Raw genomic sequence first — 288,358 nt, 5'->3', positions numbered from 1 at the left:
CAAAATAAAAACTTAGTTGGTCTTTAAGGTGCTACTGAAGGAATTTTTTTATTTAACACTATTAAGAGTTTACTCTTGCAATGGCTTTATTTATCCTTGCACAAAATGATGGTACCAGCCAAAATCTTTACAAAGTAAAGAAGTTCATTACACATATTCTAATTTGCGACTATTTCTTTCCTTGGGAAATGTTCCGCTGTGATTTTCAGCACTGTAATGCTAGCTACATATGAAAGTTCACATAGCAGTGAACACAATTATATGGATTCAGAGTCCTGTTTATGCTCAGAGAACAGGAATGGAGAACTAGATATTGTTGGATTCCAGTGCTTTATGTTGGCTGGATGGTGTCCGACATCTTCAGTAAGTAAACCAAATAGTATGCTTGATAAATGAAAAATAACAACTCAGTAATTTTTCCTAGGCACCAACAGTTAAGCCTTCTATTATATGCATATAATTCAGCAATTAATTAATATTTCCCAGGAACTTGCAAAAACTCTTTGCTAGAAAATACAGTAGAGAAAAGACTGACATACTAAGATCATTTACTTTCTAAAAATATAATTTCATTGAATTAATATGGTTATACTTCAGTGTTAGACATATACTTGATGCAAGTTCTCCACCTAGTGGATTGATTTCTAATCCTAGAAATGAAACATAATGGTTCCTTAACTTCTACTGTATTGTATACAGTATGAGGAAAAAAATAGACCAATAATATAATAAATGTCACGTTGTTATCTTTTCAGATAAGCCCTTGACAGGCATTTATTCTGAAAGATTCTGGGTATTACTGCCCGCAGCAAACTTTGAACTCAGGTTATCATATGAAATCTAGACTGTTGTTAAGATCATGACTGCATATTCTGAAAGCAACTAATTAGAATATCAAATGAGAATTTTTGAGACCTGAAATGACATACAGAACACATGTGCTCACAGACAACTAAGTTAGGCTTCTCACATAAATAGCCATCATTCATGCACAGAAAAATATGCAGAATTGACTCCAGATTTCCAAGGAATGCAAACTGGATCACTCACAGACATGAATATTGCCAAATAAGAGGTGAGAAGGGGATCAAAAATTTTCAAAGACACCTCCTGCCTGATGACTGACAGTCTAGGTATTGGCATGAAAGATCCAGTGTCATCCATGAAGTGGAACGGTAGAAGATTCAGGACAGACAAAAGGGATGCCTTCAAACACTGCATAGTTAAACTATGAGATTTGTTCCACAAGATGTGGCAATGACCACCAATTCAGATGGTTTCAGAAGGGGAGGGAAACTCATGGCATATGGTATATCAAAAGCTTCTTGCCATGATGACTATATGCTACCTCCAGAATCAGAGGCAGTATGTTTCTAATTAGTACTTGTTGGGGAATCACAAGTGGGACATTGCTATTGTGTTCATGTTCTCCTTCTAAGCATCTCTAAAACATCTGGTTGGCCACTGTGAGAACAGGATGCTGGATTAGAGGGGCCTTTGACCAGATCCAGACAGTTGTTCAGACAAAGGACAGGAGGAGGAGGTAAGAATATGTAAAAAGATAAAATAAACAGAGCTCAAATGACGGTTTTTGTTTATGCTATATGGCATGGTTTTATTTCTTATATAAATTGTAAGGCCCACAGTCACTCAGTGTCACCAGTATATGCAAATGTTTGGCTCAACTAAGATGTTTTAGAACCTTTATGTGCAATAATCCACATAACTAACAGGTGGGGAATACTTTTGTCTTTACATATCTTTGTCATTTGTAATATGAGCTATCCCTTTGGAGCTGTGCTATATCTTCATACTTTTCTCCTTCCAGGATGTGACGCTAGTTTATGGTTTACATTTTGTGTGTGTTTGCTCTCTTTCTTTTTGTTATGTTTGCACTTTTTAAACAAAATCATTGAATATTAAATGTTAAATAGGGTGATTTGTAGAGAATGGCACTTCAATCAATGACAACTCTTTTTCCAATTTGCAGAAATAAAACCTACATATTTAGGAAGGAGAACCAAAAAAAAGTTAGGTTTTTAACGTGTGCTTTAAAGGAAAAGGCCTGTGATAGAGTGTTGCAAGAGGAAGAATTCCAGTTATAGGGAAAAGGAAACAAGGGCAGCCAAGAACAAACAAACCAGTCCAAAGAAAGGGTTAAAGGAAAGGCAGGCACAGAAAACAGAACAGTCGTAGATAACAGAAAAGGAAGGCAGTATCATCCTGCTTTTAAGTAAGGTGCTGACATGATGACATACTGGATCAAATATCTAGGCCAGGCATGGCCAAACTTGGCCCTCCAGCTGTTTTGGGACTACAGCTCCCATCATCCCTAGCTAACAGGACCAGTGGTCAGGGCTGATGGGAATTGTCGTCCCAAAACAGCTGGAAGGCCAATTTTGGACATGCCTCATCTAGGCAGTCTCAAGTCAAATGGCTGGCTGTTAAACCCAAAAGCAGAAACTCAGCCATCCTGGCTTCTGGGAAGTGGGGTGGGTGGCTAGAACAGGGAACCAATTGCACTGCTAGATTGTCAGGCAGAAGCACTGGTTAAAATGGTGTGTGTGTGTGTGTGTGTGTGTGTGTGTGTGTGTGTGTGAGAGAGAGAGAGAGAGAGAGAGAGAGAGAGAGAGAGAGAGAGAGAGAGAGAGAGAGAGAGAGAGAGAGAGAGAGAGAGAGAGAGATTGGAATGGAACAGGGCAAAGTCTGCCAACAGAAGGCTAAAAAGAAATGTTAAGTGTAACATAATTTATGAATTATCTGAAATACTGTACCCAGTCATGTGGCAAGTGTACCAATGTTATATTATTGAGGCAGCTGTAAAAAAAATGAATATTTTGAAGTATCATGAATCATTGTTCCATTCATTTTTATTACTTAACTGCTACTGTCACATACAGCTTGTCACTACAGTGTTGAGTGCCCTGTGTTGTTCACAGGACGTGGATAACTTTTTATCCCAGTTGGTGTCAGCACTGGACTTGAAATTGTTTCAACTGTTCTATACAGTATATGTAATTGTTTTCATATGTTTGTTTTGACTGGCTTGTATCCAATGCAGCGCTAAGTAAGCTCCCATCAGCTCAAGGCTTCCTGCTTTCCCCACCCTGCTCCTCCCGCACCCTCTTCAAATCTGCTCCAGAATATCAAGGGAACCCCTAGAACAGATTTTAGCGGAGGCACCAGTGGAAAGTGAATATCCTTGTGCTGACAGGACGCTTCCTTAGGGCTGCATAAGATGCAAGTCACTGCTTTGATAAAGGCATTTTTAAAAATTATGTTGTGAAATCACTTTGAGATGCTTCATAAGAAACCATTAATTAATTAATTAATTAATTAGAAATAACAAATAATTGTTTTACTGATTTTACTATCATTATCTGCATGCATCCTAGGCTCATAACGTATCAAATCACACTTGCAATTAGTGACGTTTCTGAACTTTGGTGAATTAGCAGCCTTCTAGTCTCATGAGAAGAGAAGACTCCCTAAAAAAGACCCTGATGCTGGGAAAGATGGAGGGCACAAGGAGAAGGGGACAACAGAGGACGGGATGGTTGGACAGTGTTCTCAAAGCTACAAACATGAGTTTGACCAAACTGCGGGAGGCAGTGGAAGACAGGAGTGCCTGGCGTGCCCTGGTCCATGGGGTCACGAAGAGTCGGACACGACTAAACGACTAAACAACAACAACAGTCCAAGAGTGTAAATACAATGTTGACTAGAATTAATAAGTTATGGAACTTTTTCCTATCCAACTTTCACACAAAAACAATAAGCAACTTTTCTTTTTTAATAATTTTTATTGATTTTGCATATTAACAGAACACAAAAAAGAATAAAGACATAAACATAAAGTAACATATTTTCCTCCTTCTTCCAACCCCCCCCCCTGAGATCCCTCCTGCCACCAGGTATCCCCATGGACAGTGCGCAGTCGAAGGTGGTACATCTTTATAGTTGGGCTTGTCCCCACCCCCCCTCATCTCCCCAGAACCCCCCCCTGCCACCGAGAGATCCTAGGGAAACAAGAAGAAAGCGGGTGTCCCCCCAACTATTTATCTCAACTTTATCAAAAATCACCCAAAAAGAAAAGAAAAAAGCAAAAACAAAAACACCGGAATAAGAAAAAAGGAGAAAAAGAAAAAAAGAGCAACTACAAAAAAAAGAAAAAAAAGAAAACAAAAAGAAGAAAAATAAAGAGGAACAATTAATAATTGTTCCTTTCTTTCCTTTAAAATCATTGTATTATTATGGGCTCCCCCTGCCTCCCCCCTTTTCTGATTTTCATTTTTAACTCCATTTTAGCAGTTTTCTTCTCATATTCCCCTTTCTATTTTCCACACTCTCCAATCTTACTTCAATAGTATCCTTATTTCTGATAGATTTATTTTCTAACATCTTTTCCCATTCCCTCCCTCCCCTCCCCCCCAGCACTCCCTCTGCCACCGAGAGTCCCAGAGGAAAGAAAGAGAGAGGCAATGGTTCTTTTTCCAATTGGGGCTTCCCTACCTCCCCGCCCCAGGAGACCCCCCTGCCACCAGGAGCTCCCCACACGCAGAGGGCCGACAAGAGGTCCAGAACCTCCAACCGTCCCTTCAATCATTCATCTTACCAAATTCACTTTTTTGATACTTCTAAATGACTTCTAAATCTTACTTCTAACTTATCAATTTTCCTTTTTTTTTTCGTGCCTCAATTTCCCCCCAAAAAACTCCCATAAATTTTTAAAAACTTTTTACATTCCCAATTCTAAATTTTATCTTTATCCTCAATTCTTCCCTCTCTATCCCCTGATCCCGGCCCTCCCCTTCCAGTCCAGCAAGTACCAAAGTCCATGATCCAGTTTTCAGTCCTTTTTTTAATCCGTCCTATTAAACAACAAATGTACCTCCTTCATCCCACCCCCTTCCTGACAGATTTGTCAATCCAGTCTTTTCTATTCTCCCCACACACACACACACACACAAGTTGTTTCTTCTTTGCATGATGCTTTTATTGTGGGTTTTCTGTCTCTTCAAAAATTCTTGCTTTTTCCCCTCCTGAGGAGGGTTAATTCCACTCTCAACTAAGTCTTTATTCATTGGCAAGTCCTGTATTTCATCCTCATTTGCTTCAACTGTGTTGTAAATCAGTTCGTCTGTCTGTTTATCCTCATGCACCATTTCTTGAAGTGTTTCATTTTTCTGTAGATCTTGATTTATTCCTTCCAATTGTTGTTGAGTCTTATACACATTAATTCTCATTTCCCACAAGAGTCTCAAAACTTTCTCCTGGAAGCCATGTGTGTAATCTTCTGTTGACATTTTTCTAGCTTTTCAAGGGCAGAGCAAAACTTGGGAAACAGGAAGTGGTTACAAGTTGCAGTTCTTCCACATAGCCCAAACTGGATACAGCATATTCTCAAATATCGAACCAAAAGTTTTAAAGTGTCAATTCCTTCCTTTCACTCACCGCATTATATTCCACTCGCTGTTCTGTTCAGGGTGCCGAATTTCAGGGTACAGAGGGGGTCTCTTCTTCAATTAAATAAATTTGCAGGGATTCTTATTGTCTAAAACAATTCTCCCCCCTGACCCTGCCTCAGGAGGAGAGTCTTTAATCAGTCCTCGGAGATATTCAAACAATAAAATTTTTAGTCCCCGGCACTGGGATTCCTCCTTAAGCTGCTTCCTCTTTAAATCAGTAGGAGGGAGATCGGCTTCCGTTTTTTTAAATCTCACCCCCATTCCAAATCTCAAATCCAATTTTAAATCTTTGAGTCCTTTTTACTCATGGTCTCTCAATTTCCTGACTTCTTCTTTGGAAAAATCCAGCGCTCTCCGCCTCCGGAGCTCGGAGCTTCTCCCTGCAAGGGTAGCGATGGCGCACCAAAATGGCCCCACAACTACAACCCTTCTCGCTCTGGAGCTCTTATTAGAGCCTGCCGGAGAGTTGGGGAGTCGGGATTGGGGCGCTGCTTGGCAATTTCTGCCCCCAGAACGCACAATCTGGGGTTCTTTGGGGTGCAGCGGCGCTCCTGCTGCTTCCCCCTCCCTTGCAGAGACGGGTCGCCTCGGAGCTCGAGACGAACCCCGCCGGACGGCACTGGCACTGAACCGGAAGCCACAATAAGCAACTTTTCATACAGGAACCATGTGGAAACAACAACAACAACAACAAAGGCAGTCAGTGGTTTGAAATGTACTTACCCAGAATATATCTTTCTTTTCTTGCTTGAAATCATCTGAACCTGAACTAACATTTCTTTCATGTGTCAGGTTGTTTTTGTCACTATTATCTTCTTGTTATGAAAGAGCTCCTTGAACAGCTATAGTAAGAGCAAATACTGCTACTAGGTTTGTTCCCATATTATACAGCTGCAAGCAATTTCCTGCAGATTGCTCTTTGCAGCTACAGGAAGAGAGGAAGCAGTGCTTAATTATATAATTAAAGTTGTGGAAAGAAATAAACTTCCCTTGGGATGGAGTTGTGCTTCAAAATTCAGTTTTTCTAAAGATGATAAATAATGGATATGTAACATTTTGAATATCTTTTACATGTTTTCCTACATGATAACATGGGGGGGGGAGGTCCATCCTTTTCATTACTCAGACATCCTGATAGCATAATACTATGCATACTTTCTCCATAGTGTGTTTAAGATTGCTGCCTAAAATGCTGAAGGCATGGTGACAGTCCAAGAAATTTGATAGTGGGGATATTGTTACGAGTTTGTTAAATTCCTGGATCTAGTAGGAGTTAAGGCTAGGTGTTAAGTCTGGGTTCCAGGCGCATGTGTACTAAGCCAGACCTGGGTGTATTAAGCTGTGTGTTAGACACTTCTAAATCTTGTAATCAGCAAGCATTAGAAGCAAATTAAGCTAGAAACTTGAAATTAGCATGTGTTGAGGGCTAATTAAGCCAGGCTAACATCCTTATGAGATGGGGTATGAGTCATTAAAGGAACACCATGGATCAAAGCAGGCATCCCCAAACTTTGGCCCTCCAGATGTTTTGGACTACAATTCCCATCTTCCCCGACCACTGGTCCTGTTAGCTAGGAATCATGGGAGTTGTAGGCCAAAACATCTGGAGGGCCACAGTTTGGGGATGCCTGGATCAAAGGAACCTGGTTTGAGATGGGAAATGAGTGGCGCCTTTCACTCCACGGAAACAACTCCTTCTGCTGCTTTTTGCTGATTGCAGAAAACAGTGCCTTTGGGGGCAAATAGCAGCCAGGGGGTGTTTTTCATCAGAAAATAACACAGGGCCCTGATCGGTTGCTTTTTCTCCAACACAGAAGTGGCCAGGTTAAGCATCTTTTTTAAAGGTGTCAATAATATGTGTAACTTATATATGAGGTGGTCAGGAGCATACCTAGGGTTTGACCAAGTTGGCTCCCTCCAAGGGCATAGGCCAGTGGGGTGGGGGTGGGGGAGGGGTGGCACAAAAACTGTGCCTCTCAACTCTGGCTTGGAGTGGTTAAAGGTAAAGGTAAAAGGACCCCTGACCATTAGGTCCAGTCGTGACCAACTCTGGGGTTGCGCGCTCATCTCACGTTATTGGCAGAGGGAGCCGGCATACAGCTTCCAGGTCATGTGGCCAGCATGACAAAGCCGCTTCTGGTGAACCAGAGCAGCACATGGAAACACTGTTTACCTTCCCACTGCAGCGGTACCTATTTATCTACTTGCACTTTGACGTGCTTTCGAACTGCTACCGGTAGGTTGGCAGGAGCTGGGACCGAGCAACGGGAGCTCACCCCGTCGTGGGGATTCGAACCAGCGACCTTCTGATTGGCAAGCCCTAGGCTCAGTGGTTTAACCCACAGCGCCACCCACACTAATTTTAAGGTCTTATAAACCACATGTCTGAAAACAGTACAGGAAAAAGTCCTGAAACCATTTTGTTTCTCCCAAATTAACAACAAATGTTTCTCTGCAAGGAGGGAGGAAATGAGAAAAACCTCCCCATTGTCTCTTTGTTCACAAATCCTGTCTTAAGAGTGTGTCTGTGTATGAATAGGGTGAGCCTGTGACTGTAAAGGTTGTGTTTCCCCTTCGCAATAACACTCTGACACAAGCAATGTGCTATTAACAGTCCTTATTACATATATACAAGAAACAGCTACAGTCCAGAATTACGCGTCCAAACCTGTTGAGTCAGATTCGGGGAGTGACTTCCTATGATTTTTGCGCCAACAAAGTAGAAGTGGGAATCGCATGAGACGTCTTTGATCCTTACATTTCATTTCCCTCCTTGTCTGTGCTGATTTGAAAGCCCCCTCCCTTCCTGATTCTGAACTTCCTTCCAGGCCTCTTTTTTTTTGAAATTTTTTTTATTCATTTTATAAAGACACAAACACACATACAAAACAGAAAACAACAAACACATACAATAATTCTTGCAAATTCCTACTTTTTCTTAACCTTTTAGGTGAGTTCCACAGATCCCCCCAACTGAATTCCATTTCTGATCATCTTTAGCAGTTTCTACTATTCCATATCAAAGTATTAACTATATTAAAAACTTAAATCATAATTATATACATAAAATAACACACATCCCATATCTCCTAATTCTATTCCGATAGCCTATATCAGCTTCCTTAAGGGTTATAATATATCAAATATTACAATATTTTTTCAAATACAATTTAAATTTCTCCCAATCTTCTTCCACCTTCTCCTCTTCCTGGTCGCGGAGGCTCCCAGTCAGTTCAGCGAGTTCCATAAAGTCCATCATTTTTCATTTCATCTATAGTTGGTATTTCTTCTGTCTTCCAATTCTTGACAATTAATAATCTTGCTGCTGTTGTGGCATACAGAAAGAATGTAATATCCTTTTTGGGGATTTCTTCCCCTATTATTCCTAGTAAAAAGGCCTCTGGTTTTTTCCTAAAATTGTCTTTTAACACTTTTTTCATTTCATTATAAATTCGTTCCCAGACGTCTTTTACTTTGGGGCAAGTCCATCACATGTGAAAAAAGGTTCCTTCCTTCTCCTTGCATTTCCAACATTTATTATCAGATGCACGATACATTTTTGCTGGTTTTACAGGTGTTAGATACCATCTGTACATCATTTTAATCATAATCTCTCTCAAAGCAGTACTCCTTCTCGACTAGAGCCTCTGGGTGGTTGCAGGGCTCTTCAGCATCCCTGAGCCCCTGTTCTCCCTGGCTACTCTCCACCCTCTGTTCCGCTCCCTCTGTCTCTGGGCGATTGAATGGCTCTTCAGCATCCCTTAGCCCCTGTTTTGCCTCTTCTGTCCATTGCTCCTCCAAATCCTCCCTGACAGTGACCTGGATTCAGGAATTAAGTAGTTATCATCACAAAAGAGTGGCCAAATGACCCAGGTAATGCAATCAATGATCCATTATCAGGTATCCTGGCAGACAGGAGAAAAACAACACAACCAGATTTCTGCTGTAGACACCTCTTCTGTGATGTCTGTTGTGAGGTCCACAAATAATAACATACTGGAGATCCTGAGTCACAAGGTGGTTAGGCTGGCCTCAACCAGGACCAGGACCAGGGCCTTCTCAGTACTGGCCCCGACCTGGTGGAACGCTCTGTCTCAGGAGACTAGGGCCCTACGGAATTTGTCATCTTTTCATAGGGCCTGCAAGACAGAGCTGTTCCGCTTGGCCTTTGGACTGATGCAGTCTAACCGGGGTTACCCTCCCCTAAGGTTTTATCTTATAATGGTTTTATCTTATTTGTAGATTTTTAATTTTAAAATGGAATTTTAACATTGTATTAATCTGCATTTTAATTGAATTGTTTCTTTTATACCTGCGTTGATATTTTTGTTGTTAGCCGCCCTGATTCCGGTCTTGACTGGGAAGGGTGGGGTATAAATAAAAGTATTATTATTATTATTATTATTATTATTATTATTATTATTATTATTATTATTCACATGAGTAGAATGTGTGCTTTTATTTAAAATGCATCTCTGGGTTATTTGTGGGGCATAGGAATTTGTTTATTCCCCCCCCAAAAAATATAGTCTGGCCCACCACATGGACTGAGGGATGGTGGACTGGCCCATGGCTGAAAAAGGTTGCTGACCCCTGATGTATAATGTATGGAGTGGGGTGGTCTTGGGCTCCAGGGTCAGCAATTTCAAATGTGTCTATATAAAGGCTTGTGCGTCATTGTTCAGGGTCCCTCCTGCCTCCAGCATGTGGTTTGTGAGCACCCTGTTGAAACAGTTAATAAAGATCAGGTTTACCAGCTGCTTTGCTTCTCAATATTCTCTGGTTGGCCTCTGTTATTTTCTCCTACTGATAGAGAACCTACAAAAGGACTCTATATGGGCTCTCGGGTACCCCATAAGGGAAAAGGAGCAGTTTTTTCTTCTTCTTATAACAGAACCCACCCACCAATCTGTGCTCTCCCCAGACCACTCTTCCACTGCTCTGGGTGGCCAGGTGAGGCACACAGGCTCCTCTGGGAGTCTTGATGGAGCTCCTTGCCAAGGGCGCAATGGACAGAGGGTGCCGATACAGCTCCTGGCCAAGGGCAGAAGGGAGCCTAGGTATACCTGTGGAGGTGGTTGGCAGGAAAACAGCTTATGCTGCACCAAGCTGTGGGTTTCTTCTGAGTTACCTGATGTCAGTCCAAAGCAGAGGTAAGTGAAGGACAAAAGACTGGGGAAGGGGGGTAGGCAGAATATGCGTCCATCAAAATTGGCAGCCACCAGCTTCTAAAGCAGTAATAAAGAGGGCTCCTTAACACACAGAGAGAGTTGTTTTCCACCATAGACTAATCACACCCTGCTTGAAAACACCTGGATTTTAAGACAGAGATTTCCAAGTCAAAGGAAGTCACTTTCAAGCAAGTGTAGGGAATTAAGTGACATACAGGCAACTGTGCACATTTCTAGCACAGTTTTATTGAAGCACTAGAAATTTGCTTCCCCACCACCACCACAGTTCCAAAATGTCATTACAGTTGTTGTGTTGTAAATGAAAGCATTGTTCTCTCATTCTCTCTTTTTTATAGCCTAAGGAATAACCAGATTATTTCAGTATTTCGTTCAATTTATACAGTGACTTTCACAATACTGAAGAGTAGTCCATGTGTTTATTTCTGCTATGATTTGATTATGAGTTAATAGCTACTGTGCAGAGCTACTGCTGAGGTTCACTCTGCAGATGACCAAACACTCTGGGTTACCCAGTTGAATAATAAAGAGCTGTCTCTTTGACAAACAGATCTCCAATTGTAGCACAGCATTTGTCAGAAGGCCCTTTCTTTCCTTGGTTGCATTAGTCTCATAAACGATACACAAACACATTATGCTCTTTTCAACGACAGTGCAAGCACTTGCAGATGTCACTTGTAACTATCACTTTTCCTATAATTTAGGCAATCTTAAGAATTTTAACAAAATGTGTACAACGCCCAATTCAGTTCCTACTATTTAAAGCAGCACACTTACCCTATACATGAAGTTATAACAGAGAGAAAATTGCAGATGGCATTTAGGAAAGCACTACATTGTCTCTTTTATGAAAATGCTTTGTATATCTTAGTTACGGTTGCCCAAATGAGTGCATCACTGTTTCAAATTCATATGTGAGCTTCTGAAGTGACATGAGTCCTCACATATGGAGGACTTTATACTCTCAGTTTCATAGTAGAAGCCATTTGGCTTGAATTGTGTCTACATGAAAACCATGGACCATCGCACCTTATCTCTGCCAAGGTTGTACGGATAATAGTGAATAACATATACATACCAACACTTACACCCCAAACAAAAATCTAACAGCAGCAAAAGTAAGAAATGTTACACAGCAACAGAACTGGGTCTTGCTTATTAAACAATAGCTGGCCCGGGCACGCATTGCTGTGCCTGACTCAGGGTCCTTGTTTCCCAGGAAAGGGGGAGGATGTGTCCGTTCCCCCCTGGGCTTTGTGTTTTTTCCTCCCCCCCCCATTGTTGTGTCTCATCCCTGTGATTCCTCCCATCCTATCGTGACCCATGAGGTATCCCGTCCCCCTCCCCCCTGTAATCCCTGTGACTCCCCCCACACTGGCTCAACCCATGACCTATCCACCCCCCACCCCCCGGGCTCCACTTGGCCTAGTCTGTAAATGGTAGCCGTGGCCTCCACCCTGTATCTCCATTCCTTGGCCCCCAAGTGGCCCCCACCCTTGGAAAAGGAACTGTCAGCTTCTGGTTTCTCAGCATGCACTTTCGGCTGAGTGGTGTGTTCTGAAACATGGGGGTTTGGGGGTTTTCGTGGCCCAGGTGTGCCATCCGTCTTTTAAAACGGTACAGGCTTTCTCTCGAAGTCACATTTGACTTTGTGTCCAAATTTCAGCGCTATCGGTCAAGCGGTTTTGTAGAACATTAGAGACGAAATAACAGACACATTCTACATTTTTTTATATATAGATGAGTCAAAATAAAAACATCTCCAGCTTCTAACAAGAGACACAAAAGGAAGCTGGACAGAGAGTATACAGTACAGTGGTACCTCGGTTTATGAACACAATTGGTTCCAGAAGTCTGTTCATAAACTGAAGCGTTCATAAACTGAAGCGTTCATAAACTGAAGCGAGCTTTCCCATTGAAAATAATGGAAAATGAATTAATCCGTTCCAGACAGTCCGCGGAGTACTTAAACTGAAGCGTTCATAAACTGAAGCGAACTTTCCCATTGAAAGTAATGGAAAGTGGATTAATCCGTTCCAGACGGGTCCACGGAGTAATTAAACTGAAGTGTTCATAAACTGAAGCATAGGTGTAATTGGTTCCGGAAGTCTGTTCATAAACTGAAGCGTTCATAAACTGAAGCGAACTTTCCCATTGAAAGTAATGGAAAGTGAATTAATCCGTTCCAGATGGGTCTGCGGTGTTCGTAAACCGAAAATTCATAAACCGAGGTGTTCATAAACCGAGGTTCCACTGTACTTCAATTGGAAGGGTATTGCCAAATTGCTACATTAAAACAGAAAGGTCTTGTCTTTCATGTTCGCTTTCCAAATCTCCTGAGATGGCTCCAAGAGGAAGGCCTGGGTAGCTGCTGAACAAGGCAGCCATGTCCTGGTAGCCTGGAACTGGAACTGCCTTTCATTGTTTTTGTAGGAATGGATTTAGACACCAGGAGGGAATATATTTAGCTAGTACTTTTCCTTGTCCACGTTAGTGAGATCAGCAGAGTACCATCTTTTTAGTTTTAACTTGGAAGCAAAGATAAGGTTAATTTAACCTTCTAGAAACAATAATGCAAGATGCTTTCAGGCACACTGGATATTGCTCCTTTTCTCTACCTTAAAACAACAATCACACACACTGTTCGGTGAAGAAATAAAAGTAGCATTTACCTACATACGTAGGTATGAAGGCATAATGAAGACAGGCTTATAAGTACTATTTAAGTTACAAAAGTACAAAAATATGTTCAAAAATGGTGAGTGATATGCAGAGTGATATGTTACAGCTTCCTGCCAAGGCAGATAAAGGAAGTCATCTCAGAGAGTTCTCTCTAGGAAATTTTTACAAGAAAGCTCTGTGAGCTTCAGCTCCTTCATGTGCCAATCTGGCAAAACATGAATTGTGGTTTGACTGAAATAATGTCCCAATGTTTTTAATTGTAATAGTTTTTAGAATGTTTTAATCTGCTTTAGAATTCAATACAATTCGTTTAAAATTGTATATCTGTTTTGTGGTCCTGGACTCTTTGGGAAGGGTGGGATATAAATTAAATTATCATGACTGTAACATAATAGCTCTACATACCCTCCAACATTTCTCCAATGAAAACAGAGACGTACTATTTAACAACAATAATTTTATTATGTACACCCGCCCATCTGACTGGGTTGCCCCAGCCACTCTGAGCAGCTTCCAACAAATATAAAAACATAATAAAACATTAAACATTAAAAACTGCCTTCAGATGTCTTCTAATGGTTGTATCTCCTTGACTCGGGGATGAAAATAGGGACGTCCTAAGAAAAACTGGGGCATTCTGGGATGAAATCAGAAACCGGGACAGCTTCTGTAAACCCAGGAGTGTCACTGGAAAACAGGGCATTTGGAGGGTCTGTAGGTTTATCTCTTCTTTTCCCAGAGTTCCATTTCTCTTCAAGAAACAGGCACGTTAATAATAAAGAGAAATATTAAGTGGGCTTTTTCAGTGGTGGTGCCCTGATTACAGAATGTCCTATAGAGAGGCTTCTCTGGCACCCATGCTATAGTCCTCTTGGCACAATGTAGAGACTTTAGTGCTCTCTCAGGCACAACCTACCTGGCGTTTCAGTTTTTCATACCAAGCTATCTCTTGCTGGGTTTTCAATCGTTTTAGCAACTGGGTTTGTGCTGGGATGTTTTCATTTGGTGGTGGAAAGGGCTTTATACTGCTTTGGTTTATTTTATATTGGTTTTGGCCTTTATTGTGAATTATATTTTATATTGCTAAGATAACAAACAATATACAAATGTAATAAAGAATAGAATTCTAAATACTTTCACAACTGCTCTGCTGAGCCCTTAGCTGGTGAAATATACACTATTATGTCATGGACAGATTATTATGTATTGTACCAATGCCACTAACACTATTTCCCCTGCTTTTTGTTCTGAGAGTATTTTTTTAAAATGTTTGTTGTGGTGTGGGGGAGTGGGGAAGAGTACTAGCTTGCTCTGTAAAAAAAAAAATCTATGAGCCCTTTACTGCATTTTTGAGATTAAAGGTATATGAAAAGCTGCTGGCCTATGTTTCTCACATGGTGACCATCTGTGGGCCCCAAAGATGTGGCATGACACCCACACTATGAAGATAATGTATAAACTGGGCAAGTGTTGAAGTCTCCTTAAGAATGATTAACAGCTTAATCCTATTGATGCTGGAGCTTCCCACTCACAATCTTTCTGTTCTTTATCCATGGGGTGTGTGCATACATAGGGACGCCAAAGGAGATTGGTATGTATGACACAACCAGTGTTCCAGTAATAATTACAATAAAAATGCACAGGGCAAAAGAAAACACTCACTGGAACAGTCAGCAAGTCATGTTTGGTGCTAGATATTATTTTGTGTTATTTTTAATATATATTATATTAAATTTATATACCACTCTTCATCTGAGGATCACAGGGCAGTTTACTGTGTAAAACCACAAAAATATTTAATTTTAAAAAACACCCCCGGTTGTTTAAACAAGTTTAAAAGGCCATAAAGGTAAAGGGACCCCTGACCATTAGGTCCAGTCGTGACCGACTCTGGGGTTGCGCGCTCATCTCGCATTATTGGCCGAGGGAGCCGGCGTACAGCTTCCAGGTCATGTGGCCAGCATGACAAAGCCGCTTCTGGCAAACCAGAGCAGCACATGGAAACGCCGTTTACCTTCCCGCTGTAGCGGTTCCTATTTATCTACTTGCACTTTGATGTGCTTTCGAACTGCTAGGTTGGCAGGATAATAAAAGGCCATAGATAGTTGGCAGGATAATAAAAGGCCATAGATAGTTTATTTAGCCAAAGGCCAGGCCTGGAAGAAGAAAAATGTTTTTGTCTGCAAACGTTTCAAGCCATTTTTAAAGCGACAGCAGCATACGACTCTTAACAGCTCATGGGCTTAACCAGGATTTATTGGGGGGGGCAGCCTTCATGTTAGGGGTGGGGCAGAACCTCAGTTAGTTAAGTATTTTTATTGATTTACTTAATTTAGGGGGCACTTGCCCCCTGCCTACGCCCATGCAACCACTGGCAACTTCTGGAGACATTTTGGTTATTTGTGATATAGAGCAGACTTGCGCAAAAAGGCATTGGGGCATTCCGGCCCATTACTCTTGTACCATTTCCATCTCAGCTTCACAATAATGCAGGGTGATCAATGCACAACATCTTTCTGCACTGAGCAGAAGGCAAGAGAAGTCCAGCCGCTGCCATGGCTTTCGTTTTTTATACAGCGAGACATTTGACATTCTGTTTGGACCCAGAGGGAAATCTGAAAAACTGCCAGAAGTCATGTGACGATCCGCGACCGCGATGCGAAAGCCCGTATAGTGCCTTTTGTTTTACTTCCTTCGCCTCCCCCCCAAACAACAACAACAACAACAACTCGCCCTAGTTAAAAGTGCAAATGTTGCTGTGCCAGGATGAGGCCGCAGAGATCCTCCAGCAAGAGCCAAGGCGACGAAGCGCTTCGCAGCGACCATTCCCTCCAAGAGGCAGCGAGGGCTCTTCCTCGGCCTGCAGCGGACAGGGCGGCGGCTCAGGAGCCTCGGGCCCCTCCCAAAGGCCGAAGGCTCCAGGCGCTCGGCCGCCCCGTCCCTCGCATCACTCCCAGGGAACCTCCCCTTCGCTCGCACGCCGAGGCACCGGCTGCTTCAGCACTTCCGGGTCGGCGGAGAGCGCGCTGCGTGACGTTGCCGGAGCGTTCGGGAGTCTCGCGCCTGTTATTGTTCCTGCTTCCCTCGGTCTCCCCCCCACCCCCGCGTCCGCCCGCCCTCCCTCCGGCCCTCCGTCCGTTCCGCGAGCCGACTGGAACCGCGCGCTCCTCAGGACGCTTTGAAGGCACCTCCAAAGGACAGGCCGGGGAAAGAAGGGGAGGCGAGGCGGTGCACGCGGAAGGCCGGCGTGGGAGGCTTGCTAAGGGAAGCTGTCAGAAGCCCGAGGGCGGTTGGAAGGAGCTGGAGGAGGGGTGCCCGCTGCCAACGGTTTCGAACCTTCCGTTGCGCGAGCCCTGACAGCGAGGGGCGGGGGAGTGCGCGCCGCGTCACCAAGCAGCGAGCAGCCCTAGCAGGAGGCGCAGGAAGGCGGCGGCGACTGGAAGGACATGGCCTACGCGTATCTCTTCAAGTACATCATAATCGGGGACACAGGTAAGGGCGGCCCACCGGGGAAGGTTTAAAAGGGGCCTGCACTGCTGGCGGCCTCGGCGCTTCCTGCGCAACGCCTCTCGGCTGCCCCATTTCCGCAGTGTTGGCTGCGCCGACGTGGTGGTGACTGGGCTCGGCAGGGGGAGGTGCTCGGCCCAGGGCCCCGCCCGCGGCCTGGCTTCGGGCTTGCGAGGCCTAGGGCTCGGCTGCCAGCGCCGCCAGAGCCCCCTCGATGCTGTCTAGTTTCAAGGCCTCTCCACCCAGAGAGTTCCCGGGAAGGGAGCGGGGCGGCGGCGGCCCTGAAATGGGTGCAGCCGGGGCCTCGGGATAGCGGGCGGACTGGTTGGTTGTTGTTGACCTCGTTTGGGACGCGTCCGAAGAGCCCTGTTGGCCACGCCGGACGCTTCGGTGAGGCAATAGGGGCGTGGTGATAACACCCCACTCCGGGCCGGGGGCTAGACAAGGCCTCGAGACGCGCTGGGCCTTCCGCCAAGACTTCTCACTCCAGACACGCTGTCAGACACGCCTGCGGAGCAAGGCCCTAAAGGATCACACCATCTAATCCCTCCCTGCCCAAAGATACACTGACCTGTAACTAAAGCACCCTCCCCCACCTCTGGGTATGTTTTACGTTCCAAGAAAGTCTACCAAATAAAAGTGGTTTCCACCGTTCATTGGTCGTGGCTCTGTTCCTGGACGTTTGTTTAGCCACCCCGGCTTAGCCGAAAGAGCTTATAAAGTGACAGTAATAAACCTCTACCCCTCCGGTATAGAATGTAAAAGACAGGGCAGAAAAAGGGGGAAACCGGAAGGAAAGAAGGAGCGATCAAATTGGGGTCTTAAGTGACAATTCCTGTAATGGCTAACTGGAAGGAAAGGAGAAGCCAAAAGTTTCTGGTGTTGCAGCTGAGCCTTATGGTGAGGCCCTTTAGTGCCATCTCTGACTTTAACATGATGCAATTTAGCATGATAGATGCAGTATAGTGACCTAAGAGACTGAGCTACTAGGCCACTACAGTATTTGAAAACTACCTTTTTAGATTGCAATGTTTATTTTTCATTTTAGCTATTTATTTATGAAAATAGTTGAGTTGGAATAGTGTGCGAGAGAGATTTCTGTCAAACTTATCCAAAGGCTAGAAATCATTTCTCTGAAGGACCAATTCAATATGTTTTATAATACACATATCAGCAAAACATTCACAAAGAGGTATATCAACATGTATCAAACAGGTACATATGGAACTAGGATTGGCTGAAGCTTCTGCCATGAGTACATGTAGCTGAAAGTACATGTTAGCCACCACATAATGTGAGGAGTGGTGCTGAAAGTTTCTTGACAAGTGTATGACTGGAGATCTGTGACTTTCCTGGGAAACATTCCTTTATTAGCTGTTTATAAAGTTAGTAGCTTTCTCTTGAATGCTTATTCCCTTTCCCCTTCCACTTATCCAGGCATCCCCAAACTGCGGCCCTCCAGATGTTTTGGCCTACAACTCCCCTAAGCTCTAGCTAGCAGGACCAGTGATCAGGGAAGATGGGAATTGTAGTCCAAATCATCTGGAGGGCCGAAGTTTGGGGATGCCTGTGTCTTATCTTTAGGGGGGAACCTAAAATACAAAGGTATCTGTTTTTCATTTACTTCTTCCGTCTAGCCTCATTGAGATTTTAGCCTATTTACTCAGATTCCTCAGCTCTAGATTACATAATAGGTTATATTGCAATCACTTTTCCCTCTTTTAAAATGCATTTTTTTATTTTTTAAAAAACTGCCACAAACATTTTTACAGCCTGATTCTATAAAAGTTCATTTGAAGTAGGTACCACTGATTCAATTTCTTATTGCTGTATTATGCAGTCTAGAAGTACTTAGTCAGCAAAGTAATATAATGTTGCACTCCTAGGCACACTTCTGTTCCCGTTGGAACTTACTAGATCAGACTGTGTATGAACTTATATTATTTCCTGCTGGGAGTTTTTGCTTCCGATAAAAACACAGCAAGGGCCAATTGCATTATTGATTCTGTAGGTATTGTAATATTTCATTTGAAAAAACAACAACAGCAAACCAAGACTGACCAACTTTCATTACTTAAAGCATAGAACTTGTATGTATGGTTACTAGGAAAGAGGTTCTATTAAGCCACATTTCTAAACAGCCTTTGTTTGGTTGCCCATGGTGAGATGCAATAGTCATTTGGTGACCAGGCAGGGAAGCTTTTATAAATTTGAAACGTGCTCTCTCATTTTTAGGCAGTTTATATTCCACAAATGAAAAACATAGTGATGTGTTGATTGGCAGGCTAGGAAACGTGGCTTGTTTACAAGGCTGCTTTAAATTCAGTCTAACTTCCAGGTAAGCATGTGTAGGATTGAGCTATGGAACCAATCTCTTCATATATTCAGTATTTGATTTCAACATTGCAAGCAGAATCCTGGAGAATCTACAAGTAAATTAAAAATTATTTTAGCTAGGCATGTTGAGTGCTGTAGTCAATGTATTTTCAGAGCCTCTTCTATAATCTGAGAATTATTGGAGAACAGGTGAGGTCTGTGCAGACTGGAAACAGGCAAATGTTGTCCCCATATTCAAAAAAGGGGAGAAAAGAAGACCTCTGACATTGATACCAGGAAAGGTCCTAGAACAGATAATTAAATAGTCAATCTGTGAACACTTGAAAAAGCATGCTGTGATTATTAAGTCCCAGTATGGCCTTCTCAAAAATAAGTCATGCCAGGCGAATCTCTCTTTTTTAATAGAGTTACAAGCTTGGTGGATTAGGGAAATGCTGTGGATATGGTGTGTCTTGATTTCAGCAAGGTTTCTGACAAAGTCCCCCATGATATTCTTGCAGAAAACCTGGTAGAATGTGGGTTGGATGAGGTATCTGTTAGATGGATTTATAGTTGGTTGACTGAACACAAAGTGTGCTCACGGTGCTGTAGCACTCTGTCCTGTGCCCACTGTTGTTCAATGTCTTTATAAACAACTTGGATGAAGGAATTGAGGGGATGCTCATCAAATTTGCAGATGACACTAAACTTGGAGGGGTAGCTAACGCATCAGAAGAAAGAATTGGATTCAAAATGACCTTAACAGAGTGGAGAACTGGGCCCAAACTAGCAAAATGAATTTAACTAGGGACAAATATAAGGTTCTGTGCTTAGGCAGGAAGAACCAGATGGACAAATATAAGATGAGGGACACCTGGCTTATTAGCAGTACATATGAAAAGGATTTTGGGGTCTTAGTGGACCACAAGCTTAACATGAGTCAACAGTGTGATGCAGCAGCAAAAAAAGCCAATGCTATTCTAAGCTGTATCCACAGAACTATAGTGTCCAGGTCAAGGGAAGTAATAGTACCACTTGCAGATGCTTAAGATGATCAAGGGTCTGGAAACAAAGCTTTATGAGAAACTGTTGTGGGAGTTGGGTATGTTTAGCCTGGGAAAGAGACTGAAAGGAGATATGATAGCCTCCTCAAATATCTTAAGGGCTGTCACATGGAAGATGAACCAAGTTTGTTCTGCTCCGGAGGGTAGGACCTGTGTCAATGGATTCAAGTTACAAGAAAGGAGATCCTGACTAAGCATCAGGAAGAACTTTCTGATAGTAAAAGCTATTTGACAGTGGAACAAACTCCCAAGAGAGATTGTGGATTCTCCTACATTGGCGCTTTCTAGTAGCCACCGGCAACTAGAATCACCCCAGGTCCAGGTACCGTAGTGGCTCACATCTCTTAATTTGCAGGCCAGTGTTGATTTGCATTGCTTTTGCCCTTTAAAGCAAAAAAACTTTTAGCCATGTTTGATTCAATGCTGATTAAATTTCCTCTTAACAAATTTCCTGCTTTTTTCAAGATTCACAGTCTTTTAACTTTTCATTACATTATCTTTGCTCTATGATAATAGTGGGCAACCTGTTGCCCTCCACATGTTGTTGGACTCCAAGCTCCCATCAGTTCCAGCCAGCATGACCAATGGTCAGGATTTATGGAAATAATAGTCCATCAACAAAAAGTTAGCTATCCTTGTTCTTTGTGTTGCTTTTTGGAAGGAGTTCTTATCTCCTTGCATTTATCTTTATATTGTCTTCGGTCTGAACCCAAGGGAAAGGATTGAAGTAAATTTAGCTGTTTGTATTTGACAGAAGCTGTAGATGCTTTGAGTGAAAGTAGACTGAAAGCTGCCTTTGAATAGAAATTTTTGGACATTTATTGAAGATTGCAGAAGTGCTCTTTAATGGCCAGGCATAATTTGTTCACATTTGCTGGTTCTTGAGCCTTTGTAGTAAAAACAAAATATGGCACCAGCTCAGATTGGTGAATGTTGAGGAGATATGGATACTGCGCTGCAAAGTCCTGCAATTTAATTTTGTTTTTAAGTAGGTGCTTAGTCATAATCAATGTATTGGTCGACAATGAAATGCTCCTAAGAAATTGTGACTGTGGCTTTTCTGTTTATTCCCTTGTATTCCTTCTTGAAATTACATCAAGGTAAAATAAAAAAGTACTCAAAAGAGGTTTTCCCACACCAAAAAGTAGTTTTACATTTTTATGTGTGTATTGGTAGACTGTTGTTATAATAATAAATTGTTGTTGTTGTTGTTGTTACTACAGTTTAATAATTTTTTCAATTTTACAATTCTAAATTGTATCCACAAGAATTATTAGCCTGCATAAATTTTTACAAGCTGACTGGTAGCTGGCAGGTAAAGGCTAGAGCACCAAGAACATTTCAGTGCTTGGTGTGGAGGATTTCTTTGCTGAATGCACAGAAGTGATGTATTCTGCCTCTCCCCTGGCAGCCTGCTTACTTACATCCGTGCATTTTTATTTTTATTTTATTTTTTGCTGCTGATGGTTGCCAGGCAAATGTTGAAATGCCAAGCCAATTTATTTGCCAAATTTCTTTCCACTTAAAGAAAAATTGACGTCAGTCCCTCCATCTTTTATTTACTCAAACCTCTACAATACTGTTGTTTTAAACCACAGTTTCCCTCTCAGTGTCTGTCCACCCTCACTTTACTCAGACTTCTGGCTTTCCTTGAGTACTGCAAGAAAGGAGAAATACTGAAAGGGGGTGATTGTTGTTTTAAACTTCTTCCATTCCTCATCTGCCTCATGTAAGAGAGAGAAAAAATGCAGAGCCCTCAAATATTCCATAGTACCTTCCTATAGTATATTTTACTCCTAGTACCATGTGTTGTCTTCAACATGAAGTTCTAGATTCACTGTAGTAATTTAGATCAGATTTTTTTATTAACAAGCAAACATCCTGATATGTACAACAGCCATCGACTGAACTTAACATTCTCTAGCTGAATAAGCTGACAGCCTTGCTCTAAAGACTCTATCTTAAAGATACAGCAACATATATTAGTATGGAGCAGGGGTCAGTAAACTTTTTCAGCAGGAGGCCGGTCCACTGTCCCTCAGATCTTGTGGGGGGCTGGACTATATTTTGGGGAAAAAATATGAATTCCTATGCCCCACAAATAACCCAGAGGTGCATTTTAAATAAAATGACACATTCTACTCATGTAAAAACACCAGGCAGGCCCCACGGGTAACCCAGAGAGGCATTTCAAATAAAAGGACACATTCTACTCGTACAAAAACACTCCGATTCCCGGACCATCCGTGAGCTGGATTTAGAAGGCGATTGGGCCGGATCCGGCCCCCGGGCCTTATTTTGCCTACCCATGCTATGGAGTATGTTTGCAGAGGGGGCTCCAGAATAGAGAGGACTAGGCATGGAAATGGGGGTGGTGATCTGTATGCAACCAAGAGTTGAGAAAAGTAAGAAGGGTAGAAGAAAAAGGAGTGAAGGTGAAAATGGGAGTGCAAGGGGAATTACAACAAAGGATGGAGTAGGAGGCATGGGAATAGGGTTGAAGATGAAAGCAGGGGCATGAAATAGTCAGAATAATAGGAGAGTGTGATAGCTTCATAACTGAACAAAAGATGAAAAGGGTGGTTAGTAGTTGCAACGTGTGGGAGGCAGAACATGCAGGAAGTTATCATGGGCATGGGGGTGACTGTCAAAATGGGTGCAAAGTGGGGCTGCAGAATAGAATATAGAAATGACTTCAGACATTGTGTGTAAATCAAATTGTTATTCAATCCTTAACTAGCCTACAATATTACTCAGATTCAGAAGATCAACATTATTATCCTTTCAGTGGAGATATCGTACCAGTCTTCCAAGAGCAAAGAGCTGTGATAATTACCACATGCATCTCCCTTTGAGAAATCACACCCTGCCTCAGTTCTGGGAGTAGATTGACGGCTGCTCAAGTCAATTTTCTCATAGCAGTGCTCCTTAGAGGAATTTTAAGAGGGTATCTGTTACCCCCCTCTTCCACCAAGCTGGTAAATTCCAGATTTAACCATGTCTCAAGTACAATTCCAAACTGCACCAAAGTCAACCCTCCCCCCTCCTTGAATAACTTGGAGTGTTTACTAGCCTACATTGCAGGAGATCCATTGAAGCAGGTAACATGTTCCAGTGGCTTTTTGGATGAATTGTGTAAAGAAGCTGGTTATATGCAGGTCATGGAATTCTTAATTAAGGCTTATGTATAAAACCATATTTATTATCTAAAAAAAATTCCTTCCAGTAGCACCTTCGAGACCAAGTAAGTTTGTCATTGGTATGAGCTTTTGTGTGCATGCACACTTCTTCAGGTATTTGTTATCTATTACTGTATAACATAGGATTGGGCTGTGCATGTATATCAGCTTCACACCACTTGATCCTAAAACTGAGAATGTCTGAATTCTTGATAGGAAAGTTCTACCTCTGGGTGTGTGTGTGTGTGTGTGTGTGTGTGTGTGTGTGTGTGTATATATATATATATATATATATATATATATATATATATATATAGGATCACCACTTGATCCTAAAACTAATAGGAACCGCTACAGCGGGAAGGTAAACGGTGTTTCCATGTGCTGCTCTGGTTTGCCAGAAGCGGCTTTGTCACGCTGGCCACATGACCTGGCAGCTATACACCGGCTCCCTCGGCCAATAATGCGAGATGAGCGCGCAACCCCAGAGTCGGTCACGACTGGACCTAATGGTCAGGGGTCCCTTTACCTATATATATATATATATATATATATATATATATATATATATATATATATAAAATCTTTGAGGTGTAATTCATGCAGGTTGCCATTTTATGTTATTGTTGACAGATGATTCACAAGCATATGCAAACCAGCCCTTTCATGTACAAATATATGAAGCCCAAAAGTTTCCTTGTGAAAGTGCCATGTGGTAGGTCCTTGCAGGAATTAAGTACATTTTTAGCTGGAAATTTGGTTGTTATGCACAAACTGTCTGTTCCTCACAAAAAGTTATAGCTGTTTGGTCCATCGCTAGCATAGTTTCTACACTAGAACTTGGGCATCCATGATTTCTACATATCATAGTTTCTTAGATTTGTCATTGCTTAAGTTTATCTGTCCTGGACTGAGTAAGCAGTTCTTTCACTTCTACTGAGGGCTGTTTGAATCACAGTCGTGGTTTGAAGTTCTCTTAGCAACGCCTGAGCTATGCGCTATTTATCTTGTGAACCACCCTGAGATCTTTGGATGAAGGCCATATATAATAATAATAAAATGTTGCAAGAGGTAAAACCACAAAAGTCTGGTGAAAACAAGTGTCCTACCTTGCATCATATTCTGATGTAAAGTACCTGTTTTACTTACATTTAAAACTATGAAGAGTGGCAATAAATTATATCTTAATTTTTTCTGACTAGAAAGAAATTGAGAATAAATAAAATACTATATAAGGAAGAAAAGCCTGTAAGAAGAGAGGATTTGTAATTTCTTATTTAGAATAGTAACATGAAGCAGAAATTTTGGCATGGGTGGTGCAGTGAATGATGAAAGAGTGCACCTTGTACAGTATTTTGTGGTTGCAATAAGAACCAATCACAACAATACAAACGCAACACGTAGGCTAATAGTAAAGAATATATAATAGAATAATGATATCATTCAAAATGTAGGAATAAGCCAGTCAAAAGTTCATATGTACAATATAACAGATGGGAATATTTGTGGGCCAGTGGTGATAGTTAAGCTGAATATAATGCTAAGGAAACATTGAAGAAAAATTGGAGAGTTGAAGTATATTCATGCAATAAAATGAGGACCCAGGATAGAGGGAAGTGGAGCAAAAACAATAAAAAACAAATGTAACATTTAAGCAATATTGAAGTACTTTTAAATAATGGTTATCGTATTTCCTTTTAAGTATACAGTACTTGATTTAACAGAATATAAAAGTGTTTATGTAAAAAGAGTTGGTTTTCTAAGAGGGTTAAAATGTTTATACACAATACATACATACATACATACATACATACATACATACATACATACATACATACATACTGTATATTGTAATTGCATAGTCACATTAATGAAGTACAGTATGTATATTTTAAAAGAGCAACAAAGTAACTATAGAGGCTATCTGAAACTAGCTACTAAGTGAGAGACTTAAGTTTCTGAATAGTAAATGTACATAATGAATATGATTTTGGAGGAGGAGTGGGATTTAGTAATTTGGCTGCTATGGAGGAGCATGACAAGTTCCAAGGGACCTCACTGTTATCCTTTGTGGGCTCTGAAATGTTATGCTAGCACCAAGGAGTAGTTTTATCAGTAATTTGTAAATGTGTATAAAGAAGTCTGAAATTTTAAAATATTCTCACTTTTTTGTAATACTTTATATTTGGAAATTCTTGAAATAGTTTTTTTTCCCTCCCCAGGTGTTGGAAAATCATGTTTATTGTTGCAGTTCACAGACAAAAGGTTTCAGCCAGTGCACGACCTTACTATAGGTAAGTTCTTTTATGTAGGTAAATGAGTAAAGGTCATGGCAACTGCATGCATCAAGTTCTGAAATGGATTGTCTAGACCAGGGGTTGTCAACCCGGCCCGTACCACCCACAAGTGGCCGTTTCAGGATTCCAGGTGGGCAGTAGGGGTTTCTACGGCACAAGCTGAATTCTCCTTCCATCGAGCACTGGTGGGCAGTAAGGAAATTTTACCATCAAGAAAGATGCATTAGTGGGCAGTAGGTATAAAAAGGTTGACTACCCCTGGTCTAGACTTTCAACTAATCGTCATATATTTACAAGGTTATAGTGGCATGGGTCAGTGGTGCTTAGTCTGATAATAAATAAATCAGGTTCATACTGGACAAAATGACATCCAACTATACACTGTTAAAAGTAACTGTGGCTGAATTTATAAAGAGTGTGTTTTCCATACAAAATGGTTTCAGTTTAACAATGTCAGAATTGTTAGTTTCAAAATATTGTCATCTGAATATGAAATATCATTTTAAGATTTTGTTAAAACTAAGTTGAAACACTCTTCTAAGCCTAAATGATGGTTTCTTTGAAGGGATTTAAGTAGTTTAATTTGAGTCTGACTCAGTGAGATTTGAAACTTTCTCACATTCTGCAGCTGCTTGTGACTGCCTCTGAATATTTTAAAACTACATTAAAGGTAAAGGGATCCCTGACCATTAGGTCCAGTCATGACCAACTCTGGGGTTGCGGTGCTCATCTCGCGTTATTGGCTGAGGGAGCCAGCGTACAGCCTCTGGGTCATGTGGCCAGCATGACTAAGCCACTTCTGGCGAACCAGAGCAGCACACGGAAATGCTGTTTACCTTCCCTCTGTAGCAGTACCTATTTATCTACTTGCACTTTGACGTGCTTTCGAACTGCTAGGTTGGCAGGAGCTGGGACCGAGCAACGGGAGTTCACCCCGTCGCGGGGATTCAAAACGCCAACCTTCTGATTGGCAAGCCCTAGGCTCTGTGGTTTAACTACATTGCAGTGTCATAATTTTAAAAAAGCATTTTCTTTTATTATTGCAGTTTATATCCCACCTTTTCTCTGGAGAACTCAAGGTGGCATACATGGTTCTCTGCACCGCCACCCCCATTATATCTTCACAGAATCCTTGTAAGTCAGGTTAGGCTGTGAGACTGTAACTGGCCTGAGGTCACCCAGCAATTTTCATGGCTGAGTGGGGGATTTGAACCCTGGTCTCTCAGGTTCTAGCCCAAAATTCTAACCATTGCACCACACTGGCTATCCTAAATGCTTCCTTTGTAGGCTTTTAGATTTTCTTATTTTTTCTACCTCTTTTCAAAGACATTTTTTGCAGTTGTTAATCTAAAAATGAGTGTATAAAACTATGACACAATACAAAACTGTATAAAACTCTTTAGTGTGTGGTATAGGGGGAAAGCCAACTGAAAGCATGAAGAGCAATGTTACTTCCTGCTATGAGAAAGGTTGAAGTAAATTCTGATTTCATTTAGGATACTGGATAGTATTTCGTTGCTGTGTTGGAGCTCTGTTACAACATTTTATTTTATTATTCAGGTGTAGAATTTGGTGCTCGAATGATAACCATTGATGGGAAACAGATAAAACTTCAGATATGGGATACGGTAAGTGTATGGAAATTTTCTGTGCAAATTTTATTTAAACACTGGTTCAAAGAAAAGGAGCAAGGAACTGAAACTCTGGAAAAAGCACCCGTCAACTGTTGTAAAAAAAGAAAGAAAAGAAACTCTCAAAAATGGTGTAAACTTGGGGAGGGGGGCAGAGTTTTGTGATATCTCCCAAGAATAGTGTGTCTGTGTGTGCGTGTGTTCGTGTGTGTTCCATGATCCGAGATAATACTAGCTGCTGCAAGCATTATTGGCTCCTGTTTATCCTGGATCAACAATCTCTCTGTATATGGATATAGGGTTTGTTCTAACTCCCTTGAGTTATTTAGAAAGTTTCTGCTAACCTGTCTGTGAAAAAACAATCTTAACTAAGGTATTGTTTATGTATTCTGGGATAAAGGACCAGTGAGAAGAGCTTCAAATTTTCTTCTCTTTCGATACACTTCAACCTCTAAACCCAGTAAGCATGTGTATGAATCAGCTTGATATACTTAATTTCAGAATAAATAACATTAGCTCACTGGTTTGTATAGGGGAGAGGGTGCAAGTTAGTAGCTACAGTGTAGAATACAGCCTAAAGGTCATTTAATTGGATTGCCTCATTTATTCAACTGTAAAACAGGCTTGTCATTCACTCACCAGTTTTTTGAAGTACCAAATTGTGAATTTTTGCTACACATTATGAGATGTTTCTTAAGCTGGAATGTGCTCATTTATTGAGAGTATTATGCCTTTATAATAAAGAAATATTAAGGCAAAAGTTTAGTGTGTATTGGTTTCATAGGAACTATACAAGTGGAACATGTACCAAAATGTTTAGGTGCATCGCCACCCTGCAGGAGTGTTCTTGTTCAGGGATCCAGTTAGCAGACATCCTAACCTTCTGCTCTCAGCTGTAGTCTAAATTTATTTATAAAAATAGTTATACCACCCATGTACATAAAATATCAAGGAAGTGTACAGCAATCTATACACATACTATAGAACATAAAATGCAAAATGTTATAAAAATAACTGACTTCTTTTTAATTAATTAATTAATCAATCTGTTGGCATAAAAATACAGTATCTTCAAGAGATGCCTAAAAATTAGTAGTGAGGTTGCCTGCAGAATCTGTGGTGGAAGGGTATTCCACAGCATGGAACTGGCAGCACCATATGCCCAATTTCTGTTTGAAGCCAGTAGTGAAGGACTCAGGACAACTAACAGTGCTGCTCAGGATGGTTGAAGTGGGATATAAGGACTCAAGCGGTCCTTGAGGTATTCTGGATCCAAGTCATTTAGGGCTTTCCTCCCAGCTTTTCTGGGTTCCTCCTCCCCATTTTTGCCAAGCCTGCACATCTCTCAGCCCAGTAGTATATAGGCAGCCAGTGCAGATGTTATAGCTGAGGTGCCATGTGCTATCAGTCATCTGCCCCCATCAGCAATCTGGCAACACAATTCTGCACAAGCTGGAACTTTTAGACCAGGGTAGTGGGCAACCAAACGTAAAGCACAGTGCCGTAGTCCAGTCTTGAGGTTACCCATTCTCGTGGATTGCAGTGGCCAGGCTTTCCTGATTCAAACACCTCTGTACCAGGCATACCTGTTGTCTTTGTCCATAGAGTTTTCTTGGCAGGGATACTGGAGTGGCTTGCCAATTCCTTCTCCAGGTGGATCACGTTTGGTCAAAACATAACTTCTCTAAGTTATTTAAGCCCCTTCGCCACGACAAGGCAGTGATCCATGAAGGGATAAAATATGGTCTGAAGCTCAACATCAAAAAAACCAAGATCATGGCCACTGGTCCCATCACCTCCTGGCAAATAGAAGGGGAAGAAATGGAGGCAGTGAGAGATTTTACTTTCTTGGGCTCCTTGATCACTGCAGATGGTGACAGCAGTCACGAAATTAAAAGACGCCTGCTTCTTGGGAGAAAAGCAATGACAAACCTAGACAGCATCTTAAAAAGCAGAGACATCACCTTGCCGACAAAGGTCCGTATAGTTAAAGCTATGGTTTTCCCAGTAGTGATGTATGGAAGTGAGAGCTGGACCATAAAGAAGGCTGATCGCCGAAGAATTGATGCTTTTGAATTATGGTGCTGGAGGAGACTCTTGAGAGTCCCATGGACTGCTAGTAGATCAAACCTATCCATTCTGAAGGAAATCAGCCCTGAGTGCTCCCTGGAAGGACAGATCGTGAAGCTGAGGCTCCAATACTTTGGCCACCTCATGAGAAGAGAAGAATCCTTGGAAAAGACCCTGATGTTGGGAAAGATTGAGGGCACTAGGAGAAGGGGACGACAGAGGACAAGATGGTTGGACAGTGTTCTCGAAGCTACGAACATGAGTTTGACCAAACTGCGGGAGGCAGTGCAAGACAGGAGTGCCTGGCGTGCTCTGGTCCATGGGGTCACAAAGAGTCGGACACGACTAAACGACTAAACAACAACAACCAGGCATACCAGAAAAAGCTGGTAAGAGGCACTGCTATCCACAAAGGTCACTTGGGGCTCTAATGGCAAAGATGTATCCAGAACTACCTCTTAAGCTGCGTACCTACTGTTTCTGAGGAAGCTCCTGCTGTAACTGAAACGTGTGCATTCCTTCATTCCCCCATCCACCTCATCAGGGAAGATGGGAAACTCAGTGCTTTGGATTTTACACAAAAAGCATAAGTAAAACAGTCTCCCTACATATTTGGGATGGTCTGAAGCTACTCATAGCCCTCATGTGTCTTCAGTAATGTGTGTTCTTAACTGGTCCAGCCACTGGCTTCGGAATTACCTTTGCTGCCTAAAAGGGACTTCTGGGTTCTGATCATGCAGTCACTCTTACAATGCTATACTAGGGCATAGTTCTTGCCAGTAGGATAGGGAGCAGTGAACCTGATTCTTGACTTTATCACTACAACTGCAGATGGAGCTTACATGGTTGAAAGTTTTCCCCATATGAAACAACAAGAATCCTCTTAAAATAGATAACTAAATGTTTGAGAGAAGCATAGCCGTCTTCCTGTCATGGCATTTTATCTATGTCAAGAGAATGAAATAGTTTTGTAACTAAGCCCTTGGACTTGCCTCTTCCCCCCCCCCCCAACATGGCACTGCAGAGGAGGCTTAAGGGAGAGAAATAGTGTGTATGTGTATACACCTGCTTCTTTTGTGTATGTGCCTGTCCCAGTTATGTACACCTAAGGCAAACATGATCTTAAAGAATCCCACACAGGTCATCCAGAGCAAGCCTTAGAAGTATCTAAGCCTGGTGTGTGTTTGTGTTTTTTTAAAAATAAATATTGCTTTCATCCATTAATCTTTAATGAGATGATACTTCAAAAGTTATATATGTTAGCAGTTTTACCTCTATGTATATTTGGCATGCATATAGGCTTAATACAGGGGCTCCATAAATCTCAGATTTTTGCTGACTTCCTGGATGTGGTCAGCTGCTAGGTCACACTTGGTGAAGATCTGGTGAAACTCTTGGCGTTTTCAAAGTCTTGAATACTCTAGAAGTAAACTCCCTAAACATTGTATGGAGTTATGCTACATCTGCTACATAGTTAATAGTTTTTAATGCTTTGTCTTTAAATTTTCTTTAACACAAATTCTTCATAGATGCTGTTAACAGATTATAAGTATTTTTCATTTATGCTAGTGAATTTAAAGACATAGTTTATCTTTATGTGAGATAAGTTTCATTTTCCTTTTTGCCATCACAAAAAACTATGGGTGGAATGCAACACCGTGTGAAGGCGATTATTCTGTCTGGCAAGCAGAAATGCTTGCACTGATTGTAAAATCTTTCCCCTCCTCTCCCATGTGCTGTTCTTAGAGTTATCCTAGTTTGGGGAGGAGGTAGGAGAAGGAGGAGGTCCCATAGTGCTTGTTGTCTCATGGCGCTGACTTCCACTAGTGCAACAACTTTGTTGAATATATGTACTAATCACCTTAGTGTTAATAGGTAAACATTGTAGTTCCTGGAGAAAAGGTGGGAGGTGAAATCTTACCTACAAGTATTGGAAGCATTAGCTTTTGCCTAACATCTGTGGCAGGGTGAACTTTTCTTTTCTGTGGATGCTGATTACTAAATAACTAGCTGACCCGGCCACGCGTTGCTGTGGTTCTTTCCTGTGATCCCCCCCACCCTGTAACGATCCATGACGTATCCTGCCCCTCCTCCCTCCACCCCGGCTCATCCCTGTGTTTCGGTAGGATACCCTTCCCTCTGTTGTCCCTGGGGAGTGTTGGCCCCTCCCCCCTGTATCTCCATACCTTGGCCCCCACCCTTGGAGAAGGAACTGTTAGGTTCTGGGTTTTATTTCCCAGCATGCACTTCTGTCTGAGCTTTCTGTTGTCCCTGGGGAGTGTTGGCCCCTGCCCCCGGTATCTTCCTACATTGGCCCCCACCCTTGGCGAAGGAAATGTCAGTTTCTGGGTTGCATTTCACAGTATTTACTTTTGTCTGAGCCCTCTGTTGTCCCCTCCCCCCTGTATCTCCATACATTGGCCCCTGCACACGCATCGTGAACATTTCTATATATTTAGATTAAGGATAGGGGATGATGATGTGCCCTGGGACCCAGAGAACTACTTAAAGAATCCCAACCCGGGGGGGGGGGATCAAATAGCGAAGCCCCATAGCCCCGTAGCAACAGACAGGCCCAGACAGAAGGAGGGGGGTCATATGGGCCACTTGGGGCGGGCCTCCGAATCTAAAGGGGGCCTCGGTCAGTATATTCACAATCAGTAAAATGAGAAAAGTAACAAAAGGGTTTAAAAAAGGCCACATTATCTACCTGGCCCGGGCAAGGGGAAGGTAGGGGATTGTAAATGGGGTGGGGGGTGGCCACTGCAAATATCTGAGGACTTAAACTGGGGAGAGAAAGTGAATGGTTTTTTTTTAAAGAAAAACACAGAGGCTTACAATCAGTTGTTTCTCCTAAAATAGGACATACCCATAAAATAAGCCATACCAGGATGTCTAAGCATTTGTGCAATATAAGCCATACCCCAAAAATAAGACATAGTTATAGGGGCAGTTCTGGAGGGCCCCAAGGAAGAGGCAAGGCTGGACGCGTAATAAAAAATAAGACATCCCTTGAAAATAAACCAATGTGGGTTTTTTTAAGGAATAATAAATATAAGACGGTGTCTTATTTTTGGAGAAACACGGCAAAGCCTAAGTTAAAAGGGGCACGACTGCCCTTACTTAAAATGGCCGCCGGAGCCTCGCATGTGACACAACGCCCACTAAATTATAAAGCGAAAACCCAAGTGCGTGTTAGGAGAAATGATGAACGACTGCCTAATCCTGCCAGGCGTTTATTAATGCAGCCGCCGGGAGAGGCTTTGGGTTTGGGGTGGAATAGCTGTTTTGGTGGTTGCAAGGCCTCCTGTTTTACAGGATCTCGTGGCAGAGGCGGGGTTTGTGGGTGTGGTGTGTGGTTGTGCCTAATCCCTGTGACTGGCCCCATGTGTCCCGATCCATGATCTATTCAGTTTGTGTCCCCCCCTCCATGACCGGCGTATCTCAGGACGTTTTGAAGGATGGTATTTATTTTTGTCTTGTGGATTTGGGGGGGGGGGTAGTGGTGCTAAATTGTAAAGTAAAAACCCCTTGCTGTGCCCCCAAGTGCGTTGATGTGGGTTATCTACCCCCCTACCCTACGTCAGCCCATGACCTATTTGGGCTCCTCCTCCCCCCACCTCCCACCCAGGGCTCCATTTGGGATAGTATTTAATGGGCTGTAGACCTGAGGCCTAGTATGTAAAATGGAGCCAAGGCCTCCTGTTTTACAGGATCTTGTGGCAGAGGCGGGGTTTGTGGGTGTGGTGTGTTCTTGTGCCTTATCCCTGTGACTGGCCCCATGTGTCCCGATCCATGATCTATTCAGTTCCCCCCCCCCCATGACCGGTGTGGTAGTGTTGTTAAATGGTAAAGTAAAAAACCCTTGCCGTGCAGGGGCCTACATAAATCAAAGTCTGTGCTGTGGCTTATGCCACCACCACCCCAGGCAGGCCCCGACCTCCACTTGGCAATGTTGGTTTTGTGGTGGGTTTTTTTTGGGGGGGGGAGGGTTAGTGGTGCTAAATGGTAAAGTAAAAACCCCTTGCCATGCCCCCAAGTGTGTTGTTGTGGGTTCCCCCCCCCCGTGCCTGTCAGGGGCCTACATTAAACAAAGGCCTAATGGCCGCCTTGGGGGATTTTCACTTGCTTGGTTGATGATGATGTCATTTGGTTTGTGGGTGTGGCTTAGATTTCACAGGAAGGGAGGGGGTGGAGGAGGGTACTACGCCACTTGAGGGCGCTGTTTGACTTGGTGGAAAAGCAGGTCTGCACCTGGGCAGGTGTGCGATTTGAGGGATTTTTGCCCCCAACAACGCTCTAGGAGTGGCCTGGATCGTTATGTCAAAATTTCAGGACGATCGGTCAAGCGGTTACGGAGAAAAGTGTCAAACGGAATATATTTATATATATATATAGATTTAGTGATAGAATATAGCTATTCAGTGTTTGGGATTCCTATGTCCAGTTTATAGTGATCAAGGCTTTTTTTAAAAGGTTAAATATATGACCCATCCATATGTTTTGAAGCAGAAAGGAGGGCTATTAGGATAACATCAGTGTAGCTCTATGACCAATCCCTTTTGAAAATCTAACATAAAATTTTAAACTTAGGGTGTTCTGTTAGAATTCTTTTTAAAAAATCATTTTTATGTAATATCTGATGTTTTTCATTTGTGGCAATCAAGGCACCTTCTTGCATGCTTTTGACAAGCACTCTGTCAGAAGCACAGGAAATTGATTAAATGTACAATAGAATTATATAAAATCAAATTCAAAACCATTATCTGTTTTTTATAATAAAATGCTAGTGGAAAGAATTCCATCTGAAGACTGTTGAAAGCTGGCTGCAGTTTATGATATAACGGATAAAATCTGCATCCTTGGCCTTCCTACAACCTTTACACCAGCAGATGGTGGGCGTAAAGATGTCATTCATCATTTATTTACAATGGGCTTTATTTATTCTAGTGTCAACAGCTGCCCCAGGGAGGGAGTTATTGAATTCAAATGTGAAGCACTGGGTTATTTGCTTCCTTTCAAATTTGTCTTCAGAGCTTAGTTGCTAGGAGTCCATTCTGTACTCTAATAATGATTCATGTATTGTGAAGCCATTCAGTAAATTGGGTTGTCAGGGATTGCCAAAAAAGGTTTAGAGGTCTTGTTCTTGATTCCCCTCCCCAATGGTTCTGTGCTGTAGACTTTTTAATTCGTGGCTCCTCTTTTCCAAAATTAGTGAGGTTTTGTCCTTTCCCCCAATTCCTTACACAATAAACTTCTTAGTGTAAGTATGCAAAACTCTTACTTTCTTCACAAGGATAACACAGGAGACAAAATGAACTATGAATCTTGTATTTCTACAGGCTGGGCAGGAGTCCTTCCGTTCCATCACAAGGTCATACTACAGAGGGGCAGCAGGGGCCTTACTAGTGTATGACATTACAAGGTGAGAATCTTTCAGAAAATTTTAGACTTTTGTAACTAGCTTTTTTCTGTATGCTTTTTTTTAATCATTAACATATTTCAGTGTCTAAAACTGGTTTTCAACTGGTGGTGGAAGCAGAAGGGGACTGTCAGGGTTGATGTGACTACTCCTGAGTAATGACCTTCCACATGCTTGTTTTTCAGAAGTCTTTATTAGTGCACATTATTTACAGTGTAGCGAGCTGTTGGTTTCATGTCTCCTCATTCCGAATCAGAATCCGGTACTGCCCCCTTCTGCGATTTGGACCAACATAAAAGCCTCGGGACAGTGAATCTCCTTCCTTTTCTCCTCCTCCTCAATTCCAGTGTCGGGGGGGGGGGGGGAAGGGTCTGCGGTCTGCCTGATTCCTCTCCTCTCTTTCCCTCTCCCTCTCTTCCTGCCTGTGGAGCGGGGACTCTTGGATGTTGCCAGAGGTCTGGCACTCCCTTTCCGTCTCCTGACTTTCCTCATCCGCCCCTTCACTTTCATGACTGCTTGGAGATGGGCTGCTTCTGATGAGGGGGGGCTGTTCTCTATAAGCCCTTCCCCTTACAGGGACTAAAGTGACTTCCACTGCACATCAGTTGTCCAATATATAAGTCCTAGGTTAACAACTGGTAAAGTCATTAAATTTTATGTTTATATATATTTTTAAACTTTTGCTTTGTTCATTTTTTGTTTGTGCATTGTTCCTCACTTGCGTTCTGGTCTCATTTTAGGAGGGACACTTTCAATCATTTGACAACATGGTTAGAAGATGCCCGTCAGCATTCCAATTCCAACATGGTCATTATGCTCATTGGAAATAAAAGGTATATATATATTTAAAGCATTTTGAAATGGTGTGGATTAACAGTTAATTAAAAAGCTCAGATCATTCATAATTCAGAATACTTGGACTGCTCCATAACAAGTAGCATATAGAGTACATGACCTTTATTTTTTTAAAAAATTAATTTTAACAATTGATGATCCTGGTTTGAGTCAGCTGAGTTGCCCCTCCCCCAAAAAAACCCTGACATTTTTGAGATTTTTTTTTGTAATATATCTAATTCTAGATTTGAATGCCAATTAAAACAGGGGTACCCAACACAGTGTTTCTAGATGTTTTGGCATACATCAGCCTCAGCCAGCATGACCTATGCTCAGGATGATGGAAGTTGTAATCCACAACATCTATAGGGCATCACGTAGCTAGCTTCATGTCTGAGCTGTCCCACAATATGTTAGTTCTTCTTCAATCTAGACTCCTTTGCAGTTGATCCCAAGGTTACCACGGTGGAACTCTTAACTCCAGTTGGAGGCTTATTGAATATCTTTGGTCGGCTTACTGCAATTCTTAATATAATTCTCTGGATGTTTTTTAAATCTACTTCTTCATAGTATGAACATCATTGATGAACAGATATCTTTGTTGTCTGGAAAAAAATGTGTTGTACTCACAGAAGTATCTGATACAGTCAATTGTTCAATCAATGCTGTATTATTAACATGTTGAGTTTTTTCAGATTCTGTCTAGCACTAGTAGTTCATGCATAGTTTGGACCGAATGACTTAAAGATTGTCATTATGCTACCAATAACTCTTACGTTGGCAACAGTTTATTGGAGAAAGCAGATTTCCCAAGTTCAAGGAGAACAAAACTTTATCCAAAATGAAGATAAAATTTCATTGGTGGTGATCGTAGTATTTCTTGCATTTTGCAAGCAGTGTAGTCCCCCCCCCCAAAAAAAAATAGCTTACTAGGTGCCTTTCTATAACAAGACTGAGGAATCTTTTTAAGCCTAAGGGCTGTACTTCCTTATGGGTGGCCTTGCATAAGCCAGATGCCAGTAGTGGGTGGGGCAAATGTAGGCAGAGCAACTGGTTTGACTTTTATATTTGTACAGTAGACTACACCATAGTCATGCAAAAGCCAGAGTTTCTGCACGCAGTTCAGTGACAAGGCAAAAGCACCCGAGGCAAACAGCCAGAGAGAAGTGTGGCATGGGGCAAGTACCAAGGCCTGATAGAGAGGCCTGAAGGGCCACTTTTTAAAAGGTACTATTATTTATTAATTGATATGCAATTTATGTACCAAAATGGCTCTAGAATTTACCTATTCTGTTCTACACAATAGTGCAGGTATAGCACAAGTAAGAGATGTAGCTTGATAGAGGGGCCTGGAAGTCCACATCCAATGTGCAGACTAGAGGTTCCTCACTCCACTTCTACACAATGGACCAATCTGTGTGGTGAGGTCACTGTAGTTACATAGGAACTTCCTGCTGTTCAGAACTGTTATTGGGCTGCCATTATTATTATTAGTAGTGGTAGTAGTAGTAATAATAATAATAGTAGTAGCCTACCACCTTTCATCCAAAGATCACAGGGCAGTTCACAGCATAAAAATACAAAATGAGAACCCAAAATACATAATAAAAACAAGAAAAAGAACAAAAACCAACAACTCCCCTCCCACAATCCTACTCACTGAATTCAAAGGGACTTATTCCTAGCTAAGTGTGTGTCATAGCTTTAAAATACAGATAATTACATTAAGGTTGTAACCATTCCTCATAGGGAGGTTACTCCACCCCCTGATCATCTAAACCAGGCATGTCAAACCTGCAGCCCTCCAGATGTTTTGGCCTACAACTCCCATGATCCCTAGCTAGCAGGACCAGTGGTTGGGGAAGATGGGAATTGTAGTCCAAAACATCTGGAGGGCCGCAGGTTTGACATGCCTGATCTAAACCAAGAAAGACAATTGAGGCTAGTGGCCAGCACTACATCTTACATTGGCTAATTAAATAAGTGTTGAGTGAAGAAACAATACATCTTGTGTTAGGATCCAACAGTATCAAGGCCTGCAAGAGGGGCTGCTTGCTCTAAACACCACCTACAAAGGGTGGTCTGCAAGACCAACTGTCTATGGGGTGAGGTTTTGACAAGCATCAATGTAGTCACATAGGAACTTGCAGTTATTCAGAACTGATCTAGGGCTGCTAATACATGTCCCATATAACTTATGAAAAGAGATTTTGGAAATTTTGGAAGAAGGACTGGGTAAGAGTGACCAGCAGGCATTTGTATGTAAATGAAATGTTACTATATTAATATCCATTCTAAATTTATATTTTCTGGTTATGAACTTAGATAGAAACTGCTTTTAGAAAGCTATATCACAAAGTTGTATATGGATGCATAAATTGAGAAATGTAGACAGGAATGTCCTGTTGCCCACAATCTAGCTAATGAGGTTCATGAAAATGGCAGCTGGGATCCTGTCTGAAAAGCCGCTGGGAGTCATTTTTTCATATTATGCTGTCAGTGTATTTTTGAGGAGATGCCTCTCTTGTTAGAAATCAACATTGATAGTTCTTTGTGGTTATGTTTTTGGAGTGAGTGCATGTCTTCTCTGCCATCCTCATTCCCATTTTTCTCTCCTCAACATTGGTTTTTAATCAGTAATAGTGAATAAATTTCTTTTTAGTCACTTTGAAAGTGATTAAGGTTCTATATTGGACGTCATCAAATGTAGTGTTGTATGGACTTAATTTTAAGTAAAGATACGGTATGTGCCTAGGTGAGTTAGCTTGTGCTTGTACAGGGAACAACTGATGTCTTGTTTTCTTAGTGATCTAGAGTCTAGAAGAGAAGTGAAAAAGGAAGAAGGTGAAGCATTTGCACGAGAGCATGGGCTTATCTTTATGGAGACGTCTGCCAAAACTGCTTCCAACGTAGAAGAGGTAATTTGGTCTAATTTATTTTATATTACATGTTTACTTTCTGGGTATGATTTAGGTGGGAAGTTAGAGACACAGCTTTGAGATCAAAATAATGTCTCTGGATCCAATCAGATCTCCAGGATCCTGATCTGGTATGAGCCATTAACAAATGCCATGGAGTAAGTTTTGTCTCTCTCCCTCTTCTCTTCTGCTAGTTATTTTCATCGGTCTATGTAAATGTTTGAGAATTTGGAAAAAGAATGTGCATCACCAATTCATAATATTTTGTTAATTGAATATAAAATACAGGCGTCCTCCCACTTATGTGTGATCGACTCGCACACAGCTAGAATGTAATGATATAATTAACAAAGGGTGTTTGGACAGGGGAGAAAAATAAAAGTGATTTGGAAAATTGGAAAGAATTGTCTTCCAATTTCAGTACACATGCTTTTAAAATATACTTGAGATGGTCCTTTCGATCACTTTCCCAGAGGTCATGGAAGAAATGCTGGTGCTTGAATAATAAATGAGGCTGGGGGTGGGGAGCAGGGAGTCTGCTGGAGATAATGGTGGCAGTCAAGTCTCACACCGGAAGTTACTTTCAGAAGAGAGATACTAAATCAGGAGTGTCAGTTACAAATGGATGTGTGGAACCAGACTTTAGCCAGTGAACAGCTAATGGTCACATTCACAATTTTCATGATTTTACCTTACTTGGATGCCCAAATATAATTGTATTTAAACATTAGATTTTTCTGAAGCTTAGTTCCCCCCCCCTTAAAACTGAGTAATGTACCCATGTAATTGTTACAAGTCCAGGGGAAACTAAGTTTCTTACAGAAACCTTGAGGCACGGAACCCCATGTTGGGCAAGAAGATTAGCCCAGTGGCTTTCAGAGGGGCAGACTTGAACTTCTTATTCCTCAATCGGGACATATAAAGTTTAACTCAGTCGCTTGAAAGCTGAGTTAATTGACCCCCATCTCTCCACCTCATTCCTCAGTTCCACATAGTTTTAATAATTGCAGTCCAGTGCACCTTCCTCTCTAGGAGTAAGCCCCATTAAACTTGGTGGAGTTTACTTCTGAGTAAAAGCTGGGGTCCGCTAGATAAAAAGAATATGTGGTTTTCTTATCTTCACCTTTTCTTACATTGAACAAGTTTTTTGTATAAACTAATCTGATGGAGGCAGATGCTTCTGCTTTTATCAGTGAACAGCAATAATCTACAAATAAATGAACTACTGTGCATCAACAAATCTCATGTGAAAATGCTCAGGTAAAACTGGGAAAGAAATGACCTAGCTGTAGTATTTGGGTACTCGGCCATGGCCCCATTTTGCCTTCCCCAAATGCTTGCTAAACACTTACACCAAATTCTGCATCCAACCCCATTTCCTAGTCTCATTATATAGTTTAACACCTTCTGAGCTTTAAATATGAAATTGACGATATCATATGATTGTGCACCAGGGTGCCCATCCAGAATTCATGTTGCTAACAAGTGGTAGACTTCAATTTTATTCATTATCCTGTGATGTTAGGAGGATAACAGGTACAATGGTACCTTGGAAGTTGAATGGAATCCGCTCTGGAAGTTCGTTTGACTTCTAAAACATTCAGAAACCAAGGTGCAGCTTCTGATTGGCTGCAGGGAGCTCCTGCAGCCAATCAGAAGCTGCAGAAGCTGCATCAGACGTTCGGGTTCCCAAAAATGTTTGCAAAGCTGAACACTTACTTCCGGGTTTGCAGTGTTCGGGAGCCAAAACGTTCAACTTGCAAGGTGTTGTGAACCAAGGTACGACTGTAATGGGAAATTCTCTGGGACACAAATAAAGTTGAATCTGACCTTAATGGTGGAAATGGTTTATGCTCCTGAGATTGGTCCTGCTTTGGTTCAAAACTGTTTTGGGAAGGCATAAACTTCTTGATGAATATTTATTCTATAGTTCCACATTTTCTCTGACTTCAATGTATTAAGTCTATCATGTTAGCCAAGGAATATGGGATTTATATCATCCCTTAGTAATATGCTTGGAACATCATGTGATAGGTGAGGATTTTTCCCTGGCATTTTGTTCATTTTACTTAGGTGTTTGTTTGTTAGTTGGTTTTTGCAATTTTATCTTGCTTTCCCCTCTACAAATCACTCTTGAACTCCAGTCCTACTTGTGGGTTCCCGTAAGTGCTTAGTTGGATGCTGAATTAGATGGATCTTTGGCCTGATCCTGCCGCCATGTGTGTGATTTCTTCCTTCCTACTGCAGTTTTCACTACTTTTTTCCTTTATATTCTGCACTCATGACTTCCCCCCTCCCTCCATTTGCCTTCATCCCACATATCTCCTTTCAGTTCTCACTCTATCGCCTGCAGGTTTTAGGGTCTCTTGCTCCTTTCCTTTTTGTCTTCTGAAACTATTGTATTACAGTGGACCCTTGGGTTATGTTACCTTCGGGTAATGTAACTTTTGGGTTGTGAACACAGCAAACCCAGAAATGTATTCTTCCGGGTTTCACTACATGCGCAGAAGCGCTCTATCGCGCTGTGTGTGTGCACAAAAGCAGTGCCTCTGCTTGTGGACTTTTCTGGGTACGTACAGACCCCTGGAACGAATTACATTCATATCCAGAGGGTCCACTATACTTTCCACCACAGATCACGTCCTCTCACAATTTAAGTCATCGTTTTTATTTCCTTCCGCCATTCCCCTTTCTGTTTTCACAGAACCCTCTCTAGTTTTTCCTTAGTCTTTTCCTTTTCCATAAAATTAGCTGTACTAGAAGTACTTAGCCCATCTGCAACTAAAATTATTGGTAGAGATTAGCCCAATAATAAAATTGTTGTTGTTGTTGTTGTTGTTGTCGTCATCATTATTTACTAAAGTTCTTATCTATCTTGTTCATCTTGTCTAGATTACCTCAACATTCTCTATTGGTTTTTCCTACTACAGTGGAACCTCGGTTTTCCAAAACATTTGAAAACTGAAAATCAAAGGGCTGTCAGCAAATTCAATAAAAAAAAATGAAAACCGTGCCTCGGAAGTCACTCAACTTCCGAGGCACGTTCGAAAATGGAAGCATTCACTTCTGGCTTTTCGGCATTTGGCTTTCGAAAAGTTTGGCAGTCGAAATGTTTGAAAACTGAGGTTCCACTGTACCACTTATCATCTCTCACTTCAAAGTACCTTGCTAAAATATGCTGCTGTTGTAATTTCTCCCTTGTTCGTAAATCTGGTTTCCTCTCAATTGCCATGAACTGAGCCATAGTCCTCAGAAAGTTAATTCATTAGCTCTTCCTTAAAGGCACCGTTCATACTTCATGGTAAATCATAGTCAATAGTTCTTCCACTGGAGATAAACAAACCAGACTCTCTGGCTTGGCATTATGTTTTGCTCAAGAAAACTGATTTGTGAGAAGAACAAATTTGAACTATCATGGTTTGTTTCTTCCATGTACTAGTGAAGTGGTATGGTTTATTGTTTAGTGCAAATTGGTCTAAAGAGACCCTAGTACAATTCTCACAAATTCAGGGTACTTTTAAACTAGTAGGTAATATACAAAAATTAAGAAGTGTTTCTCAGTTTTTAAAAACTTGCGGACACAAGACATGCATCTACCAGCAACCGAAGTAAGCATACAGAATCTTATATGTAGCCCACTGCTGTGTGTTCAACATCTGTACATCAAGTCACAGATTAAACATTGGCATTGTTGAAAGGACTATAACAGATTATTTTTTGAAAAAGAGGGAAAGGAGCTTCTCTATTTGCTGCCTCAATATTATGCTTAGTAGTAGTAGCTATGGCTGCAACAAAAAATGGCTGCTGCATGGATGCACACACCAGAAAATCTGGCCCACAGTTTGAGAACCACTAAATTTTAGCGTCAGGGAAGATTTCTAAAATATTTTAATAACAGTGCTTGAACAGGCCAAGGATTTGTGGTTTTGATAGCATAGGGTTTTGTCAATGCACAGAGTTTAGTCAAACACTGTGCATAAACAGAATGGATTTCTGCTCACACAGCAGAACATATTCTTCTTCCTCTCTGACCTGCAGCCCCTCTGTGCATCCAAAATGTGCTCTGACGGGCCCGCAATCCACCAGAGCAGATTTGGGGAGCAATGAAGGGGAAACAGAAGAAAGGGAAGTCCCATTGCACAAACAAAAGTTTGTTTTCATAACATTGGATTCCAGCCACATCCTCAATTTCTGAGAAGCCTAAGCTCTGATGCATAATAATATTTAGTGAATTGGGGGGGAAGGACCTATACTATTAGAAATTTTCTAGTTTAATATTGAAAATCATTGACCATTGTTGTTGTAGTTTAGTCGTTTAGTCGTGTCCGACTCTTCGTGACCCCATGGACCAGAGCACGCCAGGCACTCCTGTCTTGCACTGCCTCTCGCAGTTTGGTCAAACTCATGTTCGTAGCTTCGAGAACACTGTCCAACCATCTTGTCCTCTGTCGTCCCCTTCTCCTAGTGCCCTCAATCTTTCCCAACATCAGGGTCTTTTCCAAGGATTCTTCTCTTCTCATGAGGTGGCCAAAGTATTGGAGCCTCAGCTTCACGATCTGTCCTTCCAGGGAGCACTCAGGGCTGATTTCCTTAAGAATGGATAGGTTTGATCTACTAGCAGTCCATGGGACTCTCAAGAGTCTCCTCCAGCACCATAATTCAAAAGCATCAATTCTTCGGCGATCAGCCTTCTTTATGGTCCAGCTCTCACTTCCATACATCACTACTGGGAAAACCATAGCTTTAACTATACGGACCTTTGTAGGCAAGGTGATGTCTCTGCTTTTTAAGATGCTGTCTAGGTTTGTCATTGCTTTTCTCCCAAGAAGCAGGCGTCTTTTAATTTCGTGACTGCTGTCACCATCTGCAGTGATCAAGGAGCCCAAGAAAGTAAAATCTCTCACTGCCTCCATTTCTTCCCCTTCTATTTGCCAGGAGGTGATGGGACCAGTGGCCATGATCTTGGTTTTTTAATGTTGAGCTTCAGACCATATTTTGCGCTCTCCTCTTTCACCCTCATTAAAAGGTTCTTTAATTCCTCCTCGCTTTCTGCCATCAAGGTTGTGTCATCTGCATATCTGAGGTTGTTGATATTTCTTCCGGCAATCTTAATTCCGGCTTGGGATTCATCTAGTCCAGCCTTTCGCATGATGAATTCTGCATATAAGTTAAATAAGCAGGGAGACAATATACAACCTTGTCGTACTCCTTTCCCAATTTTGAACCAATCAGTTGTTCCATATCCAGTTCTAACTGTAGCTTCTTGCCCCACATAGAGATTTATCAGTAGACAGATGAGGTGATCAGGCACTCCCATTTCTTTAAGAACTTGCCATAGTTTGCTGTGGTCGACACAGTCAAAGGCTTTTGCATAGTCAATGAAGCAGAAGTAGACGTTTTTCTGGAACTCTCTAATTTTCTCCATATTCCAGCGCATGTTTGCTATTTGGTCTCTGGTTCCTCTGCCCTTTCGAAATCCACCTTGTTCTTCTGGGAGTTCTCGGTCCACATACTGCCTAAGCCTGCCTTGTAGAATTTTAAGCATAACCTTGCTAGCGTGTGAAATGAGCGCAATTGTGCGGTAGTTGGAGCATTCTTTGGCACTGCCCTTCTTTGGAATTGGGATGTAGACTGATCTTCTTCAGTCCTCTGGCCATTGCTGAGTTTTCCAAACTTGCTGGCATATTGGGTGTAGCACCTTAACAGCACTTGCCACTTTTGTCCTTGATTTTGGTAATCTTTGTACGAAATGTTCCTTTCATATCTCCAATTTTCTTGAACAGATCTCTGGTTTTCCCCATTCTATTGTTTTCCTCTATTTCTTTGCATTGCTCATTTAAGAAGACCCTCTTGTCTCTCCTTGCTGTTTTTTGGAAATCTGCATTCAGTTTCCTGTATCTTTCCCTATCTCCCTTGCATTTTGCTTGCCTCCTCTCCTCCGCTATTTGTAAGGCCTCGTTGGACAGCCATTTTGCTTTCTTGCATTTCCTTTTTCTTGGGATGGTTTTCGTTGCTGCCTCCTGTATAATGTTACGAGCCTCCATCCATAGTTCTTCAGGCACTCTGTCCACCAAATCTAAATCCTTAAACCTGTTCCTCACTTCCACTGTGTATTCATAAGGGATTTGATTCAGATTGTATCTTACTGGCCCAGTGGTTTTTCCTACTTTCTTCAGTTTAAGCTGGAATTTTGCTATAAGAAGCTGATGATCTGAGTTACAGTCAGCTCCAGGTCTTGTTTTTGCTGACTGTATAGAGCTTCTCCATCTTTGGCTGCAGAGAATATAATCAATCTGATTTCGATGTTGCCCATTTGGTGATATCCATGTGTAGAGTCGTCTCTTGTGTTGTTGGAAGAGAGTGTTTGTGATGACCAGCTTGTTCTCTTGACAGAACTCTATTAAATATAAATTAACATTGAAAGCCACCAGGTGGCAGCATGCTACATGAAGAGAAAAGTCAAAGACATTATTTTAATGTTCTGTAAAGAGAAAGTATTTTTTCTTTTTGTAGCAAAAGTCATGTTCATAAATATTGAGTTTTATTAAATCAACCATTTATTTATAGGTGTTCTTGTTGTGCATACTAATATGCCAATAAATTTTGCATATTTGTTGACAAGCTGCAACCTACATATTGTCTATCTTTAAAAATGAGTCTTGTCTTGTCCCCATGTTAAACCTATAACATTTCCATATTTTGCATCCTCAGTCAGATTATGTGGTTATGGATTTATTTAAACTAAGATAGATTGGCATACCCCTGAGTCTTGACACCAAAAAAAGGGAGAGAAACATGTAAGACTTTGGTCTGAAATCACACAATGTCATTAGGCTTTCTCAGTCCTACCCACTGAGATCTTTTCAACTAGAGATAGAATCACAGAATTGTAGAGTTGGAAGGGATCCCGAGGATCATCTAGCCCAACCCCTGGCATTGCTGGAATCTCAAGTAAAGCATTCCTGACAGATGGCCATTCAACCTCTTCTTAAAAACCTCCAAGGAGGAAAGAGAGCCCACAACCTTCCAAGGTTTGACATTGCACTGTCAAAACAGCTCTTACTGGGTCCTACCTTCCAGAGTAGGAGAAAACAAGCTGGTTCTCTCTTCCATATGACAGCCCTTTAGATATTAAGATGGCTATCATATCTCCTCTCAGTCTCCTCTTTCCCAAGTTAAACATACCCAACTCACTCAACCATTCCTCATAAGGCTTGGTTTCCAGACCCTTGATCATCTTGACTGCTCTCCTCTGCACATGTTCCAGCTGGTCAATATCCTTCTTAAATTGTGGCACCCAGAACTGGACATACTAGCCAAAGAAACCTTTTGGTATTATTTTTAACCTCTCTTGCAAGCTGGAACTGATTCCGAGCTTTGGCCCACCTGACATTCTCTCTGCAACTGTTGGCTACTCATCCTTACTCTTCCTTTGGGATTTCTCCTTTCTTCCATTTCTTATACATTCCCCTTTTCTCATCTCAGTTCCTCTGTAAGCTCCATATGCAGCCACACTGGTTTCTTTAGATGCCTCCCGCTTTTCTTTCTTGTTGTGCCTTGAAGATGTTGGAGTTAATGCGGCACATTCAAAGTCTACCACTGACCTATGATCACCTTCATAGGATATTGGCATTATTTTGCCATTATAATGGATAATTGTCAGAAGCCATGAGTTTTATTGGAGTGAAAGAGTAAGCATATTTTAACAGTTATACATTTACATAACATGAAATGGAGAAATTGCAAGCATTTTATCTAGGTTATAAAACGTAAGAACAAACCATGGTTTTTATTTGTGGCTTGTTTGGGAAGTGCAAACTACAAACCACTACCTCTTGTTGGCGTTTCTTTCATATTGGCTTACCATGACATGTAGTTTAGGCCACTATCTGTGTAGACAGTCATAAAAGAGCATGGGAGCCTCCCACTTACATGGGACTTCAATCATGACATTTTAGGTGCTGTAACCTGACCTTTATTTGCCATTGGTACACTTCTTAATAGATGTCTAAATAATGCCATACTCCTCTTTGCGTGTGCACATGATTTGGATTTAATGCCTGAATTTTTAAAAAGTATTTTAAGGGTGAGCTGTCCAGATGAACTAATATTTGAGAATTTAATTTTTAAAAAATTGTTTTATGAAAACAAAGCGGATTGCATAAGAGATTGCAGTTGTATGAAGTTCCAAAGTTATAAGTAGTTTTCAATTACTATGGCATATTATGCCCTTGCAGTAATTGGTGTTTTATCAGAAGCCAAAATACAATGTATTTCTTTTTTTATATATTGAAAACTTCTATTTCTGAAGAATGCAAATCAATTCAGTGTTGGCTGAAAGCCAATTTCTGAGCTCCAGTGCACGTTTGAAAAACCTACTCACTTCCTAAGTGCCTTGTGAATCTGCAATGATTAATTCTTCTCATTATTTTGCTGCAAATTCTCATGACCCTCTGTGATGATTCGATCACCCACTTAGAGTTTATGCATATTCATATCTTTCCACTCATGGCTGCAGTTGTTCAAGTCTCCTTCACTGGCTGTGGTATGCACTTGGTGCAGTAATTGAGCTGCAGTAGATTGATTACTCTAGGGAGCTGTAAGGCCTTTAAAGGTGAAAACATATCAGTCCTGTTAATTAGGAAACAAAGCTCTGGTGGCAAGTTCAGCAGTCAAATGCTTCCAGTGTAGAAATGAGGAAAGGTATGATTTGTTCCCCTCCATGAACTCTGTTTACTTTTTAATATTTGAATTAGATTTGTGACCAGGCGTGGCAAGCTTGAGTAGATGATAGCTGCATTGTAGGGTTGTAAGGAGTCAAAAGAACTTGATGTGCGATATTGGCTAACTTTGCTACTGCCATTAAAATCTTACATAGTATATTGTCTTTCAAATTCTTCTCATAGTATTAAATGGGGAAACAAAGCCATTTTGTGCATTAAATAATAATTGGCTAATATGTTAGGCATGATAATAATTAAAATGTTTCCTGTAGACTTTTGGGAGCGGGAAATGTTTTCTACTTTAAGATCAGGCATCCCCAAACTGCGGCCTTCCAGATGTTTTGGCCTACAACTCCCATGATCCCTAGCTAACAGGACCAGTGGTCAGGGATGATGGGAATTGTAGTTCAAAACATCTGGAGGGCCAAAGTTTGGGGGTGCCTGTTTAAGATGATACCTTTCCATCATGTGTAAGGTTGTCATTATTTTTGTGAGAAATTTTGAAAACAGTGGGAGGGAAGTTTGGCTTTCTTGAGCTAAAATGCATCTATTGTAACACTGCTTGCTATGTAAACAATAATAAAGCTAATTCAGTTTCAGAAGCCTAATGATAAAATGCAAGGAAGGAGAGCAGCGGGATGAGATAAAAGTTCAGGGTGATAAGGATCAACAGGAACTTCGTTTTGTGGACATAGGCAGACATTGTGCTGTGAAGACACAGAAGTTACTCAATTGATGTTCTGAACAACACTCTTGCACTTATGTATCTTGTAGATATTGTCCATATACTTCCTTTTTTTTTACTATATCTATATAAGCAACTTCACTAAAGACCCCTGAGTAAACTTAGCAGTCATTGAATACTGTAATGTGATATCGTTTTGTGGCTCAGGACCTGGTCAAGTAACAGGAAGCTGAGAGTAGAAAGAAATGGACAATGCTGCAAAGGATCAGATAGCCAATGGTACAAAAAATTGTCTGTGTGAGATTCTGCATAGCCACTTAGAGTATAACATTATGGGCTAGATTCACAAGTAGTTTGCTTTAAAAGTTGCTAAGTTGCCCATTTGTGCGAAGAGGGGGCTCTGCTTAATCTTGTTACATACTTACACACACACAATCCTAATCCCTCCCCTTCCTAGAAGACTTTCCAGCAGGCACTGGAGGGCCCTTCATGTCATCTTCACTGGGAGATTCACACACACCCTACCTTTACTGGGAGAAGAATTCTGTGCTTCTATTGTGCTATATTTATGAAGTGTACATATCCATAATTTGGATTTAAAGTCTCAAACTATTATTTATTTTTTCAGGCGTTTATTAATACAGCAAAGGAAATCTATGAGAAAATACAGGAAGGCGTTTTTGACATTAATAATGAGGTAAGTTCTTCAAATGTTAGAATGCTGTAAGAGACAAAATAACAATATTCACATCTTGCACCAAGCTTGTTACACACACTGAATGTATGCTGAGCTCCTTGTATACTCTGTTTTTGGGTATATATAGTTATAATTGTGGAGTATGAAGTTCCCCTCTCCAACCAAGACTCAACTTTAAATCTTCCAAAGAAAAAGTATCCATCATTTGTATCCATTTCTCCATATGATATCAGCAACTTTCAGTACAAATGAGTAGTCAAAGTAGTCAAAAGGATAATTTGTTTGCCACATGTGGGTTGGGTACTGTCAGAGACAGAATAAATATGAGACTTGCATGAAAATTTTACTATATTCAAGATTTAGCATGCTATCTTATGTGTAATTACATCAGAGTAAGGCCTCTTGAACTTGGGATTTGTTTCCAAGTCAGTAGCCATAGGACTGAGGTGTTCTATATATTTGGAATTTGTAATCTCTAGTTTTGCTCATTTTGAGAGATTTGAAAACCATATTTGAAAACCATATTTCAAATAGGTGTACATACCATCCATGTCTGCACATTCTTTAGTTCATGGTTGTTATATTGATCCATGCTGAGATCTCTGTGGTATGTTCTTCAAAGTCTCATAATCTACTTCCTTAATTGAAAATGACAGATTGTCATAGACTGGATGGTCAGGGCTAGTCTTTCATCTCTAGGTCACCGATTCATTAATTGGGAATCTAGTGGCTGGAATCCAAACAACCACACAAATAATTTCATACATCCTAGGGAGTTTTGAGCATGAGAGCGAGGGGTCTGAAGGGGTGAGTCAGGAAACAGAGAGGGAGTGCCAGGGCTCTGACAACATCAAAGAGCCCCTGCTCCATAGGCAGGAAGAGAGGGAGGCGGAAAGAGTGGACAGAAATAGGTCAGACAGAAGACCCGTCCCCCCGACGCCGGAATTGCGGAGGAGGGGGAAAGGGAGGCGCTTCTCAGTTCCGAGGCTTTTATGCTGGTCCCGAACGCGGAAGGGGGTAGTGCAGGAATCTGACTCGAGCGGGTAGACATGAAATGAGCAATCCGTTACACTGTAAATAATGTGCACCAATAAAAACGTCTGAAAGACAAGCATGTGGACAGTCGTTACGCAAGAGTAGTCACAACACACCCTGACAATTATGTTTTTTCCTGTTTGCCTTTTATTTGGCAAATGGCTGTGATGAAATAGAATTATAATATTTCAGACCTAGAGGGTATTAACTGTCAGATGAGACCTTCCCCCATTTTTACAAACACATTGCTTAGTAAAACGCTTTGTGTTAAAAATTCACATCTCTGGCAAAGTCGTCATATGCACTTACTTTTAGAGGTCTCTTCTGCCCAGCATCTGGAGGTTTCAGTATGACCCTGCAACAGTTCCTCCCTTCATTTATGAGTCTTTAGAAAAGAGGAAACCGCTTTGCGGGGTTGTCTTCAGAGTTATTCCTCCATTCTTCTTTATTCTCAGTTCTTCTGAAGACTAAATACTGGGGAACTAATATGAGTTAGTTTTTCTTTTCTTAAATTGTGCAGGATTCTACTGTTTGGTTATTTTTCACAAAGTGACATCACCTTACTGGTTTTCTCTGATGACGATTACCAGTCTCCAGTAGTGAATAATAAGTAATTTGAATGTGGTCTTGTGTGTTGAGAAATTATTTTTATTATCTAATAGAAACTGTCTGAAAACCAACATGTGCCCAAAAGTCAAGGGAAAACTTATTTGAACAGGATAGTCGGCTCATAAAAGTGATGGAGTGAATTCACTTTGTTACAATGTCACCAAATCCATATTAGGGCAATTACCTCTTGAGACCAACCAAAATATCACAAAATAGTGTGCAAGTTTTCAAGTTCTCCAGAACTCTTCATCAGGCTAGATGGTAAACAGGGTGGTGGGGTGGGGAGGGGCTTTTTTGGTTGGACAGCAGGTGCAGGCTCCATGTCTTCAATGACAACTATTTTATTATGGGTCTAACAGCTATCTTTATATAAAGAAACAAAATAGCTGTTTCAGTGTTATTTAAATTTAAAATTTGACACATACAATACTTTCTGAAAATGAAGCTTCCTTAGAGCAAACGTTGCATCTGCACAAGTTGTATTACTGATTTTGTATTAGTTCTGTCCAGCCGCCTCTGCGTATGAGAGAGGTTTATCCATAACAGCACATATTATAACCTTCCCCTGTTCATGCTGGGCATGTTTCTGCTGTGCCTTGAAGAGCTGCAAGCCCCTGGATGTGTGTAAATGAAGTGTGGCAGGGTCTAGGATTATCAGGAATAGTGGTATGACTAGCACAAGACCAGCATGAGAAGGCTGAGTTACACTATATACTATGTGTCTCTCCTTGTTTTCCCTAGTACCATTTGAACTACCTCATTCTCATCTGATAACTAAAGAACATATGGTTTAAAGTTAGCAGTGGATAGCATATATATTGGACAGTAATCATTGGCTCTGAAAAATAATGCTTGTTGTATCTGTCGAGTTTCATATAGAATCTGACTGCTTTACTGTGCCTTATGGAGATTTGATTGCCGTATGCTGTCAAGAGCCAACAGTGCATGCTATTTACTTGGCTCAGTGCCAAGTCTGGCTCCTTGATTCCTCAAGAAGTTGCTACCAGCCCAGAGGGGGCAAAACCAATGAGCCATAGGGCATGCTTTTTATTAAAGAGGAGTCAAAGAGCGAAAAGAAACCACATCAGCTGCTGTCAATACTGAGCTAGTGCCAGAAACCCCAAGGCTACTACTGTTGCAGAACAACTGCCAAGCACTATAAATCTGAGATTTACTGTGACGCAAAGTTTCCTTAAGAGCTTAATTTCTGAAGCTACTGTATTACTTTTCTTAAAGTGCTGTATTTTTAGGTAAAATCCACTTGAGGGAGTGTGGGTTAGGATATAAGTGTAAGTTTGATGAATGAAAGAACTACTCTGTGTGTGGTTCTTGGCAACTTGCCATGTCTTTGGGGATCATAGAAATTATTGATGACACAGAACACTTGTATGCCCTTAGTCTGTACAGCTGACTCAACATAGAAGGAAATGCAGTCAAGAGAAGAAAAGGGTTTGCTGTGTGAGACCAGAAGAAATCTGAACTTACTTCTTTTGGTGGGACCAAAGCTTTATTAGGCATATTAAGGATTTCTACTGTTATGAAACAGTTTGAAAACCTTCAGTGTATAGGTTGCCTACATATATACATTAGTACTGGCAAGGATAGATTATTGGATTCTGTTGTACAGAAGTGGTGAAAAAATGAAATAATATATCCTGTTCTTGATTTTTGTTTCCTTAATTGCTACCAGACATTGTTTTTAATAGGATTTCCCCCCTACAGCTTGATTATCATGAAAAGGAGACAATAAGTTTAGATGTTCATAAATCAGAAGTGGATTAAGTACTTTAAAATGCTGTAGCTTCTGGCAGTGTTCCAAAAATATTAATGTGCATTCAACTTTTATTATTTCAGGCAAATGGCATTAAGATCGGCCCTCAGCATGCTGCTACTAATGCAACACTTGCAGGCAATCAGGGAGGACAACAGGCTGGTGGAGGCTGCTGTTGAACCTATTTTTACTTCCTAGCTGCCTGAAGGGGCCTACTAACTTGTTTCACCCTCCCCCGCTCAATTTCAACTACGACATGAAATTATTGTAAGATGGCATCATGTTGCAGAAGACTTTATTCTTCAAATTCTTGTACAACTTTGAATAAATGGTTAATGTTCACTTAAAAGACAGGTTTTGGAGATTGTATTCATATCTATATTTCCATTTGATTTCTAAGTCAATTGATGTGATTATTTTTTGTTAAATGTTGTCTTGTGCCCTTGACTACGAACTGTATTAAACACTACAAAGTCATCTGAGTATTTTAATCAGTTTGTGTAGTTAGGTTGCCCAACTACAGTGGTTTCCTAATGTTTAATATTGTAGAACTGTCTTCAACTCTTGTCCATTTTCAAGGCTCTAAAGAAAAACAGAAGGACTCTTTTCTGTATTTATCATTTACTTTCTGTATATATAGTTTAATAACTTGCTTGGGTGTATTTGCCAAGCTATAATTCTTTAATGCATTTGCATAAATTCTATACATTTAGAGCTTGGACTACAGAAGCATTATTAGGAATTTGCTTAGATGCTGAATTTTAAACCTTCTTGACATTGTTAGCATGTTTGTCCTTTTGTCATTATCCTAGAGTCCAAAAATGCTTTATGTATAGTATTAGAAGCTACATATGCCTATTTTAATGCCAAATGTTTGCTATTTGCTCACAACTTCCACAGCACCTCTTCAGAAATGGATTAGCTGTTTGCCTTAATTATGTAGGTTAAACATATTATAATGAATGAAAAATACAGGAAGCATTGAAACTCATAAAATGGCACATTATGAAGACTTCATATTTCTTAAAACGTTATTTGCCTCTTCATTTCTAGGTATATTTCCATCAAGGATAGTTTTTCAACTTAGATGTACAGTGGCTGTGTAAAGTTGATTTGGTTCTTTTTCTTTTTTGGTGACAACTTGTAATCTTAATATGGTAAGCATCTTGTCTATTGTGAAGGGGGTGTGACAATAAAACTGCCAGATTGAAAATCCTGATTAAGGCCAAACTTGGAAATGCTTTAGTGCTGTACTCCACATGATGATTCCCCCCCCATGCTTCTAATGAATTAGTATACATCACTGCAAAATAAACTCCTGTTTAATTATATATTTCAAGTAGAGAATATTAATGACACTCTTTAACTATATGAGAACATCTTTTCTTGACCCTAATCTGTATTGCTGGGTTTTCCAGGGTAAACTATTTATAGATATGTTTGAATGGAATTACACAATTCTTACTCTTCCATATTTAGATTGTCTTGGTGGGCATACTTTAGCTGAAGAATTCATTTTGGAGTCCAGTTATTCGTTACAGTTGTATCTCATTTGTTCCTCTGAGTTCAGAGCAGCACTTGAGCTTCACAGCAATCATGAGGTAGATTAATCAGAGAGAGATGGTGACCAGTCTGTACTTAGCAAGGAGCCAATAACTACTTGTTGACAGGTAAAACAAAGCTTATCCATTTGGTGCCTGTTGCTGAGAACTACTTTGTACATTTTAAAAATTACCCCCACCCCAAAAAAACGTTATTTAACAAAGTGAAGGTTTGTAATTTTCTTCAATTTTGAATCTACACATTTAAAGTTGTGTAAATATGTTTCCAGTTTGTGCTACTTTGTCTTCCATGTTATTTTCTTACTTTGAAATTCTTTTATACAAATAGCATGGTTATGGATTTTGGTTCTTAAAATACTGACATCACTTTAAAACTACCTTACATGTAATTAAGGTCCATTTCTAAGCTGATCTTGTACAAGTGATTTTTCCTTACATAATAATACAACTGCACAAGAATTCACAAATGCGTTTCTAGATCAATTGCGAGCATGCGTAGAGTCTCAAAGACAGTGCACACAATCAATTTAGCATTTAGTTATTTAAAGCATTTTTATTCTTCTCTTCAGCTAAAAAGGCACCCATGGTGGCTTAAATGTGATCTGTTTATTCAAAATATTTGCATACCACCCATCATCCAACAGATTTTGGGCTGGTGAACAAGGGTAAATAATGAATTGTTTCTATCATAAATACTAAAATAATCAGTATTATCATTATTTAGTAAGTTTCTGTACTGCCCTTCATCAGAAGGTCACAGGGTGTTTTACAATACAAAGATGCATACCATAGTGACAAACAATAACAGCCCCACAAAGTTTTTAAAGCCATAGATCATTTAATTAATCAAAGGCCTAGAAGAGGATAAATAAAATGACAGCATGGGCAATAATATGAAGCAGAAGCTAAAAACATAATGTGTCAGATTGAGGTACTGCACAAATTAAAATGCCTGGAAAAATAGAAATGTTTTAACCTGGTGCCAAGAAAAATAGTGTAGGTACTAACTAGCAAATTCCATAAGGGGCACCAATGTTGAAGAAGCCCTCTTTGTTACATAACACACTTAAAGAAAAGAAGGTACTTGGAAGATCTTCATTAGAAATTTTCAAAACATGGGTAGGCTCCTATGGAAGAGGCCTCATTCTGGTGTTTTTCAAGTTTAGTTCTACCACTTCAAATTGTGGCTAGAAGGGAAAGGCAGCTGGTACAGTTCATTAACGGCTAGTTTGATGTAAGCAAACCTAACTTACCGGTAAAAGCCTGGACTCTCCTGACAGGTTATTCATTGTGATGACCAGGTCTGTTTCAGTGCCAAAACCAGGCCTGTGTCCAGATAATCGGTTTCATTGAAAAGGGTCTGGTGTTGGGTAGCCACAACCCTCTCTTACATCAACCACAAGAGACTCTGATTTGTTGCTTTAGAAAGCAGCTTCATTCACTCCATAGCACTTCAGAGGCTACAAAAAAACCACCTTTCTACGTCTTCCATTTGCTCATGAGGAAATAAAAAAAATGGCCATAACTCCCCGCCACCCTTTGACTGAATTGAGTGTGTGGGATAATGAACATGCTAAATTTCAGAGAAAATGCTCCAGTGTATAACATGACTCCAAATTTTTGATTGAAAAAAACTTAGGAAGAAACATTTTCTTATACACAGAAAAATATGGTACATATTCTACCTTGCTTGAGCTGGTTCATAGCAGATTTGTTACTAAGCACCTAATAGACTTTTGCACTTCAAACTATTGTTTCTCAACAGGTATTGTTAATTCTGTGAAATCAATACATCAGATATATTGGAGGTGTTGCTTTATCTTTATGAAACTTTTTAGGTGCTGAAAATACAGTTGGATGAAAGAAATCTGATATGACACTACATATGAGAGCTGCCCCATACACATAGTTGGCCATTGCCACAGTAAGATAGTGATTAAAAGCACCAAGTCAATCTGCTCCGTATTACTGAATAGAACTTTAAAAAGCAATGTTTGCATAGAAGTGGGTACAGCAGATCAGATGGCCACTAGAAAACTCTATGGCTGAAGCTTTGTAGGAAGAGACCCCAGCAGTGAGATACATTTTTCTTAGGTGTAAGTGTATTCCAGAGTTTCCATTTACATACAGTTTTTATGCATTTTATGACAGGGTTGGAGAATCGCTGGCCTTCCACTCTTGTTTGACTACAGCTCCCATAATCCTTGACCATCTGTCATGCTGGCTGGCTAATGGACTTTGAATCCAACAACATGGAGGGCCATACGTTCCCAGTCCCTGCCTTTAGACTGACTTTAAAGTTCAATATAATGTACTCTTTCTAAATAATAGCAGAATCTAGTGCATGTCTACTCAATAAGTTCCATTAATTTCAGTCAGACTTACTCCCACGTAAGCAGGTTTAGAGTTGCAGTATAAACATCTGTAGTTACATATTTTGTCATCTGTACTTTATACCTTTATATCCTATCTGTCTCAATATGAGACAAGCTATGCAGTTTTAAAACTACAAAATATTAAAGCCGTACTAGAAATATAGCGGAAGTATGTTTTTTGCAGCAAAAAGAATTGTATAACTATTCTTACGTGCACAAAAATATAATTAACTCCACATATTGGTGATCTCTCCCAAGAGGAGGCTTATATACATATGTTCTTGTACTGCTCCTTTTTCACTGGTCGAGGTGCAGAGTTTCTTTTCTAACTACATCGTAACTTTGTTAATAGTATACCATACTAATTTTGTTTTATTGTGCCACTGAAGTCTCAGTCTGTAAATAATCCATGTCGGTACTATGTAAGTAGCTGATGAAATGTCTTTACTAGGTTTGCTGCGCATGAAAGAAACCACATCATTTGGTAATAAAAACTACTAACAGACTCTAACAAAGCCAAGACCATGACAAAAAGCAGCATGTTATGGATCTATCACATCTATTCTTGGGACTGATTTTATTATTTTTGGACCTATTACAAGCCCTGTGTTAAATATTGTGGATGATAAGAGGAAACAGACTCTTGGCAAATGTGGAAAACCAATTACAGTATATTACCCTACTCAGGCTACAGTAAAGGAGGATCTGAGCCAGAGGCTTATTCCCTGCTTGCTTTAGCAGCTGAAAAGTTTTTCCTACTGTAGAATTGGCTTGAGTTAAAAGAGTGTTGCTACGAAAACCTCACTATAGACAGTGCTTACTAGAGAGGGTGAAATTGACCCACTAAGTAAGGCTGTAGTTCTGTCAAGGGGTGTGATAATTAAATAAATCACCTTTTCTTATAGATAAGAATGCTCACTTAGAAACTAAACGTGCCTTTGTATACAACATTCAAGGACCTCAGCGCTTCCTTACATTGGTGAAAAGACTAACAAAATTTTACATTAGATTTTTTTAAAAATAATCATAAATGCATCTTGATTTTTTTTAGCACTCAAACATTTAAAATGTTCTGTTTGACATGACTGGCCTTGTAAACTTTGGTAGACAACTGCAATATTAGGAAGCTACTCACATACCTTTTTCTTAACTTACCCAGTCACATAAAGCAAATGTTTTAACATTCTTGAAACATGTTTAGAACTAGTGATGAAGAAGAACATGGGGTAAGGAGAGTACAGAATACATACACCTCTGTTCTCAGTTTCTTGCTACACTACAAGTTGAGTCCAGATCCCACCAAGTTTGAGTCTTGTAATGTTATCAATGGATGGGCAACTGCTGCTAACAAACCAGGAAGTAAGGAAGGCCTTATTGTTGAGGCAGCTGCCAGCTAAGTGAACAGAATCCAGGCATTTGCAGGTTATAATTTCTGAACTGGGTGTGGTGAATAAAAGGAAGTTCTTTCCTGATTTTTGTAATAGCTTGGTTTACCCAGTGCAGTTCGAAACTGAGTCAAAGGACGGTTACCCATTACTACTTATGGCATGTCTATGTCCCTTGTTTTTGAAATTCTGCTCCTTGCTCAAGCTTAGTGGGCTCTTCAATTGCATTGTGCCTTTGAAATACAGTAAAGGATTTTTTTATGCAGCCAATGATAATTACTTGTGTGCCTAACACCATCACATGTGAGAACTGTGAGGGACATCAAAAGTAGTAGCTATTTGGTACAATTTAGTTTCAAAATAAGGTACCTCCCAGCCAATACTTTTGTTTTAGGTCCGGAGATCTGCAGAGATAAAGTTAAGCTCAGGCTTTGGCAACCTTCAATGCAAATGGATTTTATAACTATTGAACTAACAGTGCAAATGCCTCTGTTTGGGCTTCAGTTGTGAGAAAAGACATGTTAGGCCCAAGTCATTTAAAGGCCATCAATTAGAACAGGCCACAGAACACTAGTGTGAAGTGCTAGGTAACCCAGGGCACGGCACTCGTGAAAACGGCAAATTCCATGATAGGGATAATTAGGAAAGAAACTGAAAATAAAACTGCCAGTATAATAATGCTGTTGCATAAATTGATGCTGTGATAGTATTTAGAATACTTGCATATTTTTGACAGACATCTGGTTGGCCGCTGCGAGAATAGGATGCTGGACTAGATGGGCCATTGGCCTGATCCAGTGGGCTCTTTTGTTCATAGAATCATAGAATTGTAGAGTTGAAAGGGCCCCTGAGGATCATATATGCAGGAATATGCAGCTGTCCCATACAGGGATCGAACCTGAAACCTTGGCATTATCACCACCACGGTCTAACCAGCTAAGATATTTGTCTATTTCTTTCCTTGCTGTAGACCAGGCATCCCCAAACTGCGGCCCTCCAGATGTTTTGGCCTACAACTCCCATGATCCCTAACTAACAGGACCAGTGGTCGGGAATGATGGGAATTGTAGTCCAAAACATCTGGAGGGCCGAAGTTTGGGGATGCCTACTGTAGACAGTACCACTCATACACAACCTGCAGTTAACAGCAGCAGCTGCGATGGGTGCTGCTGACATTACATTTTGCACCCTCCCACCTGTTCTTCCATTTTTAAGTACAAAAGACTCAGTCTAGATCTGAGTTAATTATTTTTATTAAGTCATATTTAATGTGAAGCATAAACCAGACAGTTGCCCATCAATAATATCCCACATGTACAGTATCCCTAATCTTTGCAGTCTCTTAATTTAATGCAGAATACTGTAATCTAATTTCACAGTAACTTCTCATTTCCCCCCCTACTTTTATTCAATGCAAAGGGTCAAGAAACATTACCATACCCTCAAACATTTCTCCGATGAAAAAAGGGATGTCCCATTCCATAAAGATTTTACTATTTATACCCCAATACTGGGTTGCCCCAGCCACTCTGGGCAGCTTTCAACATATATAAAAACATAATAAAACATTTTTTAAAATGTACAGGATTGCCTTCAAACGGCTTGACAGTCGGATAATGCCATACCCTCCAACATTTCTCCAATGAAAACAGTGACATCCTAAGGAAAAGTAGGATATTTCTGAGATCAAATCAGAAACCGGGACAGCTTCTCTAAATCAGGAACATCCCTGGAAAATAGAGACACTTGGTGTGTCTGCATACATTACCTTTTCTTTGTGGTACTCCAGACCGTGATGGACTCCAACTCCCATCATTCGTGCCTCTTGGCCTTGTGACTCCGGGTGATGGGACTTGGAGTCCAGCAACATCTTCTGTTTAGTCCTGTCTCGTCCCCCGTCCCCGTCCCCCCGCTTTGGGGCCTCGTGCTTCCAGAGCAATTTACTCGAGAGAAGGAGAAAAGATTGTGCGAGATTAAACTCTACATAGATCTGACCAATGCCAGGTTTTTTTTGTTTTCCTAAATCACACTTTAGGCCACGTTGCTTTAGACAAACGTTTCTACCTGGGCACCCCCTTTCCTCCTTTGCAAAGCGGGAAGAGAAAAAAATGTGAGCCATTTCTCAAAGCGGCAGAGAAAGACTCTGCCGCTGTCCTGAGCCCAGCGGGGTTGCTTTCTGAATGCAAACGTGCTTCAGGATCGCGGCCGGTAATGGCCCACGGACGCGCGAGGTGCTGAAGCGGACGCTCTTTTGTGAGCAGCTCGGCGGCGTTTCCTGCGGGAAGCGCGGAAGGGCTGCCAGCCAGAGCAGCTGCGGCGGCGGCTTCTCCCATTTCCTGTGGGCGCACTGCTGAGGGAACCGCTGGCGAGGCGCGAGGGACTCTCCGAGGCAGGGAGAGGGCGGACTTGCAGCGCGTGGGTGGGGTCTCCGTTTCCTCCGAGGACTCGTGAGGTTTCCTGCCCGGGTCGCCCGGAAGGGTTGTGGAGGACGGCGGCTTTTGTTGTGCGTGGAGGGGGGGGCGGGGGCGCGACTCCCTGGCTGAGACGGCGTTTTCTGCCTCCTGCGTGGGATCCTGTTGCAACTTGCGCGGGGAAACTCTGCTGCTCTGAGGCATGGGGTACTGGGGGGCGGGGCGGGACGCACGACGGTCTCGTTCGTGCGTGGAGAAGAGGAGGGTTGCTCTGTGGGGTGGCTGGGAAGTGTGTGTGTGGTGGGGTGATGCTCTGAAATAAGGCGACTTCGCCCTTTCCCGCCTCAGGGGGTTCGCTGCCGAAATTCAGCCGCCGAGAGCTCTGGCTCGTGGTCGCCTCGCTAACACTCGCCACCTCTTCTCCCCTGCAAGCCGCGCTTGCCCTTTTAAATCGGCAGGAGGACCTCTTCGCGAATTTACGGGATTAGCCCGGAGCCACCTGGTGCTTGAGATTTTCCCTCCCCCCTCTTTCTGTGTCTCTCTTTTTCCCCGCCCACTTCTCGAACTGACCCCCCCCCCGCCCTCCCTTGGGACCGGGGAACCTGCCCGCGCCTCGCCAACCCAGCTCAGAGAATATATTTCTTTTCTTGCGGAGTGGGGGGGGGGAAGAGTGTCTTTTCCCATTGGCTCCGGTTCACAGCCAATCGGCGCGGCGGGCGAAAGTGCCGTCAGGGAAAAGGAAAACCCTGAGATTGTGACGTAAGAAACGGAGTGGAACAAGGGGCGGAGGAAATGGAATCCCGGTAGGAGGAAGAAGGACACGGCGATAGGTGTGTGCGAGAGAGGGGGCGGGGAGTGGAAACGGGGCGCGCAAGATACCCCAAAAAAACACAAGGCTGTGCAGTTTCGAGTCGAGCCCTGGATATGATCGGTAGCGTCTAAAGAAGAGTTGGGAAGGAAGCAAAATTCAGGAAAGGGGTGTGGGGATCTAGGAGCGCACCCCAAATTGGGGTGGGGGGTACAGCTTAGTGGGAAGATAATTGTGGGTTGGGGAGGGGCACCTTGGGGAGCGGAAGTTAAGAGGTGTTTGGTTTGAAGGGAAGAGGACTAGGGAGGAGACAGACATCTGTGGGCCACTGTGAAGTAATGAAAGGAAGAAGTTACAAACAAGAGGAAAATGGGCTTGGCAGCCTAATGTGGAAGTGGGGAGGATGGTGTTCTTACAGTCTGGACCAAAGGGTTTAGGCTGACGGGGATGTATTTCAGACATAATGGAGCAGGATTCAGCTTGTTCTTACACATTTTACTTTTCTTCTCTCTTGCAGGTTATGAAACCCTTTTCCTCTTCTTACCAGTATGCCATTAAGAACATATTTTATTATCTGTCATTACTAATGTTTCCCCGAAACTTCCCGATGAGAACCTGTTTTTCAAGAACAGGCAATTTTATTTAGCTAACTTATGATAACTTTGTCCTCTTCTTTCCCTGTGCTTTGACCTACTTCATATATTCTAAATGATAACTACTGTATTTTTTAAGGAATTGTTTTTGGCATAGTTTCATATTTGTATTGTATATATGCAGGCAGACTTTGCAAATCTCATGCACAAGATTATCATGAGCAGTTACAAAAGCATTTCTTGCAGCAGATTTTGCAATATGTTTGAGTGATTCACTTTGGATCTTTTGAACTTGGTCACATCTTCTAATTTCAGGAAGTTTGCTTTTCACAACACTACCCTAGACCTCAATCCAGTTCCAGCTAACTTCTTCTTTTACTCATGCTTACACTTCCTGAGACACACACACTATATATATACCGGTATCACACACGCACACAGCACAAGTTAACTAATCCACCTGGAAACATCCTGCACTGGAGCATGATGATGCCTTTTCAGGCCCTCTCCCTTTCACTTGATCCCATCCTTGCCACAGTGCCATATTCCCTTATCCCTTTAGGTTAGTACCTCATAGTCATTTTTGCTGGTATAAGATTTTTTTAATTTGTTGAAAACCTCACAACAAATATGTAGGAGAGGTAGATAACAACTCAATTGAAAGCAATTATTCTAAAAAGATCAAATTGTAGGTTCCCTGAGCTTTTTCTGACATAACTTTCTATTCATCCAGTAGCTTTCTGAAGTGGTAGTGCAAGCGTATGCCATTGGAAATCATGTGAGAATCATTTTCATAATGTTCTCTGGGACACTCCTGGGAACAGAATCTTAACTTCTTACAGTACTGGATTTTTTTTCTTGCTGAATCACCTCAAGAATAGTTTCCAGTCAGTGTAACCATTCTGCATGTCACAGAATTAATTTTCCACAGAAGCAGAGATTGTTAGCTTGGTATCTTATTTTTCTCATTCTTATTTACTTCTTCTCCTCCTGAGTAAATAAAAATTAGCCTCCTATTTTGTTTTGCATTCAGTTACTTCTTTGCTGCCAGTATTAACACATAATGATTGTTTCAAAGCAGTGTGGACAAGTCTTTTAAAATTTTACATTAAAATAATAATTGTGATGTTTATGATGAATGATAGCAAAAGCTTCAATTTTGGAGAAATCATGAAGTGTACTTGTTTCTTGCCATGGCAATGACTCTCAGTAATGTATAATAATATATTTGTTATGAATACTTAGAAGAACTTCCTTCCAGTGGAAGTCCAATCTAAGGGCAATGGAATAGAACTGGGATTAGCATTCAATCTGTGTACCATGTATCTTCAGATCTACACATATATAGATTTTGCCTAGTATGTATGTTAATAAAAGGGAGCCCCTGCCCACTAAAATAGTAAAAATGTAAGAGTTTCCAGAGGGGTAGCTGTGTTTGCTGCAGCAAAACCAACAAAGAGTCTTGTGGTATCTTGAATATGAACATGTTTCATGATGTAAACTTTTATGGATTAAATTTCAAACTATTTAAAGCTGTGAACATTTTGAAGACTTGATTATGCACATGGATTTCTTGGCTTGTTTCTCTGAAGGATTGATTTGACAACACTGTGGAATATATTTGCTTTGTATTTGACTGGGTTCAACCTGTTTTTTGCCTGAACAACTCTGCATTTTGTTGTGTTCCTAGGAAGCTACAAATACATCATTGACATGTCATGTAATATGTGAAAACCATGACAGTACATAGATTCCATGTTGAATTACTTGTCACTTAGTGAATAGATGGATCAGCTTCTATATATTAGGAGGAGGAATCTTCCAAGAGTAGGATCCTGTAGACATTATCTATGTTCTTGAATCTGCCATGAACCAATTATTTGCAGTATGATTGACAAATTTTGTTTCCTCATTTAAATCCAAATTGTAGTTTGCTGATGTGTACAGACACACAGAGGCAGTGATGGCGGCTAACAGATTGAGGTTGAATCCTGACAAGACAGAAGTACTGTTTGTGGGGGACAGGAGGCGGGCAGGTGTGGAGGACTCCCTGGTCCTGAATGGGGTAACTGTGCCCCTGAAGGACCAGGTGCACAGCCTGGGAGCCATTCTGGACTCACAGCTGTCCATGGAGGCGCGGGTCAATTCTGTGTCCAGGGTAGCTGTCTATCAGTTCCATCTGGTATGCAGGCTGAGATCCTGCCTGCCTGCAGACTGTCTCGCCAGAGTGGTGCATGCTCTAGTTATCTCCCGCTTGGACTACTACAATGTGCTCTACGTGGGGCTACCTTTGAAGGTGACCTGGAAACTACAACTAATCTGAATGCGGCAGCTAGACTGGTGACTGGGAGTGGCCGCCGAGACCACATAACACCGGTCTTGAAAGATCTACATTGGCTCCCAGTACGTTTCCGAGCACAGTTCAAAGTGTTGGTGCTGACCTTTAAAGCCCTAAATGGCCTCGGTCCAGTATACCTGAAGGAGTGTCTCCACCCCCATCGTTCTGCCCGGACACTGAGGTCCAGTACCGAGGGCCATCTGGCAGTTCCCTCGTTGCGAGAAGCCAAGTTGCAGGATACCAGGCAGTGGGCCTTCTCTGTGGTGGCACCCTCCCATCAGATGTCAAAGAGAAAAACAGCTCCCAGATTTTTAGAAGACATCTGAAGGCAGCCCTGTTTAGGGAGGCTTTTAATGTTTAATAGATTATTTTATTTCATTTTTCTGTTGGAAGCCACCCAGAGTGGCTGGGGGAACCCAGCCAGATGGGCGAGGTATAAATAATAAATATTATTATTATTATTATTATTTACAATTTTTGAAAAGCTGACACTGTTTTCACACCTGGCATGAATCCAGCTTAGCAGCACATGTGTCTACTCCTTCATAGTGAAGTTCTGTTCCATCAGCTGTCCAACGTCCACATCACCAGGTTAAATACTGGAACAGCTTGCTGCTGCATCAACTCCAAAGAAGTTACTCTATACTTGGAGAATGTTTCACTAAGGATATGGCTAATATGAAATTTTTGAATGTCACTGAAATAAGACATGTTCTTGCTTCACCATTCAGTCTTCAGGTGAGGAATGTCTTTTTTCTGGACTGGTATGTATGCTTTCCTGTGGTATGTTTTATCTTCCCATTATCACTTCTCCCATTATTCCTTTTTGCCAGCATGAAAACAATCAAACACCAAGAAGGCCTTACAAGCAAAACTTGGCCACAATAAAGGCTCCACTAAGAGACGTGGCGATAAAAGTGTATTTATGATACTTATTCTAAGCAATATACTGTACAATTATACACTGGAATGTAAGCACTTTTTTTTTCTGTGCATGACCTTATATGAATGTTTGTGTGTGCGCACTTACATGCATGCTTCATATGCAGTGACAGGGACCATAAATTGTTGCTATAGAATTATGAGTAGGACTGGGTGATGAAAATGTAGTCTGGGAAGGAACATTTGAAAATGGTGCATTTGAAAGAAAGAAGAATGGAATGCAGAGGTAGGACTGGGCATGGACCTTGGAAGCGGTACGTGTCTGGGCAGTGGGTGGCAGGTTTTGTAGCTGGAAAGTGTACTTTCAGTGGATGGGGAACACCCATGCTTGGTGAAACCATAGTCAACTCACTTTCAGGAGAAATAACTTGAGGAACCAGTTCATACTGCTTCTGTGAAAAGGCCATCAGTAGCAATAAAGGTGAGTATGCATTCACACCTCTCGCTGCACGTAACATGTTACTTATATATGCATCCGGCATTAAGATTCTAAAGACCACTGAAATCAATAGGCTTAGGTGTGCTTAACTCTGTGTTGGTATGTAGCTTATCCTGAAAAAAATACTTTTGTGTATATTTAGTTAAAAGTAATAATTCAAACATCGTTTTGACACTGATTGCTGCAAATGCACTCCTATTGCACCTGGGAGTGAGTCACATTATGGGGCTTCTGAGTAGGCATGTATAGTATAGGATTGCACTGTAAGTCTATATTATGAACCACCACAAACTGCAGCTGTGACTTAAAAATACCGAATTTTCTGTAAATATAGATTAGTTCCCTTTCACCATGCTTGTAATATTAGTAATAAATAAAAAATGATTTAAAAACAGTAGTTCCCTTTTTATTTAGCAACAGCGTTAGCTAATTTTTAAAAATATATTGTTGCTTTTAATGGAAAATCATAGCTAATCTATGTTAAGTGATCTTTCGGTATTCCCCTTGGGATCAAAAGGGTGATGGGAATAATATGGGACACAAATTTGTTCCACATTCCCATTATATAGGGTAGCACAGGCATCCCCAAACTTTGGCCCTCCAGATGTTTTGGACTACAAACCCCATCATCCCTGACCAGGGCCACAGTTTGGGGGTGCCTGGGGTAGCATATATTGTGAGGCCTAGTGTGGAATCTTAAATAGTGTTAGTGAAGTATACCCACAGTAGTTTTCTCAAAACTTTGAGATTGATCAAAAGAGACATATTAATATGAAGGCAAGCCTCTACCTTGGTCATTATATTTTTTAGTCTGCCTTTCCTCGAACCCAAAGCAACATAGGTTCCCCCATCCTTTCTATCCTTGTGACTCTGGAGTGAGCAGAGAATAATAGAATTGTAGAGTTGGAAGGAACCATGAGGGTCATCTAGTCCAACCTCATGCAGTGCCGGATTATTTTGCCCAACATAGGGCTCAAACCCACAAGCCCAAGATGAAGAGTCTTGTGCTCTATGGACTGAGCTATTCAGTTGAATGAGAGACTAGTGGAATGTATTATGCACCTCTTACAAGCAGGCATAGTAGAATATTTTGGGAAGTCATGTTAAATTATATGAGCACACTGATCAAGTGTACCTAGAATACTTTAAAAGAAAAAACAAAACAATTTCTCTTCTAGATTCTATTATTATATGAACCTGAGAATAACTGCCAAAATGGTCTGTTTCTCTTGCTGTCCATATAGCTAATCGTTTCAGCTACTAGCATCCACCCTGGACCTCAATATTAACAGGAAAGAGTTGCCTAACATAATCTGCAGATTACCCATAGAAAGTTACACGCATCTGCTTTGCCTCCCCTCCTACTGCTCTGTCATCCTTTGCTCACTTCCTCCTTTGCACACTATGGGGCAAAACCAAAGTTCTGATTGCTACAGTCAATACTAGAAGAGAGTAGGCGAAGTGATGAATGGAGCTTGGATTGCCTCTGCCTGGGATCTTTTGAAAGCTCAACAATGATTTATGGGTTAATATTTGGCAATCCTAGAACAAAATATTCTGCTCACTACTGTTCCAAATGCTCCATTTTGATGTGATGGATTTTAATACTAGAGGCTTCCATAGTACCCAAGGCATGAATTGATGGGGGCTTGTTATACCTGTACACCTCCCCTCTCTCCTTGAATGAGCATTGAGCATTCTTAACTGCTTAATCAAGTGTTTGTTTCTACATAGGAATGCTTATGTGTGAACATATACAGTGGTACCTCGGTTTATGTACACAATTGGTTCCGGAAGTCTCTTCATAAACTGAAGCATTCATAAACTGAAGCGAACTTTCCCATTGAAAGTAATGGAAAGTGGATTAATCTGTTCCAGATGGGTCCGCGGAGTACTCAACCTGAAGCGTACTTAACCCGAAGCATGGGTGTAATTGGTTCCGGAAGTCTGTTCATAAACTGAAGCGTTCATAAACTGAAGCAAACTTTCCCATTGAAAGTAATGGAAAGTGAATTAATCCGTTCCAGATGGGTCTGCGGCGTTCGTAAACCGAAAATTCGTAAACCGAGGTGTTCATAAATCGAGGTTCCACTGTAGCAGAATCTAAAACTAAGCATCATAAAAATGTTAAATGCTACACTGTACAGTACTTTTTCCATCTCTTGGCTTCTTTGATTTCAGCTAACAGAATGTTTCAAGATACAAAATTTGTGGACTGGATTTTGAAATTCAAGAAAATTACTGATAACTGATTTAACAGATTATAAACTCATACTGAAAGTAGCAGCTACCGGTAGTATAATGGTGAGCTTTCTTGATGCAAGCTAGAGATGTTTCAAGATGTATATTCGGAATTGCTTAACACATAAATGAGTTGTTTAAAACTCTTTACTCACAACAGGTGTTGAACTCACAATATACAGTATGTAATTAATGGGTGGACTCACCCAACCCCCTTCCAGAGCAGAATTATGGAAGAATTCTAAATGGTCCACATATGGTACAAAGGAATAGTATTCTGGGCTAATTGACATGTAATGTACACTTATGATCTTGTGCATATATGAAGTCCATGTAATACCTAAAATGTTGAACTTCAACCTCCAAAGATTTACAATGAAATCTAGTCTAACCATGCACCAAATTATAGCAGTGCTTGAGCCACTAAACTAAGTTGGGTATCTACTTATCCAATGAGTGCTCCAGTGCCTTTAATAATTGTGTGGCATGCAGATGTTTCAGACTTGCACCTGCTAGATATGTCTACCATATGTGTATATATGAAGTACAAGAACACAGTCTTGAGTCAGAAATTAAAACTTTATTGGAGAGCTGCTGGGGGATGCAATGGCATTCATGTGTGATGGGACTTCAGAAACATGAAACCTGAGGATAAGCAAATGGCCAGCACGCGTATGTAAGGTTACCAGATGTCCCCGTTTTCCAGGGACAGTCCCGGGATGTACAAATCAGTCCCCATACAAAATCAATTGAAATTGAAGAGTGTCCCCGGATTCATTGAAAAAAATCTGGTAACCTTATGCTTAAACTGCATTAGCAGATAGTTTTGTCAAATATTAACCTGGATGTGTTATCCCGACACTTAAAAGCCCTGCTGTTTTGGACCTGTCAAAGTTACAGGCCTGATCTCCTAATTAGACTCTTAAATAGCATTCTTTCTTTCTCTGTTCCCCAGAACAGAGACTTGGATTCAGAGAAGCAAGCAGAGTTCGTCCCCACCTTCACAAGTTTATCGAAAAGCAGTAGTATTTTCTGTGGAGACTGGCTCTATTTAATTTTTTTGGTCGTTCATGGGGTTCTTGAATTTAGAAATTATTCCGCGCTTTATCCTCTTACAGTAGGGACGACGTATCGCCCCCCCCCACTACACACGAAAGATCGCCATAAATTGCTAAATTTGGAAGGGGGGAGACACGGGACACCCCATGATGCAGGCAGGAGGCGGGCCGTGGTTCTCGGACAATTCCAGCACAGGACATATGGCGGTTGTTTCATCGCGTGCACAACTAACACAGTGCCCTTCAGGCGGACGCGGTTCTAGAAGAGCACACGGATCACACGTTTAAGGCGAGATTGGCAGCGGCATGTTGGAAGCACGACTGTCGTCGACTGAACGCACCGGGGCGGGCAAGGTTCTCCCCTAGAAACGAGGCGGCGGCGAAGTCCTTTAGAGAGTCTTTCCGTCGCAGGTGCTTCTCCCACCCTCCGCGCCCCCTTCTTCTCCCATAATAACTCTGCAGAAGGAGGGTCCCTTCTTTTCCTCCCGGGCGCCGCCAAACTTTTCCACAACACCAGCGGGAGTTGCTCCACTCCGCCTGAAGCGCCGGCGGCGGCGGCATGTTCTGTGCGGCCAGGTTAAGCTGCGTGAGGCCACGAGCGAGCAGCGGCTCCGTCCTGGGAACACCGCCCCTCTCTCGCCGGCCATTCGCCCGCAGGCGAGTCAGGGCGCCACCTCGCTATCTCCATGTCGATATCTGGGTATTGGACGCCGTCCTCCTCTCCTCTCCGCCCCCTTCCCCTCCCGTCGCTTGAGGGCGGCGGGCGAAGAAGTGGGTGTCGACTTGTCTGAGCCCTTGTGTACCCGGCGCCCTGTCAGCGCTTGACGCCCCCTCCCCCAACCGTCCATCTCCCTTTCCTTCCCTCTTTCCTGAGGGCGGGGTTGGAGAGAGAGGAGGAGGAAGAGAGTGTCCTCGTGGAGAGCGGAGATCGCGGTGGGGGGGGGGAGAGGAGGAAGGAAGGAAAGAAAGCGGAGGAGGGAGTTAGTGACCTGACCCCCTCCCCCCGCTGCCCTTTTAGGAAGGCTGGATTCTTGCATAAATTATGCCGGTGGCTGATGACGTGTAACCTTGTGGGGCGGGGTTTGCGGGCGCGCGCACTCTCCCTCCTTCCCTCTCTCTCCCCCCCCGCTCGCTCGTTCACGGGAAGCAGGCAAGGAGGGAGGGCAAGTGGCGTCGGGAACGCGCCTCGTGGCGGGCGGAGGGAGCGAGCGAGAGAGCGAGCGACGGGGGCGGGCGAGCGGACAGGCAGGGGGCGGTAGCAGCAACGGCAGCCGCTTGGCTGGCTGGTGTGTCGCTCGGCTTTTGCGGACGCGCTCGGGAACTATCGGATTAAACTTGAATCGAGTGAAATTACACAAAGGAGCGAAGCGGACCCGGGACCCGGTGGAGACCCGGAGACCCTCGCTGACCCCCCCGCCTGCCCTTCCTTCTCGCCGGCCCTGGTCAGGGATCTCCGCCCGCCTCGCTTTGACCGCCCGGCCGAAACCAACTCCCGGTGCGTGTGCGCGTGTGTGGGTCTCTCTCTCTCTCTCTCTCTCTCTCTCCGTGTTTGTTTGTTTGTGAGGGAGAGGCGCTCTCTCTCTCTCTCCGGCTCTCTCGCTCCCCCCCCCCGTCCGCTCCCGAGGACGCCTCCGCCGCGCCAGCCCTGACCCCGGTGAGTGACCCGCGCCTCCGAGCCGCCTTGGAGGCAGCCTAGAGGGCAGCGCCGGCGCGCCGGGCAAGAGAGCGCGGCTGTCCGCGGCCCACAGCCGGTCCGGCGGAGGGCGGGGGGAGCAGAGGGGCGCGCGGTGTGTCGGCGAGCCTCGCCTGGTTCTCTGGTCCATGTGCATCCTTCGGCCGAGGAGCTTCCCAGGATGTAAAGCGGGGGGTGGGGGTGGGAGAGAGGAAGGAAGGGAGGAAAGAAAGAAAAGAAAGAGGAGGAAGGAGGAGAAGAAGAAGCGACGAACACACACGCCGGTGAGAGCGGGAGCCGGAGCGAGCCTGGCGGCTCTTCTCCGCCTGACCTCTCTCCTCTCCCTCCCCTCCCCCACCTCCCTTTCCTCGAGCGCAAGTTTTGGAGGGCGATTAAAAGGAGAGGAAAAGTTGGGCGAAAGTCTCCGCGGGAGGAGGAGGGGCGGCGGGGGCCGGATCGCGGGGAGCGGGATGAGGCGACGGGCTGAGCGCGGCGGCTCCCCGGGAAGGCGCTCCCCCCCTCCGCCCTGCTGGCCACGCTGAGCGCTCCCGGCCCTGGCAGCACAACAAGCGCTAACAAAGTGCGGGGGCCGCCCGCCTCGCCCCCCCTCCACCCTCTCCGCCTCCTGCTAGCTTGACCCGGGGGCTCCTCGCGGACACATGGAGCCATGGGAGGAGGAGAGAAAGAGAAGAGAGCCCAAGGAAATGGAGGTGATGATAGGGGAGGAGGAGTGGTGGTGGCGGGGGGGGGGGCGGCGAGAGAAGAGAAGAGGCACGAGGTTGTGCCGGGGTTATTTGTCTTCGCCGGAGAGGAGCGGGGAGGCTGGCGGTGGGAGTGAAACGGGAATCACACGGGGGGGGGGGAGAGGAGATCACGACTGTTTTCCAACAACCCAAGAAGAAAGCGCGCGCGCGTGTGTGTGGTTTTTTGTGGTGGTGGTGGTGGTGGTGGAAGAGACGCTCCCCAGGCAGCTTGGATTGGGGCTGGTGGCGGAGGCGATAGTAGTAGCAGCAACAACAACATAATAGGAGACTTAACCCCGCGGACCAAGTCTGCTTCCCTTTCTGTGTGTGTGTGTCTCTCTCCCTCTCTTCTCCCCCCTCCCCCCCGCCGGGCGATCTCTTCCTTTCGCCTGCGCGCTTCCCCCTCTCTGTCTTTTCCCCTGATCGAGAGCGGGTCGCTGAGAAGGTCTCCCTGGTGGCCGTAGTCCCCCCCCTCCCTTCCCGAAACCAAGGCCATTTTGAGGGTGAGCGGAAAAGGTGGTTTGAGGCCAGGCGGTCAGGGAGTGTATGTGTTTAGGTTTGATTCATAAAGGGAAATGGGGTTGGCCGGGAATTTTGTTTCTGCTTTGGCTCTGGTGGGTGGGTGCTGAATGTGGGGCTGGTGGAAGTGGGAAGCGGACGCTGGGGATGTGCGCGGGGGGGGGAGGGAGGGCTACTCGAGGTGGTTAGGGAAGGTTGTTAGTGGGTCACAGGGAGAAGGAGCAGCCATCATTATATTGCATTCATTTTTCCTGGTAGCATTATATAAGGGGACACCCTTCCGTATTAGGAGGCACCCCCTTAATCTAGCGGTGGGGCAGGCGGGGGGGGGGACATTAAGCTCGTGGGATTTACCACATAGGCAATAAATCGGATGAGTTTCTCCAGATCACTTTGGGATAGTGCTCACGCCTTCCTTTTAAAGTACTTTTAAAACGGACAATGGACAAAAGAAAAGTAGCAAGGCGCTGGGAGTTTCCTTTGAATTACTAGAGATTTTTTAGATACAACAGCCAACTCATTCTACTTTGCTTTTGTTTGGTGTAGTACTGAATGTGCTTTCCAAGCAGATCTTTGTGAGGTGTTTTTTTCATTTGCAGTGAGCTTTTTGACCACTTGCTTCTCATAGATTTCGGTTTGCAAACTTAAAATTTCAAACCGATATGGCCCTTCTCTCCCCCTCCAATTTAGGAGATGTGTTCCTTAGAATATATTTTTTTAAAATAGAAGCTCACCAGCTTTTCTCCTGGTGGAAATACACTTTTATATCTCATACTACAATAACTACAGATCTGAAGATAAAAGTTGAACAATTTTTTGTTTTCTTGCAGATCATCCATTCTAACGGAGGCAAAACATCTTAGTGACTGTGACCCTAGCAGCATGGGTAGCCGTTTTATCCCAATTACAAATTCAGTTAGTTTGCAGTAATGTGTGAGTATTATTTTGTTGTTGTTATTAAAAAGCACAGTTGCTAACTATTTTTTGTAGGAATTGATGTTCATATTTTTTCCAATTAGAGTGCTGTGTCTGTTGCTTAGAGTATGCTTGTATTGCTGTTGCACAACAGAGGCTCTTGTCTTTAACCTAAAATGGCAGCTTAATTTGACTAGGGCCCCATTCATTGACAGTGATAATAAAAAGGCTGAAAGCTAAATGTAGCTGGATGCTTGGAGTACATTTGAGAATTCTACCTTGCGCATTATAGGATGGCACAGAAAGAGCAATTTCCATCCAGAGTACAAATGTTTACAACAAAACATCTTATTTTGAAATACAGTATTTGCTAATAAACAGTGGACAGAAAGTTGAATAATCATGAAGGAGCTTGGAAGGTTTAGCATTTCCCTCCCTCCAGACCCTGTCCAAAATAGAATTGAACTGCCCTACAATATTCACTATTGTTTGAAGTAGTGGGCTCCATTTCTGAAGTATGAAACAGGTGACTGTCATTCGTGTCCTTGTTTTTAAGTGGGGCATTTACTTACTCTCATCACAATAAGTTTAATACTAATTTGGAGTATAATTTATTTCCTGACAAATTGTTACTTAAGCATATGAAAGATCTTGTACATTCACAAGTTTCTATAGGACATGTCCTATTTCAAACAATGTATTATAAATTGTTCTAGTTATCAAAAGATTCTACAAAATACCAACTATTTCTGGAAGATACAGATATCTATTTGAACCATTTAGTTTGCAAAGGGTATTCTATTGCTTATTTTATTCCTTGAAACTTGAGATAACAACAAAAAAGAATTTGGGATTCTTGCTAGCTTCTTAAAAACCATGCAAGATTTCTTTAAATGGTAAGTCTAGGAAGGGTTTTTATTACCTTTAGAAACTAATACATACTGAATTACTTCAGTATGATGATTTCCCCCCCAACTTCACCGTGGTCTTGAAGAATATCAGATATGATAAAATGTAATGGTAATGCATTGTACTTGTATAATACAAGGCTAGAATACCTGTTGTTTTAATGACAATTCCAATAGCTTATTTTAAGGTCCACTACTATAGCTTATTTTAGATATACGTTAGAAATGCTTTTCAGATTCAGTTGGATTCAAAGGTTCTGTTCTATAAGCAGAAGGGAGGGTTCATTTGAGCCAATCCACCAAATCTAGTCAGTTACAAGAATATTTTCAATTTCATAATACATATTATTTTGAAAGCATCCAAGGAGCTTATATTGGTTGCTGATTACTGTTTTATTGAAGCATGTTGACAGAATTTTTTTTGCAGCTTCTAAGTATGGTGCTGGGGCATGGAAAATTTAATATATTACACTTTTCTAAATACAGAAGCAAGGTAATAAAAGAAAGTCCCAATCTGTTCTTACTATCTGAAGGAGATAATCTGGTGATTTGTTTTATTTTGCCTTAAAATGTTTGCTAAGTTATCAGATTTGGAACTTCTGAAACATCGCCTTTTTCATACGTTTGTATAAGAAAGAGCATGAAAATCAAATGTGGTGAATATATATATTTTTAATTGCATGTATGATTACTGGGAAGCAACATCCAATCAAGATTTCCAATGCTCTACAGTTAAAAAGTTGAATGTGGCATGGTCTGAACTTGACTCTGGAAATAGTTGGTCCTTCCTCTTATGATATGCTGAGGCTTGAAAAAACTTGAAAACCACTGAGAGTTTGGTGCTCTGGAGTCCGGACAAAGCCATGGAAAATCGTCACCCTTCTCTTTGGCTTGGCACTGGAGAGAAATGGGTGACTTGCCTCCATCCTTATGCTGAGCCTTAGATCTTCTGCAACCACCTGCCTTTATTCTTCAGGGAAAGGTGGCAAGCATAGATTTTGGTCAGCTACTAAGGCTATCCATAATTTGTGGGCCTCTGGCAGTAGCTGTATATAGATATATTTTCGCAATAAGCCAGTGCAGAGTTTGAAGTTTTTGAAGGAAAAATAGAGGTTGTAAAAGTGTGGCTCCTAAGTAGTTTTTGTCTTTTATGAAGTTTGCACTTTCAGCTGCACTTGACGATGTGCTGTAGTAGGCTTAGGTCTTTTTGAATCCCAGGATCAGGTCTTCGGGTCGGTCGATCTACACTTTATGTGGAAACCACATTTGTTACTGACACACGAAGGTTGTCCATAGCAAGCAAGTAAATTATGCGCATGCATGTGTGTGTGTCCTGAGCTGTCGGATCGCACAAACTGCTTTCAGTGACCTGTTGTTTATTTGAGAGGTATTGTACTTCTGAATCCTTGGAAGATAATTCTAATTTTCAGACAAAGATGCATGAGCCAGAGCAATATTTTATTACACAGGCTGACCTCTTAGATAGTAATGCTGTAAGGCAGGCATGTCAAACCTGCGGCCCTCCAGATGTTTTGGACTACAATTCCCATCTTCCCCAACCACTGGTCCTGCTAGCTAGGGATCATGGGAGTTGTAGGCCAAAACATCTGGAGGGCCGCAGGTTTGACATGCCTGCTGTAAGGGCTTCACATGGGCCCTGCCTAATACTAATGGCTTCAGTTGCAGATCACCTGTGTTCAGGCATAGATGAGGTACCACTTTTTATAGTTTGGTGATTTCCCCATCTCCTTTTTCTGGAGTCCGGAAAAGGGCAGGAGCTCTCTCTGATCTCATGCTCAGCCGCCAAGACTTGGAAAGCAGCGGGACTCCTTAATCTGTCCAAGATACAGTATGACAGGGACACGCCCCTTCCCTTCTACCCAGCTTGGAGATGGGAGTTGGATTGGGGATCGCCTTTGAAATCTTATGAATCTCAGGTTTATGTCACAGTCAAGACTTCTCCCTTCTGGGGGAAGAGGCAAGATTGTTGATGAGTGCAAATTTTAGTTACCGGTAGCTATCGGGCTTGGTCCAGTTTGTGGGCTGCTGTTCCAATAAATCAAAGAGTGGCTAATGTGGCTAGAAAATGTATGAATTGCACTAGTCTTTATTTCAGAACTCAGGTTTATGCATGTCTCCTATATGTAACAGTGCTACACAGAATTAGTAGGCTATTGTTAGATCTGTATGGATGAGCCAAGCTTTCTTTCCACATGTAGAGAAGGCCAAATACATAAGCAGAACAGACACCATTTACTATGTTGATTTCAGAATAGTTGGTTGTACCATACTGCTCTGATATTTCATAACAGTTTTTGCTTCAAAAATAAACACAGCCGTACCTTGGTTGATGAATGCCTTAGCAGTCAAATGTTTTGGCTCCCAAATGCAACAAACCCGGAAGTGAGTGCTCCGGTTTGTGAACGTTCTTTTGGAAGCTGAACGTCCAGTGGAACTTCCACAGCTTCCGATTGGCTGCAGGAACCAGCACCTTGGAAGTTGAACATTTTGGAAGTAAAACGGACTTCCGGAACAGATTCCGTTTGGTTTCCAAGGTACAACTGTATCTACTAGTGAAATTCACTAGGGAAAGTTCAGTAACTGCCTAGGTTTCATAGGCCTACATCCCGATACTATCCAAGTCTACTCACAAATCATTACCACTAGCACATCAATGAAGCTTTCTAACAGGTACATTAGGATTGTGGTATCCAATATTGTCCATCTGGTGACGAAGGGCATCCCAATGGAATGGGGACAGGTGGCAGATTTCAGGTATTCCTGTCCTGCACCCCTCATGTCACATTAAATTTGCTCCATAGATCCCCCAGCCTGCAGAAAGATTACTTTCTTCTTCCCCTGAAAGATGGCTTTGGACACCACCCATACAGTAGCTTTTTATGTAGAGATCATATTTGGTCCAGTTTGTTGTGGCCATTTACCCTAATTTTATATTTTGCAGAATTCTTTTTTTGCTTGCAGACCAAGACAGATCTTCTGTTTCATGATATACTGCAGTGCAGAACCAAAATACAACTGAGAATTTCCTGAGAATTAGTCGTTGGTGTAGGGGAGTGGTACTTATGCTTTAACGAATTACTGATTTCTACACATCAATTTTCTAAATTAAGTATTCTGTAACTTAGAATACATTCCAAAGCCTTAAATATAATAAACCTCTTAAAGATGTTCCTAAGTGTACACAAGCTGATTAGCTCCTAGCACTTTTTGATTCAGTAAACATAAAACTAGGGAAATATGTAGTAGTTAATTGTTTTAAATCTTCTGACACTCTATAAAAGTCTAGATTACAATATAAACATCAGAACGTATTCTGCATACAACATAATTTTGTTGGAGCTCCTTGGTTCTAAGCTTACATGGAACAGAGCATAAGGAGTACATCCAAAGGGTGGAAGTGGCTTGGCTATTTGCTGTGAGATGCAATTATCTGTTATAAGAATCTTTGAGCAGTTCTTCAAGAACTTCTTTGTAGTAAGGTGCTTTATACCAGGTCAGACTGTTTGTTCTTATAGCTCAGTGTTTCCTCTGACTGGCAGTGGCTCTGCAGCTTCTCAGACCGACATCCTTCTCACTACCTGCTACCTGACTCTGTAGCTGGAGATGCTTGGGACTGAAACATGGGACCTTCTGCATAAAAAACATGTTCTTCCACCAAACTATGGTTCCGTTTCAGTAGGAAGTGCACTGATTACAAACCTCTTTTTTTAGCAGCATAATCCGCTGAATTCAGTTTCAGTGTCTAAAATTCTAATAACAGATTCTTTTTCATAAACTTGATGTGGGTGGGTTTCCTGTGGTTAAAAGCTACTTTCCTGGAACTGGGCTTGCTGCTGGTAGAGAATCCAGCAATGAATGCCCTCCATATTTACAGGCCAAGTCTCTTTCTGGCTGTTTATATAAATTCAGAATTTGTGACAGTTCAGGTCTTAAGAAATTAAGTTTTTAATAGATACCCAAATTATTATAGATTATGTGATATTCAGACCGTCTGTTTAAAATAGTTTTTGCAGTGCAATGAATGATGCTATTGAAGGTAGAATTCAGAGCTAATCATAGTGTGTGGGGGGTTGTTTTTAAGAAGATACTTGGTTCTTACAACATTTCTGCTTTTTGGTCAGTATGCTTTATTTTTTTACTTTTAAACCTTTGCTTACAGTTTATGATGCTTGCATGACACAGTTTGCAAGTGCTGGATATTTTTCAACAAGCAGATTCGAAAGACTTCTGTTTTTAAAAAAGCAAATTCTTGTTGAAGTAAGAAATGAATGTTTTTACCCCAAAACATTTATTTTTCGAAAAATCATTTTGTGTGAAAGTGTACAAATATTAATATGTTGTTTTGATTTGTAAAAGTTTCAGCTGCATCAGCTGCAATCTGCATGCATCAGGTTGCTGTGTGTAAGGAAAGATGGTAGCACTTCGCATCGGATTAAATTGCAAATATTAATTTTAAAGAGCACTATCAGAACAGGTGTTGAGCTTCACAATCTAAAGACATAATGCATGTATACATACAGACAGGAACCATTTTACACATGTCTGATTGATGTACAATCACACACATCCTTGTTGCTGCTGACCCAGAAGCGGCCCCAAAATGGGCTGGGCTGGGCTTATGTGTGCTCTTCTGATGTGTGTGGGGAGCAGGAATGGAACCCCTGCGCAATATGCTCACCTACCTGTACAACTTGACAGTGACTACAGAATAAAAGCCTATTGTAGATGTTTGTCTGATGTCAGCCCTTGTTTTCTGGCATTAGATTGTGCAAAGATGTTGCCCAATTATCTTTCTTGACGTAGGCAGAAATGCTTTAGCACTAGGGGGGGAAACATGCTGAATTTTTGTGCCAGGGTTTTCTTTTACTTAAATTTTACACACTAGATATGATGATGAATTATGTGGAAACTAGACTTTGTTAGTTGCTTCATAGAGCTAACTATTAAGAATATAAATAGTATTGCATTGGATCAACCAGATTTGCCTGGATATGTATTTGAGGTTATCAGTATTTGTCCCTAAATTGAAGAAGACAGCTGCTAGTATTTCAAGCTTGTCTGGCTTGGCCATCATTTGTGTATGCCTAACTGTTGACAAAATTGGAAATTATGTCAGCTGCCCCTTCTACCATTGACCTCATTTTCATTTCAGTTCCCAATACTTTGCTTCTTCCTCTTGCCTACTCTTCCCCCTTCTGCTTGATCACATCTCTTAACTTTTCAGGCTCAGGCATGTGCCAGCCAAATATATCACTGGATATATTTGCAAGGTACAGTCCTACCTCTGCTTACGTATCCCTCCAGTTACGTAAACTTTTGGATACGTAAGCGGCAAACCTCGAAGTATATTTATGGGTTTTTGCCACGCGTGCACAGAAGCGCTCTATCGCCGCACGTGCGCGCACACGCAGAAGCGGTCTCTCCAGTTGCAAAAACCTCGGGATCTGGCCGGACCTCCAGAATGGATTCCGTCCGCAACCGGAAGTACCACTGTATACAGCCTTGCCCATACCTCTCCCCAAAATGAGGAAAACGGAGGATAAGAAAAGACTGTATATTATTTGGTTCAGTCAATGACAACAGGTAGAAGTACTTTTCACAAAGAATATGTGGTGGGCTGGGTGTAGGGAACCTTTGGTTTGCCAGATGTTGCTGAACTACAAGTCCCATCAGCCCAAACAAGCATGACTAGTGGCCAGGGATGGTGGGAGTTGTAGTTCAGCAACATTAGATGACCACATCTGGTCTAAAGTCTTCAACCTAAAGCTAGAATTAAAGGAAGAAGCAACAGCTGCTGCAGAAAATTCATTGGCATATAATTCTAGACAGAGAAGTAACTTGGGGAAACTATTTTGTGTCTTACCTGAGAACAAAAGCAAAAGAAACTTGCCTGAATGAATATTATTGAGTCATGTATATGTTCCACAAACTTCTGTCCTAAAAAGAGAAATGGATGTTACATGAAGAGCAAACAGTAGATTCGTTGGTACTTTTTTGTTGTGCCTTTCCAGGGCAATTGGAGACTTCTCATGGCAGCAGGGAGTTTTTACTCCCTAATCTTGCTGTTAATTTTTTTATAAGGGCTAGAAAACTTGTAGGTGGGAAAATGAAATAAAATGGACTGTCAGGCTATAGTTCCAGTTTTGGCTGATAACTTTTCCAGCTCTGGAGTTGTTTAAACGAGTATATTTGGATGTCTTGTTAATGGAACATGGGAAGATATCATTGCTATCATAATGAAAGCTGGCAGTTTATTTCCAGTTGTTTCCTGAAGGACTGTTTGTTTATGTTGTGTTTGCATGATCTTCTGGTCTTTCTGGTAGCAAAGAGATGACGGACCTCTGGGACATGGCTGTGTTAATTTTCTAATGATGTGAATTACCTTGGAGTTGGTTCATACATGACAATGGCATGTAGGATTTCCGTAGTGTGTGGAAACCTTTAAGGGGAACCAGAGAATTCAAAAAGTCCTAGGCACGTCCAGATCAGTCCTAGGTCACTGCCAGTCACTGTAGCCAATACTTTGCTATATGGACCCTATGGTCTGCCACTGTATAAAGCTGCATCCTGTGATCCTAATATTTTATCTACTGTTTTTTCTGGAACACAGCCTTAATCTGGTCAGGGAGATTTCTGGTAGAGTTGGGGTTGGTGTTTTCTTTTTTTGGGGGGGGGGAAATAGAGCTTACTAATAGCGAAACAATGTAGCCATTGTAGAGGCATATAGCATATATTCTAGCCTCTCTCTTTTACAACAACTGTTTCATTGCTGAACAATGTTTATTAATAGGTTTTTCTACTGGAGCAATATGTTACATAGAGGGACATGGGTTGTGCTGTGGTCTAAACCACTGAGCATAGGGCTTGCCGATCGAAAGGTCGGCGGTTCAAATCCCCGCGATGGGGTGAGCTCCCGTTGCTCGGTCCCAGCTCCTGCCAACCTAGCAGTTTGAAAACATGCCAGTGCAAGTAGATAAATAGCGGGAAGGTAAATGGCGTTTCCATGCGCTGCTTTGGTTTCGCAAGAAGTGGCTTAGTCATGCTGCCACATGACCTGGAAAAACTGTCTGCGGAAGAGGACAAACGCCGGCTCCCTCAGCCTTTAAAGTGAGATGAGCGCCGTAACCCCAGAGTTGTTCGGGACTGAACTTAATTGTCAGGGGTCCCTTTACCTTTACCTTTAATATGTTACATTGTTGCTTATTTTAAATTCATTGGCATATACCAATTAATATACAGTTGTACCTTGGTTGTCGAGCGCCTTGGTGCTCATCCGTTTTGGCTCCTGAATGCTGCAAACCCGGAGGTGAGTGTTCAGGTTTGCGGATGTTCTTTGGAAGTTGAATGTTTGATGGAGTTTCCTGCAGCCAATCTGAAACCATGCCTTGGTTTCCGAACGTTTTGGAAGTCCAACGGACTTAGTACAGGTACCACTGTACTAATATGCCGTTTTGGCTTGCCATATATGCTAGATGTCACATAGTGCATGAAGATGAGGTAAAATGTGATTGTATGAATTGGAAAATCTGCTGAAAAATCCACGAGGCCACTCTTGGATTGTCCTGAATGTGGTTGAAATGGAAGGCTTCCCATCAGTGCAACTGTAACATATTTCAGTATAGACTGAGCACTTGCAGTGTTATGTACTCAAAGTTCTCTAGAGTAATAGAAATTGACAGTAGGTACTTAAATAACATTAATATATCAGTCAAGTTAGGGATGAACATCTTACATAAATTTATTCCAAGCATTTTAATGCTGTATTAAGACCTGACTGCTAAAGGCATCACAGTCTTAAAAATAGGCATTCAATGTAGCAAGTAGTTGTGTGAACTATTCTGTGACTATCACTCATTAGCTATAAAGTCTATCTTATTTGAACTGTTTCAGTAGGTTTCACAAAGCTGATAATATTGAAAGTGCTACATATGTGAACTAGGGGTTGGTAGAAATGAAACATAAGTTGGTAACAATAAACATAACTCTTCATTTTATTGTGTAATAGATAATGATCCTAAATTATCTGCTTCTGATTAGCTGAGCAATAATGCAATTCTAAGTTCAAAGCCAATAATAATAATTTTAAAAAATCAACTGATAGACCTTTTTTGTATTGTATAAAGAAGTTGCTATAGAGGACTGCAATTTGTAGCTTTAAAGGTTAAAGGGAACTGTGACTAAGTTGCTTCCATCCAAGTATGGTGTGGAGTATTCCCTGCATGGAAGGCAAAGTACAGTACCGTATCAGTGCTCAACAGGATTAGTATGTGTAGGAATTTGTCTAACTTATAGTTAGCAATTTCTGCATGTTTTATGAGCATGTCTTTGTTGAATCACTAATACATGCAAAAGTTACATTTCCATAATTAGTAAAGTGATGCAACATGTCTGGCACCACTGCTTCGCTTATAGAAAGTTTGTGCTCAGTTATGGAATCTTTGAGGTTTATATTTCCATTCTGGGTTACCTTAAGAGAAAAGAAATGAACAAATCTTTCTTCCGTGAGAATGGTACAGCTCTCACATCCCTTCCTTCCTGATGAAACACCATGTGCAGGCATATTGTTGCAGCTCTTTTTACCTGAGCTAGGAGGAGCATCATATGACTTTCCTTGTTTTAATTACTAACAGATGGAGCTGGGATAGAATCTCAGTGCTACTTCTGTCTGCACCAAGAGGACAGTACCAATGGAGGGAGGAATGGGCAATCGGTGAAGGGAGAGGTGAATGAGTGGATAAGCAATAGGGATTGCTTGGAGAATAGCCAAGGCTTGAAAGATATGAGCCTTTTGGTGCACCAATTGCTCATGGCCAAAACAGCCACACATGAGTTTCATCCACTGCAGGTACAGAGCGCGCACACAGACACAAATGAAGAAACATACCACGTTCATTCCCATTGCTGAGAGGGGACATGCCTTCCTATCCAGGAAACTGCCGCTATTTTCCTGTAAATGGTGTGATGGAGAGAGGAGAGGAGGCTTCCATCCCACAAGTTGCAAAAAGGCACAGCAATATTCAGCTGGTGCATACTCAAAAGCCTGGTAGGGAGGGAAACTTCTTTCAGTGGAGAAAAGAAGGGTGCTTCTTTTATTATTATTTCGTTTCCTTTAGCAAAACTTGCGGAAAGGTAGCCATATAGCCTTTCTTCCCTATTCTCCATTGAAGAAAGAAAAGGGTTTTTTTTTTCCCTCGCCATGAGTTGAGGTTTTGCAAAAGAGACAGCTGAAAGGGGGGGGGATGACTAATGGGAAGGAAAGAAACCACCACTTTTTCTCATGGGTGCATAAAATAAAGAAGGCAGCTTTTATTTCCTCTCATTAGGTCCCCCCCCAAGAGGTAACAGAGCAATGAGGTCCAAATTTTGTTTTTTGTGTGAAAGCCTCAACTCAGAGCAAGGCCATATTTTATTTTCCTAAGAGTTGGGCTTTTCACCCTGCTGCACTAGCATCATTTTCTCCTTGCTGTTTCCTGTAAAAATTGAAGTAGGGACACTGCCCCTTGTTTTCTTCACAGAGAAAAAAAGGGAGTGTGGTCTCTTTCCATTCCTGTCAGACTTCGCAGAAAGCAGCTGCGAGGTGTTGCTGTGCTTTTGGAAAAGCAAAGAAATGGAAGTCCAAGTTTCAGGAGGAAAAGTACCTTTTACTTTCCTCCCTAGAGAACCAAGGAGAAAAGGAGAGGTACCCCCCCCCAAGCAGGGCTTTGGGTGGAAGCACAGGTGTTTGCCAGATGAGGGAGAGGTATTTGCAAGTGGATTTATCGAACTTTGCCATCCTTGCAGCTGCACGCTCTCTCCCTCCCTCCCTCCCTCCCTCCCTTAATCTAGTCTATTGCAGAAAAAACCAGCAAAGACCAAGAGATGTATCAAGTAGTCTTGTGTATAATATATGTATAGCACTTTTTAAGTTTTCAGCACTGTTTACATAATAATAATAATAATAATAATAATAATAATAATAATAATAATTTGTTATTTATACCCCGCCCATCTGGCCGGGTTCCCCCAGCCACTCTGGGCGGCTTCCAACAAAACAGAAATTCTAAAATACAGAAATCCATCAAACATTAAAATACAGAGATCCATCAAACATTAAAAGCTTCCCTAAACAGGGCTGCCTTGAGATGCCTTCTAAAGGTCTGGTAATTGTTGTTCTCTTTGACCTCTAGTGGGAGGGCATTCCACAGGGTGGGAGCCACTACCGAAAAGGCCCTCTGCCTGGTTCCCTGTAACTTGGCTTCTCGTAGTGAGGGAACCGCCAGAAGGCCCTCGGAGCTGGACCTCAGTGTCCGGGCAGAACGATGGGGGTGGAGACGCTCCTTCAGGTATACCGGACCGAGGCCGTTTAGGGCTTTAAAGGTCAACACCAACACTTTGAATTGTGCTCGGAAACGTACTGGGAGCCAATGTAGGTCTTTCAGGACCGGTGTTATGTGGTTTCGGCGGCCGCTCCCAGTCACCAGTCTAGCTGCCGCATTCTGGATTAGTTGTAGTTTCCGGGTCACCTTCAAAGGTAGCCCCACGTAGAGCGCATTGCAGTAGTCCAAGCGGGAGATAACTAGAGCATGCACCACTCTGGAGAGACAGTCAGCGGTCAGGTAGGGACTCAGCCTGCGTACCAGGTGGAGCTGATAAACAGCTGCCTTGGACACAGAGTTGACCTGTGCCTCCATGGACAGCTGTGAGTCTAAAATGACTCCCAGGCTGCGCACCTGGTCTTTCAGGGGCACAGTTACCCCATTCAGGACCAGGGAGTCCTCCACACCCGCCCGCCTCCTGTCCCCCACAAACAGTACTTCTGTCTTGTCAGGATTCAATCTCAATCTGTTAGCCGCCATCCATCCTCCAACCGCCTCCAAGCACTCACACAGGACCTTCACCGCCTTCACTGGTTCTGATTTAAAAGAGAGGTAGAGCTGGGTATCATCAGCATACTGATGGACACCCAGCCCAAACCCCCTGATGATCTCTCCCAGCGGCTGCATATAGATGTTAAAAAGCATGGGGGAGAGGACAGAACCCTGAGGCACCCCACAAGTGAGAGCCCAGGGGTCTGAACACTCATCCCCCACCACCACTTTCTGAACACGGCCCAGGAGGAAGGAGCGGAACCACTGCATAACAGTGCCCCCAGCTCCCAAGCCCTCTAGACGGTCCAGAAGGATGTTATGGTCGATGGTGTCAAAAGCCGCTGAGAGATCCAGCAGAACAAGGAAACAGCTCTGGTTAATCTAAGGTAGTCCTTAGAGCCTGCTACCCTTGTTTCACCTTCAAATTATTTTGTACTTTTACTATAGCATTCCTCATTTCATTTCACCCAACTCTCTGCCTCTGAATCCAGTCCCTATTGGTTTCCTTGTTGTTTCACCCAACCCTGCAGAGGAAGTGGTTTGGATCCAGAGCACTTCCTCCAGCCTTCTCAGCTGCTCTAGGGAGTTTCCGACGACAAATTCTATAGTGCAGCCAATCCCAGTGGGACTCTCTGTCAGCAAGTATTAGCTGATCAGGGCTGACAGGGAGCCTTGCTTGCAAAGGAATAATCTGGATCTCATTTTAAACTCCCATTGTTTCTTGGTAGCCACGTCTGTACCTCTTCACATGTGATGTCACCTGTGATGTCAGATGTGAGCCAAGTGGCCGTGGTTTGTGAGAAAGGCCTTGCTGGCCAACCTACATCCCGTGCCTGGCCTAATTAGGCCCACAGGCCAGAGGTTCCCCACTGCTGCTATAGCTACTATGCTGTGCCAGTCATTGCGAAGTGTATGAGATGGGCACACTTCATCAGACACACAGTCCTCATCTCTAGCTGTCACACAAAGTCTGGAGAGACAATGTAAGAGTGCAACACTGGGAGAAAAGTCAAACCATTTGAGAGTTACAGTGTTTGCTGTGACTGCAGAAACCAATAAGGGAGAGATAAGCATCAGCCCCCGCCTTGGCACCCGTCCATGCTAAGGTGGCAGCAGCCTCAGGCGGTGGTGGTGCCTTGGCATAGGTGGGTGATTTCTTTATACCTCTCCGCTCAGGGGCGCACGGCTGCCTGTGCCCCATAACAGAGCAGTTTAACAAAGCCCCCACCTGCCGAGGGGGGGCTTTATCAGCTGAGAAGCCCCCTTGGCAGAGGGACTTTAGTGGCTGCTGTTTCACCTGAATATACAGTCAGGTGAAGCAGCCTCGTGGTCTGGCCCTGGGTGATGTATTGATACATATTGAGACCTTTCATTTTTAAATTGGCTTCCTGGACACTTTGGGACTAAAGGCATTGCATTAGCTGTCAGGATGGCAACTCAGTTTGCCATTAGGCACACAACATCCCATTTTGCTTTTCTTCAGTCTAAGCTAAAGTTAACAGTGGCAAAAGCTGTGGCAAAGCCCAAAGAGCAACATACTCTTTGAGCTCAAATCAATATGCTAGCTGCGGTCAAGCGTATCTCTTGACATACAAGTAGGAGGTTTTCTTGATTTAGCTAAGAGTCGATGGAGATCTATATTCACCAGTATATTCTGTGGGGGCGGGGCATGTGTGCTTTGCAGGTCCCTTCTCACTGTTAAAAATATGTTGCTTAGGTAGCCATGCTTTTAATGCTCACCAAACTGCTGCAAACCCAGCCAGCTTGTCTGTGCTATGTGACCTAGCTTCCTTTTTATGCTGCTGTTTTAAAAATCTACTCTACCTACCAGTCCAGCAATAATAACCACTCTTGTTTCATCTTCACCCCAATATAGATTCAGCCCATCATTGAACTAATCCTTTGCCGTGTCATAAAACAAGCTCAGTATAGGAACATCTGTGAATCACTTTACCACAAATAGGATAATTAAAAAGGCAAACTATCTGGATAGGTGTCAGTGGGATTTGGGAGCTAACTGCCAAATATTACCCCATCACATATCTTACCATGTAGTCATAATGGGCTGAATTTAGTGACCTTGATATAAAATTATATTTTCAGTGTCTTGTGACTTGAAAAGCTTGTGTGTACACCAGCATATAATGGTTTATGAAACAGCAATAAACCCTGATTAAAATACTATAAAAATAATACATAACTTGCTTTTCAAAGATGGTCAAACAGCATTATTTATATGACACCCTATAACAAACATTCTTTGGGTTGTTTTCAACATAAGTATAGCGTGAATGCAAAAAAGTAAAGGGAACTGTTTTAGCCTATTAGAAAACTTTTAAAATTTACCTTAGAACAACACTTTCAGTAGGCCAACAGAAAATGTTCACAAGAGTGTGTACTTGTGAGAGTTCTCTACAACTCTTCATCAGACTGGAATAGATGGTAAACCAAGTTGGGGTGCCGATAGAAGAAAAATCAGAAGCCACTCTGAAGATTGAATCTGGGAGGAGGTAGTGGACATTCCAATGGCTAGCTGCACATTTCAGGTTCTACCAAGGTCCTCTAGGGCAGAGAAATATATAGCTGTCAACAGATGTATCTCTATTCTTAGGGGAAACACAAAAGTTTTTTGGTAGTTGGAAAACAGGAATAAAGAGAAATTACATAGTTTTTATATTAGGTAGTGTGCTTGGTTAAAAATTGGTGGAAACTGTAACTTTACCAACAGTTGGAGAGGGTTTTTAAATACTCTGACCAGATGCAGGCTTGATGACTTCACCCTAGCCAACATTTTTCTTCCCCCGTCCTCTGTTCTGTTCACGGTCTAGTCTGATCTAGACTTTTAGACAACTATAAAGCTCTATATTTTCTTAGCTTGGGCTTTCCTATTTTCATTTTCTACTTTATTGTTGCTTGCTTTTGCATTTGAGTCTGTTTTAAATTTTATACATTGCTGTGCATTCTTTTCAGTGATCGGTTGGCTTCAGCACTGGTTTCCAACCATGATAATGTGTATCAATCTTTTGAGTAAGCAGTTAGGGCAATTATGGAATGAATGGGCATTATTTACCCAGGAATTGATTATATAGAATCATAATAATCTGACTCTTATCATGTTGAGGAAGGTGGTGCATATTAATGATACAAAATAAATGCCACCTTTCTGGAAAGAATGCTGAGTGTTAAGAGCATAATTGCTGTAGATGCCGTGAACAGGGAACCTAATATTATATTTCTTGTTAATGCTCTATAAAACAAACTTCTCCCTGCATTTGTGTGTTCCTGGATGTTGGGATACCTTTCATGTGAGGAAAGGCTAAAGAACTTTGATTTTTTGGAAATTGATAATCTAGGAAGGATGTGATTAGATAAGGGAGAGAAACTTTTCTTTCCCTCTCAGCTTGGAATCTCACTATGAAGTTTATTGTCAGTTAGTTCAGGACAGTCAATACGAAGACTTTCACACAAGTCTTGTGAAGAGAAGCTTATTGTAGTACTATGGTATGGCGACAAATGTAAAGATTCTCTAGTCCTAGGTCCCAAAATTTCCATTGCCTGCCAGTGGGAGTGTTCACCTGTAATAAGCTTGCTAATTTAGAGAGATCTTTTAATTTAGGTTCTTGTTTGTTTGAGTTGAGTGGTAGCTGCATGGTGATATTTGATTGTGATTCAGTTCTATGGCTTTGTCCGCATTTCGCAGCCTTATAAGCTATAGACAACATAGTTATCGTTCATACCACAGCTGCTTGTTCACTAGCAGCTGTTTGGTCTCTAGTATAGCTCAGCTGGTTCCTATTTGAAAGGTTTTGAATCTATCAAATTTCAGTATCTGAACTGGTCATTAATAAGAGCAAGTAAGGTGTTCCAGGTACAGTATTATTGTTTATTAAACTTACTAGTCACTTTGCACAAGCATCACAAAGCGACTTAAAATATCACAATGCAACATATGAAAAATAAGAAAAGTAAAAGTGAAGCACTATATGTGGTAACCAAACCATAGAAACAATTCCACCATCTCCTAGCCTAGATCTGACTACAATGGATAGCCGGCAAAGGAAATTTATACACCACCAGCTGTTGCAAAGGGAAAAAAATTAACACTCAGGTGTCTGGGAGAAAAGAAATGTATTTACCTGGTGCCAAAAAAGATGTTGGTGTTGAGCCTGCAGCCAGAATCTAGGCAGAACCAGCAACTAACTGCTTTTGCATTTCAAGTCTCGTATTACAGACTGTATCAAGTGTTGTAATATTAATGTATGAATGAAAGTTGTGAACTTAGCTAGAATTGTAGTCAGTGACACAAACAAGCTTGTACATTGTCCAAATCCATTTGTTTTATCAGATAACAGTGTTGAGGCTGCACTACTACTTAAACTGGGTTTGAATGTATGTGCTTCATCATAGATGGCTCCACTTTTTTCTATGTACAGACAACCTCCCCCCCCCCCAACTTCTCTAATAACATGGTGCTGTATTTAGCATAGTGATTCTTCTGTATGGAAACTGCTTTGGTTGCCCTGTATGATTACATTTTTCAGGAGAGAGACAGGGGAAATGTTTCTTGACCACCTGTGGATTTTCAAGTTGCTGCACTTGCATCGTTTGGAAAATTAAAAGCCTGAACATAAGCATTTTGTTTAAAATCAGAAATGTAGCTGTTCCAAAATGAGTCCAGGGAGTGATTAAAATGATCTATTTCATTGGGTCTAAGCTCCAATCCATAAGACTGTGCTTGCACATGGTAATTTCCCAAGGCTTCGGCTTACGTCACAGTTTTCTTTACTTTTTAATGACGGAGGTAAGGTATAAGTTCTTGTTTCTTAGAAGCAATTTAGTTGGCAGCAGATATTTCAGATGTGGTTAGCATGAATGTCAAAAGATAATTGATAATTTCTATAGCCATATTTCATACAGAAATATTATTTAGCACTTTGTATGTACAAAAGAATATTTGTTGTCTGTACATATTGGAAAAAAGTGTTCCTGGGCAACTTAGCTGAGCTGTTAATGTTTTGATGTTTAGGGTTTCATCATGCAGTATGTAGTATTTCTTTCATAATGAGTAATGTGAAATGCGAAATTATGCTTAATGCTTCTGTTCTGCATGTCAGAAAATGAATGAAGCAGCCATGCATTAACAACCACAGCCCAGTGCAAAGCCTCCAGCTTACTGTTGTGACCTTTGCCCTTTTGTATCCTGTGACACTCAGCTTGTCTTTGTGCTCAAGTTTATTCCTGATGGATATGTTTCCCTCCCAATCACATATGTGGTGCTCTTGTAGAGAGAACAGATAAATTATTTTCAGCTGCAGCCCTGCCAAGCTTGAAAAATGAACGTTCCTTGTGTGCACAAGAGGAGCTTGTTTGAGCAGGGCCCTCTATAGCATGGCAAGGACAGAGAGAAATCTCAGTAGTCTTCTACAATGTGAAAAGCATAGGCTTTCAGATCCTTTTTAAATGCAGGAGAGGTAGGAAATTGCCAGATGATTTAGTTAATGAATGACAAATGCAGGAAATGTACAAAAACTTTGTCCAATAATGAAAGTAGTAAGTTGTGCTTGATGCTTTTTCAGGACCTTGGGATGTAGCTATTAGCCTTGCCTCTTGAATTGTCCCCTAGTTTAGTGTCAACTTTATACGACATTGTAATTGCTGTGAGATTTTGATGTTGGATGGCAGCAATATAGCTTTTTCTGTCCCCACACTCCATTTTGTTCTGGTCATTTTGACATAACTGTTGCATATTCATTGGATCAGTAGCTTGAAATAGATAGAAATAAGGTTTATTTCACTGCTCACTTTCTTCTTGAGAAATACTGCAAATGTAAAATACAAACTGTATTCTGAATGTTTAACATTCCTATGAAGGTTTTGAAAACAATCCCTGACATAGTTTTAATGTCTCCTTTGACCTCCTGGTAGCTTGTGTTACCAAAGCATTTTAATATTATAATCAATTTAGCATTGGTCTTTACTGATGAGCTTTCTGGCTCTATAGCCTAGTTTTAAAAGCTCACCACACCTTTCTACATTTCTCAGTGCACTGAAGTATAAGGGCTTCTAACTTACTTAAAATGTTGATATTTATAATTTGACATTATTTTAAATTATTTTTTAAATTTAATTTAACAATTTTGATTTTGGGGGATTGTTAAACTTTGGGTGGTATTCAGCTACCACATCCCAGCAGCACAAGTATTACCACTTGCACAACACAAGTCTCCTCTGTTCCTGCTCCATCCCTTCCCTAAGATCTGCTCTGAAGGGTTGGGGAAAACCCTAGAAAAAAAAATTAAGGGCGTACAGAGGGAGAAGAGGGAGCAAAGTTCTATAGTGCAAACAGAAATACTTGTGTTGACAGAATTGCTTACTTAGCACTACGTTTAATACGATCCCTAGTCTTTTCCTGGAGTCATAAGATAATGATTAATAGTATTTCCTGTTTAGAGCTGTGGGTTAAGGTTAATTGGCATTGGGGTACCAGGTTTTTGGGGCCTGTGGGTAGATTTGTACACACAATCTTCCATTGGCTGCAGTGGAATGCTTCTTTCAAACATAATTTCAGTGAGTGGAGGGGCTGCTATGAGTACCAGGGACGGCTTCTTTGGGCACATGAGCACCTGTAGGTGTGACATTGGCAACCCCTTACAACAGGCATAGGCAAACCCCGGCCCTCCAGATGTTTGGGAATACAATTCCCATCATCCCTGACCACTGGTCCTGTTAGCTAGGGATGATGGGAATTGTAGTCCCAAACATCTGGAGGGCCCGGGTTTGCCTATGCCTGCCTTACAAGAATATGGTGTATGTGTAATAAAGGTAAAGATAAAGGGGCCCCTGACCATTAGGTCCAGTCGTGACCGACTCTGGGGTTGCGGCGCTCATCTCGCATTATTGGCCGAGGGAGCCGGCGTACAGCTTCCAGGTCATGTGGCCAGCATGACAAAGCCGCTTCTGGAGAACCAGAGCAGCACACGGAAATGCCATTTACCTTCCCGCTGTGGCGGTACCTATGATGTGCTTTCAAACTGCTAGGTTGGCAGGAGCTGGGACCAAGCAACGGGAGCTCACCCTGTCGCAGGGATTCGAATCACCGACCTTCTGATCGGCAAGCTCTAGGCTCTGTGGTTCAACCCACAGCACCACAGTATCATAGCCACTTGTCCGGCAAGCTTTGTCTAGTAAGAGTTGCCTTCAGGTGACTTAACAAGTTCCCATTCTCCTGCATATCAGGCTTTCTGTCGTCCTGCAAAGGGGACACATTCTGGAGTTTTCACACTGGGGTTTATTAGGCTTAGTAACCCATCAAGCATCCTATTGTGTTCACAAGCAATCTGTTCATTTGGCAATGCTCTATCCCATTGAGAGAAATAGAATATAGTGCCTTCAAGCTGCCAGAGTGCCATCCTAAGGGGGAAGCAGAAAGGGGAAGATACTTGGGAAATCTAGGGCACATGTATATACTTATTTTATATTATTATTATTATTATTATTATTATTATTATTATTATTATTATTATTCTACCTTTATGCCATTTGTGGAACCCAAGGTGGTGTAAATGTGGTTCCCAGACTGACTCCCACCCAGGTCACCTGACCAGACATAGACCTCCCGAGCTCCAGCAAAACAGTGGCCTCATAGTACCTTAAATTGAGCCCAGAAACAAACTGGGGACCAGTGCAAATAGAAAACAATGAGAGTAATGTGTGACTAATGCCTAACCTTATGTGACCTGGAAGGGTGTGTGTGTGTGTGTGTGTTACTTCAAGAGGCAAGGCCTACTCAGTGGTGATAACTCAGCCAGGGAATTCCCTCCCTGTTGAGATTTGACTGTCACTCCCATTATCTTTATTCAGGCAGCTGCTTAAGACCTATTTGTTCTGGCAGGCCTTTGGAGCATAATGGGAGTGGCATCATTTGTTTAAATTAATGCTGATTGTTACATGATTTTGTACATTTATTTTGTTTTGTACCTCTTGTGAGAGGTATTGTTGACACCTGCCTTGAGAGAAAATAGTGTACCTCTGGGGGTGAAGTCACACCACTGCGTTAGCAGCACCGAAGTGACCTACTTCTAGTGCAAGCCTAAACAGTGTGCATGGAGTTCCTGGGCTGCCCAAACAACAACAAAACCCCTCTCAGCTTTTCCAAAGGAAAGTGGAGCAATATATTTGGCACCAGCTTGGCTCAGAAGTTGCCAGAAGGAGGTGTACAAGGCACCATCCAAGCATCTTAGGGACTCCGCTCCAAATTTATATAGGGTTTGCTCCTTAGCCTTTTATTCTCCCAAAGATATCCCGCAATGTAGTGGAGGTTTCCTCCTCCGACCTAGATGGGTTACCTTCCCAGGTTGATGAGCCCCATCTGCCCCTAACTTCCCTCTGCAGCATGTGCACAAAATGCCTTTTTGACAGTTGGAACAGCTATTGGCCTTGTCCACTCAATCTGCGGGAGCCTGTCTTCTCATGCAGGCACCGGAAGTCGCTTCTACGCTGGACATGCTTAGAAGCAACTTCCGGTGCCGGTGCTGCCCGATTTCCGGTGCCCAAACATGGGTAGCGCGGCACCGGAAGTCACTTCTATGCATGTCCGGACATACCCATGTATGGGCATACCCATGTATGGGCACCGGAAATCGGGCGGCGCCAGGACCTAAAATGGAGCCTCCCTGGCAGGTAGGAATTCCAGGGGATTTACGGGATTTTTCCCAATCCGGGCTGCCAGCGGGAAACGATTTAAAATACGGGGGTTTCCCGCAAAAAACGGGAGACTTGGCAGCTATGCTATAGCTTCCATCATGCTGCTTGGGGCAGTGTTGGAAAGAGATATATAAGCAAGGCACCAAATGGAACCTTAAAGCCAAGTTACAGTTGCCAAAACGGAATGATTAATTGCCATTTTTTGGCAAGACAGCTCCAAAGTTTTAGTTTTCAAACGATGATTATCAGTTAAACATCTGGCTACTTCAGATGACAACCTTAAGCTAGGTCAAGAACTTTGAGAACTCAAAGAAGAAAAGTCATTTGATCCAGGGACAGTCCACATATATATTGGCCTATCCCTACCTCTTTTTCTTAATGGTGACACAGACCATTCATAGTGTACGAATATTTTTCACAACTGTGAACAGGGCAGTGGCATGGGGTATGTGAAGACAAGCTACAACAGTTAACTATACCATTGTTCACCACTCCTGCTCAGGTTGCACAGAAAACGCATTTTAGTTCCTGAAATTCATTCCGACTGTGCAGATAAAATATATCTGACTAGTGGAATTCAGCCCGTTTAGAAACGGGCGCTAGAACGCTGCTCTCGTGCAGCGCCGGCATGGGACGGAGCTTCGGAGGTCTCCAAAGCCCCGTGTCATGCGGGAGGTGCGCGGCGAGGGGGGGGGGCGGGAGATATTCTCCGAAACTCCGTCCCATGCCGGCGCTGCGTGTCAAGGCGGCGGGGGGGAGGAGCGCTTCTCAAACCCCCCCCCCCCCCGCCGCCTCGCTGCGGACCTGTCCTTGCTGTCGGCGGCAGAGGGACAGGAACAAAGGAGGAGAAAGCAGCCCTTTCTCCTCCTTCCTTCCTCTCCCTCCGCCGCCGACAGCCCTTTCTGTTGGTGGTGAGGGGAGAGGAACGAACGGAGAGAAAGCAGCCCTTTCTCTCCATTCGTTCCCCTCCCACCACCGCCGACAGAAAGCACAGATCCCGGGGTTGCCGGCTCTGTCGGGTGGGGGGAGGGAGAAGCAATCCGATCCTCTGCTTCTCCCTTCCCCCACCTGACAGAGCCAAATGCCGGCTCTGTTGGGCAGGGGAAGGGAGAAGCCGAAGACCGATCAGATCTTCTGCTTCTCCCTCCCCCCCACCCGACAGAGCTGGCAACCCCGCAGCGGGGGCTTCTCACCGTTTGCCTTCCCCCCAGGGGGAGGCAAACAGCGAAAAACCCCGCCACACCATACTTCGGCTCCGGGACTGGCTTGGCGGCGGCGGGAAGAAGGGGAGGAATTCCTCCCCTTCTTCCCGCCGCTGCCAAGCCAGTCCCCGAGCCGAAGTGCGGCGCGGCGGGTGCTTTTCGCCGTTTGCCTCCCCCTTCACTCCGGGAAGTCAAACAGCGAAAAGCCCCCGCCGCGCCGCACTTCGGCTTGGGGACTGGCTTGGCGGCGGCGGGAATTCCTCCTCTTCTTCCCGCCACCGCCAAGCCAAAGCCGGCTTCCCTCGGCGCCCGCTGCCGCTTCGGCCGAGGAAGCGCCGTCCCATGCCGGAGGTGCGCGGCAAGGCTGCCGGGGGGAGCGCTTCTTTCCCCCGCCGCCTCGCCGCGCACCTCCAGCATGAGACTGGGCTTCGGAGCGGCGGTTGGCGGAGCGGCGGTTGGCCGTTGTCCCGCCGTCCAATCCCTGTATCCCTGGGGCATATGCGCAGTGACCCAGGGACACACGGGACAACTGGACGCAGGGACAACATGGACATTATTATATAGGATAGAATTCTACAGGATGTGGTATTAGTGTGTGAAAAGAGTCAAGATCGAACGATCCCAGGCATGCACCTTCAGATGGTGGAGATATCAGGTGCCATACAGGCATCTTCACTTGGTTGCAAGTGGCCGATAGCCAGGTGCAAAATGCATTTGGGGCCTGGCTACTTTCAAACACTGCCTGGAGACCTTGGATCAACCTACTCTACCTTGTCTTTCTTCACTTCACTCTGTTTGCCCAAAGCTGAATTGTTACCTTGGGTCACAGCCTTCATACTGTTGAGGCCATCACTCAAAGCAGAACACAAAGAAATCAAGACCAGGCTGATGGGAATTCTGTAGCAACTGTCTACAGTTGTGAAATACGTATGGAGGGCATGTGAAGAAGGCAGGGGAAGCTGAGGTGGAAAGTGGAATGGAGATCCCTTACCAATCTTATTTACAAGGCTGATGCAATGCTTGCTCACGAAGGAATATTATCAAAAAGTTAGGTACCTTGTTTTCGATCTTGAAAACTGTGGGCAGCTTGTGGAATGGGGATCAGTGCTGAGGGCAAGAATATTTTCCACCACGTTCTCTTCTGTGTGGGGGAAATAATCCATTTCCATGCATGCTTTTTCATAAATTAATAACATTATACATATGTTACAAGTTAAACTGTGCAGTTCCAAAGTTGTGCTCAACCTTTTCCCAGTGACAGTTCTTAAGGTAGGGAGGTGGGGTGTGGGTGAGAGAAGAACTTCACACTGAAGAGTGGGTGGCAATTTCTAAAATAAATAAAATTGTTATTTCACTTGCTCACCTCTTTTGGCATACCAAAATTAAGGTTACAGTTTTCAGTGCCTTCATTTCTTGCCATTAAAATGTAAGCTATTTAAGGAAAGTGTGCTATTGAGTTGTCATTGTTTACTTGAAACATTGAAAGCATTGAAGCATTGAAAAGGATTTCTAATACTGTAAATGCTTTGAATAGAACATTCAAACTAAATTAATAGTTGTTTTATTCTCTCTCCCCCCCCCCCCTCCGCAATTGGAAAAAGTTTTGTGATACTTGTATACCACTTATACTGCAAGTGGGCTAGGCTACTGTAATGTGCTGTGTGTGGAGTTACCTTTTTTGCCTGGATTGTGCGAAATGTAGTTCAGGGGTCAGCAAACTTTTCCGCTGGTGAGCCGGATCGCCCGCGAGCAGGCACGCTCACAGGAGTACGTGCACCTGTGCCCATGTGCACACATCTGACACTCGTTCCCTGCTGGCTTTTGGAGCCATGGAGGGGGGGAGATGTCTGTGGCTTCCTATTGGCTGCAGGAAGCCGCAGATGCCTCCCCCTCCCCGCCATGGCTCTGAAAGCCGCTCTTTCCCCGCTAGCTTTTGGAGCCATGGCGGAGGAGGAGGAGGAGGAGGCGTCTGTGGCTTCCTATTGGGTGCAGGAGCTAAACTGGTGGACCTCGACTGTCTGAGTGGCTGCAAGGGGCGGGGCCCAGTTTAACGACCCCCTCAGGCCGTATCTGGCCTGCGCGCCATAGTTTGCCAACCCCTTAAGTAGTTGCTTAGGGTGCTTATTACACTAGTGTTCAAAGATCTGCACCGGCTGCCTGTTAACCACTGAGCCAGATTCAAGAAATCAATAATTAGTGAGATTTAACTCTGAAACTATAGTAAAGTTACAAAATAAATATATTCAGGTATTTGAGAGAAGCTATTTGCTAACACGCTAGGTATGTTAAGTGCAAGTTTTTACAGAAAGTATATATAATTTTAACTGATTTTCATAGTTATAAGGAAATGACGAATTTTGAAAATGTCAGAATGGAAATTTCACCAGCTGTTATATAGACAAGGTGGACTAGTGGCTTTTTAAACAACAACTTCTTTTTCTTACTTTTTTTCAGAAAAATGAATGGATAAGCCTCTGTTTTAGTTAGCTAAAGGATAAGTTGATTTGTAGCACATTTTTTAAAGAAATTTTAAAAGGGTTAGAAGTTTGCTGCTTAAGATGCTGTTAATATTTTTTAAATAGTATGTATCTTTTCAGTGCCCTTCAGCAAATAGTGTAGAAGATAGGCCTTTAAATATTATGTATCTGAGAGTCTAGGACCAGTCAGTGCTCCCAGATGTTTAAGCATCTGTGTAAACCCATTATCTCGTTCAATTTTGTGTTCACTGTTTAAAACCGGAGTAACACAAGACTCGGTTACTTTTGCCTTTAAAAATACCCAGTTGTCTTTAAATGGGAAGACAATGATATACGTAAATCTTTTTCACTTTTATTTCAGGCAGCCTGAACATACATACTTACACAATACTACTTTTTTGCAGTCATATTTTAAGGTAAAAAATAGTTGTAAATAGAATACACACTTCAATCATGCTTAAATGGTAAGCATGAGCTCTCAGATACGTCAAAGTGCAAAAATTACATTTTCTTATCTAAACTTTATGCCTCCTTTGTGGTGTTTGAATTTGGTATAGATAATCCATGCAATTTTGTACTCACTATTTTTCCTCTGTGTGTAGTGTTTACTTCAGGTGGCCACTTAAATATTTTATTTGTTTAGAACATTTACCGGTACACTTCACATACTAATTGAAGTTATTGTAGTGGCTCACAAGATATCTGAAAACAAGTAAGTTATTAGGGATGGGCAAAGATGTACACATGTTTCTCCCAGTCCTCAAGGCCAAACTACATACGGCATTGATCATGGTGGTTTCCCTCAAGTGCAGGGTTTTTCTTGCAGAAGTGGCCAGTTCAGAGACTCCTGTCTGGATTTGAACCCGGGTGTGAGAGTTGGGTGGCTTTAGGGTTCACAACAAGGTGCAAAGGCCTATCTAGATCATCTCCCCTCCACACTTTCTGCAGTAAAAAGTGTAAGCAACATGATTAGCATCATGTGTAGGTTGGCTCTCAGATGTTCCAGCTGATACTCTGCTTCCCATGACTGTTTATTACATTTTTTTTTATATCCGTCCTTTCAGGCTACAAATCCTTCCAATCCCCTTTACATGTAACATTAAATTACATTGAAAAAAATCCACAATAAACAATACTGTAATAGCACATAATCAGCTTCTTTCCCACAGGACAGTTTCTGGTAGAAAGATGTGTGAATGTCTACTCAAGTTTCCCACTGGGTCCAGTAGGGGTTTCTCCCAGGAAGCTAAGTAGAGAATTGCAGCCACAATGTCAGGGGTAGGTCATAGAGAAAATGATCTAGTGGATCAGCAAGATACTTGTCTGTAACGGAGTGGGACATCTTCACCCAGGCTACTACTTCTGCTATGTCTTGCAGTTTCTGGCTCCAGATGGAAGAGACACTGTGAAAGCAAAGGTGTTGACAAGTTTCCCCCAGATGTTGCAAACACTTAGGTATTACTGCACATGCTTCAGCATTGTACATAGACCTGCATAGACAGCCCCCAGTATGCTTTCTTCCTGCCTTAAAGGTGTTGGGGGGGGCACATGCACATGTGCAAATGCACACTGCTGGGTAGCTGGGGCCAGTAACAATTCCCAGAAGAATTTTACTGAAGTAACTTCTTAAATTTATTAAATAACTAGATTATCACATACATAAATTCTGGTCTCTTCTTCACATTTTCGAACTTCCACTGCTCTGTTACTGATCATTTTTCTTATGACCTGATTCCACCCCAGGAGCACCACTAGATCCTGCATTTGCTTTTCTAATAGAAAGCTATGCATGCTTACCTCGTTCCAAAAGCATTTGTTGTCGTCCGTTAGCTTTTAAACTGGTGGTGGTTTTGTAATATTTTATTATAGATTGTGCTGGATTGGATTTGTTTGGTTTTCATAATTTGTCGCCTGTTTTTGATCTGTGTTTTAAAGAGATGTACGTAGGTAAGGAATATCAATTTTAGGTTAATATTTCCAGCAGATACAAGTCAACAACCTCTGAAAGCTCTCAAGTGGGTTTTGAAGACAACAGTCACCTCCTGTTCTAAATCACTCTCCTCTAGAGGTTCCACTTAGCTCGCATGGCTTATAGGTCTACCACTGTTATCCACAAATCTGTCTTTTTAAAAGCCATCTAAGCTGTGCTTCTCAGTTCCATAAAACTCAGCATTTATATAGCACTTTGAATGTTTTAAAGTGCTTCATAAACATTATTAAGTAGTCCTTGCAATATCTCTGTAAGAGAGGTCACTATAACTATACAAGTGAAACATGTAATAAAATATTGCAGTGTATTCCCACCCTAGGAATACTCTTGTTCTAATCAGGCTGGAGCTCTTTGGTGCTGTTCAGGGCTTTTGGGGTGAGGAGGTAGGGAAAGGGAAAAGGACACACACTTCTAGGCCTTCTCCAGCTGTCCTTAGTATTGCTAGGTAGCTCAAGTTTGGGGCTAACTGCCACTCCCAAACCTGAGCATTCACCCTCTCCCTCCCTCCTCCATTTTCCTAGATGCTAGAGGTCCACTTCCCTCATTTATCTGAGATCCCAGGAGAAACGCCAAGCAGTCTGCTCAGTCTTCCTCTTTCACATCAGTGTCCAAACAAGCATCTATAATGACATTTATTTCCAGATGGGCTGGGCAATATTTGCTTTCCAACATCGTAATATATCGCCAGCTAAACCTCTCCCGAGATATTATGATATCAGAAAGAAGGAAAGAAGGTGGGGAGGAAGAAAGCAGTTGCTGGCCATACAGATAATCAGTGTCACCATGCACAGCTTCTGCCGCTTCCTGGTGAGGCCAGGTGGGTGGCGCTACCCTAGGTGGAGTACCCTAGCTGGGGCACCACATGGCATGGCACCTCATGCAGACGTGGAGCCCCGGAGCACTGCCAGCATCCCCGCAGCTGCCAGTCACAGCTCACCCTGTCACTATCCTCTCGCTGCACAAGCAGCGGCTACTGGGAGCCACCATTCTGCTCAGCAATGGGGGCACTAACAAAACATGTTCTGCTTAGTGACCAGTGCAAGGAGGAAGGGAGGAAGCAGCCCACCAGCTCTCATGCGGCCAGAGAAATAAGTGAAGGCGCTGGCTGTAAGGCAGGCAAGCCCCATTCGCTTCTCAGCCTACCAAGATTGGCGGCTGGGCTGCAGAGGAAGGGAGGGAGTGGGAGACCAACAGGCGGCCTGATTGAAATGTCAGGAGTGAGTGGGAATTCGTGATTGCCTTCTCCAAAATTCCGAAATCTCTCACAATTTCAACTTTAAACTGGTTTCAGGCAATATTTATATCCCCCGGCTTTAATTTATAGTTTGTTGGTTCTTTTTAGTGGGCATGGAGGGTTTTCCTTATATGTGGGTTTATTTGTTTTATGCCATGTTGTTAATGGCTTCCTTAGGCCTAGGTGGTGTTGAGGTGATAAAACCAGCAACTAAATTATACCTCTTCAAGTTGTGGGCTGCAGGGCTGTCTCAAGCCGGTCGGGCTCCCGGGCGCCGTGGCGCGGAGATCGCTCTGGCGCCCCCGCCCTGGTGGGCGGCTTCTGCACAGCTTTGCCTCCTGCCGGCCCAGTGCCCTGGTGCCCCCACGCCACCGAGACTACCCCTTGCAGTTGTTATTCATTCATTGTTACTACTGAGCTTATGATACAGAAAAGTTTCCTCAAGGTAAAGTCCAATCCCACAGCACTGAATTTTTCACCTCAGTCAGTATTGTACCATTAATTTCATGACTAAATCAGAAGGTTTTTTTTAAAATATGCGATTTGCTTTTTATTTGCTTGCTTGTTTTGTTTTTGTTTTTTTTAAAACTTGTAAGGTGTAGTACAAATCAAGTCGGAAATCTTAATGACCTCTAAGTGTTCAGTGAAACTTGATTACTTGTTCTAAACATTTCTACATTGGTTACTCGTAATTACCCCATTTTTGCCAGGGAGTTCAGAAATTACATTCTTCATTCAAAAAATTAGTTACAGGTAGGTAGCCGTGTTGGTCTGAGTCGAAGCAAAATAAAAATTCCTTCAGTAGCACCTTAAAGACCAACTAAGTTTATATTTTGGTATGAGCTTTCGTGTGCATGCACACTTCTTCAGATACGATATCTGAAGAAGTGTGCATGCACACGAAAGCTCATACCAAAATATAAACTTAGTTGGTCTTTAAGGTGCTACTGAAGGAATTTTTATTAAAAAAATTGTTTGCAGAATAAGCTAGTCTGATCTGGGTGCCGTCTTCCTTGTCCTCAGAAGCATATTGGCTGTATATGTCTTCTATGACCTTAACAATTCTTTATTAAATAATCAAATAATCTGGTACTAATCAGGAAGTTTCCAGTTTGAATTTCACTTCTGCTATGAACTTGCTAGGCAGCTTTGGGCAAGCCATATGTTCTCCGCCTTGGTTACCTTGTCTGCAATATGGCAGATAATACTGACTTAGCTTTACAGGGTTGTTGTAAGGATTATGTCTATGGTAATACAAGTAAACACTTGAAAGCAGTAGCCTGTATCCAGTGTTCTCTGTCTGCTAGCAGAAGACCTATTGTGTTAGTGTGTGGTTGAGCTTTAACAGAAGAATCCAGTGCAGCATTTGCACTAGTGGAAACTCATCGTGCAACAGATTGTGCATTCCATTGTGCCACAGAGTTACCAAGAACTTCTTTACGCATTCTGGTGTGCATCAGTGTTCTGCTGGTGCAAGCCTTTTCACCAGCAGAGCCAATGTATTCATAGAATCTTAGAGTTGGAAGGGACCCAAGGGTCATCTAGTCCAACACCTTGCAATGCAGGAATCTCAGCTAAAGCATCCATGACAGATGACCAGCCAACCTCTCCTTCAACCACCAATGAAGGAGAGTCTACAACCTCTCATGGGAGTCTGTTCCACTGTCAAACAGCTCTTACTGTCAGAAAGTTTTTCCATATGTTTAGTCGTAGTCTCCTTTCTTGTACAGTAACTTGAATATTGTTTAGTGACTTTAATTTAGTGCTACATTGGATACAAATGTTAAGAATTAAGCCTGAATGTTGCATTAATACAGAACTCAATATCCTGTTTGCAACTTCATTGCGTATCGAGTGTGCCTTATAATTTATTTAAATGTGTAGTTAGTTAACTGAGCAACAGGATTTTGTGACTACTAGAAGAAATTAACCTTAAGAGCTAGGCATATAACTGACTTAGCTTATTGTAGTTCTTGCTGCTGCTTGCTCACTCATCTGATTACTCTGCTCGGGGGAATAAGGTTAAGGACATGCTGTTGGTAAGTAGAGCATTTTCAGGGTTTTAGTTCAGCAGATGGGCTGTTTGGCTATATTCATACATTTGACTGCCTGCTGTGGCAGCTGCCTCAGCTGCCTGTTGTGTTCTTTTGTTCTGTTCTATCCAGGAATGGAACACAAGGAAGTGTAGTGAATGGATTAATTTAAGGTTACTGTTTCCTGGCTTTCTAGTTTCTTATCATAATCAACCTTCATATGAGTTTTCTAAATGAAATATTAAAAGCTCAGGATTTGTAAAGGCTTCATTTAGAATTGCAGAAAGCTGTAGTGTGTTTAAATACAACTTGTGTTTTTACTTGCAACCTGGTTTTAAAAGAAATTTTCTCTTCTTTTTTTAGGACTCGTAACACGAATTTGCCTGACACTCTGTGGTCCAAAAGAATTAAGGAAATATGGAATGACATGAAGGCGATTAGTTGAGGATTAAAGGCTTTGAAGACAAACACCTCAGTGAGGTGAAGCACGAACTAGTATTCTAGTTGTGGCTCTGAGACGCTGCGTGCTGGAACAAAGATGGCAGATCCAGGAATGTTGAGCCTGTTTGGAGAAGATGGGAATATTTTCAGTGAAGGACTGGAGGGCTTGGGTGAATGTGGATACCCCGAAAATGCAGTAAACGCTATGGGGCAACAAATGCCTATTGATCAAGGATTTGCCTCATTGCAGTCACCCCTTCACCATCCTCCTAACAGTCAAAATCAAGCAAAGTTGACCCACTTTGATCATTATAATCAGTATGAACAGCAGAAAATGCATCTGATGGATCAGCCCAACAGAATGATGAGTAATGCCCCAGGGAATGGTATAGCATCTCCTCACTCACAGTATCATAATCCTCCAGTTCCTCACGGTGGGAGTACCGGTAGTCAAATGGGTGTCTATCCTGGTATGCAGAATGAAAGGCATGCACAACCCTTTGTAGATGGTAGTTCTATGTGGGGGCCAAGGGCAGTTCAAGTGCCAGACCAGAATAGAGCACCATACCAGCAGCAGCAACCACCACCCACTCAGCCGCCGCCACCAGCACCATCAGGACCACCTGGACAGGGACATCCTCAGCACATGCAGCCGATGGGAAATTATATGGCTCGTGGTGACTTTTCAATGCAACAGCATGGTCAGCCACAACAGCAGAGGATAAACCAGTTTTCTCAAAGCCAGGAAGGTCTTAATCAGGGAAATCCTTTCATTGCCACCTCAGGACCTGGCCACATGTCTCATGTGCCCCAACAGAATCCAAGCATGGGGCCTTCTTTACGACATTCAGTGCAGCAATTTCATCACCACCCTCCCACTGCTCTCCATGGAGAATCAGTAGCCCATGGTCCCAGATTCTCCCCTAACCCTCCTCAGCAGGGTGCTGTTAGGCCACAAACACTGAATTTTAGTTCTCGGGGCCAGACAGTACCTTCACCTACTATAAACAACTCAGGGCAGTATTCTCGTTATCCTTACAGTAACCTTAATCAGGGATTAGTAAACAATACAGGGATGAATCAGAATTTAGGCCTTACAAATAACACTCCAATGAATCAGTCTGTACCTAGGTACCCAAATGCCGTAGGGTTTCCATCTAACAGTGGTCAAGGACTAATGCACCAGCAGCCCCTTCACCCTAGTGGCTCACTTAACCAAATGAACACACAAACTATGCACCCTTCACAGCCTCAGGGAACCTATGCTTCTCCACCTCCCATGTCACCCATGAAAGCAATGAGTAATCCAGCAGGTACACCTCCTCCACAGGGTAGGCCTGGTAGTGCTGGAATACCAATGGAAGTTGGCAGTTATCCAAATATGCCCCATCCTCAGCCATCTCACCAGCCACCTGGTGCCATGGGAATTGGGCAGAGGAGTATGGGCCCTCGGAATATACAACAGAATCGGCCGTTCATGGGCATGTCTTCAGCCCCACGGGAAATGGGTGGCCACATGAGACCAAATGGCTGTCCAGGTGTTGGCCTTGCTGATCCACAAGCAATACAAGAACGATTAATATCTGGTCAGCAGCATCCCAGCCAGTCATCTTTTCAGCAGCAGATGCCAACCTGTCCTCCCATGCCACCTCACCCAGGCATTCACCACCAGTCTTCACCACCACCACATCCTCACCATCAGCCTTGGGCGCAGCTTCACCAGTCACCGCAGAACACACCACAAAAAGTGCCTGTCCTTCAGGTAGGCAACATGCTATTGAAAGTGTAATTATCTTCAGATATTTTTATTTTAAGCAGTTTTATATTGATCCTTTTTTATATTTATGGATATATGGCGATCCTGTTTTGCTTGTGGTAACTAAATTAGATAGCTATCATCTCCAGATGACTTCACTCTCTCCTGTTAGTTGATTTGTTTGTCCGTGTTTTTAAGAATCAGTTTTTTTAAATTTTTCTTAAAGATGATTTTATGCTGCACTCTATCCTGGTATCAGTAATGATGGAGGGTAGGATATAAATAATTTTAAATAAATAAAATGAATGTATTCACTTATATGCTTTGGTTCTAAATAGAATCTTTGGAACCATCTTTGGGGCTAATTGCTTAATATTTCAAAATGTATCTTTAATTGGGGCCCTGTAATTAAATATATTTTTCTGGAAACCAAGGAAAAGTCAAGGTGAAGGAATAGTTAGATGTTCCCCTGGAAAAAAGTTTACAATACAATTGGAGAACAATAAATCTGGTATTTCCTGTTGGCTTCATGTTAATTTTAGTGCAAGAGAGATGGCAAGACCAGGTCTCAGGTTTGGGAAAAAGGTTTGTCTTAGATTAGAGAAATGATTTATTTGTTTGGTCCCTCTTTCTTCCAGTAATAGCAAAGGTTTAACACTCTGACCGTATTTTTCTCACTGTTGATAATGAAGTAGAAACAAACTGAGCAAACTGTCATTTTACCCTTCTGTTTGGAATGGATATGAAAGGACATTAGTGCTTGCTTAAAATAAAATTGCTGTGATCAGAATCTGGGCTGTCAGTAGAGGGTTTTTTTTTAATCTCATATATAGAAAACACACAAAAGAAGGGGCACTATGATAAACCAATTTTACCCCCTTCATATTCTAAAAGCTGCACTGTAGCCATTATTACTTGTCTGACTTTTGCTTTGTTTGTGATACAATAAGGAATAAAAAGTTTCTCTTAGAGACATGTATGCCATCTTCTGGGGTTTTCAAGAGTAGCAAACCTTTCCTGCTTGTGAGACTAATAATTGAAAAAGTTCTGAACAGTTTGTGCTGTCACCACCCAGACTCAAAAATGTCCTCTTAGGTGCTTTGAACTTTTTCTTGGTGCAATTTTTTTTTTACTGTATTCCTGAGGACTGATGTGCCGAAAAGTTCAGTTTATTGCAGTTTTAATCAACAAAGACAGCTATATTCAGAAACGATTTTCACAAAAATGACCAAAGATGTATTAAATGTAAAGTCTCATAAGAATAACGCTTTCTACTAGAGATTGAAACTTTTATGTAGCTACAGAGACTTGTCTTTTGAAATCAAGATAGAAGGTCATGGACCTTTGTATGAATTGAAATGAATGACCTGTGAACATGAAAGATACTGTGTGTGTTTTGTATAAATGGAATGGAAATATTTTTAGTAAGCTGCTGCAGAAGGACCTCCAATTTGTTTTATTCCGATTATAGTTTTCAGATTTAGAGACTAGATTGTCCATTAATACTATACTTTGGGTTAACAAACCACTCATTTTACAAGTTAAATATAGTAATTTCATCCATCAGTTGACCGCCTAGTTTACCTTCAGGGCTGGCTCTAAGGAAAGCCCGGGTGGCGAAGGGCGCCAGGGGGGCACTGCGCGCTGCGCCCGCCCGCCCACCGCGGTGAGAAACGGGGCGGGGGGCCGGAGCGATCATCGCACCACGGCGCCCGGGCACCCAATATGCTTAAGACTGCCCTGTTTACCTTGTTCAAATATGCCACCATTTGATGGCCTTGGCAAATAAATTCTGTATCAGCGTGGGCTAGGGACTACATAAAACTGCTCACACCATGCCCTTTAATTCACTGTGGTCTTTTGGTCAGCATGCCAGACATCTTGCTATCATTTTATTCCATTTCCAACTGAGGTCAGCACTGCATTCGTCAGTGAAAGGCCTATAACAGTGATAAATCACATATCATCATACAAAACTGCCAGGCACATTTCCATTGCTTTCAGTTCTTTTGCTGTGAAAGAGAAATAAAAGCCAGGTTTCATTCCACCATGTTGCAAAATTTCTAAGCAGACACATAGGATTGTGTGGATTCATTGATAAGATAAATATAATGTTAACTGTTGTAAATTCAAATTATAGAATTTAATTTCTGTAATGAAGACATTCATAAAAATGTGAATTAATTTCCCTTTGCACAAATTATTCTTATTTTCATTGGAAAATTCTCAGTTTGCACAGGATGGGGAACCTCTGGCTCTTTGGATGCTGTGGGACTCTTAACTTCCACCAGTTTCAGTCAGCATGGCCAGGGTCAGGGATGGTGGGAGTTTTAGATAGATAACATTTAGAGGACCACTATAGAGTGATCTAATTTTGCATGCTTATTTCACTTGCATTTAGTAAACAAAGATAAAAACTTTGAAGCTGCCAAGCTTGCCCAGTATTGTAATTGAAATTGTTATTTGTTCATTAGTGATAGGTGACTTCAGTTACCCGCACATGGACTGGCTACATATGTGTTCCAATCACAACAAAAATGTAAACATTTCTGGATTCTCTAAAGCATTCTGCTCTGGAACAGTTGGCCATGGAACTGGTCAGAGGGCTGGCAACCCTGAATTTAATCTTAAGTGGTGCCCAGGACGTAGTGTGAGGTGTAGTGTTAAAAAGGAAGCTGAAAGGCAAAGTTAAAAGGGTCAAATTTCCCAAATGCTTAGGAGTTGTTTAAAACCACAATATTAGAAGTTCAGCTAGAATCTACTGTGGATAAAGAAAGATAACCATCAGGACCAAGAGCATGCCTGTGTGGTCAACCGTGTGTCTGCTTCAAGTAACATGTAGCTGAATAGTAGGGCTAGGCAATAACTGGTTACCAACATCGCAATTGTGCTGGTCCAAGGCGAGGTCCAGGGCTGGTCTGAAGTCTAAGGAATCAACGAGGGGTCAGTCCGATGAAGCTGAGGCAGGGTGCAGGGCAGGAAACTAGGCGAGGTCAGGAGCAGGAACACAGGCAGGATCTATCTAGCAAACAGGTGCTCCCGCAACCTGGGGCAGGGTCTGACTGCCTTTTATCTCTGACGAGGTAACAGCCGGTCCCGATCCCCTGAGGACTCACCACCCTGTTTCGCCTGAAGGCGAGCACTCCTCCTGCGAGTACTCAGGTCTCTCCTCTCAGCCCTGAGTCTCTGCAGCTCGGGAGACGCTGGAGGGTTACTGGACCCAGGAGCCACCTCAGCCTCTCCTGACCCAGCCGGCAGTGGACCAGCTGTCAGCAATGAGGTATTCTCAGCACCTGGAGTCAGGACAGCCTCAGGCCCCTGACTCGGCCTAGCTGGTGCTTGTTGCAGGGGAACCTGAGCAGACTTAGGCTCTTCAGGAACAGGGCCCAGACAAGGTTCAGCTGATGTCCCTGGCAGAGGTTAGCCATATGCAAATTAAAATTAATCTCTTCATCCAAGAATTGGAAAAGAGGCAATGAGCAGTATTTTTAAAAAAGGGGCGTGACTAATTTCTTTCCCAGATTAACTGGAAGAGCACATTATTAAAGTGATAATTGTTAAATAAATAGAAGAACAAGCTTTTCTGAAATTGAAGGTAGGAGTAAACAGACATACAGTATTTTACTTTGAGGGAAGTCTTAGTAAAGAAATATCTGCATTGGATTTGTGATATTTAATATTAATAAATAACCTGAAACCAGGAGTGAGATGTGAGTTAGCCAGTTTGAGTGTGACATTAAGTTATTCAGGGTAGGGACAGGTTTGGAAGGACTTGAACCCTAATAGGCAGATTAAAAATATGTTAAGTAAAATAAAGGATTTTTCCAAACTGAGTGAATTGCACCTACATAGCAGTAAGGTGTAATGTAAATAAGTGTTAATAAATAAAGTGTAAATAAGTGAGACATGTTATTTAGGCAATACTGATATGGTCTCATATCCTGTGACAAGTTCCATCTTCAACATTTGGAGCTAGATGACTGGTGGTGATGGTGGTTTGGTGAACCTAATTCCCGATTTCTCTACTGGAATATACACATAGAGTCTATAAACCTGTCATTTCACTTTATAAGCATCCAACTGGGATGTGTTCAAACTGTGTTTTGGGAAACATTGGACTCTACATTCTTCAGTGAGAAGATAAGTAATGGAGGATACACTTCTTTGAAATTTAGCTTTCCATTCATTACCTAACTTTCTGTGCAATATGCAGGCATAGGGAAGTATGAAGTATGTTTTAGGAAATGTTCTTAGTTCATGTGGGGTGATGGCAAGCTACAACAGGTTAGGTCAGCCCTCTGCATGAAATGAGTGCAGCCACACCCCAGAATCATCTGCATCACTGTTGTGCAGGGTTCTTTGACAGACAAGTTGATGTGAAAAGGCAGAAAGCTTGAACACTGCTGCCTTAAACTACAGTAGTGCATAATTGGCATCTTGTCTTTCCCGTGATTTCTCTTTGACACCTTTCAAAACTATACTGCAGCAGTATTTAGCTAATTTTGAAGTTTCAGTCTTTCTGCTCGCAATTGGTACTTTTAATTTTAAGATGTATTTTAAGAAGTGTCATCCTATTCACAAATGTTTGAGAAAAGATGAGAATAAAATAAGCTTGTTTGCTTTGATATTGATGTACTCCAGATTTTCTGTGCAACCATTAAAGTCTTAAGTGCTACTTTAAAAAGGTCAAAGGACTACCTTAGGTTAGAACTGAGTTGCAATAAAGTATAGAGAGCTGTTAGCTCACCCCTTCAACGTATCTTCTTTCCAGATAAATCATCCCATTCAACAATCTCAGTAGTTTCATAGCATTTTATAGTGTTAAAGATGCTTGATCTGAATATCACTGATAATCCAGTGTCTTCCTGGCATTTGACCAGTGGGATATCATAATTATTTTTAGGGTTTCATTTCGTTGTGAACCCTTTTTATAATAGCCATCATAAATGATTTCTCTGTTTCAAATTACTCAGATGTAAAATAACGTAGTTTGTTAGTGATATTAAAAATTAGGCAGACATTGGTGTCCCCCCCCCTCCCCGTGCATTATCCTGTGCTTTATATTTGCATTCCTCTCCCCCTTTCCTTATTTTAGAGAAGAATCACCCGTGTCACTCACACACTGTCTGGTTATGATCTTATGGTTTAAAGTTGCAGCACTATAGAAGGAAGTGCCTCTGAACTCCTGCACGGTTGAATGTTAGGGTGGTGAAAGCTCTCACCTGCTTCACAGCAATTCATTTAGAGGTCAGCATGGTAGCAAGAAAAAATGGTAATTAGACCTTTTCAGTTAATAGAGGCTGTACTATAGACTGGCTTTCTGTGGAATGTGACTTCTAAAATCTGCTTCTGCTGAACAGCTGGTATTGGAAGGGACCAGAGATGTGGAAGGCTGTCAACCCATCCACCAACTGGAGGTTTCAAACCCATGTCCAACATGGACAGTATGCGAATGCCCCTCCCATCCCTGTTTGTTATTTTACTGGTTAAGCAGCTTATACTTCATAGTTTCTAATATGCACACAGTACCAATGTTTGTTTGCTAACATCAGGCCATCTCGTATGTTTTGAAGTGCAAGTTTCAGTGTGTTCATTGTGTTCAGTATGTTAATGTTTAATAGATTATTGTATTTTAATATCCTTTTGGAAGCCGCCCAGAGTGGCTGGGGAAACCCAGCCAGATGGGCGGGGTATAAATAATAAATTACTATTATTATTATTATTATTATTATTATTATTATTATTATTATATGTTGCTTGTCACCTTTTCAACAGAAATGGAAATCTGTTCCTTCTCACCACCTAGATTCAAATTCTGTCATTCACATGTTTTTGGCACTTTCCCTTGCTAAAAGAGAGGCTTGCAAACCAATCTTAACAATAGATTTGGCATGATTTGGCATGATTGTAGCCAGCCTTCTTTACTTTTGCCTGTCTTGTACTCTGCCCAGAGGGAAATGCTTCTGCATTTCCCCTGCAGCTTCCGTGGTTGCATCTATCTATACAAAAAAGATGTAAAGGCAGCTGCTGCCGGAATGAATGACAAACTGGTTCCTTGGAAAAGATGGGCACTATCATATAGAACTGGGCAGATTTATTGTGGAGGGAGCACAGAAGTGGCTGGATGAGCTGGAAAAAGGTTACAGTTAACTCAGTGCAGGATTTGACTTAGTGACACTTCCATTGCAATCCTAAGTGGGAGTTGGAGGTGTGTGAAGTGGCAAATCTACTGACACTTCCAAAATCCTGGTGACTTGGATCTGGCCAGAAGGCTTTGGGTGTGGCAAGCTTAACTGGTTTTCCCCACCTGCATGTTTTTTGTTTGTTTGTTTTTGTGGGGAAAGCTCCATTCTGTCGTTGTGGAGGCTCTGAGCCTTGGGACTCTTTAGAGAATATTGGGACTTTTGATCCGCTGATCCAAGGCTGCATCTGTCTCACCTCCCTCATGCTCATGGAATTCCCTGTTTGGGGGCCTAATTTCCATTGGAAACCCTTCTGGCAGCAGAGCCAAGCCTCCAGAGTGTTATGTGGGTGCAGTGGGTTGACAGTGATGGAGGTGGCCCCTCAGTAATACATTTTTCCACTGGTGGGGGGCACTTCTGAACAAGCCTACCCCCCCCCCCAGCCAGCAGATTCCTCTGTTCTTTTGAGTTCAAATGGTGTACTAAATGTGTAGCCAAGTTTATTTCTACCTGTCTCTTGCTTCTTTGTTCAGGAACAATAGATTATTTGAGGTTGCACCATTGCAAGTGCAATCAAATATAAGATGTATAAGTAGTGAATATATATTCCAGACTACTGCCAATAAAAAACAGAATGGAAACAGTTGTGGACTCGCACAATATTCTTTTAAAATCTTCCCTTCTACAAATATAATACTTTGCTTTTATTTTGCAAAAATGTATATAAAATGCAACCTGGTTTTTTATATTTATGTGCTTAAAACTTTAATGTGGAGATATTTTAGCTAGATTAACATGAATATAAACAGTTCCTTTTCCTTGCCCTCAACTTCTTTTACAAAGAACTAAATAAATTGTTCTTTATAAGGGGCTGGAGTTTCCAAATTGGGTATTGAAATGGTTAAAAAGAAGAATGTTGTGTTGAGTAAGTAACTTTTGTTAAACTAGTTAGAAGCATCTTGTGTCTCAGCTTGAAAAAAAGTATCCTGTGCTTTTGAATTATCTATTCACAAGGCTGGCTAAAACTAGTTTGCCCAATTAGCATAAAAATAAGTCTGCAACAGCAAGCTGATCTGGTAGGCGGCAGCATCAGCATCACCTGGGAGGTTTCTGGGTTTGAATGTGCTTGAAAACCTGACCTGGATTTCTTTCACTGGAATAGTTACAATTCTCAGTTAGATTCCAAAATCCTGGCTCCAGATAAATGTGCCTCCTTGTAATTATGAATATTACGAATTTATGTAGGTATTTAAAAGTTATAGGGTGTTTATGGCCATAATGAATTGCATGCCAGCTTCGGTTACTTACTTTTAACATGTGCTTACCTGGCACAGGATGTGCATCTCCTGTACTGTTGATCAACAAAGATATATCACATTTGAGCTTCCATCCTACAAATGACCTGTAGGTCCCCTATACCCCTTTTCACAAAGCAGGAGACTTTATAGAGTGATGTGGGCTGAAGGAGAGGTTGTGTTCTGGTGAGGCATATTTTGGTGGTTAGAGAATGAACTATTAAATCAAAGTAAAATAAAAAAAAATTCCTTCAGTAGCACCTTAAAGACCAACTAAGTTTTTATTTTGGTATGAGCTTTCGTGTGCATACACACTTCTTCAGATACCAAACGAAATCTGAAGAAGTGCACACGAAAGCTCATACCAAAATAAAAACTTAGTTGGTCTTTAAGGTGCTACTGAAGGAATTTTTTTTTATTTTACTTCGATCCAGACCAACACGGCTACCTACCTGTAACCAGAACTATTAAATCATCAGTGAACTTACCATTTTGCCCTTAGAGAAGTCACTCTTTCAGCCTCCCCCCTCCCCCTTCTGCAATACAGAGACAGTACTGACCTTGGGGGGAACTGTTAATTAAATTGCATTTTAAACACTTTACCAGCACTTGGGAAACATTGGTAGTATTATATCCTTTCTTCTCTCTCCTCCCACCTGAGAGGGAGGTGCATATCCATAGAGGTCTGCTGCATAGCTGCCAAGTCTCCCGTTTTTCATGGGAAACTCCTGTATTTAAACCCGTTTCCCGCTGTTATCCCGAGTAGAGAAAAATCCTTAGCAGAGTAGAAGCGACTTCCCCGGTGCCACTCTGCCCATGTCTGGGCACCAGAAATAGGGCAGCGCTGGCACCAGAAGATGCTTCTACGCATGTCCAGATATGCGTAGAAGCGACTTCCGGTGCCACACCGCTGCTGATCCCTGATTTTTCTTACCGGGAGTTGGTATGGTCTGCTGACTTCTGCATAATGAGAACATCATAGTGGATGTAATGTATATGGGAGCTTGGATGACTGTGGGATTGCTTATGCTTGCAGATTAACTGCAACATTACTTTTCCTGGGCCAGAATTTTGGTTCTCGTTAGCCCAGGCTCCCAAATATTGCTGGCAACATGCAGATCTGTATAAAGTGGAAATACTGCCTCTTCATTGTTTTGTAGGTTGTAATAGCATAGGAAATTAAATATAAGCACATACAACTGCATCATGTACTATGGTAACTACTTACAGGTAGGTAGCCATGTTGGTCTGCTGTAGTCGAAACAAAATAAAAAAATTCCTTCCAATAGCACCTTAGAGACCAACTAAGTTTGTCATTGGTATGAGCTTTCGTGTGCTTGCACACTTCTTCAGATACCTAATGTGCTACTGGAATGAATTTTTTTATTTTATGGTAACTACTGTAAATGTTTGATAAATGGGCAGTTTGAATTGCAGATAACCTGTCAAAAGAGAACTTATGCTAAAATTGTAGGTTTTGGAAGGCCTGTAGTTTGTTGTCCAAACAATGCTGGTACCAATCCTAAATTGTGGGTTAGTTTTATCCATTGTCAGACAACCTGTGATTGCATCCTGTAGATCAGGGATAGGAAATGTGTGCCTCTCCAGGTGTTGCTGGACTCCAACTCAGCCTCTTCTAGCATGGCATGTGGTAATGAATGATGGGAGTTGGAATCCAGCACCATCTGGAGGGCCATAGGTTCCCAATCCCTGCTTTAAATGGTTTTCATTTCTATTTTTATCAATTACTAGTTGGCCCTGCCACGTGTTGGCGGTGGCTCAGTTTGTTAAATGGAGCCTCAGAGTCCCACTTCAGACTCCGCTCACCTTCAGAGTCCCCGTTTTTCATGTGTTAAGTTTACATAGGCGCATCCCTGTGTCTCCCCCCACCCTGTTCTGACCCATTACCTATCCCTGCCCCCTATTCGGCCCCCCCACCCCACCCCCCAGGTAGGCCCTTACCTCCACTTGGCCTAGTCTGGAAAGCGGCCTAGTCTGCTGCGGCCTATTCAGTCTGCGGAGCAATGTTGGGCCTAGTTGCTGCAAAAGGCCTCTCTTCAGTTGGTTGCTGTGGAATTTTGTGGTGTCATCTGGTGGCGCGGCTTTGGAGGCAACAGCATGCGATTTGTCTTTCTATTGGATGCTGCTGGAGTCTTCAGACCTTCTGCTGGTGATGTCTAATTTGGGCACCACTTTTTTGTGTTTAATCATTATTTTAGGTGTGAAAGGTGTGGGTTTTTTTGAAAAAAAATTATGCCAGATCCTTCCCTGATGGGCAAGGTACGCTTTGTCCTAATTTGATGCAATTTGGTTCAGCAATTACGGAGCAAGGCTGTGACCTCCGCGCATGCAGTGGGAACATTTTTATATATATAGATTCATTCCTAGAGAATAAATGTACAGGAAATGGAATGTTACATTCAAACTTCTGCAGATGCATACAGAAAAAGAGTTTTTGAAACAATAGCAAAGTATACCAGCAAATCTCTGCCATAATTTATATTTCAGTAGCAAACTTTTATGTAATGTTTACAGATTTTTCTTTCTTCACATTTGGTCTCTCCGCACATTTGATACAAGGAGTTGATACATTTAGTTTAATGACCACACTTCTTCAAAAGGATCCCAGAGTCACATACAGCAACTAAAACAAAAGCATGGTGCAGTATCTATGACATTCAGCACTAAGTTGCTTTTTCAAACATGCATGTGAACTCTCAAGATGAACTAATAGTGTCCTCTCTATTCAGTTTTATAAATTGGATTGTATGCCAGGGATATCATGAAACTATTTTTTCTAAAATACAATAGCAATGGAGCATCCATAGACACAAAGACTTTGAAGGAACTTAGTTCCTTTCTATAGACATAGTAGAGACTTCCCTGCATTAGCTGTTCTTAACAAATTCAGAAAAAAGGTGATGTGTATGTATATATTATTTGCCTGAACTTCCTGAGACAAAAATTTGCTTGATGGCATATTTATTTAAATGAATGTTCTTTTTGTTCCCTTTTGCCAGGGGTGGCCAACTCCTAAGAGACTGCAATCTACTCACAGTGTTAAAAACTGGCAGTGATCTACCCCCTTTTTGGGGGTTCAGGTCAAAATTGTTGAGCTTTTTTTTAGGAAGGAGGAAGGCCCCATTTGGGGGGGGTTCAGGTCAAAGCTGTTGGGTTTTTTCAGGGAGGAGGTAAAATGTTGAGCTTTTTTAGGGGAGCCACAGTTGTTCAGCTTCTTTGGGGGGAGCCAATGATCTACCAGTGATCTACTGCAGACATCCAGTGATCTACCGGTAGATCACGATCTACCTGTTTGACATGCCTGCCTTTTGCCATCCACACAACACAATTGACTTAACTTCATAATTTTGGAGAAACATATGTGCAGATAAACAAGAATCTAATTAACATACTTTCCTGCGTAGTGAACAGCCCTCAGACACAAATAAAGGAGTGTTTATGGATCAGATCCTTTTACCATTCTGGCCATGCTCATTCAAAAAGATTACTTTCGACCCTATTTGGAGAAGCTTCACTCCAGGGAAAGGTTTAAGGGGACGGCACACATGTGAACTCCTTGATTGTCCCCAATACCTTAACTATATTGTTGAGAAGGCATTTGTTCCAACTTGATATACAGCCACTCGGAGAATAATCCTTCCCAAATCACTTCTCATTGAGAAATGAATTATGACTTTAATGATAGTAAGTGTTCTGGGAAAAATTGCATAATGTAAAAGAGACACCAAAGCTGATATGCTAAAGTAAGGCTTAGAGGGAAAGGATGGTATTGTTATTCGGGAGCAAATCTAGAAAATGACATAGTAAGTAATTTTCTTTGTGTTTGTTTGTGTGTTGCTGATGGGTACATAAAATAAAATTAAAAATAACGTTCAGATAAAACGCCAAAAATGTTTTTCAATGCATTTAGTGCTTCCTTCTAGCTTGTATTTTAGATCTGTGTATCACTTGAACTTTAGCTGTTTAAATTACCCGTGAACAGTTTCCAACATTCTGTTTATCCCTCCTAGTCCCATTTTCTCTCTCTTCCAGATGGCCTTGCATCCGCTTGCAGTTCTGGTACCCCATATTTTTTGGCCCTGTTAGATAGTGATAATGCTGTAGTTCTCCTTGCATGGGAGATCAGATCTGATCTGAAGTGGTTTGTTTAATTTTGAAAGAAATATTCGTGTGTACCAGCCAATTGTTGCTAAACACTGTGGGCTGTTTATAAATAGACCTTATGGTTCTGGATATAAAAATATTTACCATTAAAGCTGGCATCATTTTCGTTTGTGCAAACTGTCATCTGTGTATTCCCAATAGCTATTGTTCATAACTTAGGGTCATGAGATACTGCAAAATCTAGTTGCTAGAAATAGAAAAAAATAAATGTTCATCTTTATTTCAAGTTCTTTCTCTTTGCAGGAAATGAAATGCCTCTTACTTTGAGCTCTCAGTTGTGTAGGAGTGTAAAATACTTTCTTTAAAGAATTTTTTTTAAAAACTTCATTAAACAAAATTTTTATACATTATTTGACAGTAAAAAAAGTAGATGCATTTTACAGAGGAGTCATAGAGTGCATAATTTAAGATATGATATTGGAGCTGGGATTGTAATACAGTGGTACCTCGGGTTACAAACGCTTCGGGTTATGCGTTTTCAGGTTGTGTACTGCGGGAAACTCGGAAGTACCGGAAAGGGTTACTTCCGGGTTTTGCCGCATGCGCAGAAATGCCAAATCACATCACGCGCAGAAGTGGCGCTGCGGGATACGAATGCTGCGGGTTGCGGACGTGCCTCCATCATGGATTATGTCCGCAACCTGAGGTTCCACTGTACATAGAATTCGCAAAGCATTTGGGATATCTAGAGTGCCTTAATATATGATTTCTTAAAACAACTTCATATGGCTGGTCAGGAGTACTATTTCTGCGTTGCAAATAGGGGTCTGAGAGAAGACCTAGCTTTCCTAAGACCATCTAATGCAAGGGTAGCCAACAGGATACCCTCTAAAATTGCTGAATCACAGGTCCCATCATCCCTTACCATTGACCATGTTGGCTGGGACTGACGGAGTTGTAGTCTAGGAAACATTTTGAGGGCACCCTGTGGGATACCCCTGAATGTATGTGGAGTGGTTTGAGCTAGATACTTTCTGTTCACTGTTCGTACTGTTGACACATTCTACACTAGCCAATGTCTTGCTGTGAGACATCATCTTAACTTCTTTGTGCCAGCGAAAGGGAAGAACATCATGGGGGATGAGATTGTTTATGGTTTTACAAAAATGAAACAGACAGATCTGGTTAATTTGTGGTTGATGTGAATTTATTTTGAAACCTCTGAACAACTGTAATTCTAGCTCAAATGGGAGAGTCTGTGGTAAAGCAGTTGAAAGTCTGTGGTTTTAAATTAATTTTCAGATGTTTAGAAATCCAGATTTCAGTGGCATGGGCATCTGCCTTCCTTTAAGTTTAAAGCTAAATGAGGGTTCTAAGCATGTGGGGAGCAGCAGGAAATTTGAATGCTGGCTGGGGAGGGGACATAGGAACCAACTCGGTCTCATCTATGCAGGGACAGAATCTGAAATCATTTCTGGCTGGATTTTAAAAAGTTTTTTTAAGTCATAAAAACTATACCCCCCCTCATTCTCCCCTCCCCCCCCCTGAGCTTGTCCCACCCCAGCATAAAATTAGACTGTGGTCCGCAGGTTGCTTATTCCTTCCTTATACTGTATGAAGTTCTTAAGAAGACTCTCAACTGAAGCACAATATGAAGGAAAATATTTGTTTAACGTCACCTGAGTATCTGAAAAGTGGTTTGGATAGGGAGTTGGAGTTGGAAGGGATCCAAGGTTCATCTTCTCAGGGTTGCGCCAGACGAGCAGGAGTGGTGGCAAGGGCCCCAAGGTGAGGCGGCAACCACGGAAGAGTCTGGGGAAATGGAGGAATTCATACCTGGAGAAGACTGGTGGCGGCACTCCTCAGAAGAGGAGGAATCAGATAGAGAAGAGGAAAGACCAGAGGAAGGAGCCAGAATCAGGCCCTTGTGAGGAGAGGAGCCGGCGGGGCCCCTCCCCTCCTCCCTTCTCAGCTGTAGAGCTGAGAAACACAGGGAACAATTGGAAGCAGCTGCAGCTCGTAAGAGGAGTGGTGATGAGCCAGCTACTTAAGGAACTCATCCCACCTCCTTTATTTCATTTTTTTACTTGTGGGAGGGAGTTCTTATTTCCACTCTTTCAACTCCACCCGCCCCACAAAACCACACCAGCTTGCATACAAATTTTCTTAATAAATGAAAGCTTACAGAGGAAAACTTTACCTTGCATTCTACAAACATAGCAGAAGCGAAAGACCCAAATAGGTTTTCCCATTAATTTTATGGTTCTTAAGTCATTCATGCTTTGGCAATATTTTGATAGCCACATTTTTCTTTGCTTTGTGTATAACAGTGCTTATTGTTACATTTTCAAAGTTAGTTCTGTGTCCTACGGGGTAACTAATCCTATTGTCTTGATTACTTTTTAAATTTTTGTGCTGTCGAAACTTCAGATTTCTCGTCAGCCAATGCTTGTAGTCATTATCTTTCAGTGGTCATTTATAGTTATGCTTATATTTTTTTATTCAATCAATATTTTTTTATTCAATCAATATATTTAGCATTCACAAATTAGACAGGTTTTGTATTGCAATGCAATGATTTCTTCAACTTTCATAATTCTATTCTTTGATGCAAATCCACTAATTGCTCTCATTTGTTGTAGTGGTATTTGACTCTGGCTTTGATCTTCATTCTTATCATCTACTCCAGATTTTCAAAGATGCCATCCATATTAGGTTTCAGAATAAGTCTGTATTACATGGTCCTAACAGTTTATATGTATAAGTATAAGTATAACTAATACTGGAAGTACTACTAGACTCCTTGTGCTAGAGGAAGTTTGTTTTCTGACTTTTAAAATATGATGTTCCAGTTGAAGCTGTTGAAAGCCATTATAAATCTTTTTTGGGGTTTAAAATGCTGTTGCTTTAAAACTGTTCTTTAATAATAATCCTAGGGCTCATCTATAGAACTATTCTATTTATGATCTTTCAAGTTGCCTTGAAACCATACCTATATAGTGTTAATAAAAAGCAGAAATGTGGACTTGAAAGAGCCAGCAGTTTTTGCTAAAATTCCATATCCTATTATGAGTTTTTAACCTATTAAATAATGTAATGCTTTATGATAAATTGACTAAAATATTTTCCAGAGAAGATATTTTATTATAATTATTAGATTTCTTACCCACCCTGCACCACGAGGTTCTGGGACGGGTTACAACAATTTAGATTATACAGTATTAAAATCAGTGAAAACAAATCACTGAATTTTATAGAGCAGGTCCTATAAATGCCTCTCATGTGCCAAAGGCCATGATAGAGAAGTGTGCCTTCAGGATACCATGAAAACAACAGTCCGAAAGTGTCAGAGGGAGGGAATTGCTACACAGAATGCCACCTCCTGGGCCACCTTCCTTTGAATTGAGAGCATTGTAACTACGTCAGACCCCTTTGCCCAATCTTCACACCCAAGAGGGTCTGTAGCAGTGTTAGAAACTGGGATAGAAAAGCTAGGAGCCAAATGGCTTCTGGGACCTGGGTTGTGGGCACCAAAACAGAATGTCTAGTCTCCATTGGGGGGGGGGGTCGGCAACACTTTTTATTTATTATTTTGATAAGCATGAGCTAATACACAATTCACATAAGTGACACATTGTTAATCATATTTTTAGCAGAAATTGGTAATAGAGATTAAAACATGCCAGCATCTGTCTCTGGATATATAGATTATAGTAATGATTTAGCTTGAAACTTCTTTGCATGCATCTTAAAAACAAAAACTTACCCAGAAGTTGTTTCCAGTTTTTACTGTGTTCTAATAGATAAACCTTGCCTTTCAAGAAAAGTGCTTGGACTGCAGTCTTGCTTGTAATTACATATGCAACTGATTTAAGCCGAGGTAGCAGAGAATGCTGTGAAAGTACATGATGCAGTTCTAATGCTGAAGGTAAGCAAGTCATAGCTGCCAAGTTTTCCCTTTTCTCGCGAGGAAGCCTATTCAGCACAAGGGAAAATCCCTTTAAAAAAGGGATAACTTGGCAGCTATGAAGCAAGTATGGTTCCGAAGCTGCCCAGACTAGCAACTACAGTGTGATTTCAGCTTGACATGGTTGAAGGCCAGCCAGTTGAAATCGAACAAATTAAATTCACAGAAGGTGGAGAAGTAAAATGCTCTTTTTGTGCAGGGTTTCCCCAGCGCAGAATAAGCTCTTAAGCTCTCCATCTTGCTTATCAGGCTCTCAGAGACTCTTGCACAGACCCTTGGAGGTTCTTGCAGGAACTTGGATGTGGCCTCATGATATCATGCAAGAGCCTTGTAAGCAAGACAGAGAGCTTAAAACCACTCTGCCTAGCAGGGAGGAGGGGAGAGAGCAAGACCAGTTTGGTGTGCTAGCTCCGGAAGGTAATATTGCTCGCCCAGGGGTGGTTCCAAGGAAGTGGTTGGACTGTATGTGTTCTTGCATATACAGTCATACCTCGGTTTAAGTACGCTTCAGTTTGAGTACTTTCAGTTTAAGTACACCATGGACCCATCTGGAACGGATTAATCCACTTTCCATTACTTTCAATGGGAAAGTATGCTTCAGGTTAAGTACAGACTTCCGGAACCAATTGTGTACTTAAACCGAGGTACCACTGTATGCATAATCCCCAGAAAATAACCCCCACTCAAGATGCTGCTTACCCATGTGACTTAGCACAGGACTTCAGTTTATATCAGTCTGAGTGAATACTCAAATTTGAGCATGGTGATATCGGTTATATATATGAACAATGCTTAACCTAAGAAGTACCTAAGCTTTATCAAAATGTTCAATCCATTTATGCTTATCTGCCGCCTTTGAAAATAATGGTTCCACTTGCAAAGTGTCCCTTAAAAAATAAATATAAAATAGCATCCATCTTTTAATAAGCTTCAGAATAAATACTTCTTTAGTTGCACTCGTTACGTCAGTTAATGGCATTACCTTGGTCATATAAAGAGAAAGACTATTTTCCAGCCGTGTTTGAAATACTACTAATTTCCCCGTCTACCCTAACCTCCATTTGAGTTTAGGGCTATAATGGAACCCATTATAGGTAAAAGGTCTATGACTTAGTCATTGAGCCTCTCAAATCTTGCAGCTTTAAAAATTGCTGCTATTAAAACTTTACTAGTATTGATGTTAAATTCATTCATGTTAACGTACTGTATTACCTTTGATATCACCCATTCAATTTCTGTGTTTTTCTTCTGGAAATTGCTATCCTTGATTTAATATCAAATCTACTCATATGTAACAAAATTTTAACACTGAAACCGCTTCTTGAGTTAGATTTTCATTCTTACCTGGTGGAAGAATTATCTTGAACATAGTATTTTGCCACACTCTTGAGAGATCTTACTTGGATTTCAGAGTCTGACCATCTCAATATATAACTATCAATGTTGTTGACCTCAGCTTATTTCTCCTATTGTAATACTTACCTTTTTAAAAACCCCACTAATCTTATTCTGTATTTATCGTTGAGATACCAGAAATGGACATTGCAAGTATAGCTTGAAGCGGAAAAAATGGAAGTGAGGAAATTCAAAGTGAAGGTTAAATTTCAAATGTTGAAATCTGCTTTGTTCTTCTGCCTCTTTCCAGTAGACTACAGCTTCACATTAATTAATCATGTTGCAGTGAATAAACAAGGTATAGTGTCTGCAGAATAGTCGTGGAATTGAGAACATCTAAAGAACTCCTAGCTGCCCTTCACATATGTTCTGCATTTTATTTCTAAAGAATAGAACTATAATCCTATTTACACTTACCTGGGAGTAAGACAAATTAATACTTCTTACTCCAATGTCTAACCACAGCAAGACTTACTTTTAAGTAAATATGCAAAGACCTCACCTTTCAAAATTAAGGATTTACAATTTTAGAATTCTGTTGCAACTTATATCATTTTCTTAATAGGTAAAACAGCTGTTCTTTACATGCTTTTAGTTTTTTTTAATGATTTCCCGCTCCTCTTCCTCCCTCCTACTTAATGATACTCATAGCCAGTAGCTTCAGTCTTCCCTCCATTGACATATTTAGCAAGGACATTATTGCTAGCCAACAGTGTGCAGCATAAATGTGGCGAGATACCAACCTATTTCCCACTGACTGTAGAGTAAGCTTTTGGTAGTAAATGTGACCCTTAGGAATGTTGTAAGTTGTAAATTCCTCCATATGAGAGCATGGATTTCATACCATCCAACTTTCTGCAGGTGAAAATATGGACATTCATCACCCCCCAAAAAACTGACCCTCCTCAACCCCCCATTTTTGCGGGGCTCCCCAGCAGAACATTCCTATCAGATGAAAGGCAAGTGCCACCCCCACTACACCAATGGGACACAGTGTACAACCCCTCCGCTATCCGGAGAAAACCCCTTAATCCCCATATTTCTTTTCTTTTATTCTTTCGTAGATTTACAGAAAGAAATAAACACACTGATAAATAAATTTTAGAAAGGATGCACAAAGCTTTTTAATAATAATAATAATAATAATAATAATAATTAATAATAATAATAATAATTTATTGTGCAGCACTCCACTCCCCTTTTCTTCCCACGCAGGTTGATCCTGTACCTGCCCCTAGAAGCAGCCTCTCTTCCTCCTCACCCACTCTGTTTGAGTATGCAGGATTACAACTTAAGTTCCTCATACTTCTATTATTGGAGCTCTGTCCATATATTACTGGAAGTCTTCCTTATTTCTGTAATGCCACATCAATTTCCCTTCCACAAGCTTCTTTCCTGAATGTTTTTTAGTGAATGAAACTGTTTTTCCAAAGGTTCTCAACTCCTTTATCCTAAGCTTTAGTTTTATAGGCCAATTATGATCCTATGTCAAAGAAAGAATAGATTGTGTTTTTTTCTTGATGCTTATCTTTTAAAACCAGGACTCCACAACTCAAATCACTAGGGTCACATTACAGTTTTTATGGCAAAAAAGCATTTTTGTTGCTATTTAAGTGGTTTTTAACCCATTCTCTTAAGCCCCTTTTTTCCTTTCTGAACTCCATAGGATGTGAACCTCCTTTTCCTTGTACCATAATGGGTCTCCTTTCTGATCCATTTGTTGCCTGAATTTTTGTTCCATTTGTTGCCTGAATTTTTGTTCCATTTGTTGTTCTGATCTATTTGTTGCCTGAATTTTTTGTTTCCTTGTCCCAAACATTTCTACAACACTATCTCTGTCTCCACTTTTTCTTGTTCTTTTTGCAGCCCATAACTCAGGCATAAGCAACCTTGGTTCTCCAGATGTTTTGGAACTACAACTCCCATGATCCCTGACCACTGGCCCTGTTAGCTAGGGATCATGGGAGTTGTAGTTCCAAAACATCTGGAGAGCCAAGGTTGCCTATGCCTGCCATAACTCATGATTTAAAAAGCAAGAAAAAGGGTGATTTACATGATAGATTTAAATCAAGTTTCCCATTAACACTACTAACTAATGGTGCAAACTAGACTACTAAACAGTGTTAATAACTAAATACAATATTATATTCACTGTTGTTTCAATCTTGCAGTTAAATCTTGTGTTTCTTTGTTGCATTTGAATCCTGTATACATTTTGAATCATTTCCGCCTATAGAACAAGAGTCTGGAACCTCCAGCCCGTGGGCCAAATGTGGTCCACCAATGGTCTCAGTTTGGTCTCTGAGGCTGCTTTGCCCAAACATTGCCCACCCGCTCCAAACCTGACAACATATGTAATGTCAGGTCTATAGGATAGGTATTGAGAGGACTTCAGAGGGACAATCGGAAGTGAAAAATGAGCTCTTGATTGTTCCTTTGCTGCTGGAGCAAGGTGAGCTGCCATTGCCCATCAACTTCATGGGCAGTGAGGCTGCATCTGGGTTGACAAAATGATTTCCATTAAAATCACTGTTGGGGGTTTCAATAGTAGCAGGGCTACTATTGCAAACTACTATACTACATGCAAAACTGCTGTGGAACAACTCCTGGGATATCTTTAAAATATTGACATATTGAGGCTTCTATAAAAATTTCTGAGGTTAGCGGTACAATCCTATGTGGCAACTTAGAAGAAAGTAAGTTGAGCTCATTGGGTCTTATTCCTAGACAAGTGGGTATAGGATTGCAGCTATGGGAATATAGGAACTCACACAAGGATATACCCCCCCCTTTCTTCCACTTTCTGGTATTGCTCCCTTTAAGCCTCATTCTGCCATGACCTAGTGTGCTGTAAACTTCTCAAACCAGTAGCAAATGAAAACAAACTGCCCATGACTAATAAGTTGAAGCAAGATTTGATAGTTAATGAGTAGACTAGAGCGGTTTATTTTTGCCAGGTGAAGATGAAATCCCTATGTTTGGTAAGCAGAATATAAATATCCATGTTTGAAAAAAATGATTGGATTTGTACTTAAATTGAGTTAAAGACATCATTTCTATGTATCTGGTAGAGACATTGATTATGTCTAGAGCTCAACTCCTAAATAAAGCTCCAAAAGTAACTAACCTTCTCCCATAAAGAAAAAGCTTATTGGGAGCTGGCTGGAAAGAAGTCTGCATTTCTGTGTTTGGTGCATCCAGCCTCCTCCACTAGCCCATTCACTTTCTATGAGTTGGCCAATATGCCTGTATCCTCATTATAAAACTTAAGAAAATATCAGTTTTGTTTGTGAATGCCCTTCCCCTGGAAGCATGCTTAGCACTGACTCTTAATTTCATTCTGGGGCCAAGCAGAAGTGCTGGAGTTTCCACATGCAGGCCAGGAAGATAGGCATAGCTTTGTAGTCTCAATGAGTGGATAAGATACAGTAATGGTTTTAGGATGAGGGGTTGTATTTGTTAGGCACTGGGGAACTGAGAGGGTAAAGCTGAGAAGAGCATAGGAGGCAAATCTCCCCTTTGGTGTCCTGAACTCCTAGCCTACCTGGTGGCAAGTTTAAAGTCTGGGCCAATCCAAGCAAGCAGAGTCCAAAGCTCAGGAGACACAGTCCAGAGTTAATCCAAGTAAGCCACCTCCGAAGGCTAGCAGTCAGGATACAGTCCAGAGTCAAACCTAAAACACAGCCCCATAGAGGTCCAGGTGCACCCAAGCCAAGGTCCATCAACATGGGCAGCACCTTGGTTCTGCTTCCCTTTTGTCCTTTGCATTCTGATAGCAGCACCTGGACTTGATGAGGCATGTCACCCTCAACTGTTCCAAGCTGAGGAATCATACACCTTCTCCTAGAGCTAGCAAACCCCAGCCAGCCAGCTAGGAAGCTGGGCTGTGGGCCCTTGCCTGCCTCAGCCTCCTAGAGTGCCACTCCCGCTGCTACCTATGCCTCAGAGCCCACTGTGTTCGTGGGGACTGGGGCACCTCTGGCTCTGGTGATGGGTCCCGCTGCTCTGGTTCATGCACACTGACCCCCATCCCCTCGCCATCCTCCTGTGACTACTTCCTTCCCCACCCCCTGCTTGCCTCTGTGTGTCCTCACCAGGATCCTTTTCCTCCTCCCTGTTGTCCTGCCAGTTCATGACACTTGGGATGAAGACTATAAAACTAATGAAAATTTAAATTGAGGTGGTGGGGAACTAGGCATTATATGTTTCTGGCTACTCAGGGGGACTTTCCAGTGGATAGAGCAGGTGACCCTGTTGAGGATCTGGCTTCACTATGGAGTGGTGAGACTCATATGGCTCATGTAATCTCTCCTTGGTGCATGTTCCAGTGCTGTGACATCTGTTTTGCTCCTTGGTGTACTGAGGAGCTGCAGTTGATAAATTGAACTGGGCAAGGGTTGGAGGGTCAGTGGCATAAATCTCACTCAGAAGCCAACCAAATATGTGTTCAGGTTCATAATCAGACCTGCAGGGCAGCAAAGAGATCCTACTTGACTGCCTCCATTGCATTCGCAGGGAACCAACCTTCTGATGTAGTTCTTCTCTGTGGTCCAATGACTGGTTACTCCTGATCATAGAGGCAGACCCCTGTGGTTTGTTGTTAACATCAGTCTGTCTTGAGAGACAATAGAGTGCGCCTCAGGGGGTGAAGTCAAACTGCTGGAGAATCACAGTGTCTGCTGTGGATGCAGAGACTGGTAACTGGTAACTGCTGCCCCCTATGTTGTTTTTGTGGCCTCTCTGGGACTCAAGGATGTGTGTGTGAAGCATAGCTGCCAAGTTTTCCCTTTTCTCACGAGGAAGCCTATTCAGCATAAGGGAATTTCCCTTAAAAAAGGGATAACTTGGCAGCTATGGTGTGAAGGTCTTGGATGGCCTCACTGATGTGGTCCAAAGGAAAACAGAGCAAGACATTTGGCACCTGCTTGGCTGCAGGAGTTCCAGGAAGGAGGCAAACAAAATGTCATTCAACCATCTTAGGAACTCCTCTCTGTATTTGTGTAGGGTTTACTCCAGGCACCCCCAAACTGCGGCACTATAGGCCCAAGGGTGCTCTGTGGGTAGGAGTGCCTTTTATCAGCTTTGTCTCGTTCACCAGCAACAGCCATTTGTAGACAGGAATAACCTGACCACGGTACTTTGTAACCTTGAGATGAGACTACTGTGATGTGCTGTATGTGGGACTGCTTCTTGGGTTTGGTGAGAAACTCCAGCTGGTACAGAAGGCACTAGCCAGATTGCTGAAGGGGGCATCTGACTGAAAATGTGTGATGCTTCACTGGCTGCCCATCTAGTCCCGAGCCAGGCAGGTCAAGGTCCTTGTATTTTCTCTGGATCCTTACACCTAGAGCAGGTACAGTGGTACCTCGGCTTACAGACGCTTCAGATTACAGACTCCGCTAACGCAGAAATTGTACCTTGGGTTAAGAGCTTTGCTTCAGGATGAGAACAGAAATTGCACAGCGGTTGTGCACTATTAGCTAAAGTGGTACCTCAGGTTAAGAAAAGTTTCAGGTTAAGAACGGACCTCCAGACTGAATTACAGTAAGTTCTTAACCCGAGGTACCACTGTATCTTCAATCTTTCCAGACTCAGGCCCACTTTTAACGCAAACATGTATTGGGGGCCCATTTCTTAATATTTTACCATATATTTTCATGGTGGTAATGTTCCTGCTGAAACTCAGCTTGGATCGGGCTGTGACTAACTAGTGACTAAGGAGACAGAGAGGAACACTTGCACACTCACGTGAAAATGACCTTTGCAACCTGACTTGGAACATGATTTCAGTGGTACGTGTATTGTAGATTATCCCACAGTAAGGTGTAAGCAAACAACCATGAATGGAAGCTTAGTCTGTTTGCCTTGCTTGAAATACCATGTGGTCCTTCTGCAAGAGACAAGGAAAATGCTGCTTTTGCTCCCCTTCCCCAGTGTGTCTTGAGATAGTGTGTGCTCCCTACCTAAATTTATTTCCTTCTGCCGCTTTGCTATTGGAATCCTACGGCAGGGAAGGTGTTCATTCACTTTGTCAATAGATGCAGATACCACCAGAGGAAGTGCCTCAAGCCTGGGGAACAACCCCTGACCAATCAGAGTCAATGGGGTGGGGCTTCAGCTCTAGATAAAGAGCAGGTAGTGGTTGGAGGGAGTTAGGAGCTGTTGTTGGCTGGCTGCTCTGGAGCATCCCTTGGAGAGGCTAGGCACAGTAATACCACAGATCAGGCATTGGCAACCTCAGGCCCATGGGCCGCCTGTGAACTGAGCCGCCTGCTTGGCAAGTTCCCCACACGCTGCGGTAAACCAGCACAGTGCGGGGACTCATTGAGCGGCGTCGGAAATTGCGTCTACGCAGCTGCAGAGCTCAAGAGTGTGAGAGCTCAAGAGTGTGAGAGGAGGAATTTTTTTGCTGTCCACCTCTTTCAACTTCTCAATTTGGCTCCTGCTCCTGGTGGTATACCAGGCAAAGGAGAAGTTTTCTGAGCCTGATCTTGTAACCCGATGAGGCTGCCTAAGTATCTTCAAGTGCTCATGCCAGCAGCACCTCAAAGTGCAGTGCTGTGCATCAGGTCATGTCACCATCTTAATTTTGCTCATTGTTGGGATGAGGGAGGTCAAGTGGTCCTGCCTGCCTGCAATTCTGAACTTCTGCTTGATGCACTTAGCCATACAAGTCTTCCCATCTCTCATGTCCTGCTGTTCCCCAAGGAAGGTTTACTATTGTCCGCTCCCACCAAGCTTGTAGATGTCTTAGGGTCTGCAGCTCACAGGTTGGAAACCACTGGTATAGAGTCTAGTTATTCAGCTGAGTTCTGTAATATAAGAACTGGAAAAGATAGGAAAACATGTAAGTGGATGAGAACTAGGTAATGGACTGGAGCTCAATCAAGACAGGACAGAGATGCTGGTATTATGTAATCTGCCTGGATTAGTGGTGTTAAACCAGTTCTTTAGATAGGGTCACATTTCCCCTGAAGAATCCGGTTCATAGCTTGAGGATCCTTTACCGTTACTGAAAGCACAAGTGGCCTCTGTGGTGCAGAGTTTTTGTGTCAATAAGATGGGATGTCCTCTTGTGGATCAGTAATCATTTAAGTTGCAGGAAGCAAAGAGTAGGAATAAATGGACAGTTTTCCAAATGAAGAGAAGTAGAAAGTGGAGTCCCGCAAGGATTGGTATTGGGAACTGGTTTTTCCCCCAACTTGTTCATAGATGATCTAGAGTTGGGCTGAGCAGTGAAGTAGCCAGATTTGCTGATGATACTAAATAATCCAGGTTTGTTAAAAGAAAATGAGATTACGAAGGGCTGCAAAAGAACCTCTCCAGACTGAATGTATGGGTGGTAAAATGGCAAAGGGAATTCAGTGTAAACAAATGTAAAGTAATGCATGTTGGGGCAAAAAATATTAATTGAATATATAAGCTCATGGGGTGTGAACTGGCAGTGACGGACCAGGAATGACACATTGAGGTTGGAATAGATAGCTCTATGAAGATTATTATTATTATTATTATTATTATTATTAATTATTTATTTATACCCCACCCATCTGCCTGGGTTTCCCCTGCCACTCTGGGTGGCTTCCAACAAATACCAAAATATATTAAAATATCACAGATTAAAAACTTCCCTAAACAGGGCTGCCTTTAGGTGTTTTCTAAATGTCAGGTAGTTGTTTATCTCCTTGACCTCTGATGGGAGGGCATTCCACAGGGCGGGCGGATATTGACCCAGTGTGTCCTGGGTCCTGAAAAAGACAAATTCTGTGCTAGGGAGCATTAAGAAAGGAATTGAAAATAAAACTGCCACTATCATATGACATTATACAAATCTATAGTGCAAATGTATTTTGAATACTGTGTACAGTTCTGGTTGTCTCACCTCGAATAGGATGTTGTAGAGTTGGAAAAGGGCAACCAAAATGATCAATGGATTCATTTAGCGATTCCCCGATGAAGAAACTTTAGAGAAAATATGAGTAAGAGGTGACATGACAGAAGTTTATAAAAGCATGACACGAAGAAAGTGGATAGAGAAAAGTGCCCCCATCTCATAACACCAGAACTTGTGGAGATCCTATGAAGCCAAATGTTGGAAAATTTAGGAGAGATAAAAGAAAGTACTTCTTCACACAGCACACTGTCAAACTCGCTCCCACAGGAAATAGTGATGACCACCAACCTAGTTGGCTTTAAAAGATTATACAAATTCATGAAGGAGAGGGCTATCAATGGCTACTAGGCGTGATGGCTATGATCTGTTGGAGGCAGTTGGAAGCAGCGATGCTTCTGAATACAGTGGTGCCTCGCTAGACGAATTTAATTCGTTCCACGGGTCTTTTCTTATAATGAAAATTTCGTTTAGTGAATCCCATAGGAATGCATTGAATTTTTTTGATTTTTTTTTTTGCCCATAGGAACGCATAAATTGAATTTCAATGCATTCCTATGGGAAACCGCTCGAAAAATCCTTTCGTTAAGCGGAAATTTCGTTAAGCAGGGCATTCGTTAAGCGAGGCACCACTGTACCAGTTGCTGAAAACCATTAGAGGGGAGAGGACTCTTGTGCTCAAAATCTGCTTATGGCTTCCCCACAGGCATCTGGACTAAATGGGCTATTGGCCTGATCCAGCAGGCTCTTATGTTTTTCTTACTTGCTTTCCAGTTTTGGCTGGTGACCAAAGGACATTGCAGTCTGGACACTGATAACTTGGCCTCAGTAGTTTGTGTTCTGGTAACTTCACAGTTGGATTACGTCAGTGCCTTATGGAACAAAAGATAGGAAAATTATAAGCATGTTTGTGAGAAGAATATCATGGAAGATTTTGCATCATGAAATGAGAATTAAGCAAGAAGTCATGTTCTGCTCAAAATTCTAACCCGATGGCAAAGAAAACACATTTTGTATACATTTTTAATGTTTTCTACCAATTTTGCAAGTACAGTAATGCTGAAACTTGATAGTTTTTTCTAACCTTTCAGTATTAGTTAACCATTGTTTCCTTCTGAGCCATGTTGCTGGGATAGCACTTGGAGGCATGGTGTTATGGAAGTTCCTATCCATTCAGGAGGGAGTGACCTAGAAGGTGGTGCTGGGGGGATTTCTGTTCCACCTTGTGGTGGGTTTCCTCAGGGTTCTGTGCTGTCAACATCTACATGAAACAGCTTGGAGAAGTCATCCAAAGGTTTTGACTGATGTGTTTTTTCAGTATGTGAATAATTCACAACTCTTATCTACTGTTTTGCAGTAAATAAAAAGGTAAAGGGACCCCTGACCATTAGGTCCAGTCGTGACCGACTCTGGGGTTGCGCGCTCATCTCGCATTATTGGCCGAGGGAGCCGGCGTATACCGGTAGCTTCCAAGTAGAAAAGGCTAAACAATTGCTTGGTTGTTTTAAGGTGGATAAAGGCAAACAAACTTATGCTTAGTCCAAGTATGACAGAGGTACTGGAATTAGGAAGTCCACTGACCTGTTTTATATTGGTTTGTACTTCTCCAAAGACCCAGTTTGCAGATTTGGGGGTTCTTCTGGACTTGACACTAAAGTTGTGCCTTGGATCCCGAACACCTTGCAAGCCGAATGTTTTGGCTCCTGAATGCTGCAACCCTGGAAGTGAGTGTTCTGGTTTGCGAATGTTCTTTGGAACCCGAACATCCGGTGGGGATTCCGCGACTTCTGATTAGCTGCAGGAATTTCCTGCAGCCAATCAGAAGCTGCACTAAATGTTTTGGAAGTCAAATGGACTTCCAGAATGGATTGCATTCGACTTCCAAGGTACGACTGTATTTGTGAATGCATATGTAGCACCGTTGGCTTGGAGTGCCTTTTACCAACTTAGGCTGGTTCACTAGATAGCAACTTTTTCCAGAGAAAGTGGACCTTGCCTCAATCACACACTTCCTCAGTTACACATTCAGATTGTATTGTAATTTATGAAATTTAAATTAGCACAAAATGTAGTTGCTTGGATGCTTATTGGGCCAGTTGTTCAGAGCATATATCACATATACCATGCCATTAGCATTGATTGCTTATGGATTTCTAGGCCTTATTTAAATAGTCAGTGTTGACCTTTAAAAGCCAAGGTGTTTTGGTACCAAGTTATTTCAAACCCCGCTGCACCCATATGAGGCTGCTTGGCCTTGTACAATATAGAAACTTAACACTCACAACCTACACCCTGGGATTTCTTGCACTATGCAAACAAATCTGGAAATTACCATACTGTATATTTAAAAAGTAACTTTACAGTCATACCTCACATTGTGTTAGGTTCATGTTGCATCTTTTCAGCTTGCGAACAAGACAAACCCGGAAGTGTATACTTCCGGGTTTTGCCGCGCATGCACAGAAGCGGTGCTCTAGTTACAGACTTTTTGGGGTGCGAACGGCACCCCGGAACGGATCAAGTCTGTAACTAGAGGTATCACTGTATTTCACTACCTGCATTGCAACCTTACTTGAAATGGGTGGAGAATTACAAGGCAGCATTAATATGATTATAAAATTAAAATAAACAAAATTTTATAATAAGCTTCATTTGACAGAATAAAACTCGTAAGGAGTTACAAGTTAATACCGGAAGTAGATATTTGTGTGCTAAAATGGCCTTCATGATATGGGAATTTCCACCCTTCTTTTAAATGAGATTTTGGGAGAGCCCTTAATTGTATTGATTAAGTGTCATACTGGAAATTGATGACAAAACAACAACTGTAAAATTAATAGCATTACTGAGGAAGGTATCATGTGGCTGGTTAGGGAGGTGATGCAGTCCAGTAGTCTGTTATATGAGTATTAATGTGAGCCCCAGGTTTTTTCCACATGATTAAAAGAGGCCATCTGTTCTTTGTTAAATGTTTACAAAAACAGCTTTTCTCTAAAAGACTTAGGGTTATGGAAGTCTAATAAATACTGAAATATTTTTGAACACCTTTCCCATTTCAAGTAGTACAAGAATTTTTTTTTTTACTGCTAATCGGACAGGATTATTCACTACTTGTGTTTAATCTTTACTGATTTCTTTCTTGTAAAAGATTAAATTTTGAGCCAAGGTGTTGAACTGATCACTTAAAGTACAAATAGCAAAGTGAGTTGAAATAAGAAGATACCATAATAATTTGTAGAATATCACTACGGTAAAGTGTCTTTAAGAGTTTTTAAAAAACAAGTAGGAAAGGTAGGTGAAGTGACAGGTTGTTCACAAGTTACTGGAAAGATAATACGCAGAAAAGTCTGTGTCCCTCTCCTTTAACCACCACCTGCCTGGAAAAATGACAGGTGTGGAGAGCAGCACATGGAGTTAGCAGGAGAGCGCTGGGTTCAGGTATGTGCCCTCCATGATCTGGGAAGAGAAATTGGGATGAAGCAGTCCTTTAAGCTGTCTCACAGAGGAGACTTCCAACACTCTGAGACTATATATATCTGTTTTACCTTTTGCAACTTTTTTGGGGGGGAGGGGGGTTATTATTATTTTAAATTATAAGGTGCCCTGAATGCCTTTGCAGAAAGTTGGTGCATGAGTGCAATTAATAAACAATCTACACATTTGTCCAAATTGGGCGGTTGGAGTTTCACCAACAGTTCTATGATGAACATATTTTCAAGAACAAGAAAGTAACCTCATGAATAATTTCTGATTTATTAGCCCTGGTGTAAGTCTTAACAAAAACCTAGGTACTGTATGAGAATCAGACAAGAAAAATAAGAAGAAGAAATTGAAATGAGATTGGAATTAGAAATCTAGACAGCGGTGACTAGGAATAAGAGGAGTGTTGTATGATAAGAGCAACATGTCAACAAACAAATGAGAAAACAGCTGTCTAATCCTAGTACAAGTAGAGCAAGCAGAAAATGATAGTGGTTGCTTCATTAATTGTATTTATAAGGATAGATGGGACCCAGAAAGCTGCTGAATGCTTTTGGTACTCCTATGAGTAGTCACTTTGAGAAGCACCTTATTTGGAGAACTTTAGTGAACATTACAGCTATACATGTAATTTTATTCAGAATCACATACATTTTAAAAATAAATTTTGTGGATGAAATACTTATTTTTTCACAGCTTAATTTTTTATCATTTCTGCCCATGCCTTAGTTCATAGCATCTTGTCTGTGTATTGTTCCATCAGTCATTAAATATACTTGGAGCAAATGGGTCATTCTTATCAGCTATTCATTTAATTTGAATAAAGCAGTAAATAGGTCATTTTACACCAATGTTGGCAGAAAAGTACATGTATCCCCTCTTGCTATCATACAGATCACCTGTCTTCTCTGATCACTTTCTGTTTTGTTCCAATCATACCAGGGTATTAGTGGCCCCATGTGCTTTACTGTACTCTCTGTTGTAATAGAAGTAAAGCCATTTCTAATGTGACTTTTCTCATTAAGTAATTATGATATAATAATTCTCTTTACAGGTGTAGACCTTACATATTAATAATTTAACATGACTGTTCTAAATGTTGGATTAATTTTGTTTTCCGAATGACTGCCTGGTCTCCTGGGGAAAAAAGCGCAACATTTTTTTTAATCAGTAAGATTTCCAAGGCTGAATTTTAAAGTTGTATTAATTTAATGCCTCATTTGTTTCTCCTAGCATTCTCCGTCAGAACCCTTCCTTGAGAAACCAGTGCCAGACATGACTCAGGTTAGTGGACCGAATGCCCAGCTACTGAAAAGTGATGATTACCTTCCATCAATTGAGCAGCAACCACAGCAGAAGAAAAAGAAAAAGAAAAACAATCACATTGCTGCAGAAGGTCCCAGCAAAGGGTTTGGCAAGGATGGCTTTCCTAGTGGGCTTGATAGCCAGGATCCTACCAGGAAATCTCTAGACTGTTCCCAGGAAGAGAAAAAGAAAAAGAAAAAACCCAAGGTGAAAAAAGAGCCGAAGGATCCGAAAGAACCTAAGGAGAAGAAGGAGCCTAAGGAACCCAAGACTCCCAAAACCCCTAAGATCCCTAAAGAGCCAAAGGAGAAAAAAGCAAAAAACACCACACCAAAACCCAAGGCCAACAAAAAGGCAAGGTATGTACTAGTATTCAATTATTATTATTTTTAAAAATCTTTTATACGTTCTATTCTTAAACAAGATTCATGTGCTTTGAAAACATATACATAGTATGTATAACAATGGGAAGATCTTTTTTTTCTTTTTAGATTTCCAGAATACTTATTAGGACTAACTGACATGAACTAAAGTGACATTTACCCCTTTGTTGTTAGTAGTGGCACTCATTTTTTGTTTCCTTGTTTTATGTATGAAATGGCAGATACTTTAGGGATATGTATTAGGGGCACAGTTCTAGGCAAAGAATCATAGGCTTTGATTTTCATCAATAATGCAAATTTTTGAATGAATTAAAAAGGAGGAATGCTGTTGTCACAAAGCCCCTCCCTATCTTGTTTTTTCAACCAAATTAGAACAAGAATTGCTTGTCACACATTGGACTATAACACTTTAAAGGACGGTTTCAGATTCTGCTGATTTATGTGAACTAATATGTACTTGCTCTAATCTGTGGTGTGCATAGCTAATACAAAAGACAACTAAGGAAACTAGCATAATCTACCCAACTCCTTACCTTAGAAACATGATTATAAGTCTTAAGTGAAGTCAACTCTTGGAGAATTGGAATGCAGCCAGTAGATGAAATTCTATCCTCTGTGTCACTAAACATTAATATCAATCAATTTTTATTGTATATAGCCAAAGGCCTTTTACCATTTATTGTATATAGCCAAAGGCCTTTACAATGGACAACAGAGAATAAAAGGAAACTTTCATCTAAAATCATACACATAATCGCAGTTTACAATATAAAAAGAAATATACAACCTTAGGACTTAAGTTTGGCGTGCATTCACATAGCTGGAACAGAGCTTCTTAGCGGCCAGTGCAAATTTGGCTATCTGGTGTGTAATATTTAGATGTTTATCTGCTAGGAGTTCAACTGTCACTTCCTTTGCAGATTGTCCTGGAAGCCAATTAAGAATTGGCAATATAAATGGGCATTGTATACAAGGGGCAAGTCAGCAGGTGGTGTGTGATGTCCTCTGCCTGATTGCATCCATGAATACATTTGTGATCCATACAAGTAATTCCCCAGTATCTCCCCTCTAAATATGCCCAGGGCATCTGTTGAAATCTTCGTTCTACTAAGCATCTGCGTAATTGTGGGAAAGTCAGAATCTCAAAGTAACAGGGCCCTGAATGATTGGTCTTAATTTGGGGGTACCAAGTAGAGTAGTGGGCAGCAATGATGGATGCTCTGTCTTGGTTGGCATCCTGATCAAAAATTTAATTTCTAAGGTCACGTGGGCTAAGGGCTAAGTAGTTCTCCATTTGGAGATTATAAACCCTAAGTTTATTTTGGAACTTTTGTGCCCAGCCCTCTGTCCTTAGTTGCTCTAACCAGCAGAGCTTAGTAAGGGTATGATCCTCGAAGGTATTTAGCCTGCGCCAGTATCTCAGATGGGCTAGATCAATTCTGGCGGCCAGCGAGGGAAGGCCCAACTCAGCTCTGAGGTGCGCTTCCAGTGTCCCGCAGGGAAGCCCCAAAATCTGCCTCATAAAGTTATTTTGCAGGACCTCTATTTCAGATTTGACATCAATTCCCCATATCTCAGCCGGGTAGAGTATTTGGGCGATGATTTTAGAGACAAAGAGCTTAATAGCTGGGTTGTCCACCCTTTGAATGGAAGAACCTATATAGTAGAATGGGAAAACATCAATAAGACTTTATAGTTGCCTTGGAAAAAAAACAAGTTTAATGAATTTGGCACAAACAGCTTTTCTTGCACCTACATTGACACCATGAGGAAAACTGTCAGTTTTGGGGCCTAATCTTGTATTGAGGGGAAGGGATATGATATTTCATCCCAATGAATGATGCCCTTGAAATTATTTTTATTTATTTCATTCTTTCTTTTATTTAAAATATTTATATACTTTATATTTTAAAAATACAAACAGAAATAATAACATGCAAACTTGACTGTTTATTTGTCTTTCTAAATACAAAAGGTATCCTAAAATGAGGTTGCTTTGTGTCACCCTGTCAAAGTTTGTGTGGAATTTCAGAACTTTCTATTGGCTGCATCTATGGAAGAAGCTTTATATCTGTTACTTCCAGGGCCTACCTCTTGGCTGCATGAGTGTGTTGCTGTACTTACTCTGTAATTAAGTGTTCTATTGTTAACACCGTGTATTGTCTGATAGAGAAGGGAAATAGCTAATGAAAGCTTAGGCCTATTGGAAAACACCCTGAACCATTATACAGGTAGCATGAACAAATTAAAAGCGTACTGTTAATCATGGGTTTTAAACCTATTTATAAGTGCACATTTTAAAGCCTGTACTAATGCTAGCTTACTGAATTAATGGAAACTGTTGAAAGCAGTGTAACATCTGTGAGAAAAACTTGTTTTTATATGCCAGGTAGTGCCAAAGGCTAAGAAACTCATAATTGAATCAAGATTTTAGGTTAATCAATAGGCTAAATCATTAATCTGCCAAGAACCAGTTACTGAACTGATCAGACCAATTATTTATTTTCTTGATAAGCTGCAATGCTACAGAGAAAAATAATAAGAATACTAAAATTCAGCTAAGGATAAATTCTAAGCACCATAGCATAACTAAGGGTGTGAGGCAGTTCTTTGCATGGGTAGCGAAGTGCAGGTGCACAGCTGTGTCTGAAGTCTTTCACCAGCTTGTAAGGATGTGTCCTTGAAGGTGGCAGTTGACTTACTTCGCTTCCGCTCAGCCCCTAGGACACATCCTGTTGAATTATTGATCCTTCTAGTATCGTACACCTTGACAGAGACTACCCTGAATTAAAAACGGCCCTTCTCCCCCTACGGGAGCAACTTGTATGTAAGGGTTGGTCAGGGGGTCTGCCTAGTATGGCTGTGGAAGAGGGCAGGAAGAAGTTTGATATACATGGCAGCAGGATCTTTTGGACAGTTCTGAATGTTACTTTGTGCATATGAAGCCGCCTCATTGTGTCTTCTGCATGACAGGAGGGAATCGTTTATAATATATTGATCTTTGAATGAGAAATACTTTGGTTGTAATTATTATTGGTATATAAAAATATGTAAGCCCTGCTTTATGCTTATGATTATTCCAATATTCTGTAGAAGAGTTAAGTGAGCATACATGTAATCCTAATGAATTACAGCAGTAATCCTAATGAATTACAACCGAAAGATGCTTTAGGGGGAAAGAACACAACTCAGTGGTAGAGCATATGTTCTAGATTCAGGCTCTGGCATCTCCAAGGTGGTCTGGAAAAGACCAGTGCATGGAGAGTATGCACTGAAAGTTCATGTAGACTAGGGGCGGGGAACATAACTGTCCTGAACAGAGCCATTTTGTCAGGTGGATGAGGTCCCCCATCTGTTAGTCACTATGCTATCAGATGACTTTAAAGTGAAAACAGTTACTTTGTGGCTGCTGCTTGAGCTCCTCCTACAGAGGAAGAGCCTTTGCATAATCACCTGGAATTTAAGCCAGCAATGCAAAGGGATACTTGTGCTTACAGCAAGCCCCAGTAAGTGCAGATCCCAGTCACCCATGGGAAAAAGTGATGCCCACCCACTTGGATGGCTTTAAATGAGGATTAGAGAAATACATGGAGGTTAAGACTACTAGACATGATGATTATACTCTACCTCCACAGTTCAGGGCAATATCATTCTGAATACCAGTGCTTGAAACCACAGGAGGGGAGAATGCTCTTTGGCGCAGGTCCTGATTGCACCTGTTTGGCCCTTGTGAGAACAGGATGTTGGACTAGATGTGCCGTTGTTCTGGTCCAGCAGTCTTTTCTTAATGTTCTTGCTGCAAGTGCCAATCAGCTGCTCATCGCTCACAAGAAGCCTACTGGAATCACCCTTGCTATGGAGTTCCCAATGATATTACAGTTGATCAGTGCTAGTTTTCTTAAGGCTTCTGATTGTTCATTGGCAACCATATTTCACATATTATGGCAGTTGGACATGGTTTGAGGAAAACAGCCACACAGACCAAATTGGGACCTATGCTGGAACCCAACTAAAGCATGCTGGGAAAGTAAACTCTTGTGGTTTTCCTTGGTGTTTGTCACACCACATTTTTCTTATAGTATCTAATTGCAGAGGTAATATAGGAAATAATTACTGTGAAACTCAAAACTAAGAAAAAGTTTGTCCACAATTTTAGGACAATTGGTGATCAGACTGAAGCATCCTTTCTCAATGGTGTTTTGCAACTCAATGAGACATGCGTAACTAAATATCCAACATTGATTTATATAAACAGGGATTGCAAATTGTATAATTCTGCTGCCCGTTGTGTATCCCAAATGTTCATTTTAGTAAGTCTTCCAACTGTGCATTTCATTGCAGCCAAGAACTGAGTTGGTTGAGTGGTCTTCTGTATTGAGAAGTATGTGGTTTTGTATGTGCCAATAAGCTGATAGTTACTGCCTCAGAAGGGCTGCAGAAGTTTCAATAGAAAGCTTATATAGCTGGTCCAGTGGTCCATGAAGGTTAAGGACATGCAACCCTAGACAACTTTAGAGGAAGGGAGAAAGAAGAGCATTTTCCTTTTTGCTTGGGGAAAGCTAGTAGGCTTGCTGCTGTTTTTGCACTTGAAGGGTCTCTTTCCCTTTTCACCCGTAGGATGGAAAGTGAAGTAATGTGTGTCTATAGATTTACGTAGTGAAAGGTGGACCAGGTAATTTTGTCGAATTCATTTTCTGGGATAACTCAGTGTGGGAGAGCTCGGTTGGTAGAGCATGAGACTCTTAATGTCATGGGTTCAAGCTCCACATTGGGTGAAAGAGTCCTGCACTGCAGGAGGTTGGACTAGATCATCCTCAGGGTCCCTTCCAACAGTGGGAGGAGGAAGCAGAGCACTTGGGAATTCTGAGAGAGTTTTCCACACTGTTCAAAAACTTTCCTACTCATAGTCTATTCCTATAAAAAGTTAGTATTCCAATACAGTACACGCTTATAGGTAGAAATATAATTTAATGTATGCATGTGACTGTGAATATAAGATTGCTGTGCAAACTAAGTTAGCTTACATAATTCTGAGCTCTGAATTGGTGAAAACACAGAATTCTCTTTGCATTGGTGCAAACAGGGCCCTTCACGTATTCATGGAAGATGCTTGGTCAACAGGGCCCTTCACGTACGTATTCATGGAAGATGCTTGGTCAGTAGTGACCTTAAAATGGGATCTGACAAATTCATTGAAAATGAGGCTGCCAAGGGTTACTAATCACAATAGCTGTCTTCGCACGCTAGGGAAGTCCCTAAATCATCAAGGGTTTGAGACTCATTGGCTACCCTCACCTGGTTTAGCCGGCCAGTCGAAGCCATTTCCTGAGGTGTGGCCACAGTCACATGCCGACAGCTTCCAGGAGCCACAGGTGAGGCCTGAGTGCAGGGTGGGGACCTAAGATCAACAAACTACTCCACAAGGAGCACAACATGTTCCCCACCAGAGGTACTATCCCTCCTCTAACACGCCACAGTAGGTTATACATACTAAAAAAAAGTCCTCCTTGTAGTCTTCTCATAGGCATCTAATTAAACACTCTGGGAAACAGGACACTGGAAAAGATAGGCCTTTGGTCCAATCCATCAGGATCCTACTTACAGTCTTATGCTTCTCTACGATTTTAACATAGCTGTGGGGTAGGTGTGAATAAGTGAGTGTGTGAAAATATCTCAAGTACATCTCTCTACCTGCTATCCAATCTTCTGAAAAGATGCCTGAAAGATCTATGCACTTAGTATACCTGTATCATTGCAGTGTCCTTTAATATGTTATTCTATGACAGGCATCCCCAAACTGCGGCCCTCCAGATGTTTTGGCCTACAACTCCCATGATCCCTAGCTAACAGGACCAGTGGTCAGGGATGATGGGGATTGTAGTCCAAAACATCTGGAGGGCCGAAGTTTGGGGATGCCTGTTCTATGGTATAAAGTACAGTACATCTTGGTGAAGTGTGAAGGGAACCAAAGAGTGCCAGCACTCTGGTTGTTTTTTGTAAAATCTATCCTGTAGATAAAATCCTTATTTTTATTATCATCATGTTTAAGTGTGAAATGATGCTTAAGAGACATTAAGTTCAGTACTACCACAGTGTTCAAAATTCCCATTGTTCTAGGCGCATTTTGCGACAGGGAATTTCATTAGTGTGAGCAATTTCTGAGCTCTGAGTACGGTATTGGGGCTGGGCGGGCTGGGGAAGGACTAGACCATGTGAAAAATCAACATAATATTTTAGCTGCTGTTCATTCATTTCTGCTTTGTATTCTTGTTTTTCAAAAAGTACCTAGACATTCCGTTGTGCTCATAACCTAAGTTTAAGGGGCCATTTAGCTCCTAGCTTTCATATATCAGTTTCTAAGACTGGTTGTTAGAAGCCATAGTTCCATTTTTCATTTGATCCAGCTTCTTATTCATTGGTGCTTATTCAGTGTATCTGACTGGGGCCTGTATGCAAATAAACTGATTTCTAATTCTAGATAATCTCATTCTAAAGTAATCATAGTTGTCAGGCTTTTTAATATGTTGGGAGGGGAAAACTGGGAATACCTGACACTGATGAAATTTATTCTCTCTGTAACTTGACCTTATATCTTGTGGGTTCGTTCTGGATCTGCTCTTGACATTGCCACGTTGTGAATAGGACAACTTCTCATCAATTCCATTTAATGTGAATTATTTAACCCTCTGTCATAGATAGCCCCTGTGAGTTTGGTCCTTGTACAGTAATAGGTTTTACGTGTTTCTTTACTTGATTTTCCAGAGGTTCATAGAATCATAGAGTTGGAATGGGACCCAAAGGTCATCTAGTCCAACACACTGCAATGCAGGAATTTCAGCTAAAGCATCCATGACCATCCAGCCTCTGTTTAAAAATCTCCAAGGAAGGAGAGTCCACCACCTCTCATGGGAGGCTGTTCCATTACTGAACAGCTCAACTGATGGAGATCATTCTGTCCTCATTCATACACAATACTGAACCAAACCATGGCTTAGCTGCTTAGCACAAACAAGAAAATGTACAGACTTCCAGAGAGATTGTCACTGCTTTGTTCCTCTCTAGTCATTCTGTTGTTGTGCTGAGTTATATTACTTAGTGTGTCATCCTAATCCAGTCTCATGGTTTAGATCTCTCAGACGGACCATGAGCTTCAAACCATAGGGCAAACCTTGGTTACAACTCGTTATTTCTCTGGAAAGAACTAAACTATGAGCCTGGGTTTGGGTGACATGCTAAGTCAAACCATGGTACAGCAGCCGAAAGACTGGAGAGAAGTGGCTGCAATCTCACCAGGAGCCCAGATATTTGTATTGGAGATTCATTCCCCGTGTCTGAATTCATGGGATTGTTGTCTATCACATGATGATATATGTTTTCATTCCACAGAGTGGGAAATGACGGAGACAGGATGTTTGTGTTACTGTGTTTCCTGAAGTGGGACTATTGTCCTTTGTTCTTTCTCTTTGCTGCCTGGCGCTAGACAGAGACGGAGCCATGTTGCAGTGCTCCGTGCGTGTTTTTATATCAGTGTTTTTCAACCACTGTTCTGCAGCACACTAGTGTGCCGCGAGATGTTGCCTGGTGTGCCGTGGGGAAAAGACGGTGGTGGGGTGGCGAGCCGCCGCGTCGCGCCTGCAGGATCCCTGGCTGGCTGGCTGGCTGGCTGAGCACGTGTGGTTCCTTCCCAGAGGAACCTGGCAGGCGCCAGCAGGGGGAAGCGCTTCTGCGGGGAATGTGACGGGTATAGGGCTCCGTTGAGTTGTTTATGACTCAATTAGGAGCCTCTGATTATCGCCCGGCGCGCTTCCTCTCAGCTTCTCTGCTTACGTAGAACCGGGCTGGCAGTAAAACACACACACAGCAGAGTTCTTCTTCTCACACAGCGAAAGCTTGTATAGCCGTTGGATAAAAAGCCTCTTAAGAACACACAGAGTCCAAAGTGTTCTAATAACTACTTAAGTTTATTCTAGAGAGAAAATAACAAACAACCTGGTGAGAGCGCAGACATCTTGCGACCGTCTCCCAGGCAGAAACGAAACCAACTGCTACATACAGAAACACTTCTGGTACATTCTGTAACATGATATTCCTCAGTGGTCAGGTGCTACAGTACACAGTAAAATCTTTAGTTACTTGTTACTCATCACACCCCCTCTCACCTGAACACTGGGGATAGCGGGTATCCAAACTTACCCCAAAACCAACCCTTCACAGAATTCCCCATGCCGTTGGAAACTCAAGGGTTTTGTGAACCCATCTGCTAGGTTCTCTTGGCTTGGACAATACCTCAACTTCACCAAGCCTACCTGTATGCTCTGACATACGTTTCGGAAGCGGATGTCTAAGTGTTTGGTTCTGGCTTTGAACTGTCCAGACTCCGCCAGTCTCAAAGATGGTTGATTGTCGCCCCAAACAGTGATGGGCTGGCTACAATCACCCCAGATTTCCTGGACCAAACATCTGTAGTACTCCAATTCAGTGCATGTCGCAGACAACGCACAGAATTCGGCTTCCGCGGCACTGGATTGAGGAGGCGGTGCTTCGTGCGGAGCTGCTGGGTGCCGACCCGGCAGGCCGCTTCCTTGATCCGGCGGCCTACCGGGTCGGCGCCCAGCAGCGCCGCGCGGAGCACCGGATTGAGGAAGCGGCCTGCAGGGTCGGCGCCCAGCAGCTCCGCACGAAGCACTGCCTCCTCAATCCAGTGCCGCACTGCTGGGCGCTGACTCTGCAGACCGGCTCCTCGATCCGGCACTCTGCAGGACAGCTTTCTTTTGGGCAAGGAGTTTGCAAACAGTTTAACAGCGCAGCCCTGTCCCTGCGCATTCGGAAGCGAGCCCTGGACCGCTCGGGGGGCCTTACTCCACCTCGCGCGAGGAGTGGGGGGCCCTAAGCATTGCCGTTTTCTGTGGCAACAGGCGGGCGGCGCCCGGGATCCGCGGGCGGGGGGTGCCTCAGCTCTGGCGTCTCCCCCGGGCTGTTTCCTTGGCAATGGGGGATGGAAGCCGCGTCTCCCCCAGGAGCAGGAAAAAGGGCGGCAAGGCGAGAGCCACCCGCAAGCCCCGGCACCGCGAGCTCCTCAGTGGCTGCGGGTCTCTGGCAGCGCGATGCCGCAGTGGCTGCTCAGTCTCCTGCTCTCTCCCGTGTCCTGCACCGGCGCAGCTGGGCGCCGACCTGGCAGGCCGCCTCCTCAATCCGGCGCTCCCTGCAGCGCTGCTGGTCACCGACCCAGCAGGCCGCCTCCGGGACCCAGCAGCAGCAACGCTGGCTGCGGTAATTACAGTAAAAAATTTTTTAAAAAGACACCCCCCGAAAATAAGCCATAGGCTTATTTTCTTGGGTAAAATAAATATAAGACGGTGTCTTAAAATGTAGGAAACAGGGTAATAACCTCAATAATAACCTCAAGCAGCTAATAACCTCAGTAATATAGGCACAGAATTAAATTTTTTAACATTTTCTAATGGTGGTGTGCCTCGTGATTTTTTTCATGAAACAAGTGTGCCTTTGCCCAAAAAAGGTTGAAAAACGCTGTTTTATATAAATAAATGTAGATTAGCCAAATGCTGTGCTGTTGAGTTCTGTTACGCAATTGTGCAAACTCTGCGGATCCATAAGTGTACTGATGTCAGTTGGCATCAGTCGCTGTGATGTTCGGGCTGGAGAAAGCTTTTGAAGCTCCCAAATGATCGACCAGGAGGGAAGGAACATGCCAGTCGGGCATGTGTCTCTGCCAGGGTCCTACTCGTGTAAGAGATCCTAACAATTTGCTCACTTAAGTCAGGGGTCGGCAACCTAAGGCCCATGGGCTGAATGTGGCCATTTAATTGGCCCACGAACTGCCCCTGAACTGAGCCGCCCACTCAGTGAATCCCCGCCCACTGCGCTAAACTGCCACAGCATGGTGTGGGGACTCTCTTCCGTGGCTCCGGAAATTGCTTCTGCGCATACCCAGACACTGGAAATCATTTCTGCACAGGCACGATTTTTGGCGTCTGGGCATGTGCAGAAGCGATTTCCGGTGCTGTGGACATGTGCAGGTGCGATTTTCAGCATCATGCTGTGCTGGTCTGGCCCACGGAGGATCTCTGCAGGAGTGATCCGGCCCATGCCTGGTAAGATTTCCCGACCCCTGTGTTAAGTCATGGTTTGGCTTAGGAAAAGCCTGATCACACACTATCTAACACAGAATGCTTGCTGCTTTTTTATACATTTTGGTCTCCTCTGACTAACAGTGTTCTCAGCAAAATTTAATGTGCTGGTCTTAATGTACAGTCATACCTCAGCTCCCAAATGCCTTGCGAGTCAAACGTTCTAGCTCCTGAATACTGCAAACCCAGAAGTGAGTGCCCCAAAACATTCGACAGGGCTTCCATGGCTTCCGATTGGCTGCAGGAGCTTCCTGCAGCCAATCAGAAGCTGCACTTTGGAAGCCAAGCATTTCAGAAGTTGAACAGACTTCTGGGATGGGTTCTGTTCAACTTCCAAGGTACGACTGTATATATCGAGCCCATTGTTCCTGAGATTATCCCTACCATAGTTTCCCAAAGTCTTTTTTTATAAAATGCTTTTTGGAAGTATAATTACCATTACTGACGATCTCACCATCACTGACCATTACAGTAGCAGGGTATTACAGCATGCAGCATACAATATACCCCCCCCCCAAAGCGGTAACACACCTATATAAATCAAGGTACCCATACTTCCCAAGCATAGAAGATAACTCCTATGGGTAAATGTCCCCTCACTCCCCCATAAACTATTTCAGGGTGCCAGGCCCCCACAAAGTTGATTTGCAGTGCCATTCAAATGGTGTGAGTACACCACATCTTGTGATCAATTAAGTGGGGTGGGGCTTATCTGTCTCCCCCCCCAAAAATATTTTATTCAAGTTGGCACCCCTCAAACTGGCATGGATGGTGAATGTTGACCATCTAAGCCAGGCATCCCCAAACTTCGGCCCTCGTAGATGTTTTGGACTACAGTTCCCATCTTCCCCGACCACTGGTCCTGTTAGCTAGGGATCATGGGAGTTGTAGGCCAAAACATCTGGAGGGCCACAGTTTGGGGATGCCTGATCTAAGCATAAGAAATAAAACCCCACTACATGATGAAGAAGACCCACAATTGGAGACCCACAATTGATTAGTCCCGTCCCCCCCACCACCACAATGGCCAAAGTCCAAGGTTTATTGGCCTATTGGTGTTTCCTGTACTGTATATAGGTATAAAGATTTTGTACTAAGCAACTAATAAGCTGAAATAATAATAATGATGATGATGATGTTGATGTTCTCAAGGTTTCATAGAGAGCTACTCTTGGTAAGGGCTTGAATAATGTAGAATTCACACACACACACACACACACACACACAGAGAGAGAGAGAGAGAGAGAGAGAGAGAGAGAGAGAGAGTGTCGAACTAGACTCTCAAACTTGTTGGCTATTCTTTTGAAGGCAGGGTTTGAGCAGTGAAGAGTGTTGTGTTTTAGCACCTGTTTGTTTAATTTAGTGATTATAAACTTCTTTAATATGTGAATTCTTTGTTTTTATGTACAAATAATGATGGCAGTGTAGCCTGTCCTCCAGCTGTGGAAAATTTGTAGGATAAGCTTGTAAACAAATATATCTCCAATTACATCAAATGCTACTTTTACTGCTTCAGCATTGGTTGATTTGGCCCTGTTGGTTGCTTCTGTCTCAGCTGCATGTTTGGCAGTAGTTGCTTTTGTAGTTCCTGCCATTGAAGCCTTTTCTGTTGTTGCTATCTATTCTTTTTAGTGTTCCCTGTATTTCTTTATCTCTAACCTTATTTTACTAAATAAGAAAATTCCTTCAGTAGCACCTTAAAGACCAACTAAGTTTATATTTTGGTATGAGCTTTCGTGTGCATGCACACTTCTTCAGATACACTAGAAACACTAGAAACATACTCTTCTGTTTCTAGTGTATCTGAAGAAGTGTGCATGCACACGAAAGCTCATACCAAAATATAAACTTAGTTGGTCTTTAAGGTGCTACTGAAGGAATTTTCTTATTTTGCTTCGACTCAGACCAACACGGCTACCTACCTGTAACTTATTTTACTAGTGTGCTATTTTGTCCATTCCACATCATTATACCATGTTGCATAGGATGTCTTAACTTAGGCTTGATTCTGTGCATGTGTGAAACATCAAAGTATCTTGCTACAGCAGCTCTCAAAATACTTGTAATTTACCCTCTATAATTTATTGTACAATAATTAATACTTTTAAGTGCAGTGCAGTCGCCAGTTGTCCCAAATGTACTAATTATGAATACAATGATTAGGTGTATGAAAGTTATTGTGTGCATGCAGATAATGGCTATGTTTTTTTGGGGGGCGGGGGGGTTATGTGCAGTACCTGCAGGTAAATGTAGGTGTGAATACCTTTAGGATGCCTTTGAAATTGGGCTATAAGTAATTGTTGCCCATTGTAGACAGTTAATGTTCCAAATCGGCAGGTGAAATCTATATTGTTTTATCACCAACCTGAAGACCAGTGATGTAAATGCTCCTGAAGCTGAGACAGAGCATATCTTCAACTTTTCTTTCTAAACTGCCTGCTACAGAATGCAGACAATCCGTAATAAATTGTTTCCTTTAATTTGCTGAATATTTTATTAAACAAATTTCGAGTCGAAATGAATTGGATTCTAGGTATGTTGTCTTGCCTCTCGTACGAATACTGTGTGTTTGTGCTTCTGTTTAGAAGGAATATAACAACTATTGGAAGTCCCATGTCAGAATACTGCATAGGGAGGAAAGTTGAATTACATAGGTCATGGACGAGCAGAAGGTACCTGTAAATCAGCATCTACTGGATGGCTTGCAATAGATTTATAAAGATTCCCAACTTTCAGTCAGTCAACAAAAGCAACAATGAAGCAGAAACAAAAAAAATAGGCTGCTGAAATGAATAAAGCTGCAGAAATTAGGATTGAATTTTTGTGTGAAAGGATAGAGCTCAGTCCTGTGAACGAAAACAAATTCCTGGGCTGAACATGTGTTTGAAGGCACCCTGCTTTTTAATTGTATGCCTGTCCCCCTGAGCCAATATTGTGCACTTCGCTATGGATGGTGGATGTTGATGTTCTGGTAAAAAAAAAAAGTAGATTCTGCAGAACTGAAGTCCATCTACACTTGAGGTAGGTTGCCAGTGATGAAAATATTTTAGTTCATACTCTTACCTTTTACTAGCTAGCTAGAGGGGAGGAAGCTTTCTGAATATACAGATATTCTGCTTAAATTTCACTATGTGGCTTGCATGAAACCTCCTATGTTGCAAGCACTTGGAGATTCTTTATGTCCTGAACAATAGAAAAGAATCATTAGCACTTTCTAGCCTTTCAGCAAATTGACATTTTATCAAACCTGCCCTGTGCTGTTCTTCAATATGTTACGCTAGTTACTCAAATGCAGTAGTGCACCCAGGGTACACTAACTGTTATTAAATTAAATGGTATGCTTAGCTCTGATTTATAGAGGTCACCAGCAAAAAGCACTAGCCTGTCAACTTGCTTTACCTGGCAGCAGCTCAACTACGACAGGCTTACCTTTGATTTAAACAAATTTGAGAAATATGTAAAGTTTGGGAAGCAGTTTTGCACTGATTTGATAAAAGAAACCACAAAATGCTGCAGCGCAGGTGTTGAGAATGTTTGAAAGCTGATTGAGGGAAGCAGATGGCTTTAGTCAGTGGCATCCAGCCAAAAGAGCAGGTGCTGGTCATGTGACCGCTGGTTACCAGGGTAATCTGATTGCTCTTGGCGTGCAGATGAAAGGAAAGGGGCCCAGTGTTCAGCTGTAGTATTGTATAATTTGTGGCAGTTAGAGCGGAAATAAATGCTGGAAATGGAGCCTCATAGTAGGGGAGACTTCTGTCCATGTGTAGTATACACACTAGGGCAGTTGCAAAAGGAACTGTTGTACAGATTGATTTAAAAAATTGTCTTGTATCCCTTCTAAAGATATCAAACATTCTTAGAAAGGCCAGGTTCTCATAGACTTTGTGTGGGTGTGCATATATTGTTTTTGAAATAACAAATATTTAAAATCTGTATTCTTCAACTGCTATATTAAAAAAGAAATGAAGCACTTAATTAAGGTAGCTCATGTTATATACCTTTATATGAAACACAATGTTTTCATTTTATAAATGTTCAGATATCTCCTCTTATTTTTCTTCTGATGTTAATTTTGAGTATTTAGGTTAAAAGCCACAAATATATTTGGCAGAAAGGGGGACAGAAGTGAATATTGGATATGTATGTCATTTCATCTTCCTGATACAGTTGCACTTTTACACACAAGAACCTGTGTTTGTGTGTGTGTGTGTGTGTGTGTGTGTGTGTGAGAGAGAGAGAGAGAGAGAGAGAGAGAGAGAGAGAGAGAGAGAGAGAATGAGAATTGCAAAATGTATCAGAGGAATGACACCTGAGTATTCACAAGATTTTTGATAGGAAAGCTGCTTCCATAGAAAATACTCCCAACATTCACATTGAGCTGACTCAGAATTTTATTTCTTTATTGTTTTACACATTGTGCATATGGTATTCCATAACCTCAAGTTGAAGATAATGGTAGCTTTGGATTCTAGCATGGCTTTGATATGTTGAAGGGGAAGCACCTAACCCCATTCTGGCAAGTAAAGACATCTACCTGCTTGCTGCCAGCATTCCGAGGTCAGAGTGAGTGTATAGCCCTCAAACCTCACTGGTTTTAGGAGACTTTCTTTACTAGGGCAGGATTTTCCTGCATGTCATCCAACTCTGTCCTTTCCCCCATTTTAATGCCAAGGCACGTGCTGTGGTATGATTCCTACTTTTAGAAAGATGAACTTATAAAAGAAAAAACAAGAACACAAGCCCTTAACATACACTGGTTTTGTGTAATTTAATCACTAATATATCCAAGATTGGTCGTTTGAATACTGTTATAAATCATCCCACTCTAAGCTCCTGTGTGTCTAATAGGCACTGGCTGTTGAGCTAGCATGCTTTTTTCTTTTAAGTTTTGTGTTCTACTGGATGAAGCTAGTAGAAAAGTATATTGCAGAAATTTAACAGGTAGTCGTAATAGGATGCATTTAATACAGTTTTAAATTTTTGAATTGGGTTGGAGTTATTGAGGTAGATATGATGAAATGGCTTCAAGTGTGTTCCATTCCATGTGGTGTAAAAAGCTTTGTTTATTCAACCACTCATGTTTTAGTAACAAGAAACCGGAATTGGAATCCAGTGCTGTGAAGAAAAAGGTCAACAAGGGAAAAGAAGGTTCTGAAAACTCAGATTTAGAAAAAACACCACCAGGATCACCACATCCTGAAGAAGAAGATGATGCAGGAGTTCAGGTAATACCACTGGTTATATTTTCATGCATAATTATAGAACACAATGGCCTCATTTAGAAATAACACTGAACTATGGCTTAGTGTTAAGAGAAAAAGCAACAGTGAGCCTTGAGCTCTAGCACTGCTAGGATTCTGGAAGGGAGCCGCTGTGCTTCCTCCTCTCCTATTATTTCTACCTTCTGCATCACATTTTTAAACAATTTCTAATCAATAAGAGGACTTGTTCTCTTTCTGTTTAACTAAATTATCTTACTTGCCTTTGATGAGAGGTTCTGCCAAAAGCTTTTTCAAAATCCAAGTATATAATGCCTACTGTCACTTCATATATATTTTGGTTGACACTCTCAAATATTCCTAAAAATTTAGTGAGTCAGAAACCAATTCTCTCTTTCCAAGTCTTGTTCAAGAACGATCCTCAACTTCAGAGTCTTTTCAGTTACTCTGTATCATCTATAAAGATGCAAGTTAGACACGGGACCTCAAGCTTTTTAATAGATCCAAAGATTGTACAGTGGTACCTCGGTTTTTGAGCATCTCAGAAGCCGAACGTTTCGGAAGCTGAACGCTGAAAATCCAGAAGTAATTGCTTCCGTTTTCAAACGCGCCTCGGAAGTTGAACGGCTTCCGCTGCTTTTTTTTTTTTCCTCCATTGACTTTGTCGGCCGCCCTTTGCGCCTCAGTTGTCAAACGTTTCGAAAGTCAAGCTGTCTTCTGGAATGGATCACGTTCAACAACTGAGGTACCACTGTATATCTCTTATTTCCTCTTCTTTGCCCTAAGGAAAAGCAGCAGCAGTTTTGAAGTGAAACACTTACAACCAAGGTCTCTCCATCTCCAGTCACCAAGTTTCAGGAGACAATATGCTTCTAAGTTAGGTGGCTTCAAAATTGGCTATTGGCGCTGTTCAAAAAGTAGTGTTGAATGCAGAATTCAACATTCTCCGTTTTTATTCTAAAAATGCAGCAGTATATACAAATTTATATTTGAAACTGGGCAACACTTGGAAAAATGGGAATACAATAGTGATCAATGACCAGGCGGTTTATAAAAAGATTTCTAAACCAACTTTCAGGATATAAATGCTCTCCCAAGATTATTTACAGTTCTAAAATCAAATGTGATAATATATAAAAATAGCTATTTTAAAATCCATGCATCCTGTAAAATGACCAGTAAATCTGAAGCACAGCAGTTAATGAAATGCAGAATGGTCCTGTCCCCTCCTGCCACTGGTGCCTCCATGGAAGGTGGCTAATCCAGGAGCAGCCCCAAGTTGCACACCTGCCTCTTCATAGGGAGTTGCTGTATTGCAACAATATCTGCAGGGTTACAGGTTCCCCAACTCTGGTATAGATGTTGACAAACCATGGGGAACAAGGTAGAACCTCGAGGCACCCTGAAAGCCTCTGGTATAGGAACGGAACGGAAATTTGTCTTCTTTATAATGATTTTACCACTGGTAGCTGGAATTAGACCTGGTTGCATTTCTCCTGAAGGAACAAGTATGTAATCTGCTCCTTGATTCAACCTTTGAGGCATATCATAGGACCACCAGCCCTAAAGAAGCTGCACTGGCTGCCAATATGCTTCCAGTTTGCATTCAAGGCAATAGTGAAGCTGCTTAGACTAAATAGCTTGGGACCTCAGTACCTGAGGGAACACCTCCACATATATATTCCTGCCCAAGAATTATGGCCTGCTGGTGCCCCTACTCACACCCCACCTCTGGGAGCTGTAACAGAGAGTTCTTTTTGCTGTAGTGACCCTGCTACGGAATGTTCTTGCCTTGGAGGCCCAGCTGTCCCTGTTGTTGGCTATATTTCACCACTAAGTTAAAACCTGGCTTTTTACTCGGGCATTTGAGTCATATGGGGGGTGGTTCAGTGTTTGACCTGCTTATATTATTCATTGGTGTTGAATATTTTTATGCTGATTATGGCTATTATGAATATGGCTATTACAAATTATTATATTTGTATTTTTGGTTTGCAAGAATTGTTGCTGTTTGCCATCCCGAGATGAACTAATGGGCTAGATTAGCAATATTTAGTAAATATCTAAGTACTTAAATAAATAAGTAAACAAACTACATAGTTCCTTAACAGGGTCTGTATAGATACCCAGTCTTAGCAGATTTTATTAGCAAAGATGAGCAAGAATTCAATGTGCCAGGTGATTGATTTCAATGCTCCAAGTAGCTTGTCAACATCCTCAGGCCACACAAACTAATAATAATAATAATAATAATAATAATAATAATAATAATAGCAGGACCACATAGTGGTCTGGCTGCATCCCTATTGGGTTCTGACCATACTAATAGTTTTCTTCTGCAAATTGCAAAAAGGAGGCACATTGATTATTTAAGGGTCCTAGATATTAATTTTGTTGCTCTTGCGTTAACCAGGCATCTGGTCACTTAAAACAGCTACTTTGACCAACACTGTGAGGATGCAGTGGTGGCAGAAAAGCAGGCTTTCATTCCCATCGTCAGTGCCACATAGTAGTATGTATGATCGAATCCAGCCTGTGTTTGGCCACATTCATCCTGATTTTTTCCTGCCACCTGTGCTCCATTTGTTGACTTTGTCATTTTATAACCCTCAGATCCTAATACAAAAAAGCTGAATTAACACTATGACTTTGCTGAAGACATTCAGGAGCGATCATACTGATAGCTCTACTCATCTCCTGATTCAAGAGCCAGCTAGGATTTCAATAAGATCCCTAGCCTAAACTTCTGGGAAATTCCCCATCATAGGAGCCAACTTCTAGGGGCCCTGGGGGCTTCAGCCCCCACAATAAAATAGTTTATGGAGGTGGGCATGAACTGCGTCATGTGATCGATTATGCAGAGCAAGACTTACTTGGGCCCCCATCAGGGCCGGCTCTTCGTAGACCCCCGGTGGCGCAGCGAGCTGCGCCCGCCCGCTGGCCGGCCGATCCGCTGCGCGCGGCGCCCACCAGCCCACCGCGCTGGGGAACGGGGCGGGAGGGATCCGGAGAGATAGCGCTGTGCCTGCCCGCTGCGCAGCCGCGCCCACCCTCCCACCGCGCTGCGAAACGGGGCGGAAGGGCGCCAGAGAGATCCGGCGCACCATGGCGACAGGGGCGCTTAAGACGGCGCTGGCCCCCATAATATTGTATTCAAGTTGGCACCCCTATTCCCCAGGGATACCAGTAAACATTCTGGTTCCCTAAATCTTCTTGTGCAGACCATCAAAATCATTTTTCTAATCTCTCCAGAGATTGGATGCAGCATTCCAGTCTAATGTCCTACCACTGAGCAAATAATACTTTAACTTACTTGGTATATTTCTTGTTAATTGGTAGCATGAAAATCTCTATATGGAATCTTCTAAAGCGAAATTTCTCCAGGAGGCACACTCTGGCCTCTTTCCTGTTGTGCTCTTCCACCTGTGGCATCTAGTATATATTTCTTCTACAGTGGTACCTCGACTTACAAACGACTCGACAACCAAATTTTTCGACTTACGAATGGGGGAGTAATGGCCGTGCGCTTACGAATGTCTCGACATCCGGAAAAAACCCACGGCGGTTTTAGATAGGGATTTTTTGACTTAGATAGGGTTGCTTCGACTTACGAATTATTCCGTTTTCAATGCATTCCTATGGGAAATCGCGTTTCCAATGGCGTTTTTCGACTTACGAATTTTTTGACTTACGAAGGTGCCTTCAGAATGGATTAAATTCGTAAGTCAAGGCACCACTGTATTTTTATTTGATTTACTGCAAATTTTTAATTGTGCTTCATAATGAAAAGCAGAATCATTTCCTATTCTGTACAATGGGTGGGGCACCTGCTTTTGTGATAAGGCCCTTGAATTCCTTCTTTCCCTCTGCTTTCAAAGGGGAATAGATTTCTCTCTCGAGGACTATAGTCCTGCTATTCAATAGGATGAAATTTTACAATGCAGGATGTTTTTTCCTTTTTCAGAAGAGGCGCTCTAGCAGGCAGGTTAAGAGAAAGCGTTACACAGAAGACCTTGAGTTCAAGATTTCTGATGAAGAAGCTGATGATGCAGATGGTGCTGGAAGAAACTCCCCTTCAAATACTTCTCAGTCTGAGCAACAGGTCTGTTCATATTTATGCTCTTCAAATGGGTTAGACTGAAAATTCTCTAAAACCATTTAGGCTGTAAAACATTTAAGTGTTGACTTTGCTTCCAAGGGACTTCCATCTCAGCTTGGCTCAACATGCCAAAGGAAATTAGTTGTTTAGGTTCTTAAAGGCTGTGCTCATTCAAGTTTTCTTTACAAGCCTACAATATGTAATTCAACACAATTTAGTGAAATTAATGGTCTCTGTTGTAAAGCCTAAAACTAGGCTCCAAGGAGACTGAATTTACCTCTGTGAATTCAGTGGTCTGGCTTCTATGACTTAATAAACCACTTAAGCTTGTCTCCTGCTGTCAGGCACTATAAGAACCCCTTTATGAAATTACTGTCTTGTAGTAACCAGCAGGATATGCTTTATTTTCTATGCAATGTAAATGATGGATAAAATAGGTTGAATAAAATGAAGGGCGATAATGTGAAATGACTCCTTTAACAATTTTCTTTGTAGTTTTTTAATGTCTCTGCTTCACTTAACTAACTTGGAGAACCATTGCTGAAAGTGCGCACACACTTAAATATTAAATTGGTAATTAATATGTTAATTGGTATTAATATGTTAAGTTTTCTTAAATTTTATTTCTGATATCTTGAGCTGAATATCTCCAAGTGGAGGTGTGTGGATAAAGGGCATCAATATTGCTTTGAAATTTGATGTTTTTGATAAGCTACAGAAGAATTTATTCCTATTCTCTGCAAAACTGAGGGTGTCATTATTACTGCAAAGCTATGTAACAACAAAATGAAAACGACAACAAAATTCCTTAAGATATTTTCTGGATCAGATCTTTGGTCCATCTACTCCAGAACTTGCTTTCCAACAGCAGTCAGCAAGATGCTTCCAAGAATGTAAGCTGGATATGAAAATGGAAGGATAATGCTTCTGAACATGAAGATACCATATACCCATGTGACTAATAGCCATTCATATCCTCATGGGTCTATCTGATCTCCATTTAAAAGATACCTGAGTGACTGTTACAAAATCTTGTTTTAGTGAGTTCTATAAATTGTGTGAAGAAGTACTTTTTTGTGTCTATCCCAAATCAATTACTAATCAAATTTGTAGAAAGCAGTGTGTGTTAATTGTGTTGTGCTTATTTTCTTGCCTATTTATGCTCCTCTTTGTAAAGTGGTGACACTGAATTCTAGCATTTGGAGTGAAGAAAAAAAACTTCTCACTCATCCTCAAATGGTCTTCACACCATAAATAATTTTATGAACCTGCATTATGTGCCTTTAGACATGTTTCTCCTGGTAGAGAAAGGCCAAACCTATTGGCTGCAAATTGGTGGCTAACTTGGAGCCACCCAGTGACCCTCATGGCCAAGTGGGGATTTGAACCTGGTCTTAGTCATAGTCTGACTCTAACTGCTATTCCACACTGGCTCTTACAACTCACGGTGGCTATATATTACCTCCTGTATCAGGCATTTTACATATGAATGCCGGTTGCTGGGGATCATGAATAGGAGAGTGCTGTTACACTCATGTACGTCTTGTAAGCTTTTCATAGACATTTGGTTGCCCACTATGAGAACCTAGTACTGGACTCAGTAGGCCTTTGGGCTTCTCCAGTATAGCTCTTCTTGATGTTGGTAGCTCCAGAAGCATAAGCTCTCTTCCTCCTTTTCTTCTTTTCCTCCAGTTCTTTATCGTTCTCTTTCAGTTTCTCTTGCTCCTTTTCAGCATGTGAAACACTGCTAAATATATATACACAGGGAATCCTTGGAAATGTGGAAAACAAGAGATAGTCTAGATTTATTTATTTATTATTTTGCTTCTTGGTGGTGGTTTTTCCAGACACAGGGGAGGAGTCGGAGAAAATTGGGGGGGGGGGTTTAACACCATGAATATCAATTCTTTCCCAGCTACCATTAACTTGGCAACACCAGAAAAGGAGTGATAAGCTATTTTCTTAAAAATTGTGCCACTGAACTGAAGTCCATAATGTTCACCCTCATATTGAAAGAAAGAATCATGAGTTCATCAGGATCTCTGGTTAATCAGATTGGTTGCTCCTTTGCACATTTTTCACCTATGTAACTACTGTGAAATGTTTAATTGTAGGAATCTGCTGATGCTGAAGGTCCTGTCGTAGAGAAAATCATGAGTAGCCGTACAGTCAAGAAGCAGGTAATTTAAACAAAACAAAACTTCATATCTCAGTGCTTGTTTATTTCATAATAGCTAAACAAAAATGGATTTCACAAGTGGTTTTAAAACCCCTGTATGCAACTGAAAATGCATGTTAAATCTGCCTATCCCACTAGATTAAATTAAGGTGATTTTTAAATCAGTGATTTTAATCACTACTTAATAATGAGCAAGATACTGTGCAAGGAAATTGGAAAATGGGAAGCTTACAGTAAAAGATCATGAAACACCACAAAACAGCTTCCTTAGACAAATAGCAACAAAATACTGAGGGGAAATACTGATTGGGACACTCCATTATTGTAATAGTGGGGTCTTTATAGGGAGGTATTATTAGATTTGTATTTTTGCAAGTGTTATCAGTATGTCATGTGAATATTTGAGACAACAAGTTCTGCATGCTGCTTGTTCACTGCCTTTTGTTCCTGTGATACAACTCACTATTCCAAGAACATTAGCCTGGATTAATGTTTAACTCACAACATCAAATACTTTTTCTGCATTTGTACAAGGAGGCACAAGATGGAGGCATTCAGAAAGTTTCATTTTTGCTTTGGAGCATTAAACTGTGGTTAACACTAAGTAGTGTACGTTTTGCTCCTGTTTTTAGAATATTTTTAGTATAATTACTAGTTTCTGATTGCAAACATTGTTTCTTAATTATGAGTTCCTTTTTAATTTTTGAAAAATATTATACATATTACTGTCATTATTTTGGTGAATAATCTCCTTTGTCCAATAAGCTCCTCTGTTGACTGTCTGGAATTGTTTAACCTCTGAAGTATGTTATATTGTGGCATTTTTCTATTGTTTCTGCTAGATTTTGACTATCTGATGCTCAACTTTTTCTAATATTGTTAAAAATTGTAGTCCCTTGATTCTTCTAGGACAGGCATAGGCAACCTTGGCTCACCAGATGTTTTGGAACTACAACTCCCATGATCCCTATCTTACAGGGCCAGTGGTCAGGGATCATGGGAGTTGTAGTTCCAAAACATCTGGAGAGCCAAGGTTCCCTATGCCAGCTCTAGGACCATACACTCTACTTTTAAAAAATGGAGTCTGAAGGCATACTTTATTGTAAAGTTGTTGTTAATTCTTTTCCCAGCTATGACTACTGAATTTTTCATTTGCCATAAATCAGAATAGGCCTTTTCAGTGGTGACCACCTGTACGTGGAATGCTCTCCCCAGGGAATGCCATAGGGTGCCTAGTGCCATCAGTTTCCCAAACTGTTCCATGGAACCCTGAGGTTCTGCAAAGCAGTCCCAAGGGATTCCATTAAGAAAAAAAGTTCTCATGGTAGACAATCACACACAATGTGTGATTTCCATTGAGCCTCAGCCATGGGGATTAAATGCAGTACTTGGGCAACTGTATTGGGAATCCCTTCTCCTTCTTTCCATCCTTCTCTGTGCTGTTGGGAAACCAGGAAGGCAATGCTGGTTTCCCCCCACAGCCTTGCTACTGGGTTAAATGTACTGTTCAAGGACTGGTCCTTGGAATACCTCATTCAGCTGCAGCCTGATGCAAGGGTTAAATATGCTGCTCTTTTAACACTGACAGTGATAATAAGATAAGAGGAAAAACCAAAACTAAAGCTTCTCCCATCAGAGAAGATGCAAAGTGTTTGTTTGGTCGTTGTTGTTGTTGTTGTTGTGTTGTTTTTTTTAAAAAAAGTTGCTGTTTTTAAAAGTTGCTGCTGCCTTAGGCAATCTCTCCCATGTTGCTCTCGTAATAATCAGCTCCCCACCCCTTTAGCATATTTTACTGTCTTTCCTCCAAGTTTTGTTTAAAGTGAAGGGTTCTTCCATTGCAAAAACTTTGAGAACTTTGCCCTGAACATTAAGGGACATCCCAAGATATTTACAGTAATAACAAAAAACTGAGGAGAAAAGCATTGGCAACATTTATGCAGGAGACATCTTTGAAATATGAGATATATATGACAAAGGCAAGGCAAGGCTTTTTTGCTTCAGCTTGTGTCAAAGTATGTAGTGTCTAGCTTCAGTTCAGTATTGAGAATTAGAATAAAGAGAGTGATGGTTGGATTTTCCTTTTGAGAGGACTTGCTGTGAGATACATTGGAATTATTTGTATGTTGCTAATAGGTTAATTTGTATAAATAGTGAATATTACAGAGTTTTCATGAGGTAAGGTTATTATGGGGTTGCTTTTTACCACGTACTCAATATGTTATTTCTTTGGTGTAATGGAATAGTTGACTTGACTTAAATGGTACTTGTTGAATTCAAAGTAATATATATTTGCAGTTAAAGATGCTTGACATCTGTCTCACTTAAACTGAGATTTCAACCCTCCCCCCCACAGTGCATGTAAAACATATGAAGTGGTATGTTATAACATCTGAACTTGCTACAAGGTATTCAACACATGCAATATACAGTCAGTCTCTGATTGCGTTCCAATGGCAGCAGATTTTTTAAAAGTAACTTTTCTTTGGTAAAGATAGGCATATTAAGCAACTTGTTACTAACTGATAAACTATGGTAGGAAAAAGTTAAGGAGAAAGTTTTTTTCAGATAAATAATGTGACTGTTCCATTTGAGAAGTTTTCGACGTGTTCATCAGCAAGAGTTAGAATGAAATTATTAAGGAAAATTGAAGATGAAGCTATCTAAAGGGGGAATCATATTTTAAATAATTGAATACTATTCTACTGAACTGTTTAGCTGACTTGTATAAAACAAAGCTATTTTCAATATATTAAAAAGCTAAATTGACCTTTAACGAATAAGTTGAAGGAAATGAAAGTGGGAGGATTTACTTGCTTGCTTGTTAGCTAGATAGCTTGCTCGCTCTCCCAAGGTTTCTCTCCAGCAGCTTTTTGAAATGTAAACTTTTTTGAGGGCAATTGCAGCATCTTCTATTCTGAAGTACCCCTCAACAATTATGGGGTCAGTTGTCCTATGATATTTAATTTCTCTGCCTCTACAACTTCAGTGTTTTAAAATGTACTGCTACTGAAATGAAAAACAGGGATGATAGAATCATGAGTAAATATGGGGATTAATTCTACTCTTTAGTAAAGTGTTGGTGTAACGGACTGGGCTGGCTTGCGATAGAACCCCAGGGTGGAAAGTGTTAAACCCAACCTCCTTTTGAGTGACGCATTCCATTCCTGAGGGGCGGGACTGCCATGAGTTTAAAAGGAATGGGGAGCGGTTATTTCAGTTGATAAAGTTGAGAGGGGTTTTGGGAGCGGGAGCGTGTGGGTAGGAGATATTAGAGTGTTTTTGGAGAAGTTTATTAGAACTAAATTATTCAGCCAATGCTATCTGTAACTAAGAACATGATCTAAGAGCTTATACGCATAAAACCATTACGCATTTTACATGTCCTCTAGTTTAATAAAGCTTTCTTAAATGTTACGTTAAAAACGGATGTGCCTAGTTATTCCAGTGAAGTATCCTAACTCAAAAGGGTGGTGACTGTAGGCAGGAGGTTAGACTAAACCTGAGGAGCAGGAAAATAGTTTAAAACATCAAGGTCAAGCCCGGGGAAGACAGGTGCCACAAAGCAGCAACAGGCTGCTGAGGTGAACCTTAGGTAAAAAGGGAATCCTGACTGTGAGCACAAGGTGGTTCCTGATACACTTGCCGGGAGTTAAAAGAGATACTGAGCCACGTTATTGGGATAACGGGAACTGCACTTTGATTACTAGCAGACCCCAAACATAAACAGGCAGTTTATTTGGGCGCAAGAAGGATAGGTGGGTTGTTTGTGATATAACCAATTTCCTTCAACACCCTGCTAGGGTTATAAAAAGGTTATAAAAAGGGAGGTGCATCGCATTGGTGGGATCCGCACATATTAGGTGGGATCATCTCAAGTTTTAGTGACAATACCGGGATTGTCACATTAATTGGTGGCAACGTCCCGGGTTCGTCCCATTTAATTGGTGGCAGCGGTGGGACGATCGTCTCAGTTGGCTTTAACACTCTCATAGAATCAACTTGCAATATTGTATTCATATTTTTAATACACTTTGGGGTGGAAATCCTGTTAAGACTATTGAGGGATAATAAGTCCCTTCAATTATTTACTATGAATCCAGTATTTTTTTAGTGTATTTTAGGTTTCTGTTTTGCTTTCTCTTCTATTTTCTCCTCCAGAGCTTCCTGATAGCCCAATAAGGAGTTTTAAGTTGTCACTGAGGAATACAGTGTTCCCCAGTTGTTTGTAATTTGTGTTACACTATTTTTATGGAATATGACACCAATATAATATAATTAGTTTGTCAAACTAGAGTCATATTGAAATCAATTATTAACTTTTATTTCCAGCTAAGAGTTGGGTGTGAGACCAATAATGTCCCAAATTCTTTAAAGGCATTAGAAGGAGGAAACTGGCTAGGGAGAAGGTTGGATCTTTGGACAGCAAGGGAATTGTTGTTGTTGTTTAGTCGTTTAGTCGTGTCCGACTCTTCGTGACCCCATGGACCATAGCACGCCAGGCACTCCTGTCTTCCACTGCCTCCCGCAGTTTGGTCAAACTCATGTTCGTAGCTTCGAGAACACTGTCCAACCATCTCGTCCTCTGTCGTCCCCTTCTCCTAGTGCCCTCAATCTTTCCCAACATCAGGGTCTTTTCCAAGGATTCTTCTCTTCTCATGAGGTGGCCAAAGTATTGGAGCCTCAGCTTCACGATCTGTCCTTCCAGGGAGCACTCAGGGCTGATTTCCTTAAGAATGGATAGGTTTGATCTTCTTGCAGTCCATGGGACTCTCAAGAGTCTCCTCCAGCACCATAATTCAAAAGCATCAATTCTTCGGCGATCAGCCTTCTTTATGGTCCAGCTCTCACTTCCATACATCACTACTGGGAAAACCATAGCTTTAACGATACGGACCTTTGTTGGCAAGGTGACGTCTCTGCTTTTTAAGATGCTGTCTAGGTTTGTCATTGCTTTTCTCCCAAGAAGCAGGCGTCTTTTAATTTCGTGACTGCTGTCACCATCTGCAGTGATCAAGGAGCCCAAGAAAGTAAAATCTCTCACTGCCTCCATTTCTTCCCCTTCTATTTGCCAGGAGGTGATGGGACCGGTGGCCATGATCTTGGTTTTTTTGATGTTGAGCTTCAGACCATATTTTGCGCTCTCCTCTTTCACCCTCATTAAAAGGTTCTTTAATTCCTCCTCGCTTTCTGCCATCAAGGTTGTGTCATCTGCATATCTGAGGTTGTTGATATTTCTTCCGGCAATCTTAATTCCGGCTTGGGATTCATCTAGTCCAGCCTTTCGCATGATGAATTCTGCATATAAGTTAAATAAGCAGGGAGACAATATACAACCTTGTCGTACTCCTTTCCCAATTTTGAACCAATCAGTTGTTCCATATCCAGTTCTAACTGTAGCTTCTTGTCCCACATAGAGATTTCTCAGGAGACAGATGAGGTGATCAGGCACTCCCATTTCTTTAAGAACTTGCCATAGTTTGCTGTGGTCGACACAGTCAAAGGCTTTTGCATAGTCAATGAAGCAGAAGTAGACGTTTTTCTGGAACTCTCTAGCTTTCTCCATAATCCAGCGCATGTTTGCTATTTGGTCTCTGGTTCCTCTGCCCTTTCGAAATCCAGCTTGCACTTCTGGGAGTTCTCGGTCCACATACTGCCTAAGCCTGCCTTGTAGAATTTTGAGCATAACCTTGCTAGCGTGTGAAATGAGCGCAATTGTGCGGTAGTTGGAGCATTCTTTGGCACTACCCTTCTTTGGAATTGGGACGTAGACAAGGGAATTAAGTGTATGCTAAAGGTGGAAATGGAGATTGCCACCTATTGTGGGTATCTTGAGTCTTGTCTAAGTCAGTGATGGATCTGACAATGATCATGGGCTACTGTGCATTGTGATGCATACATGCAGTCACTCCAGCCTATTTCTGATGACTTCACACTGTTGTAGATCAGCCAGGATATTTAGTGTACTCAAAAGTGAGGATGCTAGCATTCCACCACCAATCTGAGTGTGTGTAGAATGTTCCTGAAGATGTTGTGGCACCTTGAGAGGGGGATCATTGGAGAGGGCAGTGGGTGCAGCACTAGAAAGGCATGTACTTGAAAGTAGTAGCAGCGCTGGCCCCAACCCTGCCCTGAAGTTGAAGGAATCATCTACCCCAAGAGTCATCTAATCCAACCTCCTGCAATGCAGGAATCTCAGTTGAAAGCATTCATGACAGATAGCCATCCAACTTCTGCTTCAAAACCTCCAAGGAAGGAGAGTCCACAATCTCCCTTTCTATTGTAGAAAGGTGTCTTCTGGACTGGCCAGGTGGCTTGCAGTTGTGGTTTCTTGGGAACAAACAAGTCTTGGTTAAGCTAGTGAACTTCGTTCAAACTGTCAAACTAGAAGCGACCTCCGGTACCGCTCTACCCGATTTTCGGTGCCCAGGCATAGGTGGAGTGGCACCGGAAGTCACTTCTATGCATTTCCAGACATGCGTAGAAGCGACTTCAGTGCCGTGCTACCCATGTCTGGGCACCGGAAATTGGGCGGCGCCAGCACCCAAAATGGAGCCTCCCTGGCAGGTAGGAAATCCAGGGGATTTCCGGGATTTTTTTCAATTTGGGAGACCAGCGAGAAACAGATTAAAATCCGGGGGTTTCCCGCGAAAAACGGGAGACTTGGCAGCTATAACTATGCCTTAGTGCTTCATGCACACCAGGTCAGAAACTTTAAACTAATGTTGTGCCTGGTGCCAGTGACTTGGGTTTCCCGCATGATGTTGATAATGATAATGATAATTTATTTATATCCCACCCATCTGGCTGGGACACTTGGCTGGTCTGGGTCTTTCCCCTGAGGAGTGTGGCATTGCAGTGGCACATCTCGAAGAGCTGGGGGAAATGACATCATTCAGAAACTGATCTGCAAGTCCTCCTGTACATGTGGTAAAAAAGAATGATGAACATTGTGACCTCCTCATCCCATGCCCTCTGAGAGTCAAGGGATGCTATGAATTGGCTATCCTATCTGTCCTATTCAGCCAGAAAAGGCAATAGTTTTAAAAGGTTTGGGGAGGCCATTCTGGAGGGTTGCTACAGCTGACCAACACATCATTTTGCTAGTTCATTGCACTAGAAAATGGAGCAGATGGAGGCAGATTTCAGAATTCCTACTGTGGGCCTAGGAAGCCCACCTCTTAAAGAAGGTGCGGAATACACATAGAAACACAAAAACACCAAGGTCAGGGATTATTGTTTCTAGGTTTGTGAAAACAGAATGGAGACTTCAGGGCACCATGTGGGTTGTTAATCAGATGTTTGCACAGAAGGTGCTAATTACCCTGAAGCCAGGAGTTGCAAGTTGCAAGCAATAGTCCTTTCTTATGGGCAGTATTGGGTGTTGATTGCAAGCTCAGGTGAAGGGTTTTTTTGGTCCAATAATAGTATTTTTTCCAACAATTGCTGGGTATCCCTATGTTTTTTAACAAATCCTATATAAATGGTGCTACAATTTAATAAAGTAAATTGGTGTACCGTGTATGGTTGGTTTAACTTCATTGCTTCCTTATTCATCCTATTTTAGATGTTAGCAGTTCGAAAGCACATCAAAGTGCAAGTAGATAAATAGGGACCGCTCCGGCAGGAAGGTAAACGGCGTTTCCGTGCGCTGCTCTGGTTCGCCAGAATCAGCTTTGTCATGCTGGCCACATGACCCGGAAGCTGTCTGCGGACAAACGCCGGCTCCCTCGGCTTATAGCGCGAGATGAGCGCCGCAACCCCAGAGTCAGACAAGACAGGACCTGATGGTCAGGGGCCCCTTTACCTTTACCTTTAGGGTGAACTGGCCTGTGATCACTTTAAATTTCCTCCTCCTTGGCAGCAGCTGCAAAGTTACCTGCCTTGTGAGGGAGGATGTAGAGAGAGGCAGGGAAAGAAGTCTGTTGGCAAGCAGAGTTAGGAGTGAGTTTATGAGACAAAGCACCAGTGAGAGCCACTTAGCCATGGGAATGGATTTGTTTTTCTACCTCTCTTGCCACATGGTTTCAGTGAGCATCTGGGGCGGGGCAATAAACTCTATCAGGTTTGCACATAATAAACCAAGCTTCATAAGTCATCGACAAACCATGGCTTATGATTGTTGTTTGTTAGGAAGAAACAAGCTATAGATAAACTACAGTCATACCTCGAATGTCAAACAGAATCCGTTCTGGAAGTCCGTTTGACTTCCAAAACATTTGGAAACCAAAGTGCGGCTTCTGATTGGCCAATCGGAAGCCGTGGAGGCCCCATTGGATATTGGCTTCCAGAAGAATGTTCGAAAACTGGAACACTCACTTCTGGGGTTTGATCATTCAGGAGCTGATTTGCTCAGGAACCAAGGTGTTTGAGATCCAAGGTACGACTGTACTGGGTTGGGTTCACACAATGGAACAAATAATGGTTGATCTAAACAAACCATACCTTAGCATTATGTGGAAAGCAGGCCAGACTTCAGGATGAAATTGCACCTTAAACTGTATCAAAATCCGAGGTTTCCTTTCTGGGTTTTTTTTTTAAATAAAAAAGATGCAGTTGGAGAACATGCCATACAGCCTGCATAAATTTATTTTATTGACGCTTAGTATTGGTTTATGATTTTTTGTCACAGTTTAAGCCTTATTAAGTGTTATATTTTGGGTATTAATTTAATTTGGCTGCTATGCATGCAAGGTCACTTGTCAGGATGAATTTAATTGCACCGTTGAGTAAAACTAACATCATGAACAATAACATGTTAAAACTACTATTAGAAGTGAAAGGTTCAGTTTCATACAGTTTCTTATTATCAGTGCTAACAATATGGAAGTATAAACGCTGTTAAAACACTACTTGAACATGTTACAAAAACCACAATATAAAGTTGCCACGAGCCAGCCAAAAATAATACATATGGCATTCAGGAGTGCAGTTGCTAATTGGCTGCTGCCTGAGAAAATGGTACACTTGGCTTCTCCTTAACACTGTTGGTTTGGCTGGAAGCCAGACTTGGGGTCAGCTTGTTGTGAATGAAGCTGCATGCGGTTAGGGAGGAGTTAAAATGATTCATGTCTTGGATGTTGTATTAAGTAGTGCAGAATGTTCATGGGCAGGCAGATGTAGAAAACCCTTTACCTATATCATTCTTCCCCTTTTCTTTAAAAAATGCAATACAATAAACCTTCCTATTGTTAAATTACAATCTGTGTTACGTTATATATAAATTGGAGGTGATGCTTTATACCAGAGTTCATAATTAACTTCATGAGTATCTTTTTACAGATGGAGAATGGAGAGGAAGTAGAAACTGAAGAATTCTATGTAAAATACAAAAACTTGTAAGTAAGCAATAACTTCAAAATTACTTGAAGTACAGTCAGCTCCCAACTTACACACATTTAACCTGTACAAATTCGGCTTTATGTGCTTGGCAGGGGAAAAACAAAAATTAATAAAAAGGGGCAGGCATCCAGGAACAAAATGTGGGCAATCTCATTGCCATTACACATAACTTGGAGAGCATTCAGAGGTTCAGGGAGAATGTTCAGTAGCCCTGGGAGAGTATTCAGAGTCACAAGAAGAGTGTGTTTTGACTATATGTGAGTTTGGCTTTACACGCTATTCCTGGAATGTAACCCCAACATAAATTGAGATCGACCTTGTATTTAAATTTAATCTGTCATTGCCATGTAACATAACTGTTACTACTATGCAAACCTCAATCACCCATTCAGTTTAGAATTACTGATCTTTATTTATTTATTTTGCAATCATTTTTCTCTCTAGCATTTTTAGGTAAGAAATGATTTTTTATTTATTTCCATTGTTTTGTTCAAGGCTCGTGCTTCTGTTATGACTTGCAGAGACAAAATTGGGGTAGGGCTCATCACCACCGTACGAATGTTCACAAGGAAGTGGGTGTAAGCATCAAGAGATGCACATTCTAGTGGCAGAGGAGACCAGACCAATAGTACATTTGCTAAGCTAGTTGTGTAGTTGACTAGTTGTGGCAGAATAAGATGGGGATACACCTCCATCCATTCCACATCCTGTTTCAGCTAGTCATGTAACTGAATGGATTGACTCAGAGATCTTGCTCTGCGGCACTAATGCAATGGACAATGATCCCAGTTTAATGATGCAATACAAGTATCACTGTTTGGTTGCCTGGGATGTAGTCCACCTCTATTTCCCCCTCCTGTTAAGGGTGTGCGTCATCAAAAGGCTTTGTTTACATTTTGTGATTATGACTCATAGCCAAATGTGATTGACTGTTCAGTGCCTTGGTGTTGCAATGTGCATTACATGATCCTCATTGGCTAGGTTGACTACTAAAGTTGCACTTTTCAAAAGCCTACTTTGCACCTAAAGAAGAACAAAATCACAAAAAAGGCAACACGGCATTAGTTTTCTTTGTTTTTGAGAGTTATACCCAACTGTTAAGGCAGGATACTTTACAAACAGATTTAATTAAAATGCAATAAAAATAAAATATCAATACAAGTCATTAAAATAAGAATGAAAGGTAGCAGCTGATAATAAGATTAAAAGGCTGTTAAATGACATTAAAACATGGGTTGTTATGACTCTGTAACTCAACTTTTATTATTTGAATTTATTAAAGCATCTTGCAAATTTAAATTATAATGGAGCATGTACCCAAATAGGGCTTACAGTCAGTCACAACTCAGGCAGTTCACACAACACATACCAGATACACTACCGCAGAAGTTAGTTTTGTAAAATCAGATTAAAATCAATTTGTTTACAAACATTAAAAAGAACTTTAATTCTGTTGAAATACTTAGTCTCTTTTATTTCAGTGGGACAAAGCAAATTAACTTTTGTTGGATTATGCTTTTTGTCACAATAGTCAGAGGAATTGTCTGTTGTTGCGCAGGCTTTACAGTACTTTTCTCTGCACAGACTTATGCCTATGGAAGATCAATGCTGTTTCATGAACAAAAATGTATATTGTGAGCTAATTCGATCATAATGATGTTGATGATCATCATCATTCAGAATGAGTAAAAGAGGAAGACTCCTTGACCCAGTTCATCTATATTCAATTTGTGCAGTTTTTTTGTTTTGTTTTGCTTTGTTTTGTTTTTCATCTATATTCAATTCAAGTTGTGTTTTTCCTCAAAAAATAAATAAGGATGCCTTAAAATGTAGAGAGTGTACACAATTATTTTTCATAGATACCAAGCTGTGACTAAGTGCTTAATAGCTGGAAAACTGGGATGCTGCATGTTTGAATTTGTGTTTTCTTCCATTTATCTTTTAGCTCTTACCTTCACTGTCAGTGGGCATCTGTGGAAGTATTGGACAAAGACAGGAGAATTCAGCAAAAGATTAAGAGATTTAAGGCAAAGCAGGGACAGAATAAGTTCCTTTCAGAGGTATGTTGGTTTTCTTGTTTTAAATTCAGTCTTGCAACTAAGCCCCAAAGGTTACTGACTAGCTTTAAAAAAAAACAGAAAACCCCAGCCTGGTAGGATCTGGCAGTGGAAGGACAGGGAGCTGCAACATGCAAAGGAGAGAGCTTCCTTCCTTGGGTAGTATGCCGTGTGAAGAGGAGGGGTGGAGCTACTAGCTGAGCGCTTAAATACAAGGCTGTTTTAGTTAAGAGTGATGTATTTGCATAATTCTTCAAGCCTGGTGACAGTTATTCGTGTCTCTGTCGTCTCAGTGCTATGTATTGAATGCTCAGTTGCCCTTGAAGACTGTTTGAAAGCTTCAGCTGGTTCAGAATGTGATGGCCCACTAGATATTAGGGGAAGCTTTTAGGAGCATATTACACTAGTTGTCAGATGTCTTCTTGCCTCCTTGTTCATTTCTTTTTTGCTGCAAAAATACAAAGAATTGGTTTTAACCAAAACCTTCAACAGTTTAGGCTCAATGTACCACAGAGATGGTGAGCTCCCATCATGACTTTAATGATGCCACATGTACACTGATTTTAGAGCACAGACATTCTTGATGGGTGACTTTCAGTAATGGAACTGTCCCCGTTACATGTTCACTAACCCATGCCTGTATGCTTTTTGGAAACTTTGGGGAAATGTCCAAGTCAGGCTGGCAATCAAGGTTTGCAGTTAAGTCTGTATGCAAAGTGGGAAAGTTCTCTGATACTTTGCTACCAGTGAAATTTTACTGGTTTGCTAGTGGGATTGGAGTTGCTTTGGATACTGGTCTGGACCTTCAGAATTGGGCAAGCTGTAACTTGGAATTAATTCTATGCAATCCATATGTTCCTTTCCCCCTTTATGAAATATTCTGATTGCAGAGACTTTTGCACTGTATGTTTGCCTTTTTGTTTTCTTTCCCCCTCTAATAAATTACACAAGGCATACTTCAGTAAACAGGATGCTGCTTGTTCATTTCCAGAAATGTTTGTGCTATTGTGGTTTTAATGTTTTAATGGTTACAGCGGTGTTTTGACCTAGGGTTTATATTTGCTTTTAGTTATTAATCTCTGTACAAATTAAGAGAACAGCCAGCAATTTAGAGATGGAAACGTTGGAATGTTAAGATTCTCATACAGATAATAGTAACTTGCAGTATAATAGCTACGGCTTTTGCCAGATTCACATTTTGCGTTGTGTAAATTAGCTTTGTCTGGGTTATCTTCTGGCCTTTCTCTCTTGTGTATTAATTTTGCCGACCCTTCTGATGGCTTAAAGTTACATCTGCATTAACTAATCAACCCTCGCTTCAAACCCTCATTAAATGAGACACTTGTTGCTGTTAACCATAGTTAGGGGAAGAGGCCATATATAACTCCAGTCTGCTCTGAATTTATTAACCATTGTTACATCTGCACCAGGTCATGGAATCATTTACCCCAGGCATTGCCAACTTTCTGGGCCCATGCAAATTTGTTGTAGGCATCACTCATCCCACGCTGCAACCAAGCACACATACTTATCCGCCCCACCCCGCATTAGGTTTGAAGAAAGTGTTTTAGCCTGTAATGAGAGTAGAGTGGTATGAAAGCAACTGATGAGAAGGAGTTAACCCTTTTCCCCCAGCTGCACTCTCCATGAAGATCTCCACTGCCACCCATTAGGCTCGAAAACAGTTCTCCCCTTGTTGCAATTAGGCTTGAAAGAAGATAAAGTGAGATGAGCGCCACAACCCCAGAGTCATCCGTGTCTGGACCTAACAGTCAGGGGTCCCTTTACCTTTACTGTAACCAATAGGACACTTCTTAGAGGCTTAATTGCAGTGCAGGGAATTTTTGGTTGGGAGACGGTACAGTCACAGCTAGGGAGGGTTAACGCTTCCCTTTCCTGCTGACATACCTTGAAATTAACCCTCTCCGTTGCAATTAAACCTAATATGGCAGCCAATACAAGGCTTCTTTCAAGCCTAATTGCAGTGCAGTGGGTCAAGGCTGAGGAGCAGAGTAAGCCCTTCTCCAGCTGTGCCCACTCCTGAAATTGGTCTCTGTACCACAGTTAGTCTTGAAAAAAAGGCTTTTTTCATATAACATTTTTCAAGCCAAATTGTACTCAAAAGAGGGGCAAGGTGTAACAGGTCGTCTCAGTGACACCAGGTAGGGCTTGGGTAGGCCCTGAATTGGCGACCCCCTTAATTTTACCCATTTAAACAAAGAGGTTTGATTTTTTTTATTCTTTTCTTTCTCACATTACATTTTGTAAATTGTGGGTAATTATTCAGATATGACATGCGAGTGTGGAGTTTGGAAATCTGTCGTCTACATTTCATGCTTTTAAACTGTGTGAGAAACATTAATAAACAAGCAGAGTGGATACATTTTTAGAATCAAAACGGTTAAAAACCATATAAACTACAAGGAAACAAATTACCGGTACAACTAATAATAATACATAGTATTTTTTATATAGAGTTGGAGCCAAAGTTCCATGTCAGATGCTCCCACTGGTGAATATTTTCCCCAGTATCATTTTTGCACTCAGGGCTTTAAAGGTCACCGCCTTTCATTCGTTTTCGAAAAGGGGGGAAGCATCACTGTCACTTTAAATTGGGATTTGATATGCAGTGGCAACCAGTGCAACCAGTACAATACAAGTTTAATATGGCATCTTTCCCTGCCTGAAAGAGGTGCATATTCTCCTAACTAGCTTTGACACATCAAAACAGACTTACGTCCTACTTATTGGTAGCCCAGAAAAGTGCACCCTTTTCACGACTGGGCAAGAAAGACTGAAATTGATTGAAATAAACAGGTTCAGATAGTGCCTGATTTTGTATTTAGTTGTGACCCTTGAGCCATGCTGAAATCATGCAATTTTCTCCACAAGTAGCTAGCAAATTCACCACAGTGTACTGATTAAATTTTTGGTGGAGACAGTCCAGATTTAAAAGGCCATTCACCATCCAAAATAGCTCAGCTGGATAGAACTTTGCAGAGGCACTGGCAGCTGAGAAAAAAGGGATTTCTTCTCAACTGTAGTGATATAATCCTTTAAAAGGGATCTAGGCCATAATTTTTCAGATTTGGCATGAATCAAGAGCATCTGTACTCTAGGCCTCTCTGTTTCATGCACAGTAAAGAAGTGGAGGGAGGAGAGGATGTGTTGAGAGACAGAATCACAGATGAGCCAGGCTAGCTGACATGGTAGCTGCCCAAAGCTAGTGGGCAAATTCCCCAAAGACGACCTCAAAGACACCTGGTTCATTTAATCTAGAGACAGAGCCTCCCAACTAGTTCTGATGGGCAAGGAATGGGTAGAATCTCTTTTTGGGGAAGACAGTAAGTCTCAGAAGGATACTACAGTAGTGTCATATAAATACTACCAACAACTACAACTACTGGTTCCACGCTAATTATTTGTGCAATACCAGAGTTACTGTGGAGCCATGACATGCTTATCCTGAAGAACCGTGCAAGTATTTCAGTAATCCTTAGCCATGTAGCTTAGGTCAATATTGTATTCCCGTATTGCAGGTGAGAATTACTTAGGTTAAATACTGTATTTTGAGGTGAAGTGAGAATTGGGCCCAGGGGCTTCATGGCCCACACTCTTAGACACCACAGTACACCAGCTCTCAGGGAATATTTGAGCACACATCATAAATAGGAAGCTTACTGATAAGATAAAGAAGGAGAAAAGAGTGAGAATTTTGCAGTGGTCTTTTTATTTAATTGTTCAGGAATAATAATCTATTTTATACAGCAATTCTGCAACTTCTGTACTTGTGTCTTTATGTCACTTAGCATACATGGCTCCAGGTTTTTTGTTTTTTTTACTGCAAGCTGCAATCTTCAAGAATTCTAAATGCATTGCATGCTATACTTGCTATAAGCCTTTTCGATTGCTCATTAGTGAATTGTAATTTCACACTTCATTTAAAATATTCTTAAACATTCTCGCATAGTAAAAGGTTTCACACAGTAATTAAGAGGCCCAGTTAACAAAGTCTGAGAAGTCTGATTCCCTCATGGGGAGCAATCTTACTGAATTGTTGCATTTCAATTAACATGTTGACATTTTGTCAAGTATACATTACGTATTACTGTGGCCCCCATTTTTTGTTTGTTTTCTGAGAATATTTGCTAATAGAATTTTCTGATATTCTTTTTATGCTTTCCGCCCTTAAACAGATAGATGATGAACTTTTTAATCCCGATTATGTTGAAGTTGATCGAATAATGGATATTTCACATAGCAAGGATGATAATGGAGAGGTAAGGGAACCTGACAGAAATGTGTATTTATGAAGTAGCTCTGTAGAAATAATATTAGCAAGATGACATGCTTTAGTTTAGCTTGTTGTTGATAGATGTTGCCATGTTGGTCACAGAGATTGATATACTTAATGGGTTTTGTTACTGTATAGGTATAGAAGTCTAAATTATAGAGAAGCATTCAGCTTGAAAACATCAGTTTCTTCCCTAGTCAAAACATTGCCTTACCTGCTTATTTATATTACATTTAATAGTGGTGATAAGAATATGCCAAGAGAGAAAGCAGAATATGTTTTTATGGGGACAAGAAACAGAGGGAGACTGTTTCAATTTGAGCACTGTTTTTTCCATCTTGTGGCACTGATCTTTCTAGTTATAGGAATTCATAATTACATTTTTTTAAGTAATAGTATTGCATGTCTTATTTGTATATTTTTGCACTTTAGCTTATAAAAATTAAGTTTGACAAAGTAGGATCTCATTTTGCTAAGGAATTACGCGTGGCAATATATTAAAGTACCAAATATTCTCAAATTTAGAAACAGCCCTTTTTTCCTTTTTAGTGATGTTCTTGTTTGCAAGCATTTCTTCAAGTCCTGCATTATATGGTAGCCAAGTAATTGTTAAAATAAATGTCAATTTCATCATCATGGTACGTAGATGCTAGTTAAGGAGGCTTTGGGCAATGAACTAAATATTTTGTTATTCCTTTATAACCACTTTCCTTGAGCTGCATCACTTCAAAGAAACTCTAGTGGTTTATTTTAAATAGAAGAGAAGTATTTTTTATAAAGGAGCTGTTAACCTTTCTTTGTCACTGTTTATTTAAGAGTGTCATAAATCAACAGCTGTTGTCTTAATTATTGTAAGTTGCCTGCTGGGAAATTTTTGCTTATAAATTTATGGGGAAATCTTTTAACTATTTGTATGGATTTTCTTCAAAAATATTTTTATTTTGAAGTGAAAAAATTACAATACAATAAAAATGTTGCAGTTTCATGATGAAATACTAATATTGTGTCAACATACCAGCCACTTTGTTGTTGAACTGTTTTTGTCACTGGTAAAATGTTAATAAAATGCATTGAAATAAGTCTTATTGTAAATCTTATTCAGTCTGCAAAGTTCCAGTATAGTTATGCTTTGTTTCTCACTTAATCTCATTTTTGTTTCCTAATTAAAAACAAAGCCTGTGACTCATTATTTGGTGAAATGGTGTTCACTTCCATATGAAGACAGCACATGGGAATTAAAGCAAGACATAGACCAAGCTAAAATAGAAGAATTCGAGAAGCTTATGTCCAGGCAACCAGAAACAGAACGTGTGGTGAGATTTGACTCTGAATAGATGATGTTACTGAAAAATAACTTAATAATGTGGTTTTTGTACATCACTAATGTGTTTTGCTGTATTTGAAACAGGAGCGACCTCCTGCTGATGACTGGAAGAAATCAGAAAGTTCCAGGGAATATAAAAACAACAACAAACTCAGGGAATACCAGTTGGAAGGAGTAAACTGGCTTCTTTTCAATTGGTACAACACGTACGTGTTATAACTTCATTGTAAAAGAAGAGAATGAATAGCTTAATTGTTGAAGTTTAACATACACCGGTGATGGAATATATGTGTGTGTATTTTGCATGCTCATATAAGATCTAGAGATTATTTTAAAAACATACTTTTATATTATTTCAAGTCATTGTGCTTAAAAGTAACAACTTCCTTATTTTGAAAGAATAGTATTATTTCTACATTCAAATAAGCTAAGCAGTTGCATTGTGTGAGTTCCATTTTTTGAGAACTGAACATTATTTATTTAATTATTCCAGGCGAAACTGCATTTTAGCAGATGAAATGGGATTGGGAAAGACTATCCAATCTATTACATTTCTCTATGAGATATATTTAAAAGGAATCCATGGTCCTTTTTTGGTTATTGCCCCATTGTCCACAATCCCCAACTGGGAAAGGGAATTCCGTACCTGGACAGAGTTGAATGTTGTTGTATATCATGGGAGTCAAGCCAGTCGAAGGACCATTCAGTCGTATGAAATGTATTTCAAAGACCCACAGGTAAATGTTTCTACTCTAATAATAACATATGACTTCTTTCTTGTATACTTTATTCTGGATCATTATCCTCTATTATTTAAGGTAGACATGGGCAGCCTAGGGCCACATGTATCCCTCTACCTTATTGTATGAGGTCTTGGTTGTGCCCCCTATTTCCTCCTTTCTATTATCCATTCCTTCTGCCCCGCTGTGTGATTGGTGTGTGTGTGTGTGTGTGTGTGTGTGTGTAGAGACAGAGAGTTGCATATGTGAGCTCAGCCATGGAACATGGCAGCAAGAGCAGCGTAGCATTCTTCAGAAAGGTGCTCTAACCATGCACCCCATATTCAGGCCTCCAGGCTCATGTGTGTGCCTACCCCTCTGCTTTCCATAGCCTCTCTGAACCACACCTCTGGGTGCTGCACATAACAGCACAAATTGCCACTTGGCAAAGAAGGCTGACATGGCACAGTGAGCCAGGAAGACAGAGAGCCCAGAAGAAGGCAGGCATGAGCAGGGGGAGTGGTTAGAACAAGCTCATATCTCTTCTGCTTCTGCAGATTTTAGCTCATGTCTCTTCTCTCTTCTCTAGTTCCAAACCTATTCTATCTATGCCATGTGCTTACGGCGTCTTAGAAAGTGTCCACCCAATGTGACTTCTCAGCTCATTGGCATTGCATAGTTCTGTTGCAGTACAGTGTCCTGTTTCTCAGTGAGATCAAGCATTCAGCATATTCTGTTCATTCTAAATAACATGCTGTTGCATCTACACTTGATCTTAGTCAAAGGGTTGAAAAGGATCAATCAGTACCACATGAATATATTTTGGTAGATGATAATAGGTAACTTTGAATCATTTTCAGTGTTGTGTTAACCTGATAAAATACTTTCTGTACTTTAGGGTCGTGCAGTTAAGGGGTCATACAGATTTCATGCCATCATCACTACGTTTGAAATGATTTTGACTGATTGTCCTGAGCTCCGTAACATTCCATGGCGCTGTGTGGTAATCGATGAAGCTCACAGGCTGAAAAACAGAAATTGCAAACTGTTGGAAGGGCTCAAGATGATGGACCTGGTGAGTACTGATACTCTCAAAACTCCAAGAGATGTCTATACAGACCATCCCATTAATCAGATGGGAAAGTGGGTTTATGTTTCAGATGGCCTTACTTCTGTTCTTCTCTTTTTCATTTAACGTGTTGTGTTAAGAGCTTTCTGTGTTCACTCAAGCTCCAAAATGCTGTGAAATTGCAGATTGTAAGCGTCAATGATGCATTATTTAGGCAATATGGATATGCTATGGTATCCTATGTTGTAATTAGTTCAAGCTTCACCACTACCTTAGAGGTGGATGACTGTCAGTGACAGATGAGTAGACCTATGTCACAGATTTGTCTGTTTACTGGAATAGAAACATGGAGTCTACACAACTGAAGCTACCATTCCATGCTACAAGCACCCAGCTGACAACGTAAACCATTCACACAGAATGATATAATCTGGAAGAGACCTTGAAGGTCATCTGGTCCAACAGCCTACCACAGATAAAGCATTTTATTAAAGCTTCTGGACTTTTTGGAAAATATGAAATATATTCATAGATTATGAATGCAGCCTGATAATTTTAGGATTGAAATTAGAAAACTTAACTTGGAAGAATATGCAGCTTCAGAGTTCAGGATTGTAGACTATTCCAGAATCTTTGTTTCTTGCAGGAACACAAAGTGCTTCTTACAGGTACTCCATTACAAAACACAGTTGAGGAGCTCTTCAGCTTGCTTCATTTCTTGGAACCAACTCGTTTTCCTTCAGAAACCACTTTCATGCAAGAGTTTGGTGATCTGAAAACTGAAGAACAGGTAAATCATCCAATATTAATTTACTTCACTTTATGGAACAATTGCTGCAAAACTTGTGTGGCTTTAAGCTTCTTCAGAACCATTTTCTCTGCTCCCACATGATCACTTACAAAGTGGGGAGCAAAGCCCTCCTGGCAACCCCTGAAACAGTCACTGGTCCAGAGTGATGGTGGGCTGAGTGAAGCATGCCAGGGGGTAAAAGTCCTCTGAAGGCTGACTATATTTGTAGGCTGTTAAATTTGTAGGCTAAGGATGCCTCAGCATGCTTGGCTAATCTCAAGTACTTGAGCCTGAGACTCATTTCAGAGGAAAAGAACTAGTATTTGAACATGACTTATCTATGCAAAGTATGATATTAAGACTAATTATAAAAACAAATTAACTTTTGAAAAAAGGAATACAACTTTGAAAAATGTCAAGAAATTCTTGATAAAAGTGAACAGTTTACAGAACATTTCTCTCTGGCTTTTATTTTGGAATACTAAGATCTGCCTGTTGTTGTTGTTGTTGTTGTTGTTGTTGTTGTTGTTGCTGTTGTTGCTGTTGTAACTGAAATCTAAACAGAAATAAAGCAAATTAAAAACCAAGAACTTATTAAGAACTAAGAACAGGAGAGGGATGCAGGTGGCGCTGCGGGTTAAACCACAGAGCCTAGGGCTTGCTGATCAGAAGGTCGGCGGTTCGAATCCCTGCGACAGGGTGAACTCCCGTTGCTTGGTCCCAGCTCCTGCCAACCTAGCAGTTCAAAAGCACGTCAAAGTGCAAGTAGATAAATAGGTACCGCTACAGCGGGAAGGTAAACAGCGTTTCTGTGCGCTGCTCTGGTTCGCCAGAAATGGCTTTGTCATGCTGGCCACATGACCTGGAAGCTGTACGCTGGCTCCCTCGGCCAATAATGCGAGATGAGCACCGCAACCCCAGAGTCGGTCACGACTGGACCTAATGGTCAGGGGTCTCATTACCTTTCAGAACAGGAGACCAAGTAGTCAAGTTGCACTTTCAACTGTGTCAAACAAGATTGAATTCTGGTGACCTTTGCCATTGATTAGTGCTTTTCCTGTTGCTTTCTGGAGGTGCCAGCAGTTATAGCAGGTGGCCAGTAGAAGCTTTGCTGTGCTCTATATTTGTGTTTAGAAGTCCAAATGTCTTTTTGTTATAATGATAATTACTCTAAGATTTATTTCTAATGTTCAATTTTTCAACATTCCAGCTGATGAAGAATTGTTGAAACAGGGCCTTGTCCTGGGATTTTTTCACTGGGATTTATTTTTATTTGCCTATTATACTGGAATTGATTCCTATTTGAATTCATCATTACATAAATAAAACCTTTTGAAGATTTACTTGAAATCCATCTTCCTCCTGGCCCGAGTTCTTGCAATTTACTGTTTATTTCTGTGCTCTATATTTGCCCTTGACCTCTGCAAGACTAGGGGGAAGCACGCCTCACTGCTGACCCTGCTAACAAATTAAACCATAATGAAAAGAGAGAAAAAAACTGTCCACCTGCAAGGAGACATTCTTAGCTGCGTGAAATATTTGACAGTTCATTGACTGGAATGCCAAACCTAATCCCCCAACCCTTGATTTTAATGTATCTATATGGTTGGTTGGTTGGTCAGTCAGTCAGTCACTTTGGGTTGCCTTTGGCAAGATAAATTGACTAACAAATACTAATAATTTCAGTATCTTACATTCCAATATAGTAAACAATTATGCAGACCTATGCAGAAAATATTACATATTTACTTGTTTATTTGCACATAATAACTAACATTGTGATCTGTTTGTAACCCATAGAACTTACTTCCACATAACATGCTTACATAAGAGAGAGAGAGAACAAAATTAAGCTCTAGAAGTTAGGAAATATTTCCCGTGCTAGAAACCCTCCTTTAAGCTAGTCAGGGTTAGCACCCATGTAAAAGTGACACTGCAACATAATTAGTTCATACCAGGGAGATCTCTTATTTTCTCAGACAATTTGCTTAATTCAAACCTGGCTCAAATTCCTGCCAGGAATCTTTCTTGTGGCTGTATATGGGGGACTAAACAATACATAAAGTGTACCTTCCATAGATTCACAATCATTTATGCAGGAATGTCATTTGACTAGAGTGTTTTTATGTGATCCTTTCAGAATTTCAACTGTTCCTGCTGCAATTACTTGAAGAGCCATAAATTCCTTTCTTAATTACCCAAATGTTAAATCATACAAATAGGTTTCTGATTGATTATAGAATGTAAAGAAAAGGTACCACAGAAAAAGTGTTATTAATTGTATGTAACAAGTGTAACTGAATTTGCATAGACAAGGAAAGGAAGGAAGGAAGATGATAATTTGAGGCAACTGTACACTCCCAGTCTTCTAATCTTAGTTAGGAGATGAATCATTAATCAAACTAATAACAAGTAGTGCAAAGTTTAAGTATCATATGAAAAGTTGAGGAAAGCATTAACAAGTGAAGTTTACCAAAATTATGAATAGTGCTAGGTACTGGAGTTGCTAATAACATTTTAATTTATTGGTGTATTAGCCAAGGTCACACCAGTACAATGCCTAGAGTTCCATCATGGAAGACAGGCAGGAAATCCTTAAACAAGTGGTGGGCCATGAGCATACTTGAAAGTTGTTGCTTATATTCTCTCTTTTTTTAAGCCAAGGTATGGTTTAATGAAAAAAATCACAGATAACAATTAACACCTGAATTAAAACTATCTTAACACAATACAGTGTTAAACAAAAATCCCTGTAAAATATATGAAAAATGTATATACAGATGGGAAAGTGTCAATTTTGAAGGAAGAACTGAAGTTACAGAAACAAAGTAAGGTTCTAAATGCAAAGCATACTTTACAACCTATATATGTCCATTTATTCTGAAGGGGGGGGGATTACACAACCCAGTACCAAAAATTACAAAACTTTTTTTTTTGTTTTCTTCCCTCTTGTCTTGCCTTCAGTTCCTGCAGCAGGCTCAACTGCTTATATTCTGACACTGCCCTCTGCCTACAGTGAAGCCATTGGTGTCAGCGCAGGACACTGTCTATAGCAGTACATCTGCCTTACCATATGGCAAAAAGTTATAAATGTTGTGGTCCACCCGGCTCCCGCTGTCTCAACTTTCTGATATTACAAAGAATATTTACACTGTGGGGATAGAACCAAAATATAAAATAGTATGCAAGATTATTATTTTAAACTTCATTCATTTATTTAACTAGGTGCAAAAACTCCAAGCTATCTTGAAACCAATGATGTTGAGACGACTCAAAGAAGATGTTGAAAAGAACCTTGCCCCCAAGGAGGAAACCATAATTGAAGTTGAATTGACAAATATTCAGAAGAAATACTACAGAGCCATTCTTGAAAAGAATTTCACTTTTTTGTCAAAAGGTGGTGGTCAAGCGAATGTACCTAATCTCTTAAACACTATGATGGAATTAAGAAAATGCTGCAATCATCCATACCTTATCAATGGTAGGACTGACCTTTTTTTTTTTAAAGAAAACAATGAGGGGAGTTTGGCATGTGTGAATAAAAACTAGAAAGCATTTTTCAGTTGAGTACTAGGCTGGATATATTTTGCTAAATTTACCTTTTGCATTTTAGACCAGAGTATCAGGACCTAGGCTCCTCTAACTCTCAAAACACTAAAAGGGTACTGTAATAGGAGAGGAATGAATTCTCAGAGCTCTAGGCAGCAGCAATAATTTCTAGCTATGTGAGATTGATTAGATCTACTGCAATTTACATGCACGTCCTCATGCATTGGAAACTATGACCGCACTGAGGCAGGAGATGCTATGTGGCTTCTTTGTGACACACAATGTTCAGTGATGGAGACTGTCTGTTCAGTCATGACAGAAACAGTGTAGCAGTTGAGAGACTCACCCTTCCCCTTCCAGTTCTGGGGAAAATTCAGCCTTCACCACCATAGTAACAATCTACCACAGCTAGGCATCGGTGCCTACCATCCTGATCCTATTGCTGTTGTGGTTGCAGGTGTCAGGATGCCATTTGACTTTGATGTCCAGCTAGCTCCCCACAGCAAGTGCTACACTTAACTCAATATTCGCCTTGCTGCACTCCCTCTTAGAGGCTGCAATAAATGAGGATACTAAGTAGAATTTCTCTGTTTCTACTGCATTCTACACTGGGAACTGAGTTAGGGTGACAGCAGACTGCGATTGTGCCCAGGATAGATAGGAAAAACAGACATACTTTAGCAGAGAGCTGCTATGAAAAAGAGCGTGGAAAATACTGACATTGCTCTTGAGGTGGGCAGGCTGCAGAGACCATGCCTGGTCAGTACACGTTCTGTGTATGGACTGGAAATACAATTCCTCTTTACTGCAGTTTTGCAGTGTAAAATACATTGTGGGATTGCAAAGAATTGTAGGGTTATGGTGATAGAATAAACAATGTGGAAATCCCCACAGACCATTAAGGTTTAGGATGTGGCAGCCATCCTTAAATCTTCCCATGAATAGAGGATTTGAAGGTGTTTAACTCATGAACCATTCATCAGACACACAATCCCCAAATGGGAGTACTTTCTTAGCAGATTAAATAGCCCTTGCTGGGGGTGGGATGTGCTTTTATTGTCTAGTCCCTGAGCAGAGATTTAAATCCTTGTTCCAGCCTTGCTGCTACACCACACTGGCTATTTAAAGAGTTTGATATGGCACAATAATCGAAACAATATTTCAAAAACTTGTATACCATTTAATCACATTCCTCCCTAAAGGAGCTGTATATGCAAGCTACCCTTGCTGCTCAGCTGTTACTAATTCCATCAGAGTTGTAGGGGAGGGAAGCTGGCTAGAAACACTTTCTCTGAGCTATGAAATGTTTTTTATCCCTCTGTAGGCTGAGGGGTCCTGAGGTTTGAGTTTTATAGCCTGTTGCAAGTGGCATAAGTCTGGCTCTGAAGCTTGACTGAACCCGGTTAGAGCACATAATCGTACCTACTATGTGGCAGTGCAGGCTACGAAGAAGGCTCATTTTTCAGCATGCATTGCAGCCTCTAGTAGCTGGCCAGTGGAGTTGTTTGGGACAGTCTGGAGCTTACTGACTCCCACTGTGGGAAAGAAACCTCTGGAGCATTTGAGGACCCACTGTGACCAACCGGCAACACACTTTGAGGTAGCTCGACTTCAGAGTGATCTTGACTCTGCACTTGCTGCAGCCCCAGTTGAAGTACTCAGTGCCAGAATTGATAATGCGTTGTGGGATTGGTTTCAGTTTCTACAGTCAGCTGATGTGGACACAAGGTGCTGGCAGCAATATGTTTTCAACCATGTGCCCTCTTGACCCCTCCTGTCTTATTAAATCTGGCAGAGGGGAGTCTGACTGGTTGGGTGCAGAGAGAATAATCCCATCTGCCTTGAAAGAGGTGGTGCTATGGCTGCTTCTGAAGAAGCCAGCTCTGGAACCCTTGGACCCTGAATGGGTACTTCTGGAGGCAGCTTGTCACTGGTGGCCCAGGTAGCCTCAGTGGCTAGAAGCACCTTTACCAGCTGTCACTAGGGCTGTTTATGGGGTGCAGGATCTTGGCTACAGTACTTCCAACATTGCTTACTTCAAGTTTGGATTACTGCAGTGTGCTCTGTGTGGGGCTTCCCTTGTGCTTGTTCAGAAAGCTATAGTTAGTGCAGAATGATGCAACATGATTGCTGACAAGAGTGAGACCCTGTCAGCATATAACACCTCTGCTCAGAGACCTGCGCTGGTTGCTGATCTTCTACCAGGCCAAGTTCAAGATGTTACTATAAATATATAAAGCCCTTAACAACTTGGGAGCAGGTCCCTTGTGAGATCATTTTACCCTACAAATGCCCACCCGACCGCTTCTATCTGCAGAACTGGCACTGTTGCAGGTGCCACGTAATACTTGTTCTGCACTTACAAGAAATTGATCTTTAGTGCGGCAGCACCTATGCTTTGAAACTCCCTGTCTGTTGGGGTCAGGCAGACACCTTCACTGTACTCTTTTTGGTGCCTACTTAAAAGCGTTTTTTTGTTTTTTAATACAACCCTATCCAGACATGTGGGACGCGGGTGGCACTGTGGGTTAAACCACAGAGCCTAGGACTTGCCAATCAGAAGGTTGGCAATTCAAATCCCCTCGACAGGATGAGCTCCCGTTGTTCAGTCCCTGCTCCTGCCAACGTAGCAGTTCGAAAGCACGTCAAAGTGCAAGTAGACAAATAGGTACCGCTACAGCAGGAAGGTAAACGGCGTTTCCGTGCACTGCTCTGGTTCGCCAGAAGCAGCTTTGTCATGCTGGCCACATGACCTGGAAGCTGTATGCCGGCTCCCTCGGCCAATAGAGTGAGATGAGCGCTGCAACCCCAGAGTCGGTCACGACTGGACCTAATGGTCAGGATTCCCTTTACCCTTTACCTATCCAGACATGTAGAAGCTGTTGTGTGTTTTAATCTGTTTTTAGTTGATTTCAGTTGTTTTCAAAAGTTTTAAATACTTGCTTTTACTGTTTTTAACTGGTCATTTTATTGTTTTTTATTCTTTTCATAAACTGCTTTGAGGTTTTATTACCATTAAGCAGTATATGACTGTTGTGCAATTAAATAAATAAATAAATAAATAAATAAATAAATAAATAAATAAAATGGCCTTGCTGCTTGGCTGGCTAGTAGCACCTTGTTTGAGTTATAAAATATTTGTATCCCTCCATAGGCTGCAGATACCTGCGGTATAATAGTTTTATAGTTACTGTATTGTACATTTAAAATGCTCTAAAACTCAATATTAAGGAATCTGGTTTGTTGGTTATTTAAATTGATTATCTCTGCTTTAAAAACCTTGTTGTTGAGGGACAAATTTCTTGGATGTGTTTTCTCTATCTAAACCTTCCCCCCAGTTACATTAAAACCTCAAAAGATTGGTTGTAATAGCACAAGCGGTACTAGGACTGTATGTGAGAGATCCAAATAGAAAATAGCAACAACATGTTGGCAGCTGATCTTCTAAAACTAGTCCTGCTGTCAGTGTGCTATGTCAGAAGATGCGCACATACACTTAAATGTGGCAAAATAAAAGACCATAGCAAAAATGTGCTATACCTTGCTATGTTCATGTTTGTACATGCTTTGTGCTAATGTTTTAGTATTGATTACTACTTAACAGATGTATATAAGATGCGAGTCCTCCAGTTCCCCTAGAGAAGAGGGAGTTTCAAACTTGTAACACATTCTTGCTTTCCATAAGTGTGTGTGTTCGTGTTTATCTTGTTGTTCGATAATTAACATATTTATATGCAGTTGCTTTGTTTTTTAAAGAAGCATGTTACTATCATAGCAAAGCTTTTCTGGTCCACTGTGTTTGCCACCCCTGCTATAAAAATTAATGGCTGGAAAATTGTCAGAGTTAAATATTGAGTCACAAGTGTTGCTCGATGTGAAGCTGACTTTTTACAAGGCAGTACTTTCTAGACATATGAGGACACCTGAACAATCAGAGGAAGATTTTGCTGTGTCTTTTTTATATGTTATAGATAATTATAGCTGAAGATACTTGGTTCCTTATTTCATCTTAGACTCTTAGCAAGTTGCTATAATTTGCGTATGCTTTTAACCAGTCCGACAGGCTAGAGCACAGGATAGTCATGGCAACCCTCTGGTGTGTATATGCTTCTGCAGATCTAGAGTGGTGAGTGGCTAGTATGTTGGAAGCCCAGGTTCAAATCCTTGCTCAACATTAAAGCCTCTGAGGAAAGGAAACCTGTAAATCCTAATTCCGGCATTACAGTTTGGGGCGTAAATAATTTCCTGCATTTTTACTGCAAGAGCCTCTGGCATGTCTTAAGTAGGAGTACCTGAAAGTAATCACTTTCTTTACTTATCTCCTCTCTACTGAAGTTGGCAAGACTGGTTGGCAAAGCATTCTCCATAACAATATTTTAGGAATTATGGAGACTAGTTCTTTCCCCCTTAGAGGCACAATATGGCCTAGCTGCCACCGTGCATCATAAACTTCAGTGTACTTTGTTGGTAGAAGGTGGTGGTACTACTCTGGCTTTAAAAAGGTATTGCTTTGTAACTACTTATGGAAAGGTTGCTTAGTGATAGAGCACCTATCATTCATGCAAAGCCCAGATTCAGTCTTTGGCATCTTCAAGTAGGGCTGGGAAAGTTCTTCTTTAAAAACCTGAGGAGTCACTGTCCGTCAGTGTTGAGCCAGATAGTCCAATGGTCTGACTTCATATAAGACTGTTTTCTGTTTCTGTGTACTGATCAGAAACTTCCTTAACACCACATGTGTGTTTTCATTGAAATAGAATACAGGCTGAGTGTGTGTTTTAATAGGAAGAAGCAACATCAGCACAACTGTCTACAGTGCTAATGAACATGAAACATGGGCAGGAAATAGTCAGAAAATGGGTTGTTAACTTTGTTACTTCATGGTTGATCCAACTGTCAGGCACTCCCTGCTGGAAAGATGATAATGCCTGTTTGGGTCAAAAGTGGACCCATGGCTATTGCACAATGCTGCCTCTTAAAGACTTGGCATTAACATTAGAATGCATCATATTTCTGGGGGTCTCCCCTGAAATTTTTAAGAAATGTCCCTTTGGAAGGGGCCATAAGTGTTTCTGTTGGGACCCCCCTAATGCCCGAGCACACCAAATTTATGTAGATGGCTTACTCACTTTGTAAGCTAACAAGTGTCCATTTTGCCTCACACCAATCTTTGCCTTGTAAAAATTCGGGACATTTAAATGAGAATGTGTTTATCATCAGAATACTGCTACCATAATGAACTACAGTGGAACCTCGGTTTATGAACACCTTGGTTTATGAATTTTCGGTTTATGAACACCGCGGACCCATCTGGAACGGATTAATTCATTTTCCATTACTTTCAATGGGAAAGTTCGCTTCAGTTTATGAACGCTTCAGTTTATGAACAGACTTCCGGAACCAATTACACCCATGCTTCAGTTTATGAACGCTTCAGTTTAAGTACTCCGCGGACCCGTCTGGAACGGATTAATCCACTTTCCATTACTTTCAATGGGAAAGTTCGCTTCAGTTTATGAACGCTTCAGTTTAAGTACTCCGCGGACTGTCTGGAACAGATTAATCCACTTTCCATTACTTTCAATGGTTTATGAACACCGCGGACCCATCTGGAACGGATTAATTCATTTTCCATTACTTTCAATGGGAAAGTTCGCTTCAGTTTATGAACGCTTCAGTTTATGAACAGACTTCCAGAACCAATTGTGTTCATAAACTGAGGTACCACTGTATTACTATTGCACTTTGACTGTTAATACTGATAGGTTTCTAAGACCCGTTTTGAAAAAGGATTGGCTTTGCCATTACGTCTTTCAACCTAGCTGTTAGATATTGTCTTTATATCCTTAATTTACTAATTAATTATTCAATCACTCCTTGCCCCCTAATTTGTTATGACTTCTGGCTTGGCACCTTTTTGTTGTTGTGAAACTTGTTTGCTGGAGGCTTTGGGGTTCATTGTTCATTTGTGCTTCCACATTTCCCATGCTATTTGTAGCTAAGCAAATGCAGCTATGTAAATATTTCTTCACTTATAAAATCCATAGACATTGTATAGGGAACTGGAAGCAAGCTCGTAGTTTTATTAATAAAACCTTTAGAGTATTCACATATTGCTGTCCAATCTCTGCAGGTGCTGAAGAGAAAATTTTGGAAGAGTTTAAAGAAACACACAATCCTGACTCTCCAGATTTTCAGCTCCAGGCAATGATCCAGGCTGCTGGCAAGCTAGTACTGATTGACAAGTTGCTGCCAAAACTGAAGGCTGGTGGCCACAGGGTGCTTATCTTTTCCCAGATGGTGCGTTGCTTGGACATACTGGAAGACTACCTCATTCAAAGACGGTGAGAGAAATATAATCCAATTCTAGGAAATAGCAGTTATTCAACGTGCTATCAAGTATTTAACCTGTATTTTGAAATCTGGAAACAATGAAACAGGCACTTAACATCATGAAATGGGAAAATGGATAAGTATAGCAACAATTGTTCTGTTGGTTGTAACCTTTCACTCACAATCATAACAGACCACCATTATATTCATGGTTAGGCTTGACAACACTTTTAGAATAACTAGTACACATTATGGATAGGATAAAAATGTATTCTCTACTAGAGTAAAGACATATTCTGTAGTAAATATTACTCACAATCTAATACACCAAGCTAATACAAAAATATTATTCTGCTGCCTCTTAATGTTGTTTGAAATATTAAAACAGAGCAAGAAATCAATAGCATGATTGTTTTCATAACAGTTATTTTGTTAACTTGCACTCGTAATACTTTCAGGAAAATGCAAGATTATTGTCAAGGTGATTTTGAAATCAAGTTTGAAAACAAGGGAAACATTTGCTAAAGGCAGAAAATGGGAGTGAATTCTATCTCCTCTTTATATTTGCTTCCCTTTACACTCTACCATTTGAGCCTGGGCTGGTTGGCATTCATCTGTCTCGGAAGACGGGAAGAGGGAGCCTTCAGGGGTGAGGTCAAACCATTGGCGGGTTACAGAGCCTGCTGTGACTGTAGAGACTGATATGAGAGAGACATGTTTTGTTGCAGCTGGGGCAGCAAAATTTAAAAGTTATGGGGTGAGCAGCACAACTATAAATATGAACTTGTTTAAGTAAATAATGTTGGTTTTTCCTAAATTCTTGGCATAGATACTCTCCTTATGTTTAGGTATTCTGCTTGTAATACAGTACTGCTCTTTTTCCCAGGTATCCATATGAGCGAATTGATGGAAGAGTAAGAGGCAACCTACGTCAAGCAGCTATTGACAGGTTTTCCAGACCTGATTCTGACAGATTTGTTTTTCTGTTGTGTACAAGAGCTGGGGGGTTGGGCATTAATCTTACTGCCGCTGATACCTGCATCATCTTTGATTCAGACTGGAACCCTCAAAATGATCTTCAGGTACTATTGAAATTGTCAACTGACAACCTTTTATCTTACTGCTGTCTAGAAAGGAGTAGTCTCTTGAGAAATATTATAAATTTGCAATATACACAAATAGTTTCTTTTAAGATTTTCTTTGAATTAAGAATTGTTCTAAGGCTTATACATGCTGCTTTTCTACAAACTGAAACATGGTAACAATTCTATATTTTTTCCAGGCTCAAGCTCGATGTCACAGGATAGGACAAAGCAAGTCAGTGAAAATCTACAGGTTGATAACAAGAAATTCTTATGAAAGAGAAATGTTTGACAAAGCAAGTTTGAAACTTGGTCTTGATAAGGCTGTGCTTCAGTCCATGAGCGGACGAGAGAACGCTACAAATGGGGTAAGAACAGTATTCATATATCCATTCAAAAGCCCCTTAAATTTGTTGTGTACTTTCTATATACCAGTATTCTAGTTTCATCGAAGAGCTTGACTTGCGCTTTGAGGTTTTTTCTTACAATCAAGCAGAATATAAATTTTATGAAATAAAAACACTTTGAGCCAAACTAGACATGATGTATTTTTACATTTAATGTACTTTTTTTTAAAAAATGTGAAAAGCATCCATTGGGAGGGCTGATTATTACTGGGGTTGTGGCAGGCAGAGCTTCAATATTTCCTCCTAAACTGTGTTCTAGTTTTGCCTCCCCATCCCAAAAGAAGACTGTTAGAAGTCTTTTCTTGAATTTAGTAAACATTTCTTAAATCAGTTTTTGTGTGCGGAGAAGGCTGATTGTAAACTGTTATACATAATTTTAACAAGAGCTATTTCTTTTGCACACATATTACAGGTACAGCAACTATCTAAAAAAGAGATAGAAGATCTTTTGAGGAAAGGCGCTTATGGTGCTCTAATGGATGAAGAGGATGAAGGTTCCAAATTCTGCGAGGAGGATATTGATCAGATTCTTTTGAGGCGAACACACACAATCACTATTGAGTCTGAGGGCAAAGGCTCTACATTTGCAAAGGTGAGCATTAACATTTAGGGTTTGTTTGTTTTTTGTACAAATGGAAATGTGCATTGAGTGATCTTTTGTCTCTTAGTGTGCCTCTTTATAGCTTAAGACCCTTATATCCCACAAGGCAAGCAGGACCTAAGGAGTCACTATGCCAAAATATATTCCAAAATTTGCCTCAGTCCTCCACAAATGCAGCCTTAAAATCACACTCTTTGTATGTCTCTGAGCCCAACAGAAGACAGTTTGGAAATTTCAAAAGAACTTAAAAAGGTCTTAAAAGACTAATTCTTCTCTTACTTTCTTTAAAAAAAATTATATACCACTTAAATGTAAAAATAAGTAAATTTCTAAGCAGTTTACAAATTTCTAAGCAGTTTAGATTTCAGATCAAAAGCTGACACAAATGGCCACAGAGAATATGTGTTTTGGTTATTGGAGTACTTAACCCCATTCTTCATGGCATATCACCAGTGAGCATTGAGGGCAGTTGCAGACAGGAGTGTAGTCTGTTGCATCTTAAAACTAGATAAAAAGTGGAGACGTGCCTAGAGCTTGCAGACCCTTATTGCAAAGTTCTTCGTACAGATAAGCAGTAGCAATTCATAGAGGCTTAAAATGTGTCTCCATCAATGGTTTATAGAGAAGGCTACAACCCTTTGGGAATATATGGCGTAAGATGCACATGTGTGTGCCCAGATAAGCATGCACATGCACATATCAAAGCAGTCATCCAACCTACTCTTCTTCAGTTTTTGCTGCTCTGCAAAAGATCTTTGAATGATCACTGAGAATAGAACAGGTCTTTTTTTTTTCCAAAGGGAATTTTACATTTTAAGAGAAAGCATGGACACCTACCCAACATTCAGAAACTTAGTTATTTACAGTCTCAAGCACCTGCAGGTGCTGCAGGTACCCCATCAGAGTACCTGACTTTGTTGTCAAAAAAGGGGCCCAACCATTGCTTAATTTATAACTTGATACCTGCAGGACCTAGCAGACTTTTATTCAAAATGCAGGCCTCATAGCTGCAACATCCAGTTGATTTTATTGCCCCGCCCCAACACACATTGAGCCTCACAGAGCTGTAGAGAAGTCAAAAGGTTGCTCACTGTTTTGTGATGTTTTGGTTGGTTCTAACACAGGTATTGCTCAAGTATGGATTTGGGGGGAAGTTTTTCCTTATAAAGGCAACTTGACTGCCTTTTTATAGGTATTTTACAATGGACCCTCCGAATATGAATTAAATTCATTCTGGGGATCAGTACTTAACCTGAAAAGTAACTGGAGGTGCTGCTTCTGTGCACATGTGCAGCGCGATAGAGCGCTTTTGCGCATGCGTGCAGCACGCAGAGTGCTTCTGCGCATGCACGCATGGCAAAACCCGGAAATATACACTTCCGGGTTTGCCGCATTTGCAACCCGAAAGTTACATATCCAGAGCGGTACATAACTCGAGGGTCCACTGTACTTACATTGTCATACCATAGATGTAAAAAAACACCAAGGTGAATAAATGCATATTTATTTATTTTTGTTACTATATATCTTTGAATATTGATTGGAGATAATTGTTGTATTTTAGGCTAGTTTTGTTGCATCTGGTAACAGAACAGACATTTCATTGGATGATCCTAACTTCTGGCAGAAGTGGGCAAAAAAAGCTGAGCTTGACATTGATGCCTTAAATGGAAGGGTGAGAGAATTAAACCATTAAATACCTTTAGATCACTATAATGTGGTGATTTTTTTTTAAACAAACAAACAAAACATCTCTTTTTTAATTATAGAACAACCTAGTTATTGATACACCAAGGGTAAGAAAGCAAACTAGACTATACAGTGCAGTCAAAGAAGATGAACTGATGGAATTTTCTGATCTGGAAAGTGATTCTGAAGAAAAACCCAGTATAAAACCCCGTAGACCACAGGACAAATCTCAGGGTTATGCACGAAGTGAATGCTTTAGGGTGGAAAAGAATCTGTTGGTTTATGGGTAAGTAAAACGAGCCTCAAATGACTTATTGCCATGAATTTAGCTAGACTGCCTTAATGAACTACCATTAAGGTGAGATTAAGAGCCTCTGTCTAAACTTTGCTCCTATAAAGTTGTATACAGTTATTACAAATAAAGGATTACAGGATCAAGCTCAAATTGATCCCCAAATCTCAAGACTGCAGAAACAGCTCTGGAATAGAATATCCTGAATAGATTTTCCGGCTCTGAGCCTATAAGGACTATTGGCATTAAACATGTGTATTTTATTATTTCCAGTATAGTTAAATTGTGGCTTTTATGAGCAGTGAACTTGCTGCCTGCTCAGTAAAATAAATATTCTTAAGTCCTTGGTGCTAGAAACTGGATTCCCTGATGTGACCTGCAAATTCAAAATGTATTTAATGCTAACACCAGAAGCCCCAGCCTAGCTGTCATTCGGGAGCTGATGTCAAAATGTGAAATCCAGTTCTAGATATGTATGCTTTCTATTTGTAGTTGGGGACGATGGACTGATATCCTCTCACATGGGCGCTATAAACGCCAACTAACAGAACAAGATGTGGAAACCATCTGCCGAACAATCCTTGTGTATTGTCTCAATCATTACAAAGGGGATGAAAACATCAAAAGTTTTGTCTGGGATCTAATCACTCCCACTGCAGATGGACAAACACGAGCCTTGGTTAACCATTCTGGTATGCTTCTGCACATTTCTCTTTTGTATCAAACCCTGTAGCATGCCTAGCACAGTGTTCTAAAGCTGGGATGGGGAACTTGTGGCTCCCTAGATGTTGGGCTCTAGCTCCCATCAGCCTCGGCCAGCATGGGATGCTGGAATCTGTAGTGCCATAACGACGTAATCACCATATTTGGTGCGGTGGCTTGGTGTTGACTTTTAGATGTTGTAACATTCATTCCAGGTAACCAACAGATCCATGCAGTCCTTTCTTATAATGCTTTTATTTTGGGGGGGGGGTAAACAATGGAATGTACAAAAGTATTTTTTTCAAAAAAAAATATCACAGTGCTCTTGAATTGGCACAAATTAAAACCAAATTTATGATGGTGGCATTTTTAAAAAAACCCTCCCCCCATTTTGAGAAGTTGCTGTGGATGAAATGGACCCTAGTTAGCTGATTTGGGTATTTAGCAGTTTCATTTCTGACTTATTTCAATAAGGATAAATTGGACTGCTAAGAACTTGGAAAGTTAAGCATATTTTTTTTGAAAGGGGGGAACCCTGAAAGGGCAGGGGTGATGGCTAATATCACAAGGCAACTGAATCGGTTTCAATTTTCTTTTCCTTTTCCTTTTTTTTTTAAAAAAAGGGTTTAACAAATATTAAAAACAGCTGCTGGGGTCAACTTTATAGCACAGCAGTATTGAAAATAAAAGCTGAGATTCTTAGGATGTTGAATTGTGCCACAAGTACTACATTCTATACTTTTCTTTGTTTCTGCCATATCTTCCTGCACCTGCAACCCTGATTGTAGTCTGCATGGACAGTAATGCAATAGTGATTGAGAATTAGCTTCCCACATGTCACTCTGTGTGCACTTTGCAGTTTGTCAGGAGTGAATGCTGAAAGAAGAGCTATATGAAAGTGATTTCACAGATGGGTGTCCCCCTTTGACATAGAATCAGTGCTAATGCTTTCTGTTGAAAAAAATCATGCATGTGTGTGTTTCTTAGGCTTGTCTGCTCCAGTGCCCAGGGGAAGAAAAGGTAAAAAAGTGAAAGCTCAGAGTACGCAACCTGTGCTACAGAACGCTGACTGGCTTGCAAGTTGTAACCCAGATGCCTTATTTCAGGAGGACAGCTATAAAAAACACCTCAAACATCACTGTAATAAGTAAGTTTTTAAATTTCCTTGCTTTTACCCAATGACCTAGACTTTGATGTTTTCTCACTATTTATATCTTAGTACCATGCAAAGACCCTATACTTTGCTGTGGCTATTGCATTTAATTTGTGATATATCACTAATCAGCTCCAAAGTTGACTTGACTGTTAACAAGCTTTCTCTGAGTGATTAATTTTAATCAAGTCTTCTAAGGATGCAGTTTTTATTTTATCACAAAGAAGTGTGGGTAACTGCCATGGCAAAAATGTTCCTTGCATCTGTTATCACCATCATGATAATCATTTATTGTCTGCACTTCACCCTGATGTGAATAAGATTGGTCCTAGAAAAAAAACAACACCCCAGGTGTCAAAAGCCAGGGTAAAGAGCCCAAATCAGCTTTATGAGCATGATTTCCCTACAAATTTATCTGTATAAATTGCTAGCTTTATTTAGCTTTCTTTGTTTTTCTAAATACTTGGTAAGATGCATTCACAAGTATACCAAATTGATTCATGGTATTCTTAAGAATGATACCGATAGTAAAAACTGGTGGCTGTAAATTCTTGGAGTGCTATAGCTTACTGCTATTCGTGTACCATGTGTATGACATTAATCCTATCATGCCACTCAAAGAAAGTATTAAGCGATGCAAAGTGTCCTATGGGTGTTTTGGGGAGAGAACAGATATAGGTTGTAATCTTACTTGGAAATGAGCGTCATTGAAATCAATAGAACTTTAAAGTAAATATGAGTGGGATCAGGCTGAGACTTTTATAAGGATTTGTTGTCTTGAGCAAAGAAAACATTTCACTTAACAACCTGATGATGAGTTCATAAAAAACCCACTGTATACAATTTAAGCAACTTGAATAAAATCCACTTGTAGCGTTCAGTGCCTGTTCAAATGTGTGTTTCTTGTAGTGTAGACTTGGTGTCCTGCCCTCTTTTTTTTAAAAAAAATCTTTATTATTTTAATATTTTAAAAAACACCGACATACAAAATACAAAAATACAAACACTCGCACAAAAATTGCGAACAGAAAAGAAAAAGAAATAAAAATAAAACTATAGACCAAACAGAAACTATATTCCATAAAATAAAATCAGTTCTTCCAATTATTCTCCCTGTAATTTATACTATTCTTATTTTATCGCACATTTATGAATACTATATCTACATATCATTTTGTTCCTTACATTGTATATCAGGTTCAGCCTAAGTCTGCTGTTAGGTGTCCTGCCCTCTTGTTGCATTACAGTATATGAAGATCTAAACCAGGGGTCAGCAAACTTTTTCAGCAGGGGGCCGGTCCACCATCCCTCGGACCTTGTGGGGGGCTGGACTATATTTTGAAAATAATAATAATGAACGAATTCCTATGCCCCACAAATAACTCAGAGATGCATCTTAAATAAAAGGACACATTCTACTCATGTAAAAACATGCTGGTTCCCGGACCGTCCACGGGCCGGATTGAGAAGGCGATTGGGCCACATCCGGCCCCCGGGCCTTAGTTTGGGGACCCTGATCTAAACTACAGATTAAAATCATTCCAATCTCCCCTTTTGTAAATATTATTTCTGTAAGTGTAAAACAATGTAGTTTAGAGTTATGCAGGAAACTGTCAGAGCATCTTCTTTGCCTACTTACTATTTGCGTCTTACACTAAGAATGGTTAATTGCCATACAGAAGCAAATTAAATCCTGGAAGGGGGAAATGGAGGGTGGAGGAGGGAAAATAGCTATCCCTTTTCTAGAGTCGCTTTAATTGGTGAATAAAGAGTCTACAAATCTTAATGAAAAAGTTTGTGCTTTTATCTGCATGCTATATTTCCACAATATTAACGTGTAGTACATTCAACTGCTTAAAAATGCTGCTACTGCTCCTTAAAGTGTCTAGGTGCTGTATATAAATTATTTAGGGCAATTTCTGAAGAGGTACAGCTGATAGATGCATGCCTTGGACTTGCTTGTGTTCCTTGAACATCTCCTTCCTTATCTCCATCAGACCCCCCCCCCCCAAAAAAAAAATGTATGGCAAAAGATTTCTGAAATTGAGCAGAGTTATAAAAGCAGTTTGTGATATGGCATGAAGGTTTGGCATTAAAGAAAAACAAGTCAGAAATTCCACTGGGTGAGCAGAAGCCCTCGGGCATGTCTAATGTTGCTCTTTGTATCCCAGTCATTGTGCATATTATTTATTGGGTGCCCTACTGAATAACAGATGTGGTAGTTTTTCTATATCACATCTGTAGACATTGCAAACTTGTCTTTGGATAGATGTACATTCAACCTGGTGACATGACCCTAGGTGAACTGCATCTTTTCAGCACAGAAGTAACTAATTAAGAAGTTTCTGTAGAAGTAAAGAAACTAGAAGTATAAGAAATTGTGGCAATGCTTTGTGTCCAGATACTATAATGTATGAAGCAGAACTTAACACAGCTTGCTGCTTTCAGATCCAGAAGCCCCTCAGGGTCATGGACATTTCTGCACTTTTTACAAACCCAAGAAGATAAAAGTGTGGTGGTACTCATTTTTCTGTACCATGAGTATTAATATTGTTATAAATCTATTGTAACTTGTTAGAGCTTATCAAAATTCCACAGTAGCTTGAGCAGGCCCATTCTGTGAGTAGTTGTATTTTTATCTGTGCTAAATCAGGAATGGCCATATCCTTCGGCCTGGGGTACAAGCTTTCCCTAGCCAATCTGCTCAGGGACCATCACCCACTCCTGTAATCCTTCCCCATTGGTACACTGGCTAAGGATAACCCAAGCATCTGGTTTGGGGACTGAATTGGACTTGGTCACCCTTTATCAGGAAAAGGACAGAGGAAATGTGGCCCTGTTGCTTCTGCTAGAGATCTCAGTGGCCTTTTGATACTATTGACCTTGGTGTCATACTGGACTGGCTTGGTAGGTTGCAGGTTTAAGGCCCTGTATGGACCGGTTTCTATCTATAGGGAGAGTTCCAGAGAGTGAATTTAGATGACTGCACCCCTGACCCCTGGCAGCGGTACTGTGGGGTGCTACAGGTAATGTATTGTCCCCAGTGCTGTTTAACATCTATATGAAGCTGCTGACAAGCAGCCAGAATGCTGAAAACACCCAGCTCTGTTTCTGTGTTATGCCTAAATAAGGTGTGGGTGGACATGCATGTCCTGGACTAGTGTCTGGATATATTGGTGGGCTGAGTGAGGTCCAGTGAGATGAAGTTGAATTGTGATAAGGTGGAGGTCCTTTGAGTAAGTGATCCCCAGCTCTGGAAATTAGGTATATTGCCTGTTCTGAACAGGGTTCCTCTCTCCTTGAAGGCATCGGTATGTAGTTTAATGGGTGCTTCTTGAGCCATCATTGTCACTGAAGGCCCAAAAGAAGCCTTTTACCACCTTCAGCTGAAACATAGGTTACAGCTGTTCCTGGCTGGGGTAACTTGGACACAGTGATCCATGCAGGGCTTTTTTCATCTGGAACTCACAGGAACTCAGTTCCGGCACCTCTCAGATGGGCGCCATTGCCATTATAAAAGAACAAGGTTCACGGTGGGCTCCAGCACCTCTTTTTCTTGAAAAATAGTACTGGATCCATGCACTGGTAACCCCAGGACAGTCTAAACAAAGGTGCCTACGGTTATTAGGTGAAGTTACCTACAATGAACATGTGATACACCATTAAAAGGAATTGTTTTACCGGTAACTGCCAATCTGTTGCTGACCCAAGTTTAAACCTAAAGAACTTGGGAGGCATATTACCTGAGATTACACCTTCTTCCATATAGACCTGCCCATTCATTAAGCTATTTGTCTGATACCCTCCTACTACCTGCTGAAATCCATCCTGTGGCAACCCAGATGAGGGCTTTTTCTGTGGTAGCACTCAGTTTGTGGAATAGTATCTCTTCTTATAGAAGGCAGGCGCTAACTGTGAAATGTTTTCAGCTCTTGGTAGAAACATGGTTATTTGCCCAATCATCTTCTGGCCATTGATACCCATTTTTCAAATTGTTCTGGTTGATGTTGTATTCATGTCGTTTTAATGTTTATTTAATTAAAATGTTTTATATTATTGTTGTACACAGCCTTGCAATGTTCAATAAATGCAGCATAGAAGTATTTTAGATTAGTAAGTAATAGTTTTTCCCATTTTCAGATAGTTTTCTAGGATCATTGGGAGTGAATATAATTGTGTGTTTGGTGATAGCAATTTAATCTTTGACAGGGAACATATGATTATAGCTCCAAAACAGTTTTACAGCATGTCAGAGGTGTTACATTGTAAATCTGAACTAGGTTACATTCCATTGCCATCCAATCTAGGCAGGTGAAATAGTAGTAAATTTGGCAGAACTTTTTTTTTTTTTGAAATCCTGTCTTTAGGAAACACTGACTTTTCCGTTCTCAGAAGCAAAAAATTGTACAATCGTAACAAGCCTGACATTCCATATTGGGGGTTTATTGTAAGGTAGTAAAACCAGATTTTATATCTCGTTTATTCCTGCAACTTCTGATGTGCTTCCAAAAATGGTATTAAGGCAGCAGCTGAGGAAATTTTATGAGATAATGAAGCAGAACAGTTACTGAAAGCCATCTGCTCAGTTGTTTACAAACTTGCTTCAATACTTCAGAGGCAGTGGTAGAGTACGTGTCTAAACTTCACAAGCTGCACTAGGTAGAACTAAATGAAATGCGCCTGGGTTGGGCTGAGCTCGATCCCTCTCTGTGCAGTCTAAGCGGTTGCCAGGCAGGCCTGTTGGAAGCCAGCAGAAAGCACCACACAGAGGTGATTATGTGCCACCATCTGTCACGCTTCAAGCCTACCATACAGCATGGCTAATCAGCCTTGGCAGGATGATGGATGAACAGCAGCAGCTGCCAAAAGCCACTGTTGGCAAACAGTCCTGAAGTTAAGAACTTTTTCCCCTCTCTGTTTTCCTCTCCAGGGTCCTGCTGCGTGTCCGCATGCTGTACTATCTGAGGCAAGAAGTTATAGGGGACCAAGCTGACAAGATCTTGGAGGGTGCTGACTCAAGGTTAGTGCAAATTTAGGTTGATATGTTGCTTTATGTGAGCTGTAACCTGTGCATATTTATTTTAGATCAGAGGAATTTAAAGATTTAGCAGTTGTATATCTGTTCAGGGCATTTTATCATTTCATGCTTTGAGTGTGGTGGGTGAGGGTGAATATAAGGTGGGTAATGGGGATTTTTCATTTCATAGTCAGGAAAAATTCACTAATACCTGCTTTGATAGGGTGGGTCAGATTCTAATATTTAATATAAATATTTTAGAGAGGGAAAGTATTAATAAATATATAATATTAACACTTCTATTATTAATAACCGCTTTGGTTTTTTTTCAAGTATCTTGATGCCTTGTGTAATCAAGTTTGCTCTTCCAACATTTAGCGTGAACACATTTAAATGTGATACCTAACCTTCAGAGGTATTTCCAAATGTGTAATTCTTTTTATAGTGAGGCTGATATTTGGATTCCTGAGCCATTTCATGCTGAAGTTCCTACAGACTGGTGGGATAAGGAGGCAGATAAATCCCTTTTAATTGGAGTGTTCAAGCATGGTAAGTGATGTCTCACTTCGAACAGAACTCCTTGGTAAAAGCTTTCTGTGTATATCAATATTCAGTCACAATATTAACAAGTGTAGTTCCAAAGAATTGTTGGCTTCTCGCTCCTTTTTTCCTTCTGCATTGAAAAAAAAATCTATTTGAGTTGTAAATATCAGATGCTGTTTTTAAATGTTTGCAGAACATTTCTGGAGAAAACATTACTTCCTTGGCTGTAAATAACACAAAACCATATTTGTTTAAATAATAGCCAAGTAGTATTATAGATCTCCATAAACTCTGCTTCCAGCACTGTTTCACTTGCTAACTCTGCCAGCCAGTGTCAAAGTGGACGGTGGGCTTAACCTCTGCTATTAATCTGTACAAGTGCCTCCTGGGCTTTGTTCCAAGCAATATTTCACAAATGTCAGTGCTGAGAACTCCCGGCTCCCTTGAGTGGGATGCAGCCTTGTTAACTTTGAAAGGCTGGGGATGCAGAGCTGGCATGATATATACAGTGAGCAATTCCTGATTATAATCCCAATTCTCTGGAGGTTGCAGAGGTATTCTCAGCAGCCCAGCCTGACTAAAGGGGAGAATGATGGCTTATAAAACCTTTCATGATTACAGTTTGGCTTGAGGCTCTACAGCAGTTAAGGACAGTGTGTTGTAGTACAAATCCTAATTGAATTGTGCTGTTCTGCCTATGTACAGCAGCTCTGTTTTGTGGGCTCAGCTGAGGCAAGTCTAGTCTAAAAATCATTTTCTTGCTGTGCACTGTTGGGATCTGCCATTTTCCATCTAGTCATCTTGGATGGTACGGAAAAGCAAACAGCAGTTTGAAAACCATGGAGGGAACGGTGTCATCTTACTGACATGCATCACCCTAAACCAAATAAGACAGGTTCGCTGGCCTTACGTATTTTTCCATGTATGCATTTCCAACTGTAAGTGCCAGTTTCAATAGGGCTAGTACCATTGAAAGGAAGGTGAGCTGGGGGATGTTAAATCTAGAGGTGAAAGGGTAACTAATAAAAAGCTTTATGCATGGCTACTGCTCCCATTTTTCTGCCTTTCTCACCCACTCACCCAGCCATACACTCCCTGGAAATCTTTAATGTCTCCATACTTTCCACAGGTGTATGGCACATTCTTGTTTGTAATGAAAGGAAGCAGAAATGTGGAAGTAGAACATGTCTTCACACATTCTTGTATGTAATGGGAACAGAACAGTAAAAATGCAGTTTTATCATTCTGCATCAGTATAAAAGTGTCATTCTCGTGGAGCTATTTTGTTTATACTTGTGGGTGCTTGGTGTGTTTTTCTGTCTGGGTGCAGGCTATGAGAAGTACAATTCAATGAGAGCCGACTCCACTCTCTGTTTCCTGGAACGTGTTGGTATGCCTGATGCCAAGGCCATAGCTGCTGAGCAGAGAGGAACAGATATATTAACAGATGGTGGTGATGGGTAAGGACATTATAAAAATTTAATAAACTTTACAACACTATCATAAATACTGGCCTGGCTTCACCTATTGCATCACATTTGAGGATTCTCTTTCTTGTCACAGTGTTTCCATAGATATGGTGAAGTAGTTAAAAAGCAAGTTTGGGATTCATTTTAATGGATATATAATTAGACATCAAGAAGCTTTTTTGGTCATTTAACATTGTCCCTCATGATACTGCATAATAAGCTTTGGAAGGGATTTGTTCTTTAGCTCTGATAGTTGTGTTTTCCCCTCCTCTACATTATATTTCCTGTAGGGGTGATTTTGATAGAGAAGATGAAGATCCAGAATATAAACCAACCAGGACTCCATTCAAAGATGAAATTGATGTAAGGATCTTGACATGCTAATATTTTTTTTTATTAAAGTGTAATTTTTATTAATGTGTAATATTTGAAGAACGGTTATTTGAAATATTAATGTCTTATCTTGTGTAATGTTCTTGTGTGTGACAAAAAAAGTTGTTTTCAGCTTTTTGAAAGGTCATTTCCTCTGCTTCCTCAAAGCTAAATTTTTGAAAAACAAATGCTGAAGTAACTCTCTTTTTCCTAAGGAATTTGCAAACTCTCCTTCTGACAAGGAAGAATCCATAGAGCTCCACACAAGTAAGCCTGGGGATGGAGAGAGGGAGAAGTGGTACTATTGCAAATATTATCTAATGTTGATTGTAGTACACAGGGGACCAACTTTTTGTCCTTTAATTTTCAGAAAAATTAATGACTTTATATCTTTTTTGTAATAATTTGCCACTTACATATACTGTTGCTTTGTATATGCTTTGTTCGGTTTGATTACATAATGGGGTACGTGTAGTGGCAGAGCCAAAGCTATAACCATTTTGGAGAGCGATGCCCATTTTAGCTGTGTGTTGTCACCAGAATTTTACTGAGTGTGTTGTTCACAATAGTGAAGTTCAAGACATAAATTCATCTTAAGAGGACTTGAGTGTTAGATATTTGATTTGTGGGGTTTTAAGCTCAATGTGCTTTTCATATGTAGCAAATTGGCATTTGACTATGATTACGAATGTCTAATACTAGCTTTGCTAATATTCTGTAGGCAAGCACAGTGAAAGCAATGCTGATTTTGGCCAACTCTACTGGCCTAACACTTCAACCCTGACTACCCGCTTGCGCCGCCTCATTACTGCCTATCAGCGTAGCTATAAAAGGCAACAAATGAGGCAAGAGGCGCTAATGAAGACTGACCGACGCCGCCGGCGACCTCGTGAAGAAGTGAGAGCATTAGAAGCTGAAAGAGAAGCTATAATAACGGAAAAACGTCAAAAGTAAGTTTATTTAGCCTTCGTTCTCATAGAAATGAGCATCTGCTTGCAACATAGCTCATTTTCTTTGAAATAGATCCTGGTATCTGGCATCAAATTGGGGTGTGAAAAGCTCTTAGATGTGTCCTGACATGCTAATCTCTTCCTTTTTCCAGATGGACAAGAAGAGAGGAAGCAGATTTTTATCGTGTTGTGTCTACTTTTGGGGTTATTTTTGACCCTATAAAGCAGCAGTTTGATTGGAACCAGTTCAGAGCCTTTGCCAGACTTGATAAGAAGTCTGATGAAAGTTTAGAGAAGTACTTCAGCTGCTTTGTAGCTATGTGCAGGCGAGTGTGCCGAATGCCATCCAAGCCAGATGAAGGTAGGTTTGCTGATAGCCGTAACTCTAATAAATGGAAAGTTATAAACTCAGACAAGTTCCAAGCAAAGATGCAAGTGGATATTTATTTTAAATACATCTTCAATGTTTGTTTCCCCTTCACATATACTCACTCTTTTCAATTCACACACAGACGCAGGTATTCATTCAAATGTAGAAAATTTATTTAAAAAACCCTAAAGTGTGGAAGATGAAGTATTTGGATTGGGCTGTTCCTCTTGTACGAGACTCAGACAGGAGCAAAGAATTGTGGGAGGTAGATAGCACCTCATTCCCCCCCCCTCCTGTCTGGACGGAGCAGCTCGACCCTCCCAGCTCTCACTGTTTTGTTCTCTTGCTAGTCAGCTGAATCCTCTTTAACTCCTGTGTTTGTTGTTCTACGTTACAATCTTTCTCTTGCTTACTTGTTTGTTGGATAACTTTTCCTGTCTTTGTTGCCGTTTGTGTCCTTTTTTTGTCCACCACTGAGGTAACAAAAAAAGAGAAAGAAGTAGCATACTCACTGATAGATGACTAATGCTACAGTCCACTCTTCTCTGCTTCATCTCCCCCACCAGGCCATTGGGACCTAGTGTTGACACTTCTTAAAAAAACTATTGAGCACTTGGAATGTTCACCATTATTCCATAACTTCTTAGCAACTGACCCAGTGATTTGGGGTATCTGAGTTCAAGTACAGTACTTTAAATTAGAGATCTTAGCAAGATATTTAAGTAAATGCAGGTCAGTTATTTTTAGGCTCCCCCCCCTTTGTTGAGTTTCTCTGCTTTGAGGGTTTAATTTGATAACCTCATTATGCAACCATAGTAAGTACCCAAAAATGTTTCTCAAAACCAGTTTTAATAAACTATTTTAAAGTCAATACAGCTTTGGATACCTTTTTATATTGTAAAATATAGTAATTTTAAAATCTTCCTAATATCTACTTATTTATCTCTTTTCCTGTAGAACCCCCTGATCTTTCTACTGTGATTGAACCAATCACTGAGGAACGTGCTTCTCGAACTTTGTATCGCATAGAGCTCTTGCGGAAAGTCCGAGAGCAGGTTCTCCATCATCCACAATTGGTGGAAAGGTTAAAACTGTGTCAGCCAAGCTTGGATCTGCCAGAGTGGTGGGAGTGTGGCAAACATGACAAAGATTTGCTGATTGGTGCTGCTAAACATGGAGTCAGCAGGACAGATTATCATATCCTGAATGACCCTGAACTTTCTTTTCTTGATTCTCATAAAAACTTTGCTCAAAACAGGAGTGGAGGTAATCTGAGTACTTTGTTAAATCCATTGGGTGTCTGCTGTAGCCAGACAGCCTCTGTTATCCCATCCACACCAGCACAAGATGAAAAGTCTGCAGAACAAGCTGAAGTTAAACTGGAAGTACCTGAGAAAACATCAGCCAAAGAGGAGTCTGATAGTAAAGAAGAGGAAGAGGCAACAGATACTGCAGTGAAAAGTGATAAGGAGGAATATGAGGCTGAGGCCGAGGCCGAGGCTGGTCCTGTTAAATGTGAAATAAAGGACATGGAATTGAGTACAGAGGTAGAGCCAAAATCTATTTCTGAGAAAGGTTCGGAAGATGATGAAGAAGAAAAACTCGATGATGATGACAAATCAGAAGAGTCATCCCAACCTGAAGGTAATCCTGAAGAAAATAAGGATTGAGTCAGAATAATATTGTCTATATTTGGTACACCATATATGCAGTCTCCCATCAGACATTTTTGAGCTGAAAGGAGATCTACCCTTAATTTTATGATTTTACTCATACCTTTGAATATGCAATTTTAGGATTGCATGAATTCAGTAGTTGTTTTTGTTTTTTAAAAACTTTCTGACTTCAGAGAGCCTGTCCATATTGACTTATCTACCAAGGAAATATCTACATTTGACTAGAAAACCTTGTGCAATGCAGAAGATTTTGGAGTATGTTATAAGAACCCTGCCTGGATTTGTTTTGGCCTCATTATTTCTCTGTAAGACTCTGTTGCATCCTTGAACAACTAGTGCTGGCCTATAGCTGGATACGGCATGGGGGAGATCTGTAATTGTAGTGGGGAAGAGTTGCATAGGATGCAATTTGAAAACCAGTGTTTTAGTTGGTTCTAACAAAGCAGGTTCCTCTACAGTGCAGTATAAATGTTTTTGCTTTTAAAAAACAACAACACAGAACTGCCTCAGTTGATAGATAATCCGGAGCTGACTGCAAAACTGGACCATTATCATAGTAATAAATATGGAGCACAAAAGAGCAGATATATAGCATACTCTGTTCCAAACACCAAAGTCATGGAGCATAAGAAGAGTAATGAACAGTGACATGGCAAAATAGCATACTAAAGTCAGCTTGTTTAATTTGAAAAATTGCCACCCAATTGCTGCTTTTGGGATCTTCATCTCATTAACATATCAAAGAAGTACATTATCAACATGAGTGAATGATAAACATCTTTAATGTATAGAAAACTGCCCGTAAAGACTTTGTCAGATCAACACTACAATGATACTGTAAATAATAGTGGCTTGCTTCTGTGACTAATTCTTAGTGATTAATATTTCTCAGCAGGAACGATTTCTCAGGGTAAGAATTTTGATGAAGAAAGCAATGCATCCCTGAGCACCGCAAGGGATGAAACGCGTGATGGATTTTATATGGAAGATGGAGACCCATCAGTAGCTCAGCTCCTTCACGAAAGAACATTTGCTTTTTCATTCTGGCCGAAGGTTGGTTCAACAGAGAACACTTCCTACCACCTGACTGTTGAAAACTGATCACTTCTGAGGAGTGATGTGCTTAATGCAGTACTTCTTACATAATGTAGTTTTTCCTCAAACTATGAAGCAGGGGTGCCTTTCAGGGGACATGAGAGAATGGTAAAGGCTTGCCAGCCTGATCACCAGTGGCTCAACTGCAACTGAGTGGCCTGCTGGGGGCATACACCCTTTCTAATATAATAACAGTAGAGGAAAGCCAAACTGACTTTTGGCTTCCTTCCCTTTCCTACTGGCTCCATTGCCACATGGATAAATTTTCTGTTGCCCCTGTGGGGCAACCTGTAGGCCAGATGTGGCCCATGGATCCTTGGGACTCTGAACTCTACTGGTAGATAGCATGGTGGGGATATTTTGGCAGGTGATAGCTGCAGGTGGAAGGATTTACTCAATATGTGCTGCCACCCCTTAAGAATCCCTCCCTGGCATAGCAAGAGGGCTGTTGGGTAAACTTTATTACCATGAAGGATGGAAAGAGATGATGGGAGGTTTAAATGACTGTATGTATAGATGGCTGTGCAAGAAATCTCCTGCCCACTCCTGTCTCACTTACCATCGTTATTCAGTGCCAAACCCATTTCCCTTGTGGTGACTCATTCAGAGGCAACCCATTCAGAATTGGCAACTTTCCTAAATTTCCAGAACAGGTTTTGGAGAAGGATGCTGAAGGAAGGGATATCCTTTTAAGTTTCTGTGTAGAGTTCTGCATGCTGCTCCTTGGATCCTGTGTATTTTGGGAGAGGGGGCAGGGGTTGGCAAGGGGGGGCGAGTACATTCAGAAGGGCGGAGCCAAGTTCAAAAATACTGGAAAACACTGACAATACAGCCTAGGGATTACATCCAGTGTAGTGCTAAGTCATTTGCAGTATACTTGTTTTGCCGGCAAATCTTTTTTTCTGGCAGTGGAATGCACAAGAGAATGCATAAGTGGGTTGCTCGTAACTTTCTTTGCACAATAGATTGCACAATCTAGTGCTTGAGTTTCCACTAGCACAACTGTTGCATTGGCTATTGTGCATTGGATATCACCATCACCATCACCATCACCATTTGATTTATATTTCACTTACATGCCACATTATTAAATCTTGCCTGTTTGCACAAATGCCCTTTACTAGTAGACAGAGAATGTTGGATGCAGCCCTGTAGGTTTAAATATTTGCCCCCTAAAAGCAATTCAGATTAGCACGGAGAAAGAGATGGAATCATACTTAATAGAACATATAAGAATATAAACTAAAATTTGGCAGGCTCTTCCTTTATGAATTGAAGGAAGTAAAATAAGGAAATACTGTAATCCTATATAGCTTGTAATATAAAACAGGAGAACATTTGTCTAGTAGAGCTATCACTTTTATTTTTGCAACAATTAAAAAAAACATTTTACTGGACAAAATACAGCAGTGATAATTGTACTAGTTCTATATACCACTCAGGTCCTGGTTTCAGAGGGTGCTGGAGAGAAATAAAGTAGTAATAGTCTTAAGCTTCCTAATCACCATAACAGGGCCATCTGGTTTGGGGGGGTTGAAATAACCCCTGCTGTAATAGGCTTATTCCTGGGCAAAGCAAGCAGCTGGCTGCAGCTGCTGAGATCTGCTAGTGGCTTTTACACTGTTCAGGTAACTGAAGGTTGATTCTATTTATTAATCAATAGCCAATTTTCAAAAGTTGATTGTGTATGCATGTATGTATGTATGTGGGTGCATGTTTGTGTGTGTATATATCTAATATGTTTATATTGTGTTTCCACCAAATTTGTTCAAGGTGATTTACAATTATGTAGAACAATTTAAATAAATCAATATCATGCAGCAATATAAAACAATTAGTAAAACAACAGGCAGTCAAAGCAGCAGCAAAGATAACATGTTTATGATGTCATTAACCAACAACTCGGGAGAATAAAATAGTCTTCACATGGCACCAAATGACAAAAGTATGGATGGAAAGCAAATGTTTCCAGGGATGTTGTTTTGACTCCCCAGAAAGGGAAGTGATGCATCATTATTAACTAGTGAACTAAAAGACCATTAAACATATTTTGAAAAATATCCAACTAGGTTTCAAAGCCCTTTTCTCTATTCAGTAGCATTCATATTGTATTTGCCTATATTCTAAGAGGGCTTAGCTGTAATTAGAATTTTTTAATGTACACGCTTCAGTGGAACCTGAAGTGATAATGGGCGTGGAATGAAAATTGACATTTATTAGATGTCCCTAGGTTGGTGCCCGTTTCATAACATTGAACTTTATTAATAGTGACACTAATGAGGAACCACTTCCTGGGACAAAATTGCAGATGCAGCCTGTTGGCTCTGACATACCCAAGGCAAAGATGTTGAGCTACAAGAATTATACTACTAGTGGTTTAACTGATGTTTTGTTTTAGTATACGATAGCAGTAGTGAGAACTGAGAAAATGTGTGTCAGATGGCTTGCAAAAGGCTCATGCTCCTCAACATTCCCAATAATTTAAATGGCAAGTGCCTGTAATATTTCTTCCAATCTGGAATTTCTGTTGCAGTTTTGTCAAGCAATGCAGCCTGTTAAGCTGTGTGTGCGTGGCCCAACTGAGCTCAAATGGCTACTTTCACATGACATTCATTATGTATTTCCCTTTCTGCAGGATCGAGTAATGATCAACCGATTAGACAACATCTGTGAAGCAGTGTTGAAAGGGAAGTGGCCAGTAAATAGACGCCAGATGTTTGATTTCCAGGGCCTTATACCTGGGTATACGCCAACAGCTGTGGACAGCCCTCTACAGAAACGGAGTTTTGCAGAGCTCTCCATGGTTGGTCAAGCCAACATCAGTGGCAATGAAGATATCACAGTCTCTCCTCAGTTGTCCAAGGCATGTTTTGTATGACAGTCATAAAGTTGCTTTTAAAGATATACAACCAGAAGGGGTCAAAACAGTAGCAGAAAAAACACCCATAGCTATAAACCTACTCTGAGAAAGATAGTAATAAATATATTAAGGTACAAAATAGGTCTGATGTTACATTTTTCATTAAGATGAAATCTGTAACTGTCTCTTCTAGTTGATCTGACAAGATGTAACTAGTTGGGCTTGTGCAACTTTTTCCATCATTTTTAAATATGTAGAAAATTGAAATAATACCAAAAAAGGAAGGGGTAGTTCATTGCTCATAATGATAATGTGTTGATTTTTCTTTAGGAAGATGCACTCAATTTGTCAGTTCCACGCCAGCGGAGGAGGAGGAGGAGAAAGATTGAAATTGAGGCTGAAAGGGCAGCCAAAAGGAGAAATCTCATGGAAATGGTTGCCCAGTTGCGAGAGTCACAGGTTGTCTCAGAAAATGGACAAGAAAAAATTGTAGACTTATCAAAGGCCTCACGAGAGGCAACAAGTTCTACCTCAACTTTTTCAGCTGTTCCTTCAAAGTTTCTATTACCTAATGTTTCCACACCAGTGTCTGATGCCTTTAAAACTCAGATGGAGTTGCTACAAGCAGGTCTTTCACGCACACCCACAAGGCATCTACTAAATGGTTCTCTAATTGATGTAGAACCACCCTTGAAAAGGAGGAGAGGAAGAAGGAAAAATGTAGAAGGGCTTGATCTGTTATTTATGAGCAACAAGCGAGCATCGTTGACAGCAGTAAGAGAGAAGACTTTTTCTTTGACGTTAATCCTGCATGATTGGCATTTTATTTCCAGATATAAAATATTCTATTTTGTATTTTCAGTTCCATATTAACATTCGGGCATGCTCCTGTCCTAATATAAAAAAGCACTGGTCAGTTGAACACAGTAAGAATAAATTCACAAAATACCTCTTAAGAACTAAAGTCACTGCAAAAGAAGAATTTCATTTTAATTCACCAGATTCGCTTTGAGCTGATGTAGAATAGTAGCAGTAGCCAAAGGAGGAGCTGAGTGGATGGCAGCAGAGTCGGGGGGGGGTGTGAGGAGAGGCACGGAGTTTACCACCAGCTCCCTAGAGATAACTCACAGGTCTGCCAAGATGCTGCTGTTTCTGGGAGATGCTTTAACATCAAAACGATGCCCCACTGAGGCTGTGCTTCATCAGTCTGAGTAGCTGCAGCTGCTTAAGACACTCCCCAGATCAGCTCATCTTGCATTGGTGGTGCTGGGGAAAGGGAATGATATAAGCCAAGTCTTCTAGGCATGGTAGGTTGAGCCAATGGCAAGGGCAACCCCAAAGAGGTTTTTTGTTTAGTTCTCTACTTCGGAGTGCAACACAGGCTCGAGCTCACACACCTTCTAATTAATCTTATTTGGCATGGTTGTGTGATTGGGTTTTTTCCCCCCTCTGGGGAAACAAAGCTCCTCTCCCTGGACCATTACACAGGCAAGAGGCTGGAGATGGCCTGTAGAAGTGAGAGATAAAAGTTGTTCCATGCCCCTGGAGAGCAAGTCAGTTATAGCATGGACCTTGCCCATCCTGGCCTGGGTGGGAGACAGTGTGGAGTGGTTTTTGTCCCAGGTGAGAGTTGGGGGTGGGCTGCCCTGATTTTGGGGTGCTCCGGGATCCAGTTCTGTCTAGCATATGTATCCTCAGTGGCTAGGAGTGCCTGTTGCCCACTCTAGTTGGTAAGACAGCTATGATCATGAAGGCTTCACCACAGTTGTCCAAGCATTGGTAAATTGAAGATTGGATTACTATCATGTGCTCTTTGTGGGGCTACCCTTGAGGTTGGTCTGGAGGCTGTAGTGGATGCACAACATAGTAGCTGGCTGGCTTGTGGGGGTGAACTTCAACTAGCACCTTGCAAGCAGCATTTGTACTGGTTGCTAATTTGCTACCAGACCAAGTTCAAGGTGTTGATTCTGACATATAAGGCCCTAATCAGTTCAGGACCTGGTTACCTGAGAGACCACCTTAATGCTTTAATACCCAGAAGGTCTCTGGAGTATACTGGAGAGCTTCTCCTTCAAGAGCCAAAGATATTAGAAGCCTGCTCTACAGTCACTCAGAGTAGGGCTTTTAGTGTAGCTGCCCATGCTCTGTGAAACAACATTCCTATCATTTATACAACATGTGCCAACTCTTTGCGCTTTCCAGAAGCAATTGAAGGTATTTTTGTTCCAACCAGCTTTCCCAGTTGGACAAATTGGGCCTCTGCTGTGAGTGTCTACTTTGTGTTGTTTTAATGTTTGTCTGATGTTATCTTCTGTGTTGTTTTTACTGTGTTTTAGCTGTTTGTATTGCATTTTGTACATCACTTTGAGACATATGGAAGGTGATTTAATAACAGCAACTGAAGGCTGCATGTCACAAAGGGTGAGGCCAGGGCCAAAAAGTGGGCAAGGCTTATAGCTGCCAAGTTCTCCCTTTTTTGAAGGGAAATTCCATTATGCTGAATAGGCTTCCTCGCGAGAAAAGGGAAAACTTGGCAGCTATGGCAAGGCTATGGACACATAAAATGAGCCTTCGCCAATCTTACTTTTTATATTATTTATGCATTTGTTAGTATCTTTACATGAAAAAGTCTTCAAGCAACTTAATATAAAATACAAACAGATAAAACATTTGAAGGGCCAGAGCATTTTAAAGCAATGTACAATACAAAAAAACCCCAAAATGCCAATGTGAATAATCAGTGGCACTATTTGCATAGAGTGCTTCTCAAGATGGTTCTGAGGGAAACACAGACTTGAAATGCCCAAATGTGGCCAAACGCTTGTGGAAATCTCTAAGAATTTCTGTTTCCTGAGATATTTTTTTTCTGAGGGCTTGAGAATACTAAAGGAGTAGCAGGGCACAGGAGAACATGCACAGTAGCGCTGATTGTCCAAGACAATGCATGGCCATGATAGTAACAGCTGAATGACACTAGCAGATTGGTGGAGCAAAACCAAGGAGAGGGCAGGGTTTCAGAAAAGAATCTGGAAACCTGGACAGAGAAGCTCTCTGTGCTGGATCAAGCTTGTGGGCTGGTATTTCCTCACTCCTGTTATAAGGATTATAAGATGATGCACATGAATTGTTTTGAATAGTCTGTACTTTTTAAAAAGCATCTATTGACTGTGCAAACTGTATTCAAAATAGAAAATATTGTGGGTAAACTACCGATTAGCTTGAGTAATCTGTATTCTATGTAAAACTTTTGAATGCTTATGAACCTGTAGGAATTCATATTCACATATGTCCTGGCAAGTACCTCCATAGTACCTATTCAGCATGACATTTCCAGCACATGCACCCATGGGGGGAAAAACCTGCCCATTAGGGTTTCCATTTGCCATACTCTGTGTACAAAGTGTATGGCCCCACTAAGTTTAATTGTTTGATGGAAGTACAATCGTACCTTGGTAGTTGAACAGAATCCCTCCCGGAAGTCTGTTCGTCTGCCAAAATGTTGAAAGCCACAGAAGCCCCGTCAGACGTTTGGGTTCCAGAAGAATGTTCGTAAACAGGAACAATCACTTCCAGGTTTGCAGCGTTTGGGAGCCAAAACGTCCGCGTTCCAGGGCATTTGGGATCCAAGGTACGACTGTATTCCCATTTTAAGTTGTATGCTTTTTGAAGCAACTCCTGTAATGTTCTCCTGAAAGTTGATATAATTGTCACTTTTCTCCAGGAGGATGCAGAAGTGACCAAAGCATTTGATGAAGAAATGGAAACCCCCCCTTTGAGAAACATTCCATCTCCTGGGCAACTGGATCCTGATACTCGCATCCCTGTCATTAATATGGAAGATGGGACCAGGCTGGTGGGAGAGGATGCTCCTAAAAACAAGGATTTAGTTGAATGGCTTAAATTGCATCCATCATACACTGTGGATATGCCAAGTTATGTACCAGTAAGTGGATGTTAATCAAGGGTGGAGGGGATTAGTCCAAAGCTTTAACTGTCTTTCAATCACTTGGGAAGATTTCCAAAAGCAATAATTCTTAATCCTTTGTCATAATTTGATTTGGATTTATTACATTTCTAGTTGCTTTTCATTCAGATGAATCCTAAAGTGGCTTATAAACAATAAATAACAATTAACATAATAGAACATAATTAATTGTTCATTCATTACATTTTTTGTTTTGTAATGACTGAAAATGAAAGATGTACAATTGTTAAAATTCTAATAATGTTTTGATCCAGTGCTGAACCTGGAAGACACTATATACATACATGCCTAGTGGGTTGAAAAGTTACTTGTATAGATGAGATAATAAAACTCCCCAAGTAATGCACTGTGCTTTTCCTCCTCTCTTAGAAGAGTGCAGATGTGCTGTTTTCCCCATTTCAGAAACCGAAGCAGAAACGGCACAGATGTCGAAACCCTAATAAACTGGATATAAACACCTTAACTGGAGAAGAGAGGGTCCCTGTTGTAAATAAGAGAAATGGCAAGAAGGTAGTGCTTTTCCTAGTTTGCTCTAACTCCAAATTCTGTTTTAGACCAGCACTTGCATTTTTAGGAGGATGCTTAACGATTGTAACCTTTAATTGTACAATAAAAATTATATAGTAATAATGATAATACCTTTAATAAGTTGACTTAATAGGTTGATGGAAGTTCTATAGATTTCGTCACTTTGTTCAAAGTAGCATCCTGAATTTTGAGTTGCAGAAATCTTAGGATATTTGGCAAATACTTTTTCCACACTTAGTGCATGGTTGAGTTGAACTTTTGTCATGTTTTGCTTACCAGCTCTGTAATTGTTCTCTAAGAATAAATATACTTTTGATAAGTGGCATATAAAGTATGTACTAGTAAGTTTTTGTTAATGAAACATAAATATGTTTTATTAGATGGGTGGAGCTATGGCCCCTCCAATGAAGGACCTGCCAAGATGGCTAGAAGAAAACCCTGAATTTGCTGTTGCTCCAGATTGGACTGACATCGTTAAACAATCTGTAAGGAGAAGCTATATTTCTGAATAGATTTTGCTTTTCATTTTTAACTGTTTTTAGAGTCTTATGATCTATATACTTTAAGAACATGTTATGTGGCTTTATCCTGTCTTCCTCTCTGAAGCAGGATGGAGAAATATTTCCAGCCAGCGGGCCAGATCCTTAAGTTCCCCAACAGTCATTTTGACTGTCACCTACCTGTCAATCAGCTAACATCACAATGGTGGCACGTAAAGTGTTTTCTTTGCCTGTACAAATTGTCTGCACTTGCAGAGCTCTGTGCCTTTGCCAGCACTGGTGAACATGGTGGCACTTGGAAAGGCACAGGGCTTTATAAGCACTAACAACCAGCTGATCGGCAGTACCTGCAAACACAGCTTTTGAGAGGGAGCCACCTCTTTACCTGCCCTATATCTTACATGATATACAGCATCATATGTACGGCGAGTGGGCGGGTGTGGCTTGTCTGAAACAGCCTTGCAGGTCAAATGGGGAGGCCTGCTGGGTCCATTTAAGTTGACAGCCCAGAAGTTCCCAACCACTGCTGTGAAATGGTAGCTACCTGCTTTGGTGGACATTTGTAACTGCTTCATTATTAGTGTACGACTGTCTTAGGAATACCTATTAAATACAAGATTAATACACAATTGATTATGGAATAAAACCTTCCATGCTCGTAATAAAACTTTTGATTAAGTATGTAGACTGCCTTGTTTGAGTTCTGTGAGGAATTTCCCTGTTCTCAACCTCAGGCATTGGACATGGTGTGTACAGAGGCATTCTGTTTATTTAAACATAGACGCCTAGTACTTGTCAGACAAAGGACCACATCATGTTTAATTTGCTTCGGATTTTGCAAGGCTTTATAAATCTGGTGCGTTTATTGTATCAGATTTCTTTGGAAGTCTCGTCTTCTGAGCATTACCTACTGTTTCTGGTTTTGGTTGGTTTTTTCTTACCTTTGTTTTGTTTACTATATCATGTTGATGATGTTGAAGGGAGAGCTTAATTTCTGGACAATGCTCAAATATATGATCTGGCCTTTAATGGGAAGAGGGAAAGGACTGTGCTTTGTGAACAAGATCTAATTGGCAACATACCTGTTCTTTTCCTTGCCCTTGGGACTGTACACTCTGCTTTGTCGGGTGAGCCGCCCTACATGAAATTCTAAATCAGTAGGCGTCCCCATAGGTAGAAGCGTAACGGCATGGAATGTTCTTTCTTCCCCATCTGCAGGGTTTTGTTCCAGAGTCCATGTTTGACCGTCTTCTCACAGGACCTGTTGTGCGAGAAGAGGGAGCAAGCAGAAGAGGGAGAAGGCCAAAAAGCGAAATTGCCAAAGCAGCTGCAGCAGCTGCTGCTGTAGCTTCAACTTCGGGAATTAACCCACTGCTGATGAACAGTCTGTTCGCTGGAATGGATCTCACGAGCCTTCAGAATTTGCAGAACCTACAGTCTCTCCAGCTTGCAGGTCTCATGGGCTTCCCTCCAGGACTAGCGACAGCTGCCGCCGCTGCTGCTGCCGCTGCTGGGGGTGATTCTAAAAATCCAGCTGCCATGCTGCCTCTGATGTTGCCAGGTATGGCAGGGTTGCCCAACATGTTTGGACTCAGTGGATTGTTGAATAACCCAATTACAGCTGCTTCTGGAAACACCACTATGGCTTCCAGTCAAGGAGAAACTTCTGAAGATGGCACTTCAAAAGTAGAAGAAAAGAAGACTGAGAATGAAGAGGAGAACAAAGACTCCGAGAAAAGCACAGACACTGTTTCTGCTACTGACTCCGCAAATGGATCTGTCAGTGTAACTGCTGCCGCTGCTGCAGCCGCCGCCACCACCACCACCACTGGATTGCCTGCCAACCCTCTGACCTTCAATCCTTTCCTTCTGTCCACCATGGCTCCTGGTCTGTTCTATCCTTCTATGTTTCTACCTCCAGGACTGGGAGGATTGACACTACCTGGTTTCCCAGCATTAGCAGGACTTCAGAATGCAGTGGGCTCCAGTGAAGTGAAGGTTACTGATAAAACTGAAGGAGCTGCCTTTAAAGATGAAGAAAATCTAGAGGGCAGTGATGCAGAGGAGAGCCTTGATAAAACTGCAGATTCCTCTGCTTTAGAAGATGAAATAGCACAGGGTGAAGAATTAGACTCGCTTGATGGGAGGGATGAATTAGAAAACAATGAAAATGATGAGTAAACAGTACCAGTTACTGTTCAAGTGTTTTAAACTTTTGACAAGTGGTAGTCCTACTGTTTACACTCACAGTTAATGTCCATAATTAGTTTTTATAAGCTGTTCTGTAACATAGTGTAGCAAACAAAAAAGTTCAAGTCATGTTATACAGATGTGTCAAAAGGTATCTTGGTCATTAAGTATTGTGCAGTGCATTATTTATTATCCCTAGGAGAGATGAAATTGAAAGGTGATCATGTCTTTTTAAGGAAATTGACATAATGCTCTGCTTTTTTTTCCTTTTGGTACCATTGGTATTATAAAAGCAGCAATTTGTAATAGAGTGGCACTAAATAGAAGGAAGTGCTGCTTAAAAGGAAGTATGAAGTTATATATTTAATTTTTTATTTTTATTCTTTGCTGTGAAAGTCAAGATGAATTTTACCACACATATCATACTCGGGCATCATTTTGACTGTATGGGGGTTCCCTTGCGCATGTACACATACACACATTCTCTGACAATCTCCATGATAGTGTGAATGTCTCTCTGTCTTGAGACACAGCAATAATAAGGCAGCTGTTGAATGTGAAGAGTACCTTTTGAAAATTACCCACTGAAAAGGTTCTTGCAGGATAAAACTACAGTTAAATCGTCTCGTGATCTTGTAATGCACTGGTAAAAAAATAAAAATTAAAATCAGGTACCTTTTTGAATTAAAGGACTTTGTTACTTTAGCCACAAAGCTAAACAGATTACCTCAACTCTAAACTAGCCTTGAAGTTTACAGACATGACTTTGTAAATGTATTTGTTTTTCTTCGTTGTGATGTCTTTTTTCCCTTGGAAACTGCTATCATGTAAGATAAGATGTAAATTGCTGCCAACTGTAGTAATGATGCTTTTAATAAAAGTGACTCATGATATGCAGAGATGTAATTTATAGAATGTAGTGATTAGGGAAATCACAACTGGTGTTTACTATTTTTTGTATTCTCAATAGAAGCAAATATATAATTGTGTTTCTTTTTTGGTACTTTTTTTTAAAACTATATCTTCCTTTGCCAGCTTTTTCTGTCCCTAAATATACTGAATTGGTAGGTTGTGAGAAATAGACAAGAAGAAAAATCCTGAATTATGTTCATATTATTCCACTCTAGCTAAAGCTTCAGAAAGACGCACAAAACCCTGCATTACTCTCTCAAAGGGGCTTGTAAGACTAGGAATACTTTCAAATGTGTTCAGCGTGTGATAATGTGGTACATTAAAGAACAAAAGGGTAAAAGAGAAATGAGGCTTTGATAGGCACAATATCTAGGTCATTTATCCTTGGTTAATGGGTAGAAAAACACAATGCTGTAGTTTGAGCAGAGGACATAAAGGCTCTGTGGTTTCCTGTAGACCAGAGCCTGTGATGCCAGAAACCACTGTCAAACAACCTACAGGAAACTACAACTGACCCACTTTAAAGAAAACTTAAGCTGCTTCTGGCAAGCTTCTGATTTGTAACTTCATATGACCTTTGATAATGTATCAATTGAGAGCTATTGTTTTCATTGTACTGTGTCGCCAGGATGAGCACACAGCAACCCTGACATAAAGTTAAAGGGTGAGGCACTTCACTGTGGAGGGTGAAAAGCTGGATCTGCTGGGTGCAGAGCTCTCTCTAGAGAAATACTTCAAGCACAATGCTGTTGGTGTACTCCAGAATGCACTAACAGTTGATAGAGAGAAATCTCAAATAATTTATGAAGCTCGTTTGTACATTTGTCGAGCTGCTGTGCAGCGCCCAATAATGCAAACTTAAAGTGACCTTTATTCTAAGGTCCAGTTCAGTTAAAAGCACATGCGTATGATGACAGGGAGGGCAGAATGTGGGAAAGAGGAGTCTCTCTGAACAATGAAAACAAATATAGTAATGAACAGTTGCAAAGTGAATATTGTGTGAATGAAAGATGTGCACCGTTTGAATTAGTGAAGATCAAAATGTCTTGTTACCTCCACTTTAATAGATCATAGAGAGCTAATAGAGGTCAGGAAAGATTTTTTTTCCTGTACACATTATTGCACAGTTGACTGAATGCATTATTCTTTCCTGTCAAGCCTCACATATGGAGCCGATCATAAAAATCTAGAAACCAACTTGGAGGGGCCATCAATCTGATCAAGAGTGGCATGTCCTGTGTGTGCATTCATATTATCAGCTTGTTAAATTTTTCACTTTTTTAATGACTCATTTTCAACAAACTCTGGAATTTATTGTAAAAGTACCACTGTGAAAGATTCTTTGTCTCTATTCCTAGTAATGCATTAATTTTTATACTCCCAGCAAGGAACTTAATGAAGGTTAATGATATCCCAGGGGAAGGAGTTTTAATTGTCAAGAGCAAAGGCAATTAAAAAACAAATAACACACACAAACCACCAACCTATAGCATCCTTTATTTCTGGCGGCTGTGTGTCCATTTTACGATGGTGTGAGCCCTCACATATTTAATGTCCTTGGATAAGATGTCTGGTGTGAAACAACTCATTCCTTTCCTTTGCGCAGCCAATAGAAACAGTGCAGAATCTATGAGACGGTTCAGCACAAGCCCCACTTCTCTATCTGAAAAGGAGGAGGTCCTGATAAATTGTGACCATAAAGTCTATATGAATTAAAGTAAACACATTTAATATGTTTGTGCTTTTTTCTTTTGGTAATGGCATGAGTGACTGAATGTTCCATGGAGAAGGGTGCAATATCGACAGGTAAAACTCTTCATTCCCCACTAAGCTGTCATATGTGTGCACAAACTACATACCAGGGCAGTATAGGGAGACAATGTATATTCCTCTTACTCATACTATATAGCCTTTGTGTGCTGGATCTTGAGTGGCTTGCACAGCACAGGGCTGGAAGTAACTAAAGAAGGCACACAACCACCTCTCATTACCCCCACGCTATGCCCGGTGTGTTCCCATCTATGTAGGCTGGGGGGGGACGAAACGGGGAAATGTACCCCTCTTCTCATGTAAACATAGCCACAATAAGAAATTGAAGCAACAGAAATAAAATAAAACAGGCCTGTTTAGGGAAGTTTTTCATATTTGAAGTTTTATTCTGTTTTTAGTGTTCTGTTGGAAGCTGCCCAGAGTGGCCGGGGAAACCCAGCCAGATGGGCAGGGTACAAATAATAAAATTATTATATTAAAATTGGGAGACGTAAACCGAAAGGGAGAGTGGAATAGAGGCAGAGTTGTGGGACATGTTGCAGTGAAGTGGGGGGGACACACCGCTTTTCTTGTGGACACACTGCCATCACCCATGGAATGATAGGTTAAGAATTCTAACCTGGAGGTATTTGGTTATCCCTTTTCTCCTACCAGGTGGTTTCTAATTAAAACCAGGCACATGTGCTTTCATTTAAAAAGAATGGGATTCCATATGGGAGCATTGCTACTTTGAGGGGGGGGGGGTTGGCTTAGGATGAAGTTTAAACCAACCCAAGGGACTGAGTGACTGAATCTTGGTATGAAAGTGTTGGTGACTGGGATTGAACCTCATGATCGGGGCTGAATCTTGGCATTAAAGTAAAGCATTTCCAGTGCAAAAATACAACTTGTTCCTCTTTAGAAAAGTAAATCTAGTAAATGTGTGTCTTGAAAAATGGCTAATTCTGGAAATATTAGGTATTTTGACATGGGTTGTTAGAATAGGAAATAATTATCTGCATTGACAGAAGGTTTTCATTATTTACTTCAAGAAATTGCAGTATTTATATAATACTTCAATGTACTCAATTATTTGCAAATTTGTGCACTCCAAAAACCCATTTAGCAATTTCCACACTAATTTCTGCCATAAATAAAAATCAAAAATCTATATGAAGGCCCACTTTGTAAAAGAGATGGATTAGAGAAAGTACAGTGGTGCAAATATGCATAATTTGCACAACTCCTGCTTTATTTCATTTTTTTAATGTTTTAAAAATAAATACCATTATATACAAGAAAGGAAAATATTCAAAAACAAAATCCCAACTTACTCCCCACTCCAGGACAGATCAATCTAGTTACGTTTGCCAAAGTCCAATATGTGATTTTGGTGGTTGTGTGTAACTCATTCTTGTAGAATTTTGGGGACAGATTTGGTTTCAAGGGTAATTGCATACCACTTGAATCCCACGAGCTTGCCCCAGGGAGGCATATAAGAATTTGGATAAGTATACAAAATTGAGGAGGTGGTTGCTATAATTTACATAATGGTGTTACATTCCTAATATCTATTAAAATTCATTTACTATACTATATAAACTTTTTCTGTAAGTGTTTTGGGCCCAAAACTGGAACTTTGGTGGCTTTCAAAGTAATAATTATATTTTCTCTCTTGCTAGACGTGATGTGGGAGACCTGTGATAAGTATCCTGATGTTCTCTCCACCAGCACCATTTTAAATAGCCATGGGGATGAAGGGTTGCAATTTTAATAGGAGTAGTAGTTCTGCAGAATGAGATTTTTAATCCTTTCTCCCTTGGAACATTTTCCTAATGAAATCACACCACCTGAAACTGCTATTAGCTCTGTTTAAAAAACAAAACACAGAGATGGATTGTACAGGTCCCTATCTTCCAAGCTGTCAGCAAAACAGGTCTAAAAGCAACTTCGTTGTTGTTGTTGTTGTTTAGTCATTTAGTCGTGTCCGACTCTTTGTCACCCCATGGACCAGAGCACGCCAGGCACTCCTGTCTTCCACTGCCTCCCGCAGTTTGGTCAGACTTCGAGAACACTGTCCAACCATCTTGTCCTCTGTCCAGTGTTCATCTCATCCTCTGTCCTCTGTTCAGTGTTATGTGGTGGTAATTGGGAAAATAACAAGAAGGGCAAGACTAAGTTCCCACTCTCCATAGCAATACCGTTGCTGCCTGTGGCAGATTTTAAAATACAAATGGCACATCCCTCCCACCCATTTGTAAGGGATGTAAAACTTGTGTTCCCTAGATGTTATCAGACTACAAGTCTCTAATCCCTGACCACTGGCCATGTTCCTAAAACTAGAGTGATACAGCATTTGGGAAGCAGGTCCTTCATGCTGTACTTTCTCCCCTTCAGTTTGGTGGTAGTTCTTCTGAATGTTTGAGACATGGCCCATTAGAAAGTATAAAAGCACTTCCGCGGGCTGTCTAACTTCTTTGTGTCATTTGCCCTACATCTTCTGTATTTTGAAGGAAGCGGATTGCTCCCCAGTGCACCCAGTTTGTTTTCAGTCCTAACTTGCAACCCTATCATATTTAGAAGGAGGTTCTACTGCGTACTGTGAAACTGTTCCCTCCTACTTTTGGTTTATTTTGCTGAGATGATTGTTTGCATCCTGGTAGAGGATGGGTAGGCAAACTAAGGCCCAGAGGCCGGATCCGGCCCAATCACCTTCTAAATCCGGCCCCGGGAATCCACGTTTTTTACATGAGTAGAATGTGTCCTTTTATTTAAATGCATCTCTGGGTTATTTGTGGGGCATAGGAATTTGTTCATTTCCACCCCCAAAATATAGTCCGGCCCCCCACAAGGGACGGTGGACCAGCCCCCTGCTGAAAAAGTTTGCTGAGCCCTGCTGTAGAGTTTTCCTTCCATCCTATCCCTGATTCCTCCATTTTTATTTTATTTGGATTTGGCCTAGGAAGAGCAGTTCCAGGGATCTGGCTAAAGAGTGGCCATCACCAACTGACTGAATACTTAATCTACAGAGAGAACGGCACTGAGTAAAATAATAATAATAATTAAGGATCCCTGCTCTCGATTGAATCTTGTCTGGTCTTAAGCACAAACAGCACACTCAGCTTTGTTGACTCAGTGATGCATTTGTGTTAGTGGCTGCTTCGGCTGTACACCAATTTACAGTGTGACCTTCAACAAAATGGCATTATTCTTAAATGCTGCCTGGAGAGCCATGACAGATTACATCAGCCTAATTCATTTCCAGTTACATTCACCCCCCTCTCCGACAAGGAGGAAACCATGCTGCCACCTTCAAAGTGTTCAATGGCAGAATCCCACAACTGGAGCCTTGGTTGTGAAAATCATTATTGATTTCTTGATCATCCCTGAAACAACTCCCACGTTCTCTCTCTTTTAACCGGGGTGGGGGGTGGGGGGGGTTATGTGCCAGTTACCATGTATACAATATTAGCGTCACTGGGAAATTAAAATTTCGTTACAACATAATGGAGACTTGAAATGCCATTAAATATAAGTACTGCACCAGATTTTGCATGCTGCTGAGACCATATATTTGTTTTTTTCTCTTTTTAGGTTGCACTGATTACCAGGACGAACTATTGAAGACTAGCTGATACAGCTTGTTTTTATTTTTGTGGGGGCTGAGGGTGGAATACTGTTCATCCCTATTTGAAGTGTACGTTTCACAGATTGCATTGTTTACCCTTTTCCTATTGAGCTTTTTTCCAATTCCATTAGTTGACACCTATCTTTTCTCCTGCAACTGTGTGGATTACAGGGTTTATTTTCCTCAAGCAATTGTCAATCAAATGGTTCCTTGGTTTCTTTTTGATCTGCCTTCATTGCTTCATCTTGATGCCAATGTTGTTACAGCTTTTCATGTCGTTTTGACAACCCTGGGCACCATTTTTCTTTCGCTGTGACTCCTGGGATCAGAATGGAGTCCAACTGCATCTCTTGGTAGGGATGGTTCTGAATTGATGTTTGGCTAGAATAGGATTTTGCAAATTGTGTTGGCATGAGCCTCCCCAAGTATGTGCGGCTGGGTTTTTTTTTATTAAAAAAAGCGTAAGCCAGCTCAGCTCCTTCTGCAGAGCCTGGAGACAACAGATCAAAGAAAGAGAAAGAGATCGGTACCATTTGGCCCATAGCATGTTTTGGGATTCTGGCAGAGACGAGGGAAACAACAGCCAATAAAAAGGCATTGCACTAAGGACCGCTTTACTGCATTAGGCCAAAGATCCACTGAATCCATGAGGCCAAAGATTTCCATCACATCCCAGTAGATGCCTGCAACACACACATGATGTCTGTTTCCAGCAACAGGTATTCAAAGAACTGCTGTCTCTGAACATAGATGTTCCATTAATGGCCAACAGAACCACTCTCCGTGATACTTACAAACAAACAAAAAACTTAAATGAATGAGCACCTCCAACTCTTGTGGCTGAAAACTCTGCAAATCAATGTGTTGTGTGAATAACAGCTTCTCTTTATCAGTGCCGAACCTTCTGCTAATCTTCAATGGAGCTCCATTTGAGTGTTCAGTACTTGATGTGTGCAGAAGGTATGAAAATGCTCTCTAGACCATAGCACATACTTTGTGTTCGAAACTCCCGTTGTTTTAGGCACATTTTGCGACAAGGAATTTCATTAGGACGAGTAGTTTCTGAGCTCTGGGCATAGTACTAAACCTGAGATTTCAGATTAAAACAGCAGAGTGGAAGGAAAGGAGGACCTTTTCTGCCTCCCCACTTCCAGCTGCTCTCTGAAGTCTGGAGAAGAGACCGTCTTAAGAATATTAGGGGGGTGGGCAAGGGAAGGACTAGACTATGGGGAAAATGAACATAATATTTTAGCTGAAGTTCATTCGTTTTCAGCTTTGTATTCTTGTTATACACAAAGCACGCCTAGGAATTCCGTTGTTGCACCCATAGGTAAAGGTAAAGGGACCCCTGACCATTAGGTCCAGTCATGACCGACTCTGGTGTTGCGCGCTCATCTCGCATTATTGGCCAAGAGAGCCGGCGTATAGCTTCCAGGTCATGTGGCCAGCATGACAAAGCCGCTTCTGGCAAACCAGAGCAGCACATGGAAACGCCATTTACCTTCCCGCTGTAGCGGTTCCTATTTATCTACTTGCATTTTGACATGCTTTCGAACTGCTAGGTTGGCAGGAGCTGGGACCAAGCAACGGGAGCTCACCCCGTCACAGGGATTCGAACCGCCAACCTTCTGATCAGCAAGCCCTAGGTTCAGTGGTTTAACCACAGCGCCACCTGGGTCCCTTGTTGCACCCATAACCTAGGTTTAAGGTACCATTTAGCTCCTAGCTTCCATATCTCAGCTTCTAAGACTGCACACACCACAGCAGATACACTCTGCAGCTCTTTCCGTGGGGATGAGAACACTGGTTGAACCAAGTTTGTGTCCCCATAGTGCCGCTGATCTCAGCCATGTCTACCTGCCCCACATATTACGGGGGTGGGCATGGTTTGGGGAAAACCACCTCAGGTACCTAATTGGATTACCTGACAGGACTAATTAAGCCTGTGGGCTGAAGGTACCCCACTGCTGCCCTACAGCACCTCCCTCAACCTACTGCCCTCCATATGCTGTTAGACTATGGGTCCTGTCATCCATGCTGACTGGGGCTTATGGAAGTTATGTTACCGAAATACCTATTTGGAAGGGTGCTGTTAAAGAAGCTCTGTACACAGGCACCCAGGGTTTGGAGCTCATTTCAGACTGGTGCTGATGATGGACTGGCCACAGCGAACATGACATGTCAGTCTCTAGTCTCTAGGGTACAAATGGGGAGTCTTAAGTTTCTAGAGAGTCTTTTGTGTGTTCATACTGAATGCCAAAAAGGGGCCTTTTGTGACTCCCTATGTCCAGTAGGAGAAAAAGCATAATTTCTCCTTGTGTATGATTTCATAAACCCTTGCATTAGGAGAGGAGTTGATTTAGCAATTAAAGGTAACGTACCCCTGACAGTTAAGTCCAGTCGCGAAAAACTCGGGTTGTGGCGCTCATCTCGCTTTACTGGCCAAGGGAGCCAACGTTTATCCACAGACAGTTTTTCTGGGTCATGTGGCCAGCATGGTGAACCAGAGCAGCACACGGAAAAGCCGTTTACCTTCCCGCTGTAGCGGTACCTATTTATCTACTTTCACTTTGACGTGCTTTCAAATTGCTAGGTTGGCAGGAGCTGGGACAGAGCAAGGGGAGCTCACCCGATCAGGGGGATTCGAACTGCCAACCTTTCAATCGGCAAGCCCAAGGCCCACGTCCCTGATTTAGCAATTAAAAATCCCCAAATGCTTTTCCTCAGAGGGAAGGTGTCTCAAGTTTATTTTCGTTGCCTTATCTGTTTCTTTCAACACTTACATTTTGCTATGAGGTGACTAGAATTGCAATTGTAATAGATTACATTCGGTTCCCTGCACATCAGTGGTAGTGGTGGTGGGTTTACAGGGGGTTGCAGAGAGAGAGGGTCTGTAAATGCCATGTTGCATATGTCCATTTTTTTGCCACAACTTCTGTTTCTATGGAATGCCAACACATACGACACTAGCCATTGTTGAAATGGTATGGGCAGAGAGAGGCGGAATATGTGACCATCACAAATATCCCCTAAAGGGAATGTTCAAGGATCCCATTCCCTTTGCTTTTAGAACTTTTCAACTTTATATTACTTAACTTCACGGCACTAAGATCTGTAAGATGACTAAATGCAAATTCCCATCCTTGAAGTACATGCAAACTGACCACTGTAAATCTATTCAGGAATCATCGTATTTGACTTTTAACACAACAGCTGAACCATGGACTCGGCAATTCAGGAAGATATAAATGGCAGCATTATAATAAGCAGACACCTATTTCCAGCATGATCTATGTTTTTGTGAAAATTCATTATAATAAGTCTTACAATACCAAGCTCTTCAATGAATTTTTCATGTCTGCATACCTAGATATATATATATATATATAAAACGATGGTAATCATACACCTTTAGGGCAATGCTGAGCACCAGCTGTTTCATAGATGATTTATAGGTTGCCATGCTCAAGGTTAATAATCAGGAGAAACAGGTTAGAGTATGCAATGTATTTATGTCAGGTTAGAAGTTCAGGAGTGGGAGGGGACAATATTAAAAAGATGTGTGCTGATTTAGTTAATCAGACCTGTACTTTGTGGCCAATAAAAATCTGTTAACATATTTCACAAAGGTAGAACACCCAACTTGTTTTTAAAGTGCAACAGAGAAACACTAGTTGAACACACTATACTTACACTTCCATGACATTATATAAGCTGGCCGGATTTTCATGTTCTGAAGTAGTCATTTAAGGAAAGAACTTCTCTTTAGGGGAACCAAAAAAAGAGAGTACAAAATCTACGCCTTCCCACCTTTTAGTGTAGTCATCTCCTTGGTTACAGAAAGGAAATTACCATAAATTGTTGATGAAAATAATTATAATATGGTACACCTTTATATTAAATTTGCACAGCATGAAAAGTGGTCAGTATAAGCAGCAATCTTATTCCTTACTAATTACTGAAAAGCGATACATCCAGGGTTGGGGTAGGGGTGTGTGTGTGTAAGATAAGTGGAGATTCAGAGAATTGGGGTGGGTGTGTGGAATGACCTACATTGACTTAGTTCTTTAAATCAAGTGTGGGGAAGAGGACTGGGTCCAATGGGCTGGGCCATAGCCATACTAACTTGCAATCCAGTTCAGGAAGTGATCCACTGGAAACTGCAGGCAGGGCTGCTCTCTAGCCCTGGTTGTCTGAACTATGACTGGCCAAGGACTGAGAAACACACATACGTTCTATGACTAAAAACCAGGAAGATGTGCTGAACAACAATTCATAAGTTAAGACCTAAAGAGTGGAACATAGCAGCATAAATTTAGATTTCTAAGCTGAAAGCAGTCATTAGCCAGTGTGCTCTGATGATGATGGCATTGCTGTATTTCTTGAAAGTTTGATATGTACTGTACCATGTATTGGCATTTAAAGCAGCAAAATGTTCAATTTAATTTTGGGATTGTCCATGACAGGGGTGAGGAGCCTGTGTCCCTCCAGAGCAGGCGTTGGCAACGTTTTCCGGCCATGGGCCAGAGTATTCCCACGTACTATCGTCCGTGGGCTGGAAATGGGCCAGACATGCGCAGAAGCAATTTCTGGTGCTGTGCTGCCCATGTCAGGGGCGGCGGAAATTGCTTCTGCACATGTCTGCAGCACCGGAAATCACTTCTGCGGCTGCGCAGACGCCGGAAATCCCGCCTGCGCAGGCACCATTTCCGGTGCCTGCCCAGGCACCATTTCTGGCACTGCTCGGCGAGTCCCCGCGCTGCTCCAGTTTAGCGCAGCATGCAGGGGACTTGCCGAGTGGGCGGCTTGGTGACCAGGCGGCTTGTGGGCCGGATAAACGGCCTCCGTGGGCCGGATCCGGCCAATGGGCCAGAGCTGGCCGATGCCTGCTCCAGAGGTTGCTGGACCACAACTCCTCCCGTAATGTTATGATTCCATGATTCAGTTCTTCATCTGTTTGTATTATTCCATTCCTAGAATTGACCTGTTGGTTATTTGGCTTTCTGTCTTTGCAGGAATCTCGCATCGTTGCTGATTTGAACTGAACATAGAAAAATGAAAACTTTACTATTATAGAAGGGAAGAGAAATACTCTGTTATAATACAAGCATCCTGATTTCTAGCATCTATTGGTGGAGATGGGATGGATATTATGCTTGCAGATTTCATGAAAATCACACATTCACTTGGCTTGCCTCCTATGAGCCCCTTGTTTGTATCACATAGTAAATTGTACCTATTCCAAAGATACAGTGCCACCATACAGAAGGCCCCCTTTCCAGTACACCCTTGTGCAAATTAATTGAAACAAAGCATTTTTTCTATCTTGTAATCCTGTACTCAAAACATACACGAAAAGTCAGTTGATCATTATGGTGTCAGAAGCCTGAAGCCAATAAAAGGAATAATGCACTCGCCACAATATATTGAGGTTCTATGAAAGAGAGCTATTCCAGAGCTGGAAAAGAGGTATCCTGACGGTACTGGGATATTGCAGCAGGACCAAGCCCCCTGCCACACATTGAAAGTGGTGAAGCGGAGGTCATATCTGTTACTAATGTACGTACAGTATATGTGAGTTTTGTACATGTATATGTGAGTTTTGTACAATAAACTACATTGTTTGTTTCAATTAATTTGCACAAGGGTGTGCAATGTACAGAACTCCATCCACCTGTCAGTGTTATGGGCTTAATGGGAAAGTGCCTGAGTATTTTAGCTATGCACATACAGTATGACACATGGTTGCTTATTCTGCCCTGATAGAATAGCTGCAGTGTGGGGTGGACACCAATTTGCAGAACCAACATTGGATCATGCAATGGAACTTTCTCCCCTCCCCTCCTCTTCAGCACCTTCAATATCTGCTCCAGGGGACTGAGGGAATAATAGATTCATTTGCTTTATCTAGAATGTGTTGGAAATTAATTAGCTGAACGTGGGCAATATACTTGAGTCAGGCAAACCTGAGTACAATTCCCACCTGTCCCCTGCTCCAGCAGAGCACTCCTTTCAACAGCTCTGTAGAAAGCTATGCAAAATTTTAAAATCTGACCCTCAGATCTTCATGCTGTTTTTATTTACATCTGTATTAATTTAATTCAATAGATATTATAATTTGAAATCGTAGGGTGGCATCTCTAGCTAAGTCATACTCACGAGCGGACACACTGAAATTTATTGCATAGTTGGGAACTATTCTAACCATGTCTACTCAGAAGTAAGTCCTGTTGAATTAACTGAGGCTTACTGCTACGTAAATTGGGTTAGAATTTCAGCCTTAGTAATTATTGGGAGGGGGGAGGGGGAATCCTTGCACAGACTAAACTTTATATCCAAGCCCTCTAATAGCCCCACATGCCTTTCCAAGTCTATATAAATGCCTGTTGAGCAACCTGTTGAGCTTTCCCAAAGTAATGAATGGTATCTGTCCTCTAAACAAATGGGAAGAGGAGACCCGACGTAATAAAACCAGAGCCTAGGACACCGAAGAGATTTCATTCCCATAAATTGCCTCTCTATCACACTTTGAGTATATTCACATTGAGAATGTCCAAATAAGATGAGGAGAGGGCCTAATTCATTTTATAAGCAGAGCTTTAAATCTCAACATGAACCTGCGCTGCAAAATTAATTGTGGTTGTGATGGATGGAAGGGGAAATTCACACCAATAATGAAAACTCCCATATCCTGCTTTGGCAATCCCTGTAATAGTTTTGACAAGAGAGGGGAAAGCATTCATAAACATTAAAACATTAAAAGAAAAAAAAGAAAAAGCTTACATTCAAAGGGAGGAGTGGTCACTTACCAAGGATAAGCCAGGTTCAAGGTGAAGCCATAGAAACCTCAACTATCTCCAACCCCACCCAAATAATAAAGGACTAATGTAAGAGAAAGGGATGTGGGTGACGCTGTGGTCTAAACCACAGAGCCTAGGGCTTTCCGATCAGAAAGTTGGTGGTTCGAATCCCCACGAGGGGGTGAGCTCCCATTGTTCAGTCCTGTCAACCTGGCAGTTCGAAAGCATGTCAAAGTGCAAGTAGATAAATAGGTTCACCAGAAGCAGCTTTGTCATGCTGGCCACATGATCCGGAAGCTGTCTGTGGACAAACACCGGCTCCCTTGGCCTATAGAGCGAGATGAGCGCCGCAACCCCAGAGTCGTCCGTGACTGGACCTAAGGGTCAGGGGTACCTTTGCCTTTACTAATGTAACAGAACCTGGGGAGAAGACATAACTACGGTAGCTCCCTCCTCCTTGTCTCCTCAAAGGACAATTCTAAGTAGCATATTCATGTTGCCAGTCAAGGTAGCTAGCTTCATGTATGTATAAGTTTAGGCATGCATGTAAGCCGATAGCCTTACCATTTTAAGTGCATACAAATAACATGTAAAGTGTAAATGTAACAGGTAAATAGCTGTTAGAATTCTGCTGTCCAGACACGTGTGCATGAATCCACAAAATTATCACCCCGCAATACACTAGTGTTAATTTACTACTTCTGAAATTGATACTTTTATGCCCCATAATTTTAGGGAAAGAGCAACAGCATGTTCTGTTTATCACTAGGATAGCCTAGCCAGAAAGGGCAGGCTATCCTCTTCTAAAGCACAGCATCTTCAAAAATGTACCAGGGTCACTAAGGACTTCAGCCTTAGGCTCATACATGGAGCTTGTAGTAGCTTAGCACAATTGCTAACTATTTTCTTTAAATCGCTGACCTGCTGCCATAACACATTTTGAGCTATTTAGCGCTGCACTTCTGAAATTTTCCAGGGCTGGAATTAAAACAGAGATTCCACACAGAGGTTAGTAAAGTGCTGTATTATCCAGCAATGCCCTTCTGCAAGGTCAAGATCCTTCTGTAATGTTTACTCACAAGTAACTCCCAGCCAGCAAAGGCCTTGTCTTTCAGTTTCTTGAAGGGTTTCTTGCCTCTGTGAAAAAAATTTCTGTCTCATTCTCGGGACACTTGGGAGGTGCTTGAGAATTTCTGTGGGTGTGGGGTTTTGATCTTACCTTATTGCTGTGAGATAGTGTGCATGTTCAGTAAACATTTCTCCAAATTTTTGCAGTCTCTCTGGCTGCCCATGCTTCTTAATCTAAAGAAGTCTAAAGGGGGAAGTTAGCTCACAATGTCTTCCCCTGGGCTTTACTTGGAGTGAGGGCATCTTAGAAGGATGTAGTGTGCAGACCACTGGTGAGATGATTTGTAGAATAAAAGAAAGAACTCTCACAAACAGCCTTTAGCTACTTCAAAATGCACATAACAAAATGCACACCATCCTAGCAAAATAAAAACATCCCCTTTGATAATTTTCTGCTGCCATTTCTTTTTTCTTTAATTGATAGTGAATGGTAGAAAAATGCAGGAGAATTTTTCAGCACATTACTAGTCCTTTAAAATATTACGGTAATTAAGAGTTTCCTGCTTGGAGGCCCTGCTATTTGCTTTGTTTTCTAAACAAAAAAAAAAAAATCCTTCCAGTAGCACCTTAGAGACCAACTAAGTTTGTCATTGGTATGAGCTTTCGTGTGCATGCACACTTCTTCAGATGCTTTGTTTTCTGTTGTTCTGAGAGATTAGTGATAAATAGTATCTTAACTGCCCAAATCTCAGTTTCTGTTGTTTCCATGTGTGTTGCTGGGGGTGAGGGATGGGTGGAGTTAATTGCTGGCTTCCTTGCACATTATTTTTAATAGCAAAAAGTACTATTTTGATATACATTTTAAAAAATCAGAAATTAAAGCTTGTGTAACAGGAACTGAAATTGTGGCAATAAAGGGAGGTTATTTAAGCGACAATTGAGGCCGTTGCTTACTAAATCCCAAGCCAGGAAAACAGGAAGCAATAAAATGGGGAAAACTTGCAAACAGGAAACAGGAAACAAAATTGTAACATGGCACCCTTCCCCAACTTGCTGCCCTCCGGATGTTTTGAGACTATACCTCCCACCAGCCTCAGTCAGCATGGCCAATGGTCAGGGATGATGGGAGCTTTATCCAGCAGCCTATGAAGGACACTATGTTGGGGAAGGCTGTAATATGGGAAGGATGCCTACTTGTGAGTCAGTCATGAACCTAAGAAGTTTGCTATATTCATATTGCAATTTTCGTCAGGTGAGAACTCTCACAACTGCAATTGTTAACATTTGAAGTGGTCCTTATGAAGGAGTAGGGATGCGGGTGGAGCTGTGATCTAAACCACTGAGCCTAGGGCTTGCCGATCGGAAGGTTGGCGGTTCAAATCCCCGCGACGGGGTGAGCTCCCATTGCTGGGTCCCAGCTCCTCCCAACCTGGCAGTTCAAAAGCACGTCAAGTGCAAGTAGATAAATAGGTACCGCTCCAGCGGGAAGGTAAACAGCATTTCGGTGCACTGCTCTGGTTTGCCAGAAACGGCTTTGTCATGCTGGCCACATGACCTGGAAGCTGTATGCCGGTTCCCTTAGCCAATAATGCGAGATGAGCGCGCAACCCCAGAGTCGTCTGCGACTGGACCTAACGGTCAGGAGTACCGTACCTTTTATGAAGGAGAAACACCACTCATTAGTAATCTCTTTTTGGCTGAAAGGGTTGTTGAAGATGACAATATTAATGTCTTCAGCATAGCTAAGTAATCATCAGTCACCTCAAATGTCAAAAGCAAATCTTACCTTTATAAGAGACCTTTGGTTTCTGATTTTATTTCTTCTTTCAAGGAACCTACCTCAGGATAGGTTATTATCTCTAACCTTGAAATAAAACACCCAGCCTTGAAATAAACCAGAATTTACCCAATGTTGTGCTTAGGAGGCAAAAACAGAGAAGTGTCTCCCTTCTTAATGGGAAGGAGGTGCTTAAGTCCTCAGACGGTGAAGCATGAGGCATGACTCGTAAATACACCAGATCTAAAGGAATCTGCACTAATGGAAATATCATTAATTTCAGGGGGGGTAAAAATGGGGGGGGGATATTTATATTCTTTTTTAAACAAATGAATTTTAAAAAGTCACATGGTACTTTGAGGTTCAGTGTAGAGGGTAGACCAAAGCAGCTGGAGAAAAAGTTGATCAGAAATTAACTATTGAATTAGTTTTGGCTTATTTATATATTGCTGTATCATAAAGATACGTCACACTGGTTTGCAACAATATAAAACATAAAATCAAACAACGTTGTAAGTTGAAAACAACTTGGTTGGTACTGCCTCAATATCCTCCAATTGTTTAGCCATCCAGTGGCAGCTGGTTGCCATGTGTTCCAGAGGTCCACCCCCTTGGTTAGGAGCAACCAAACTCTGGACCACATGGAGCAGCTCTGCCAGAGGGCTCTCCAAGGATGCAATGGAGGCAGCGAAGGAGGATCTCCAGATGGTAGGTGTGATTATGAGCATGAACATGACTTTTTAGGAATGTTGCCATGAATAAAGTAGAACATCAAGAGTAGCTAAGAAATGCATTGAAACAGAGGAAGAGGTTTGCAGAGTGCAGAGTGTTAAGAGTTCACACAGATCTGCCTAACTTACATTCTTATCTCATTTTATCCTTTGAGCAGCTGTAGGACTGAGAATGCCCTGTAGTGCCCGAAGCTTCTCTGGCTAGATTTCTCTGTCAGTGTGCTGATAGAATGCAAGAGCTTAGAAGGCATTCCTTAGTGCTTTACAGGAGAGGGAAGGAGATAAATTGCAGCTCTTCAGCATAGCTGCCAAGTTTTCCCTTTTCTCGCGAGGAAGCCTATTCAGCATAAGGGAAAATCCCTTTAAAAAAGGGATAACTTGGCAGCTATGCTCTTCAGAAACCCTCAATTTGACTTATAGTGAAGGGTTTTTTTTAAATAAAATCCCAACAATAAAAAGAAATATCAGGAATCATAGAATTGCAGAGTTGGAAGGCACCCTGAGGGTCATCTAGTCCAAGCCCCTGGAATGCAGGAATCTCAGCTAAATCATACCGGACAGATGGCCATCCAGCCTCTGCTTAAAAACATATAAGGGAGGAAAATTCACCACCTCTTGTGGGAATCTGTTCCACACTGAAGCAAAATAGTTAGGATAAACAGCAAGATACAACCACTCATACAAATAGGATAGACTTCACCCAGTTCTGGGGAAACCCAGCCAGATGGGTGGGGTATAAATAATATTACATCATCATCATCACCACCACCATCATCGGGAAGGGAATTCCAAAGATATAGTGCCACCATACAGAAGGCCTCCTTTCCAGTACACCCTTGTGCAAATTAATTGAAACAAAGCATGTTTTCTATCTTATTCGTAATCCTGTACTCAAAACGAACACAAAAAGTCAGTTGCTCATTATGGTGTCGGAAGCCGGAAGCCAATAGATGGAATGATGCGCTCACCACAATATATTTAGGTTCTATGAAATAGAGCTTGGAAAATAGGTATCCTGACAGTACTGGGATATTGCAGCAGGACCTAGCCCCCTGTCACACATCGAAAGTGGTGAAGAAATTCATGACAGAGCAGCAAATACAGGTACTTGATTGGCCAGGGAATTCCCTGGATATAAATCCCATTGAGAATTTGTGGGCTATATGCAAAAGTCGCCTCCATGCTGTAGACTGTACGACTATAAAGAAGCTCATTCAGGTGCTGATTCAAGTGTAGTACAGGGATCCAAAAATCAACAGTGACTGTTCAAAACTAGTAGACTCCATGCCAAACCATGTTCAAATGCTGCTTAAAAATAGTGAAGGTCATATCCATTACTAATGTATGGAAAAGAGGTATCCTGACAGTGCTGGGATATTGCAGCAGGACCTAGCCCCCTGTCACACATTGAAAGTGGTGAAGCGGAGGTCATATCTGTTACTAATGTACGTATATGTGAGTTTTGTACAATAAATTACATTGTTTGTTTTAATTAATTTGCACAAGGGTCTAGGTACCTGCCTCACTTCTGAAGGCAGGAGAATCTGGATAAGATACTTGGAAGCTTAGCTTAATTGACAGGCAGGTTTGTATGGGACAAGATAGCACTACAAAAATTGCAGAAAACAACCCTCCCCCTATAAGAAGAACTGACTTGGGTGGTTTTCCAGAGGATCAACCACTAGAGCAGTCCTTACCAACCTGATGCCCTCCAGATGTTTGGGCAACAGTTGTAGTCCAAACATCTGGAGACCAGGTTGGCAAGAGTTTGAAATTTTCACCCTTCCCACATAGGTCTAGTCAGTTAACTTGTAAACTCCATGGCTGATTTTTGTAATAATCATTTATTTTAAAAGCCTTGGGGGAAATCTGTATGAGATGTGACTGGCAGCTGTGTGTAACGTCACTTCACCTGTGGCCTTCAGTTTCGTGACTGTTTGCCCCTCGGTATATCTCTAAGTCCCACCATACCTTCATTGTGAGCCTCCCATATATCCACGTTTCACTTGCATATAGACAAGTCATCTCCTAACTCCTAGAAATTATTCTGTCATTGTGGGATATGACAAAACCAGAAAACAGTGAATTGTTTTTGCTTTAGAAGTTGCTGTTTGTGTTTGGAGAATGGTGTTTTATGAGTGTGACTCCAGATAATTTTTATCTTATGCTTAGAATGCTTTGAAGTGCTTCAGTTTAACAATAACATTTTGAAGGCTTTGAGAGTTCAGTAGCTGCAGGCAAACACTTTAGGAAGCCCTAAAGACAGCAGGATCTCTGGGGAGGAGCAAGAGGCAGGGGCTTCTGAGAATATAAACTGGGAAAGGAGCACAAAGCTTGCAGCACCAGACTCCTGAACTCTTATTCCCAACAATGCTGTTATTTGGTTTTATGGTAACCAGCGACAATGACACTGTCACGGCTAGTGACAGAGGAGCGCTCACATCTTCCCTGGAGGAAACTGAAGTGCCAAAGCTGGGGAGTCCCAAAGCTCAAGTGGTGCTGTATTGCACTCTAAATGAGATCCTTGCTTCCCAGGGGATGAATCAAAGAATAAAAGCTGTGGCTTTCTGTATGGATTTGCACGAATTGAGGAGACCTGCACAGCCAGAATGTCTCCAGGACACCTACGCAGCGGAGCATGTTGTGAGGGTGGGACCTGACTTTCTGATGTGCTCGTGGAACACGCAAATCTGCAAACATATAAAAAGCAACACAGACCAATGTTTCCCCACCCCCACCCATTTCTTTCTTGTAGGAATGGTTTTCTCTAACACTAGTTCTTCCAGCTCTGGTGTTCCTAAAAAGAACAGCTCGAATTTCAAGTTGGTGTGGCTTGCTCTTCAACAAGATGATAATGGATAGTTACTCTGGTTTTCATTTGTGCCTCTGTGCGAGGTTATTAAGTATCACTTAAAGGGTTGGTCGATGACATGAAGGCACATGAAAGCAGCCCTCCGCAGATAATGCACGCTGTGACTGTGTCGTTCCAGAAACCATCTTGTGAGAGGGTGGACAACTGGGCCACACAATATTCTTCTCTACGGGAACCTTGTACTGTATCACAGGGGGTTGAACAGAGGCTGTTTGGAGCTCTAAGGCAGGTTCTGCCCTGCATTAGCCCATCTTTGCCTGCAAAGAATACCTCTCTTTATAGATGAATCCATATTATCTGGACTTGGGTATTTGGTTTCTTAAATTCTCAGTGGGGTGATGGTGATTTGAGTTCCGAGGAGGACGGCATGTGGTTCCCTTGTCATGGACTGGAGCAGTTTTTCAATAACTCCTAATTTTTGCAGGGATGGGGAACCTATTTATTTATTTAGTAGATAGTTAAACGTTCTCTAGAAGGCTCAAAACATACAACTTCATTTGTTTGTTTTCATTTAGGAATTGCTTCCTATGAAACATCAAGAGCAACCTATGTGGGAATCAGGGCTGGTCGGTTCACACATGCAGACTTAGTCTCCTCCTGTACCTATCCACTCAGGCAGGGGTGGGGAACCTGTTACTCTCCTGTTTACCTTACAAGCATTTTTGCATCTCTACTGAGATGTATGTGAAACTCTTTTAAAAATTATGGCAAAATACTGAGATGTATGTGAAACTCTTTTAAAAATTATGGCAAAATATAGCATAAATGCCAAGTGTTTGTTACTATTCTCATAATCCTAATCATCACAATCTAAATAAAAATATATTACTGTGGGTGGATTTATAATGAGGGAGAAACCTGTAGGTCTGGGGAACTTTTAAAAGCAGATTTTGTGGTACGGTACATCATTCTTGGCTGCTGGGTGTGCTGGTTGAGGCTGCTGGGAGTTGGGACTAAAAAAACACAACAACTTGAATGACCACAGGCTCCTTGTCTCTTCTTTAAAGAGTGGCCTGATCACACCCTGAGATGTGACAAAAGAATGCTAATACTTCTTAATGGTCCAGGATGGCCAGTAGATGCCCCTTTGTGGAAGCTAATTGTTAGAAGGTGGTTTCTTGGGACAGAGATCTCACTGGAATGTTTGGAATGGGAATGCTTCAGACTTTGGAGAGGGGTGTCTGGATAGTGTGAGGAAAGGGCAATTTGGGAGGATAGTCAGCAGGGAGCTAAAGGCACCTAGTGGATTATGTGTATCCCCTGGGGATCAGTTGTAACAGATCACATTGCACCTGGTCGGACTGCACATACTGTTTGCTTCCATTTATGCCATATAAATGGGGTCATGAAGAGTCGGACACGACTAAACAAACAAAAAATGCCATATATTACAGAAGCTTAGTAAGTCTCCCCTTTGGGGAAGGACCATGGTTCAGTCACAGAGCGTCTGCTTTGCACACAGAAGGTTCCAGATTCAATCCCTGGCAGGTCTAGGTAGGAGTGGGAGAGAATTGTGTCCAAAATCCCAGAGAACTGCTGCCACTCAGTGGTGCCAATACTGAGCTAGAGAGGCCCAATGGTCTGACTGAGTCACTTTCCTACGTTCCTGGGTTCTGGTGCTCTCTCCTTCAAAGGAAGCTATTTCCAGGTAGCCCTTGTCCCTGGAACACCTCACTGGTCAGGGATGTAAAATGGGAATAACTTTAACATTGTGCAGCTATGAGAAGCTTTTACTTATAGTGTGGTATCTGTTATAAGAATTTTAAGATCATATACGAAAAAATGTTCATAACTGTATATATAAACCACATGTTTTACTCAGAGTAGACCTACTGAAATTAATTGATCTAACTTGGTCATGTTCATCAATTTCAGTGGGTCTACTCAGAGTAAGACATAGCTGAACGCCAGCCATCGCATACTTCTTCACACAATCTCTGTAACCAGAAGCAGTTGAGAAGCGTTGCGTGGAAGCTATTTATCTCCTTCTGCATCCAGATGTGGTGTGTGTGAACTTGACTGTGGCCCAGAGTGCACATAATGTATAGATTCCCAGAGAGAAGTTTGTGGCTGTTGCACACCTCCCTGGGTCCTGCTGCACTTTGTTGTTGTTGTTGTGTAGTCGTTTAGTCGTGTCCGACTCTTCGTGACCCCATGGACCATAGCACGCCAGGCACTCCTGTCTTCCACTGCCTCCCACAGTTTGGTCAAACTCACGTTCGTAGCTTTGAGAACACTGTCCAACCATCTCGTTCTCTGTCGTCCCCTTCTCCTAGTGCCCTCCATCTTTCCCAACATCAGGGTCTTTTCCAATGAGTCTTCTCCTCTCATGAGGTGGCCAAAGTATTGGAGCCTCAGCTTCACGATCTGTCCTTCCAGTGAGCACTCAGGGCTGATTTCCTTCAGAATGGATAGGTTTGATCTTCTTGCAGTCCATGGGACTCTCAAGAGTCTCCCCCCGCACCATAATTCAAAAGCATCAATTCTTCGGCGATCAGCCTTCTTTATGGTCCAGCTCTCACTTCCATACATCACTATTGGGAAAACTTAAAGCATGATTTGGCTTAGAATTACACCTGAGCCGAAACTCATGGTTTCCTCAGACAAACCATGTGTTGTAACAAAGGTTTGTTCTTGCATTTTGTACTGGTAAGACAAACAAGGAGATGGAGTTCAGATGTAGCACTAAGTTTGGATGTAGCTTAACTCTGGCGGCAGCAGAACCAGGGCATGATATTCACCTGTGGGATCTCTACACACGTGCTAATTTTTGTGAAGCCATTGTTTGACTTAGCACTACATGTGAACTCTGTCATTTCCTCACATATATTTTGGGCCTGTAAATCATGCCAGCAGTACTGGCTCCCACTATCCCTGGGATTAATGTCCCTGATTATTATGGTGCTGCTTTGTCCTTCCAGAAACTATTCCTCTCTTTGTGCCTAGGTGAAACGAAGCAGTTATACTTGAGAAAAAACAAGTCCTAGGGAAGAGCAAACCCATGTCACTTTTCTCTGTTCAAGAGAAGGGTTTGGGCCAAGCAATGCACTGTTCAGAACACTGCATGTTCTGCCCTAATGAGTCTCACAGCATCCAGAAAACAGGCACATAGATAACAGTGGCCATCAATAATAAGAAGCAGGAGTTGCAAAGTTGCAATATGTCCTCATTACCCCCCCCCCCGGCCAACCCCAACCCACCCTGGGGCCCTGATAAAATGTACCTATCTCCCTCCTTCCATTCTTGGGCCTGAGGTAGTGATGGTGCACTGCAGCTGAGAGCAATTTTACCTTTGGTCTCTCAGGCAAGAGGCAGGTATACAGAAAGCTGTGAGATGGTGATGACGACTAAGGAGTGCTAAGTAAACATCCAGAACAGCAGGCCCTGGGTCCATTGGGAGACAATAGATTATTCTCACCAAACAAGCAGAAGAGGAGGCAGGCTTATAATGGAGAGTCAAATGGGTCCACCTGCCCCACAGGAGACTCTTTAGGGTCGCTGGTGCACTGGCTCTGCTCCTGAAAGAGGCCACCATTTAAAATGTCCCCATTTACTAATGTCGCTACGACTTTGTGAAAAGGAGAGAAGCAGCAGCAGCAGCAAACAAAAAAGCCCAAAGTCCAGTCCCTTGCTGCTCTCTCCCCTCTGTGTCCTCCTTGCGCCTGGCAGATTCGGAAGGCTCTGGAGAAGAGAAGGGGACCTTGTTGAGGAAGCAGCTGCCCTTCCCTCTTGCGGGGTGAGAAGGGGGGATGAGGGAGAGAGGAGGAGGGGAAGGAATCAATATGCAGGGAGAGCCCTCTCTGGGAATGAAGGGAGCCTCTATTCTCATCCTCTTCATGCTGCTGGCACGCAACAACAAAACGACCGTGGGTGTGGGGAGGCGATGCATTTGGGGGGAGAGGGAGGCGAGCCCAGGCTCTGCAACAGGGTCGTGGCTGGGCAAAGCCCAGAGGGGGCCCTCCATCTCTCCCTGAAGCAGGAGGTGTATGTTGAGGGGGGCACACATCTCCCTCTCCGTCCCGCGGCTGCCTCACCAAGGCGCTTGATGGCGTAACTTTGCAAAGTTTGTTATGGCCCCAAGGCTGCGCTTAGCATGACGCAGCTCAGGCAGGCTGTATTATTTTGGTCTACAGGTACCAGCTGTTAAGCGTTGAACAGCTGACAGGACCTCTCTTCCCCCCTCCTTTTTCTCTCTTCCTCTACCTCCCTCCTCTTCTCCCCCCCCTTCCCCCTTCTCTAAGCACACACATAAAACAAAGAAATCTCCCAGACCCAGACCAATCTGAGGAGTCCCTCTCTCCTCCCACCCCCCACAAATGGGATTTCAGGATGGTTTTCTGGGGGTTGGGAGGCGGGAAGCAAAACAAAATAGCACTATCTCTTACTTTGAAACTCCCCACTTTGCCTGGAAAGCTCTGGTCATTCTCTGATTTAAAACAATCCGGGCCTCTGTTTGCAGGTCAACATTCTGCCTCTTTAATTCTTTATAATCGCCTTCTTCTTCTTCTTCTTCTTCTTCTTCTTTAAAAAAGGTTTCTGTTATTCTCTCTCTGTGGGTTTTTTTTCTTTTTCTTGGGGAGGTTTTTTTTAAATAGCAAGCTGATAATTAACCCTTCACACAACAAGGTTTTATTGCACAAATCCCCACCCAGCAAATGTGGGGGCTGCTGAGGGGCAGCAACATGGCACAACAAACATGAGACAAAGCAGCTTGTTCCAGACACAACATCTGCAGAATGAGTCCATTTTTCTGTAACTCTAATCTCATAATTCATTGTTTGTGTGGTGTTGGTTACAGTAGCTGAAAGGGAGAGAACAGCAGGTCAATTTGGCAGCGATTCACATTTGAATCTGAAATGAGGGCCTTGCTCACCTTATGACAAGCAGTTGAAATGTTGCCAAACAGGGAAGGGAAATGTGTGCCTTTAGAAAGTAGCATAGCCAAGATGGGACCGTATTCTGAATAGGAAATGCATGGTTTATTCATGTCAATAATAAACCTTAGCTTACTTAAAAGGGACATGTGTCCTTCTGGGGGAGGAAAAAGAAAAAGCACAATCTGTTTTAAAATGTCTGACTTCGGAGCCTCGCAATTCACTTACGGTCTTTGAAATATGTGAGCTGTGATTTTGTAGATGATCACAATAATACATTCCTTTAATTGGAATTCCCCCCCCCATTCACACATATGCCTAGTTTTTAATGCTGCATTTTGACAAAGGGATTGCTGTCCTCTCTGTTGGTTGGAGGCTGTGCTTTGGAAAAAGAAGCAGGAGGCACAAATCCTCCTTCCCTCCTTGCTTCTATGGGTGTGTTTGCTCATATCCTGAAGGAAGGCCCCCAGGAGAGTATTGTGCCTGTGAGTGAAACAGTGTGTGTCATTCCTTGGCTTCTTCCTCCACCCCCCACAAACAACACTTCAGTCCACCACTTCTGCATCAGCGCTTGACCTTGAGTTTGTTTTTGTTCCCTCTTAGAAGACTCCCACCCCCCACTCCTGCATCTGGAATCAAAAAAGGGCAGTGCAGCTGGGCAGCCCCCCCCCAAAAAATCTTTTCCTTACAAACATTCTCAGTTTCCCACTTTGATGTCTTTAACTCTTTTAAAGAGCTTCTGGGTGCAGGAACAATGCAATGCTTTAGTCTCAAAACACACCCCTGAGCCTCCCTGAAGGTCATGCCCTTTCCCTTTCGCCCTCTGGAGCTGCTTAGGAGGAGTGTGATAACGGAGAAATCACTCTGCACATGCTCAAGTGTCCCCTCTTCTTTATTAATTGACATTCAGCTTTAATCCACGGGTGAGCCCTGGCTCTGAAAAGAGGTTCCGTGAGCAAATCTCTTGAGGAAGCCTTGCTCAAATTCAGCATTTGAAAGTAGTCTTCCCTCTTTGCCCCCCCTGAGCAGGAGGAAAGGAACAGCACATCCCTCCACATCCCTTGCTTCCCTCAGCTCCAGGCGTGGCAGGACCATGGCTGTGCCTGTGCCGGGAGCGCCTCTTTCGCATAGCGCACAGAGCTGCCAGTGCCACTAAAACAACCCAAATCTGTTCGCCTTTGAAACTAGTCCGGAACAATAGCCAGCCTTGTGCTTTCTTGGAGACTCTGTGTCCCTGTCCTTGCAGCTGGTGCTTCTACCAGTACTAAGCTCCAGCGAACAAGGTCAGCTGAAAGCCTCTCTCCCCTTCATCCTCCCCCCTTCAAGGGCTTCCCTATCCACTGGGGCCACTATCAGTTACATGAAACATTTGGTTTCCAATGGACTGTTTGTGCTGGAAGGCACAGGTCCATTTGAACAGCAGGCAGTGATCCTAGGCAGCAAAGGCTTGCCCTGTGCTAGCTGACAACAATTTCGCCTGCACAGAAAAGTACAATGGAGACAGATCATGCACAATGACAGGCTGCCGGCGGCTCCAGGGGATCCATAATTCATGATGTTTTTCTTACCAATCCGGTTTTGGATTTCACAAGCTGGCCAGTTTCCTTCCCATTTGTTGCTTCCTTTCGCCCCTCTTTCAAGAGATTTAACTCTGTAACCCAAACTCAGCCCTAGGAATAGGCAGAGACAAAAAATGATGCGAAGGGTGTAGCTTTGTAAGACACGGGAGAGATTCCAAAAAGCCGATCTTCTCAGTGTGCTTATTACATGGAATAATCCGAGCCATGCTCATTAGTTTGTTAGCTTCTTTATAAATGGGTAGCAGCAGCAACAGCAGCAGTAACTGGCTATGTACTGTTGCCTTGAACTGCAGCTGAGTTCATCAGGTCATCTGGTAAAAGCAGGGATACTGGGCCTTTCAGCAATTGGCTGATTAAAGAGGTTAATCGGAGCTTTTATGGATTGTTCCTGCACAGATAAGAACCAAAACCTAATCTTCCCCATCATTTGCAATTGAAGGGTCACATCCTTGCCAGACAGAAAGTTGCCACAGATCAGACGCCACAGTCTTATTGTTTTTACTGCCGTAATTGTCCCTTTACATAGCAAGTGCCTTCCAATTTGTGAAATATCTGTTTGCTCCTGCAAGGGCATCCCTAGCTAGCTATATGACTATTGAGAGCAGATTTGTATTTAAGGACTTGCTGGCTAGCTCTAGACTGCATTGCATGCAGGTGAATCCACAGGCTGGCAAAGAGGGACTGAGGACTCCATTCCAAGTCCATGCTTAACACATAAGACAAAATAGCAGTGGAAGTAGGGAAGAAGACCCGCTTCTCTGCACCCAGTCCACTTAGAAGGCTTATTGAAATAGGAAAGTCCAAAAAGACAGTATAGATTGGTGCCTGTCTTGATAGGTATGTATCAGGAGGGAGTTCAAAAAGGGAGGTGTTGCCACAAGGGCTGTATTCAGCTAATCTATTGTACTAGTAGGGTTTCTTTCCCAAACTTGGCTCTCCAGCTGTGTTTGGCTTACAATTCCCATCATCCCTGACCAGTGGTCCTGCTAGATAGGGATTATGGGAGTTGTAGTCCAAAAACAGCTGGGCTGTCTGGGAAACCCTGTAAAGCAGGCATTCCCAAACTTTGGCCCTCCAGATGTTTTGGACTACAATTTCCATCATCCCTGACCACTGTTCCTCTTACCTAGGGATCATGGGAGTTGTAGGCCAAAACATCTGGCGGGCCGCAGTTTGGGGATTCCTGCTGTAAAGGAAGCCAGTGCAAGGATTCCCACTGGTGCAATGGAAATTCCCCCTTCTTGCACACCTTCCCCTTCTCCAAATCTGCTCTGGAAGATTGGGGGAAACCCCACAACAAATTTAGAGGGACTGGGGGGGGGGAGTTCCCACCACGCAGGAAAAATCTTAGAATTTAAAACCATAGCCTTAATGCTATGTTGAATACAAGCCCAGATTCTGATATCATGCAGAACAGGCATCCTGATAAGATGGTATCTGCAAAATGCCCTTTCCTGCAGAGCACCGTGATTGCAGTGGTGGACTTAAGGCTTTCAAATTTCAGCTGCTCCCGGTGCAATGCCAAAAGTTGGCATCCCTCAACCTCTCATGCTCTGTTCTAAGTCACTGTTGTGGTGCCCCTTGAAGTGCCCTCTTGGCCCAGTGATTGGTCATGCCCCCTAAATCCACCTCTGGTGATTGGTTAGGCAAATAAGGGGTGAGACAGTCATATGTATCCTGGTTGCAAGCTGAACAGGGCGTTGTGCACCAGCACCTTGAATTTAGCAATCACACACACAATTTATAGGGATTATAGTTTTGAGCATCTGGTGAATTTTATTTTCCTTACGTTTTGCCAGATCATAGTTCATCCATGATGCTATGGTGGGCAATAGGAAAGGCAACTGGAGGTGGGTAAGTGGTAGCTGGAGCTAGCATGCTCATTGTCATGCTCCTTCGTGTGATTCTGATTGCAAGGGGAGGTGGGGACGCAGGTGGCGCTGTGGTCTAAACCACTGAGCCTCTTGGGCTTGCCAATCAGAAGGTTGGCGGTTCAAATCCCCGCGATGGAATAAGCTCCCGTTGCTCTGTCCCAACTCCTACCAACCTAGCAGTTCAAAAGCACGCCAGTGCAAGTAGATAAATAGGTACCGCTGCGGTGGGAAGGTAAATGGCGTTTCCGTGCGCTCTGGTTTCCGTCACGGTGTTCTGTTGCACCAGAAGCGGTTTACTCATGCTGGCCACATGACCTGGAAAGCTGCATGTGGACAAATGCCAGCTCCCTCGGCCTGAAAGCGAGATGAGCACCACACCCTATAGTCACCTTAACTGGACTTAACCATCCAGGGGTCCTTTACCTTTACCTTTTAGAACACCCAAACAGGGCTCCTGTGTTCCTGGGATTAGATAGCCCTGAAGCATATGGGACAATTCTACCAAATTCCGGACAAGTCTTTTAGTTGTCTGACAATTCACAACACTGTCCATCATCCAGTCTTTGCGTACTTTTGATACAAACTTTGGTCACATCCACAGAATCAAAGCACATGGCTTCCTCCAAAGAATCATAGGAGTGGTAGCTATTTAAGGATACAGTGATGCCTCGACTTACGAATTTAATCCAAAGGCACCTTCGTAGGTCGAAAAATTCGTAAGTCGAAAAGCACCATTGGAAATGCGATTTCCCATAGGAATGCATTGAAAACAGAAAAATTAGTAAGTCGAAGCAACCCCATCTAAAAATCCGTAAGTCAAAAAAACCCTATCTAAAACCGCCGTGGTTTCTGTTCGGATGCTGAGAAATTCATAAGCGTGTGGCCATTTGCCCCATTCATAAGTCAAAAAATTCAGTTGTCGAGTCGTTCTTAAGTCGAGGTACCACTGTACTGGGAATTGTAGCCCTGGGGTTGGGTGGTGACCACCATTCCCAAGATTTTTTGGGGGGAGAAGCCATGACTTGTTAAAGTGCTGCAATGTGCTTTAAATGTATATGACAAATCTTTGACCCCCCCTTTTATTCTGCTTTTGGCTGTTTTGTGTGATTTTATATGGTGATTTAAATCTACATTGTCCCTATTTTAACTGTGATATTTGTGTAAGCTGCCCTGGGACCACTTGGTGGAGGGTGGACTAGAACTACAAATAGTAATCAAACAGTGGGGCTCACTTCTCAGAGCTTGGTAGTCCTTTCAGCCATCAAACCTATCTCCTCAAAGTATCTGCAAGTCAGCAGGCAAAAGATCTGCACGGGGAAGGTTTGCAAAGTGCCATCAGTTCCTATCATATCACTGTCCCCTGCTGGCGGCTGCTCTGTGAATGAGACACTTTCAGTTCCATTTCATGGTTAACGGAAAGAACAGAACACGAAAGCTGGGCTCCCTTGGACACGGTGGGGATGGGCCTGTGTCGCTGCAGATGGCTGGGTCATCTCTGTGGTTTAGAAATGCCCAAGTAAGGTTAAAACCACAGTCACTGTGGTTACAGATGACTGTGATTATTCACACAGTAAGTGATCCAATTATAGAAGTTCCCTCCCCCACCTCCATTTCATCTGTTTAAGAAGTGCATCACAGGCCTCTCTTAATTTGATTTTCAAGAAGGCAGAAATGTGAAAGGAGGAAGGGCAGGGAGGAAGGTGGGGAGGCAGAGGGGACATCAAAGTCTCCATGAGGTTTTCTTTCTGAGACCTGCGTGTCTTTAAGGTTTTATTTCCTGACTTCAGAAACGGAGCACGTCTCTGAGGGTTCACACTTGGTAACTGTCAGGCCACTCAACCGGTGTGCATGCAAAGGCACTGTGCTTCCTGCCACGATCCCTGAGAAGCAAAGGGCTGGGCTGTGTGCTGTGCTTTTCTTCACTAGGAACAAATCCACAGAAGTGGAAGGAGTCTGGTAGGAGCCGGGAAAGGCCTGTCTCCACACACAGAAAGGCCTTTGGGGATGGAAAATGCTTTTGAACCCTTATCATGCAATAAAGTCCAGATAATGTACAGGTGCCTAAACGAAACAGAAGACTTTCTGTTGACACAAAACACTTGCTTTCAGGGTGTGTGTGTGTGAATCCGTATTTGGCCATAACAAAATAGTTGCTTTCTCCTTTCCAAGAAGTCGGTTATCTTTTTGGCCTCAGTTTACCGCCTCATAAACCTATCCTGCAATTTAAAAATATCCAGAGATGGCACTTTTTGCTGAAAAAAAGGCTGGTTATTGGTGGCGCTGTGGGTTAAACCACAGAGCCTAGGGCTTGCCAATCAGAAGGTTGGCGGTTCGAATCCCTGTGACGGGGTGAGCTCCCGTTGCTTGGTCCCAGCTCCTGCCAACCTAGCAGTTCGAAAGCACGTCAAAATGCAAGTAGATAAATAGGAACCGCTACAGCGGGAAGGTAAACGGCGTTTCCATGTGCTGCTCTGGTTTGCCAGAAGCGGCTTTGTCATGCTGGCCACATGACCTGGAAGCTATACGCTGGCTCCCTCTGCCAATAATGCGAGATGAGCGTGCAACCTCAGAGTCGGTCAGGGGTCCCTTTACCTTTACCTATTAGAGTTTTTAAAAGCCACTGTTCTTTTATCTTCAGCCCTATCTTCAGATGCCCCTGCTCACCATTGAAGTAGAAATTGGGGAGGGATGTTATTCCCTGGCCTCTCCACAATTGCCATTCCCGCAACCCTACATGTATTAGGGACTGAACTTCTGCAGTAGGGAGCCTCTTTGACATGTGTAGACTCCCCACCACAATCAGAGCCTTTGGGGGACATTTCTCAATCCAGCTCCCTGCTACAGATGTCCAACCCCCCTCCCAAATACCTGGAGGGTTGCGGGAATGGCAATAGTGATGTCATGGAGTGGGAGGGCCTGGGAGGGCTTCTTGCTCTTTCCATTGGGCAACATAAGGCAAGGTGTGGGGGAGAGAATGCTTGAACATGGTTTCAGTCTGTTGTTTTTATCCCTTTAACTTGGTCCAATCTTTTATTATCCTTTTACATTACCATGTGGAACATCCAAGCCTGGAGGAAATCAGAAGCAAGAGTAAAGATGCCCAGGAAAATCAGGGTGCTTTCCTTGCATTTTAAACTTCATAAGAATTGACTTTGTAAATTTTATTACAATCATTATTCTGGGTAGGCTGAGTTTGATGGAGCTCATAATTCATAGCAAGTATAAAAGAGAATCTAAGAACTATGCCATAAAGAGTGAAGATGTGTGGCTAGAACATCCTGAAATTCTTCCCCAACTTCCAGAGGTTATGCTATAAAACCCAAGAGCTTACCGAACTTAGATGAAAAGGTCCAATAACTAAAGAGAGAATTTGAGGAGAATTGGGTTGATATTTTGAGGACAAGGGTTCTTGCGTATTTTATAGTTCTTAAATTTTGTCAGATCACAGTTCACCCATGATGTTATGTAGCATAATAATAGAAATTTATATTTGCTTTATGTGTGAGTGGCAGGGGGAGGGAAGACATGAGGATCAGTACTTGTTGCTGCCATACCATGTCAAGTTTTGCCCTCACAGCAACAGATGTGAATGCAAGGTCTCACTTTAAAGGAAACCATGACAACTTGCTGCTGTTGTGCTCTGCAGTGTGGCAAGGGCCAGCCAGGGTAAAGGATAGGCAAGGCAAGCAGGTTCCCTTGCTGGGTTCAGTGCAAGGCTCAGTCTGTGTTCTGGAGAACAGAAAGCTCTGAAGTTGCTCCAGGAAGCAATAAGCTGAAACTGAGCCCTTATATAATAAAAGCTGAAACTGAGCCCTTATATAATAATAGCAGCAGCAGCAGCAGGTGGTGCAGTGTAATTGTTAGCACCACCTGTGCTGAAAGTTGCTGCTCTATGTCAAGGGCCCAGCCTTCTCCTGCCACAGAGTGGGAGAGCCTCAGGTCTTCTTGTGTCTTCTTCAGCAGAGCCCTCCAAGTCAGAGGACTGCAGTACCACATGGGGTCACTGGCCCAGTAGATGGATCTGGGAGCACTTCCAGGACTGGCCTTCAGAGTTCTACCCCTCAATCCCTGAAAACGAGGAATTGGACTCCAGGGTTATAACGTCCATGGTTGAACATGGATGAACATGCTATTCCACTATTTCAAAACGATTTGAGTTCTTACAAAAAAGTAATCTTGTTCTTTGGGAGAACCTTTCAGGCATAACTATAGACCCTGCCCACCGGCTGTCATTAGCTACGGTTGCCCAACCCCAAAAATTGTTGGGCTTTTAAATAAAAGAAACCCACCTTGCTGAGCTTTTTTCGGGTTGTTGAGTTGTTGAGCCACCCCCATCGCGTTGCCATATATCTGGGTTGTCCCTGACATTTTGCCAATTCAGCAAAATTCCCCTCTGGCGCCATTTTTACACCCCAAAACCAGGACCTTTCAGTAATTTTCCTGACGTATGGCAAGCCTACATTCGCTCTTAATATTTTTTAATGTCACATGTATGTAAAGTTTGTCACAGGAGTTTGATTTTAAAGCCCCAATAAATGTATGCTCTTGAGGGCAAGGTGCAATAGTATCATAGCAATTTGGGCCTTTCTTCTGTTTCCTTTGAGGAGTCTTGCTATTCACTAGCAAGCTTAATTGCTTCGGCACATAATGCCATGGGCAAAGACACTCTCCCTGACGGTCCGAAGGGTTAAAATAGCTAAATTAAATTTGAGGCCAAACAATAAAGTCACAACTTTGTCCCCATGCTGCCATAGGTCGAGTTCCACACCAGTGATCAGCTTTATGGTTGAGCTGTAAATCCTTGGGAAACTTTCCACTGGAAACCCTGACAAACCCATCCCTGTGCATTGTACATACAGTGAGCAGTTCTATCTCCAGTCTTTTGTTTCCTAGCAGACACATACGCTTTGGCTCCAACCCTTCCCTCCCCCACCTTCTTTTTCATGTGCAGTTGGTTTTTTATTCACTCAGGCTTGATAAAACTCCTATAAAAGCAGTTGGTTCTGCCTTGCAGGGAATCAGCTGAGGACAGCAAGAGAGCAGCTCTGAACGGGAGCCTGTGCTGGGAGCTCGGAGAGGAGCAGAACCATGTGTTAAAGTTCCATTGCCAGGCTGAGGACAGAGCCAGGGTGATTTCCTTGGTAGCGAGGGGTTGTCTGCTCTGCAGATATTGCTAAATCATCCCTGCTGGAGAGGATAATGCCCTGGAGCCCTGGAAAATAATTATGGAGTGCAATTTTGGCGCTATCAAGAAAAGATCAGGTGTTGATCTTTTCAGTGATCATCCTGGGGGCGGCGGAAGCACCCCTGTACACATCAATAAAGTTGATCTTGCTGTCTATCAGCAACTATTATTTTCACAGGAACAAGGGTGTATATGGGGGCAGGGAAGCATCCTATCCCTAGCTCTCACAGCTTCCGTTGCTCCCCTCTCCATGACTCGATGACACATTTCTTGCTGCTGGTTTGGAAGGAGGGAGGAGGTGGGCGAAGAACAAAGGATAGGATTGCACCAGTCGTTTGGACACCTTCTGCGGATGTTCATACCTGTAGCACCACCACGGATTTCTAGTTTAGCTCCCTGGCCTATACGGGCGTTTTTAATAGAGAAGAGCCCTGTATTGCAAGCATTACTGCTGGTGACGGAGAGGGCTGTGCATTGTTCCCAATCTAATCAGGTGACGTGAGAGCAGGGGAGAGGGCGGTGCAGGGGGGACAAGCTGACCAGAACACCGTACTTTGCATGTGTCATGTGTCACTGAGCAGCTGGCTGAGACAGATACTGTTTCTTGGGGGACCTTTGGAAGCATTTCTGTGTTTGGCCTAGCCACTGAAAAAGCCTCTCCCACTCTCACTTTCCTCTCCAATGATGTTTTCCACACTTCCTGGCAAAACGGGGCATATGGCAGGAAAGAGGAACTGGGGACAGTGACATTGTTTTCTACTTGTATCATTAGCGGCATATCTGCAAATGCATGAGTCCCTGGCCTCCCGCCCGCCCTCCTCTAGCCTTGAGCCTCTATTCCATTGCAGTTTGGTTGTTAATTTATTGTCACACTCTCTACACTTAGCATCATACAATTATAGCATTGGAAGGGACCCAAAGGGTCATCCAGTCCAACCCCTGCAAGCGAGGCGGGTTCCCTTTGGAAAGGGGTCCTTGGGCACTTGGAGGAGAATGCTTTTTCATATTTGCACTTATTTACAAATATACAGGCCGATCATAGCTTTTGACACAGCGTAAGCTGTGACAGGCAGCACCCAAAGATGCTTGCAAGCCTCAAAAGTAAGTGCTCAGTGTATTTCTTTGGCAAATACTTATTACATTATGCTAGTCTGGCAGCTCGGGGCTTAGCAGGGGGAGAATCCCATCAGCACCAATAGATCTCCCCACCTAAAGCAACTAACTACTAACTATACTGGACAGTAGGCGCGATTTCCATTCTGATCTGGGCTGGAAAGGACAGAGATATTCATTCCTGCACTGCTTGCTACGTTTACAGTAGGAATTGCACCCAGAGCCGACGCAACCATGAGGTGATGTGAAGCAGCTGACTCAGAAAGCGCAGGAGGTGGCTCCCCACCCACCACACTGCTGCTGCCGCTGCTGCTGAAACAAGTTTTGGTAAGAGGGAGGTGTTCCAGAGTGTAGGGGAAGGGAGTTGGTTGCAGCAGGAGGGGAGACCCTCTGGCTTCTTCAACAGCCTGTATGATCTCTGCCTCTTGGCTCTCCCCACCTCCTCTCCCCCCTCTGCTTCTGCCTCTGATTCTGGACTGCTCTCTGTCACAGCCTTTCCTGCTCACTAAATCCGGTTACCTCTTCAGCTTCTGACAGCTCCTGCTCTCAATCTTCTCCCTCTGACCACCCAGCACCATTCCACCACCACTCCCCAGGCTCTGAGTCTTCTTCCCCCGGGGGTTCCTTTGGGGGTTCCCCAGCTGGTGCCTCTCACCACTTCTTTGGATCCATCTATCCACCCATCCAGACAAGGTGTGACATTTTAGCTACACAGCCAAAAGGACCCTGCCTAGTTCTCATCATGCTAACCTGGGACAGCTTCAACCTTTATGTCAGCTTTCCCCAACCCTTGGGCCTTCAAATGTTGTTGGACTACAACCCACAGCATCCTGACCATTGACTATGCTGGCTGGGTTTAATGGGGGTTGTAGTCAACAACATATAGGGACCGAAAGTCGAGGAAGTCTCCTCTTAATGCACGTGGAATGTTGTGCTGGGGAATGATTGATAAATGAATCCCCCTACCCATACAAATTGGCCTGCTTCCCAGGTTGAGTTGCCATAGCTCTGCATTTTACAAAAAGATCATGAAATCATCTTTTGTAAATGGGGAATCTTTTAGTTTGAGTATGATTTATGTTTATATTTTAACAAACCACTTTAAAATCATAATGGTGCCTTGGGATTTCCTGCCCCGTCTATTCATTCATCCATTCTTTAGCAAATTTAAAGGAGCTACAGACAGCCATATTCTGCAAATCAGGAATAATTATTTTAATATTCGCAATTCTCTGTATTTAGCACCACACAGTGGAAGTTTCAATATATCAAATCCCTTTGACTCTCAAGAACAAACATGAATCACAGATAATCAGATGGGTTTATATGGAACTTATCTGCACAAATGAATGTATACAAACTGCCCATGATCCAGATGGCCATTTTTACACTCTTTCCTGGTATCTTTAGCAATCTTTAATATTGTGTTTCAAGTGTACAGGCAAAAGGGGTGGGGGAGCCTGTCTGTATTTTTAAGGGAGGTCAATATTTTAGGATGTGTCACTTCAAATGTCTCTGCCCTTTGAAGCAAACTTCCTGAGCTGGCGAAGAATTTCAACATGAAGCTTTAAATATTTTCTATGTCAGCTCTGTTCCTGCTACCTTTTGTTTTCACTCCTCTTGTCTGATTTCTGCCGAACAGCTGGACTCATCACTGTTCCATTTTTCTATTGGTTGTGACTGAAGTAGCTTGAGGTCAATTATTTCCCCAGCAATTGACAAAGAGTCTTGACTAAGAGGAAAGTGACATTGTCCCTTAAATGCACATGGTGTCCTCCCCCCACTCTCTGTCCCAGGGCCAAAGAAGGCCAATCCATTCTTTTCCCTTTGCCTGCGGCCTAGCAGCGTATCTGTGTCAGTGGATTTGGTGGGGTACACGTGTAGCCCTGTATGCTGGGTGAGGAAAGCATTCATATTGCTGGAGAGAGAGAGAGAGAGCGCAAAATGAACTTGATCTAAGCAGCTCACAGCAACAAGGAAGCTGGTCTCATGTGCAGAGAGAGAATGTTGCGCCTTCGAACACCATCAGTGGGGAAACAGCCCTCAAATTTCCCTGCCCTGCTGCTTTCTCACACCTTTCTTTATTTTAGCAGGATGGATCCCCATTTCTTTGAGGAGCAGCACAGCGGAATTTTGTATACAGAAGAGGAGGCAGGGGCCCCTCCCCCTCCAGCATCCTTTTCTTTGAGCAACCACATCAAAAAGGAGTGCGCAGACTACAGCACTCCAGGCTTCCCCTGAGACCAATGCAAACTCTGATGGCTCAAAATCGTTTCTCCGTCCCTCCCTTCCCTTTCCCTTCAGGCCCACAAGTCAAAGCTGTAGTAGGAGGTGATCCCTTGCTCCTTGACGAGGAGGAATGACAATGCAGTGCACATTGCAGGAACTCAGCGCATTTTGGGGCTGCTTGTTAAGGCTTCAGGAAAAAAAAACCACGATCCTCGCTCCGATTATTCGCATGGTTTGTCCAAAATTTTGCTTCCCTGAGAGTTTTCGAATGAATTTAACAAAAGTCTTTTGTTGTCCTATTAGGGTGAGAGAGCAGCAACAATCTAGCACAGAGAAGTGCGTTGAATATAGTTGCTTGAGAAACTCAGCGTTAATTCAATGTGACTCTGGGAGATCCATGATCAGAGCTTCCCCCTTTCCACCTCCAAAGATAAATGCCACTGTGGGGGATGGGTTGGGGAATAGTTTTGTCTATTTAAAAAATGGTTGGACTATAATTAGCGGGTGGCGCTGTGGTCTAAACCACTGAGCCTAGGGGTTGCCGATCGGAAGGCCGGCGGTTCGAATCTCTGCGACGGAGTGAGCTGCTGTTGTTCGGTCCCAGCTCCTGCCCACCTAGCAGTTCAAAACCACGTCAAAGTGCAAGTAGATAAATAGGTACCACTCCAGCGGGAAGGTAGACGGTGTTTCTGTGCGCTGCTCTGGTTTCGCCAGAAGCGGCTTAGTCATGCTGGCCACATGACCTGGAAGCTGTATGCCGGCTCCCTCAGCCAGTAAAGCGAGATGAGCGCCGCAACCCCAGAATCATTCGCAACTGGACTTAATTGTCAGGGGTCCCTTTACCTTTTTTACCGGTATGTATATCACTACATTTAATAGTATAGGCAACTCCCCATTTACATGTGTTTGAGGCACGTGTGGCTCTAAGAGAGCCTAAGCTCTAAGAGAGTGCAAAAATGACAAAACATTAGTGTCTAGCAATCCTATAAACCAGGCATAGGCAACCATGGCTCTCCAGTTGTTTTGGAACTACAACTCCCATGATCCCTAGCTAACAGGGCCAGTGGTCAGGGATCATGAGAGTTGTAGTTCCAAAAGATCTGGAGAGCCAAGGTTGCCTATGCCTGCTATAAGCCTTTGCAAGTGCATTCCCAGGAGCCTTTGAACCAAACTTTGAGGCAAGTTGGAGTTTGAGCAAGGAGGTTTGGAGAGACCAATTGTGGTGGAGTTTGGTGGTCTCACCAAAAAACACAATTTCACTTAAACTTAAACAATGGGGAGTTGCTTGTATGCTTAGGTGCTGCTGAGTGCCAACTACTATGCAGCCAAAACAGGACCACTGAGAAATGAAAAGAAGGTATGAATAAGCTTGGAGGAAACCCAAGGTTTACAGAAATACAAGAATATTTGGGTGGTGGCAATGGGGAAACAGTGCTGAGAAACCACCAGCCTTATGAGTATGCTTAGTGGCTGAGGAACGCTGTTGGTGGGAAACAGGGCCCTCAAGCATATCCAGTGCCGTGGTGCAAAGATGCCTCCGGCGCTCCATCCTCTGTTTCCCAGAGTTGTTGACCTTTTCCCAAGCCTCTGACATCCTTCCATCTGACTGCTCTACCATCCTTGGGCAGTCACCCTCTCTTTGGAAACCCCTCGTTTTTGGCACAAGCTGGCCCTGCAACCCAGAGGGTCTTAATAATAAGAGTGTTACATGCCACTCCAACCTCTGATAAGTGTGAGAGTCCAGGGGTTCCAGAAGCTTACCCACAGTTCGTGCTTCCTTTTGTAAATGAGGCACAATGGAGACTGTGGAGTCTTTATGGTAGTTAAATCAGCATACCCCAGTTCAGGTCAGGAACCAGCTAAATTGCATTTGACTGTCCGGAGGGAATATGGGGTATAGATGTTGTAGTAGTGTAGTAATGTTTTGAAACTGAAAACACTGCACAAAAACCACTTGGACAAGCCCTCCACTTTTAAATTCTGGATCAGTGGCCCCTAACCTTTTTTGGCTCAGAGGCACATTTGGAAATTTGAGAAATGGTTGCGGGCACCATGCAATTCACAGAAGAAAATCTGCTCAGCGCAAACAAAACACCATGCTACAAATACAAATAAAACATAGACCAAAAATCAGATACCCCACCCCAAACAAACAATCCCATCAAAAGCAAAACCATTTTTTTTATAAAAAAGAAAATAATAATTAAAATTGACAGGAAGCCTTGGTAGGGGCACTGAGGGTGGCATGGGTAAAGTGGAGATCCTAATCAATTTGGAGAGCCTTGATGGGTGTGATCTTTTGTAGGTAGCAGAAACTTCCCCATTCCAAAAAACACGCACACCATACACAGCTCATTCAAGGCAAGCAGTCAACATGGATTTGGTTCCTATTTACTCTGCATCGAGTGCAGTCCCACAACTGGTTTGGGAGGGGGTGTACACATGCCATTAGTCACAATCCCTGCCTATCCAGTGCCGGATTTACATATAAGCTAAACAAGCTATAGCTTAGGGCCCCACTCTCTTGGGGCCCCAAAAAATTTTTAAAGGAAAAAACCACTGGATGTACATTTCCAAAATACAGTATAAGAAGAAAAAACAAATAAAACCTACATACAGCAACAGTGTTTTGTTTTGTGTTGTGTAGGCTCCTATGATGTAACTAATGGGCCCCGCCTGCTAGCCTGCTCCCTAAAATATCACTGGTTTGCTCATTTCTATATATAGGGTGTCTACATTCTGCATGGGTAGATGGCTTTATATACCTATTAGGTGCATAAATTATCATATAGTATATGTTGTTGTTGTTGTTGTTTAGTCGTTTAGTCGTGTCCGACTCTTCGTGACCCCATGGACCATAGCACGCCAGGCACTCCTGTCTTCCACTGCCTCCCGCAGTTTGGTCAAACTCATGTTCGTAGCTTCGAGAACACTGTCCAACCATCTCGTCCTCTGTCGTCCCCTTCTCCTAGTGCCCTCAATCTTTCCCAACATCAGGGTCTTTTCCAAGGATTCTTCTCTTCTCATGAGGTGGCCAAAGTATTGGAGCCTCAGCTTCACGATCTGTCCTTCCAGGGAGCACTCAGGGCTGATTTCCTTAAGAATGGATAGGTTTGATCTTCTTGCAGTCCATGGGACTCTCAAGAGTCTCCTCCAGCACCATAATTCAAAAGCATCAATTCTTCGGTGATCAGCCTTCTTTATGGTCCAGCTCTCACTTCCATACATCACTACTGGGAAAACCATAGCTTTAACTATACGGACCTTTGTCGGCAAGGTGATGCCTCTGCTTTTTAAGATGCTGTCTAGGTTTGTTTTAATTTCGTGACTGCTGTCACCATCTGCAGTGATCAAGGAGCCCAAGAAAGTAAAATCTCTCACTGCCTCCATTTCTTCCCCTTCTATTTGCCAGGAGGTGATGGGACCAGTGGCCATGATCTTGGTTTTTTTGATGTTGAGCTTCAGACCATATTTTGCGCTCTCCTCTTTCACCCTCATTAAAAGGTTCTTTAATTCCTCCTCGCTTTCTGCCATCAAGGTTGTGTCATCTGCATATCTGAGGTTGTTGATATTTCTTCCGGCAATCTTAATTCCGGCTTGGGATTCATCTAGTCCAGCCTTTCGCTATAAGTTAAATAAGCAGGGAGACAATATACAACCTTGTCGTACTCCTTTCCCAATTTTGAACCAATCAGTTGTTCCATATCCAGTTCTAACTGTAGCTTCTTGTCCCACATAGAGATTTCTCAGGAGACAGATGAGGTGATCAGGCACTCCCATTTCTTTAAGAACTTGCCATAGTTTGCTGTGGTCAACACAGTCAAAGGCTTTTGCATAGTCAATGAAGCAGAAGTAGACGTTTTTCTGGAACTCTCTAGCTTTCTCCATAATCCAGCGCATGTTTGCTATTTGGTCTCTGGTTCCTCTGCCCCTTCGAAATCCAGCTTGCACTTCTGGGAGTTCTCGGTCCACATACTGCCTAAGCCTGCCTTGTAGAATTTTAAGCATGACCTTGCTAGCGTGTGAAATGAGCGCAATTGTGCGGTAGTTGGAGCATTCTTTGGCACTGCCCTTCTTTGGAATTGGGATGTAGACTGATCTTCTCCAATCCTCTGGCCATTGCTGAGTTTTCCAAACTTGCTGGCATATTGGGTGTAGCACCTTAACAGCATCATCTTTTAAAATTTTAAATAGTTCAGCTGGGATATCATCACTTCCACTGGCCTTGTTATTAGCAATGCTTTCTAAGGCCCATTTGACTTCACTCTCCAAGATGTCTGGCTCAAGGTCAGCAGCCACACTACCTGAGGTGTACGAGACCTCCATATCTTTCTGGTATAATTCATCTGTGTATTCTTGCCACCTCTTCTTGATGTCTTCTGCTTCTGTTAGGTCCTTACCACTTTTGTCCTTGATTATGGTAATCTTTGTACGAAATGTTCCTTTCATATCTCCAATTTTCTTGAACAGATCTCTGGTTTTCCCCATTCTATTGTTTTCCTCTATTTCTTTGCATTGCTCATTTAAGAAGACCCTCTTGTCTCTCCTTGCTGTTTTTTGGAAATCTGCATTCAGTTTCCTGTATCTTTCCCTATCTCCCTTGCATTTTGCTTGCCTCCTCTCCTCCGCTATTTGTAAGGCCTCGTTGGACAGCCATTTTGCTTTCTTGCATTTCCTTTTCCTTGGGATGGTTTTCGTTGCTGCCTCCTGTATAATGTTACGAGCCTCCATCCATAGTTCTTCAGGCACTCTGTCCACCAAATCTAAATCCTTAAACCTGTTTCTCACTTCCACTGTGTATTCATAAGGGATTTGATTTAGATTGTATCTTACTGGCCCAGTGGTTTTTCCTACTTTCTTCAGTTTAAGCTGGAATTTTGCTATAAGAAGCTGATGATCTGAGTTACAGTCAGCTCCAGGTCTTGTTCTTGCTGACTGTATAGAGCTTCTCCATCTTTGGCTGCAGAGAATATAATCAATCTGATTTCGATGCTGCCCATTTGGTGATATCCATGTGTAGAGTCGTCTCTTGTGTTGTTGGAATAGAGTGTTTGTGATGACCAGCTTGTTCTCTTGACAGAACTCTATTAGCCTTTGCCCTGCTTCATTTTGAACTCCAAGGCCAAACTTACCAGTTGTTCCTTTTATCTCTTGATTCCCTACTTTAGCATTCCAATCCCCTGTAATGAGAAGAACATCCTTCTTTGGTGTCATTTCTAGAAGGTGTTGTAGGTCTTCATAGAATTGGTCAATTTCACTTTCTTCAGCACCGGTAGTTGGTGCATAAACTTGGATTACTGTGATGTTAAAAGGTCTGCTTTGGATTCGTATCGAGATCATTCTGTCATTTTTGAGATTGCATCCCATTACAGCTTTTGCCACTCTTTTGTTGACTATGAGGGCCACTCCATTTCTTCTACGGGATTCTTGCCCACAGTAGTAGATATGATAGTCATCCGAACTGAATTCGCCCATTCCCTTCCATTTTAGTTCACTGATGCCCAGGATGTCAATATTTATTCTTGTCATCTCATTTTTGACCACATCCAGCTTACCTCCATCCATGGTTCTTACACTCCAGGTTCCTATGCAATATTTTTCTTTACAGCATCGGACTTTCCTTTCGCTTCCAGGCATATCCGCAACTGAGCGTCCTTTCGGGTTTGGCCCAGCCGCTTCATCAGCTCTGAATCTACTTGTACTTGTCCTCCGCTCTTCCTCAGTAGCATGTTGGACGCCTTCCGACCTGAGGGGCTCATCTTCCAGCGTCATAACTTTTATATGCCTGTTGTCTTTGTCCATGGAGTTTTCTTGGCAGGGATACTGGAGTGGCTTGCCAGTTCCTTCTCCAGGTGGATCACGTTTAGTCAAAACTCTCCACTATGACCTGTCCATCTTGGGTGGCCCTGCATGGCATAGCTCATAGCTTCTCTGAGTTATTCAAGCCCCTTCGCCACGACAAGGCATTGATCCATGAAGGGGCATATAGCATATATTCAACACAAAAACAGCAACAATTTGTTGTTGACAAAGGAGAGCTGGACATATAAAGAGCCCCATTACCTTCAGTAGCTTAGGGCCTCATCAAACCGAATTCCGGCCCTGGGCCTATCCTATTTTTTTTAATCAAATGCTGCATTTTGATGCATTTCCCCCCAAAAAAACCAGCTTCGAGGAAAAGATCAACCTCAATCAGAACTGAGAAAAAAGAACGTACACACAACCTTCTTTTCACAGTTCTCGAGAAAAACCTTTTAGGTGTGAAATTTAATTCGTCAAAAACAACTAGCAAGTTTTTTGGGGGGGGAGCAGAAGGGCATAAAAGGCCATAAAGGTGCGTTAACCATAAAACATGCTTACCGCCCTATTATAAGCCCTCGAGCCCTCCTTGGGGGCTTCCCATAGGGGCATCCGGTTGGCAGCTGTGAGAACAGGATGCTGAGCTAGATCGCCCATTGGCCGGATCCGACAACTGGGCCCTTCTTGGGTCTCCCCTATTGAGTTCAGCAGGGCTTACTCCAATGCAAGTGGGCGTAGGATGGTAGCTTTTTGTTGGTGGTGTTTTGTTTTGTTTTTTTAAAGGAAGATTGCCTCTTGCTGTGTGGGGTTTTTTTTTTACAGTTAGAGGCTGGCATTCTTCTGTGGGCTCTCAGCTGGTGGTGGGCTTGTTGGGCAGGGGCTGGCTGGGGGCGGAGTGGCTGCTGGAAGCATTAGAGTAAAGCAAATAACTGAGGAACAGGAGGACTGGGGAGTGGGGGTGGGGGTGGGGGTGTAGGCTGATCTCTGGGCAGCCAGAAACTCTTAAATGGATTCTTTCAGATAAAAGAGCCCCGGATACCTTTCTTTTCCTATAATGGCCCCTGAGGCTAATGTCTTAAAGAGGAAACAAAAGAATTGTTTTACATCACACAAGTGGGGCAAGGGACACAGTGGGTGAAAGAGGCACTTGAGTAATGCAGGCCTGTGCAGAGAGGGGTTAGGGAAGACGGGGAGGGGGGTGGGGAGGGGTGCAGCTGGGTCTAACTTCTGCTTTGCTGTGTGGCCTCTGCTGTTAAGCCGTTAACACCTTCTTTGCCGGGTTTTTTTTGGGGTGTGTGTGGAGAGGCTGGGCCATTGGCTGTGCCTCTGGGGCCTTTCCTACCACTTCCCCCCCAACCGATGGGCCCTGTTGGCATAGCCACTCCTGCCTCTTTAGGGCCTTTCAGGCGGTCATCCTTTGCTTGCTTGCTTTTTGTGGGTGTTTAAAATGCATTCTATAAAATAATTCAGTTCTCTGAGTTGTGTGTGTGTGTGTGTTTTTATAAAGGTGCCAATCTGAATATATTAAACACCGGCATATTCAAGGAATGCTTGTTGTTGTTTATTTTAAAAGGCCCTACTCTTTAAAGCAATGGGACGCGGGTGGCGCTGTGGGTTAAACCACAGAGCCTAGGGCTTGCCAATCAGAAGGTCAGCGGTTCGAATCCCCGTGACGGGGTGAGTTCCCATTGTTCGGTCCCAGCTCCTGCCCACCTAGCAGTTTGAAAGCACGTCAAAGTGCAAGTAGATAAATAGGTACCGCTCCGGCGGGAAGGTAAACGGTGTTTCCGTGTGCTGCTCTGGTTCGCCAGAAGCGGCTTAGTTATGCTGGCCACATGACCTGGAAGCTGTACGCCATCTCCCTCGGCCAGAAATGCGAGATGAGTGCCGCAACCCCAGAGTCGTCCGTGACTGGACCTAATGGTCTGGGGTCCCTTTACCCTTTACCCTTACTCTTTAAAGCAGGCACATTTGGCCAGGACATGAGAGACTGCATGTGAAATTACTATCCCGTGTAGCAAGAGCCTGGCTCCTCCAAATGACTTCATCTGTGCAGCGCACCCTTTGTCTTGGCTGTCGGCTTTCCAGAGGTGGGAAGGGCAGGTGTGACAAAAGTGCAGAGGAAGAGGGAGCCGAGAGAGGCAAAGCCAGCTCTGCAACTGCATGCAAGGGCGAAAGCATCTTGCGGCTGCTTTTCAACTGCCTCCCTCTTGGCTTCCCCACCTCCCTTAAATGGAAGGCTTTAAAATGAGGGGCTGGATTTCGGCCTCCTTGGGCTGTGCTTTCCATCTGTTTTTGATTAATGCAAGATTGAAATGTCAGTGACAGCTGTTCACACTGAATTGCAAATTTTTGAAAAAGGAAGTTCTAGCCCTTTAGAAAGCATAAACATCAATGACCGCATTAGATCAGCTCCAGTAACCTACCCAGTGCACTATTTCATTTAGAGCTGACAGAACCAGACCCTGAGAGGGCTTCTGTTTCTTTAAAAGTTTCGTGGAAGGCTGACAGCCACCAGATGAGGCTTGTCTGTCATTGTGCTGTAGTGAGAGAGGCAATACTGAGGTCCAGCTCCGAGGGCCTTCTGGCGGTTCCCTCACTACGAGAAGCCAAGTTACAGGGAACCAGGCAGAGGGCCTTCTCGGTAGTGGCACCCACCCTGTGGAATGCCCTCCCACTAGAGGTCAAAGAGAACAACAATTACCAGACCTTTAGAAGGCATCTCAAGGCAGCCCTGTTTAGGGAAGCTTTTAATGTTTGATGGATTTCTGTATTTTAATGTTTGATGGATCTCTGTATTTTAGAATTTCTGTTTTGTTGGAAGCCGCCCAGAGTGGCTGGGGGAACCCGGCCAGATGGGCGGGGTATAAATAATAAATTATTATTATATATTACCTGGAGGGATGTCCCCTTTTGCGCAACTTTGCAAAGTATCAGTATCTACTGGGTTCTGCCCTCAACCTTAATTTCCCTAATTGGGGGCTAGTGGTATAAATACTTCTTCATTATATTAGAATAGGATCTGGGAGATCAAGGGTCAAATTCCCACTCACCTATGAAGCTCACAGGGTGACCTTGGGCCAGTGAGTCACAGTCTCTCAATCTAGCCTGCCTGCCAGGGTTGTTGTGAGAATGCAACGGGGAAGAGAAGAACCATGTATGCCACCTTTTTCTCCTTTGAAGAAAAGTGGGATATGAATGTAGAAACAAAACGTTATGATCCTGGTTCTTTTTCCTTTCGAAATAGAGGACCATCCCAAAGGACTGGTTATCTCGGTTCTGGGTGTAACTGTGAGCTGATTCTAATTGCTTGATGGGCTGCATGAAACCTAGCAAAAGCAATGATAATTGGGCAAATTAGCTAAACATACTTCATATATCAGATTTTGATGTTCTTTTGGGGAACCTAAAAAACAGAAGTAAAAGCAAGCAAGTTTTAAAATGCTAGATACTGCATGTCCACGCTGGATGATTCTGCAGGTCCTGGGAACAATGAAAACAGAAGGTTTAACAGACTAATTAGATTACAAAGAGGCCTGCCTCAGAAGTTTCCCGTTATATAGGCCTTGCAGAGACAAAGTGGTGAATTTGGAGTGAGGGGGGAGGTGGAGAATGCAGCAAATGAAAATTAGGAGTTGCTTCTTCATTTCTAGTTTCAAAATGCCTATATGGTGCTTCCCCCACCCCACTCCCATAACTGGGTGCATGCTTGTTATAGGCATGTCCGTTCTCTCTCTATTTCACACATGCACTGATCTCTCTTCAGGAGGCCTGCTTTCTCTCCCTGTGGTAGGCAAAAGTAGGGCAGAAGCCTCCAAACACCTTTACCTTCTCTGGGACCAAAGGCATCTGTCCTTATGACACGGCTCGTTCTCAGTGCCGACTCAAGAGAAGCCACGACTGCTGCTATGTGCTGCCCACTGGGGAATGACATGTGAGAAGGCCTTTTTGGTGGCCGTTGTTCCCCATTTGTGGAATGCTGCTCCCCCTCGCCACCCCCACCCCCCACCCCATGTGAGGTGTCTGTCTGTCTCCCTCCTTATTAACATTCAGGAAGAATGTAGAAACAGTTCTGTTTCCCCAGGCATTTGAAGGATGAAATATGCCGTTCCTAAACGCCTCCTCATAATTAGCTGTGCAGGTATGTGACTGTTTTAAATGTTTCAAAGTGTTTCAAAACATGCTTTTGTTTTATTTTTAATTGATTCGTTTTACCAATTCCATGTTTGTCGCCCATAGCTCCTATGGGAGGAAGGGCAAGGTATAAATTGAAATAAATACATGCCCTGCACCTCATGCATTTGTGAATGAGTCAATGCCAAAAGTGACAGAGGCATCAGCAGAAGACCATGGCATTGCTGTTCCTTCCTGTGTTGGTGAGGCTGTGGAAAGGACATATTTTTGCCTCCCAGGATGGCATCGTATTGAGCAGGGATGGTGAACCTCAGAAGTCCAAATGAGGCCCTGCAGATGTTGTTGGCTCTCTCCAGGCTACATATCCACCTGAGCCACACCTCTGCTTTACACCCTCCTTGAGTGTCTTTGCAGGACTGGGGTGTGGTTTTGAATTCTGGAAGTGCTTCTTGCTTGCCTGGATGCAGGTCAGAGAGGAATCTGTGAGTGAGAAGGAATTACAGTGGTACCTCTACTTACGAATAACTCTACTTACGAATGTTTCTACTTACGAACGGAGCTCCGTTCCGCCATCTTGGATGCGGTTTAGATAGGATTTATTCGACTTACGAATTTTTAGATAAGGTTGCTTCGACTTACAATTTTTTTCTCCCAATGCATTCCTATGGGATTCAACTTACAATTTTTTTCGACTTATGAATGTGTGTTCGGAACGCATTAAATTCATAAGTAGAGGTACCACTGTAGCCCTTTTTCCAAAGGTAAAATTCACATTGATTGTGCTACCCAATGGGCAGCAGGTGACTGAAAACACAGAAAACATAGTGGCATTTCTTAGCCCCCCCCATCATTAGAGTCCCCACCCTCCTGCTTTCTTCTCTCCCTATCCTATCTCCCTCTTTTCCACCTTTTGTCTTCTGTCTTTAAAAAACACACACAAAGGAACACATTTCCCCATCTCTTCTAATGTAAGGCAACACACACTGCTGTCATGTTTAAGCACCATTGCCTCCAGGAAAGTGCCTTCATCCAAGTGATAGGAGCAGTTGCAGCTGTGGGAATGCACTTCAGTGGAGTGTGAACTTTATTCCTCCCCTTTGCAACTATTTAAATACTAATATCGAGCTTTAAAATGTTTCTCTTTTTTAAAGAGGAGGAGAGGAAAGGAACTCACGGAGGCTTGCCTGAGGGTAAGACCCACTGAACAGAGCAGGACTTGCCTTCCATGTATACGTGGCATAGGACCAGGCTGTCAAATGCCTAATAACTGTTGATAAACAGTTAATATCATAGAAGGTCAGGAAATTCATATGTTCGTGTCCAACAGCCTCACTAACCCAGTTAAAGCTGCACATGTGCTGTAGTTTTAGTCTGAGCTGTTGAGATTAATATGCAATATGTAAATTATGTTGCAAAATGTGCCATGATATTAGGAATATCTGTTGAGCTAACACTGTCAAAGGACACTGGCAGTCTGTATTTCTTGGCTCTGAATTTTTCAAAGTGCAACTTTAATGTTGCGCTGAGGGGTGTGTGTGTGTGTGTGTGTGTGTGTGTGTGCAGTGTGAATAGCCATAATGAAGCTGAGATGCAGCTCTGCTGAACAGAGTACAAAGAAAGCTTCTCAGTTAGGCCACTGGACACAGACCAAAGAGGTAGTTTTTCCTAGCTGTCTTGTTTCCACACTGATTCTCACAGTGTGGTGCCCAAAGTCACAGCAAGAGAGATGTTAAAAACCTGGTCTGGATTCCAGGGATGAGATGGATGGCAAAGGAATCGAACGTTAACTGCATTATCCATGTCTTGCTTATTTCAAGCCAATTTGACCAAAAAGCACTCAATAACCCATAAAATATTTAAGATCATTATGTCTGCAAGCTGCCCAAACTGGGAAGTGGGCTGTCTGTGTGAAAGTGGCCTGTGTTTTTGACAGCTGTTTTGTTTATATTTTATGTCCAAAAGCCTGCTTGTGCAAGATGTAACGTGTGCAAAATCCAGAACACAGTTAAAAATACTTATCTGTGTGCTTGGTCGTGCCCATGGTTTCATACTATGAAAAAGGCATCCATCCAGCAAAGATTATGCATGTATTTTCCTGTTAGCTGTTTATCAATTGAATATGCATAATATGATCTGAAATAATCTGCATGACCAGGCATCGTGTAAGTGGTAGATAACAGTCCGTGTATGGAGAATGGGCCCACAGCTACTAGTCACACCTCTTCTGTCAGCTATGCTCCTTCCACCTTGTCAGGGGCATACCCAGGATCAAAATTAGGGGGGGCAAGGGGCGGGGGCAAGGGGCGGGAGGGGAGGGGCCACAGTGGGAATGTGGGTGGGGCTATGTGGCCTGCGCCCTCCCAGCTCTTCCGAGGAGGCGGCCCCACGCCCCGGGAGCGGAGCTCCAGAGGCGTGCGGGGAACGCGAGCCTATGGCTGCCTCCTCCGTGCCTCCCAGGTCTTCTGAGGAGGCAGCCCCAGGCTCCCGTTCCGGCGCGAAGCTCCAGAGGCACGCGGGGAAAGCGAGCCTGTGGCTGCCTCCTCCGCTTACGCTCCCCGCTCCCGCTTAGCGCTCCTCTGCTTATGCTCCCCGCGTGCCTCTGGAGCTTCACGCCGGGAGCGGGAGCCTGGGGCTGCCACGCTACGCCCCTTAGCCTTTTTCTTCTAGGGGGGGCAATTGCCCCCTCCTGCCCCCTGCCTACGCCCATGCACCTTGTATGAATTTAGGCGAAAGGTTTAAACCAGGCCTAGGCAAACTCGGCCCTCCAGATGTTTTGGGACTACAACTCCCATCATCCCTAGCTAACAGGACCAGTGGTCAGGGATGATGGGAATTATAGTCCCAAAACATCTGGAGGGCCGAGTTTGCCAATGCCTGGTTCAAAGAGGAGAGCTTGCTTTACCTGCTGCCCATGATTGAGACTCCTGCATGATCAGGATTCTAAATACTGAGGCAGGTGGGGAGCAGTCTCCCCTCATCAGACTGTATGGAGTGGGGGGGGGGGTAGGAGCTGGCGGGCTGAGGCCAACAAGCCCAACCCCAGTCTTCCCCTCCAAGAGCTTGGAAGAAAACACTGCCAATAGGATTGGCAGATCCAAAATGGGACAGTGTGCTGACAGTGTCTCCAACAGTTGTTCCAGAGGGAGGATCTTCCAAAACAGCCACTTCCCTTATTTGCAGCAACTATTAAAACCACAGCTGCTCCTATTCTATCTGGTAATCTGGGTCTGAAGACCAACTCTCTGCCACCAGTAGGAGCTGCCATATATCAAGCCTGCTTCCTCTTCCGCAGCCTCCAATGAAACATGACGTGGCCTTGCCACTCTCCCATCTGTTTCCCCTGAAAAAAGAGCCACTTTTTCACCCCATTATTTGCTGCCAGGGCTTCTGCCTTGAAACCTTCATCTGGCCACCATATCTTCTGCCGACATCTGCCCCCCCACCCCCCACCCGGTGCAGAGTTCTGGGTCGCTGTCTCCCTGGCATTTTGACTTTGTTCTCTCCCCTGCTTCCCTACGCCTGTGATCACCTCATTATTATGTCATCCCTTTCCTTTCCTGACTCGGCAGGAATCAGCAGCAACTTCCCTCTCCATCTGCTGCTGCAGAAGGTGCCTGTGTGGTGCAGAGAGCCGCCCTCCCCCCCACCCTCCTTTTCCCTTCCTCTTGCTATCCTCCGCAACCTTTTAAAGTGTCAGCTGTCCCTTATACCCCCCCCCCACACTTTCTTGCTCCTCTAACACAGTCACACGAGATGGGCTGCTGGCATTCCTCTGCGGCTCAAAGGCAACGTGTCCAAGGTTTAAGCTGATATATCTCCACACACACCATCCTGTATGTCTTTCGCCTCTCACCAGGGACCCCCCAAAGGCTGTTATTCCACGGCCTCTTCATCTGTCCTTGACTCAGCTGCAGCTGGCAGCAATAAGTCTTGCAAATCTCGCCCTGCTATTAAACCACCCCTTTGCTTGCAAAAAAAAAAGCGAAATCTGTTCCGTTGAGCCGCACTTGTTAGACACAGGAGCCGTCCTCTGGCTTTCCTTTCCTTGCCCTTCCTCTGCAATCTTGAACCCTCCCTGAGTGCACTTATTGCACAGAGGGAGGTAGCATAATTGGACAAAATGCATCCTAAAACAATGTGTGTGCTTGAGAGGAGCGGAGTGTTTGGGATAGGAGACGGAGGTTTCCTGTTTCAACAGGAGGGACAGAGTGCCTGCCATTTGTCACAGATGGGGAAGCATCCGGTTCCCCTCGCGAATTCCACACACACACACACACACACACACCAGCACAACAGCTCCAGCTCTCTGTATGTGGCTGGCCGTGAGGCACAAGCACAAGCAATCAGCTCCACACTTGCAATCTGGTCTCCTTATCTCATCAAGTGGGAGCCCTCCTGACCTCAGATTCCTGAAAGGGCTGTAACTCTGCTGGCCAGGCTCCCTTGGTGGACCGGGACTGGATCTCCTCCTTGGATCTCCTTGGGGTTGTCAGTCCCCTAGGAAAGCATTTAAGGGGCATCACTCAAGGGATGGCAATTTAATGAATTGGCCCTTTCCTGCTTCCACATTTTTATTTTATTGCCCTGGAGCCTGACTAATTCTCCTCCTGCTTTGAATAAACAGGGTTTCATTCTGGAGGCCTTCCAAGCTTCCTAGGCAGCCCTTCCTGTCTCTTTAACCCTTTCCGTGCACTCACTGTGGTAGGAAAACCACAGAACAGGCTGCTGTTATCACTCTCCCATCAGCTAAAAATCTGTTTTGTGCTTGCAGCCTTCTAAGAGCAATAGAGCATGTCCTGTTGCTTGTCTGACTGCACACTTCTCCATCTGTGCTTGGCGTGGATGGTTGTTTCCAGAGAGTGATGCTTGAGGATAGCTGTTCGGCCCTGTGGAGCCTTCAATGGGGGGTTCCACAGGATTCGGTTTTATGCCACATGCTGTTTAACATCTGCGTGAAACCACTGAAGGGTTATCTGGAGTTTTGGAGTACATTGTCAGTAATATGGTGATGACAAACAGCTCTACTTCTCCTTTACATCTGCAGGTGAGGCAGTGGAAGTGCTGGACTGTTGTTTTGCCTTGGTAATGGACTGGATGCAGGGGCATAGGAAGATAGGGGCGGTGGGGGCGGGCCGCCCCAAGCGGTGGGCTCCAAGGGGCGCCACCGCAGGCGCCAACCCCGTCCCCAAAACGCACGCCCCGCCCCCAAAACGGGGGCATGTCCCTCCAGGAGGCACGCCATGCCCCCGGAACACATGCAACAGCCCTCCGGGAGGCGCGCCACGGCCCCGGAACGCGCGCCCCTCCCCTCCGGGAGGCACGTCCCGCCCCCAGAACGGGTGCTAGCCCCGTCCCTGCCCCCCAGTGCCGGAGCATGAAGCTCCACCACTGACTGGATGAGAGCCAATAAACTGACGGTCAATCCAGCTGGTTCCCAAGACTGTAAAGATGGGAGGCTGCCTGCTCTTGATGGGGTTATGCTCCCTCTGAAGGAGTGGATATGCAGCTTGGGGGTACTTCTGAATCCATTTCTATCACTTGAGACTCAGGTGGCCTCAGTGGCATGGAGTGCCTTCCATCAGCTTTGTCTGGTGGCCCAGTTGTGCCCATATTGGGACAGGGTTAACTTAACTTTTGTCATCTATGCTCTGGTAATCTCTAGGTTAACAGTAAAGGCAAAGGACCCCTGACAGTGAAGTCCAGTCGCGAACGACTCTGGGGTTGTGGCGCTCATCTCGTTTTTCTGGCCAAGGGAGCTGACATTTGTCCGCAGACAGTTTTTCTGGGTCATGTGGCCAGCATGACTAAGCCGCTTCTGGCGAAACCAGAGCAACGCATGGAAACACCGTTTACCTTCCCGCCAGAGTGGTACCTATTTATCTATTTGCACTTTGACATGCTTTCAAACTGCTAGGTGGGCAGGAGCAACGGGAGCTCACCCCGTTGCGGGGATTCGAACTGCCGACCTTCCGATCGGCAAGCCCTAGGTTCAGTGGTTTAGACCACAGCGCCACCCGTGTCCCTAACCTCTAGGTTATATGACTGCAATGCATTAAGTGTGGGGCTGCTTCTGAAGATGGTTTGGAAACTTCAGCTGGTGGAGAATTTTGCGGTCAGGTTGCATATGGGGCAAGATGGTGTGAGCATCTGGTCTGACTGCACTGGCTGCCACTTTGTTTCTGGGCCCAGTTCAAAGTGTTGGTTTTGATCTATATAAAACCTTAAACAATTCAGGACCACAATATCTCCAGGACTGCCTCTTTTCATACAAATGACCCCAAACCCTGTGATCACCATCTGAGACCTTTCATTGTGTGCTTCCTCCTTGGGACCAGCAGGTGGCAACACAAAAATATGCCTTCTCTGCAGTGGCTCCCCAATTGTGGAACGCTCTCCCCAAGGCTCCTTCGTTACATATCTTTTGGTGCTAGGCAAAAACACTCCTCTCCTCCCAGGCCTTTGGCTAATTTAACAATCCATGGCCTTTTAAATTGTGTGTGTGTGTGGGGGGGGGGTTGTTGTTGTTGTTGCTGTGCTACTTTTGCCTGGCTGAAATCTGTCCTTGAATTCTGATTATGGTTCTTCCTTGCCTGGATGGAGGATAAGGAAGAGATGTGCTGAAAGCAGCCTACAGTACAAAGGCAACATTCATTGTTCTGCCCACTTCTGCCTCTGGCCCCCATCATCCGCTGGCATGTGGGCCCCAGAAGGCTGCTCATAAAAGACCTCAGGCTGCAGAAGGTTCCCCAGCGCTGTAACGCATGACCCAGCAGAGAAGCACGTTCGCCCTCAGGCACACTTTCGTCAAGGGGAACGACCGTGCCATTTGTGCGCATACACTGAGGCCCTTATTGCGTTTCACACGCACAGTGGCAGGTGCGGAGCTTGAACTCAGTGCCCCGCCCCACAGACAAAAAATTCTGGTTGGCTATGGTGGCAAAATGGCTGTCATGTTTCTTCAGTGTTGGAGGTGGTGCTGGCTCCCCACTCCTTTTTGCTGGTTTTTAGACGTTGGCTGCTAAATATAATAAGCATCCTCCCCCCTCCCCCACTATCTCTCGTGCTCTTCCCCCCCCCTCTTTCTTTCTTTGAAACAGGTCAATGGGCCCTTTGTGGTTAGAAGCTGAGAATCGTACAGCTGCTCTCCTTTGCAGATAGAGGAAACACGCTTCCAACTCAAACTACACTGATTCTGGGAGGCAAAAATCACTCGCAGCCACCCCTCCCCAGTTTACTTCAGGTGACTCATTCTGCACTTGCTGGATGGCTTGTGACTCACTACATTGTTAGACATGTCAGTGTGATGGAAAATGATCTGCTTGAGCTCTGATCCCGGGAGACCGTTTCCTGCTTGCAGCCTCCCCACTGGGGAAGTCTGAGGACCTACGGGGTTTTTTATTTCTCTCCCTTTCCCTCCCCCCCCTCTCCCACCCCTTAGACAAAGTGGGTGGATGCAGATAGAGAAGATCTTATTGGAAGAAAGAGAAGAGGGTTGAGGTCAATGGAATCTGTTCCCTCTAGCTGACTGTGTCCTGTGCTGGCTCTGTGTGTGACTTTATCTGAATAGTAATTAGTTGGCAGGAAAAGACGAGCAGCTGAAGAGACAGGATGTGGTTGCTGTGCAAGATCTGAAGTCTGTTTTGGATGGGAAGGAGAAGGGACAGAGCGAAATGCAAGTCACACCTGCCTGATAGATGCTGCTGAGATCTTGAGCGGGGAAGCGTACTTGTCGCTTGTAGGAAGGATTCAAGCAACTGCTTTTTTGCTTTACCTTGAGGCAACCCCCACCCCTACAAAATGCACACACACTACACCACACCATGGTGTGATCTGTGTGAAACTAGGTCAAGTGTAGGGTTAGTAGTGCATTCACTTATGCAGCACTCAGCATTCGGCTAACCTGAGAGCTGATGGTGGTTGAATTCCCCAAGAGGACCACTTGTCTTTTGGATGAGCAGTACCTCAACACACAGGGAATTATCTTTCTTTCCCTGCACCAAAGCATCTGTATGGCACCGCTACTAACTGATATAGCTATGTATCTGTCTGTCTGTCTTTCCATCCACCTGTCCACACACACACACACACACACACACACTGCTTAATCTTCTAAACACACACGTGCACTTTCCCCATCACTGAGTCTCCATCCCAGGAAAAGTTTCGCATGGAAGATTTCACCCTATCCGCTTCCTGTTAAAAATCCAGGATATATTTCTATATATTGCAGGAAATCTGGCATATGTGGAATAGGAATCACCCGGCCTTCCTGCAGCATCACGACCTGGATGAAGAGATATACAGTGGAACCTTGGTTCTCAAATGGCTTAGCTGATGAACAAATTGGCTTCCGAACGCCGAAAACCTGGAAGTAAGTGTTCCGGTTTGCGAACGTTTTTCGGAAGCGGAACATTCGATGCGGCTGTCGGCTATTGTTTCCGGAGCGCCTGCACCAATCGGAAGCCGCGCCTTGGTTTGCGAACGTTTCGGGACTCAAACGGACTTCCAGAATGGATTAAGTTCAAGAACCAAGGTTCCAATAAAGGTATGGAGGACACGGCAGCTCCATAAAGGCAGACAAAATGTATAGCAGACTATTGCGGAGGGTTTTCCAATATGATGTTTAGAAGGGGAAGTTCCCAGGCACTGCTGGGACTTTGGTCTTGGAAGTTCCCTCTCACTCAGTTGTGGCCCTGTTTGACCCATGAGGCCATTTTGGCCAAGCCATGTCCACCTGGCATCACATGACATTGGCACAGCTTGAATTCAGTGCTTACCCTGTCACACTTTTGGCAGGGACCAGATGCACTCTGGAGCTCCCTGTCATTCCCAAGTGCATCTTATTCCTTCCAAAAGCAGCACAGTAGGGAAAGGCACCCAGTTCAACCAGTGTTAAACAACAATCAGAGCACACCTACAATTGTTGCTTTATAGCAGGCATCCCCAAACTGCAGCCCTCCAGATGTTTTGGCCTACAACTCCCATGATCCCTAGCTAACAGGACCAGTGGTTGGGGAAGATGAGAATTGTAGTCCAAAACATCTGGAGGGCCGAAGTTTGGGGATGCCTGCTTTATAGCCATGGCTTTGCCTTTCCTGTGCCTGATGTCACAGGACATCAAATGATTGGCAGCACCTGCCAATGTGGCTCTTAGAGGACCGACTACTTTCAGATCCAGTCCTCTGGCCAAAAGTGGTTCCTCACCCCTGCTCTAACTAGATTCGGCTGCTGCTTACAATTTATATTGTACCATTGGTTATTCTGTCCCTAAAATAAATAGGGATTACGTAATCTACATGAGCTTCTTTGTGAATGTTCTTGTTTACATCAACATAAAAGGAGCCATATTGGATTATACTAGATCACACCAAAGGTCCGGCTAGGCCTTCATTCTGCTGTCACAGTGTGGCAGGGTCTTACTCCTTCCCAGTGCTTTTAAAGGGTTTTTTTTTAAAGGAAAAAATGGTGCTGGTACTCACCATGAAGTTGTTACGGTAAGTGCCATACTTTTAACATTTGCAAAAAAAGGTGCTGGTATTGCGTAGTCTTGAGTACCCCCAGAAAAAAGAACAGCATTGAGCATACTGCATCTTCCAGACCAAGTGCAAGGGAAGATCCACACAGGGTGCATTGCACTTCTCCAGTCCTGAAGTCACCAGCGCTTGAACGACAGCAGTCAAGCTCTCCCAGTCCAGGAACGACCATAGTTGTCACACCACAGGCAGCTGGTAAAAGGTGCTTCTAGCTCCTGAAGCTACCTGGGCCTCCAGTGACAGAGCTGGATCCAGTAGCAGCCCTAAACTGTGACCGGCTTCTTCAGGGGAGTGTGACCTTGTCCAGGACAGGCAAGTGGACCAATTTCTTTGGCATGGGAACCACTCACCCACAGTGCCTCTGTCTTTCCAGGACTTGGTTGGGTAATGTGTCTCTGTGTATCCAGGCCCGGATTTATTCCTTCTACAAACAGATTGCTAATATGGCAACCCAGCGACGGGAGGCACTGTGCACAAATGGAGCCATGGGAGACCACTTTTATCTTAGCTTCGGGCTGCACCTGCTGGATTTTCAGCTAGCATCCAGTTCTTGGCAACCTGGTGCTACCTCTCTGAGATCTAATGGTTTCTGACTTAGAAGCTTCCCTTTGAAATTAATTGATTTCCTTCCCCTCACAAAGGGTAGCATTCACCATGATTGAGATATTACAGATATAAAGCATTACTATACCTGCAGCCCAGTTGGGGGAAAACCTTGTAGGGTGGCTTAATGTTGGGGCTGATATATATAACCATTTTTTTTATTTTACTAGAATACTTCCTTCTGCATGGTGCTCACATTTGATTTTTTGTTGAAATCTTTCATGAGCTCACATATGCATACCTTTAGGGCACTTTTACATGAGCTTTTAAGTGTGCTGAATTTGGGGTTGTCATCCGCAAATCAATGCCTTGCCTTTGACCTGGTGAGATAGACAGGTAATCTCGGGATCTTACCTACAGGCTTGTCATTGCTTTTCACTTGCTTCAGTTGCATTTTACTTGTGCATGGATGTTTACATAAACAACTAAATTCTAAGTCTAGACAGCATTGGAAAGGGGAGCACACACACACCCCCACACAACAAGCAGTTCGCCCCCTCAATGGCTGAACCTCTACGGTTACTAGAAAGAAATGTATTTTTTCCCCACATACAAATTATAACTAAATTAAAAGCTTAAAATCAACAGAAGGCTACAATCCTGAGCACACTCCATCAAGACTTACTTAAAAGAAGATATGATTAGGATAGGAATATTAATGAGAAATATTATTTCCCCATCAGGAGTCTAATGTAGCTTGACTCACTGGAATTTACTTTGCCCCTTCTCTGCTGGCCAATATTCCCCCCCCCCTGGTGTCACTACTGGTTCTGTGAACCAGACAAGTAACTCCATGTGTGCCTAGCAGTGTGTTTGGTAATTGCAAAAACTTTTGAAAGCAACGTGATAATAATTTATTTATTTTTTAAAAATGGCAAGGTTGGAGTCATGGCAAGGATCACCAGCCTGAACCTATGCTCTAATGCAGGGGTAACTTGCCCTATGGATGTTCTTGGAGTACAACTCCTATCAAACCTAGTCAGCATGTCCAATGACCAGGGATTGGAGGAGCCTGGAGGGTACCATGTTGGCTACACCTGTTCCGGTGTTTGTTTTATTTTCCAGCTGCTTTTGCCCCTTACGCCTTTGTAGTTTGGGTCAAGGGTGAAAGAAATGTGTGAAGCTGTCCGCACTGAGCACAGACACTTGCAAGCTGGGTTTTTTATTTTAGATAAGAGTAATTTAGTTGTTACTTGTGTGAAGGGGTGCCACAGATTCAAACAGGCTGTGGGGCTACATTACCACATGGCTCATTCTAGCTCCCCATGCATTTAGGGCAAACATCTACATCAGGCATCCCCAAACTTCGGCCCTCCAGATGTTTTGGACTACAATTCCCATCTTCCCCAACCAATGGCCCTGATAGCTAGGAGGGATCAGGGGAGTTGTAGGCCAAAACATCTGGAAGGCCGCAGCTTGGAGATGCCTGATCTACAGCGTGGATAGGCGTTTCCGTGTGCTGCTCTGGTTCGCCAGAAGTGGCTTTGTCATGCTGGCCACATGACCTGGAAGCTGTATGTTGGCTCTCTCGGCCAATAGAGCGAAATGAGCACCGCAACCCCAGAGTCGGTCACGACTGGACATAATGGTCAGGGGTCCCTTTACCTTTATCTACAGCGTGGTGGTGCTCCTTTGCATCTAGATTGTCAGAGATGCAGATGCGGCTACTCTAGAGTAACGACTCCTCACAGCATAGTCCTCTTAGGCTTTTATTAAGTGCTGATTATTTACAGTGCTCGGAGCGATCTATATACATGTTGTCAGTCAGGTGTCAGTACCTCCGAATGGAGGTTGGCGCGTTTTCCTCCAGCAAAGAAGTTTGGGAAGACCCAACCTCTTCCCACGACGTTTCTTGCGTAATTCCGGGGTCGGAGGGATCGGCCTGCCCCCTTGTTCCCCCCTTCCTGTCCCACCTTGTGCATGGGCTCCCCTACCTTGCCAGAGCCTCGGTCACCACTTCCTGAGTCTCCGCTTGAAGCAGAGCCCTCCCTGCTTTCCCCAGCGCTTGGCGATGAGCTGGTACTTAAGATGGGAGGGACCTCCCGGTATCCCCTGTCCCTCACATAGATGAATAGGTGCTTTGGCACACCTTCATAGAGGTTAGGCAAAAGCATCCCATTATTCTCGCTTCCATTCCATAGCACACAATGCTATGGATCTGGTGCTTTTACAAGCCTTTTTTTGGTGGGGAGTCAAAGGTACACAAGGTGTATACTGTTGTTGCCATACATCCAGAATTTCCTAGATATAGCTGGGATTCGATCAATGGAAACAGCATCTGGGTAGAAATTGCTTAAATATCTGGGGAAATCCAGAAGTGTAGATTTTTGTGAATTTTTGAAATATGGCAATCCTAGTGTCTACATTGAACTCAGTGAGACTTACTTCTGAGTTGACATGCATAGGGTTGTACAGCGAGGGGATCTGTTCATGTCTGCTTTGGTGGGGTTTCAAGTGGAAGTCATTCAGCTCTGGTGGTCTATTAAATGTGGAAAAAGCTGCCCATGGCACCCAATCTTCACCTCTGATGGTGCTTGCTTTGCTTTTTTAGATGGGGAGATGTGTTCATTCTGATGGGCCTTCTGAGCTATTTCTATGTGATGTGGAAGTAGCATTTCAAACAGAGTGTGGCATAACCTCTTTCTGCCATATGATACAAACCACAACTGTCTGGCATGGGCATGCAAGCCAGAACCCGGAGGGAAATGGCACACAGAGCCAGACGTGATCTTTGATCGTACGTTGTGTAAAATTAACAGCGCCAGTCATGACAAGCCTTAAATGCCACATCTGTCAGAGGGGTTTGGTAGCCGCATAACAATATGTTTTTAACCCCATTATGGCTTAATTATGCCTTCAATTATTTTCCTAACAATAACAACAACAACAAAACCCACTGCAAATAACAGGTGGTTTTCTGACAATTCTGTGCACTGAAAACAGCCCAGAATGGAGTTTGTGGCGTTTTATCCTCCAAAGGGAGAAGGCACCTGAGCACCTGAGCTTAATGAGTACCCAACTCTGATTAACTCCTTAGCTGCCAGTTTTCCTCGCTCCTCTTGCTGCAGGCTTTTATATACACAGGAAAGCGCTTCAGCAGATAACACAGGACAGTGACACATTCAAGAAGTTTAAGCAGAACAGGAGAGCCTTGCTGGATCAGACCAAATACCCATCTAGTTCAGCATCCTGTTTTCCATGATGGCCAACCAGATGGCACTGGGAAGTGCATGAACAGAATGTGAGCGCAATAGCCTTCAGCTGCTTGTGTTGTACCAAAAGCATTTCACCTATTCAGCAGCAAGTGAGGCAGCAGCAGCATTTGCTATTTCTGTGCAGACAAAGGCTTGTCGTTCAGCAGCCAAGCCAGGGATAGCTTTGAACAGCAAAGTTCTTTAGGGTGAAATCCAAGGAGCTGAACACCATTGAAATTAGTGGAACTTGCTTCAGAGTAAATAGGTACAGGCTAAATAAAAAAATTCCTTCAGTAGCACCTTAAAGACCAACTAAGTTTATATTTTGGTATGAGCTTTCGTGTGCATGCACACTTCTTCAGATACACTAGCCTGTAGGTACAGGCTACTAAGCAATGGTCTTCCATGTTGGATTCATCAGTTCTAAACTTGCATAGAAGGAAATGTAGAATGATCTCCAGAATAAGAATTCCTACCAACTGGACACTCTTTCCTCATCCTCTGCTGTGGAATTTCTGCTTGGTGTAGGGAATCATAGGGCTCATTCAAGTGGGCTTCCTCTCCATTTTTACAGGGAGCAGGTCAGGCCAATTGAGCCTAGAGATTGAGTCATTATCACCTGCAGTGAACCCAAAATGTTTGCTAAAATGCATCCAGCCAAGACTTCCATGAAGTACAGTAGGAGATCAGTAATGTGGTGTGAGTAGCCTTTCATATGATTCCTCAGCCATTATCAGTCTACTCTCCTCCATGGCATCCCTGATAAGCTTCTCAGAAGACTATTGGGGGAGAAAGCACTTTAAAGAGACAGAAAGGAAAGGAAAAGAATTTTAAAAGTTTAATGAAATATGGTAGACAGACAGGACACCATGCTAATACAGCAAGCATGGTAGAATATATATTTCATTTGCTTATTACCTTTCTATCTTGGTTTTTGTCCAAGTTTAGAACATTGTACATGTTTTCTCCAAAATAAAGTGGGGAGAGAGGGGGCATGGAAAAGCTAGCTCCCTGGGAAGGTAATTCCACAACTGTGGAGCCACCACTGAAAAGGCCTTGTTCATGATAATCTCCTCTTTGCTACTGGCAGGCCAGAGACCAAGGCCTCAGAAGCCAAACAGAGCTACAGTAGATTCATGTGGATGCATGTACTAGGTGCAAGGCTATTTAGGGCTTTAAATATGTAAACAATTATTTTTAGTTGAACCCATTAAAGACTGGTAATCAGTGATCTAAAATAGGTGTGATCTGTGCTTCCTGCCTTGCTTCTACTAGCAATCTGGCAGCTGCGATTTGAACCATTTCCAGTTTCAGAACTGTCTTTAAAGGCAGCCCCAAGTGTTATTAATTGAATTTATATACCGCCCTATACCCGGAGGTATTAGGGCAGTTCACAGAATAAAATCAAAATATAAACCACAAAATACATAATCAAAATAAAAACAACAACCCAAAAACACCCCCATCCCACATTTTTTAAGGGCATAGGATGTCAATCAAATCAACCAAAGCCCTGGTTAAAATGGAACATTTTTGCCTGGTGCCTAAAGGTGTATAATGAAGGCGCCAGGTGAACTTCACTGGGGAGAGTGTTCCACAATGAGAGTGTCCCACTGCAGAGAAGGCCCATTCTCATGTTGCCGCCCTCCGAACCTCTTTAGGAGGAGGAGGCACACAAAGCAGGGCCTCAGAAGATGATCTCAGCATCCGAGTAGATACTCGTTTAATTTTGGATATAATCAATGCATGGGTAAACGTTCTCCAGGTAAGCTCACAGCAAATGAACCTTCTGTAAATTGCCTTTCAAAAGGGACCAGAGTCACCATACCTTGAACCATACCTTTAAGCAGCGCTCCAGCAGGGCAGCCTAGTTTGTCTATGATACCAAGCAACAAGGCAAGTCAGCAGGATCACTTTGTATACCTTCTAGGGTAATCACCCACCAAGGTAACCAATACAATTTCAATCATGAGTCCAGGCCAGAAACCAGACAGGAATGGCTCTGAATAATTGGCACCATCCAGATCTACCTAGAGTCAAGATGCTACCTCCCTCACCAATGCTTTACCGCAAAATGACAAATTTGGGTAGCTGTTCAAATTTGCCAGATTCAATGTAGATTCCTTTATAAAGGGGTCACACAACTGCCTCCTTTAAGACAGAAGGGCCTGTCAGGTCTCTGCTTTTCTCACTTTGCCTTCTGTAACGGATGCCCTTTGACTTGCCCTTTCCCAGGCCACCTTGCAGCAAGATGGGAACACTTCCAATGTGCTTCTGACTGTCTTGAATGGAAAAACGATAGAGGAGTCTTGAGGCAGGCAGAAACTAAAGGCATCAGTGAAAAGGAGAAGTTGAGTAGAGAGTTACTCATGAGACACTGTGTGGAGCGGGCGAAAGAAAGAACGACAGAAACAAACCCTTCACAGATGAATATATTGTCACACTTAGTTAGTATTGAGAGTCACTTTGATTTGCTGAGAAACTCCAGTGCCTATTGGCCCTTTGAAACAGAGGACAATGCTCCACCTGGAAAGAATTTTAAACCACGCTAGATACGATGGCAGCAAATGCAGCGAAAATCAACTCGCGTTTGCACAGAAGTGCTTCCTGGTTCACCTTGCATGCCGAGCCAAGGCAGGCCAGCTCTTCGTAATGCTGTCCCACAGAGCATCTCCGATTGCTCACCGCCTAGATCACGTGCCGCAGTCCCCAACGCAGCAGGTGCAGAGGCCTCTCTGGCTAGTGTGCCGTTATTGGATTTGAGACTGCAGGCAACCCTGGTGCCTGCCGGACTTGACAACCACTCAGTCGGTGATCTGTCTCCTTTAAGAGAGTAGACAGGCTCCAAGGCTGCCGTGTGACTCCCACCGGTTCCCCTCCTCTCCCTGCCTCTCTGAGTGCAGCACAACATCAGAACACAGCTGTCAGTCAGGCTCCTCGGGGAGCAGTCTGTATGTTTACATGAATGATCATATGGTAACCTCTTCCAGCTCATGGGCAAGTCGCACGGTTACCTCATCTGCAGTCAAATTACCTCATCCATGTGAAATGTAGCAAGTGCAAGACAGGGAGCAAAGCGCGGCGCTCTCCAGGGTATGGCTCCCTCATTAGGAGACGGCAGAGGAGCTGTCCTCCGTTGGACCACTCAGGAAATAAACTTGAGATCTGTTAGTCTTATAATTATCCCTACTCATGGGCCCCTTCATAAATCAACGGGGCTTATTTCATGACAGGGAGAGGGGTGTGTCCCTATGTGCCTCTTGTCTCAGCGGATTTACATTTACCCTCTGGAAGGCTGCTGAGAGTCCTAGGATGATGAGCACTCGGATGGGAGGTTAATTTACCCCTCTTTAAGGAAATAAAGAGCAGCAGGTAAGGTTCAAGCAAGATGGGATGCTGTGCAGCACAGGCCAGGATCTGAAATCTCATGTGCCCTGGCTTACCATTTCCCCCTTTAAAAAATATTGCGTGTGATGTCTGGGAATATAAAGTCAATTATCTTGGCCATAGGTGGCTGGGTTTATTAGACGCTGTCAAGTTATTCACAATGTAAAGGACATGTTGACCTACAGTGGTCTCTCCCTTCCAACCAGCGCTTATAACTTACAGAATCTCCTGTATTTGTGCATCCTTCGTATTAACCCTTGGGTTTGCTGGGCAGATATTTGCTGTAGCATTTCCTTTGCAAGCCTTGCCTTGGAAGACTCTTGTTTATTTTTGGACAAGCCTTTTAAAAGCACACGGTTGGCTGGAAAGCGGTGTGTGTGTGTGGAGGGGAGAAGGAGGAAGGGAGGGAGGCAAGAAAGGAATCATTGGCCACAGTCTCCTTTCTTTGCCAACGAACACCCTGGAAAAAAAGCCATTTATGTATCATAGATTTGTTTCAGGCTATTTATCATTTCTGGTTTGCACACATCGTGCGCGAACAGCTGTCCTTATCTGGCATGGGGCAGCATAATAAAAGGGAGATTATGAGCACTCTTTCCCTCTCCCTCTCCGCTTGCTTTCTCAGGCCTATGAATGTGGAGCTGCTTCTGAATGGCAAGGAGGACAGGGTCTCATGGCAGTAACTAATGCACATCTGGAGTTTTGCAGCATTCTAGAGATAGTTATTGGGGTCCCAGGAGCACCAGCCAGACTGGGAATGGGAACCTGGTATCCATGGTGAGGCTCCCTATCTCACAGCACCAGGTGTGCTTTTTCTTGGAAAGGCTGTCCTCGGAGGGGGAGAAAAAAGAATCCAGGAGAGAGGTAATTAGGAGCTACCTTGCACAACCGAGCCGGCTCCCGGGAAGGACAGTGCAGGGAGCGGATGATGTGTGCAGAGATTTCCGCCTTATGGAAGGCAGCAGCGTTTTTGTCTCTTTCTCCAGGGGAGTTGAGAGGAAGAAATACAAGGGTAGAGAGCTACATGTTTTAAAGAAACCTGGAAATGCTTACATGTCTGTGTTGGAGTGCATCAGTGGAGGTTGTTCGCTGTCTTGAAATAAGATCCATATTCAGATCGATAGAGATTTGTGCCGAGGGGAAGTGTTTCTGATTATTTCTTTGCCGTCTCAATGTGGCATAGAGAGACTGAAAGAGATACCTTCCCTGGGCTGCTAACTGGAGACTAATTAATAAAACAAACCATTTCCTGGCAGCTTCTACGCACACATTCTTCCCCCCCCACCCCCAATTTCTATAATACTGTATGTGATATGACCATAAAAATGGGTAGGACTAATGAATGGACAGGCCTGCCCTGTTTGAATCCTGGTATCTCATTTGTGAGGAAGTTTGGTTGGGTGCCTTTTTGATACTGCTAGAACTGTTTGCAACAATGTGTAACGACAGTCAGAAAACAGTAGATAATTAAGCTCACAACAAAAATTGGTGATTGTTGCTGGTGATAAATACATAAATAGATTTTCAGGTGCATCAACAGAATATAGTGTCTAGATCAAGGGAAGAAATAGAACTGCTCTATTCTGCCTTGGTCAGACCATACCTGGAGTACTGTGTCCACTTCTGGGTGCCACAATTTAAGAAGAAACAAAAATTAAAAAATCCTTCCAGTAGCACCTTAGAAACCAACTAAGTTTGTTATTGGTATGAGCTTTCGTGTGCCCAACAGCAGTCCAGCACTGGAGTCCAAGGCATCCTGCACAACTTCTCAGGGCCTCTGTCCCAGCCTGCCAAGATCGTTTTGTCCCACATGACCTCCATCTGGAGCTCTGGCTCCACCATTTTCCTTCTGAAAGACCCTTGCCAGAAAAACAACAAAAACCAAGCCTCATGTAAAACAACACTCCTCCCCCCTGTAGTCATAGCCTGCCCACCCTCCCCAGTCACCTTGGTAACCTCCTCCCTTCATGGCAGAGCCTCCTGCCCGGTTTATGGTTTCCATTGATGGGTTTATGATGTGCTTCCAGCAGCTTTTGTCATTCTCAGTGACTTCTATCTCAGGCGAGGCCCTAGCATTTTCCTTTCAATTCTCCAAATATCTGAATTATACAATTTATTAATTTCTAGCATTCACTAACTCTAGCAGTTATTTGTGAGTGCCCAAGGTCTCCTCAAATGTCCATACAGCTGGCTTGGTGCTGCAAAAAAACAGGCAGTGGCTCATGCTAACTCTGAGTAAAGGTAAAGGTAAAGGGACCCTGACCGTTAAGTCCAGTTGCGGATGACTGGGGTTGCGGCGCTCATCTCACTTTACTGGCCAAGGGAGCCAGCGTACAGCTTCCGGGTCATGTGGCCAACATGACTAAGCTGCTTTTGGCGGACCAGAGTAGTGCACGGAATCACCGTTTACGTTCCCACCGGAGCAGTACCTATTTATCTACTTGCACTTTGACATGCTTTCGAACTGCTAGGTGGGCAGGAGCTGGGGCAGAGCAACGGGCGCTCACCCTGTTGCAGGGATTCGAACTGCCAACCTTCTGATCGACAAGCCCTAGGCTCTGTGGTTTAGACCACAGCACCACCCGCATCCCCAGCTCTGAATAGTAGACACCAATTGCAACTCTGCACACTGAAGATAATGGTGCAGAATTTGCCAGTATGAAGGGAAACAGGATTGTTTTAAAGGAATGCCATGTGGCTTCTGTTGTAAAAGAAGTAGAACATTATTTATGACTTTGGTGGGAATAAGGAAGCAGGGAAGACTTCAGCACTGCGGAAGGTATACAGTCGTACCTTGGTTCTCAAATGGAATCCGTTCCGGATTCCAATCGGCTGCAGGAGCTTCCTGCACTCAGGCAGAAGCTGCAGAAGCCACGTCGGACGTTTGGCTTCCAAAAAACATTCGCAAACTAGAACACTAACCTCTGGGTTTGCAACGTTCGGGAGCCAAAATATTCGAGTTGTAAGGCGTTCCAGGACCAAGGTACAACTGTATTTTCAAACAACAACGGATTGCTCTTGCACCAGGAGTGATTCTGACATTCCATGGATTACTTTTTTTAACACATCAAAAAGTAAAGCATCCCACTCAGGATTGTTGTTCTGTAACTTCAGGGACATAGGTCATCATCATCATCATCATCATCATCATCATCATCATCATCATGTGCCTCCCACCCAGATGCATACAGAGAGCCATGGGGTTACTCAGGAATGTAAACAAATTTGTTAACAGTAGCTCTAGCCAAATTAAAACAATCCCACAAGTGCTAAACCTATATCCCTATTGGCCGTCCCTTGAAAACCAAGCTCCCAACTGGGATACCTTATGATCTTGGTCTTGCAGAAGGAAAGCTACCCCTTTGTCTGCACTAAGTGGGAAGAGATCACTATGTGGAACAGATGTTATGGAATATTCTTCAGCAGAGTGGAGAAAATAATCTGATCCACATACTGAATGGGTGCACATGAATGGCTTGCCAGGTGGAGACAGCTGCCACAGAGAGGAATGCACATTTTCTTGAGAGCATCCTGTAGAACTTTTTTTTCCATGACTGCTGCTAAATGGAGCACTGCATTACTTTCAGATGCCCATCTCCCTATCATTGGTTATTTGAGTACTCTTTTAGTTGCTACTCTTTGCTTAGCAGCCAGTTTTGTTTGGTAGATAGCCTTTCTGTGCCTCTGCCCCATGGTCCTAATCTCTGAAGATCTGCAGCATGGTAGGACTCTGTGAGGACTCTACTGCCAAAGTTTCTTGTCCTTTTCCAAAGTCAGTAAAGGAAACCTGGGCGGCTTCCAACAGAAAAATGAAATAAAATAATCTATTAAACATTAAAAGTCTCCCTAAACAGGGCTGCCTGGAGATGTCTTCTAAAAATCTGGTAGCTGTTTTTCTCTTTGACATCTGATGGGAGGGCGTTCCACAGGGCAGGCACCACTACCGAGAAGGCCCTCTGTCTGGTTCTCTGCAATTTGGCTTCTCGCAATGAGGGAACCGCCAGAAGGCCCTCGGTACTGGACCTCAGTGTCCGGGCAGAACGATGGGGGTGGAGACACTACTTCAGGTATATTGGACCGAGGCCATTTAGGGCTTTAAAGGTCAGCACCAACACTTTGAGCTGTGCTCGGATACCTGAAGAATACCTGAAGAAGTGTGCATGCACACGAAAGCTCATACCAATGACAAACTTAGTTGGTCTCTAAGGTGCTGCTGGAAGGAATTTTTTAATTTTGTTTCGAACAGATTTCATGGCAGCATTACAAATCAATAGTATAATGGTTTCATTGCTTATGGACAGTTTTATTAATTAAACAATTAAGTCCATGTGGGCATCGACTTGTTAAATGTTTCCGCTATTTTGCAGAAAAGGTAGCTTGCAAAGGCTGGTATATTTTTAGAGAAGGGAGAGAGCTCGCAAGCATATCAGCTATGAAATATGGCAAATTAGCAGTCAGGTTCACTAGCACCATACTCCCAGACACTTAATTTGCCGTATATATTTAGTTTGTGATTGAACTAATTTATGATAAACTGTAAGAATTAGATAAACCTCCCAACTATTCAAATTCCCAACTATGACTGGGAGCCTAGAAAGGGTTGAAATACTAATCAGAAAGCATGGAGTCAACTTCATCCCACAAACCACAGTGAAGATGTCACAATAACAATAAAATGCTCCATTACCGAGGAAAGCAATTAAATCAAACTAATTGAATTACAATTAACAATTATTTAATTTTTGAAGTACTAGTGGAGCATTATATTATCAGCAAGCTGTCTGTATAGTATTTTGGCTGGATTATAAATGGTTATAATGACAGGGGGTTTCCTCTGGCAGCCAGATCCTAAACACATTTGCTTGGAAGTAAATCCTGCTGAATTCAATGGAATTTGTTTGCACATGTGCATAGGATTCTGGGACACAGGTGGTGCTGTGGGTTAAACCACAGAGCCTAGGGCTTGCCGATCAGAAGGTCTCCGGTTTGAATCCCTGCGACAGGGTGAGCTCCCATTGCTCGGACCCTGCTTCAAATACAATTTGCACCTGCAAAACATTGTTTCTTCATTTCCAGCTGGTACATACCCCATGGCTTCCTACCAAATTTAATACACAAATATATATATTTTGGGGGGGATTGCTGTCTCATTTTGGTTGTGCTGTAGTGCAAGAGTGCATCTCTAGTCAGCAATAATGCAGTAACATTGGGGAAGCATCATAGAAAAGCTAAGAAAGCAGAATGATGTATGGATGGTCTAGTATAAATCCACCAGCAGTACACTATTATTGTGTCAATGACATGTTGTGGAATGCACAGCTGCCCCTGCACAACTCCCATCAGCCACAAGGAGACCTTAATCGCTACTCAGCCCAGATGCTCTCACTCTAATTTACTTGGAGGGTTGTTGATAATATAAAATTTGGGAGGGGAGTATATTTTGCCCTGAGCTGCATGACATAATTGTTGTTTAGTCGTTTAGTCGTGTCCGACTCTTCGTGACCCCATGGACCATAGCACGCCAGGCACTCCTGTCTTGCACTGCCTCCCGCAGTTTGGTCAAACTCATGTTCGTAGCTTCGAGAACACTGTCCAACCATCTTGTCCTCTGTCGTCCCCTTCTCCTAGTGCCCTCAATCTTTCCCAACATCAGGGTCTTTTCCAAGGATTCTTCTCTTCTCATGAGGTGGCCAAAGTATTGGAGCCTCAGCTTCACGATCCGTCCTTCCAGGGAGCACTCAGGGCTGATTTCCTTAAGAATGGATAGGTTTGATCTTCTTGCAGTCCATGGGACTCTCAAGAGTCTCCTCCAGCACCATAATTCAAAAGCATCAATTCTTCGGCGATCAGCCTTCTTTATGGTCCAGCTCTCACTTCCATACATCACTACTGGGAAAACAATTTGATGTGACCCTTTCAGTACTTTTTAATGTGGTTGTACAATCTTCACACCCTATATTTCTGTCACAGCACAAAGGTTCACAGTCTGGATGGTTATATTGGTGCTGGGTGCAAGGAATTTCCCTTCAGATCCAGCTGGCTAATAGCTCTGGGAGTTTTCTGCCTTCCAACCTTCCAGGAATGCAATGGCACTTTGCAGTGAAAGGGAGAACGAAAGCCCTCGCATGCATCCCAGCATTAGATTATTCTGACCCACCCTTGCCTGCATCCCAAGACGCAGCAGCCAGCTGCTGAGAGCTTGCTACTTTCTGCTCTATGGTCCCCAAAGAATTGCTGTCTCCAGGAAATAATGCCAGCTCTTCCTCCCCTAAGAAGTAGAAGATGCAGCATAGCAGATTGCACGAGGCAAGAAGCACCAGTTACAGCAAATGTTTCTGCAAAATTTGAGATGCTCACTTACAAATAGAGGAGCCTTTCCCAGCTACTCTATTGATTTCATGGTAGTTGTGAAGTTCCCAGAGGTAGAGAGAAACAGGGTGTGGGTCGGTATGCTTGTTTTGTACACTTAGCAAGCAAGGACTGCTAGCACGACCACAAGATGTTGCTTTATTGCAAGTCAGATCATTGGACCATTTAGTTCTGTATTGTCTCGTACACTGACTGACAGTGGCTCTCCAGGGTGTTCTGGGCAGGATTCTGTCTCCATCCTTCTTAGATATGCCAGGGACTCAACCTGGGACCTTACACATGCAAAGGTCAAGCCAGTGGCGGACCTACATTTTGGGAGCACTGAAGCTTGAACCGTTATGGGCCCCCCTTTGCAACCAGCAACAAGGTCTGGCTAACCACTGTTATCTTCTTCAATGGGGTTGTTCCATGGACAGATCACATTTTTTTTAAAGAAGAAGCTCAGATTTGGGTTAAAATTGCTGTACTGTATTATCTCTTATGTCAAAGTCACTGGTGTGAATAAAAATGCTCTGTGCCTTATAGTTTTCGAGTCACCTGGCAGGGGAGAAAACCTTGATCAAGCTTTGTTAGTTTCATAGTAGATCCACCCCTGGACCAAGCTCTACATCCCTTTCCTAGAGAAGCACAATCCTATTGAGTTCAGTGGACTTGACTCCCACTAGGTTGTTCTCTATGGGTCTTCATGCATTTTAGGGCTCTCACTCAATTAAAGAAAACCTAATTGGTTCATTAATTGGCTTATTAATTCTTATTAATTAAATGTGCATAAAAATGCATGGCAGAAAAAGCGGTGGGACCGTTCTCTTTAGAGACAATGTACACATGTGGATGCAACTGCCATCACCTGAGAAGAGGGATTCTACAAGAAAGAATGCTTCTTTTATAATGGCAATTGGCAACTGCACTTTGTTTATTCAAAGGACCTAACCTTTGTTTTAATTGCCTGATTCATAAGGGACATCTTAGCAAACCAAAATGTCTTATCAATCTAATTGATGAACTATTACAGTCCTAATACACTTCCTGAGATGAAGGGATTCCTCCCCGGTTGTGAGTACAGGGTTGGCCCTATCATTAGGCAGGATGAGGTTGTCATTGTGGGGAGGGATGGTGGAAACAAATGTGACATGGTAGATCCATGACTGAATTGATCTTATTCGGTTACAGTTTTTATACCCTTCCCTTCATTGTCAAACAATCTCAGGATGAGTAAAAATATAGCATAAAATCCCTCAGTAAATGAGCCATTAAAACAAAATGCCACAAGTTCCATAATATTGTCCACAATAGTAGCTCTGATTTTAGAAATACTGCAATGTATTTTATAATGGGCCTCGTGACATTTGTGTGTGTGTGTGTGTGTGTGTGTGTGTGTGTGTGTGTGTGTGTATTTAAGAAAATAATGTAGCTGTGAGGCAAGGGTGTCTATCAAAATTTGATAAGGGTACTGGCATTATTAGTTGATTGATTGATTAATTACATTTCTATGCAATCCCTCATCTGAGGATCACAGGACAGTTTACAATATAAAAACACAAAAATATGTACCGAGGGTGGTATTTGACTAAGTCATATTCAGAGTAGATCCAGTGAAATTAACAGTGAGCCTGACCTGAGGGCTCCTCCACACTTTTTTTTTTGATTTTTTTAATTTTAAAATCAAACTTTATTCGGAATTATTTAAAATACACACACTCACAAACATACACATACACGTATAACGTTAAAGTGAAAGAGAACAAAACTGAAATAATAAAAAAAGGAAAAAGAGAAAGACCTTATATTCGAAAACAATCACTTAAACAAAGTAAGAATAATAACATAACATAATCCAAATAATATTTGTGAAGTATCCAAATCATAATTATAACAAAAATTCTAACATAAGAATCTTAATCATCAAACAGAAGATTTAAAATAGAAGCAAATAAGGAATAAACAAATTAAATTTCTCTTCAGACAGTCATTCATACTCAACCCCCTAATTTTATGGACTCTAGTCCAATTCATCTTAACCATTAGATCTGTTTAAAAAGGCTTAAATACCCTCCCCCTTACCCTCCACCCTGGTGACTTCCAGTCATTCCTGTATGTTGATTATCTTTCTTTATTCTGATGCATACTTAGTGCAATTTTCTCCTGCCCTTTAATTTCCTTGCCCTTCATTTCTCTGCCTCAAGATTCGCTCATTTTGCCTTATTTTTCATATATGATTCAAAAGATTCCCAATTTTTACCCGCTTTTTCCTTACCCAATCCTTTTGATATCCCGTTTCGAATAGCCAAATTTTTATATCCCACTAATTTAATCAGCCAATCTTTAATATTTGGAATTTTGTCACTTTTCCAATTTTGTGCAATTAGAGTTCTGGCGGCTATAGTGCTGTACATTACCAAACATCTATCTTTGGCCTTAATTTCTTCGCTTACCATACTCAAAAGAAATATCTCCGGTTCTTTCTTAAATGATGTTTTAACTATCTTTTTTAATTCCTTATATACCTCGTCCCAAAAAATTCTTATTTTCTTACACCACCACCAGACATGTATGAATGTTCTGATCTGCTCCCCACACCTCCAACAGGTATTGTTGTTTCCTTTGTATATCTTTGCCAAACGCACCAGGGTTAGATACCACCTAAATTGCATTTTATAAATATTTTCCTTCAGATCGTAACTAGTGACCATTTTAATATCCCTTAACCACAATTTTTCCCAACTTTCATACATTATTGGTTTGCCCACATCCTGCGCCCATTTGACCATTACGTCTTTTGTTAATTCATCTTTGGTTTCCCATTCCAGAATCAATTCGTACAATTTTTTATAAATTTATTTTCCCCTTCCAATATTATTTTTCCAAATTTAGACATTTCCTTTTCGAAACCAATTATCTTATCTTTTTTAAATCTTTCATTAATTTCAAAATATTGTAGCCACACATTACAATGTCTTCTAATTTCATTATAATCCTTTAATTTTAGATGTCCATCCAGCTCCTCTATTAATTCATTATATATCGGCCAATTACTTTCCATATTTACTCTTTTAACTGATATTATTTCTTTAGGTGATATCCACCGTGGTGTCCTTGGTTCCAATGTCCCCCTATATTTTACCCATGTTTTATAAATTGATTTCCTGATGATATTGTTCCATAAGGCATTATGTACATTCAATTTTTCTCTTGATAAGTGCCAATGCCAGCCGAACTCCAGTCTGGCACCCTCCAGGTCCAAAACTTCACTATCTTTTAGTTCAATCCATTCTTTTAGCCAGAACAGGGCATCCGCGTCATGGTATAGTTTAAAATCAAGTAAATTTAGTCCACCTCTTTCCTTTTTGTCAATTAATACTTTATATCTGATCCTCGGCTTCTTCCCATCCCAAATAAATTTACTGATATCTTTTTTCCTAATATCGAAGCATTTAGACCCTCCCAAAATTGGTAGGTTTTGAAATAAAAACATCATCGTTGGTAACACACTCATTTTAATAATGGAGATCCTACCTAACAGCGAAATTTTTAACTTAGTCCACATTTCCACACACTTCCGCATGTCCCAGACCTAGAAAGCATGGGACCGAGAGGTTTTCTGCTTTTCCTGAGCAGTTTTTTATTTGTCCTCCTGCCTCTTTCCGTGGGAAAACCCACTGTTTACCACTGAATCAGAACAAATGTCAATCTGCAGAAAAACTGATTGACGTTTGCTCTGATTCATTGGCAAACAGCTGTTTTCCCCAGGAGAAAGTGGTGGGACTGTTGGGAGATTGCTAACAGGGACAAGCAGATGTTTGGACGAGCCCCAATTCGCACTTCCCCGAATGGTATTGTACACAAACCGAAACACAGCCACGCCTTCAAAATTCACACACTTATCTGACTTTTGCAATGCATTTCTGTAGCTAAGTTATGTGTACAAAAGCCCATATGCTAGGGTAAAGTATGCATCAAATGAACTTAATGCTGGAAAACTGAAATTGACAAATTGACCCGTCCCTATTCATGACCTAGGACCAACTGATTTCAATGTGTCTACTCTGAGTATGACTTCATTGGCTTTCTCCCGAAGCGCCTCTTTGTGAAAAGAGACCAGAGAAACTACATTTTGAACCAGGAGCAACACAAACAGGAGAGAGACAGAGAAAGCAGACTTTTGGGAGCTCTGTAAGTCAACGGCATCTAGGGGACCTCTGTCTGAAGATCTGATGCAGCTCAATGGATTTGGCTGTCTGCTGAAGGGTTAATGCTGTGCGCCGACCTATGCTCAAACTGTATGTTTGCAAGTAAGCAGGCAAATGACATGTCAGAAGGGCAGCTTCATGTATGATATCTGCAGTATATGGAAATAACATGGATGGGGAAATCACGTATGAGGTGCCTGTCACTTCAGTATGCCACCGAACTGTTAAGCTCTTCCTTATCTGTGTTCTCTGCTGCATGTTTTGTAATTTTTGGGGTGGGGAAGAAACACGTTTATGCCAACCACCAAGCAATGAATCCTATACCAAGTTAAAGGAAAAGGGGAAACTATTATTCTAAAGCTTTACATGTAAACAAAGCAACACATTGGATGCTGTGAGATGTGCACCCCACACATTTCTTGCTTATCACGCCAGGAAAGGGGAGCATTTTGCAGTGCTGGTTTTGCGACGGAAGAATGTCTCCAGCAGAGGCACACTGTAGCTTTATGGAAATTAATATTATTCAGGTTCCTTTGTGTGGGTGACTTTACAAACCGTAATGCTGCACATTGAATATATCCATGGCTGTTTGCTGAAGTGAATCGTACACACAGTTGGAGACTCCAACTCTGCTAGTGCCCAAGAACGCAAGTTGCATAAAAAGAGGCCAAATCATATGTGACACAACGAATCAGCCCTTCTTCATTTATCAGAGGGCCTCCCCCCCCCATTTTCTGGACAACCAATCTTCTAAAATTCCCTTGGCCATAAAAGGGCAGAGCCCACACAGTTGACAGGGTCATCTGTTCTGCAAGAAATGACAAGGAGAATTTTAAAGAAATCATGGCAGCTATAAGAGAACATATAGCACATAAGCTAATCTCCATTTTTTCCTTTTTTAAAAATGTATTTTTATTAAATATTTTCTTACAAAAGTGCATGCCTTGTCTCTTTTTTCAGGTTGTGCAGTCTTTCTTACAAATCAGTTACATTTGTTGTGATACCTTAGTGTTGGGCAGTATAAGGTTGGGCAAGAAGAGGGGGGAGAGGATGGTTGGGATGGTGAGGCTCATATTCTTTTATATAGTGTACATGTGGGGTTTTGTGTCAGCATCAACTGGGTAGCTTCTCTTTCTATTCATTTATTACATTTCCTTGGTAGTGAGAGGTATTGGGGGGCAGGGTGTGAGTTGTTGTCTGTGGTTGGCTGCAGTGGGGATTGTTTGCATTTGTGAGGAGGGAGGACTTGCCAGATTGATTCATATGCTGTTGGTGGATTCTTGTTGTTGTTTTGTTGGGCTGTCTATGTGATAAACGGGAGCCATACGGGGGTGAAGGCTTCTTCTTCTATTTGTCCCCGTGTCAGTTTCAGTTTATTAGTTAGCTTTTCTATTAAGGCTCTTTCTCATACAATTTGATGCTTACTCCTGACTGGTCTCTCCAGTGTCTGGCTATGAGGCTTCTGGCTGCTGAGAATGGGTGGGTTATAAGCTCTGTATAATGTGAGTGGTCATTATGATGTTGGAAGATGTTCAGTAGGGCCAGTTCTGGGGTGAGTTCTAATACCTGTTTAGTTATTTTGCATATCTCTTGTAGGACTGCTGTCCAGAAGGGTTGGGTTTTAGGGCATTCCCACCACATGTGGAGGCATGTGCCTGTGGAGGTGCAGCCTCTCCAACATCTTGATGAGGTTCCTGGGCCAGTTTCAGCACCAGTTTCCATGGTGTTAAGTACCACCTGGAGGTGAGTTTCTGAGTGAGTTCCCTTCTTTTGGCTGATATGGACTTAGAGTGAGGTTTAGACCACGTTCTAGTCCAAAGGGTGGGGTTAATTTCATAGCCTATGTCGTGCTTCCATTGATCTTTGATAGGCATGTAGTTGATGGTGTGTTAGCCAAGGTAATTGGATATCTCCTAGATTGCCTTGCATTTCTTGTGTCAATGTGGATTTGTTGTTTTTGTAGAAGTCTTTTAGACAGTGTAGGCCTTTGGCTTGCCAGTTTTTTATCTGGAGGTTTGGTGCTGCGCTTTGGAATAATGGGTGATAGGCCAGCGGGGGCTAGTGGGAATGGGGATAATTTGCCTACTTTTCCCTTGTGTGAATCTGTTCAGTGTTGTGGGGATTTTCTTTAATTTGTTTTGGAGAAATGGGTATGCTGTTGTGGGGATGTTTTCAATGGTGTCTCTCTCCAAGCTGACCCATTGTTTCATCTCGTTTGTAGATTTTACCTGGTTTGTAGGTTTTACCTTTTATTTCCACACCCTTGATATCTGGGGCTGCTCAGATTGCTAGGGTTCAAGGACCAAGATGAATAGAAAAGGAGACTGTCACAGTGGCCGGAGCGGGCTACTTCAGAGTAACGACTCTACACAGCTCTGCATTTTATTCTTTTATTGGTGCTGCGTATTTACAGTGCTGAAGTCATTGCTA

General features: G+C 42.3%; 2 protein-coding genes across 7 annotated transcripts; both read left to right on the top strand.

The window, feature by feature from the left end:
• Window positions 1-16,330: 16,330 nt before the first annotated feature.
• Window positions 16,331-53,430, top strand: RAB2A (RAB2A, member RAS oncogene family). The gene is made up of 8 exons (XM_035125144.2): window positions 16,331-16,831; window positions 25,628-25,699; window positions 27,263-27,330; window positions 34,746-34,828; window positions 35,566-35,658; window positions 38,466-38,577; window positions 48,614-48,682; window positions 52,181-53,430. The coding sequence occupies exons 1-8, from the start codon at window positions 16,786-16,788 to the stop codon at window positions 52,274-52,276; spliced, it is 639 nt and encodes a 212-aa protein (XP_034981035.1). The 5' UTR covers window positions 16,331-16,785; the 3' UTR covers window positions 52,277-53,430.
• A 16,041-nt stretch (window positions 53,431-69,471) lies between these two features.
• CHD7 (chromodomain helicase DNA binding protein 7) lies at window positions 69,472-213,227 on the top strand. 6 transcript variants are annotated; one of them, XM_035126213.2, is made up of 39 exons: window positions 69,472-69,744; window positions 72,014-72,116; window positions 101,877-103,716; window positions 133,279-133,709; window positions 148,968-149,106; window positions 153,065-153,202; window positions 155,314-155,379; window positions 164,658-164,713; window positions 166,663-166,777; window positions 170,971-171,054; window positions 172,244-172,381; window positions 172,477-172,598; window positions 172,886-173,129; window positions 174,010-174,186; window positions 174,827-174,970; window positions 178,196-178,451; window positions 184,650-184,860; window positions 185,736-185,931; window positions 186,132-186,299; window positions 186,751-186,930; window positions 188,504-188,614; window positions 188,709-188,914; window positions 189,413-189,612; window positions 190,610-190,769; window positions 195,706-195,795; window positions 196,238-196,341; window positions 197,666-197,795; window positions 198,095-198,167; window positions 198,392-198,443; window positions 198,898-199,126; window positions 199,279-199,487; window positions 200,454-201,140; window positions 202,068-202,225; window positions 204,903-205,130; window positions 205,458-205,901; window positions 208,849-209,070; window positions 209,482-209,622; window positions 210,021-210,125; window positions 211,359-213,227. In XM_035126213.2, exons 3-39 carry the CDS (start codon window positions 102,052-102,054, stop codon window positions 212,319-212,321), a joined length of 9,042 nt encoding a protein of 3,013 aa, XP_034982104.2. In that variant the 5' UTR covers window positions 69,472-69,744; window positions 72,014-72,116; window positions 101,877-102,051; the 3' UTR covers window positions 212,322-213,227. The 6 variants fall into 6 exon arrangements, with proteins under 6 accessions (XP_034982104.2, XP_034982103.2, XP_034982100.2 ...); XM_035126212.2 differs by having other exon boundaries at window positions 202,065-202,225; XM_035126209.2 differs by lacking the exon at window positions 69,472-69,744 and adding an exon at window positions 69,841-69,903 and having other exon boundaries at window positions 202,065-202,225.
• The last annotated feature ends 75,131 nt before the right edge of the window (window positions 213,228-288,358 follow it).

This window comes from Zootoca vivipara, chromosome 8, assembly GCF_963506605.1.
Source record: "Zootoca vivipara chromosome 8, rZooViv1.1, whole genome shotgun sequence".
In the NCBI taxonomy this organism is placed as follows: Eukaryota; Metazoa; Chordata; class Lepidosauria; order Squamata; family Lacertidae; genus Zootoca; species Zootoca vivipara.
Note: the sequence above shows the minus strand (reverse complement) of the source record. Positions and strands in the feature narration are given on the sequence as shown.

Coding starts and splice junctions, on each gene's coding strand:
- CHD7 (XM_035126212.2), top strand. CDS start 102,052: ATGGCAGATCCAGGAATGTTGAGCCTGTTTGGAGAAGATGGGAATATT. Junction 149,107..153,064: donor AAGATGATGCAGGAGTTCAG/GTAATACCACTG, acceptor TTCCTTTTTCAG/AAGAGGCGCTCTAGCAGGCA. Junction 188,915..189,412: donor AAGAATCTGTTGGTTTATGG/GTAAGTAAAACG, acceptor TTCTATTTGTAG/TTGGGGACGATGGACTGATA.
- RAB2A (XM_035125144.2), top strand. CDS start 16,786: ATGGCCTACGCGTATCTCTTCAAGTACATCATAATCGGGGACACAG. Junction 16,832..25,627: donor CATCATAATCGGGGACACAG/GTAAGGGCGGCC, acceptor TTCCCTCCCCAG/GTGTTGGAAAATCATGTTTA. Junction 27,331..34,745: donor AACTTCAGATATGGGATACG/GTAAGTGTATGG, acceptor GTATTTCTACAG/GCTGGGCAGGAGTCCTTCCG.